Genomic DNA, 288,358 nt, shown 5'->3' with positions numbered 1-288,358 from the left:
TATTTAGTAAAAGGTTAGAATAATGCTCCTTCACTATCTCAAGACAAAGTTTGACTGTACAACCTCTAACATGCTTCAGTCCTAACAGTTGATTGGTGATCACCCATGGATGAGGCAGGCAGGAGGACACCAGCAGTAGTAGCTATGTATTTCTGAGGCTAATGATCTGATCCTAATGCACTAAAGACAGAATCACCATCGTAGCTTACCAGGGGTTTAAATATCAGGGGCTGCTTCCGTGTCACATTTCTCCCTTCCAGCTGCTGAATTTTCCTTAAGCTTGCAGAGCATTCCCAGAGACGTAGTAGCTGGTCAGGAAGGTGCAGAGACATCCTAGCAAGCTGATCCCACTCAGCAAATGGGAATCCTCTCTGGACCACAGGAAAACTTATTTTCATGGGGAGTTAAATAAAAGTGGATTTGAAAAACAAGGCTATTTGCTCAAAACCTAGGTCTAATAGGGAAGGGTTAATCTTCTATTAGCCTGCAGCATGTATGGTTTCGCACCATTTTAACCACCCTCGCCTCAGACATTTTAACCTTGACGAAGGTAATTACACACGCTGCAGGGTAACAGGGAATCTTGCTTCTGGCCACTTGTTCCTCTATTTTTCAGCCACATATATATATATCTATATATATCTATATCTATCTATATCTCCCCGTATAACATTTTAGGGCGACACTGGACACCGGCGCACTGTCCCCCTCGCCGCTCACCGAGGCGCAGGACCGGCGCGGCTCCGTTTCCCCCGGCGCCTAGGGAGCGGGAGCCTTCACCTGGCTGTCGGCACCCCTGCCCTCAGACCCGGCGACCCTTACGACAGCGCGCGAACCGGCGACGCTGCTCCCGCAGGGCTCGGGGGGCCCCCGCCGACGGCCCGCCACAAACCGCCGGCGGGACGCCTCTGGGCCGGGCCCTCCGGGACCGGGAGGCCTCCCTCGCAGCGGCCGAGCCGCGCTCCCGCCGCAGCCGCTGCCCGAGCCCGCCCCGCTGCACCTGCGAGGAGGCGGCCGCGGGGCGCTCTCCCCTCACGCCGCCCCGCGGGGGTCCGTCGCTCACCCCCCCCCACCCCCGCCTGCCCGTGTGGCGGCGCGGCGCCCCCCTCTTCCCGCCCACCATCTTCCTCCCTCCCAGACAGGCGCAGGCGAGGCGAAGCGGCGGGCGGCTGCCTCCGTCTCCCTCCCCTTCTCCTCAGATGCCCTTTGCCGCCGCCGCCGCAGGGTTATTATTACAGTACGTGGCCGCTCCCCCCCCCGCCCCTCCGCGCCGCGCCGCTCCGCGCCGCTGGCCGCCCGCCGCCGCTGTGCAGCGCCTTGGCCCCGCTCCGCGCCTGGCCGCCGCCCAGGCCCCCGCTCCGCGCTGCTGCCAGGGGGGCGCCGGGCCCCGCGCCCGCGGGGGCGGCGCGGGGACACCAACGGCCGCCCGCCAACGGCCAACGGCTAACGGCGGCCAACGGCTCCCCGCCCGCCCCGCCGCTCCCCTCGGCGCCGCTCCCCCCTCACCCCACCCCCCCCAACCGCCGTTCCCGGCGGTGCCCGGCGGAGCGCGGCCCCGGCTCCCAGACAGCGGGGGGACGCGGGGCTGCGGATTATTGCAGACTAAGCAGTCTGGCGCTGCGGCGGCGGGCGGGGGTGGGGGGGGGGGGGGTGTGTGTGTAAGGAGGGGACGGGAGGGGAGGGGAGAGGAGGGGAGGGGAGGGGGGAGAGCTGGCAGGCAGCCAGCCACCATCAGAATTAGCTCATTGTTCAATATAACCAGCGCTGGCAACCAAAATCCAGCCTGAGAGGGAGAGAGAGAGAGAGAGACTTTCCCCCAACCACCCCCACCCCTTTTTCTTTTTTCTCCAAGGCTGCACTTTGGAAGAGGTGCAGTCATTCTTCCCCACACCCCCTACCCTCTCTCCACTCCCCCAACTATAAATTCCCTTCTGTAGCATGCTGCCCTTTTTTAATCCACATTTGTGTTTCAGATCATGTAGAAAGGACAGAAAGTGAACAGGGAGCGGGGGCTTTTGTCTGTAAGTATATGCCATTCCAATCCACAGAATTTTATTTTTTTTTTAATTAATCCTCTCTTTCTTTCTCTCTCTTTTTGTTTCTTTTAATTTCCTTTTGTCCTTAGCTGGACTTCGCTGCAGCTTGCCTTTCCCCCTCTCGGTGCACATTTCCAAACAGGCTTTCGTAAAGAAGATGAGAAAACGTGCAGTATATGTATTTAACTCTTTGTCTTTGTGCTTTAAGGGTGAATTTCTAGGCTGGGGATTTTTCTGCACACATGGAAGGGGAGATGAGAAGTGGTTTTTCTACAACCGTTTCCTTCTTTTTCGCTTTTGCACTCCACAAGCACCAAAATGCATTTTCGAACCTAATGCACTTAGCTTTTTTAGCATGCATGCAAGGCTCCAGGATTGGTTTTTCGTGTCTTTTCTTCTCCCTTGTAAAACGAATCTCCCTCTTCTCCGCCCTGACACTGGATTCCTCTCAGGCTGCTGGGGTTTATTTTTAGAAAGCAGTCATTCTTGCAACAGCCTTCTGCATTTTTGCATGTGCAGCAGTTAAATTTTGGGTGGTTCTTTCGAGAAAAACAAAACAAAACGTATTTTGGTGAACATTTAGTGATGTGCTTTCTTTCAGATGTTTCTGCATACATTTATAGATATATGAGTTTGCAGTTTTAAATCCAGTATGTATGTGTGTGTTTGTGTGTAAACATATGACTCATACCTAATTGCATTTCATACATACACACTATAGGTTAGAAATATATAATGAATAGAAGAGAAATTTATTTTTTGTCACGATACGAAAACTGATAAAGGAGGTGTGCTACAAATGCAGTCAATTAAGAGAGTGGTAATTTAAGGTACCATTAAATGAGGTAGGACCTACTCTCTTTTTCTTTTTTTTTTCCTCTCCCTATTTAAAATAGGGGGGTGTGTGGACTAGAGAGAGAGAAAACTGGAGGTTATGTAATGCAGTGCCATTTCCAAAAATACCTGCTCTCTGGGCCATTACATTGTGAAACCCTGACACTGTTATACTTGTTTCTTGATTACAAAAACACATGCTTTGTAGTGTGCCTAGGAACAATGGACCACCTTTACAGTAAGCATAAGGTGACGGTTTTTTGTCCTCGTCAGGGATTTTTAGGTATGTTAACCATTAGGTATAGTGCTCTTCAGAGATGTACCAAGTGCTAAGAATAGCTAGGGTTCTGCAAATCCAGGTACCAGGGATCCCTTTGTCCTATATTTAAGCCTACAGACGGACAACTGAAGTGCAGAGACGCATGATACATAAGCGTACATGTGGTTAGAATAATTCGCATGACTTCAGTCTTAAACACTGAAGCTTATACTTGGCTCACCCACTGTTATGCTGGCAAAAAATACCTATTAAATATTGTGACAGTTGAAATTACTTTTTTTTCATTTTTTATTTTTTTAAATTGTTTTCAGATTGTTCTCCTTGTGCTACTTGAGAGAAACTGCATTCCCAAGGCTTAACAGAATCTAAAAATGGTAAGAATTAGTTGCTTTAGCAAAGAATCAATAATTTTTTGTATAAATACCAACCTTTCCCCATCCTCACTGCTCATTTATAAATACGACCTTTATAAGACATGCTGTTTGAGGCTATGGGGATTTGCCATACAATGACCGATGTACTCTGGAAACCTCCGTATGTTGATCTTTGATTTTCTTGCATTTTTTGAATAAAAATCTGAAATCCTTCTTTGTGCAGTAAGGCTTATTTAATTGAAAAAAGAAATTTTTAGGTTATTATGAAAAATACACATCACAACACATGTAGAGATACGTGCAGACAAGACAATATCCAATAATTTCAGCCCTGCCACTTTCCTCCCAAAAAGAAGAAATAGGTCATTCACTTAATGAGTTAGATTTAATTAATTTAGTCTGTCAGGGAAGCACATAAGATGTAAACTAAATTTTCTTATTATTTGGTAATTTTTTCAGAAGGTTAGCCTTTCTTTGTGATACAAATCTATTCTAGAAAAAGTGTCTAGGCCTCAGCCTAACTGAACTTACAGGCACCTAGCTGAAATATGTTTATGGAACAGCATTCAATAATGACCCATTTCCTTCAGTATTGTGTTTATATTTTTACTTATTAAAGCCCATTTGTTATTCTCTGAGACACTACTGCTGACAAACACCTGATTTTAAAGAAGAAACATTATACCTCTAAATATGGTGTTTTTTTGAGAAGGACTGTCTCAGAGTCAGCAGGACAAAGAACATTGGTTTTTTACAGGAAAAGTACATAAAGTAGGCAGAATTAGTTTGGATGCTGTATAGTCAGATAGCATTCTTGGCTGAAGGTGCAGCTATCACTGAAGCATGTCTGAATATATGTACTGACATAAATGTGATATAGTTTGGGTGCTGCATGATAATATCATGGTCAAAAATGTGTAAATCTGTATGGGGCAATAGCTTGTCTGAAGTAGCATAGCATAGGGTGTACATTAGCACAGAATATTTTCCAAAGTGTGAGGTTCTCAGGGACATATTAAGATTGGTTTAAATTAATTGCATTAGTTGTATTATCCTTGTCTGGTTCTTTGGGGTTGTTTTGATTTGGGGGAGGAGAGAGCATCAAAGGATGTTTAAAATAAGCAAATATGTAATCTTTTATAAAGGTGTTTTTTCTTTTTGGCTCCTTGTTTTATATCATTCCTATCTGCAAAAATAAACTTGCAAATTCTGGACTTTTAGTCTATTCTGGAACCGACTTTCATCAAAGTGCTTTGCTCATCTGTGTATAAATGAATAGTTGGGGGTGGGGAATTAAAAGGGAAATGATTCACTTAAACTGTGAATAGAAACCATGTTAAAATACATTTTGTTCACACAACTGTGGAATATTGGATAAGGGAACTGTTTTCCTACCAACACCAAGGTGACAATCAGCCCACATTTTTAGATGGTATGCAGGCTGTTATGTGCAATATATGCCTATCTATGGAACAAAAGATTATTTTAAGTTTAGTTAGGCATAAAATAGCCACTGGTTTTTACCAGCAGATGATTCTATAAATCTAGCAAGGTTCCTGTAGTAGTTTTGTAAAGCCAGTCTCTGGGCCAGAACATAAAATGCAACTAAGAACCATCCAAATGCAGAAAATAAAACGTAACTACCCACCTGCCTAGCCCTATTGTTTGTTTTGCAGTGTAACATAAACAAAAATCTCATTTGACTGGTTTTGAAAAGTTTTTTATTTGTTATGAAAAGGCCAAATTCCACTTTCTTGTGACTGTTGATCAGAGTTTCAATATGAGAAAGACTAGGTTTTGCCCCAACTTGCAAGGTTGCTTAAGATGTGATACATGGCAGAATCTCTTTCCCTACCACTACCCTGTTTTCCCCTTTCTCTCACTTTTGGCACAGTGACACTGAATGTAATTTTAAGTCAGACCACTGACATACTTTCCTTGCAGTAGTGGATGCACTTGTCTTTGGCATATTTCTTGTATTTATTGCAAGTGTCTTCTAAGCCATTCTGATTTGCAGGAAAAAATATTCTTTACACATCAACAATTTCTACACTGAAATCCATGATTGTAAAAGTGCTTACTTTGTTTTTAATACAGCAGCATATGCAAAAGGCTCTATTCTGCTCTCACTGGTCAGTGAAAATTTAACTGTTACATTGCACCAGACTGAACTAAACCTCAAAAAATAGGGGAAAATGGTGTGCTTATTCCTTTGCTAAACTGAAAGTTCATTAATTAGTTATGTAAGCTTACAGTAAAATTAAGAACAACTAGAATAAACTTTTTGAGGTAGAACAAATGAATGCTTGGTTTAACTTCACTCTCTTACCTTCTTAGTTTCTTAATGTTCTTATTCCATAAAATGTTTCTTAATCTGCTTACAAGTAAAAGCAAATAATAAGTTAGCAGTTAGTTTTCAATGCTGCTTCTCCTTTACCTAGCCTTGGAATTATGAATTCCTCATACCTGGCTAATTAATCTTTCTTGATGCTATGTTATAATATCCTCATCAGTGATTTAAAGGAAATAGAAAGGCAGAACAGTGTACTTTCTATTCTTCTTATAATTTTAACCCATGGACATTTTGAGCCAGCTTACACAAAAACACCTGCCATTTTGAGGATCTGTCATTACTTGCGTATAGTGTATTTCCTGAAGTGACCCCTAAAGGAAGAAAGAACCTTTTATGTTTATTTGAAATATATAAAGTCCTAAGGTGATTTTAAAAGCTATTTTTATTTTAAAATCTAGAATTTCTGTGTACCACCTTCATGGAAAGTGCTGTATGTCATAAAATACAAGTTTAGATTTAGTGTTAGTTAAGGAAACAAAAAGGGTTCTAACTAAAAAGAAAAAAAGAGTTGTTTTTAAAATTTATTGGTCTATGTGATCCAGTCATTGAAATAAAGAATCTTGTCAGAAGAGTGAGAGTAAGGAAATCTTCATTCCAGACCATTCAGTTTTGACCATGATATTATTTCTATGACCTTTCAAAGAAGACTTTTAGCAAAACCAGGAAAAGCTTTTTTTATTTTTTTTTTATGGTAAGTTTGTTTCTAAGGAAAGAAATCAAACAGGCATTTTAGAGACTTGACAAAGTGGTCTGTTTGTTTGCTTCTAAAGCACTCAGGTGTGTCCTTTTCCCCTGCTCACACTGCAGTTCATTTCTAGACTTCCAGTTCAGTTCTGAGAGTTTGCAGTGCAGCTGCTAATGAATTTAAACTAATAACACTGATAAAAGTGTATATCAGTAAACAGATACATCCTTAATAATTTAATTTTGACCTACCTGAAAGTAAACAAAATGTATTATAGAACAGCTCATTAATTTACTTCTGGCTTACCATGATTAGATGGCTTTCTTCTTAAGCACTAATTGTGTGGAATCTTTTGGCTGGTTGTTGTATGGTATAGCTGTGTCATCCCAAAGCAAAAAGACCTCAGAAGGAGGGCATTGGGCTGAACACTTGCTGTAGCATATCCTTGCCTGAACTGGACCAGTTCTGAGGTTTTTCTGTCATTTGCATTCTCTATATTTTATAGTATTACTTGGGGAAAGAGAGAAAAATGGGATGATGGCCTATCAGAGAGGAAACAGTTGGAGGAGAAGCTTTTCTTCATTAAATCAGAGAGAAGGAAATGACAACCTGCATTTGGTTGAAGAGAAGAAAAAATCACCATCCTGTTTCTTTTTTTGCAGTTCATAGGGAAATGTATAACATTAAGTTAGGTGAAGGCATGAGGCAAAGCTGATAGTTTAAGATTTCATCCCAGTTCAGCCAATACAAACCTTTTTCCAGTGAGTTATATGCAGATATCTTTACACATTCTGTAATTTTTAGTGTCTATAAAATGACTTCACCTTAGTTGGAACAACTGTGTATAACTTCAGGATTATCTGTGGGCAATGGAGCCTGGAACTGGTCTGGCAGGGCAGGCATTAGTTTGAACCTTTCGTATGTTCTGAGGCATAGTAAGAAGAAGGTACTAGGATGAGACATTATGTCCAGCCCAATACTAGAAACACACCGGACAAATTCAGTTCCTGGTCTGGCATGAGAAAACTCATACTTCTTTGTTGATTATTACCAAGTCTGGAACTGGAACTGAAATCTCGCTTATGGTAGTTCAGAACTGCATAGGAGCTGTAGGACTATATCTGATCCTCTTCTGTTCATGTGTAGCTGTGGGCAGAATCTGGTCAAGAGAACTAACTGAGAGGGATAAAAGCTACGCAGTTTTGGCCATCTAAATGTGTATCGTGTGCTTTTTTATTACGCTTATGTATTGTGCACGAAGAAGACATGTAGTGCAGTTTGCTCAACGCTACTCGATTCCTGAAAACTTAGGGAGAATTAAAGCCTTTCCAGCTTACAGAATAAATACACAGAAATACAGACTCATTTTTTGCAATACTTCTGCTAAGTCAGCTGTTTAACTGTGCAGAAGAAACACCTTTACTTGATTATGACTGGAAAAATGTGAAGTGGGATTTAAAAAAAAGTATTTTTTATCCAAAGCCATAGACACTGTGCGTATTTCTGTGGCACAGTTCATCTGCACATTAAAAGACAAAAACTCAGTATATATGTGTTTCTAGCCAGTCACAACGTGCATTTTCTGGGTGCTAAAATTTTTTAACTGTGCACTAGCGTATTTTATCAGAACAGAACTATGTTGACATATGGAATTGGAGGTTTACGTAATACTTTGCCCAGGACAAATCTTTACTGAAGTTTTTGCACAGAGGCTGAAATCTTAGAAAATCAGAAATAAGAATGAGTATACACCTGGTAATACTACAGTCATGACATTGATTTTTAAGTCTTGGGGCCTAAAGCCTTCACCAACAATCTCTTTTTTTGCATCAGGATACTTCTGCCCCATACCTGAGCCTTGATCCTTGTGTGTATGATTAAAGAGAGGGGAGAGGGACTATACTTAAAAGGCCTAGAAGAACTTTGTAAACTTAATTCAGTTAGTATCATTGACTAGGACAGGATATTTTAATAAAAATATTTTAAAATACATGTATTTTGTTTTTATTTCAAATATTTATTCACCTCATTAAACCATATTGGTTGAGGGTGCAATCTGGAAAGGTGAAAAAATGTTCTTTTCAAATATTTAATGTAGACTGATACTATGAATCATTATTTGAGTGTTACATGACATTCAATTTAGTCTGCTGGTCTGGCAAATTCACAGTAGCACTACTGAATGAATCCCTATGTAGATGTTCCTTGGAGGATTCCTGATGTTTCCTTCTATAAATGCTGCATTTTTTTTAAAAAAACCAACACCCTCAGACCAGGTAGCATTTTCTCATTCTACAGGAAGAAATGTTTCTGGATTAATTTTGTTAACACTAACCTTGTTGTCTGTCTACTAGAGTAGCATACATGTGTGGGAGTAAGTTGGAAAAAGTTAAAAGAAATTTGTGTGTTCTCACTGACAGTGGTATAAGCCTTGGCTTGATGCATACGTTATCAGAAAGACATCTTGAGTTCTTACAGCACTGATGTTTAGAAGGCACACATGGACATCATAGAGCTACTCAAAAGATTGACCAAAGAGGAACAAATCTTCCTTCTTTGTTTTAACATGACTAAATACGTGATAAATCTCCATCATGAAAGAGTGTGAGTTTAAAGAACTCTACTCCTGCTGGCAGAAGAAAATCTTGTGGAAATATCGGTAAATGTCCTTACCCTTGATTTCTCAGATAAGTAGTTATCTAAGGCAATATGAAGAAACGCCAGAAACAATACTTGGCAGGAAAAGTTCTTCACATGTGCGTCTGCTCATTATATGAGTCCCAGAACCCACAGATATTTTGTTACTTTCAGCCTACAGAACATACATGATGCAGTCTGTGTTCTTGTACTTGGAGTAGCAGCTAAGCTTCACAAAAGATACTAGATGCTGGTAATATGGTGACTGCAGGTAAATGTACCATAATGCTTTGAAGCACCTGTTACAATATCATCAGCTGTGGTCATTGCATCTCTTTTAACGAGGTAAGTGCTGTCTGTACAATGTGGTTCCGTCTCACATTTCTAAGAATACCACAGGGGCTTTTAATACTTGCCTGAAATATGCTGGTTGGGCAAGAGGATGGTATCTCATGAGGGGAAAGGCTTTCGTGGCTGGGCTCTGCAGGAAAGCGGTCGGCAGAGGCAGTGAGCTTGCCGCCACTTGGAGAAGAACATCGCTTGTTGGATTTCTGGTCATCTTTCTGGTATGTGTGAGAAGTTTAAACAAAACTAAACAAACAAACAAAAGAGTTTTCATCCGAAGCAGTGCATTAAGTCTTCTGTAAGTTACAGCATTCAAGCCATTAATTTAGAAAATTTATAGGAAATTAAAAAATGAAATACATTTTGGGATTCAGCTTGGTGTATAAATTTTATACACCCCAAAATGGGAAGGAGGGAACTGGGAGAGCACACAGGAGAAGCATTATTCTGGGCTGTCTATGTTCTTACTCTTTCTTCAGGATTCCCTCATTGGCCACTGTTCTTGCTGGTCTTTCCCTTAAGATCAAAACTCGATAGAGCAAGGAGACTGGGCTAAATGGACTTTTTGGTCAGCCTGTGACCATGCTGCTTTTCTTCCTCCTCTGTAGCTTTAGTAATTTGTCAGTGTTGGGTGTGAAACTACTGAAGAACTGCACTGTGCAGCCCTTCGTCCTGAATTTTGCTGCCATGCTGTGTGTTCACCTGGCTTTGTAACAAGAGACTTGCTTCTCTGTCTTGTTCTGCAGTTACCATTAGGTGTAGATACAAACGGTTACTAATTAAACTTTTCATTACCTTATTGCACTTGAAGAGCAAATTACAAACTTACACATAATAGGCTGAAAACCCAAATACTATTTTAATTCTCAGGCTTGTTACTGTAGTTTTTCTGTGTGTGCATGTTAAGTAAAGTAATAAAAGCTACCATTGTACTGCAGAGGCAAACAAAATGAAGTGGAAAAGGTGCTGGACTGCACTGGGTTTTGAGTTTGGATTTCTCGAGGCCTCGTCTGGTTATTTCGATGGCTGTAATGTTTTCATTTCAGTTTCATTTCATTTCATTTCTGTTTCAGAGTCCATGCACTGAAATTTACTGGTGGAATAAAATAGTTTGCAGCCATTTCATTTGTTAACGGAACTTTCCATATAATGTACAGTTGTTTCTTGTTAATGTTCTGGAATAATTGCATTTCTTTTCCTTTCGAGGAGTGTGATACTCTGGTAATGAGTATCTTTGTTAAATTCATTAATTCATTCAGAAGTTCGATGACCGTTCATGACCACATTCTCAGTGTACCACTTGATTTCTTTTTCTCTTACTCTTCATATGTGTGGTAAATATTAACAAAGCTTTGCAATGTTTTTTTGCATATTAATGAAGTAAAAAGCAGCATGAGAGCACTCATAGCACACAAGCTAGATGCGTCCTGACTAGTGCAGAACAGTGCAAATTGATCTCTCTCCCTAAAAATTGCATTACACTCAGGTGATGTGGGGAGGATTCCTCTCCAGGGAAAGAGAAAGTGTCTACTATAACTAACCTCATTCAATTATGTAGTCTGGAAGACAGCTAAAGTTTCTGTTGAGGATTCTTAACCAGCAAAAGAATTTGGCAGGAGTGTGCTGACTATATACTCAATCTAGATGAGCTTGTGTTTTCACCCTCCTCAACACCGTACTCACTCAGTTTTGGAGGCCAGTAGTCACGTAAGAGAACTCTTGGAAAAATGTGCCTGCTCCGAGTGCTTAGTATCTACCAACATGCTTTCCTGCAGCAAGGGTCTCTGCAGCAGTAGAGCCAATTAGTCTTAAAAGCATGTTTTAGCAAATTTTGTACAGTCACTCTGACAATTTTGTTCTATATGTTATGGGATTCTGTAAGTACATATATAGAAGATGCAGCCTATGTATTTTGGATGAGGACAAGAGTGAGTTCTTTGAGGAAGCTGATGCAGACAAGCCAAGGTAGGAGACTACATAGGAGCAGACACTTCAGTGTAACCTGGACAGTAGAAGCTGTAAGAACAATGAAAGAAACAATGGGTGGAGATAGGTCTATATGAGAAATTTTGTACTTAAACTCTAGAAAAACTACTTCCAAGGTCACTTGCTTATGTTGTGTAGGGAAGGAGCAGATGACATCCTATTCTGTGAAACTGACAGAAATTGAAGAAGTGATGAACAAGGACTGCGAAAAAACCCTAATGAATAAACTTGCTAATTCATGTGCAGTGTGGAGAGGGGGATGCAAGGAAAAGCGTACTTGTCTCATTTAGGCTTTTTCAGCTCTATGTGGTTATGAGTTTGAGTCATCAGATGGGGAGGAATAAAAAGCAGCAATAATATCTTCCCCATGAAAAGGCAGAGCCAGCAAAGGGCGCTGATGCACAGGAGTCAAAGGCAAGTTCAGTTGTGCGATTGTCCTGCCGTGCTCTGCTGATATACTGCCATGTGTGAATTCTTACGGTAATGGCAGGTGAAGTCCCACCAAAAAGGTGGGCCACTTGGAGCAATCCCAGCCAGGAGGCGAATGATTGTGTAATTCTTCATCCGTTCTCTCAAACCATTTATCTACCTTTATCTGCTGTGTAGAATTAACCAAGTGAAATGGTTGTTGAATGTTCATGGCACTGATGTGGAAAGCAGGACGGATAGAAAAACCTGCTGCGCTGACAGTATACTGAAAATGTGCAGGCAGGTTACCGGGGATAACTGTTGCTCTGCCTCAATGAGAGGCTCGGATTTGCGATGCAGAGCTATGCAAAAAAAAGTGATCAAGTTCACAAAATTTGCAGGCCTCATACTGGCTAAACCACATGTTCACAGTGTTTTTAAGTAATTAAGCTAAAGTAATTAAAATGCGTTTTAACTTGGGCAAGTTGTGGCTTCTGATGAAGCTGATAGGGAAAGCTTTCTCACTGAGCCTGTTTCGGAGTCAGCCTATCACAACGGCAGCATCCCACTTGATCATGAGTACAGCTTCTTAAATATAACAAAGGTTCATCAAAACTTCACCAGCTCTTTGAAATAAAGACTAATGATGAACATTCTTGATGTAGCCCTGTCATTGCCCTCTTCAGCAGATTCAGAAGACAAAGCTGATTGATAGCAGACTGCCACCCAGCTAAACTCTTGAGAAGCAGCAATGATTCAGCTGACAGTTGCTGTATGTGTTAAATCCTGTGTGATAGGTTTGGAACATGGTGGACATTAATATTATATGCTTTCATAATGTTCCCCTCACAGTGTTAAAAATAAACTAGTGCAGATGGGAGCATTAGTTTACCACTTGCACTGAAGTAAATGCATTCATCTTAGCACAAGCTTTCCTTCCAGTTTTGTTTAAAATGAGTTAGTTTTCTTAACAGAATGATTTATTTGGTGTTCAAGCCGCGGTGCAGTAAGATTTTGTGTTTATGCATCTGGATTGTGATGGCTGGCTGTTGGTTACAAGAACTTTTTACTGCAGTGGGAGGCATTTGGGGGATTGAGAAGTGCATGGTAGAATGTGCTGGGAAAAGTCACTACAGCTCAAACCAGCTGGTAACTAAGAAACTAAAAAAACCTGCAAAGTTATAAGTGTTTCAACTTAGCAGGCAACTATGTTATAATTTTTTTGCAAAAGAAAGTGTATCAGGACTCCATTTGGAAAGAAAATCTGCTGGACAGTTTCAGTGATGCTGAGACCAGCCACAAAGCAAAAAATCTACAACTTTTCCTCTAGGACCCTGAATACCATTGATTTGTGTCATTGCAATACAGACCAATGGCGGTCAAGAATCCCTGAACTACTTTAAAGAAATACAGCTACAGAAATGAGGAGCAGAGTTCCTCTCCGGCTACACAGCCGATCCCCTGGAGAGCACGGTAGGAGGATGGCCACAGACACACAGGGCCCTCAGTCCTCACAACTGCATAGGCATAGTTTCCGTGCTGCAGAGGGGAAAAGCATGCCCCCTTCTTTCCTTCTCTTCAACACACACCCCTATCATTTTCCTCCCCTGTTCCTCAGCACATGGCCATCTGTGTCTACTATTACTCTGCTAATCCATATAGTAAAGCTTTTCATCTTTCTTTTGTTTTTCTTTTCTCCTTTCCAAGGTAGGCTAGTACAGAATTACTAGAGATGGTCACCTTTTATTTGGAATTGGGCATTTATAGAGTACTTGTTGTCATTTCCTTTTTGTTTCACTACACATATCCCTCCCCCCCAAATTGGTTCATATGATAAAGAAGCTATCTGAAACTTCTCAAAAGGTGGTTGGTCTTCTTCATTAAACTTGTGGTTTGGATATCTAGACTGCATTTGAATTCAACTCATGTAAGTCTTGAATGAGACTTCATGAACAGGAATTCAGTTGCAGTGCACATAAAAAAAAAAGAATAAGTAACTTCAGTAACTTCAGGGGCTTTCTTGCTTGTTTCTTAACTATAAAAGCCTTAATAAAAGTGTGCTCATTTTACTAAGTTTAGCATGGCTTCAATCTGGGGTTTTTTCTCTTGATGGATAAATCTGAATGCCTGAAAGATGCTCTTAGTGAGTAGGAACGAAGAGTAGGTAGAAAGAAATTAATTTTACTGTTTTGATGTGACTGATACAGTAGATCTAGTCCAGCTCTGTTAAAATTATTTTATGTACCTGTTTTAAAGCTGGGCAAAAGTTTGTGCTCCCCTACTACTGCTCTTAAAGATGACATGGCTTAAAATGGAAGAATAGGCACGAGAGTTTTGAAATGCTGGTTAAACAGAGCCTTTGCCATAGCAAAAAAAGAAGTTTCTCAGTTTGTTGGGCAGAGCAGAAAAGAAGAGCCTACTCTAGAAATCCTTCTGGCTTTGAAAAAAAAAGATAGCAGTAAGTAGTTCTGGAGTCTGGGTGCTGTAAGAGCCGGTAAACAGAGTGGGCATATATTTTCCTCCACCTTTGCTTTTTGTGATTTTTAGTCTTGATTTTAATTATTTGTATGTGCTCAAGAGAATAGAGGCTAAAGAACCAAAAACATATTCTTCATAGATCATGATTCCCTATTTCAAGTTGGCCTCAACGTTTCAGGCAGAATTGCTTGTTGTTGTAGAACACTGTCTCAGCACTTCCCAGACCAGTCGGTTTCTTTCCCCCCTGACTTCTCAGTGTGGGAGTGAATGGTTTTGTGTATCACATGTTCTGCCAGGAAGGCAGTCTTCCAAGGGTAGTAATGCTGCTAGTCAGATGTTTAGGGGTGATCCACTCTGATAATTTATGGATGAAGTTTAGTAGTTTGATTTTTTTCCTAATGATTATCAAATACAGAAGCTATCAGTTTGAGTCAGCATACGACTCTTATGCATTGTATAGATTTGCAGTAACTAGTTTTCAGTCCATTCTAAAGTTCAGTAATTCTCTTCTGAATCTCAATCCTTTGATTATTTAAGAAAGCCTGTACTTGTATAATAGTGACACAGAAAGTATTAAGAGATGAAAATATGGTGTGTATCAATGGAAGCATTTATTTAGAAGTCTTTGCTTCATGCTAACAGCTGAAATTTTGTAAGCCTTAGATCCTACTCTGTAATGGAGCATTGCTTTGCACTTTTTCTCTCTATATAGCTCATCTTGCAACAGTAATGTCAGCTGTTTTGAGCTCCTGTAATTGACTAAAAGTTCTTGCCATGTTTTTCTAATGCCCTAGTTATCAGTATACTTGATCATCTAAGTAGTTTCTGCATTTTATAAAGCATGAAGCACAGCAAGATGTCCTTCTTATTTTCTTTTTTTTTATCTCCTGGTGGATTGTAGTAAGTCCTTAGTGGACTTTTCTACACCAGCATCTTTCTTCCATTCCATCTAGCCAGGATCCAAACTGTGATTCCCCAGCCTTTCAGCGTTACTCACAAGGCAGATACTTAAAGTCATTTGGCTGCCCATTCAGGACTTTGGTACAGTTATAGCAGAATAGTTACTGCATGTGGAGTAGGTCCACATGATTATTATCTGCCAGTATTGGCAACAGTAGTTGTTTTTGAAGAGATACTAAGAAAATAGGGCATTACTGGATTCTTTTCTCCACACAAAATTACTGTGAAAGATAGCTGGGGAGATTGTGTAGGGTTTTTTGGTGGTGGTGGGCTTTGGCGGGTTTTTGTTTTGTTTTTAACCCTGGAGCATAGCTGTGAGTATATTTCACAATTTAAACCTTTTTCCTCCTGCTTCATTCCCAAAATCCACTTTCAAACTGCAGTCCCTCTAAGTTCTTATGAATTTAAGTTGAAGATCCTTTCTTTGTCATTTAATTGGAGGTGCTTATTTTATTCCTATTAAATTATTAATAGGGATGACAAGGCCTACAAGCTAACCTGAATACATCTCAGACTCTATGGAAAATATAGAAGCCCATGCTCAGCATAGTGAGTAATACTGTATTCTGATGTTTATTTTTTCCTCCTATAGGAAAATACACATTTTTGTATACTTCTCTGGTTTGAGCACGCATGTCCAGTGGTAGAGCTGAACTGCTATCACTGTTTACCGCCATGAGTTTTCATAGAAAGGCTACAACTACACAATAAAATCAACGCCTAGTTGCAGGATAGGTAATCAGTAACTATAAATAGCAACAGGAGAGCTCAGGGGTTACTTGTTATCTTTCATTCAAGTGTCTCAAATATTCAGTGTGAACATTAACTGATGAATTCACAGAGTACCCTGTCCTGTGTATTAGTTATTCTATGTCAGCCATACCCAGACAGCTTAACTGGCTTGTCTGAGATCATATAGTAATCTAAAATACGAAACAAAGTCTGATGCTTTCCTCAGTAGAAAGCACTGTGATTTGTACTATGGAAAATCATGGAAGAGTGTATCAGAGCAGGCACTGCCTTAGGCTCTTTTTTAAACTTCCCTCCTCTTTTTCCTACTCTATAATAGAGCTCAGGATTTTCTCTTGGAAAGATGATTCAAGTAATCTTCTGATAATTTCTCCAAGCTACATCTAGTCCACAGAATGCAACTCCACAGAGATGAAAACATTCCTCAGGTTTCAATATAAATATAATAGTAAGCAGGTGAGTAAAGCTGGTTCACCAGGAATTGAAGTGACAAGTGAAGTTTTGATTCCCAAAGTGCAAACAAGTTTGAATGTGTAATTTTACAATATTCAGCTCAAAACATTGAAAGTTTGACATTCAGGCATTGTGCAGAAAGAGTTCAATACTCAAAACCCCAGAGGTCTAGGAGGCAGACCCAGCAGGAAAATAAATTCAAGATATTCAGCATCGTATGCAACTTGTACCTGAACGTTTCAGTGTCTAATAAGAGTGAGATGAAGAAATGTTCGTATCTTCATCCTGAAACTGAGAAACTGAAGCACAGGAGGTTTCCAGCTCAAATCTACCATGGTGTATTAGCATGGCATTTGTTCACTCTAGTTTCCCACTGTAGTCAGTGGCTGGCTTTGGGACTGACCCATTTTCCTATAGCAGGCATAATCCAGTGCCTTCACCATTAAATCCTGCTGCCAGCTATTTTATCGTGTGTCTTTTATAATGTGTTGTGTCCTGGTTTCAGCTGCGATAGAGTTAATTTTCCTCCCAGTAGCTGCTGTGCTTTGGATTTAATGTGAAAAATGTTTATAACACTGATCTTTTTAGTTGTTGCTAAGAAATCAAAGACTTTTTTCAGTCTCCCATACTCAGCTACTGTGCAGGTGTGCAGGCGTTGGGAGGGAGCACGGCCAGGCAGCCAGCCCAAGCTGGCCAGTGGAAATATTCCATACCATGGACGTCATGCTCAGTTTATAAATGGGGGTTGGCTGGGGGCAGTAATAGGCTCTTCTCTTTTCTGTGAGTTTGAATCTTCTCTTATCTGGGAGTTGGAACTTATCCAGGAGTTTGATCTTTTTTGGGAATTTTGCAAAATTTGTGAGTTCTGGTTTCTTGGGGACTGACTGCAAATCCAACATCCGGTGGTGAGAAAATTGTGTTGTATATATTGTATATGGTTTGTTTTGCATATTGATGATTATTATTGTTATTATTATCAGTAGTAGTAGTACTAGTAGTAGTATCTCCTTTGTTGCCTTATTAAGCTGTCTTTATCTCAACCCAGGAGTTCCCCTTTTTGTCCATTTCTCCTGCCCATCCCGCTGGGGAGACAGGGGAGTGGTGAGCGAGTGGCTGTCTAGTGCTTAATTGCCACCTGCCAGGTTAGACCACAACAGTTGGAATTCCTTTAATGTCTAAAACATAGGGTGCTAACATAGAATTATAGCTATGTCAATGATCTTAGAAAGCAGTAAGTTCTAGTTCATAGTTCATTGTGAAGGGATTAGCAAAGGTATGTTGCCCTTGTCTCCTGCAGTCATCAGCAAAGGTAATAATCTTCATCAGATACTTTTTTTGCCAGTGACTTCTGGCAGAAGAGAATGGGCATGTGGTCTCACAACATCCTCAGTAAGTTTACTAGTACAGACTTCCTGCTATGCAGAATTTCTTAAAGAGGTTTTTAAAAAATCTATTCTATACTCTTTTTAAAAAGCCTGTTGAATGCAGATTGCCCTAAACAATATAGTTGAAATACTCTAGGGACAGGTCTTGCTGTCGTGGGTACTCAAAAATACATACTGAGCATAAAAAAGAGCTAGGTCCCTGGGCCAAGCTCAACTGACATGAAACTCTTGCTTTTAGTAATGCGGTCTGTCACATGAACACCATTTGATTGCATTTAATGAATCTCTCTTTGTTAGTAAGAATTTGTATATATTTATGTTGCTGCAGGTTTATCAACGAAGGTTAAGGATTTGGGTAAGCCAGAAAATCTTTCCAACCAGCCGAGGGGATGGGGGATTTCCAAAGGTAAAGTTATTTATGTAATTCCTTTCATCTAATAAATAGTTCATAAAGATGAAAGTTTTCAAAAAACAAAAAAACGAACCACTGAAAGTTCAATGGATTTTATTTTATGACTGCTTCAAGAGAGTAGCCAGCTCTCATGATTTCATCACGAGTCTCATGGTATTCTGTTTTTCTTAAAGCCTTGGCTCCTTGAGCCAGGCAGTTAACTGAAGATTTCAGCTTTCATTTTAAAATGATGTTTTTAGCCTTCAGGCTTGCAGAAAACATGGACTCTTGTTGGCTACACACCAGAAAGAAAACATACTAATTTTCAAGAGCTCACATTTCTGAAGCCTGTCTCGTGATTTTACAGGCTTGACATCTGAGTTTTGAATGCTTGATTTTGGCAATGCTCTCTTAGCAATGCAGATAAGAAAGTCAATGATAATGCAAGAGGAGCAAGGAGGTGGTGGTGTTTTTCTGTTGTTAAATTTTCTGCTTGTACTTTACCCAGCTTGAGTGAAAAGCATGCAAAGCATGGCAGTATTCAGGTGAGTTTGACAAGAAGTACCCCAACATAAATGCAGAAGATGTGGCTTGTCGGACAGGATTCATAAGATTTTGTTCTGTTACCATTGCTAGTTTCATAAATGTGAAACTGGGTATGAAATTTGAGTAGGAAAACACAACAGTTACTCAGAACCACAGAATGCACATGTTTTATTTTCATATTCCCTTTTATTACTGACTCAAAATCTGGCAAAAAAAAATGGCAGGTAAGTAAAGGAGAAAGCACATGGAAAACTGTTTTGATTAAGATTCAATTATTATCTAGAATCCAGCTGCCTGTTAACAAAACTCTGCTATTCCATCTGGATAACACTGTATCTTCCACACTTTTTCTTTATAAAGGAACTTCCAGAATTTATATCTGGGCTATTTGCAGTCTGCTGTTTGCAGACTCGTGCCAGTATGCCAATCTTTAAATTAACATATATGGTAGTACTGCCATTCTTAACATTCAAATTATTTCAAAAGTTCATTGGAGTAGGCCAGCAGCAAAGCCAGATATGATGGATGTGCTATATATGGTCACACTTACATTAAATTAATTTTTGAATTTTATGAATGAGCTGTGTGCTAACTAGCTGATTTTTATTCAAATTTTTAAGCTAGCAGCTCTTAGTTTTAATTCATGATTAAACAAAGTTGCCACTGAAACACAGGAATGAAGCTGTGAACTACGTGCAGCATAGTTACTAACAATGCTGCATTATACTGGATTTAGGAATAACCATGGTTTTTTGCTTTACACAGCTTAAAGAAAGTTTAATTGTTTCTCAGCTAGTTAAAAATATTGTATTTTTTTCCTTTAAACTGACTGGGTTCCTGCTTTTAAACACAATGCATTTTTTCTAGCCTTTATGTAATTCTTCAAAAGATATTTGGCGTATGCTTACAAGGACCAGCTCCAAATTTTATTTCACAATTGATCTTCAAAAGCAACTCGAATATTAGCTGCACACAATTTAGCTTGCAGCAGAGTATCAGCCTTAACAGAAACTAGGTGTCTTTAGAATCTAATTCTTTTCATCCATCTTATAAAATTAATCAGGGTAAATTGCTGAAGAGGACTGCAGAAAGTGCTCAACAGTTTTATGTACTCAGCGCTAAACAGCCTGAACTACTGAAAGAGTAAAGTAAAATTAACAGATTTTTTGAAACCTTTATTTCATATTAAAGTGCTTTTTTTTTTTTTTATTTTCATGCAACCAACAAATATAAAAGAATACATTTCTTAAAGATTATTTATTTCCAGACCTGGAAGGGTCATATGGTACTTTTTATCTTATGATTCTATGGCAGAATTTCAGGACTGAGATTGTTTTCACAGCTGAAAAGGAACTGCCCAACACAATGCTTTTGGAAATTTGCCCAGACCTTTGGTCTGTGTGGTGTGCCTGTTTGCATGTGTAAGTTTCTACTTTTCTTCTCATATCCTGTAATGATACACAAGTAGCAATTTTAGTCAACAAAAAAGTAAAAATATTATCACGAGGATGGAATTATCTAGAGTCCTGTGAGGAAACATGTTTGTGCAGTCACTACAATTTAAACGTTATTTTTTCGTTTGGAAAGTGTCTCTTGCAAAATCCCCAGTTTGGCTCTAGCAAAGGCAAGGTATGTTTCCACCTCTACTTCCTCCCTGTGTTGCAGAGCGCTTCTGCATGTGTGCTGATAAAGTCTGCTCGGTTTCTCCATTTCTGATGCCCCGAAGGGAGAGGGCACCATTTGCCCCTAGGAAATTATTTTTACACTGTGTTCAGCCTGAATACTGCTCCTGGCTGCATGCAGGATAGAACCTCAAGGGGAGTTCATCTACCTGAAAGAAGAATTTATTCTTTAAACTGTGACAAAGACAGTGGGAGAGTCAGCGGCGGCTTCATTCACAATACAAGTAAATGTAGCAGATATGGACATTCGAGTGAAAATTATGGCTTTGAAGAGCCAGGAAGGGAAAATTGCTGAAAATTGCACTTTCTTGGTAGTTTTGAGACTGCTATACGTTTAATTCCTAATTCAGAAATTCACAACTCTCACATCAGACGAATTGAACTTGGAGAAGATAACTGCAATTTTCTTAAGCAAACTAAATCTGCTTATACAACAAACATGTCTTACGCAATAAAAGCAATAAAACACCTTTACAATTCTGATCTCTTAAACATAAAACCCACAGATCTTTTCCGTGACTTACAATGTATTACTAGCTAAACAAATTCTTTTTAAGATCCCATAGCGACACAGCATCAGCAAGGCACTTTAAGCCCATGCTTAGCCTTGAGGCTTCCTTCTGAGGCTTAAACCAAAATATATACTTTAATGCTTTGCTGAGCAGGCATAGCCTTCAGCCAGTGAATGGTTAAGTATGGTTAATGAAAACCTGTCTGAAGCAGCTGGCTGATACGGCACACCATCTCCTTACTTGTCCAGAGACAGGTAATACGCCACGATGTCTTTAGAGTGTTATTTTCAATTAAGTACTATAGGAAAGTCACTTCTTAGTGTATGCTAGCTGCTTAAGCTGTAAGGTGTTAAAAAGATGAGAGGTCTAAGATGTAAAAGGTTCTCTCAGTAATAAGATGATCTTTTGTAACTAAGATACACTTTTATGTTGAAGGCCAAGAGGAAGCATAAAATGGAGCTTGGGGGGTTAAAAAAAGCAAGTAAACAAATTAATTTATCGGCAGATAATATAATTGACATTGGATTTTTGATTACCCATGTTAGTACTGAGTTGTATTTTCAAAGGAGCCCAGTGCCACCTGTTGATTTGTGGCCATCAGTTTTGCATTCGTGACACTGAGATGCTGTGTCTGCCTTCTGTGCTTCACGTGTGCAAAACAGGAAATTGCTCATTTTCAGCCATATTTATATGTCAGAACTACTGCACACACAGCACCTGCAAGTGCAGTTTTAGACCTGAGCTATCCCAGCATTATGAAGGGCACAGACACGGCTTGGTTTGGCAGGAGTGAGAAAGGCAAGTTTGAGGAACAGTGTGAGGATGTAAAACTAGCGGTGAGCTGCAGAACAGGTTGTCACCCCATACCTTCTTCTCCTCTAAATTTGCTGGGATGGTTGGGGTCTCCCCAGCTGCAACTTATGTCCAAACTCCCCAGCTCAGCAGTGGAGGATGGTTGATGGCTCAACAATTTTGCATTTTGGCTGCTGGGGCACACTCATTCACCCCCAAATGAATGAGAGCCCCGAAGAGCTTTCCTCAGATGCTGTAAGGCTTGACTGGTTTTTAAACAAGGCTTTGCTCTCTGTGGAATTAGTATTTATAGTTGATTCAGCCATGTTTAGTAGATGTTTACTGCTGAACTAAAGCTAGAGAACTATGGAAACCTTAGGATAGGGAAAGGGAGGACTCCACTGAAGGGAATTCACGAAGCACAGTAATATCCTTTCTTCCTCTCTGCAGGGAAGTCTCCCCATCTCGAAGGAAGTAAATCGCAAGAAGAAAAGTGAGGCGGAAGGGGCATGCCTGGTTCCAGTAAATGGCTATGGACACCATTTCACCAAAATCAATTACCTCTACTCTTTTTAATCATAATTTCTCCATTTGCATTACATATGGTGTATAGGTTTGATGAGGTCATGGTGTCATATATCGGGAATTGTTTCTGTGTAAATCATCAAGTGTAAGAAGAAACTATGGGACTCTGAGCCTTGCTTTAGAGAATAACAGTGGACAAATGTGTACCATAAAAAATAGTTTTTAACATTCTGACTCAAGCAAAAGCTCTCAGAATTTCACACTGTGAATCCATGTTTACAAACATTACAGGTGGGCCCTCAGGCCTGGTTCTACCACAGCAATGTCTTCCACTACTCAAACTCCACTGCTCACACAACTGGTAAACCGCTCTCTCCATTTCCACCATCCTGAACTGCTTGTTGCAGAGGCTGAGAGTCCCCCTTTTTTTTCATTTAGATGTAACAAGCCTAGTAGTTTATTTTCATCGATTGTCTGTATATCTCTATATTTTATCCATGTACTCTTTTGATGTATAGAAGTAGTATGAAACTCATGGTTTCCTTGTGGTAAGTGATTGTGATGCTGCCACGGGATTTGAGACACTGATGAATGGTGCTATTTTGGACTTTAAATATGCTCCTTGGCAAGGTAGCTCTGATGGAGTTATTTTTTATTTCCATGTTCTGAGAAGGTGTTGGTACTTTGTTTTTCTGAATGTTGTTCTTTAGACTGGACTGACTTGTTTACTTGTGTCTTCAGTGTGGCTTTCTTATTCAGTGCCGTAGGTGAGTAACTACTTATAGCGTACAAGTGAGGAACTGATTCCTTATCAGGGTCCACTCACAAACATGCAGTTATAGTGGGAGCAATCGCAAAACTGTAACTTATGTAAAATCTCCTTTCTGACTCCTGTCCACCTAATGGAGAAAGACGAGCAATAATTTTCCACCAACCTCTCAAAATCTCTTTTTTGTCTTTTTTTTTTTAAAGCCTTTTTTTAAAGAAGGGACAAGTTTTGATGTCCTTTTCAAATCCATAAAATAGGGGATATAGTAAGAAAAACAGCAAATTTCTGGGAGGAGAAGTCCTAAAGGGGAAGAGTACAGTTCCACAGCACTGTCAAGATGTGGACTTTACATTTTTGTTCTTGCTCCCAGACTACTATCAATACAAAACAACACAAAACACAAAACTAAACAGTATCATCTACTCATGGAGTGTTGTTGTGTTAGACACAGTCTGAAAGCCCACCTTAATTTTTTATATAACTCTGTCTTTTAGCTCTTCCTTTCACAGGGCAGGCCTTGTTCTGAACTGTTTTCGCTTCTGACTGTTAAATACCAATGCATGCACTGCACTTCCTAGATTTCTTTCCTTTCCCCACCTTCTGTATCCCTTTTCTTGTACATTTTATTTTCCAATAGATTAGATAAGTCTACTGTGCTGTACATAGAGCAAGAAGTAATATTCAGCAGTTGTGGCATTTATGTATAGTTGCAGTTGTGTACTGCTGAAAACGCAGGCTTTTGTAACAATGTGATCTTTAATAATGCACTACAAGTACCCAATGTATTTTAGTTATTTTAGTAGGATTTGTTCAATAAATATGCAAGCTCTAAGGATAGCTGTGATGCCTCTGTTTCTTTATTACAGTAAGGGGAGGGCTCCTTTTCTGTCTGTTGCACCTGTTCTTAGTGAGACTTCTGAGGTTTTTCAGGAATATCTGCTGGAGTAAAAGGCAATTCCTTTTGTTGTCTGCTAAACAATAGCTGTTAAGATAACCTAAATGCCAGACCTGGATCTGGGAAATGATAGCTGCCAGACAATGGTAGTCATGTACTTCAGTTTCAAGACTGCTGAGTGGCTGGGTCAGATGTGACACTTGATGCCATTTTTAGTAATCACAGGACGAGGCTGTGGTGCTGTGCATTGCAAATGCAATATATTTCATTTTCCACTTCTGATAAATGGAATTAAAAGGCCATTTTCCTAGCATGTGTAATATAGTTCAAAAGAATGTGAATACAGGAAAAAGTAATATCCGCATTTGTAAATTTTAGAACATATATTAGTTGCATTTTAGCATAGAAAACAGATAGAGCAGCATTTTTTAAAAAACACAAGCAGTGATCTTCCAATTAATACCAGATGTAGGTCTGCCCCTGAAGTTTCCCAGCCATATGACCAAATGAGTGCATATCCATATGCCCGATCTAGCCCTTCACTGCTGAGTGAATTTACACAGGGATTGCGGTTGTGTCACAGAAAACTGACCTTGCACACACAGCACCTGATCCAAATGGCTGCTGATCTCACCATAGGAAACACAACAGACAGCAGTGTATTTGGGCCAGAGCTAGCTCTCTTGTTAGAAAGCAGTTTTATCTTACCTATATGTAGTACACATATATACATATAGACACGATATATATACATATGTAAGAAACAGTTACTAGAATTAGAGCAATGATTAATTGATCTTATTTTTTTAACCTGTGGTCCACTGGCTTTGGGAATTAAGTGAACTATTTCTAGAAGAGATATGAAAGGTGATTAAATGGCCTTTAAATCCCAATCTTATTGTTAGTAATATTTAAATTTGCTACACAAAAAAAGCATTTAAAGCTGAAATATTTAAAAGGATTGCACATTCCCTTGGAAGTTACAGCTGCTGAAATAATGATTGCTTGACCTTCAGCACTGGTTTCTAATCTTTACAGCAACACGCCACATTTTAATAAAGACATAAGGATCTGTGGTTAGGTTCTTGATCAAACTATAGAAACTGAAAAGTCATTCTTGAATACCACAAATAACAGGCATTTTAGTTAATAACAAACACGAAGGACTCCTTGATGTATAAAACAACTTCTAATATGCTAACATTCTAGAGAGCGATATTTGCCAAAGATTATATTGTATAAATTATGATTAATAGAGTCTTCCTAAATAGCAAAGGCGACATACACTTTTGCATCAGCAATAGTGGCTGGGGCATGTATGCAGCATCAGTTTCGTAAGATTAAAAAGAAAGGAAAAAAGTTACAGAGTGACCATACCTAAAAAATCAACGGTCTGGTCATTTTAAAGAATGCCCCTAGGATTTCATGTGTCATTCCTGTAATGCTCCATGAATCATCATTATTAGACAGGTTTTGAAAAAGCTACACAGTTTGACTCTCTGAGACATGAGCTACGTGCATCACATGTTTTGTGCTGTCCTGCGTGCATAAGATACCCCCTCGTGCACACGAGGTGTTGGGGTGAGCAGTGTCCTTTCCAGCCCTACATCAGGACCTGGGAGCGGGCAGCCGGTGAGGGGGCCGGGAATCTCAGCTGGCTGTGTGCTCAATGCAGCCACGGCACAACTGAACTTTCCTACACCAAGGGTAAAGGTGAAAGTAGTTCTGCTGTTCTCATCCTTGGGACAGCAACATGTAATTTTGCCTATGGCACAAAGAGGCCTGGAGCTGGATCTGAGAATCAGCAGTGTAGAAGTTATCTAGAGAGGTGGTGGTAGGACGAGGGTGGGGAATGGAGCAGGTCGGTGCTTCTCGGGTCGATGGGGAGGCTTCCTGTGTCTGGAAGGCTGATTTAAACAATTGGAAAAAAAAGCAGTGTATGCGTCTCACAGCCAGTTGATGCAGTACAGCACGATGAGCCACCTTTTTAAATAATTATTTGTGTAATAGAAAGGCTAATGAGACTATTTTTAAAGCATTATGGTCAAGTAGATTCATTCAGGAAATGTTGGTTCGAACTGCAAACCTTGTAATAACCTATCATGGAGGATCTGGTGAATCAATCTTTGTGCCTCAGCAAATCAAACAAGAAAAAAACACAGATGAACTCTGAAAAATAGGAATAATAGTGGACACCTGTTTTTCACAAAGCATTTTAAGCTATGCAGATAAAATCATTAGTTAGGATCTAGCTATTGTTACCACCAAGCATCACATTTTAAATGAAAAGTAGGGCAGAACAGCATTTGTTATCAGTTAAATTCCGGTACTAAAAAACTTGCATTGTTAACTACCAAATGAAGAAAACATTAACCCTTACACCTTGGATTTTATGCCACCGACAACATTCTGAGGAGGTAGGTTAAAAAACCTGATTCATATTTATAAGTTTATTCAGCTGAAGTTCACTAAATTCTGTCTGTATGCATACAAAATGTATGCAAAAGAACAGTAACAGTTTAAAATCAATATTATTTTAATGCCAGACTCCAATTAAATAGACTCCAATGAACTTCCCATTATTAAAGCTGTACTACCATATTACAAAAGAAAAAAATTATCAATATTCCAGATAGGATGTTCAAACTCAAAAAGCAAATTTAAATAGAATGAAAAAGCCCAGATCTCTCTCAACAGCATCATGTTCCTGTGACAAAAAAGAAAACATGATCCTGGAATAACCTGGAGTATAATCAGCAAGCCAAGTGAGGTAATAGTTTAGCACTACTCAGCACTGGCAAGGCTACAGCTGGAAGAAGACATCCTACTTGGGCACCCCAGCTCAGAGAAGATGGGTGCTCAGAAGTGAGAGTCCACGGGAACGCAGCAAGTGCAGTGTGAACGATGGCAGAGAATGTGTCTGATGGAGAATGACAGAGAAACGGGTTGGTTTAGTCCGAAGCAAACCTAATGAACTGCTCTTCGAGGGGGTAGGGTGAGATAGTCTTCTGTGTCACAAAAGAGGTTGAGGTAATACACAGAAATTTGAAAAGACTTTCAGAGGTTGAAGGATAGGAATGTGCTCAAGTAGCGTGCCAAGGGTGAGGCTGTGGGATGTTCATCTTCTGAGATCTTTCAGAACAGATTGGCAAATATATATTATTATTTGTATTACCTGTAACTCAAAGCCAGATGATCCTATCATGATGATAGACTACAGTCAAGAATTTCTGCCTTTTTATGGCTTTCTGAAACCTTCCCAGGCAAATAGTGTGGCCCCATACATTTCCAAAACCATCCACATGAGACTTGCATTCCCCACTCACCTTTTCTTCATGCCGCAGACTGAATCCAAGTGGGCTATAAGCTATGTGCTAAGGCACAAGACCCTTTCTTGTAGTCCCTCACATCCCTGTTTTCTAAGATTTGAGTTCTGGCGAAGTAAAAGGCAGAAATAGAGGCACTTACACAGGCTTTGCTGCTATAGCCATGAAAACATGGGCAGCTTACACTTTGGTTGAGAGAAAGGAATGACCAGGAGAAATAAAAAGCAGCACTGAGAGAACACAGCAAGCAATCAAGTGGAAATAGGAGACTCGGAAGAAGTTGTGCCTGTCTGAGCCAGAGCTCAAGAGATGCAAGCTTTGCAGAGACAAAACAAGAGTGCTGCACTCCAATTTGCAACAGATCTTTTCCTTTTCAGATGCAGAGCTCTGAAATGCCTGGTTGAAAACATGCAGGAAGCAATCTTGACTTTCCTGTACAGCTTTTCATGGTTTTTCTCCCCCCATTGTGTGAGTGGGGAGCTGCAGGGGAGGAGGCAGGCTGGCAGCCCTGCTGGGATAAGGTGCAGCAGGAGATGAGACTCCTGGCCTGCTGTGTGGGGAGCATGGGCATGCCTTGATGCCTCAGCCGTGCCTGCTGAGCCCAGCTTGGGGCTCAAGACCCTGGCATTGCCTCTGTCCATGGACATGCCTGGCAACCTTCAAGCAATAGCCACCACGGTTGGACCCCGTGACTCTATTCCCAAGCTAAGCAGGGGAACATGGTAAAACAGAACAGACAGGCTGTAGTCTGCGTCCTCCTGAAAAACAAGTCCAATATTTGGATACTCAAATATCGCCTACCTCTGCTGCAGAATAAAGAAGAAACTACATCCTGCATTTATAGTTTAATTGCTGTGTAAACCTAACCTAAAATCCTCAGGTAACCTACTAGCATACTGACAATTCTGACTGCCTACCTATTAACCTGAATTGTTTTCTAAGTGAATCCAGAGCTCTGAGCTGCCATCTATCTGTTAGGGTATGGCCAGAGCTCAAAGTGCGGTGTAAGCTGGTGTAAATTATTTCAGGAAGCAGTCTAACTGCAAAATCAGTGCTGCTTAAAAAAAAAGTCAAAAGGATGCTCACCCTCTTTGTGCACTCATTTCTACCTTGCCCTTTCTGATATTGCTTCAGCACGTAAGCTTGATCCCATTTGTCAATTTGTAACATAAATTACCTTTCAGAGCAGCTTCAGCTCCTGCCCTGAAGGATCCAGTTTGGTGTTTTAAGTTGTGGGTTTAAAGACTTCACTCTGTATGTCACTTGGTGCATGCTGCTTTTCAAAGCTCTCAACTCCTTGTGACTCATCTAATATTTTCCAGCTGCTGATTCCAGAGGAAGAGATGTGACCCAACAGCTGATATTTTATACAGAGTATCCTGTTTTCACAGCACTGTTTCAGATTCATATTGCACGTGTCTGAAGTTAAACCCATGAATCTGTTCAGACAGATAATTGTATTATTGGGAAATCTACTTGATGTAACTTAGAACAGATCCTGAATATTTCAAGAAGTCACAGCAGCAGGGACTTCTTTCTTCCAAGACACAACCTCAAGACAAAAGTGCTGAGCAGGCCTCTGCTGCATTTTTTCATGTATTCTCAGGTGGTTTTTGCAGTCTCGAGCCTTCAGTTCGTCTCAACAGATTCCCGTTAACAAATGTAAGGACCCAGAAAGCTCTTTGTGCCATGATTTCTCCTTTTAACACCTCTTCTTCCCAAAAGCTGCAGTTCTTAGCTGGAAATTTCAGTGTGTTTTAAGCTTCTATTAAAATTCTCTGTACCCATCCACTCAAGACTTACACTTCAGCATTCAAATCTCTGCCGCAAAACTACTAGACCGCAAGTCCTTGAGGCTGCTGAGTTTAGTAGTCTGCAACAGGTTTATGTCTATATCTAGATTTACTTTCCCACCCGTTATGCAAGCAGTGGCATCACTGACTGCATTGACAGCGGCACGAGTGTTGCTAGAGTTAAATGCGTTAGCAGGCTGTCAAAGCAGCCTTGTCTCCGGCGGTTTCATTTCCCTGTGAGTCATTCTGGCTTGGTCACTTTTTCCCGCTGCCGTGTGTTCGGAGGTGAGACTCTGCCCGTGAGTCACTAGCGCGGTTGTAGAGCCCCGGCTGGTGAAGTCCCTGGGGAGGGTCCGGAGCCGTAATGCTTCCGGCACAGACTTCAGCCGGACGTTCAGAACCACCTGTAGCCTCTAACAAACTGGCAGTCTATTATTTGCTTTCATTTCAAGCCCAACAAATGCTCGGTATTTCCTTGGCAGCCCACCCGAGCTGGCAATGCTGTTCACTGGAAGGTTGTGTGAGGACAGGGCTGTATGGGGCAAAAACACCCTCCAAAAAAAGAAAAGCAGGGAGGGTATAAAAAGGCTCTCTGAACATTGGCTTGTAAATAAACAGCAGTAAGCTAACCGTAGCAGCAGGAAACATTTCTGGAAAGCTAACCATAGCAGGAAACAGTTACATAAAGTGCAAAATTGCTACTATTTAAAAATGCATTTTGATCAACAAAGTGAGAAAAGATGTTCTTCATGCTTTTCACTCTGAAATACAGCAATTTGAGCAATCTGAGAAAGTTCTTTTCAGTGGGGAGACCTGAGTTAGCAGACTTGCAATTTGCTACAACTGTTAAAGCTCACAGCATTACCAAACCACACATGAGAGCAGAGGGGAAAAAAGGGCACTGTTACCCATGTTTCATATATTTTTTATCCTTTTACTGAAGGATAAGAAAGGGAGGAGCTGGGCACCCCACCTACCATCTTGCCAAAGCCCAGTGTTACACCTCTCCACTTCCCCAGTTCCCTCTGCCCAGAAAGTCCCATAGAAGCAAGTTTTAGCAATAGGAGCCCATGGCTAACAGCTGTGTGAGTCAAATAAGCCACCCACATTCCCCAGGTGTATTTGATAATCCACGATAATACAGCACACAAAGTCCTGAGGCTGGGGGGAAGCTTTCTCAAGGGAAATGAGAGGAGTGGGGTTACTCCAGTCCCTGAAAGCAAGATGGGTAAAGATCTGGAAGGTAGGGAAGGACTCCCTGGGATAGAGAAGAGGGACCTTAATCAAACCCTTTTCTATGATTAATGGTATCTATCCTGATTTCCAAGAAATTAGGTAGCAGGAGAATCCAAGAACGCTGTGTGCCTAAATTATGTGCCAAAACACCGGGGATGTGGAAACAGTAAGCCATCCGTCTGATCTCACACAACTGTAAATCCCAAGCTATTCCACTACAGTTACTAGGCTGGATAAACAAGACCAAAACCAGGTTCCTGGGGCTGACACAAATCTTTTGATGCACTTGTGAAACAGACATTTCAGCTGAGTGACTGAAATTGTACAGGTCAGCTCTGACAGTCCGGACAGTGTCACAGACATGTTTTTCAGACATGTAGTCTTTGAGCAGAAAGGTGAACCTCAAGCTTTCTCTCCTTTCTGGTGTGCTGGGCTGCTACTGACCAGACATTAAAGCTCTTCATGCATTTCAAGTGAGGCTGCCACTCTGATGGTGAACATGTTCCCTTTAGAACCAAGGTGACTGTGCTGTGATGTTCCCTCTGCTGAGACTGCACCACCGTGTTGTGGAGGAAAAACCTGAACCACAGCTCTTCTTCTGCTCGGTAGCTCTGGGACCTGTAAGTCTAAACCACACTTAACCAGCTATCAGGCAATTTTTGGACAGTAAATAATTTTGGCTTGATTCAGGGATTGTGGCCCAGGGAAAGGAGTCATAACAGAGGTTCCCTAAAAACTCATTTTTCCCAGCTGCTTTGATGGGCTTTGCACTGTACTGATGTGCTTGAGAGGTAAAGACAACCTGGGACTGGCATCAAGAACGGGTCTTTGTTTTGCTGAGCCACGGGGAAGGCACAAGGTGGGCACAAGTCACTTCTCATGCAGTAATTCCTGCCTGGGCCCTGCTGCAAAGCCAATACCCTTTTATTTTACACACCCACCTATTGTATTTGTAAACTCTGTTCTCAGAAATGTGAACAGAAATTGAAGTTATGTATCCTGATGAAAACAGACAACATCTTGTTTGCGGGTAGTGCAGTAACGTTGCGTCCAGCAGCAGTTAAGTTTTGTTCCTACTTCTGAAAATCATGCAATTTTTTTTTTTTTTAATTTCAGACTGGTACGTATGAACCCATTTCAGAAAGCTGGGCTTCAATGTATCTCTCAGAATTACACATGAGGCACCAAGCCCCGTTTCTGCACACCCCATGACCAGATCATCCCCATACACATAAACTCTCTGTCAAGATGATGTAGTGCTGTTAGGTTACTGGATTTTTGATGACTAGTAGAATATTTACCCATGCCCTTTTTTTTTCCCTTTGGAGAGTAACATACTGGTTTCTGATTGACCTTCAAGTCTTAAACTCCAGAAAACACTAAGAAATGCATTAGATTAGGAATATCATATAAAACAAAGAAAACATTTCCCCAGAGGCCTCAGAGCAATAACAAACTACTGGGGATAGGCAGAGATGGTCATTTCAGAACATATAATTCCAATATTCTAACTCATATAATATGAGCATACAATCATTTTTGACACTACAATGAACAAAACTATCTATACTCAGGGTGATAGGCATATGGAGGGAAAATATGTATTTAAAATAGACCAAGTTGCTCCATTTTATGCAGATAATTTTTAGCACTAATACTCTTAAAGCAAGCTATCAGAAGCAGGATGGTGAACATCATACTGTCCTGCACTTCGGGGAACCGCCTCTGGGACAATGCAGACAGCAGGCCAAAGTTTCCTCTGGATTATAAATAACCAGATTAGGCCTGGTTCTTTTGCGGATTACGCAAGTTCATTGTGGAAGATGAAAGCGGATTAAGGGCCTCATGTTGCCAGTTTCTGAGCCAGGAGTTTGCTTTCACAGTACAGGCAGAAGGCAAAGGACCCTCTGGGAGTCAGCAGAAAAATGAATGGCACGAGATACCTCCCAATTCCCTATGCCCCGCAAGCAACTCCTGTACCGCAGACCAGATCCTTTGTGATAGTTTGGGATTTTAGAGGGCACAGACTAACATGCTGTACTCTTAGTATGCCAGTGTGCTAAGTAACTCAAGGCCACAACGGGTGCCTTTTATTTGTGCCTGAGAGAGGGGTGACTTCTGAAATGGCTCTGTGTAGCAATCAGATTCTAGCTGGCCATATTTTGGAGGCGTGTATTTGTGGCTAATTGGGACTGCACTACTCACTTTTGATCTAGCAGGCCTCATTGTTTGCTACACCAAAGCACACCATTTCCACGCCAAGCCTTTGCCACAAACTGATTTTCTGATCTCATTCCTATTTCCAGAATGATACGTGGACGCTACTGAAAAGAAAGCAAACAAAAAGAAAGTAGTAGATCAGAGAAACTACTTTATCCAATGCACTCAGAACTCCCTTATCTTCTACTAGTTCCCAAAAATACCTTTTTTTTTTTTTTGGTTTTTTTCCTATGAAACCGAATTACATGGGTGTCTGTCTTGGACCATGGCATTTGCAGGAGTATGCACCTCATGTTGCCAGTCTGAACAGTCATGTATGTCCAGTGCCGTGCTATTTTCTTGATTTACTGCTGTATTCCCCAGCCCTCATAAGAAAAATTTGAGAGAAAACCTAATAGTGCATGAGCTATGCGTCCCAGCTCGATATCTGACCCACACAGAGTTCTCTGAGCATTCACAAAAATTACTGGCTCTAACAAAAGCAAGCAGTTGTAAAAGAAGAGTTTAAATCCCTGAGGAAGAAAGTTAAAGGCTGCACCAGCACGCCTTTTCGCCAGCACCAGCACGCCTGCGCCACTTGCTGCAGAAGAGCCAGGAGGGCGCACGGCAGCAGCTGCTGCTGTTGCCCATTTAGTAAGCCATAGTTCCTGATACATCAGTGGAAAAAGTGGCGTTTGAAAGTGTAACTTCAACTTTTCTGTGCCTCCTTTTCACAAATGTAAGCAGAGATAACACTGATTATTACATTTTGTAATGTGAGAGGCTGCAGAGTACTCTAGGACAAGTTAAAAGTGTGTATTAAAAATAGCCCAAAGGCCAGAGTGTGACACTAAAAAAATATGAGACACTGGTCAATTAACTGATTTCTTATGTAAATTAAGCCAAGTCACTCTGTGTCAGATCTAAAAGAAAAAAATAACATATAAGAAGAAGAAAAAAGAAACCACTTACAGGTTCCATGTTGCAGCCTACTTTTTGGCACCCCAAATATGTAACCCCTACCTCACCCTGCCTCCCCCCTGCTTCACAGCCCATTTTTTTACAACTCCTGTACAGAACACTACCTTCATCTTTCACAGCAGTGCTGCAGGAACACCTTAGCGACTGTGAAACACTGAAAACATAGTCATGTGATTCATGGAAGTATGAAAGATGCATGCAACTTTTGCCATTATTCCCTTCTACACACTGTTACTACAATGATTCAAAAGACTGATTACTGACATTTCCAATCAATGTAATCATGAAATACCTGCTATAGATAACAGCACTTGCCTCAGCCCACAGGCTTTCCCTGAATTATATTCCTTTATTCAAGTGGTAACATTTTCTAGGCTCATCAGTAGTTCTTCCTCGTCCCTGTATGTTCAGCCCCTACGTATTTATCAGGAGCATCTATATGTCTGTTGTATCTGTTTGGAGTTTTGTTGCTTTTGGAGTCTACTCATAATGTAAGCTATTCCCTGACCGCATAGAGACTTTAAGTTACTCACAGCTTTCCAAGACATCATTGCCAAAATCCTATCATAGCTTTTAATAGCAATAGTCACTACTGGTAGTCAAAACTCAGGTAATTACACTGACGAAAGTAACTAAGAATTTCTAGGCCTTTGTTTCTCTCTCTGGGTGAGTTGATTGCTAAAAGCATAAAATTCTGTTCTTATTGCTGGCCCTGGTATGGGATTTGGCCATTACTTTATTTTATATCTCATAATTTACTCCTTAAAACAATTTGGATAGGCTGATCTTCCTCTAGACTCAGCAATGCCTTGCAGCAGAAGTTTCTGAGTTCTGCTCTGCACTGCAGGGTATTGTGCAGAAGCCTGTACTTTAAGCTGTGCAGACTCAGAGAAGTTAGCCTTAGCCAATTAAATTAACTAATTGGCCAAAGTTTTAAGAAGAAGTACTGAAAGTTTGAAAGTTTGAAACAAAAGGATCTACTGATATTATACAAACCATTTTGTAACAGTCAGCGAGAATACATCAAGAAAAAAATTGCATCCAACCAATCTCATTTCCTCTACAAGAAGGTAAAAGGCTTGTGAATAAACAATGGAAGCCATAAATCTTGCCTTTCATTATGTTTTTGACATTGGCTGATGTGATCTTTTTATAGGTAAACTAGGCAGATGCGGTCAGGATGAAATACTATCGGGTGGGAGCAAAATTGGAGAACCATAACAGAAAAGTGCTCAACTGTTTACTATCAAAACACAGGCATAGATTAAGTCATTGTCTTTGTGCAAATCAACATTTTCAGAAACTAGGATACTGAACTAGGAAGAAATTGTATTGAATTTTAGGCACTGAGCTAAAGGTACAGGCAGTGCCACTGGTGAACACCATGAAAACTCAAAATTATCTCAACAAATTATCTTTTATGGTTTTAAGCAGTTGTTGTTCAGTAAGAAGAAGGCACTACAACCAGATAATGTCATCCAGTGTCAGAAGGATGGAGCCAAACTCTTCTCAGTGGTGCCCAGCAACAGGACAAGGGGCAATGGGCACAAACTGAAGCACAGGAAGTTCTGTCTGAACATGAGGAAGAACTTCTTCCCTCTGAGGGTGACGGAGCACTGGAACAGGCTGCCCAGGGAGGTTGTGGAGTCTCCTTCTCTGGAGATATTCAAGACCTGCTTGGACAAGGTCCTGTGCAGCCTGCTGTAGGTGACCCTGCTTCGGCAGGGGGGTTGGACTGGGTGACCCACAGAGGGCCCTTCCAACCCCTACCATTCTGTGATTCTGTGATTCTGTGAGAAGAGGATCTGGGGTTAATAGTGGATCTGAAGCTGGCAGGAGTTAATCTGCTGTTGTTGCTAGAAAAGCAAATACTGTACTGGAATATATAAACAGAGGCATAACCTACAGGGCTCATACAGTACTTGTTCCACTCCAGTCAGCATTTGCAAAACCTCAGCCGAACTGCTGTATCCAGTTTTGGGCAAGGCACTTCCTGCAAGATGGGGAGTAGTTGGAGGGAGTCCAGAAGCGAGCAGTGAGAATAGCCAGAGGTCTAGAAAATGCACGCAGCAAGGAAAGACTGCAAGAGATAGGACCGCTTAATTTAACTTGAGGGGAACATGACAACGCTCCTGAAACATACAAAAGGCAGCTGCAAAGGGGCAGGGGAAAAATACTGTTTCATGGTCCAGGAGAGTTAGGGTAGGAAACAAAGAGCCTAAATCCTGGTGGAGGCTTTAGGTTGAATGTTAGGAAGTGTTTCCTACCAGCTCAGCCGCTCAGTCACTCAGATACACTCAAGAAAAATTGCACAAATTTCTCCCAGCAGTATCACAGTCTTGCAGGTAGTTTCTACAGCTGCAGAGGGCTGAACTTCTTGGGAGACCTTTCCAAACTAGTAATTACCAACAACCATTTTTTTCTACTTATTTTGCTCTACTCTGCCCTAGGGAGGCCCCATCTGGAGTCCTATGTCCAGTTCTGGGCTCCTCACTTCAAGAAAGATGAGGAACTACTGGAGAGAGTCCAGTGCAGGGCTACGAAGATGAGGGGACTGGACCATCTCTCCTACGAGGAAAGGCTGAGGGAGCTGGGCTTGTTCAGCCTGAAGAAGAGAAAGCTGAGAGGGGACCTTATAAATGCCTACAAATATCTTAAGGGCAGGTAACAAGAGGATGAGGCCAGACTCTTTTCAGTGGTGCCCAGTGACAGGACAAGGGGCAATGGGAACAAACTGAAGCATAGGAAGTTCCGTCTGAACATGAGGAAGAACTTCGTCCCTCTGAGGGTGATGGAGCACTGGAACAGGCTGCCCAGGGAGGTTGTGGAGTCTCCTTCTTTGGAGATATTCAAGACCTGCCTGGACAAGGCCCTGTGCAGCCTGCTGTAGGTGACGCTGCTTTGGCAGGGGGATTGGACTAGGTGATCCACAGAGGTCCCTTCCAACCCCTACCATTCTGTGATTTCGTGATTTTTATTTCATGTATAACAAACAAAAATAAGGGAACACCAGATGAAAGATGGGTGCAAGATTTTGGACCTTACTGGTAAATAAATTAAGAGAGGGATGAGGTTGCTCAGGTCTCCATTTTACTTTGCAATAATTTAAAAAATACTTAGTGAGAAACATAGAATGTCTGAAGAATTATTGATCTAAAACTTTTTATTTGAATATATCCTAGTTCCAGCTGCTCTGTTTCCTGGGACCTTCACGTTTACCGAAATATCACTGCACCTTCCTCATCTCAGAGGCCAGAAAAGAAGGATATTGGTCACTTCAACTAAGAACACCATCCAGAAAGGTGTGCATGGTCTGCATACATTCTTCCACACCTACTTTTGCATCCTTCGCTTGGGCAGCCCAGCCCCGATAGTGTCAGGCTATTAGGAACAAGCTAGCCCCAGGCAGCAAGCCACACCTTCCATGCTTGCTCTGGGTAGAAGAAACATCACAGGTTGGGTTCAGAAGGACAGCAGCAAATGCCTGCCCTGGTGCAGTGGCTCCGTGCGTGGTGCAAGCTGGCAAATGCCTGCCCCAGGCACTTGGCAGGGAGGGCACATCCTGGCCACAACATGAGTATGGCCAATGGGGAGATCTGCAAGGCTGCTCTGGAGGTGGTGGTAATGGTCGTCTGGACCCTGGCAGCAGCATCCCAATGGCCCATCAGTGCCCCCTCTAAGCCCCACTCCCCCTCACCTCTCACTCATTGTTAGCTAAAAACAGGTCTTTTACAGACTAGCTGGTGACCACAGCAGCAGCTACAAGCAGTGCTGTGGGCTGCTGCACAGAGTCCGGATGGACTTGGCGGGACTAGTGAGATCATGTGGTGCGTTGGGTTTCTCTAGCATCAACCTCACTAGTGTGTTCGCAAAGGGTAGACAAGCTGTGGGTCTTGTCCCCTCGTCTGTATGTGTAGTTTACTGTCCCTGCCCAGGCATAAACGCAAGATCTCTAAGAACAGCCGCCTAACACATCTTAACTGAATTTTCAGTTCAAATGGGAAATTTTAGTTGTTTTTAGTAATATCTGAGTGAACAGGATTTGATATGATTTTTTTCCTTATAGCAATCTCTCTCTATGTAAATGGAAAAGAAACAACAGGAACACAATACCATGTTAATAAACCAAAGGCTTCAATGCTTCATACTTAAAATATTTTTATCCTTTTCTATCTCTTTCTGTACCCTATTTAAAACACTTCATGTATTTGTAAGTCCATTGGTTTCCATGGGTATAAGCAGACTAGTATGTAAAGCCCTGAACCATGAGTCTTTGCTTGTCGCGCTCTGATAGTGCTGTGGTAAAACTACTAGTTTAGCGGTTGCATGGAACTTCACAACAGCATCAGCAGAAGCAGTAGCACCGTGTGGCCTCTGGCCCGCTGTCCTTACGATTTAACTGAAGGTAAGATGCACTAACTATAGCAGATGTGAGAGGGAAGACAAACAGTGAGTGAAACGTGACTGACATGATCAAACTTGCTACATCCAATTTCTGCTCTTTCCACAACCTCTAGTATTTGTGGTTTCAGCAATGATTTTGATTTTTCATTTTAGCTCACTGCCTTAAGAAAACGATTAATTAAAAAGAAGGAGTTTGGTTTCTTTTAAGACACCTGCTCAGATGATGAGCCAGTTTTACCCCTCGAATCATCCGACTGATGTGCTGCCAAGAAGCGGAGGCAGCTCTCTGCCTTCAGCCTTCAGCCAGGACCAGCCGACGTTTCCTGCACGTGCATGGGAGATGCAGCTCATGGTGCTGGGCTGACCACAGCCTCAGCTGCCTCCACAGCTCTCAGGCTCCCAGGGGCTTGCAGAGGTGCCCAGCAAAAGCCACATTTTAACTTTTTTGCTATTACTTCTGTCGCATGAGACTATGCAAGAGCTCACAACAGGGACACGGGTATGGGTTAGGTGCTTATGACCGCAGTGGATGGATCACCGGGTAGAGCTGTCTACTGAGAGGCTTCTGAGAAACCCCAAACACAGGTCCCAAAGACAACCTAGGTGGCCTTACCAGTTGCCAAAATCGTGTACCAACCCAAGTTATAAACACTGAAAAGCAAGACACATACAATTTATGTACAAATTCCACTGCTGCTGTTTGAGCTGGAGCTCTTATCTACTTGACTATTACAAATAACCTTCACCTTTCCAAATTCTACCAGGTAGTACAGGTTACTATATGGACACAAACCACTTGACATGCTGGCTATAGCTGCATTCCCTTTGAAGAAGAGATATGGAAGCAGATCTGTATCTGCATGCCTGCTCCGAACTCGAAAGCATGACACTTAACAGGCTAAGGACAGTTTCCCTGGGCTCAGCTGATAGAGTTTAATCTGCCCCATGCTTTGTCAAAGCACATGTAACCACCAGGATGATTGTCTGTCCAAAAGTAAATTTTACTTGCATATTAGCATTCAGATCACCCCTCAGAAGCATGTTTGTAACATCTGCATTCTACCCACTGCCTCTGGCACATCAGCTACTTATTATGATATTGTTAGGAGGATTATAGTAATTCACATAAATTTAAAGGACAATAATTTATTATGCATTTCACTGAATATAGAAGTGTAAATCTGTTTCTGAGAATCATTCTTGCTTAATCCTGAAGACTGGGCCTCTGGTATGTTTAAGGGGTCAGTCACTACCAAACGATGGATAGATGTGAAATTGTACTTGCAGTCCTGAAATGAAATTGAAAATGTTTTTTATCCTAGTAAAGCAAAAAAGAACCCAAAAAAGTTATTTTTTTGCAGACTTTCCACAAGGAAAATTTGAAATGAAGACTTATTTCTGGTTTCTATAGCCCATGATAGCAGTTTATGTAAATTATTTAGCTTTTCCTTCTTTTCTGAATTTTAAAGTGCTTAGAGTACTTTGTGAGATTTTCCTCATTTTAGAGCCAACCCAGCTATTATTAAACTTCATTAAAGAAAGCTTGGTAAGCATTCTTCTTCAGAGGTGAAGCCAAGAATTTAGGAAGGTTTACAGAGCTGACTTCCACGCAGATAAGAGGACCACCATCAAACAGTGTGTCTTTAAATTTTAACTTCACTTTATGAGTTCAGTTACTTTTGCTGTTTGAGATAAAAGGGAAGACCCAATGCGGGAGAAGAATTTTATTCCTGCCAGCCTGCTTTCCGCACAGCTATCAAATGCATCTGCACCCAGTCACTCTCAGAGACAGTGCACTCAACTAACTGGGCCTCAGATCTGATTCAGTACCTATGCATCAACATCAGACTAAACTTACCGGCTTCTACTGTAATGTGAATAAATTGCTAAAAAACTATTAATAATTATGAACCAAATTTTCCAAATTCTCATATGGTTCATCTTTGTGAATCCTCCAGTAGCTTTCAGACGTTTTATCCTAACAGTCTGGAATACAAAATAAGGTTATAGCAGAAAATTTCCAGCCTGAATACCCTTTGCAATATATAGTAATAACTATATTGTCTTTTAGTACAGTTTTTTCAGTTACATCTGAACTGACAAGACCTGAATGAATGTCTGACTGATTTCCTTCACCTGCAGCTTTGATCACTTTATACAGTGTGATGTGGACAATAGCTATCTATAATCCCTGAAGTCCAGGATTTCCCAGGAACTGTACCTAAATTACAGCAAAGGACAAAACAATTTTTATTTCCATGTCTACAGTCAAGAGATTATGTGCCAGCCCTTTGTTTAATGCTGGTGTGATTACAGAGAATAGTGTAAAGATTAAAAGAGTTTGCAATAGAGAAATTTGAGGGAGATAATGAGCAAGGTATAGAGGAAGCAGATCTGTCTTGAATTTCTAACATGCTTTTCTTTAACCTTGGCATGCTGCTTTTCATAGGAATATAATTAGCCTGGTGTTTCTAGGTATTTCAGATTAAACATGCAATTGTGCAGCTAGATGTCAAAGGCAAAATTCAATTATAACGAACATTACTCACTGCAGATTGGTTCATGCTCCCTAGTTACATTTGTGGGAGTAGAAGAAGTCATTGTTTCTCTATAAATCCTTTATGAAATCATACTGGTTTCAGGGCAACATTTGTGGCAGACGGTAAGTAAAAACAAGAGATGAAAGAGAAGTAACTTCTGCTCTGGGATATTACATGAAATTATTCCTTACAGATATTGTTCGTATGGAATATTTATACTGCTGATAGTAGCTAATAAATACGAGCCTCACTGAGTCAGCACTGTGAAAGTGAGGACTAAGCATAATTTCTGAAAGGGATGATACTGCTGATCTAGCTTCACAGGAGCACTGCTGTGTTTTGTGTTTATCTCATGCAAAGGAAATCCTTGATCCTAAAGGTCAGCATTATACAGAGACCATGAGCAGCCCCTCAGGTTTTGACAGAGCATATTTTCAATATTGGTCTGGCATAAAGATGCTGAGAGCAAAATTAGGACATTGTGAATGAAATAAAAATCTTAAAATCGGTGACTTCAGCTCACCTTAAAGGGATTTTCCCTACTTAACTTATATTTTCCTCAAAGAGTCTTCTCTCTCTGTTTTCAGTCAGTTGACGCTTTTTAGAACCTTTTCAGTGAACATTTGTGGATTTACAAACAAATGCATAATATCTAATCAAAATGCCAATGTTGTTTAAAAACACTAAGTGAAACTTCTGGTAAAGAAGTCATCAATTCTGAGATGTATGTAAATGAAAAGCCCCAATATATATGTTTCCCAGCTATGTTTTTTGGGTTTTTTAATTTATTTGTTTATTTGTTTTGATTTTGCTTTTAATCTAAAGCCACTGCCAAATTTGACCCTTTTCTGCAAATCATTTTGGGTCTGTTGAAGCTCAGGAGGAATAGGAAAGAGGGAAGTTCATCCAGTCCTGTAATGATCTGTTTCTCTAAACTTGCCTCTGGGGAGCTTCTGAACCAAGGCCATAACACATGGCATAAGTGACAATTTATCAGATTTTGTCATTCACAGGGCCTCCCCTGCATACTTCACAAAACAATAATTTTCATAGAATCATAGAATGGTTTGGGTTGGAAGGGACCTTAAAGACCATCTGGTTCCAACCCCCCTGCCATGAGCAGGGACATCTTCCACTAGACCAGGTTGCTCAGAGCTCCATCCAACCTGGCCTTGAACACTGCCAGGGAGGGGGCAGCCACAGCTTCTCTGGGCAACCTGTGCCAGTGTTTCACCACCCTCACGATGCAGAATTTCTTCCTAATATCTAATCTAAATCTGCCCTCTTTTAGTGTACAGCCATTCCTCCTTGTCCTATCACCACACACCCTTGTGAAAAGCCCCTCTCCATCCTTCCTGTAGGCCCCCTGCAGGTACCGGAAGGCTGCTGTAAGGTCATCCCGCAGCCTTCTCTTCTCCAGGCTGAACAAGCCCCAGCTCCCTCAGCCTGTCCTCATAGGAGAGGTGCTCCATCCCTCTGATCGTCTTCATGGCCCTCCTCTGGACCGGCTCCAACACATCCATGTCCTTCTTATGCTGGGAGCTCCAGAGCTGGACGCAGGACTCCAGATGGGGTCTCATGAGAGTGAAGTAAAGGGGCAGAATCCCCTCCCTCGACCTGCTGGCCACGCTTCTCTTGATGCAGCCCAGGATACGGTTGGCTTTCTGTGCTGCAAGCGCACACTGCCGGCTCATGTTGAGCTTCTCATCCAGCAGTACCCCCAAATCCTTCTCCTCAGGGCTCTCAAGCCACTCTCCAGCCAGCCTGTACTTGTGTTTGGGATTGCCCCGACCCATGTGCAGGACCTTGCACCTGGCCTTGTTGAACTTCATGCGGTTCACGCAGGCCCACCTCTCCAGCCTGTCGAGGTCCCTCTGAATGACATCCCTTCCCTCCAGTGTGTCCACCACATCACACAGCTCAGTGTCATCAGCAGACTTGCTGAGGGTGCACTCAGTCCCACTGTCCATGTCGCCAACAAAGATACTGAACAGCACCGGCCTCAGTGCCGACCCCTGAGGCACACCACTCATCACTGGTCTCCACCTGGACATCGAACCGTTGACTGTAAATCTTTGTGTGGGTCCATCAAGCCAGTTCCTTGTCCAACGAGTGGTCCATCAGATCCATGTTCTTCCAATTTAGAGACAAGGACATCATGCAGGACAGTGTCAAATGCCTTGCACAAGTCCAGGTAGATGATGTCAGTTAGACACCCCAGAAGTTAGTCTGCACCAAAGTAATTTTTTGTTCTTAACTCAGTATCTGTGCTATGCATTGCCTTCTTACTCATGCTCATTCGCAACTTCTCTGCATTACTGTTATCAATCACAGCTTTAAGAGGATGGGGGAGACCATCTCCAGCTGAGTAGCATATACATGGTGATACTTTTCTAATAGATCAGAGATACAAGTTTATAGTCTGCTAATGACATAATTTGGCATTAACGTAGCAACCTGGGCTTTTCTCCACGAACAGTAGGCTGTTTATTGACTGACTTTTGAGACTGAGTTCAGAGAAGGGTAAAGGTTACTTTGGACTTCTACCATGGGTAAATGTAATGTGAAATTATTGGGACAACCTCAGAACTGCAGCACTGCAATTCTGTTGCGCTGTGATGATGTAGGAGAGCAGTTTTGTGTGCAAGCACAGAGCACCTTTCAAAAGCCATAAAATGAACCATACTAAAAAGCTAATTTTTGCTCGAATACTCAAAAGTACAAGTCAGTACTTCTCTAATTATTATCTCTCAGTTTTCAATGCAAATCACAGCACTTCTTAAGCTAAAATTTCAATTGAGACGTGTGGCCAAAACCTAAGATTATCACAGTATCCACACATCATTGTATGGACTGCTTCTCCTCCACCCACAAATCTTCTAATTCTATGATGAACAAAAAGAGAGCATTAGACAAACCCTAACCTTAAAAAAGAAAATAAAACAGAAATACCAATACATACCCTAGTACTTTTCTTCCTAATTTTAATTGGTTCTTTCTCTCTACAGCAGGACCATTACTCTCTGAATCAGATACTTCTCTAGCAATTCAATTAATTATGAGTTACTGGGCTGGCACTGCACTCTTCTGTGCAACGTACAAAGACATAGGGCAGGAAGCAACAAGCAAGGAACAAATACAAACATCAGACATGGCAAGAATATACAAAAGTGCAGAGAAATTGAGATATTTGTCTTCCATCAAATGTGCTAGCGGGAGAGTAAGCAGCGCTCTGTTCCATTAACTTTGCTGGGACTATCCCTGTGCATAAATCATACATGCATTCATGTTTTGACAGCCTGAGATTTTTAAGGGTAGATCGAAGAAACTGGGGGAGGGAATGGAGAGAAGGTCTGTAATTCTCAAATTCATTCAAATGAGTTGCTGCATCTGAGTTTATTCTGACTCAGTGCTGCGGTATCTATCACTGTGTTGTGTGGGCAGGCTGGAGCAGAAAACGTGCACACACACACAAATACATACACATGTGTACACACATGCATGCATGCACTCACAGTGCTCTGTAGAGTCCAAATTTACTTTGTCCAGTGACACAGTAAAGACACTTCACACAGGCAAAATGTGCTGAATAGTAAGCCAAAAAGCTGCCCTCCTTATCAACCCAAGCTGAGGGGAACCTGCTGTGACTAAATAACAGTGGTGTCCTTTCAAAGAGTGGATCAATCCCTCTCTTTCTTCTCTTCATTTGTTCCCATTCTTCTAGGGATTGTGACCATCTTTGACACCTCCCGGTGTGCTCCTGTGTTTTTACCGCAGATGGGATTTTTACACATGGGTACATGTCTTTGTCATGCCCTTCAATTAGTATCCCCAGTTCTCCAGGCTGCACTCCTTTACTGACCAGTAACTGACCATTCATGATTTGCTTCCACCCTTGGCCTACTGTTACCCCCTTATGCCTGTATCCTCAGGGCCTCTGTCATCATCTTCTGTCACCTTCTGATTGTATTCTTGAGTACCCCTGCTACAGAGCAGGATGATCTCAAAGCTACGTTATCAGAGATGGCCACCTCAAGTCCCAGAATTCCTGAAGTGTGGATATATTTGCGGGATTTTAAAGACCGTTCTAGAGTAAGTTCACAAATGTAAATACAAATGCATAGCAGGTACAGCAACCTGCATGCCGTACTGCCTGCCATTGTCTCCTGTAGGGTTTCTTTTGTGTCAGAAAGCATGCTTTCATCACACCAGCAGTCTTTAGTCAGCCCTCCATGAAAAGTAGGACATAACACTCTTATGCAATAATGAATACTGTAAAACCCAGAACAAACTCTGCCTGACCTTCAACCACTTTCCAAGAAATAAAGTATTTTCCAAAAAGGCAACAGTTACGTAGGAAGTTGTCTAGCTTGGCAAGTATGTGAGAAAAAGATGACAAAGGTCCAGTCTCATTTGCCAGCCTCAAGAGTATAGCATCTCCCTGAAAGTTTCCATTCTGCAAATCAGAGATAAGAACTAGTCCCTTTTTATGTCATGAGAACAATGCATCTATATAAGTACACATCAGTCTAGGTCAGCACACATATTTTGGTTGCTATGTTAAACTATATGAACTTCTTAAGCACACACACTTTGGTTTGACTTGCAGTTCTGTTTCAAATGGTGAAAATTCCTCTACAAGCACCCATTAACATAACCTGAAATGAAAGCCAAATGAAAGTCAGAGGTTTTGAATAATGGTGCTGGAAGAATTGCTCCAGCTTTTGTCACACATCTCACAAGTTTGTCTAGCCACAGTGAGGAAGAGAGGGGTTTTTTTCCTACATTTCTTTTTCAAATCTTCCTGAGTTATGCTGGGAAAAGTAGACGACTGCAAAAATACGTATTTTGAGGGCTATCAAGTCCACCTGCTCTTTTGATCCTCCAAAGCAAGTATGCATGACTAATTCCAAGTTTTATTTGTTTTCAGGTCTTCCTACCTACAGAGTCATGCAATCTGATTTAAACGCGGCTGCATTCCAAGCACTCTGCAAGCAAAGGACCCCAATGCTTCAGGGTATTCTGGTTGATAATATTTTTCCAATGCCAAAATACCACAGACTGTTATGTAATCATATATACTTAATCTAAAAATAGGAAAGCAAGTTTTGTTATCAGGAAGATTATTTTTTTTGGCCACCTCTAAAAACAAACTAATCACAATGTGTTTAAGATGACTACAAGTGGTCTAAAGCACACAAAACTTCTTTGTTTAAAAATGCTCATTTGAAAATTAGGCATGTTTCCACAACAAGTTCTTAATCAGTCCTTGAAAAACTCCCTTGAATGTATCAATTATTGGTTGCTTCTTATGGAGCAATTCAATTGTACTACAAACTTGATGCACAACTGGCACATTTTGAATTCGACAAAATATCAAACCAAAGAGAACAAAGGCTGAGTTCTGAAATGCTGCAAGTGTCCTGGCCACAGTCCAGCAAAGCACTTACTCACATCCTCCACTTAGAAAAAAACCAGTTCCACTGCAGACTGTTCCCTTGCAGAAAGTCAGATAGTACAGCTGTGCTGTGTTTGCAGGGGAAAGGTCTTATCTATAGAAAAAGTTGTTTGAGGTAGCCTTCCCTGCAAACAGACCTTAGGTGAAAGAGAAAATATATTAAAAGGGAGAAAAGTAATGCTGCTACTTCAAGTTTTGTTACCCACGTAAGTTACTAGTAAACAGAAAAGTGCATCTAGGTCTACCATATTTTCAGTGTCTTTGCATGTACAATTTCTGTTGCTTGGAAGCTGTGCCTAGGAGAAATAGTGGATTTTGGTCTTCTGGTTGGAGCATAAGCTGCAGACGCCCAGAAAGCCTGGGCAAATACCTTGCATGCATAAGCAGATCAAAACAGCACATCAGAAAGTACTGCACTTGCACTGAATGGACACTGCCCAAAGTGCCACACAGACAAGCCGTGTTGCAGCAAACCTGCCGCATTTGGACACACCGAGTTTCTGAACAGCAAATGCACACAGACTTCAGCTGAGAAATCAGGGAGTGAAAGCAGCCGCGAATGTGTAGACAGGATATGCTGCTGCCTGGCTTTTAATTATGTAATTTTTATTCACAGATGCAGAGCTGGGTATTATATAGCTCCTGGCACACAAACTGTAATGATAAAGTAACAAATGAGGGAAGACACTAAAACCACAAAGTAACCATAGAAAAACAATTTCAAAGATAAAGTGATTTTCTGGAGAGTGCTTACTGCTGCAACTTGTTTCTTCTGCTTCTGCTCCAACAGTACAATGTTAACAAAACAAAACAACCCCTCCCAAATTGTAATATAGACAAACAGCAAGGAAAGAAACATCAGAAACATCGTCATTAGAAACAGCCACTGTATTTAATGTGTATGGGACAGAGAATATAAAAAGTAACATCTCGCTCTGCCACACAGCCCACACTCACTCTTCAGGAGGAAAAGCAGAATCTAAAGTTAATGTACAATGAATTTTCCAGTCAGTACAGGCAGCCTGGTAAACAACACACAAAATAAGAACAGACCTGAGACTCCCCCATCCTGTTGACTCCACTTCTATTGAATGTTTTACTGGTTCAAAGGGCTGCTGTATAAACTTTTCACACTGTCCTGCATGTTCAGGTTTAAGCCAGACAAAAATCAGATATGTCAAGCTAGAGCAATTATGACATTTACTGGCTATATGTTAAGACAATATTTTAATTAATTCGAATTTTAACCAGTCAGATAGCATTATCTAGTATTATTAAAACACAGTTTTTCTATGATTGCAGAAAACCAGCTGTTTTTATAGCAGTGTAGATGAGAAGGTGGTGAAATCCATATATAGGGTTAGTCATCTATTCTGTTTTCTTAAAGTATTTATTTCAACAGACAATTTCTGTTGGTATTGTAATAACTGTATAAAGTTTACAAAGGCAAACACACAATATTCTTACTGCAAGAAACTGCTGCGCCTTCGCAATTTTAAATATATATCAGGTTGGTTTCACAGCTGAGGGCCACGTTGTTACATGTGATACACAGGGTGAAGAAGGCTGAAAGAACCACCCTCCACAACAAAATAGGACTTCTGAGAGACGCTATTCAAAAGTCTCAAAATCTGCCTGAAGACCTTTTTAGGACAATTACTCTGCTGGTAAGCAATAAAGAAAATCAACTAAAAATCCCCAAAGAAAATGTTTCAAGGTCTGTTCTGTATATGTTAAGCTATGCTGGAAAAGAATTTATTATCATTATGCTTAACTTATCTGAAAAAGTAGAATGCAACACCAGTTTACAGATATGCAAAAAAAAAATCTGTTTCTCCTGTCAATACGATATTGCAAAATGGTAAATGTTATCTAAGTAATATCTGGCTTAGAATGCACTAGAGGGTGATGAGAATATTTCTGTTTACTAACAAGGTAATGTTTGAATTGATTATCCAGTAACTACTGCTGATAAGCCTGGGTCAAATGAAGGCTGATTTATTTCTTATCTGATACTAGCAATACAAAATATCCCCAGGTTTAACCCTGAGGTATTGCTTAAGTCTGAGCAAAATATTTGCCATCTTTTTGTGTTTTCTATAAATTGGTATTTTACAATCTGTTCTTGGTTTGTTTGTTCAGTATTTGTAGTTGCATATATGCCTCTCCCTGAGAACAATGCGGCCTCTAGGTATGCAGCTTCTGTAGGGCACCTCCAAAACAGGCATTGTAAAACCTTTGTCAAACTAGGCAATTTAAGGGGCTGGGGTCATGCTCCATTCAAGACAGCAGTGAGAGCATGAAGGGCAATCCACAAAGTTAATTTTTTTGGCAGGGATGTATCAAGAGCTGTCCAATAAGAAACACTGGGGTTTAGACTACCTAAACTGGTACAGCAGGTGCTTAAACCTCAGAAAACAACTGTCACTCCTGAAGGCACCTGAAAATCTTTCTGTTTCTATTCCTTGATTCCTGAGCTCACTCCTTAGAACTTTGCTTTGACATCCTCTAGCCAGAAGACAGATACGGAAAGTACTTGGGTGCTGAGTCAGCTAAGGGGTATGACATTGCCCCAGATCATGAGACACAACTTGTAGGCCCCAAGGTAGCAATTCCTGGGCGAGAACCCTCTCACACTTACACTAAAAGATACAATGGGTAAGGCTATCCTCCGTTATCTTGGTAAACCTTCCTTCCTTCCTTCCTTCCTTCCTTCCTTCCTTCCTTCCTTCCTTCCTTCCTTCCTTCCTTCCTTCCTTCCTTCCTTCCTTCCTTCCTTCCTTCCTGCCTGCCTGCCTTCCTGCCTGCCTTCCTGCCTGCCTGCCTTCCCGCCTTCCTTCCCGCCTTCCTTCCTGCCTTCCTGCCTTCCTGCCTTCCTGCCTTCCTTCCTGCCTTCCTGCCTGCCTTCCTGCCTGCCTTCCTGCCTTCCTGCCTTCCTGCCTTCCCGCCTTCCTTCCTGCCTTCCTTCCTGCCTTCCTGCCTGCCTGCCTTCCTGCCTGCCTTCCTGCCTTCCTGCCTTCCTGCCTTCTTGCCTTCCCGCCTGCCTTCCTTCCTGCCTTCCTGCCTTCCTGCCTTCCCGCCTTCCTTCCTGCCTTCCTTCCTGCCTTCCTGCCTTCCTGCCTTCCTGCCTTCCTGCCTTCCTGCCTGCCTTCCTGCCTGCCTTCCTGCCTTCCTGCCTTCCTTCCTGCCTTCCTTCCTGCCTTCCTGCCTTCCTGCCTTCCCGCCTGCCTTCCTTCCTGCGTTCCTTCCTCCCTCCCTTCCTCCCTCTCTCTCTTCCTCCCTCCCTCCCTCCCTCCCTCCCTCCCTCCCTCAGTATGGGACAAAAGCAGTCCAAAGAGCGGCATGAAGACAGCTTGACCTGAGAGAGTGAGCCAGCTCCAAATGCAGCACAGTCTGTGCAGCATAGTCACAGCACTGAGGCACTCCCTGGTGTTGTGAAGGTGCTGAGCACCTTCTTCAGTACAGTTCCAAATTTTCCCAGATAAACAGCTTCTTTAGAACCAGAGTAAGCATCTGTGGCTCCTATGATGTAGCACTGCAGGGGAAGGGAGAGGACAGGAAGGGAGCAAGGCTGAACACCTCCGTATTTCACCTTATCCCCAAAAATGGGAGCTTTGCAATAGACAATTTGGAGTAATCAGCTCCTGACAATTGCACTAGAGGAATGCTTGCAGCTTCACTGTCCTGTTGCAGTGTTCAACATGTCACTAAGACTGTCACCTAGAGAGACGCCCAACCAGTATGTATGCTGGAGACAGCCACAGCTTCGCCCAGCCTTTGCAGCACTCTCTTTGCAACAGTCACTTTCCAAAGACAGCTGAATAATGTCTACCTCCTCTTCACGGCCGCAGAGTCAATCTACCAAGTGAAGTCTCTGTGTGCCAACTAGGCTACATGACACAGGGCAGGGCAGAAGGCTGGATCCACGGCGTGCTTGCTATAGAGTGCCTCAGGAAAGCTTTGGCCAAACACTGTGAGCAGAGCTGTATCTATCGTGCAGCTGATGTCCATCCCTTCCATTTGGTGAGGCTCACGAAGTTCTATCTGTGCCTTCCCCAGCCTCCTTTTGCATGAAGGCTGGTCCTGCAGGGCAGCTGTCGATCTCCTTTTCTTACCAGAGCTACAAAGCGTGGGAAGGCTGATGCTGTGCTATACTGCCTGTGATCCTTTCCTGCTTTCCTAGAGGACCATGAGCATCAGGGGAAAGGATGTGTGAGGTCTCCCTTGTAAAGGCTGCCTGATGGCTCCAGAGAAGTCAGGAGCACGGTGAGTGCTGGGAGAGCCTGGTGGGATAGCTGTGCTGCCTGAGAACACTCTGTGTACATGGTATGGACAGGGCTGGCCCCATATGCACACAGCTTTGAGACCTTTAGTGTGCGTTTGGATAGGATGTCCTCCCTGGTCTGGCACCCAGGAACAGACAACCATGTAGCCACCATCTTCTAAGTCAAGCAAAAAATATTAGCTATGCCAAACACCGAAGAAAAAGGACAAACGAACTTCAGCAGCAAGGGCTCAGAAGCGGAGTTGTAAGGAACAGTTTTTTTAATTACTCCTACATGTGAAAGAGTATATTTCTCCTTTGTGTGCTGGGTAAGGCACTGTAACTGTGAAGCTCAAAACCTCGTATATCCATGTAAAATGCCCCAGAACTGCAAATAAAATATGAGGTTGAGTCTGGAAGCCCATGTCAGTAGGCTGCCATACCTAATCTCATTAACCCTCAGAGCAAGGCTCCTTAGCTCAGGATCACAGCACGGCTGACAGGGTAATGTCATTTCTGGGACAGAATTACTTGGCAGCAGCCAAGGGCTTTTTGCAATGCTGTCTGCTCTGGGCACTACACACATCCTAGCTCAAAAATGGCAGAGCAGATAGAACCATCCCTACAACAGTCAGTGTCAGGAGGTCAGCCAAGTGTCACCCATCTAGCTTTCATAAGACAAGAAACAAAGGAGCTTCCACTGAAGATACAGAAGTAAGCAATTCAGATTCAGGAGAAGGAATTACACTCTGAACCAAATCGGTCTTCAACCTCACTCTATCAGAGAAACAAAGTGTTTAGTTGGATAAAAAATAATTAAAAAAAAATCTGGCACATTTTTCATAAATGAGATGCTATTTGCTGTTACATTAACCAGAATTAGAATTAATACAGAATAAAGTAATGGTTCATGTTGGAATTAATCACTATGAGGCTTATGTTGGGAACAAACTTTTCCTACTGACACGTTAAACTGTGCAAATGGATTTGTGAAGGTCCTACATGTGTTTTTGAAGCTCCTAATCTGATCAAATTCAAAGCCATCACTTAGCATTGCAAGGTTTGTGCTTTTCCATACCTACCCAATTTTTCTCCTAATTAGAACATTAAAGTTGAAGGTGGAGACAAGGGAAAATTGATGCAGAGCTGCACAAACCAAGTGTATTATATAATTTCTGTATTTATGTCAAAAAAGGAGAATGCATCATGTTACATTATTATAAAGCAAGGGTAGACTATTTAACTTGATGAGAGGCAACAATTTTTTCATCATGTGTGAGTGGTTACACACTAGAACAGATTCCCAGATAATCTTTGTTCTAGTTAAGTTGTTTCTGTGATTCAGATAGGGGACTCCATAATTTTTTTCCACAGCGAGTAGGTTAGAGAGAAGACTGACCTGTCCATTATCTATACAAGGCTTATAACCTGATGACGTTTCAGCTAACTTTTGCATTGTTATTCTGCATTGCATTCTTATTCACCACCTTGACTTCCCTGTTAAGCAAATCTTGATTTAGAATTGCCTTCAGTCAAATGCAAGTCTTTGGAGGTGACTCAAATTAAAAATCACAGCTAAGCTTTGTCCCTAGGAGGTGGCTCCTAGGTCTGTTAGATATGTGAAGCCATGTGAACACATCACCTTTATGCCACCTGCAGCCATGCAGGAGCAGTAAAGATGGTTATGATATCTTTATGGTGATGGTGTTACCTGCAACCTTGACTTTTAGTCATGTACTTCCATTCTTGCTCGCATTGGCAGATGCACATAATTATGTGTGGCACACCCATTTCAGTGTCTCTACTGAGGGAAATTAACAAACATACCTAATGCAGGAAAAGCCAACAAAGGAAGCCAAGTTACAGTGAGACAGCTGGAAGTGTTGTTCACATACACCCCAGAAAACCTCTTTCATTCATTACCTATGTAGTAGTCTCATTTAGAAGACCTAGAATAGCAGAGGAGAAAGGGTGTAGTTGGAACTGAAGTTCTCATCCACTTCAATGCCATCTCTGAATGTCATTCCTGAGGGCAAGATGTGTGAACCACTACCAATGGCAGTTAATTTAATGTCTGCATTTTGCTGTGTCTCAAATTCCTGTTACATTCCTCTTACTGCACTAAAATGAAGCCCTCAGTAATAACTCTGTTGCAAAGGCTAAAGATAATTCAGTTCAACATCCTGAGCAGGCACTCAAGGGTAAGCTTCTCTGTATGCTACCCTTTCTTTTTATGTGACACAAGAAAATGTTTCAAAACAAACAGCTGAAATATATAGTAATCTACTACATTACTAGCCTGGCCTGGGCAGAGTGACAATGTGCGGTATCGCCTGGCTTGGAGGACCAGCCACATCCCACCTGTAGTTTGCCTTCAAGCACAATTTGGATCAGAGGGTGTCGATAACTCTGTATAAGGCCTGCAGGAAGCCAAAGCAGAGGACAGCAGCAACATCTAGAGTCCATTCCAGAAACAAAATCCTTCTCTAAAGAGGGCTGAAGGAACCATGGTCTCAGCTATTGCATAGCATGCTATAACCAACAAATTCTGCTGTTTTCTTTTCACGAGCAGTCTGCATCACTCCTCGGCTGGTACAGGAAGAACTGGGCTTCCAGACTCAGCTCTGTGTAAAGTGAACACAGCCTCCTTTTGCCTAGCAAGAGACAGCAGTCTTTGGGGCAGAAAGCAAAAAAGATTCGCTCTTTCCTATCTTCACACTCAGTGAAATATTCTAATCACAAGGGCAGATCAAACTTTCATTCAGCTTCATTATTTTCCTGGCTCTTGCATTTTTGGCTTCAGAGGAGCTGAACTTGAACAGCAGGAAGTTCTCTCACTGAAGATCACAGAATCATAGAATCATTAAGGTTGGAAAAGACCTCTAAGATAATCAGGTCCAACCACCAATCCAACACCACCATGCCTACTAAACCATATCCCAAAGTGCCACATCTACATGCCTTTTGAACACCTCCAGGGATGGGGACTCCACCACCTCCCTGGGCAGCCTTTTCCAATGCCTGACCACTCTTGCAGTAAAGAAATTTTTCCTAATATCCAATCTAAACCTCCCCTGATGCAACTTGAGGCCATTGCCTCTCATCCTATTGCTAGTTACTTGGGAGAAGAGACCAACACCTGCCTCACTGCAACCTCCTTTCAGGTGGTTGTAGAGAGCAATAAGGTCCCCCCTCAGCCTCCTCTTCTCCAGACTATACAGCCCCAGCTCCCTCAGCCGCTCCTCACAAGATGTGTTCTCTAGACCTCTCACCAGCCTCGTTGCTCTTCTCTGGACACGCTCCAGCCTCTCAATGTCCTTCTTGTAGTGAGGGGCCCAAAACTGAACACAGCACTCGAGGTGCGGCCCCACCAGTGCCGAGTACAGGGGCACGATCACCTCCCTGCTCCTGCTGGCCATGCTATTCCTGGTACAGGCCAGGATGCTGTTGGCCTTCTTGGCCACCTGGGCACACTGCTGGCTCATGTTCAGCCAGCTGTCGACCAACACCCCAAGGTCCTTTTCTGCCGGGCAGCTTTCCAGCCACTTCTCCCCAAGCCTGTAGTGTTGCATGGGGTTGTTGTGACCCAAGTGCAGGACCCGGCACTTGGCCTGGTTGAATCTCATACAGTTGGCCTCAGCCCATCAATCCAGCCTGCCCAGAGATCCCTCTACAGAGCCTTCCTACCCTCAAGCAGATAGACACTCCCATGCTTCTTGGTGTCATCTGCAAACTTACTGAGGGAGCACTCAATCCCCTCATCCAGATCATTGATAAAGATGTTAAACAAGACCTGACCCAAAACTGAGCCCTGGGGAACACCACTCATGACCGGCCACCAGCTGTATTTAACTCCATTCACCGCCACTCTCTGGGATCTGTCATTCAGCCGGTTCTTCATCCAGTGAACAGTACACCCATCCAAACCATGGGCAGCTAGTTTCTCCAGGAGGATGCTGTGGGGAACAGTGTCAAAGGCCTTGCTAAAGTCCAGGTAGACAATATCCACAGCCTTTCCCTCATCCACTAGGTGGGTCACCTGGTCATAGAAGGAGATCAGGTTGGTCAAGCAGGATCTGCCTTTCATGAACCCATGCTGGCTGGGCCTGATCCCCTGGTTGTCCTTCACGTGCCCAGTAAGCGCACTCACGATGAATCGCTTCATAATCCTGCCCAGCACCAAGGTCAGTCTGAAAGGCCTGTAGTTCCCGGGATCCTCCTTCCAGCTCTTCTTGTAGATGAGCATCACACTGGCAAGCCTCCAGTCATCTGGGACCTCCCCTGCTAGCCAGGACTGCTGATAGATGATGGAGAGTGGGTTGGCCAGCTCCTCTGCCAGTTTCCTCAGCACTCTGGGGTGGATCCCATCTGGTCCCATAAACTTGTGGGTGTCCAGGTGCCACAGCAGGTTGTTAACTGCTTCTGCCTGGATTATGGGAGGTTTATTCTGCTCTCCTTCCCTGTCTTCCAGCACTGGGGGCTGACTGCCCTGGGAATAACCAGTCTGACTACTAAAGACGCCCATGTCCTGGAAGTTGGGTCAACCCTCTGGTGGTAGGATGCCAATCCCATTCATGTACAACACCAGGAAAAGGTAGGTGGTACCATCACCACCTCAGTTAGTCTGGATCCTGTGCAGATGGGGAGAATTTTTTCTGGATCTCTGTACCCTCACTGAAAGGGACACACCAAATTGGGTGGGAATCACTTTGTGTTACAGTCCTAGTTCCCTGGAAAAAAAATCAATGTAGAAAGAAGGTCCTACATTAGGTGGATTAGATACTCACTGTCACTGTGTCACAGGGTTCCAGCGCACCGGGCATTGCTTGTCCCCAGATCACCCAGGGCATAGTTCCCTTGAAGATCAGTGCTCCCACACAAGAAACCTCCCTGTCTGCACACCTGCCTTCCTCCCCCCAGGGCTCCACTTCTATTGCGGCAACAGTGACCTCATTTTGCTCCTGTCAGGAATTTTAGTCCTTATCTCCTTTACTCCATCTAGTCCATGGCTTTATTCTTCCATCGCAAACAGTAGACTTTATCTGTAACCCATGAATGGTTTTAGTCTTTTGATGTCCCCTTTATCCATCAGTGCAAACCTGAACATTCTCTTGACTTTCAGTAGTTTCCCCCTCACACCAGTTAATAAGTAAATGATTTAATGATCCTTTTAGTATTTATTTAAGAGATCCACCTTGGAACCTTTAAATTTATTTAACAGGTCCACCATCAACTTGCATAATGACCTGCAAGAAATTCTGAAAGTCATAAGATTAGATAAATAACATCTAAAGACACAGTATAAAAGAGATGGAATCAAACCACCCATAAATTCCACCTGCATTTTCAGGTCTCTAGTTATCATAACATTACCATGTTAGCAGCTCTGAAAGTCAACGAGGCAGTGGAGTTCTTGGAGGTGACCCCAGGGTCATGCATATGTTTGTACCTACACACAGTCCATTGCATATGCCCACAGTCTAATCAGAAGTGTGAGAGCACAGAGAGTAGGAAAAGCTTTGCCAGCTTTTATCTACTTAAAGCCGGTATCAGCAGCAGTGTCAGTACTGAGGGCTTCTACGTGGGCTAGCTACCTGTGCTTCATGCAAGCCTCACGCACCCAAACCTATGACTGCTAATTCTTCTCTCATATTGGTATCAACAGATCTAGATTGCTGCCACCTTTGGTACAGCTATACATGCTCTGGTCACATCTGACTGCCATGCAGGCATGCTGTAGACACCAAAGAGCCTTTGAACACCAGGTCTGCGTACTGTTGCAACAACACTTGAGCTCCATCTGCTGCTTTCCAGCAACTTGTTATATCCTCCTGCTGATGGCAAATGAATCCTTCCATTATGGTCGAAAATAGTGACATAATGTAAGTAACTAGAAAAACAACTAGATGAAATCTTGTACTGATAATGCTATTTGAAAGCAGTAGTTAATTTCACTGTTGAAGAATAAGAACTAAACAGGTAAAGAGTGTATTAGAAGTGCCACATCCTTGCCCTTCTCCCTAAACTTCCCTGCAGATTGTCCCATCAAGAATGAAAATCACAAAACAACTAGTGATCAGCACACTTCTTTATTTTTTCCAGTGCAGTAAGGGGTTTTTTTTCAGATGAGGAATAATACATTTGTGGGTTTTGCAACTCTTCTTTGGAGCAGCTATGGGTACTCAAGGACATTCAAAGATCTTTACTAAGGGCTACATGACTCACTATGCAATATTCAAGCCTGTATATGTTCAGGTTAAATTATTTTACAAAGAAATCCAAATAAACAATGTCTCATTTGTGCTACCTTTCAATATGAGGATGGGAATGAAACTTAAGCATTTGGTAAAAAGCAAGCCATATTTGAAGTGTTTGAAAGAGGTAAAAATAGTATCCTCTTCTGAGGATATGAAGACACACACGCACACAAACACACACAGAGCCCTTACCAAACGTGTACAAAATACCAAAACTCGCTATCCTTCTTACAAAACTGCCTTAAAAAAAAAAAAAAGGAGCTAGAATCCTGCAACTTCCCCTTCCTTGGGCAGTGTTTTAATGCCCCAAAAGACCAACCACCACTGACAGTATCTCATACAGGGAAACCAAAACAGTCATATGTCATTTCCAGTTGAACTAGTTATGCAAACGCAGTACATAAACGGACTCGGATCATCAACAGTCGAAACTGAAGAGATGACAAAGCTACCCAAGGAGTGTTAATGCTTTTTAGACCCATCAGGTAGCATCAAGATGAACTAAGTGCTTTCTAAATCCACAATGAGAGCCTCTTCACATGTAAGGAGTTCAATCTACAAAAGAGCAAATGCTTAGGCTAGGGAGAAATACTATTAAGTATATAGCAATTTAACTACTGCTGTTCGTCAGATTTACAATAAAATGGAAAAAAACATCTCCAAACAATTTAAACTCAAATAAGTGCAAGGTAGATATAGAAGAGCAAGGTTTCTAATGGCCCTTGCCACCTTTCTGGGAAAACAGACTACATAAAAGGTTTCCCAATATTAGCATGTGAAAAAAATGACAGCCGGATAAGCAAGTAAATTGCTTATTATCTGGAAAAGGGTCTGGACAAAAAAACAGGTGAAGTGGGGAGAAGAGAGAGGAAGAGGTAGAGAACAGTCTGAAGAGCAAGTGTTTACCATCCCTGAATGGATCAGAATACGCATTTCCCATGCCATCTGTTTAATTTGTGAGCCAGCCTATTAAAGCTATTGCAGTAAATCAGACTCTGACGAACTTACCAGAATTTCTGTAGATCTGGTGCTGGTGTACTAGATGTTTACAAACATGTATACTTATACAAACAGGTTAATTCTTTCCCCAAAGAACTTACATTTCAAGATAAGATAGCCCAGGCGCTGAGAACATGAACTGTAACTACCTTATAGCTAACTCCTCTGACATCTTGCAATGTCATCTTAGGTTTCTCACAGCACCTCCTAGACCAGAGAATTTCTGAAAACATATGTGGAGAAAGCAAAACAACTAAAGAGCAAGGTGAATTTCAGGAGTCAGCACTGAACTACTGACCTGCTCTTCATCAAAAGTAATGACTTGGACTGAATGTGCATTGCAAGAACGTCACCTTTCCATGAAATATAAGAAGATTACTTTGTTTATCTCTGATTTTTACTGTCCTGTATATTGTGACTATATGCTTGAAACACCAGAAGTTTAGGTTTAATGTTGATCTTTGACAAATGAACACCACAAATTCTTACTTGTAGTTCTCAGAAGGCTACTTTGGGGAATTAATTGACTACTGTTGGGAGAAGTTGAGGTAAAGTTCTTTGTATGAACTCAGCAGTTCTTAACCACTGTGAGGCAGTGACATCTTCGTCACATTCAGTTGAAAGTAAGTACTGAGTATGCTGACTCCATGTACATTTGATTGTAATACTGACACAATAATGACGATGCTTTTACGGCATCCATTCATTAATCATAGACTCATAGAACAGCCTAGGTTGGAAGGGACCTCAAAAGATCATCTGCTCCAAACTTTCATGGAAAAAGGAGCCTACATGAGATTATCCAGCAGCCTGTCCAGTTGCATCTTGAAAACCTCCAGTGATGGGGACTCTACCACTTCCCTAGGAAGGTTGTTCCAGTGAATGATTTTTCTCACTGTGAAAAAATTCTTTTATCAAGATGAGATCTCTGCTGGTGCAGCTTGCACCTGTTGCCCCTTGTCCTCTCCATGTGGGTCCGTGCAAAGACACAGCCTCTGTCTTCTTTGTAGCCACCCTCTGAATATTGGAAAAATGTGGTGAGGTCCACCCTAAGCCTACTCTTCTCCAGGGTGAAAGGATTGAAATCTTCCAGTCCTTCATCATAGAGCAGGTTCTCCAGACCTTTGATCATCTGGGAACTTTCTGCTGTCATCTACAGACTGCTGTTGCAGCAACTTGAAGCAAGTACACTGCCAAGATGGGTCAATCAGGTCATGTTAAAGACTAAACCAAGACACTAACATCTTCCTTAAATGCTTTGTGAACACTGTGAATTTGCATCCATGGAACTAATAAGAAATTCTTTGTTCTAATTAAAGCGTATCCACGGATACAAATACTGTGATTTATACAAGTGCAACAGCCATTGTTTGTAAATCCCAATGCTGCCAAGGGCTAACTTGTTTATCTCCTTACCCTCTACCTGAGATGAAGGGCAGCATGTCAGAGCATGTGTACCTCTGACTAAAGAGTAATTTTTTGGTAAAAAGTGGGAAGTCTTCTAGAATTAAGTTGGAGGACAGGAATGGATGCCCTGAACAATCAGAAAGAATCACATCAAAACAACACCGAGGAATTACAGACAAACTGCACATGAAGTAATAACTAAATGTTCAAAAAGGACAAGTAGTCACTGATCAGGGAAGAATGTGGATTTAGAGAGAATGACAAGTACAATTTATAAAGTCAATAATGCAGTGCTGGTGTTAAAAAAGAAATAGCTTGTAGGAACATACTAGTGTATAGGCAAGTTTAAGAATGGCAGTTCATACTCTGCACTAACTGCAGTGAATTACACTGGAAGGAGTTTCTTAACTGAATTAAGTGCTTTCTTCTTGAAGATCTCATACCCTCTTTCCTCTCCAGCTTTCAGCCTTCCACAAGATTTCCACTGCCTTTTATTATTATTTCTAGCTACAGAATCCCAACCACAAATCAGTTCCACCACATCCTCCTCTTTAAGGGACACTTGGCATGTTTCACCAGTGGTGGTACTACTGCCTCCTCCACTGAGGCACTGTGGAGTACATTTGTGTGAATGACCAAGGTACCCAGGAGCTCTAGTGTTAATTGCTGCAATTCCTTCATCTCTAAACGAGCGCTGACAAAATGAAGGCATAGACGGAATTTCATGGCAAGTCTGCCTTTCAAACATCTATGCTCTCAAGATTAAAAGCTCCAAGCTGTACTGGCACCAAAAGCCCTTGGAACGAAAAAAGTGGCATGCCATAAAGGAGCTGAGAGACTCATTAACATCTTCCGTAAAGAAGACCTAGACTACAGTTATTAAGGATGCTCTGGTTTAGTATTGCTGAGACCGGTGTCAATATTGTCCAAGACGATGGATTAGACGACTCTCAATGACCACAGCAAGAGCTCCTGTCACAACAGAAATACTTCATCTTTGGACTAAAATCTACTTGAATAGCTAGGGCTAAACCAGGACCTCATATATGACATGAAGCATCAAGCATGTTGTTACTGTGTATCCTGTCTTCAGTGTCTTGGGCAGAAGGGAAAACAAGCTAGAACAAAAACTCCCCACGAATTTATTGAAATGGCTGCAGTATGACTGAGCAAGAATAAGATTTTAATGGAGCAGTAAAACTCACAAAGGGCCCTTTTCTTTCTGTTCTTATTCAAAACCACACAAAATCATTGAGTAGTAATGAAATACCATTTACTCTATGCCAGCACAAACAACTCCTCCATGTTAGGCAAAGAAAACACCATCTGTCATCTTTTCTCCTCAAGTTTTGGAATAAAGAACTGACTAAACATTTTGGGGTGCAATTTCAAGATGAACTTTACCATGGTCTATGAATAACCAATGCCACAGAGCAAACAACTCTGTTCCTGGAGAGGGTCTCTGAGCAGCTCCTGGCTGAATAAGCAAATCCTACTCTCAACAAGCAAACTCTACTCTTTCTAAGTCAAAAATCAAAGGTCTACCAAGATCCAATACTTGCAAACTGGTGCTCACGTTGGCCTGGTTTCACTTAAGGTACAAATATTAAGACACTTGGAACAAGCGGCAAGGTACGTGATGCACTTATTTAGCAGACATAATCTTTAAACAAACCTTGGATACGTTTTTCAAAAGAGACAAGCATTAGTCCACGCAGAAGTACTGCCATATTTTATGTAAGTCAGACTGAAAGGACACAGGAGAACTGCAAAAGGTTAAGAGAAAGGCAAAAATCACGGTCAAAAAGTGCAGAATTGTTTCTGCATAAGAAATAATTAGGTGAAGGTTCTTCAGAGAAGATTCCTAAGCGAGGACTCTTCAGTCTGGAAGAAAGTGACAACTGAATCAGGTACAGGACAGAGGTCAATAAAACTGGAGTGCATGGAGAGAGTGAATGGGGATTGACTGTTCATTGTGCTTTCCAGCACAAGAGCTAGGGAAGGCACCATATAAAACTATGTAAAATAAGCAAAAGGAGGTGGTTTTCCACACAGCATATGGCCAAGTTTTGGATAGTAATGTTTTATACAGGTTTGAAAAGTGAGTAGGGAAATTCATAGAAGAAAAATCCATAACCAGTTCTTTATTTAATCAAAGCCATCTCTATCTTCAAATAATCAAAGGGTGAGTGTGAGAAAATTCATACATGACTGTCTTGTACGTGCTTCTACAGGAAGCTTCCTTTGGCCACTGCAAGAGACATTCTTATATTCTTTGCAGTATATTATGAAATTCTGAAAATCATTATGGATGTTTTAAATATTATTATAAATATTTTATAAAAGTATCCTGTCTCAGCAATTTAAGGTACATTATGCCATTAACAGCATATTTTCCTTCAGGTATGAATTACATATTTCTTCCCTCTCTTTCCTAAGGATAATAAGAATTTGAGCAGGAGGAGGTGAGATAACATTCTATATTTACTGTCTCTGGTTCTATCTCTTAGACCACCCCAAAAAGGATGCAAACATTGTTCATAAACTTATGTTTCTATGCTTGTGACAAGATCCAAGCAAAAGATCTATATAGGCATTGCATTTTTTTTCATGACTTCCAATCTTGAGCTGAAAATGGTCCCTCAAATATTCTGGATCTTGTCCCTTGGTACTCCTACTTCCTGAAAAAAACCCATCAAAACCCAGAAATTTGAAATGATTGTTGGAGATCAGTCACTTAGTAATGCAATTTCTTTGCCATTAAGAAGCAGCAGGAAAAAGAAAAAAACAAACAAACCCACAACCAACCCAAAACCAAAGGATAAAAACAAGCATAAAAGGCAGAAACAAAACAAGGATAAAAGAAATAATTGAAGAATTGGGTAATGGCAGTACAGAAAAAAAAAGGATTAAAAATCATATTTCCCCTTAATATGAATGGATAAAATTTTATCCACTGGCCTGCATGAAACTTGACTGCCAGTATTAACTGGCTATATAATGTGGCATAGTGAACTTCATTAGCTGGGTACCTTTAAATTCTAAATCCCTTTTCCATTTCTTTGGAAGTAACTTAAACTGCCGTCTGTCACGTTGCCAGACAGTTTCTGCAGGAATCAAGTGTTTCAAAATTTCTCTACTTGGAGATGGCTTGAATTGTGTTTAAATGACACAAAAATCCAGAGCTGATGAAAAACTCAACAGCTAGGACTCAAAGAAAAACACCACAGGTCACAAGACTTGCTATGAACACAGGAATTAATAAATCCAAGAGCTTTCATTCCATACCTTAGAAAATAATTTGAGCTGTGGCAAGCTTGACTTGCATACGCGATTGCAACACAGCAGAATTAAATATATCCATCATGGAGGAGAGTTTCTAGGATAGAGATGACTACAGTGGAACTATTTATGAATGCGCTTCACTTTTGTGTACTGCATAGAGGCTACTGTGCCCTGTGATGACAACCAGTCAGCCGTCTGAAGATGGTAACTGTGTGCATGGATAAAGGTGCCAGTTACACAATTTGAGATGGCTATATTTCAGCAAGGCAATCTACAGTTTGCTATGGCCAGAATAAATTAGACTAGTATCTTTATATTACTACATTATTTTTGAGCAATATGTGCATCAACAAACACACTCTCAAATCAGGTCAGTATTTCACACATCTTTTATCGATCAGGTATTAACAAGGCTTGCACCAGGTACAGTCTACTCTTCTGTATGCAGCTGTAAAAACCCAGTGAAAGATTAAACTGTAATCAAAGAGACTGAAAGCGAGCCATCAGGATTTTCCGCTGTTCAAAAAAACTACTTCGCAGAAATGGATGTTAGTACTTGAGAAAATGGACAGGAAAATCCTTTGAGAACATACTTTTATTTCAGAGAATAATAGAAATTTCCTAATGCTTCTAGGCTTTTTCCATGTAGTTGAGGAAAACTGCTTATAAAAGTAATGTCATATAGTTACTTCTGTTCAAGCCGAAACAGCTTAATGTTTACATGTCACACAGCTTACTCTGTCTATCTCCATCTCCCATAAGACTCCTGCAGATAGCTGCTTTCAAGGCACTAGCTTTGAAATGATTTGGCCAGTAGTTAAGTATTCCAGCCCCATTAAAAAACAAAACAACACACCATCCCCCCAAATCAGCCCTCTATGTTGCATTTTTCTCTTCTCACAATACCTCATGGCTAGTATAAGTTACTATCTGCCAGCAGCCTAATAAAAAACTCACAGACAAAAGAAACAGATACTAACAAGCTCTATGAACACCTGCAAAAATGCAGGTTTCGTTGGAACGGCTCTTTTGGTGATGCATTTAGGATTTAGTTTCATGTCGCACTTTGCAGTCGGTTTCCTTCTTCAGCTGCTTAACCACTTGATGTTAGCAGTGGGCATGCCACTTTCAGCATACTTGACAGATCTGTGAGCACAAGTTACAAGCTTTTTCATAAGCAAAACTTTAATTAATTTATAAATTAAATATGTTTTGGAAGTTTAATCAATTTTAGAGGGAGTTATTGGATGTGGTTACCTCCAAAAGTAGGAGAACAGTATTAAATGGTATTTCTGGCTGTTCCTACACAGTTGAATTCATTGACCACTGATGGTGTCCAGCAGCTGGACCACCTTGGGGAGAGACTGAATGGGTTGCTTGGAGGCTGTCTTAGGGTTTCTTTGCAACTCATGTCCAGAATCACTTCAGGGTGAAGCATCCCTGTGTATTAATGAATTCTACGTGTCCATTTCATGTTGCATCTGCGGGCATTTTTCCGCTCTCCAAGAGAGTACAGTGTAGATTTATACAGTGCACAGAAGCCTCGTATGTGCAAGTCACGGCAATTAACAAAGCAGAGCAGGCTTCATCAGGGTAAAACCATGCTGCATTTGACAGTCCAAGACTGTCCAGGCTGCCGCAGCTGCATGCCCCCCTGGCCCAGCCCGCAGCGAGGGTGAGCAGGCTTTCCCAGCAGGCACATCCATGCAGAGTACACAAACGCACTGCGTGCACACACGTACAGACAGGCAGCCACACAGGTGGGCGCAGACGCACAGAGCACTCACATAAACAAAGCACAGATGGCCTTGTCCTGCTCCCCACCCTGGCTGAGCAGCACAGTCATCCACCAGTGAGAACGCGGACCCCTCCAGCAGCTGGGCTCAGATGCTCACTCTGCCTGGCAGCTGTCCCTGGGTCCCAGTCTCCCCAGTTGCTGGTGCCGGACGTAGAAGTCCCCAACGTCATTGCTCTGCTCCAGCCGCTGGTACAGATCATCTCAGACACATACACAGACGCACACACACTGCCCTGAGCTGTCTGGGACTCCCTGGGGGCCCCAGCAGCCATCCTTCCTCCTGCCTGTGGTCTCACCCTTGCAGAGACACACCACTCGTCTTTCCCTTGGGGATCCCCAGACCCTGCAGTCTCTCCAGCAGCTGGTGGGGTCTCACTCAATCCCCCAAACAGACAGCTCCGCCCGCGGTCTCTTCCTCACAGACATGCACATCCCGTGGTGTGAGTCCAGCTGCTGGCACTGAGACCCCAGTATGCACACACTCACACAGAACACAGCCCCGTACCCAGGAAAGAGTTAGAAATTAATATAATAATAATAATATAGGATAGACTGTGCTAACTGGGCACATGGCATGGGCAGACAAATGCATTGACCAGCAAACTATTGACCAGCAAACTGTTTACAACCAACCAGCCCTTTTAGACACATTACCTCTGTGTTTTCCCCTACTCATGCCTTCGCAAATTATCTAAATCTCTCCCCTTCCCCATCTGTCTTCCATAAACAGCCCATAATAAGGCCTCTGCAATCCTGAAATTTTCTTCCCCTAGCGCATCCCATGTCTCCAGGCAGAAACCCCCCCCTGAGTTAGGATGGTGTTCCAGCCTTGACTTTTCATGATAGGTGTCATGCTGGGGCTTCGGGTCTCCTGGGGGAGCCCCGGGAAGAGCCCGGACAGGGTGCCCCCTCCTCTAAGCCCCTAGTTTGGGTTCCCACCTGCCTTTGGGCCCCTGCGCTCCTCTGGGCACCTTGAGATGGGTCTCTAATGGGCTGATGTCTCCTGTGGTGGGCCTGCGAGCAGCCAGGGCAGGGTATTACTGGGCTCTGCCATCGGCCACTGCCTCCCTGTGCTCCCTATGGGTGTGAGCAGGGCAGCATTTAAACTCACAGTCATGGCCACGGGACCCGTGGATCCCTACAAGTCTGAACTACCTGGCTTTCAAAATACGAACTAAGGGCACGTAACCAAAGCTGTTCTGTAGATCTGGAGGAATTGGCAATATGAAGCTATACCAGAGCTACCATGAGAGCTACCTGCCCTGTTCCCCTCCCTGACATGTCTTTTATTCAGGTGCTAAACAACATAGCACGAACAAAAAAAGAGATCTGTCATGCAGCCAATCTATGGAGAGAAAGGAAGTGGAGAAAGGGGAAGAAAAGGAACTGGAAGATATCCCAATCTAAGACATGCAGAGTGAAGGTCTGTGGAAGTCAAAAACTGAGAAGAAGAGAGTACAAAGTTATTAATACCACACTTTGACAAAATCAAGAAAAAAGTATGTCTGTGTCCATTAGTAAGAGTTTCTAGAACTGACATTCATATCTCTAGAAAACAGAACATGAATTCAGTCACACTTCAGCACAGGCTTTTGGCATGCTCTTGATTAATTTTAACTTCTTTTAACTGAAGAATATTGCTGTCTTGACACAGTTTCAGCCTCTTGTTTCCAAAGTACTGCATAAAAGCATGTATCACAGCATCCTTCAAACGTATTAAAACTCCTTGAACTCCGAGCAGAACCTTACTCAAGTTCTCCTTGCTGTACACACAGGCAGCCAATGTGACTATAGCAACTTAAGGGTTTGTCATCACTGGACACTACACAGACCCCTCTGACCTCTATCATGCAGCCTTTGTTACTGCCTGACAGAACTACATCATTTTTTTCAGCTGAACTACACTCCCCAAATCATCGAACAACCTCCTACTTCGAGTTGCCTACATACACAGTTTCCTTGAATTCTAACCTTGTTTTGCCTCCATGGGAATCTGGTAATTTGCACACACTTTCCTCATAAATTCTCGCCTATATCTCAGCAGAGTGCCCTAGCCACTGGATGAGCTTTTGGAGTTTTTTGCTTCCTCCTTGAAGTGATCTTTCAGGATCTCAACCTAGGAAAACAGTGCTCTTCCTCCTGGAAATGAATTCTTTCCTAAAAATATTCTACTAGTCATCATACTAGTCTCATCTGAGGCAGCCTGAAGGAGTCTCCTCATATGTAAAAAAAAACAGTAATTGTCTGTAGTAAGTTTCTGGCTATGTTTTGAATTTCCTTGCCCATGCTGTTGTCTGTGTCACATATCAAACCCTGAGGTATGTTATAATAATAATCATCTGAAAAGACATTACATATCTCCATGGTACAGAGGAGGAACTGTTTATTTAGACTAAAGCTAAGAAAACAACAGGTCATAGGGCTGAAGGCTTTTAAGATAATCAGCTTCAGTATTCTGCCATTGTCACATCTAAAAAATAGTTTAGGTTTCTTAGTTTTCTTCTTTCCTGGAAGCTTGAAACAGAACTATGTTGCTCTGTTAGTTTACTTACCTAATACTCCCAGTATTCCATATGCAATTTATAACCAGGACGAAGACAAAATCCATGATGTCAAGTCTGTTTTGGACTGGCTAAGAAAACTGAGGTATTTATTATGTCCATATCATTAGCTGATTAAGACAGAATGTGTGTTAAAACAATTACATCATGTTCAACTCATTAGTCAAAAAAGTTTACTTATTTTCAACTGCTAATGCTATTTTCTCAAAGGGAATAACTCAGACATCCAAGATAAATGTATCTAACTTAACTCAAAAGTTGCCAAACATGTTCTAAGATCTCAGAGCTCTAAGTTCTTACCCTGGAAGTACTTGAAGTAGTTTCCATCATATAACAAAAATAAGGTAGCTATTTTTCCAAGAAAAAATAGCATGTAAGGAGTGTGCTTGCTTAAAGAAAAAAATGACAGACTGAGAGCCAGACAAAGGACTGTGTGCCATACTGTTCTGTCATCACACAGACAAATCATGACTAAAAAACTCCAGGGAAAAAGAATCCAGCTACAAATCCATTTCTGGGAAGCAAATGTAAGAGAGGTAAGTATTTCAGAGCACATACTGCACAGAAAGAAATTAACTAAACCCAAGCATTTTCAGTATGAAAAACATAAAGGTCAAAAGAACCCTTGTTTTTCTTGACAGTAACCATGACTGTAGTACAAAAAAATAATCTTGATGAGAATGGCAGCCGTGTACATAAATACAGTTAAAAATTGTAAAAGTGTCTGCAAATACATAAGTGCCGTTAAAATGGTGAAAGTGTCTGCAAATTTGGCATATATTCAAATTGACTTTTAAAAGAATACAACCATTGTAGAAGCAGGAACAGGGTTTCCAGTTTGCTAATGTCAGGACCATACCAAAGCAGAGCAGAGTGTGGCCACAGGGCTTTTCAGGACATGTTTATGGGAAAATAGCACAACGGCCTAGTATGCTGGCAAGGCGCATGGTAAATGAAATATGCAAAAGACAAACCCACAGAGAAAGTGGATCTGATATTTAATCATTACCGAAAGCGGATCTGATATTTACTCATTATTGTTGCTCTTTCTTGCCTGACCCACAGCTTCCTTAAGCCTACAGCAGCTGAAGTCGTGGGCAGTTTGAGTTGGCAGCGAGTGAGCATGGCACAGCTCTGCTACGGGTATACGACCACTGAGCGGATTGCTAGGAGCAAGGGCATCTTCAGCTTTGGCACCATGTGGCTGCACCAAGGCGCTCCCTTAAAACTCTTCTCTGTCTTTGGCCAGAGAGAGAAAAAGGAAACATGGCAGAGACTAAGATTTTAAGAGTGTAATTGCAAAGATCACAACAAATCATGTTCCCACAATAATCCCCAAGTTGGAAATCCATGGATAGTCGGCAAGAAGCTTTCAGTGCAACACATTTCTAGAAAAAAATATTAGCCGTATAAACAAAGAAAGCTAATTATTGCTGCAAGTTCTCCTAGACACAGTCTAACATCATGGCGTCTTAATATATAGTACAGAGTCTTTGCTTTGGTCCAACATCTGCCTTTCAATGAACTGTAATCTCAGTTTTCAGTTTTTGTCCCTGCTCACTGCAGGGGGGGGTGGACTAGATGACCTCTAGGGGTCCCTTCCAACCCAAAACTTTCTATGATTCTGTGATTCTATGATTATATTTTTGTTTTCTTACTGCTGTGGTAAAAGACTTGTTTTCCTAAATCTGAATCTTATCCTCTGGCTGTGACCTGAGCAGTATGTCTTTCTTTTCAAGGAACTCTTGCATCAGTCCTGATGGATTTTACGATTAACACAAAGAAGTCACTACTGTTATTCATTAACAGGCTTCTGTCTACACCAAATTAGGGATTCCTCAACATGATCGAGATAATGAGTTAGAACAGGCAGATATCGAGCAGTTATGAGTTACTCCCACACATCACTACAAGCATGGACAATTCACAGAAAAGACAATGAAGTGACTGCTTTAAATGAAGAGGCTGCTTTAGAGTAGCTGCCTGAGTCTGGAAGGATCAAAACTGCTTTAGGTATAGCTGTAATTTACCGTGAAACAACTTTTCAATAGCAGAAAATATGTGATCGGTAGTTCTCACAAACAAGCGTGTCTTGGTAAAAACCAAGAGTTACCAATATGGTGAAGATTTTTTCTTTCTGTCTATACTCTTCTTGTTTTATTACCTGGGCAACAAAGTATGCACAGACTTACCATTATTATTTAACTAGGCTGCAAAAGCCACAAGCTACTACTCAATTCCTGAGTACGATAAAGTTCTTCTGTATGCTGCCTCGTGGTCTGACATCTGCGCTTTTGATCCTTGGCCAAGACACAACTACTGCACCTGCAGAATCATGCACTTCTTCACCTGCTCAGTAAAGATGTCTCTTTGCCATTTGGCACGTCACCAAGGCTGCCTGTCCTAGAAGTAAAAGCCATCCCTGTTAGAAGGCAAACAGCTGGGAAGGCAGCCGCAAATGAGGAGATTAAGGATGGAAACAAGAGGCAGTAAGTTCCCAAACAGACAAAACTAAAGAAAGCCCTTCAGTGTGTCCTTGAAGCCTGGCCAAGGCATGTTCAACAACTTTTTAGAGATTAGAAATACAACTTACAAAAACTTTTTTGGTGAGGGGCTTCCTGGTTCACTAAGACAAGAGATTTGAGTTCTCTGCGGGGGGCGGGGAGGGGTTTGGATATTTTTATCAGATGCCAAAAGCTCTCTGGCACTTTATAATGTCCACAAATCTGAAGACCCACTACCACAGTAAGATGGGGGGAGGACACAGACAACTGTATCAAAGAAACCAGGCAAAGCGAGAGGTTAAAACCACGCATGTCATTGGGTATGGGTGTTTTACTCAGATTACCACACTTGGGAGAACACTTAAGACTCCCTAAACATTATTAACTACTGTGTTAGACAATGTCCTCTCTTGGTTACAATCAGCACTATGGGACATTTAAGGAGGTTTGTGGGACAAGACTACCCAAGCACCTAAGAACTGGTAGTAAGACTCCATGTACACTGCTATTACTGATACTATTGCTATGCACCGTTACTATACACTACTGCTACTTACACCATGCTAATGATGCAATTGTGACCATTGCTTTTGAAAAAGGAGATCAGATGTTTCAAAAAACAGTCTATTAAGATTGTGCTGAAGGGGCTAGCCATGGGAGGAACAGAATTAATTCATCGGAAAATCTCTCATAGAAAAGATGAGAGCAGTTTCTTAATATCAGATGACACAGGCAGATAAAGCACAAAGGTGGTTTTAAGACACCTCTGCATTTCATTCTTCAAATGAAGAAGAACAAAGTCAGTGTTTCAATCTCCTATTTGGTTTTGCAGTCAGCTATGTGTGAAGGGAGATTTTTTTGCAAGGGCAGAGTTAGATGGTGTACTAGTAAAATATATAAACCAAGGATTAATCATCGTTCAGGAAAATCATGCTTCTTCTTCCAGATACAAAGAGACTTTATCCTGAATTTAATTTTCCTACACACTGTATTCCAGTGGGATCTAAAAAGGAAATAATCTGGGCTAGCTTTTTTACTTTCTGTCTATAGCAAAAATAATAAACAATATCTGTCTTGACCCACAAACAGCAGGTAAGAGAAAGACACAGCACTATGCAAGTACCAGAAGTCACAGATCATGTTAATTAAAGGAATAACTAACAGATTCCTAAACTTTATAAGGCTTTAGCAACACTTTAACAAGGAAAATTAGCACTGTTCTCTATCGTGTTTGGTTTTAGACGGCACTTTCAAGCACAGTCGCTTCAGCGAAAAATATTTATTTTGCTTTCCTGCCATCTTGTGGCTTAACCGCAAAATGCAAAAAAAAAAAAAAAAAAAAAAAAAAGACGTACAATTGCTGGTTTGTGAAGAGATTGCTTTTTAAATACTGTTTGGCCTAAGCTATGCTCCAGACCGCCACCCCTCCTCCCTAAACAGCACTGCAGCTTGCAACAGCATGGATCTTCAGAGCAAGGAGTTTCTCCAACAACTTGATCCCACAGGAAGAAATTGTCTCGACTAGCCCAGATCTCACCATGGAGGCGATGGGCTGTTCTGTCTTCAGGAGACCGTTCCCTTGACCCAGGTCTGGCTACAGCAGCGTCTGTCTTATTACATTCATATTTCTTACTTAAATATATTAGTTTGAAAGTGATTATGTGAGAAGTGAACTGAATTCTAGTCTGGCTCACTCATTAGCAGAGACAGATTCTACCAGTGCTATGCCACCGAAACGTGCAAGATTTTTAGCTACACTTCTCACCATCTGGCAAGTTGCATTTGGGAATACGTATGAGTGCTAAGAATCCAGTCTTAGCCTTTCATGCTTATTTCACACTTACAGGGAATGGTCAAGGCAGCTGATTTAATACAGCTCATACTAGGCGAACATGAAATCCTGATACTATTTCTGTGGTTTACATGAGCCAACCAGCACAAAATAAATAAATACTAACTTTCCATCACCCTCTGATGGTAAAGCAGTACATTGTACTCTTATCCAAATCCAGCCAAAGAAATTAAATAACTGGCTGAAGGTCAGACATGAAGAATATTAGAGGTTTTCTACAGAGGTTTTTTTTTTTATGGATTATTTTTTCACAGCATTGCAAGAATCACTAGCTAGCTGTCTAGAATGGCTCTACTGACTGAACTGCCCAACAGCAAAACAAAGTTCTTTGTTTTCTTCATATCTGTGACATACTTCTATTAAAAAAAACACATTTTGCCCAGGCTGGATTAGAAAGAGCCTCCTACCACAGATGTACAGTTATATGGGATTTAGTGGTTCATGTGACAGTGAGTGAACAATATTTGTGCATGCTTTTAGCAAGAAATAAACCCTTAAGAGTCAAATTTTCACTGGTGTTCCAAGAGAGTCAGACTTCTCCAGCAGTTTTCCTGCCAGTTGAATTGGTATGCTAGTCTGACTGGAAACAACAGGAGTGGTTAAAGGCAAAACACTTCTGCTGGTCTATTATTTAGTGAGAAATTTTCTGGGCCATATCATTTCACATGAAAGATACAATACTTTTCAGTATAAAGTTTCAAGAAAAAAATAGTTTCAGTCAAATATCAGGCCAGCTGTGCAACTTGTAGAATGCTCTGTTCAGGACTGTGCTTTTCCAAAGCAGCTTCTTCTCACAGAATCACAGAATCACAGAATAGTAGGGGTTGGAAGGGACCTCTGTGGGTCATCTAGTCCAACCCTCCTGCCGAAGCAGGGTCACCTACAGCAAGCTGCACAGGACCTTGTCCAGGCGGGTCTTGAATATCTCCAGAGAAGGAGACTCCACAACCTCCCTGGGCAGCCTGTGCCAGCCCTCCATCACCCTCAGAGGGAAGAAGTTCTTTCTCACGTTCAGACGGAACTTCCTGTGCCTCAGTTTGTCCCCATTGCCCCTTGTCCTGTCACTGGGCACCACTGAAAAGAGCTTGGCCCCATCCTCCCGACACCCACCCTTCAGATATTTGTAGGCATTTATAAGGTCCCCTCGCAGCCTTCTCTTCTTCAGGCTGAACAAGCCCAGTTCCCTCAACCTCTCCTCGTAGGGCAGATGTTCCAGTCCCCCCATCATCCTCGTAGCCCTCTGCTGGACTCTCTCCAGTAGCTCCTCATCTTTCTTGAACTGGGGAGCCCAGAACTGGACACAGTACTCCAGATGAGGCCTCACTAGGGCAGTGTAGAGGGGAAGGAGAACCTCCCTTGTCCTGCTGGCCACACTCTTCTTGATGCACCCCAGGATCCCATTGGCTTTCTTGGCAGCCAGGGCACACTGCTGGCTCATGGTTAACCTGGCGTCCACCAGGACACCCAGGTCCCTCTCCACAGAGCTGCTCTCCAGCAGGTCCACCCCAAGCCTGTACTGGTGCATGAGGTTGTTCCTCCCCAGGTGCAGGACCCTGCATTTGGCTTTGTTGAACCTCATCAGGTTCCTCTCTGCCCAGCTTTCCAGCCTACCCAGGTCACGCTGAATGGCAGCACAGCCTTCTGGTGTATCTACCACGCCTCCCAGTTTGGTGTCATCAGCAAACTTGCTGAGGGTCCATTCTAACTCTTCATCCAGGTCGTTGATGAAGAAGTTAAACAAGACTGGGCCCAGTACTGACCCCTGGGGGACACCACTTGTTACCAGCCTCCAACTAGACTCAGCGCCGCTGATGACCACCCTCTGAGTTCTGCCATTCAGCCAGTGCTCTATCCACTTCACCGACCACTCATCCAGCCCACACTTCCTCAGCTTCCCTAGGGGGGTATCATGGGAGACTGTGTCGAAAGCCTTGCTGAAGTCTAGGTAGACAACATCCACGGCTCTCCCTTCGTCTACCCAGCCAGTCATGTCATTGTAGAAAGCTATCAGATTGGTCAGGCATGATTTCCCCTTGGTGAATCCATGCTGACTACTCCTGATAACCTTCTTTTCTTCCACTTGCTTCATGATGGCCTCCAGGATAAGCTGCTCCATCACCTTTCCCGGGATGGAGGTGAGGCTGACCGGCCTGTAGTTCCCTGGGTGCTCCTTCTTGCCCTTTTTGAAGACTGGAGTGACATTGGCCTTTCTCCAGTCCTCGGGCACCTCTCCTGTCCTCCAGGACCTCTCAAAGACGATGGAGAGTGGCTCAGCAATGACATCCGCCAGCTCCCTCAGCACTCGTGGGTGCATTCCATCGGGGCCCATGGATTTGTGGACATCCAGATCGCTTAAGTGATCCCTCACACAGTCCTCCTCGACCAAGGGAAAGTCGTCCTCTTTGCAGGCTTCTTTTCTTACCTCCGGGGCCTGGGATTCCTGAGGGCCTGCCTTGGCACTGAAGACTGAAGCAAAGAAGGCATTCAGTAGCTCTGCCTTCTCCGCATCCTCCGTCACCAGGACACCCGCCACATTCAGCAGCGGCCCCACGTTGTCCCTAGCCTTCCTTTTGCTGCTGATGTAGTTGAAGAAGCCCTTCTTATTGTTTTTGACATCCCTTGCCAGCTTCAATTCCAGGTGAGCCTTGGCCTTCCTCGTCGCATCCCTGCATGCTCTCACCATGTTTCTGTACTCTTCCCAAGTGGCCTGCCCCTCTTTCCACATTCCATGGACCTTTCTCTTCTGCCTGATCTCCGCTAGAAGCTCCTTGTTTAACCATGCAGGTCTCCTGCCTCCTTTGCTCGATTTCTTTCTCAGGGGGATGCATTGCTCCTGTGCATGGAAGAAGTGTTGTTTAAAGAGCGACCAGCACTCATGGACCCCCCTGCCTTCAAGAGCCCTGGCCCACGGGATTCCTCCCAGTAGCTCCTTGAAGAGGGCAAAGTCAGCCCTCCTGAGGTCCAGGGTTTTGATCCTGCTTATTGCCCTGCTTCCTCCACGCAGGATCCTGAACTCGACCATTTCATGGTCACTGCAGCCGAGTCTACCTCCAACCTTCACATCCTCCACCAGTCCCTCCTTGTTTGTTAACACAAGGTCCAGCAGCGCGCCTTTCCTTGTTGGTTCCTCCACCACTTGCATCAGAAAGTTATCATCGATGGTCTGTAGGAACCTCCTGGATTGCGCCTGCCTAGCTTTATGGTCTTCCCAGCTGATGTCAGGGTGGTTGAAGTCCTCCATGAGAACCAGGGCCTGTGACTGTGAGGCTGCTTGCAGCTGCCTGTAGAAGGCCTCATCAACCTCCTCCTCCTGGTCAGGTGGCCTGTAGTACACACCCACCGTAATGTCACCCGTGTGAGCCTGTCCCTTAATTCTAACCCACAAGCTTTCAACTCGTTCCTCATTTGCCCCCGGGCCAAGCTCAATGCATTCCAGTTGCTCCCTCACATATAGAGCAACTCCCCCACCTCTCCTTGTTGGTCTGTCTTTCCTAAAGAGTCTGTAGCCATCTATGACAGCATGCCAGTCATGCGAGTTGTCCCACCACGTTTCTGTGATGGCGACCAAGTCGTAGCCGTCCTGCTGTATAATGGCTTCCAGCTCCTCCTGTTTATTGCCCATGCTACGTGCGTTGGTGTAAACACACTTGAGCTGGGCTGTCAATCTCACCCCTGGCCTTGGCACTCCAAGCCTAGGCTCATCCCTAGTGAGCTGGGCAATATCCCCTTCCCTCTTCGAACCTAGTTTAAAGCCCTCTCAATGAGCCCCGCCAGCTCGTGGCCAAGAACTCTTTTTCCCCTTTGTGATAGCTGAGTTCCACCTGTCGCCAGCAGGCCCGGTGCTGTGTACACCTCCCCGTGATCAAAGAAGCCAAAATTTGACCGATGGCACCAGTCTCTGAGCCACCTGTTAACCAGGTGAGTTTTCCTGCCCCTTTCAGTGCTGTTCCCTGCCACTGATGGGATGGAGGAAAACACCACCTGCGCCCCTGATCCCTCAACCAGTCGCCCCAGTGCCCTGAAGTCCCTTTAGATGGCCTTGGGACTTCTTTCTGCTATCTCGTCCCCGCCAACCTGCACTACCAAGAGGGGGTAGTAATCAGAAGGCTGCACCAGACCAGGGAGTTTCATCGCAACATCCCTAACCCGGGCCCCAGGGAGGCAGCAGACTTCCCTGTGGGATGGGTCCGGTCAGCAGATCGGGCCCTCTGTTCCCCTCAGAAGGGAATCACCTATGACAATGACCCTCCTTTTTTTCTTAGTTGAGGCAGTTGTAATACGTGGGGCTGTCTGACTCGTTCTAGGCAACCCCCTGGATGGAGCCTCACCTTCACCCACATCCTCTGCGGCCGGTCCCTCACATTCCAGAGCCCCATATCTGTTGCTTAAGGGCAACTGGGCAGGTGAGGGAGGCAGGGGAAATTCGCTTGCCCCCCCGAGCAGGGACCCATTTCCATTCCCCCCCATCTCTTAGGCCCCCTCTTTCTGCTCGGTGGCAAGAGGGTAGGGGGTTCTCTGCTTTTCGTGGAGCCGCCTCCTGCTGCCTCGGCCTCAGGGAAGGCAGGGTGCGGCTCCACCAGTTGATCTCCCACTCACACTCCCAGATACTCCTTAACCTCTCCACTTCCTCCTTCAGCTCTGCCACCAGGCTGAGCAGGTCATTCACCTGCTCGCACCGAACACAGCCGTTGTCTCTGCTGTCCTCCGGTACGAGCGCCAGGCTCAGGCACTCCCTGCAGCCAGGGACCTGGACACCCGCGTTCTTGCGTGGGGCCTCCGTCTGGGTCCCCACACTCCTTCTGGCAACAGCTTTACCACGGGTGGTAACCATGGCTAGGATATCTCCTGGAAGAGCGATGCCCACTACTTGAGTTGCCAGAAGGGGCGGCTGCACCCTGCCAGTCGCCTTCCCCGCTCGCCCTGCCCGCGCGAACTGCTGCGCAAACTGCTGCGCCGGCTCTGTTTGCCGGCTCTGTTCGCCCGCGCTCCTGGTCGCCCGCGCTCCCTGTTCTACTTACAGCTGAGTTACAAACCTGGATACTCGTATTTTATTTGCCTGACAGAGAACATGAACCAGGTGGCTAGAGAGGTGACAAAAAGTCTTCGGAGTCAACTGCAGGTGAGAACTAACTGCAGAATTTCTCACAAGATCCTCATAGAGAAGCTATTCAAGTACCAGCTGGATGAGCAGACAGTGAGGTCCATTGCAAAATGGCTGAACAGCCAGGCCCCACAGGTGGTGGTCAGCAGCACAAAGTCTTGTTGGAGGCCAGTAACTAGTGGTGTACCCCAGGGGTCAATACTGGGTCCAATCCTGTTTTAACATCTTCATTAACGATCTGGATGATGGGGCAGGGTGTACCTGCAGCAAGTTTGCAGATGACACCACACTGAAAAGAGGGGCTGATACACCAAAGGGTCATGCTGCCATCCAGAGGGACCTGGACAGGCTGGAGAAATGGGCTGATGGGAACCTCACGCAGTTCAACAAGGGGAAGTGCAAAGACCAACACCTGGGGAGGAACAACCCTAGGCACCAGTACAGGCTGGGGGCTGCCCAGCTGGAAAGCAGCTTGGCAGAAAAGCACCTGGGCACCCCAGTGGACACCAAGTTGAACACGAGCCAGCAACATGTCCTTGCAGCAAAGAAGGCCAGCAGTATCCTGGGCTGCATTAAACAAAGTGCTGCCAGCAGGTCGGGGGAGGGGATCCTTCCCCTCTGCTCAGCACTGGTGAGGCCACGCCTGGAGTGCTGGGCTCTGCAGTACAAGAGAGACGTGGACACACTGGAGAGAGTCCAACGAAGGGTCACAAAGACAATGAAGGTGCTCTGGAGCATCTCTCCAAGGAGGAAAGGCTCACAGAGCTGCGACTGTTCAGCCTGGAGAAGAGAAGGCTCAGCAGGATCTCAGCAATGTGTATAAATTACTCAAAGGAGGGTGCAAAGAGGATGGAGCCAGGCTCTTGTCAGTGGTGTCCAGTGACAGGACCAGAGGCAGTGGGCACAGACTGGAACACAGGAGGTCCCCTCTGAACATCAGGAAACACTTTTTTCACTGTGAGGGTGACTGAGCACTGGCCCAGGGAGGTGGTGGATTCTCCATCCTTGGAGATACTCAAAAGCCGTCTGGACATGGTCCTGGGCACCAGGCTCTAGGTAGCCCTGCTTGAGCAGTGGGTTGGACCAGGGGACCTCCAGAGGACCCCGCCAGCCTCAACCATTCATTCATTCTGTGATTCGATGTGTCTGCAGTGAAGAATAGTTTTAAAGGGCCATAAAGCCCGTGTGTTTTGTGGAAGACAGAAGGTCTACGTGTAGCAAGTCTGAACCTTACCATGAATCCTAGTGCCTGTGCAAAGGCTCCAAACCTGCAGAACTCTGATACATATGGAGTGTTTTCTACCTTTCACAGATAAAAGCAGCATATCTGAAAAAAAACCTCAACAACGTTTTGAACTGTATTCACAGTTGCAAGCAGCTTCCACCACCTGCAATTAATGAGATCTCCTGCACCAGTGGGCAGGTTCAAGTGGGTTCGAGTCTAATATCCTGATAAAGCTGAGCACAACAACCATCTCTCAGGAAAAATGAGTGGGCAGAAGAGAGTAATGGAAAACACAGTGCTCACGAGCAAATTGAGCACTGGTCTAGGAACAGATCAACGGATAAATCAGCCAAACACAGCACTCTTCAATATCCCACAGAAATTACTAGTCTGAAAACACAGACAACATTCATTAGTGATACCTCAAATACAATTGTACCATAGAATACATATTGGCACAGACACTGCAGATGTTCGTAATCGCACAACTACTGAAAATGACTCTGGCTCAGAATAAATCTGTTGGACTACCTTTGTAACCACCCTGCACTAATACACTGTAGTCTATTCATCAGAAAATAAATAGTTTAAAAATCCAGCAAGAAAATGCTTTTTCCTCAAAAGTGTTAAGCAATACTGTTACTTAGTTACATTTTCCCTCTCAAAAAGTTGTATAACGGCTCTTGCCAATCCATCAGTCAAAGCGAATGCAGATGGCCAAGAGAATAAAGGATGCCAGGCCCAATTACCTCCAGACTTCCGCATGGGAATTCCCTGACGCCTCTAATTGCGCAAGCCTTAGTCAACACTTGTACAAAGCAGAAAACTCCCAATGAAGCAGAAAAATAGGAAAAACATCTCAGCTTTTTAACTTGTCTATAGCTATTGATTAGACAGTAAAAAGCAGTTGGAAAACAGGAAACCAGTTAACACTGATCTTGGACTGGCCTTTCGACTTCCAAAATTCAGATTTCACTCTGAAGAGCTGTATTAATCTAATTCTAATGGGAGACACTGTATCTCCATACAACCAAGCCAGACCAACAGGCAAGAAGCAGACTTGGGAGGACAAAATGTGGTGTAAAGTGCCTATTAGAACAGGCTTTCTCAATAACTTTTTTAGAGTTCTCTGTGTGACACAAGTTCAAATTATACTTGAGACTACCAAATACATTATTAAGGGCAGCCTGTTAGCTTTCTTTCTGGAAAGGTCACTAGAGACATTTAACAGGAATATATTGGTCAGAATAACTTTCATGAGGCAACCAGGTGCCATTTGCTCTCCTTCTTCCAACAGCTGGAGTTTAGGTTTGACCCAGTAAAACACTTCAGTACTGCTTTGGATAGGAACCAGCCTTCAGAGTGTCATGTAGGAGTAAGCACATCAAATATTAATGGTTCCACACCCTTTGCTACAATGGCAGAACTTGGTCCAGTATGTTCGGTAAACTGCACACATTTTGTTACTTCTAATACACTTGCAATACATTAGGGTTAGACGTGTACAATTCCTTGTATTTGAAAACCACCCAAAGTGTCCTCCTTACTATTTGTTACACATTTTACAGAGAAATACCTTCAGAGATCAAACCCATTTTTAGGTACAGGTTAACTAACATTAAAGGCTAGTAGTTAGTCTCACACTTCTGCATACAATGGTATTTTTAAGATGAAATATCAGACATTCTAAGGCAACAGTTCATCTTCATGGAGGTGAACGCAGTAGTTTTCAGAACAAGTTTGATTTTATTAAGTTACTTTCAAGTTAGAGGTATTTTGGGCTTTTGACAGTGTTAATGGATCCCATCCATCATGGTAAGCAAAATTCCCTTGTGCAAGGTGTATATAACAAGAGGAACAGACGTTCTCTGCAGCAATACTGCATACCTCCAGGACGACATGGCTCTGGTGTAATGTGGGAGCGGTTCAGGAGTTACTGCTGCAGAGAGGTGCCTCAGAGGTCAGGAGGAAGAAGCAGCAAAAGCTCAGCTATGGTATGATCGGCAACATTTAACATGTGCTTCCTCATAGAACTTCCCTCACGCAGGCACAAGTGTGAGCTGGCAGCACTGCAGGTACTGCTGCAGCTAGTAAAGGAACACAACCCAGGAAATGTATACAGCATGACTTGCACATCAGTTATCTCAGGTGCTTCACTGACACTTTGCATTGCACAGTCGGGAAGCCTAGAAGATAAGTACCCATCTCACTGTGGTAAAGAATTAGTTTATAAGCCCTGAAACCACCCAGTTGGCCCATATCATAAAGTTAATATTGAATATGAGAATACAGAGTATCCAGGGGCTTTACAGAAGACTTAGAGACCTCTTAAGCTTAAGAAACTTGCTGCATGAGCAGCCAGACTCACTTTCAAGAGACCAGGCAGCCTTCCATTAAAATCCATCTAGCCCATGGAAATACGACATGTTTCTTCAAATCAGGTTTTATTCAAAAATCATCATTTTCCAATAAAAAATTGTCATTCCCTCCTTCAATAAAAGGAAGTTTCCCTCTAAAAAACAATCAAGCTTACATTGGTGGTTTAAACTAAGTAACAGCTCATGGGGAAGGAAAGTCGTACTCAAAAGCAAGAAAACACTGGACCCCCAGAAGTGCAACAGGGCAGAGTAAAATGGAGAAAGCAGCCAGGGGCTGGTCAGATGGACACTTTTTCACTCACAGGAAGGTAACAGATAGGAGTTTGAAGGAAGATGGGTGAAGTACACTCCTTAATGGCACTATGCTTGCAACTCAAAATTACTCTTTTAATTCTGTATTGTAAAATTTCACGGACTGCACGTAAGATCTTCACATTTTGTCCAGTATATCCTTAAGAGCATAATCTTTGTTTAGAGATCCATTTTCATTTAAGAAAAAACAACCGAGAGCTGTAAACTACAAGGGGAGCTAAGGGCAGTTCAAAAAGCCTGGTATAAAGCCATGCATTGGGAACACAACCATGTTCAAAGCTCTCATGGTGAGCCAGCACTGGCCAAAATGAAGAACGTATCACCACACAAACAAGACCTGTTGTCCTCCCACTCTTTCTAACCACCTACTTCTTGCCCCATTTCTTTTTTTACCCTTCCAAGAGTTTGGTCTTCTTGCACGGATGTTGTGGTTCTGTTGGACTGAGCTGGGTCAGGTCCCATGAACAGGGCAATACTGCAGGAAACAGTTACTCATACTTTGAAGTTTGCTTCAGCTGTGGGCTGACCACAGGTGCTGCCTTATTTCGAAGAAGAATCTGGTCTGCTTGCTGCTGTACACAGCAAAGCAAAACTTCGGTACTCGCTCAAAAGCCTTCTCCATCACACTGGCAGCTCTGCTGACCGAGAGCAAGTGCATCTCGGGCTTCCTCAGCGCCACGCGCCATTCGCTGTGCTCTGCACCGTCCTCAGCCCTTCACGGCTGGACAAAGCTGCCGTTTCCAGTTTCAGATGCTGTCAGGAAAGTCATAGGGAGCGCTTCCCCACTCCCGCCCACCGCTGCCTGCCCTCAGCTGAACGGCGCATCCACAGGACACTTCAGCCGGAAAGCTGCGACCCTGTGCAAACCCCCTGTCGAGCCACGGGCAGGACGCCATTGCACAGCGTGAGAGGACGAGCCGGGCAGCCGCCCCAGCCTGGTAACTGAGGCCCGGCCCGCCCCAGGCAGACGCCGCGACGCTGCGGTACCGCGCTGCCACCGCGGGCGGCCGGGGCCAGCCCGGTGTCACCGGCGGGCAACTGAGCGCCCCCGGGCCCGGCCCACCGCCCCGCCCGCGCCCCGCCGGGCCGGGCCAGGCCGGGCAAGGGCCGGGCAGGCCGCGCCGAGGCCGCCCTATGGCGCTTATCCCCGCCCCCTCCCATCACTCCACTCCCTCCACCCAATCAGGGCGCCGCGCTCCCCCGCGGCGGCGAACGGGAGGGCGCCGTCCCTCCTTCCCCCAGCTCGTGGCGACACGCCGGTGACATGTCGAGACGTCGCGTGACACGAGAAGGCGGCGAGACACCCCCCCACCTCGGCGGGCCGCGCCGCCATTGGCTGCGCCGGGAAGCCGGCTGCGCTCTCATTGGCTACCGGCGTCGGCCGTTGGGCCGGCCGGCGGCGCACCTACCTGAGGGAGGAGGCGGAGGAGGCGAAGGGCCGCGGCCGCAGGTGAGCGCGGGGCGACGGAGCCTGGGCCTGGGCCTGGCAGCGGGCGGCTCACGCCCGTCAAGCCCTCCTAACGGCCGCGGAGCTCCGGGCGTGGCCTGTCGCCGCGGCGGCGGCCGTTGGCGGGCGGCCTGCCCCCTCTTCCTCCCCCTCCCCCCGCCGTGCCGAGGGTCCCTGAGAGCCGCCCGCTGCCGCCCGAGCCAGGCCGGGTGCGGGGTGTGTGTGTGGGGGGGTGGCTTCTGCCGAGTCTCCGTTCAGAGCGCGTGTGCTGGAGTGGGTCGTGCTGTTGCTGCCGTCCCTGACGCGGTGTCTTGCCCCGGTGCGTGTGTCCGTGTGGCAGGCGCCTCGGCGCGGGAGCGGAGCAGATGGACCTCCTGCCGAATTCAGCACCCCTGGCGAGGAAGCTGAGGAACACTCTGATTCAGTACCACAGCGTCGGAGATGGCGAGTGGCGGATGGCGAAGAAGACGGTGAGCGGTCTGTGCGGTTTCGTGCGTGCGGGTTCTCTCAGGGAAGCTGCAGGTCACTTGTGGAAAGAGCTTATTACGCTGTGTGACACAGGTGTGAAACATCTGGTAAATTCTTGCGGGGCTTTCGTAGGAAAGGCCCTGTGAAACCACCCTTCTGGGATAGTACATCGTTAGGGGACAGAATTTTTTTTCCTGCCTGCAGACATACTCTGTCATTTCCTCTACACATTTTTGGGGAGGTATCTCACGGAAAAATCCCACCAGTGTAGGACTACGGTCTTTTCTTAAAGCAAAATGTGAAGTACCGTTAGCACTATCATTGTTGCAAGGTGCTCACTAGTACTTTCGACAAACCAGCCACAGCCTGCAAGTCAGCTCTGCCAGCCTTTGAAATCTCTTTTGTCTATAACACTTGAACCCATCATGCTTCAACTTCAACATGTCTTCCTCTTAAAAAAAGTGAGATCGTTCTCAGTTCTCTCTCTCGTATTGCTTCATGCTTCCATTGCCTTCAGAGCCCTCACATTATCAGAAGTTTCCTTCCGTGAAAGGGCATGCAGTTCCTGCTTTCTCCAAGAAGTTTGCCATACCCTTCTTTTGAGGTGCTTGACTTTTCAGAGTCCTGCTTCATCAAGCTACATAGACTTTGCTGGTGCATCAGTTCTAGGCTGGATGAATACTTTCTAGTCCTGTCCTGCACAGGAGGTAGAAATGTATTTCGGTATCTCAGTGTAGCAACATGGTGGGACTAGCGTAGTAGATTTCTGCCTTTGCCGTTTTGTTAAAATGGTTTGGCTGGGTCTTGTGGGGTTTTTTCGCTTTCTGAGCAGCCATTGATGAGAGAGTCAAGTGTTCCAAATGAAACTTGATTATGTGCAAAATTAGCTAATTGACGGTCTTGAAATGGAGAAACAGGGTATCCAAGCCTTTCACTCTTGCAAAATACCTACACCACCTCTGCTCTGATAAACGCTGTGTCTTAGACCTGTACAATTCTTTTGCTTTAGGAAGTTACCTGAATCTCACTGTTTCAGATCATGTTCCTCCCTGGATTTTGCCACTGTAAGATTTCCAGTTGCCCTGCCTTCCTGCCTGCCTTCCTGCCTGCCTGCCTCCCTCCCTCCCTCCCTTTCCCTTTCTCTTTCTTGCCTGCCTCCGTCCCTGCCTCCCTCCCTCCCTGTGTTTTTGTACTGTGCCATGCAACAGAAATTCAGATCTTTAGATACCTGCCAGGGAGATGTGTTTTGCCCCTAAATATCTTCAGCAGTTCTGGATGCAGTACTCACACTACTATTCTTTAGGACATTTGGTCCTTTGTGCTTATGTAATCGTGATTCCAAATAAAATGTTGCCATATGGTACGCTCTTTAATATTGAAATGCAGAAATTTTGTACAGAGGTTCCATTTTGTAGTTTGATAAAAATCGGAAGATACTATTTTCTTTATTTTCTCTGACTAACTTTAAAATGAATAGACTACTTCTTGCAAGACACTTCTAGTCAAGCATCTAGGAGAGAAGGGTAACTTAAGCTTTCTTGTTTGCCACTGTCAGCACCTCCTGCGCGCATATGCTTGGTGATGTGTTACAGGAGTGCAAGCAGAGGCTGTATGGTCTTTCTGTCTAAATAATGTCCATATAATGGCTTTTGACTGAAAGGCTTTACCTAGTAACGCGGTTCCATTATTCTGTGTGTTTTCATAGTAAATGGGCTTGGCCTGCCAAGCCGTATTTCTGCGCAGACTTCTAACATTTGGCACTGAGAAAGGCAATTGACCTTATTTTTTTGAAAGAGTGGAAGATAGATTATGAGTAAAAGATGTCTGAAACATCTGCTTCTCTTCTTATGAAAAATGTACAAAACTACCCAGGTCAACAAGCACTCTGGGGTGAGCTGTAGTTAATGGTAATGTTGTTTGCTTTGCTGCAGAGAAGCTGAAGCATTTTCTGGACATCTTACAATTTTATGTAAGTGACAGTTAATGTCGTATCTTCCATTTTCTTTCAGAAAGATGCAACTGTGTGGCGTAAACCATCAGAGGAATTCAGTGGATACCTGTAAGTTTGCCTGCAGCACAGATTAATTTTTAAGGTTCTATAGATGTGTTTTGTAGAATTTAGAAGTGAAGATTGTGGATTCTACAGCCCTCAGCTACACAGATTCTCTAGAGGAGAAGCAAAGTGGATCATCTAGTGTGCCTGTACCATTTCTTTTTAGTGTTATACTAGATGCTTTAGCATTCCGTGGTGTTTAGAACAATGAACAATGAGAACTGTGGAACACCACAAAAGTCCCATTGGCTGGAGCAGGCAACAACATATCACAGAATCACAGAATGGTAGGGGTTGGAAGGGACCTCTGTGGGTCATCTAGTCCAACCCTCCTGCTGAAGCAGGGTCACCTACAGTAGGTTGTAGAGGACCTTGTCCAGGCAGGTCTTGAATATCTCCAGAGAAGGAGACTCCACAACCTCCCTGGGCAGCCTGTTCCAGCCCTCCATCACCCTCAGAGTGAAGAAGTTCTTCCTCACGTTCAGCTGAAACTTCCTATGCTTCAGTTTGTGCCCATTGCCTCTTGTCCTTGTCGCTGGGCACCACTGAAAAGAGTCTGGCCCCATCGTCCTGACACCCACCCTTCAGATATTTATAAGCATTTATTAGGTCCCCTCTCAGCCTTCTCTTCTTCAGGCTGAACAAGCCCAGCTCCCTCAGCCTCTGCTCGTAGGAGAGATGCTCCAGTGCCCTCATCAGCCTTGTAGCCCTCCCTGGACTCTCTCCAGTAGCTCCTCATCTTTCTTGAATTGGGGAGCCCAGAACTGGACACAGTACTCCACATGGGGCCTCACCAGGGCAGTGTAGAGGGGAAGGAGAACCTCCCTCGACCTGCTGGCCACGCTCCTCCTAATGCACCCCATGATCCCATTGGCTTTCTTGGCAGCCAGGACACACTGCTGACTCATGGTCAACCTGTCATCCACCAGGACACCCAGGTCCCTCTCCACAGAGCTGCTCTCCAGCAGGTCCGCCCCAAGCCTGTACTGGTGCATGGGGTTGTTCCTCCCGAGGTGCAGGACCCTGCACTTGCCCTTGTTGAACCTCATCAGGTTCCTCTCTGCCCAACTTTCCAGCCTGCCCAGGTCACGCTGAATGGCAGCACAGCCTTCCGGTGTATCTACCACACCTCCCAGTTTGGTGTCATCAGCAAACTTGCTGAGGGTCCATTCTAACTCTTCATCCAGGTCGTTGATGAAGAAGTTAAACAAGACTGGGCCCAGTACTAGTTACTGGCCTCCAACTAGACTCAGTGCAGCTGACGACAACCCTCTGAGTTCTGCCATTCAGCCAGTTCTCAATCCACCTCGCTGACCACTCATCCAGCCCACACTTCCTGAGCTTCCCTAGGAGGATGTTATGGGAGACAGTGTCCAAAGCCTTGCTGAAGTCAAGGTAGACAACATCCACGGCTCTCTCCTCATCTACCCAGCCAGTCATGCCATCCTAGAAAGCTATCAGATTGGTCAGGCATGATTTCCCCTTGGTGAATCCATGCTGACTACTCCTGATAACCTTCTTTTCCTGCACTTGCTTGTTGATGACCTCCAGGATAAGCTGCTCCATCACCTTTCCTGGGATGGAGGTGAGGCTGACCGGCCAGTAGTTCCCTGGGTCCTCCTTCTTGCCCTTTTTGAAGACTGGAGTGACATTGGCCTTTCTCCAGTCCTTGGGCACTGCCCAGACCTTTTGGAAAGATGGTCTGCAAACCACAGAATCAAGTCCAGGTTCAGTAGATCCAAAGTGTTATGTCAGTGCTTGGACTGTCACAGTGACCATGCAAGTGCAACAGAGTAAAATATCAAGCATATGGTTGTGGTAAAGGTGTGTGACGTAAAGGCCCTTCCTGTGTTTCTGTCACTGGGTTGTGTTGGTATCTGTAGGTTTAGGTAGAGAAATAGTTACTGGGGAACAGCATTCTGAAGAAAGGAAAAGTGGTGTGAAAAGGTAGTGTTTGAAAGTATCTTGGAGACTGGTAACACTCAGTTGGAATTCAAGTCCTGTTAAATCTGCGAGAACCGATGACCCCAGACACCAAGAGTCTGCTGACTGTGCAGGGCCACAGGCATGCTGGCATCAGCAACAGGTGCAGCTTGAACCACTGCCAAGTGACAGTGGCTGCTGTGTGCAGATGTAGACTTCAGGGCTGTGTATACACCTGGGGAATTAAAGGGCACTTTGAAGAACTTTCCAAACACCTTCCTAGAAGCCACTGGCATGTTCGTGTGGTCCTCCCATTCTGAGTATGCAGCTGAGATTAGCTCCAACCAGGTAATTACGAGTGAATAGGGGTGAACTGTGCAAGTGAGTAAATGTGTCCGTTGTTTGACTAGTTGTCTACTATTAATAAGAACAGCTTAATGAATAAGAAGAGTTTCGAAAATAATGATTCTGCTGGATTCTTCCCCATCAGGAGCTGGAGGCCCAGTAACTCAAGTAAACAAAATCTCTGGTGTCTGTTGAAAATGTCTGATAACAAATGAATGTTCTGTAATGTCTTATACCAAACTAATTTATTTGGTACTTTCACACCACCAAAGCATAACATATTTTCTCATTAGCTTGATTCTACTAGTGCTACTTCTACTTTATGGAAAATGTTTTTCCCATTGTGTTCCTGCTCTCCTTTCTTCTTTTGCTTTTAGCTTTACTTGTCCCTGGTGAACTCCCTTTCTCACCCAGCAAGAAGAGAAAAATAGCAAGTTGTTAGAGAAATAAATATGGTGACTTTCATCTGAGGAAGGAGTTTGCCATTTACAAAATATTGATTGCAGCATAACGACAAAGTTTCTCAGAATAACATTTATTGCAGAGAAGAATAGATGCACTCATAGGTCTTTGTCTGTACTTTTTCTCTGATACAATTGTCCCTGACCATAACTCCAGGTACCAAGGTATTATAGTAAATGTGTTGTTGCAAATTAATAGAACATGTATAAAGAAATTCTCACTTCTAAGTGTAAACATATGTTTCTCTAGCTACAAAGCTCAAGGAGTGGTGGAAGATGTTACTAACAGAATAGTGGATCATATTCGCCCTGGACCTTACAGGCTAGACTGGGACAGCTTAATGACTACGATGGACATCATGGAAACGTTTGACGAGGTGAGGACTTGTTTAGATTCTTAAGTGAAATGTGTATAGCTGCATACATGAATTAGGCAGTACAGCAGAGCAGTCATTCCAACAAATACTAATGTTGTTCTCCCCGTTTTCTGTGTGCATGTGGGATATTGTGCAGTGGGTGACTTCAGATGAGACTTTCTGGCTGCACAGACTTCTCCTATTCTGAAGCCTGAAATTCAGCTTTCCATCAGTGCTAAAAGTAAAGGAGTACAACTTGGTTGGTCACAGTTCTCTTGGACCTGGGAGCTCTGGTAGCCTCTGATAAAATTCACAGCTAGAGAGTTACAGTGTGATGTTTTATATGCCAAATCCTGTTCATGCAGCTTGCTTGCTTCTGTTCCACAACAAACAAAATCGTGGGTATTAATCCGTGCATACAGAAGCTGTACCTCCCCCTCTTCCTGAAAGGCTGACTTCACTCTGTGGCAGGGCTTTGTGATGTGAGCCAAAAGAGTTCATGCTGAGGGGCAGGACTTGCTAAAGAAAGGTAGGTTTGAAGTTGATTGCAGAAATGCTCCTGGGTTACTGGGGACATCCAGTATGACTTCAAAACCCTGTGGACGTCTGGTTACACATGGATTGTCTTTTGCTGTGGCTCTTAAGGAAGATTTATATGACAAGTTTTTTTTGCTAGTTATTCGCTAGAATTTAAACAAACTCTATTGTCTTATAAGAAATCCTTTTTTGAAGACTTGTTTGCATTCTGTTTTATTATTCACTTTATGAATTATAAGTACTAGACAGAGCATCTTAGTACCGAGAGAGGTCTCTTGCAATTTGTTCACGGTGCTTTCAGACTTCCTAAGTGGTGGTTAAGCCACACAGAAGCCACATGGCTTTCAGTTCTCAGGCATGAGACAGTTCTCTAGTTTTAGTCAGTGTGGTTTAAAGGTGCCAGATATTCTCAGCCCCTGCAGCTCTCAGTTGCAGACTGCAAGTCCTTACAAACTGCCAGCATTTAGACTGAAAATGACATAGCTATTCAGACCTCACTGATAAGTTGTTTGCCCAGCGTAGCTGACAGAGGCTAGCTGCCTACAAGCATAAATTACCCTCTATTCATTATACTAAGGAATTTTTGTTTTCTTACCCTCCTTGTTCTGTCACTCAACAAGAACTGCTGTGTGATGCGCTACACCACTGCTGGCCAGCTCTGGAACATCATAGCACCAAGGGAGTTTGTTGATTTCTCTTACACTACAAGCTATGAAGATGGGCTTCTAACATGTGGTGAGGCACCACTTACCTCTGATTAATTCTTATTTTGCAACAGCTGCTTGCCTTAAGATTTGATTCAAATTAATTTTAGTTCTGCAGTAAGCATTCAAAAAAGGCATAAGGTGGTATCAAACAAGTATTTCAAAGCATTTTAACATCTTACAGGTTTAAAGAAGTGTACAAGTTACTGGTTTACCCATGAGCCATCCCTGTGTGCCAAGTTTCGTTTATGCAGGCTGTGGGTCAGGAGTGGTAGAGGCAAGTTGAGTGCTCTGACTCAGCTCTTACAGCAAACTGGGTGGAGTAACAATTTGCTACTAAATGGGAGGAATGCCTTTTTAATGTCAGAATTTCTTCTTATCAAGCTCTGCTTGTCTGTTGTGGGGTTTGGATGAAGAGGAGACAACTTTCATGCATGAAAGTACCCAGAAACTTGAAGTGTGTCTGTCACTTATACTAAATTCCTCAAGCAGAAACTTGCACACTTTTAATTTACCATACCATTATTTTTTATCTATCTCAAATTAATTTCTGTTTTTCTGTTTGTTTTCCTTCATAGGTATAAGTCTAGACTACGGAGAGGTGAGACCCAACTTTGTCCGTGGATTCAATCACCCTTGTGGTTGGTTCTGTGTCCCTCTGAAGGACTATCCTAGCCACAGTCTTTTGACAGGGTATATTCAGACCGAGCTGCGAGGGATGCTACCGCAATCTGCAGTAGACACTGCCATGTCTAGTACCCTGGCCAATTTCTACTCTGACCTCAAAAAGGCACTGAAAACATAGGCAAACGGTGACTTAAAAGCCCATGCATTTCTTGCAATCAAATTATATTTTTTAGCTTAGCGTAGGTTAGCTACTGAGTTAAGAGGTGAGTAACATTGTTCCTGAGTGATACCTGAACCTCTATGTTGAGGGATCCAACCAACTTCACCAAGTAATTCTTGATGTTATACTCAGCATACATTCCTGATTCACAGTGTGAGATTCTGTTTCCTGCTCAGCACTCTGCAGCTGTGTGAGGAGTAGTCTGAATCTATAACCCACTGGCTCCTAGGTAGAAAACACAAGATATGTGTGTGGGCTTGAAAAATGCAGCGTGAACTCAGCTCTCACCGACAGTATTGAGAGTGGAATGCTCAGGATTTGGCGGGTGCAGGTCACTGTACAGGCAGTATCTCATTGAAGATGTAATTTTGTAATATATATATATTTTTATATTTACTTAAAATCTTTGATTTATTTAGTTTGTACAGGTGCATCTGTAATTTTGTTTTTAAAAATTGTTTTGATTTATCATGGGGATATTACATAGCCACGCTGTTAAATGATACTATTCATAAGAAAGCTGTTTGCTCTTGTTAGCAAAAATAAGTATTCATTACTGGCATTTCTTCAGTGTTGTAACTGTAACTCAGTTACCTGTTGTATATAACGGTCTCAGTGCATAGATAAAGAAATGCCCTTACAGCTGATCCAAAGCTCATTTAAGTCATCAGGTGTCTTTCCATAGTTTTTAGCGGGCTTTTAATCACACAGTTGTCAAAGTAGCAAACCTCTTCTGTGATACTCTGCACTTCTCAAGAATTTTTAACTTAAATTTGCATGTAATTGTGTGTGTGGTTTTTTTTCATCTTCCTTAACTGAAAATCCTGCAATTACAAAAGCAACAGAAAGCACTGTTAACTTGCTTCAGTTACAGGCATTGGCGTAGCCACAACAGCACGGACTGCCAGCATGCTGGTACAGCACACTGGAGTATTCTGTGGTAATACCCCTAGACTGATCTTTGCAATAAATCAAATTAGCATCTTAAAACGTGGGCAACTGAAGGCCAAAGCTCAGGCTGCAGAGTTGCTCAAATCTGATGGAGGATGGAAGGTCAAATTTTTAAGGATATTTAGCCACACAGTGATGCTGACAGGTGCATAGCAGGGGCTTTCAGAAGATTGCTGTTTGTCCTGCTAGGAACCTGAATTCTCTTTAAAACATGGCTTTAAGCTCTTAATGTTGGTATGCATCATTTGCTCAGGGGAGATTGTAATTATCTGTATGTTTTACCAGTGCTAGTAGAGGCAAGTTTAGCTGTATAGTAGTTAGGGAAGTATCTTGGAGGCCTTGATATTTTGAGGCGAGTTGTATACATACAGTCCAAGGACTGGCAGTGAATTCTTGGGGGGGGGGGGGAAATCAGATTAAAGTAGTTCCCCTGCAATATTGGCTCTCTTGACACTGGCCACTGTAGCTGAACTCTGAACAGTGAAGACTTTTCTTTCTCATTGCTTAAGCAGAGAGGTAGAAAAAAGGTGACACCAAATATAATGAGGGCTCTTTCAACATATTTCATGTATTAGGCATTTAGTAATGTTTAAGACACTTAAAAACAAAGGTATCAAACAGCCTTTGATGTCTTTCTAGGCAGAAAATGTCAGCTCCCTGTTGGGTTTTGTGTATTCTGCAGCTCCCTTTCAGCTCCTTTGTTACTTTTCCCATCTTTTATATCTTCCTTGTTTTCCCCACCATGCTGGAAGTTCACAAGGTGATCTTTCACCACCAAGGATGGTAACGAATCTGTAGCAGCAGTCACGCTTTTTCCTTAGTGCCAGAGTCCACTCCTTTCTAGTACTGGTAGAGAGGCAAGTGTGAAAGCTCTACCAATACTGCTCTGTGGGATGAATGCTGACATGATTATAGAGGAAGCTGTGTGAAGTGTACCCTATTTATTCTTCTGAGTTATATGGACTACATGTGTAGTGAATCTGCATATTCATGTCTTCTTTTTTTAGAAATGCTGGGACGGACTAATTGAGGGGTTGCGATACAGATGTATATAAAGAAAAATACTCCATTGCTCCATAAAAGGCACAGTTTAAATCTACACAGAGGCACTTCAGTGCTGGAGAAATGGGTCAAAAGGAGCACAAGACGATGATGTTTGTGCGACACTAGGCACTGCAGAAAAGATTAAGGGGTCCCTGTTTCAAACACCCATTATAAAGGCTCTAACACCTCTAGAGTACGTCTGTATTTAGTGTTCAGTCAAATGGCTTTTTATACTTTCAGTGAAGATGGGCTGATGAAGCACAGAGCAGCTGAAGAAAGAAGAACTTGTGTTTAAATAGAAGAAAATTGCTAGGGTATTTTAAGTATGATGATGTTTTTGACAAAAATTTCTCTGTGCAGGTTTCTTTTTTGTCAAGAGGGTTTAGTAACAGACCTAGAGATGGAAAGATTTTGTGAATGAGAGTAAAGCTTCTCAAAGCAAAGCAGGCCTTCTGTTTTGCATTATCGTAATTTATTCGTTAAACACTGGTTACACTGGCTTTGTGTGTTTTAACAAACATAGTCTATTGTTCTGCCAATGAGTCAGGACATTCAGGTGATAACAGAGTAGAGACTACCAGAGAAAGAGAACGGAGGCAGATTTTTAAATTTTTTTTTTTACTCAATAAAAAAGCGTAGTACAATACTCCCGTTTTCAGATGAGGAGAAATCATAGAAGGGGATAGCAAATGTTAAGGATTTATTTGAGGGAATCTCACATTTCTAAAAATGCTTCTGATTTAGGAGTGTAGTGATTTGCAATATATGCTGATTATGCTGCTGAAGCAATGAATAGCTGATACCCATACAGTCATTATTCCAAGCAGTTCAGCTATAGAGTAATACAGAACTAGAAGAAAGATGTCCAGTTTCATAGTGTGTTGTTTTTATTTGAAAGCAAAACTCCTTTTTATATAGCTAAGGATGGAGAGGAGTGTTAGATCTTGAAGCAGAGCTGTTCTTTACCCAGGGAACATTTAGAACCAAGAAAGCCACAATATCAAGTACTTATCTGATCAGAACCTCTTTTCCCACCACGGCATTTTTCTCCTCCTAAGTTAGTCGACAATCTAGATGGAGTTAAGACAGTAAAAAGGAAAGCAATTGAGAGGACAAAGGGCAGAAGCCCATGTTTTGCTTATTAGGAGGTAGTGGGAGGCAAAGTAAATTACGTAGTATAGATTTCTGTCATCCTCACAGCAGCAGAATTTCTGCAAGTTTGTGAGTTTCGCCAGTACCTGAGTTTGAGTGTTTCAGTTAAACTGGAATATAGTTCTCTGAAAGCAACTTCTGAACGAGGTGCCCAAGAATAGCAGAGAACGGTTTTTGCTACGGAAATGACATGTATATAGACACATCAGAATTATTTTTATATGAGTAGTATTTAAAAAAAAACCAAACTTTTTCTGGGGTTTAGGCAATATGACAGTCTAATCTTTGGCACTTTAACTAGGTTCTCTGTGTGCGGATGTGAAAGGTGGCTAAAGATAAGACAATTTTAAGGTTTGGCTTCTGTTCCTCATCTAAAACCTCCAGCATTAAACCTTGCCTGTAGTTGTGCTGCTGCTTTTACATATGCAGTAGATAGAGATTGGGCCACGTTGGATTTGGGAGCAATCCAAGGTGCTCTGCCACAGCCTGCTGGGAGGTGGACCAGTACTTCAGATAGATAATCTGGGAACAGCACAAGCCCTGATGTCAAATTTGGTGAATTTATAAACGTGAAACATGATGAATTTGTAAAACATGAAGAGAGTGTGTAATTCCTCCAGTAATCATAAATCACAAGAACTGTTTTGATGGTGTGAGCTGGCGAGTCAACCTAGGAGATTTATTGCTGTAAAAGTAGCCATAATTCTAGTGAAACCAGTCAAGTTGTGCCTATGTTCAGAAAATCAAGGTCAGTCTATCTTAACAGTGGTTTTAACTGACTGTGTTCAGCACTTCAGAGATTGTATTTATATTTTGAATGCAATTACAGAATAAATTAAAGCATGGATTCCAACAGACTTAACGATGCAGCCTTTTCAATACTTGTGCAGGTGGATGTAGCATTCAGTTACTTTTTGGGGAGTTACATCTGATGATGTAGTTCATCTTCAGCTGCTCGGCGATGTCTAACGCTATCAATTAATCTCCTTAAACTGGGAAACCAAAAAGCCTGTATTTACTTAGAAACTTGGTTTCTGGTAAATTGAAGTCTCTTTAAAACCGTACAAATAGGATTTTCTCAAAGCTTCAATTCTAAAAATACATATATTTTTTTTTGTAGTGACACCATGTTTGCTGTGGAAGAACTTTATTATTTTGTTTTAGTATTACTTACCTTTTAGCATGTTTAATAAATGGTTTATTAACCATCAAAATTAAGTTAATCCAGAACACAGGAGCATACAGTGCCCTGCAAAAGGCACACAGATGTACATTAGGGTTATAAAGCATGCTGCAACACATATTTTGACACGTATTTAATTAGCACATACATAAACAAAGGAAGAAAATGCCTGCGTCTTACATAGAACCTTTCCTTGTTTTTCTTACGAAGCCTGCGTAAAGGCAAGAGAGTTGTGTAGGATTTTACTTCAGAGCGAAGAGCTGCAGCCCTCTACTGTGGCTGAGAAAAGGAACTGTGACCTCTGAGATACAGTATGCTCTCGTAGAATGTGTATTATGTCACCCTCTGCAAAGTGGGGTACAAACAGGTACAGAGGCAACTTGGGGTCTTCGGAAAATGATTAAGAACATTAATTAGAATTATTTAAAAAAAACAGTTGCATTTAAACCCATTTCCTGGTGAAAGAGAATATGAAAATGGGAGAGATAAATGATAAGTCTATGCTGAAGATTGAATGTTCTCTAGGAAAGAATATATCCAGAAGTCCTAGACCGTAATTTAAACTTTGTAATACATTATGCCTTTTCCAGTCCCCACTGAGCTGTACTGGTGACTCGGTTTTACAGTACAGGTAGGGACTGATTATTGTGGGGTTAACCTTCCTAGGAACTGAACCACTAGCAGGGAGAAAACAGGCTCAGATGAGGATAGTGTCACAGGAGATGTCTGTGCATGTTTCGCAGCTGACCCACGCAATAAGAGACGTCACATCTGGGTTAAGGCGCCCCAAATCCCAACACATTTTCCAGAACTGTCTCTTCCAAAGTGACTTTTAAAATCTGTCTTTCAGTGAGCCAAGTCAGTATGACTACCTGATAATTCTCGAACATGTTTCTGTGATACGGGAACATAGATGGAGATATGAGAAGATCAGTTACTGCCCAAGGTGTAACAGAAGCCAAGCTGGCTCAGGCCTTCTGTGGAGCCGTGTGGCTGTGCCCTGGGATGCCTGACCAAACGCCTTTCCTGAGCTCTGTACCCGGGCCTGCCAGCAAAGACCCAGCTCTCAGGAGGGCTGTGACCCGAGGCAGCAAATGACTACCCTAAGTAAGGGTCCCCGACTTTCTCAGGGTGTCCATCTGAGCGCTGCCTTTAATTTGGGTTCCAGTCAGACAGCATTACGGCTAGTGCATTGGTGTTAGTGATTTGAGCTCCAAGGCTCACGGGGGATGCAGGGCAGTGCTCAAAGGGGTGCATCGGAGCAGCTGCAAACATGAGTACTTTGTTATTTGGGTACCATACGACCCCTCCTTGTCCTGACGCCTAACAGGATATTGAGCTCCTCACGATTTGGAGGAAGAAGGAAAGAAATCGTGGCAGACCTGTTCCCTGGAGAGTGAGGAACATTCCCACAAACCAGTATCTCTTACGCGCACAGGATGAAGCGTGGACCCCTTTGTGCACAGCCATCTCTGCGAATTTCATGGTCTACCTGCCCCAACCAGTCAGGCTAATTTGAAAGACACAAGTAAAACATGAACGTCTGTACAGAAACACAGCCCATTAGGGTTGAGACACGGGAATTTCCCAAGGCCAGCAGGTGCAGCAATCTTCACCAGAAGACCACGAGTTAGCGACCCATGCAGCAGTTAAGCTGCGCTGGGTCAGGGCTGTGCTGTGTGGGACGAACTGGCCCAGCTAACGAGCGCAGGGGAGCCCGCAGGCAGCTGCCGCGCGGCGCTGGCCATCGCACCCTGCCTGGCCTTCCCCGCGTCCGACAGTGCAGCAGGATGTTCTCACATGGACATCTTTCCCGCTTGATGGTAGGAACGGTTAAGTAGTTTGATGAATGGAATGATGTGCCATTTTAAGAAAATCCTGTAATAGCTCAAATAATAAAAAACAAGGTAACCCTTGCATGGGCAGGGTTTGCACAGCGTGCTGTGCTGGAGGCCTGTGTGATGCCTTACAACTCAGCGTTCCCAGCATTTGAAGGGGTGCAAAATTGTCTGCACTAGCCTCTCTTTCTTTAGTGTGTTAATTCTAATAAACAGTGCTTTACATGATACTTTACAGAGGCTGATTGCCTTTTTACTGGGTTCACAAGGAACCAACACTTCCTGGTGCAAAACAGCAGGCAAGTTGAAGAACTAAGTTTTGTACATGCACTGCACAGGCAAAATGTCTTTCTGTGCTGCCTGTGTGCCTCACAGTCTGTACAAATTGAGGAAACCTGACACCCGTCACAAGTTCTACCTTCTACACGCCTCTTGCCTGAAGAAATGGAAGTATGACAATGAAGAAAAAAAAGAAGTCAGAAAGATGCCTTTCATGCACTTTTTTTTTTTTGAAATGTCAAATATAAGTATAGAGAATTCACAATGCATGTAAAAATACTGAATCATTTCCCAAACCATCCGCATCCTTGGATATTTAAGACAAAAGGTTACTTGCACATGTGCATCATGTTGAAGGAAAAAAGTATTTTAACTGCTCAGAAGGACGACAGAACAACAAAACCCCAGGGCTTCATAAAGAAGCAGACTGCACCAGGCATCAGCAGCAATGCAGATCTTAGTTATGAGGCAGGGTGGTTTTGTTTTAACTCCCCAGCTACCCTGTCTCTCTGAGTAGTTCTGTCAGGTTACAGATTTGTCAGTTCTCTCTTTATCCCATTTTCTTGTTTGTCTCAAGCTCGCTATAAAACCAGTGTAATGCTATGCTGTAACAGGAGCTTTCATGCCACGATTTGATGCACTGCACTGTTTTTCAGAGTTCAGTCCAAAGCACAAAAATCTTGAGCTCCAGGGAGAACTCAAGATCCAAAAGACCCAGATCCTGTAGGTGCTCCCTTCTCTCCTTTTGATTTTCCACTGACCTTTTCCACCCTGTTGTGGAGATGGGAAGATGATGATTTCATGAAACTGTAGTAAGAACCTATGCCTTGCCTCAGCTTGGGAAAAAGATTCAACAGCACCCATGGAAGTGCCAAATTAGACATTTTTTCAGAGCACTGTTACCATGCAGAACCTCTTGCCCATCTTATCATCATTTATTTCTTACATTCCTCAGGTGTTTTGACAAATCATCTCCCATAATAGGGTGTGAAGGGACTCTCCATTCAAGCAGTTTGCAAGCCTAAGGAGTTGTAGGTGGCAGGAATAACAAACTGCACCAGTACAAGACAGTGGCCAGCTGGCCAAGCAGCTGTTCTGCAGACCCATGGCAGTTGTGACCCATGCCAAACTGAGCAGGACGGAGCACCACTGAGGGTGCTAGATGACAGATACGGAAACCAAGTGGAGAAACAAAAAATAATCCTTCCAGCACCTCTGTCTTGCCAAGGCCTCAACTCAAGTACCCTGTTCAACTTTTGACTACATAGCTTTTGGCTACATAGTTCAAGACAGAGTGCAGTCAATTACAGGCAGAAAATCTGTATGCATGCAAGAAGAGCAGTGAAAGACCTAGTGTGCATGACCTGTGGGGAATGACTTGGTTTGTGCTGCTGAGAAAGGAGGGTGCTGAGCAAAGGAACATTTTAATAGCCTTCGGATTCATCAGAAATGGTTGCAGAAAACAGATCACTGTGATCGACGAAGTGTTAACTGCAACAAAAAGACTCAGATCTTTATAAAATAGTAACCAATCATAAGAGCAGCAAAACAGCTTGGTAGGTTGTGCAAAGAAGTGGCAGTGTCTTCATTGCTGTAGAGCTTTAAGAACAAGTGTGACAAGCTCTGTCTCACATAGCCCTCCCCAGGGTACAGGGGCAGCCTCGACAGCCTTACAAAGTTCTGTACTCCACCACTAATAACAGATTTAGTTTGTTATCCAGCTACTAAGGTTTTGAGGGAAGAGGAGAAGGGGAAATGCTATGCCAAGTTGGAATTCATTCAAGACTGTGCTGTATAAACAGATAACACCCATCATTACATCTCCCTATAATGATGGCTACCGTTCCTTGTCCTACGCTAAGCATTAGCTGTCAGCAAATAATAGATGTAAACATTTCTAGATTTACTAGTTTATTTAGCATCAGATCAGTCATGCAAGCCAGTTATTAAAAATAGACTTCCCACCATCAAAGCATATTCTCATGGCTTATCAGCATTTCCATGCAAGCACACAAGCAGGTACATTGGTCCCAAATACAATACACTGAAACAACAAAACTGTCAGTTTTTTCTGGTTCCAATTTCTCTCTGGTTCATTTGCACAGTATCAGGAAAGTTACTACACAAACAGGCTTAGTCTGAAGTAAAAGTGTACAGTTAAATAAGCAGTTCATAAACTTCTGTTTAGTTGCTTACATCTTTGCTAGTACAAGCAAACAGTGTTGACAGTACAGGATTTCTTACACATTAAGCAGTAAAATCAGGAGTCAGATACACAGGACGCAGAGCTAATTTGAGAAAGTCTAGTAAAGATATGACGTTTTTCATTGTTATTATTAAGAGTCCAGCCGCCATTGCTCTGAGATCAACGAGCTTCTGTAACAGGCTTATAAAATACTTTGTGTTACAAGTCAATAGCACCATTTGTCTGTTTGTCTTGGAAGCATCAGCACATACCCTAACCATGCAGTGTATACTCCTCTTGAATTAACAGGAGCACAAAACTCCCTGCTTATGGTCTGGTCCTCAGCCAGCCTCAAAGCCAAGAGCCACCAGGAGCCTCCAAACCAAGGCCAAGCCAGACACAAGCCCTTAATGTATCACATTTCTTCAGGTTAAAACCAGCTTAAGCTGGTGAGCTCCTTGCTGTGGGTCTGGAGCAGCCAGCCAGACTCTGCTTGGTGCCTCCCAGGCTTGCAAGGGAATGCCAGTATAGCTCCTTGGGACTAACAAACTGCTTCCCCTAGCTGAGACAGACTCAGTGACTCTTCCCCTCTTGTCCCACTCCCTCACAAGCTGGATCAGCCATGCTTGCTGTTCTGGAAGACCATCCCATCTATCTTAGTCTTAGCAACTAGGGTTCACCCTACAGCTCTCCATCTTTCCTTCTCCCTGAGCAACTAGTCAATTCAGAGTTAATTTTCTCACAAGTGTAGGCCTCTCAACACTGTGTATTCTGAAAAAAACCCAAACAAACCAAACCCCAAAACAATGTCCCTTATGGAACATTAAATAAAATTTCTGCTATTTAGTCAGAAGCATTAGCATGACTTCTCATGAGCATCTGTTGTGAAAAAGGAAGTGGTTCCTGTTGTGCATAATAGCATGAAGACACAGCTGGGTTTAGCTCTCAGCAGCTAGTAGTTTAACTGTTCTTGTTTCTAATTACTTCAGTAAAAAATCTTAGTTTGTAGCTACCATTTCCCTGCAGCCAAGATGGTAAAGATTTGAGCAGAGCAAACAAGGCACCCACCACTATCCTGAGGGCAGCCGGTTGATGGTGGCACCAGCCTGGGACCCTCTGCAAGGTCGCATGGAACACTGTCATTCCCAGGGACAATATTTATCAGGGAGGACACTGCTGCAGCAGGAGTTAGAAAATGCTTCAAAGATATTTTATTCTGAATATGCATACAGTCCATTTGCTTAGTTTCATGAAATGTTTCTTGACCAACTCCTGCTCACCAGTAAAAACTACTCCAGGCCCCACAGTAAGCCAAGGAAGAGACTGGAAGCCATATTAATAGTAGAAACAAAACAGCTTTGATGTCTTACAAATGAAAAGCAGAGTCAGTGGTGAGGTTTTTCTGCGTAGAGGAGGCTTGGTGCTGGATACATTTGCGCTACTTTCGTAAACCTAGCTGATGGTGATGTCTGAAAAACAACAACTATCAGGGAACATGATACCTTGAAGAAAACACTTCCACTTTTCACCTTATTCCTTGTCCAGACAAAGTTAAGAAGGAGCTCTCTTTGGTGTGCTCCATAGCAAAATCCTCTGGTGTTTTTGTTGTGGGTGTTTATTGTTCGGCAGTACTTGGGGATTTGTGGTGGTCATTGTGCTCGTTCATGCAAAGTTAGCATTTGTAAGTAACACAGTCATGCCTTGGGTTCTGTTTTTTCTAGGTAGCCAGGTTCTTGCAAGTATGGTAGCTATAGTTTCTGACAGTGCAACACAGCTATCTGTAACTAATATTTGGATGGTTTTGTGGTTAATGTCTGTAAAAACTGTGCTTTAATCTGATAAGGTATTCTCACACAGGTGCCTTTGTTGCTGTGGCTAGGCCAATTGATTTAAATGGGCCTAGTCATCTTGGTTAACTTCAAGTAGATATGTAAGATGGAGCTTAACAGTGATGTCTCAGATGTATAACTCTTATTAAACAGCCACAGGTCCTTGCACTTTACTCATCATACACCCTGTCTTGTTAGTTAAGTATGGTAATTTGATCAGGTAATTTGATCACTGGGCATTTGCAAAACTTTCAGCTCCTTTGCCTTATCCAGGAGAAAGAAAATTCCTCGGGCAGGATTACAGTAACATTACCTCATCACAACTAATGTGGAGTCCAATCCTATTGATTTGACAGAGGTTGGAAGAGAGCCGCCCCGGGGGCTGCAGTGTCAAGGAGACATGGATGAACAACTGTTGACTTTGTGCACAATTAATTTAAATTTCCTAGACTAATGAAAAAGCTTTCTTTCAGAAGGAGTAGCTCAAAAGGACACGGTAGATTATACTGAGGGCTAATATGACAAAGTAGATCCCTGCACATAGTTCTGTGGATGAATAAATACGTCCCAGTGGCTACTGGAGCACTGTCTCTAGGATAAACCACATGCCTTTTGCAGCTGTAAATCATACCCTATAGCTTGCCTCAGCTTTTGAGTTACTAGAATAACTGCCAAAAGTCTACAACACAGTAATTTTAATTAGGAGAGCCAACCCAGATCCACCCAACATGGGGATAAGAATTAGTCTTTTTTCGCTTTGATAGACTTTCCCTGTGTGTGCCTATACAGATGCAACGGTTGGCTCCACACAGTTTCGTATTCTAAAACAGATCATTATTTACAGTTCCAGACAACAAATGGGACTGAGTGTTATGAACTGATTTCACTGTTTCTTCTGCCAACACTTTAAGTGGCAATGCTGCATAAAATACGATACCAAGCATATAAACCGGTACTAAGTAAATAATATTAAGAACTTCATTGGTCGTAACACATGATATTTTTCAGAGCTCCTAAGCCTGATGTTCTTCTTTGGATTGACCTAAACCACATCTTCTCCATGGAATGAAGAAGCTGTCATTGATGAAGCAACTTCCTAGTGCTGAGGAGCAGAACCTGCCATGGTGCTGTTCTTCTGTCACTTTGCTCTGAACCGCTCACCCCGAGCGTTAGCAACTCGTACAGCCAAAGCATCTACAGCAGGCGAAGTGCCTTCGTTTTGTACTGGGAAACTAACTTAAGGGGCTGAGTTCTTCTCTGGTTCCGTCTGGCATTTGTTGCACAGCACTGGGCTATTTCTGTCAGCCAGGTATAAGCTCCTGAGAAAGGAAACAGAAGGTGCCAGAAAGCAGCATAAGTCTAGGAAATGGGGAGGGAAAGGAGAAACCCCTCTCCTTGAGTCCTAACTGGCAATGACAAATCACACCAAGGATGGCTCACAGAGGAACATATTTATACTTGACCAGTAAAACCCAGAATCTTTTGGGAGCACAAGCAACTCAAAGAGCAGGAGCGAAACCACCTGACGGACCCAAGGGCAACAGCAGATTTGTGAGGGCAATGCAGCTGAAGCCTGCCAAGCGTCAGATGGCTCTTCTCCCACCAACTGGTGGCTGACAGCTCTTCCTCGGTGCTCCCGTGGCGTCCAGGGCCAGGAAAAAAGATGAAGCATAAAGGGGAAGAAAAACAACAAGCCATTTGGCCATGAATGCATGTTAACACTTGTTCTTGAAACCAGAGTTTCAAATGGAAAAAACAGGGAAGATCCCCTTCTTTTAAGCTTTGCTCTTCATGGATTGCCACATAAAGCTCTGGAATGCTGCAGCTTCTCAAGTGGACAGAAGAAAGTAGCTCATACTATGAGAGGACTTCTATGATACTTAATAAGAGCAAACACATGCTGTTTAATATACCTTGGCCAGCAAGCATCTTCCTGATAAAAAAGTTAAGGGTTAAACTGTCAGTTCTCGGTCACACGTGCTGTGGATTGAGCATTGCTGGGCAAGTGCCTCTGGTGCGTTTAGGGCAGCTCTAACCCCTCACAAAACGCTCTGCTTGTGTTGTCACCCCGCTTTGGCCCATGTCCTGAGCATGCCAAAGGACGAGGGCACCGCAGCATTCTTCTCCCAGCTGTGTCTTGGTACGAAGGAGCAAAAGCTCAGGAAAACTTTGTACCACTGTATTTATTAATCTTTCATACCTTGATATCCGTCACACTGAATTTCATCCAGCGATGATCCATGTATACCAGAATGTGAAACACTATGGATTCAGTTCCAGCAGAGTAATGCTGGCAAAGGACAAAAGATGGCTTAAAAGGTTACTGCGACTGTTAATGAAGACATGGCTCTTAAAAAGCCTGTTCTGCAGTCTCTGCCTCTCTTCTGATAAATTTATATATTTGTGTGTATGTGTACACATATATATTTAAATATGTATTTATAATTTTATTGGTAAGTTCAGAATTGGGACACTTTGACTATTCCATTCTGTTCCTGCTTCTGTACTATACCTATCCCCACCACACCTGAAAGCCTTCCAATAATGACTAAGTTCATGACTGTGTTCATGTTCTCTGGTCTGCTCTGGAGGGGAAGAAGAGCATGCAGTGCAGGTTCTTTTTTTCTTTCGCTGGATTTTTGGTTATATGCACGTACATTATTCCATCCTTATGTAAGTTAGAGGATTCATATTCCAGGGATGCGCTCCATATTTGCACTGGCCTTCCATCAATCTTCACTGAATTACTCTGGCCAGAAGTTTTTACCTCTCAGGCACAAAGCAAAGTTTTGCTTATGTGGGAGAATCTAGAGTCTTGTCAGTAGAAGTTTATACATGTTCTGGAAGTAAGATCTTTACATTCCAGATATAACTAGACTAGGTAATTATTTTATGCCTATTTTTCTCCTCTTTATTCCTTATAATTTTATTTTCTTCTTATTTTGCAATGCAGCTGATGGTTTTTGTTCCAGGCAGCGTGGTTTGTGCAGGGGCTTATCAGGGAAGCTAAATTTCTTTATACAAAAGCAGAATTAACACTGTTGTGGTTGTGTATTCTAACTGACATTACTCTGAAAGGGAGGAAAGGATATTCTTTGAGCTATTATTGTTTCATAAAGTAACTTCTAAGGATGTTCTGAACTGTCTCTTTGTTTACCTTTGGTATCTTCAGGACTTGCTTGTGTCCCTGCCATTGTGCTCTAGGTCCAACTGTGCGTCTTGCTTGGTCAGCTTCATTCCTGCATTTCTCCCACATGACAAGATATTGTTACTTGAACACCATGTCTACATAAGCTACACACTTTTAACCTGAGCAGGAACAAGGTAGACTCAGCCACACAGAACTGAGCTCTCCGCTAGGAGAAACACACAGCCTCTGCACAAGCCAGGGGCCAAGGCACTGCACTGAGATTTGGGAGTGTCCATCACCCTGTAAGCAGGTAATATGCACAACACTGTGCAAGGATCTGCTGCCAGTCCTCCATCCTGTGCTTTCATACACCACTCTTAAAAAAAACCCCTGAGAGCTGCACTGCAGGGCTCTGTGAAACTCAGGGCTCACAGATGTGTGCGGGAGCTGTCGGAAAGTTGCCAATTGCTGTTTGGAAAGGGGTGTTTATTCTCCAGAGTCCTCCTGCATTTGCTGCTTAGCAGATACTGCTATTTATCCGTGAAGTTGGGCACTGACAACTCCTAGCAGCTTCTTCCCCCTCCCTGCTGCTGGACTGCGGGAAATGCAGTGTCCTCAGCCCACCCACCATGGCTGCTAGCCGTGCCTGCGCTTCACTCGCAGGGTGAGTTGCAGGAGAAGGATCGTTATTTGGGAGGCACCGAGGCCCGGCTGCCAGCGAGCCACAGCCTCCCCAGTCTGGGACTCCCTGCTGACCTGAGCCCCTCCCAGACGCTTTTTGGTTGATGCTTTTACCCTGCTCTGCTACCACATGGCTTTTCAGAGCACTTCACTCTATTCACCGAGGCATGGAGTCCTTGCAAAGGGGATGCTGGGCAGCTTTGGCCACTCCTCTCCACGTGCCCGACAGCCTGCTCACTCACAGGGACAGAGCCCTTAGCACCCTTCTGAGACACACGCCGTGTCACGAGCTTTTGCCTTGATGCTCTTTTGCATTCAGAAGTCTGCTTACGGTGCGTCTGCGTGTTTACAGCATGCTTGCGCAACACAAAGCTCAAACTTCAGCTAACAAACCAGCACTGGGCTCATGCAGTGCAACCCACTGTGTCATCAGCCAAATCACAAGCAAAAATGCTTGAAATGGCAGGAAATCTGTTCTATTTTGGAGTAAATTTTCCTGAACTTGTAAAAAACCCTGATGTTGCACAAAGACAGGACATCACTAGCCATTCAACAGCCATCAGATCCTCAGCCTAAGTTCAAATACTTTAAAAAGATGGCAACGTTCTGCCTTTTCTACTTCAAGGACTTTACTTATTAGCAAATGTTGAACGTTTTAAAAATGTAAAGTTTAGGATTTCAACAGAAAAGAACATCACTAATTTTCTACCTAGTTTATAACCACAGATGTGGAACCAGCCCACCTCCAGTAGTTTTTGAGTGTGTTCGTATTTTTCAGCCACAGTAAGATGCTGGTGTTGCACTCCCAAGCCTGGATTATGGCAGATGCCACTGGGATGTGATTTTTCACACAAAAGCAATGCACATAAAGCTCCTTTCTTCCGTTACATGCATACACCCAGGTGCTGCTTTTCTTTCTGTATAGTGCTGTCATGCACAAGCCAGGCACACTACTGAGTCACGTACTGGTAGTTCATTCAGCACAGACATCCTGATTGTTTCACACTGAGCATAAGAAAACAAAACTAAGCAAAACCAGCTGAAGCCCCAGAGCCTTTATGCACAAGACTGAGCTGCCTCCGGATCATGCTGTCACAGAGATGTCTCCAGTTGCATGGCATCAGTTCACATTTATGATGCGCTATGGCATAATTTAGCAAAGAATAACTGTAAGAATCATCTGGGACTACTTTTCAGCTCAACAAACCATGTCTCAGATGAAGAGAGCGCTTCTGCTCAAGCACTCATAGATGCGCAATGACTGTGCAGCCGGCTCCACTTCTGCAGATTAGAAGCAACGATCCCAAACAAAGGAGGAAACCTTACAGAAATCCACCCTCTCCCGTCAAACCTCCCCACCGACCAAACTCGGATGGCTTCACTACTGTAACCAGGGCAGGAGACCTGTGGCTGCATTTGTCCTGCAGTCACCTCACAGGAGATAAGCAGGACAGTAAAAAGTGAGACAGGTGGATCTACCGATCACCTTCACCAAAGTGATCAGTCTTACTGTACTTGTTTTCAAGGGAAAATCCACAGAAGTGTCTTGTTGGCCTGCTCATGGCTGCCATGTACCTGCCAGTTGTTTCAGCTGACCTCACCTTTTTCACCTCAGAAAAGGATGGATGCACTTACTTTAAATTTCAATCGCACTTAATTAGCAGACCTCTCTGTACAAGTTCAAAGAGTTACAAGAAATGTTAAAAAATCTCAAGTACAATACACTCATTAGCATGCATTCTCACCTAGTAAAGACAGTGTCTTTAATCTTCCTTTTTATATTAATCTAGATTATATTTTATTTATCAAACCTACCATATGAATAGCATTGTATTACCCTTTAATTTCATCAGGAAATGCAGCTACTGAATGTTTTATTGATGACTTGTTTCTTCAGTAGCTGATTTTCAAGGCAAGTTGTGCAAGGCCTAACTTAACATAAGAACAATTAAAGCAAAAGAGGAATGTTGAGTCTATTAGCATGTTAGGTAGCTACCTGTATTTAAAAGTTTAACAAACACAAATGACATTGCTGTACATCAGGTTCTTTTTGCCATTTCTGTAATATATCAATAACATTACGAAATTCACGTGCTGTCAAAGTGAGAACAAACAAATGTAAACGGTCATACATACTGATGCATGTTAGTTTTTCAACTCCTATCAAATACGTTCAACAAAAAATCAAGATAGCTGAAGAGCCTGACCCTAATTTTGCAAGCTGATCCGTGCACACAGCTTTCAACTCAAAGACACAGGAGCTCTGGGTGGATGCAAGATCTGTGCTGGTGGATCACTTTACGGGAGCAGTCTTTTGTTAGGAAAATCTGGACTAATCGTGCTGACAAGTGGAAACCAGTTACTCACCAGTTTAAACTATGTGGGAAGCAACCAGACTGTACTACTTGCTCCCAGATCTTGTATAGGAGTGTTTCCCCACAGCAAAATCACTGCAATGTGGAACAGCTTCCTTCAAGCATTTACAACTTGTGTAATTGCAGATTATTCCCTTATGCCCATAAAAATGTCTTCTAGCTGCACAGTTTAGAAATTAATGAATAAATATAATGGCATTTCAAAAATCTGAATCTACTCTAGTCCTCTTTTGGTCTATCATTTTGTTTTGCTAACACTTAGTAGAGAATGAAACGGCAGAAATATGAGCAATTTTGGTTGTCATTAAAATACTGTATATAAACAGGAAAAGTCAGAGTAAGGCATTCTCAACACAAGCTTGAGGAATGTACATCTTTGTGCCCAGTGGAACTAACATTTCAATTCCTTCCCAGAAGTAGTGGAATGTTTTTTGCATATAAATCCCCAAATACTTATTGAATTTTACAGATAAAAAGCATTATTTCATACATCAGTTTTAAAAGCATTGGCTTAGTATTTCCTTCCATTTCGTCTACTGCAAGACTATGAATCTGGAAGGAAGCAGTTCAAAGAAACTCACAACATACAGAAGACACCTACATTCATAAAACCAAATTAAATAGTATTTTGTTTCAAATGCCATCTAGAAACACTAGATAGATGTGTATGAAGTATACGCATTATGGTAGGTAGTTATTCATCCCCATGTTTTCACCTGCCGGTATTACTGCAAATAACACTGTTTCCATGACATGCGTTATGGAACAGTTTACTATTTTCATAAGCAGTCACATGCATTGAAGGTAGGATCACCAGCCAGTGCATTTGGCACCCCAAAGCAGAACCAGAGAGGCCAAGCTTACGAATCTCTCTTGCTGAATGACAAGTTAGCTGGTGTATGAAATGACAGGTCTCAGCGAAACAAGGAAGCACATTGACCTAAGACATTTCTTCTGGAGCTGCTTCTGCTTCCTGAGTGGGTTTCTCTTCGGGTTTGACGTCATGGACAGGAGACGGGTTACAGCTGGGCTTGTTGCTGTCGTGCGCACTGTGACTGCTGGCACTGCCAAGGCGAGTTGATGCTACCACAGCTTTTACTGCAGCCTGAGAAAGAGAGGATCAAGCAAACACCCCTTAAAAGACACGGTCTGTCAGCACTGCAGCCTTAGCATCGTCCCTCCAGGGAAAGCAACTGCATTTAGACTTCACGGTAATGTCACATTTGGATACCTACCTGGGCCTGGGCAGATTTAGAAGGCCACCTGAAATACTGGACTGAGGTCTAAAATTGCTGCTTTCATAAGGTTACAAGCTGGCCAACACAAACAGAATTTTTTTTCAGCTGCACATGCTGCACTGCTTTTAGAAACTACTTCAGATCTCCTGTGTTGTAGTTAGATGGCAAAAGGAAAGTTATCTTCTATCATAATAATAACAGTACTATCATCGATTACTCCATGGCTCTCATAGGCTGTCATATCACATATGGTGTCACAAAATGACGACATGCCTTAAGACAGTTATCTCAGCCCTTGCCTTGAAGAGTTTTATTGCCTGAAAAAAACACACAGAGGTGAGGAAACGAAATACTAATCTCTCTGTGTGACAACTATTTTTGACTTGGCTAGCTTTTTGCTTAGGCATCACAGAAGAAGTGGGTCTGCAGGAAGGGATGAGGAGTACAGGAAGTTGTGTGGATGGTTTAGAGCGGTAACCATGGGAAAAAAAGAAAAGAAAAGAAAAGGTGCTAATGAAAAAACAAAACTATATAAACTTTCTCAACAAAGAAGAATCAGCTAACATAGAATATGAAGTCAAAGTACAAGGCATGACCCAATAAAAGTGGCAATAATTTTGAAAGTAGAGTCTAGAGCTCTTAAAGGAAAAAGCAGACACCCACTTTAGTGGCGAGAAGACTTCAGACACCAGATTATAAACAGAACAGGCCACTCAATGATATTATAATGCACAAAGATACTTCTAATGTAATTTACTCTCACTAGCCATGGGGATGCTTATGAAACAAATTCAGCACAATCTTTAAAGAACCAAATCATGACTGAGACCTTTAGAGTTATTCTATAAAAACATGTCTTTACATAAAGAAAGCCTACTGCTGGGCTTGTATGTTGGGAAATCAGTAATTTTATATTATCCGTACTAACAAAACAACAACCAAAGCACATATTCACTATCCGGTTTTCTTAATCTTTAATAGAAAAGCAATGAAGAAATAAACTTATAAAGAAGAGTATAAACCTATAGAGAAGAGAATAAACTTATAAAGAATAAATAACTTATAAAAAGCAACAGCTTTTAAACAGAAAAGTATAAATGGGATGATTCTAGAGACCTAAAACTGGACTTCAAAAAAATCTCATTGGTGATCAAAGGTATAAATGTATGACAAGAATCAGACTAAAAACGTGCAAAAAGAGCACACATTTCTTTGTGATCTTTGTGATCTCCTGGGCAGGGAATGTAACAGCTCACTCAGAAAATCGTTTTCATATAACAACGTTATATGGCATCTTCAGTGCTTACACAGCAATCCTGCTGTAAGGCTACAGAAATCTTTCTGAAATCTTTCTGAAGAGAACAATGTTAATAGACACGTTTAGTCAGTTCTGCATGGGCAAAGCATCACTGTGAATTGTATCTTCAGTGTCTGAGACCTTTGTAAATCACAAAACTTTTTTCTTTGCCCTGTAGAGGTTCTCTATCATAGTTCCCTAATAATACTGAAAAAAATGAGCAAAACTGAAGTTAGGGTCATTGTCTGTGAATTTGGTTTTGCATGGGGGTTGAAAAGCTCGCAGACAAGATGCTTTTTACTTTTATTCCCCAGGGCTACAAGGGCAGCTTCACTGTCACTGTTGGTAGTAATTTCTGTGCTGAAGTACCCCTGGAAGTCTCTCCTAAGCAGACACAGATCTTTTAACAACTGAAGAACGGATTAGAGGAGAATAGAGTTTCCTGATGTTATGTCAGTTAGATTCCCAGCTGCCTGCCGTTTGCACCTAAAATGTTTCCCTGCTTCTTCCCATGGTAGATATGTAGACTAGATGGTAAAGGAGCATACTGGTGACTCAAAACCTAATGATATTTTCAGCGCAAGTCCCACATGCACTCTTGTTTTGCAGCTCTTAATTTCCAGACAAAGAATGCTATTGTACGTTTGCTCTCACAGGTACTTGGAAATGCACATTTTTCTGGGCCTGTTAATCTCATCCCACACATTTTGTGGACGTACATGTCTGAAATGCTGACTCTAGATCATACAGAAGGATGGTTTAAGCTCCTGCTTCATATTGATAGGTACAGAAACTGAGAGTGACTTACAGATCAAAACATGCCATAGTAGATTAAATATCCTCTGGATTTCTGGATGCTCATGAAGAAACTACTCACAATTTTGTTCTTTCAGGTCAGTGCTCTAAGTATGTGCAAGCAGAACATGACAGACAGATAGACAGAAGCAAGGAAGAAAGATGGGAAAAAAGGAAGGAAGAAAGGTAAGGAATTTGCAAAAGCCATGTACATTCTCAGCAGTTCTGTCTTCGTAGACATAGCTTTCAATCAACCTCACACCTTTTTATGTGTTTGGCTGCAGACATCGACTAGATCAGCTTCAACTTCTTCATCAGTCATCTTAAATAAAAAGCTCCCATATCACTACGGAATGTTGTCCTGAAAAGTGTGCAGGGTTTCTGTAAGTCTACTAATTTAATTGCATGCCTTCATGCAAACAGAGACTTGCCTTTAGTTTACGCCGGGCATTGAATTCTTGAAGTTTCTTTTGTGCATTGTCCATATGTGCAAAGTTTGCTGCTTTGCCTGTGACCCACGGGTGCTGCAAAGCCTGTAGAGTGGTGAGGCGTTTCTTGGGGTCTAAAACAATCAACTTTTTAACCTGCATCACAAGGAAGAAACATGGAAGACTATTAACTTTATTCTTCATTTACATTTAATGAGCTCTGCATTTTGGGGCTTTGGCCTTGGTTTGGGAAGCGCCTTAATGAAAGAAACCAACAAGAATTTGCATCCAGGTCTTTGCGTGTATTTTGTTTCTGGCATTTCTTTATCCTCCATAAATAACATCTGAATAAGACAGCCACTAAGAGGCAAGAAAGGAGAAAAAGAATCAACTGGTTGCTAACATTTGTAAGAGTAGGTACCAATGCAGCTGGCCTGTATCCACCATAGGCTGTCATATGTCTGAATTGTCACATAAACACTAAGATATTCTCAAAATACCCCTAGCCAGGCAGTTCTCTTAGCAGCATCCCCACTTTTGGATATGGACAAGGTTTAAAATGGATTAGAAAGTTTAAAGTCTAGTGTATGCAACTCATGCAGACTTGTACCATAGAGTCACTGCCAGGTACATCACAAATGACATGTCTCTTTCAGTCACCATAAAACCTCTCGTACACAAGAACTAAAAAGTACTATACAAGTATTTCTCTCTTAGCCAACTCTGAAACTAATGCTTTTTATGCCATTCTTCCTGTTATTGGGACCAGGGAAGCTGCACCTTTCCAAACACCACAGCAGGACATTTTTGGGAAGAAGGCACTGCAGACACACCCCTAGGAGCGAAGGTGGTACAAACTGCTGGCTACAAAGTGTGTCCAGTCAAGCTGCATTTCATGGGTTTTGCTGTATGTCTGGACAAGTGGCATTTTAAAAAAAAGAAGGGTGAGGATGGAGTAAAGAAGTACACGGATGGTACTCTGCAGAGCCACACTTACGCAACTGTCCTGACTGCACAACCTCTTGGAGCAGAGTGCAAGTGGCGGCATGGGGCTCCACCACTGCTATGTGCCCAAGCGTGAGGGGAGGACTCTCTCTTTACGGCTCTCTGAAATCTCCTTACAAAGAGCTATTAAAGAAGGACAGTGCCCTGAAATGGGTGCAGGAGAATGGGCATTGTGACAAATACCTGCTGTGCATCCACAGATGAGGTCAAGTTAAGCAAATCACTTCAACTGAACAGTCCAGAACTGCCCACAGCATGAGTTTTGAGCGGCACAGGCTTCATCCTTATCTGCAACTTGTTATGCCGTGTTCAAACCTGAAACACTGAGCTTTACTGTGACAAAACAGTAGGGACCAGTTTGGACCAAAGCTCTCGGTATACAACAAATGAGCAGCTTTGCTGCAGGCTGCTGTTTATCTGGGTTTTGACGACATAAGACAGCAAATGATATACCAGAGATAAGAAGAAGAAAAGCAAGGAGCCATATGAACAATGAATTAACTGATCATTTTGCTCCTACCCCAAAATAGTGAAAGTGACACTAGCCAAATACGTATCAGCAAAGATACTCCAGTCTCATTTTTGCTTTACTCACCAAATCCTTGGCATTCAGAGACACGTCATCCCACCAGGGCGACACAAAGTCGTATTCACAGTTCAGGATTCTCTTAAACATATACTGATCTCCCCTTTCATCATAAAATGGTTCAAAGCCACAAAGCCTGCAAGGATAAAAAAAAAAAAGAAATTTATCAAAGATTATTTAGTCCTGGGCTGTTAGAAACAACTCCTGCTATTATCTTTCCCTACTTCATCTCCTGTACTCCACTTTGGGAAACCAGACCTGGATGTACTTACGAACTTCTGATTCTACAGAGCAAAGCAAAATGTGGTCATAATCATGCATAAGCATTGTGAATGCTGATCAAATCGTAAATTTTCAGTTTTCACGTCTGTAACTGGAACTATTAATATAGGGACTTAACATAAGAGTAGCCATGCAACACAACTGATATCTGTTGATCTACATGCCAGTAAGTATTTTCTAGCAGCTCTTTGCTCTGTTGGTCTCAGGCTGAAGTCCCTTGGACTATTTAGTCATTCCTCAGTCTGAAACTTTGCTCTTCCCTGCTCTCTTCTGTGAGTCTTCTCCAGTTGTGTGCCATTTAGAAGTAGGTGCAAACACCATTCAGCATGGGCACACCATGCAGTTGCAAATTAGCATAGCGATGTTTTCTGTTTTAATCTCCATTTCTCTGCTAACAATTTCTGACCTTGGATCTGCTTTTTTTGATTGTTTACAAGTACAGAGTTAACACGTTCATAGAGGAAATACCAGAATCCCTGTAAGTCTTCCCTGAGGGATAGGAACCACACTTTACTTGTGAAGTTTAAGTTTTTAGAAGTCCAGTTAGGTCTGTTTTTTGATTATGTTCATTGCCGTACATTCTTTCATCCTATCATCCACAAAATGTAAAAACCTTTGGCAGGTTTTAATAATCAGCCCTTATCTTTACCGGGATAACCTACATATTATCAAGAAATTTTGTAATATCTCACTAATGACTGCATTTATAAATATATTGAATAATACAGATCCTGACACAGATCCACACAGCTGGCCCTGGGGAATGCAAACTCACACAAGTAGTTTCCATTCATACAATGCCTTTTTTTGTCGCTTCATTGCACGTTATTCATGCCTGCACATATAATCAGACTTTTTAAAGTGAGCTTCCTATTCAACCAGTAAGTGTTCTGTGCTAAACAGAAAGTCTGTCTTCTACTCTGCCTCCAGAAAATGCAACAAGCAACAAGATGATGACAGGAAAAAAACAGCGTACCATAAAGAACAAGACAGCAACAAATCTACAAAATTTAACCTTACATTTTAACTTGTTTCTACGTTTTTAAACCCAGTCAGTGTGCTTACTGTCCAGAGAAAGGGGATGGGTGCCTAAGGAAGAAATGTGGTTTTGAGAGTGATGTGTAGCCACGGGTGGAAGAGCTGCATCACTTTGCACTGCTGAAGAGGAGTAATGCACTTTAAGCACATTCTGGGTGCATTATTAATTTCCAAGTCCGGCAGAGAAGGATTAAAACACAAGGATCCAACCTCCAAATACCGTGCACTTCAGCAGATGGGAGCTGGTCACAGTCCCTCCGCTGCTCCCCTCCCATTTGCCTGCCTCTCCCACCACCACTTCTGAACTTGCTTCAGGTTGGCTCCTGTCCTCATGAAGCACCTCTGCTGAGCAGGTTTGTTGGGCCACTAACTGGTTCAGCCAAATTGGAGAGAACTGATGACATACAGTAAGACCATGCTTCAGGCTTGCTGTGACTGTGTTGGAAACCTTCTAAGTAATTCTCTGTCTACTCCTGAAAATATTTTCATTGTAACTCACTACTATGATGTATTGATGTCTTATTGACAATTTCTACAGACACGCTTCTACCTAAAAAAAATTTCCTTTTCAGCAGACACATTTTTCGCTACATGCCAAATTAGATGAATAAAACTAGTGGTGTGATTTCAAATTACATAAATTAAACCAGGCTAAGACCCAGTGTGACTGCTCTTGATTTCATTTTGTTATGAAATTTCATTTTATTATGCTGATTCATTTTAAATCAGTTACCTACCAAACAAAGAAAAATCAATGTAAACAACTTCAAAACCAATTAGAAATGACCACACAGTGTTTTGGGCCCTTTTAAGTAAGTTAGTACAAAAAACACCTTTAATTAAATCCATGCAATTTTGACTACAGGCAAAGCCTCTGTTTTTGTTGACCACTATCTGCATCTCAAATCTGCAGCAGCATTTCTAAACTGCTGGCAGAACACAAAAGGACTGGTTCCCTTTGCTGTTAGAACTATAAATGTGGCTTCCCTGGAATTACGACAGTTGTCATCAATAGTTCTTAATATAATGGCCTCAAGAATAACTATTCTGTCAAAATATGTATCAAAGTTTTTCTTAATCACATGGTAAGTCCACTTTGCATTGGTGAGAAGATACAGTTTTATGCACATCTTCTGTAGCACAGTAGTGAACTCTTAAATCCACTCTATTTTGGAGGCACATACAGGAATGTATTTTTTTGACTGTACATAAGTGCATTCCCTCCACTAAACTATGAGACTGAGACATGCAACACTGTCCTTTAGGCTGCAGGATTTATGAATTAGTTACTGTACATGTGCATTTCTGGTCTCAGTTTCTAATCCATCAGAAATGTTGATCCACAAAGCTTTACATTGAATAGAAGACCTTTAAACGTGGAATATTGTTAAAGCTAAATGGAAGAGATGGCCAACTGGATTTGACTAGCACCCTTTTTGCCTGGCTTGTTCCTGTAGGTGAAACTGGATTTTGAGGAGAAGGAGAGGACGAGAAGGAAGCAGAAGCAGAGGAGTATCTGTACTGCTGGTGTTCCACCCAGAGCAGGAGCTCACACACTTGTGTTTACACCAGTGCAGAGGTTTCACGTGGCTTGGGAGCATCTCCTGAGCAGCTGGAAGGTTTTGAAAGGCTGCATATAGCAAATGCCACTCCATATATTCAAATAGGAATTTGCTGTCTTTCTTACTGTACATGCCTATGCTTGAAATTAAGTTCTGCTTAAGGAAGGTTCTCAGTTTCAAGTACAACAGCTATCCTTCAGTCGCTGAATAACTAGACAAGCTGTAGTGGGTTTGCATGGCAAGATTTTGGTAGCCAGGGGGGGAATACAGGGTTGGCTTCTGTGAGAAGCTGCCAGAAGCTTCCCCCATGTCCAACAGAGCCAGTGCCAGCCGGCTCCAAGACGGACCTGCCACTGGCCAAGGCTGAGCCTACCAGTGACAGTGGTAGGACCTCTGGGATAACGTAGTTGAGAAGGCGAAATAAACTCTGTAAGGGCAGTTTGCAGCCGGGAAGAGGAGAACTCTGCAAACACCAAGGTCAGTGAAGAAGGAGGGGAGGAGGTGCTCCAGGTGCCAAGGCAGACATTCCCCTGCAGCCCATGGAGAAGACCACGGTGAGGCAGGCTGTGCCCCTGCAGCCCATGGAGGTCCACGGTGGAGCAGAGATCCACCCGCAGCCTGTGGAAGGGACCCCATGACAGATCAGCTGTATGCCCAAAGGAAGCTGTGACCCCATGGAGAGCCTGTGCTGGAACAGGCTCCTGGCAGGACCTGTGGCCCTGTGGGAAGCCTGTGCTGGAGGAGTCTGTTCCTGAAGGACTGCACCCCGTGGAAGGGACCCATGCTGCAGCAGGGGCAGAGGGTGAGGAGTCCTCCCCCTGAGGAGGAAGGAGCAGCAGAGACAACATGTGATGGACTGACCGTAACCCCCATTCCCCGTACCCCTGCACCACTCAGGGGGAGGAGGGAGAGAAATGTGACTGAAGTTGAGCCCAGGAAGAAGGGAGGGGTGAGGGAAAGTGTTTTAAAATTTAGTTTTTATTTCTCATTATCCTACTCTGATTTGACTGGCAATAAATTAAACTAATTTTCCCCAGTTCAGTCTGTTTTGCCCATGATGGTAATCAGTGAGCGATCTCTCCCTGTCCTTATCTCGACCCAGGAGCCTTTCATCTTTTTTTTTCTCCCCTGTCCAGTTGAAGAAGGGGAGTGACAGAGGGGCTTTGGTGGGCACCTGGCGTCCAGCCAGGCTAAACCATGATACAAGCCCACAGCTTAATCTAGACATCTTTGTAAAGGGACAACGAAAGGCACCTCTTCAATCTTGGGTGGACCTCTGCTGGCAAATTTCACATCTCTCTGCCATGCATCGACCACTAGAACTGACAAGAAATGATCACCTGGCAGGCAATATCTGAGATGTAATCTTCTTCAGACTTGAACAAGGCCTTGAGAGAAAGATTCACATTTTAAAAGGAGCAGGTAACAAAATGGCAAATAGGAATATTGTAGCCTGTTATTAACAGGCAGCCAATAGGAGAGCTGTGACTTCTTTAAAGCTTATATACAGAACAAGAGATGTTTTCTGATATTTCCCTCAGAGTGTTTATATATCCTTACAAGTACTTTTACTATAAAGCCTAGAAAATATAATTCTTGCTTTGCAAAACATATAAAGAAAATAATTGTATTATTACACACTGTACTTGCTGGACAGAGTTACTGAGTCCTAAAAGGGGACATAAAATAGCCCAGATGTACAAAATCCTCCATATCTTTAATGTATATGTGTAAAATCCCGTTTTCTTCCCATAAAAGGCATCTGGCAAGCATTGTGTATAACTACACAAGCCATCTTAGCATTGGTGTTGCCAGGGGAATAAATGAAGTTATTTATTCTCCCATAAAGAGAAGTGTCAATACACCAGATACAATTTTCCTTCTCAATAATCTTCCTTTGAAAGATTCCATCGATATAACAAAATAATTACAGTGATTACCAACTGAATTAGGACTAGCCATATGAAGATGCAGACACAAGTGCCTACCTTTAGACACAAATTTTTTGTGTTTAAATGCTTGAAATGTTTGAAGATTCTGGTCTATAGTTGCAATTCCAACGGTTTAAAACATGTATGGCCAGCATCGCTCGCAGCCCTTCTTCAACAGTGTCTCTTGTTATCTTGTAAGAAGTGGAACACTTCAACATTAATCATTTAACCCATCGGACTGATATGTCCAGCAGAGTCCAGGGCTGTTCCCTGACTCCTGGCTAAGCTGCTGTGAGACAGCAGCACTGATGCTGCAGCCGCAGCTGTAGCAGTGTCTGTGGCTGAGACAGATGGGGCAGCTGCGTTTGGGAATAGTCACAGGCACTGTGAAACTACTGCAAGCACCTTAACTTCTCCTTGCCCCATCTGTAGTTGAGAAGCTGCTTAGGATCATAGCATATCTCATAGTTTGTGTGAATGAGAAAAAAAACATACGATGATTTCCGACACTCCTATGCGTGTATTTTTGCTTTCAGCGGCATCTCTGCTATTCATTCACATTAATACACGATTCTGCACAGACCTTGCTGCTGTTCAGAAAGAAGTGTTGTATTTATCAAACATATAACCTGTTTTGCCATGCTTCTCTAGGATTTGACTTAAATAAGATTAGGAATATCACAATTTAAGTTCACAATCTTGTGTTTCTCAACAGCACAGCTCATAATGCCACAAAAACCTGCAGGTGGTCACAAACAAATAGCTCCGTGGCACCATCTGCACTTACAGGATGTAGGTGATAATCCCCAGAGACCACATGTCCACCTCAGGGCCGTAGGCACATCCCCGTAGTATCTCTGGTGCTGCAGATGATAAAACGCTTGTCAATAAGATGGAAGTTGGATGCAGAAATAACAGTAACAAAGTCAATTTAAACTCTGTGCACACTTGGTAAGTGTCTTTCAAAAAGTCTGGGCTTGCTCCTTTAAGCCCTTAATCAGGCAAACGATTACCTTCACTGAGTATAAAGCAACAGAAGTTATGTCCAAGCACAGCCAGAATAAAAACAAAAGCAGACTTTGTTTTTAAATTGCTTTTTAGATTTAGGTTTGTGAAAAGAACAACAGAAAGCTACAGCAGCACAGGAGCTGCAATGTGACAAAACAGGTAGTACTTCTACTTCAGTATTTTACTTATTTACATGGTACTTCATTTGGGATTTATTTTTGGTATTCTGTTTTAATTGTAAGGAAAGACGAGACCATTTCAGCAATTGCTTTATTTGCCGTGTGGAGCAGGTGGAAAGGCCAGGCAGTCTCAGGGGACGCTGGCTCTGCAACAGTAAAGAGGAGTTAATCTCTGCCCAAGCAGCTTGACAGACACACTTCGAGGAAATCTGAGCCGACCGCTGTATCCCTCAGACGGCATCTGTTGCTGCTGTGTGTGACTGAAAATGCGCACGGTTGCACACTCAAACTGTGACGTGCCTGCCTCCAGCACCGCCGGCCCCCGCACCCCCAGGGCTCGCAGCTCCGGGCACCCTCGAGGTTCGCCTCTGACTGGGCAAACCTCCTGGGGCAGAGGTCCTGAGGTGGCAGAATGAAAATGTCACGTCTCCAGAGGAGGAAATGGCAGTGCTTGATACTGGGGGAGGCAAGACTCTTCCTTGCCTCACCTTTGGGCCACAGACAAAAATACCCAACTAATTTGGAAAAAGTAATTAAAAAGACACTGCTGAGCCACACTTCAATGCATCACTAGCCCTTCTTCTCAGCAACCATCGTATCTGTATTCATATCCATCAGATGTATGGGAGGGCAGCACAGCCCCTGAGCCCACCGGCTCTGCAATGCACGAGGGGTGGCTGCCACATTCCTGGGGCACAGTGGACTTGCTGCACCTATGCGCACCAACGCAGCAGCATGGACGCATCTCTTCACCTTCCACCATTGCTCTTTCACAGCCACAAGCAGCAGGGCCAAGAAGGGCTGGGGCTTCCTGAAGTGTACTCCGGCTCCCTGCTCAGCCTGAAGCTTTGGGTGCCAGTCCGGACTGACCCAGGCTGCTAGCACGCTCCTGCTTTGCTCCCAGCCCATGGGAGGTCTCCGTCACGGCAGCTAGCTCTCCCGAGGGATGATTTTAATGCCAAGCGTGATTTTAATCAGAGTACACACAACTCCCTAACGGCCTCCAGGCAGCTGGTTCATACTTCTTCAATTTACCTGAAGCATTTACCATGCAGGGAACGCATCATTTTTACAAAGCATTAATGTAGAAGGCAAAAGACATTAATTACTAAGTTTCTGCATACCACTCGTACAGCTGGCAGCTGGGCAAACACTTGCCAGTCTAAGTGCAGATCTTCCCTGCCTCCTTATTCTTCTGCTAGGTAAAATGATAACAGAGAAGGGCTATTTTTGAGAAAGGACACTAGATCCCAACTGATTTTAACTCAGGTCAACCCGTAGCTAACAGGATAGCCTACAGGCAAAGCAGCCAATGGCCTCAGAGAAAGAAACGGAGACAGGCCAAGAAAAGACAGTTAACAGTTAACCACCGTCCCCTCTGACATGTTTGTTAATGCCGGGGCGGGGGGGCTGTTCTGAAATAAACAGGACAGTTCTCCTGTTTAATGGCCAATATGCTTCCTCTTCTAGAGAATGCAATGTTTCTTGGGATGTCTTCTTGTTCAGGATAAGGGCAGAAGACACTTTCTGCCCTTCTTTTGCTGTTCTCTTCCACCTCAGTGTTGTAAAATGGCCACAAAGGAGACCAAAGACTTGTATATACAGGTCTGCCTCGTTATCCAGACTGTGATTACACAGTTATACATCTTGTAAATATAATTTTTTACTATTTCCAGAAGTTTGGTCTTGGTAAATGGATTTGGCTGACACATTGCAGTTAGTTTGGATGTTGGCTGTAACAGACTGATCATGAATCACCGCTCTGAACTGGCTTATTTTTATGTGCTACTGTCAGAAATCATTCATGCCCTTCTTATTAAGTTCACTGAAAGCACAGCGCCTCAGCAAGTTCAGTTCTTTGTGGCCATCTTCTTGCTTTGATTCCTCTGCATCACTTTGCACATCCCAGGGACTGAAGATTGGTAAGTCTTGATGCTAAATTATCCAGACTCCAGTATGTGTTCTTGTTGCTGTGTCCTTCCTGGAGAAGCCACGCATGAGATGGATGCCCTGCTGAAAGCTGCCACGCAGTCTGCAGGGATCCGTCCAGTTGCTGCCTGCTCGGCCTCACACAGCTCCACACCACCACAGGGAGCCGAGCCGGAACCCAAACCCACTGGGGGTCTGCCCAGCTCTGCAGACCACCCACAGATCGGAGGCTCTCCAGCGGGACAGAGTGCCCCACAGACCCCTGCTGTCCCCTCTGACCTGGGGACCCCGCTGCTGAAGCAAAGTCTGCTGTGTGCAGGGGATGGCCAGGCTGGGCATGTCCCTGCCGGCAGCGGGGCGACCTCCTGCCGGCAGAGCAAGATGCTCCGGCCCCACGAGGGAACGGCTGCAGAGGGTCAACGCCATCTTTTAAATTTTTTTTTTCAAGATCAGTGGCATGCTTGCTTTCTCTCTGCTGTGGCAGGTTATGTGCTTGAACTCTGTTTTTAGATTTTGATTTTTTGGGGGTTGGTTTTAGTTATATCCTCTTTGGATTACTGATACCTGACATACAGCACAGCTATGGCACTGTTTACCAGATGTTATGTGTACAGCAATTGTGTCTCTGCTCCACCTATTTTCTCCCCAAAGCAATGGAGAAAAATCCATGTTCCTAATTGTTCACAGACTGTTACCAGTACTATGCTTTTTCACTTGCTTACCAAAATACCACTCTCCCATGTGACTGTGAGGGAGCATGTTTTTACTTAAATGTGATTCTGTGGAAATTTAATTTGAAGTATCAGTGGTGGTTTTCTTGCATTCAGATTAGATGCCTTACATTATTAAAAGCTACAAGAATGAAGCTACAAGAAAAGCTACAAGCATGAACTACCTGTGATTTTGGAAAAAACAGAAACATGTAAGAACAGGACAACTGAGACAAAACAGTTTCTAAACTTTGTGTGCATCTTCCACAGTTAAACAAGCAGAAAATGTCCTTAAAGACCACCAACCGAAAAATGTAAACCCAACATCATTAAGTACATAATTTCCTAATTCCTAAATTATTAAAGGAAATAAAATTACCATCCTTGTGTAATACAATACTAAGACCACGGGTTAAATGTTTGCTCTGAAGTCATACACAAACTCGTGTTTGTTGAAGTACTGTGAATACACAGTCATCTTGGTAAACAGCGGTTCATGCTGACTCTCACAGCACAACTGAAGCAAACCTATGATTTCCTTCTTGTTTGTTTAGGAGAAAAGAGGATTAATTTAAAGTGCCAAAGCCTGTTTATTGCTGAAAGAGATGACCACACCAGTCCCCTCAGGTGACAAGATCTTCCACAAAGTGCTCCTTGATATTGCACTTATAATTCTGTTATACAGGTCCCACTCCAGTGTGGACCAGAATGGTCTGAGTCAAGCCTGCATTTAAACCCATTTATTTGCTGAAATGTTTTGGGTTTGGGGGATTAATCTATGACCCTACTCTAAGCAATAATTTTATTTCCTCTATGTTAAAAAAAATTAAGATAAATTCACTGTAAGCAATAGTCTAGTATTCATAACTGTTATAAATTCTGTAAATGTTTAGTGTCTTCCATTATGCCTTTCATAGCCCAAATTTCAGCTGATGCTTATCCAGTATCATTTTAGTAATTCAGCATTTTTATGATGGTCAAACTTACTTCCATGCAACGATAACATGTTTTGATTATGAATCTTCAGTGCTAAAGAATACGAGTTTAGAAAATTTTAACCCACTGCCAGTTCTGAATTCTAGCTTTTTATTTCCGCTTTTTAGGGGCTTTTTGAATTTTGACTTTAGGAAGAAGCATTTCACCTTGGAAAGAGAAAATGTAACATCCTTACATTAAATGGAGCATACTGTAAATAATAAAACAACGTACCACAGTACCCTGGAGTTCCACAAACTGTCTTCATGGTCACCTGATCTTCCACAATCTTGGACAGTCCAAAGTCAGCTGTTAAGATTGTTTAGGAATATTAATGTTCTTACTTCCTTGTAAAATCACTTTTTCTTTTTACAATGTATATGTAATTAAATGAACATTTAGGTATTAAATTAACAGTAGTGTAATTTCCAGACATGAGGATAAATTTAAGGAACCTACCCAAACTGCAATCTAGAACCAAAATTTGTGTGCACAAATGAGTATTCCTGGCTCTTGCTTGACAGAAATGTAGCTCCTATTTTATTCTGAAGATGGCACAAAGCCAATACAATGGGATGCTTAAGGGTGTAAAAGCAGTGATCCAGAAATACAGTTTAGGTATATATGCAGCTTCCACTCTGTGAGTAATCCAATAAATTAACAGAACAATTTTGTATTAAAAAATTGTGCATCAGTGATTTCTTGGATAAGGGTCAGCGCATGCAGCTTCTGCAAGACAAAATCCCAGCAGTATTTTGATAGCAGACTTCTAGGGGCTTGGAGGTTGTGTCAGAAGCACTGATCATGCTTTTTGCACCCTGAATTACTACTCTGACAGCAAGAGCCTTCCTGACGTTACACATTGCACTTGCTTGACCCATTTTTTAAAAGGCATAAGAACGGAAGTCTTCACAACTCTTTCAGTTTTCACTGAGAATAAACTGAGCTTCTTCATATTTCAATTTAGGTGAAGATAATCTAGCCTTAAAAATGCAGAATATTAGTATTTTTTGTTTTGTTACAGTGAATATAAAAAGGAATGTTTTGGCTCAAGATGAGGATAAAAATAGTTAATATTTTATTCTAGAAACACACAGTTAGGGTTCACTCATCATTAAATAGTTATCATTTATGTATTATTATTTATCTAAACAGAAATATACTTTCCTTTTATAAACACTGCTACTCCTTGTAAATCAGATCTCAATTTAAACAAGGCAATAATCTTCACCAGAAGACAAAGAATCACAGCATTTAGGAAAATGCTTCAGAAGCCCCTACACCGCTCTGGCCATCAAACGAAGGCCACTGGGTGCTGTATTAAGCTACCACATTACAGTTGTTTAGAGTCTTTCCAGGAAACATAAGAACTAGGATAAAATGTGAATTATGATACCATCATCCTGAGATGCAAGACTTTCCTGGAAATTTATTTTAAATTGCTTGAGACTAGTTCATGGAAATCTGGCTCCTGAAACCATGATGAACACAGGCCTGACGAACGTGGCAACACTCACTCCTCGCATGCCCCATCCTCCTACACTCCCCAGAAAGGCAGCAAGAGGTGGTGTTTCCAAACTGGTTACATACTGCTCAGAAGCACTGCACAGAGCTCCTCTTTGCTCAAGAAAAATCTGGGCATACCCAGCATTATTGGAGGTCATACCCTTTGCTGGTAGCCACCATCTCCAACAGAACCGGCATAATACATTCCCGCTCAGGAGACCCCGGTCTCACCTTGTCCCTTCTCACACTCCCTGTGGTGCTGATCATGCTCCAGATAGCTTCACTATGCTTTTTGCAAAGATCATTTATCCCTCCAGTCTGCCTTCAAAACATAAGTCAGCCACGCTCGCTTTGCTTTCGACCCCTTATCTGCACATTTGTACTTTCATGGCAATGAATCTTTCCTTTTAAAATACTAGTTTAACTAAAAAAATGGGCACAGAAGTGGTGCACACAGCTGTAAGCTAATTTCATGGTCCTTCTTGTTCCTCCTGAGCATTTTATTCTCTGCCACATTCTGTGCAATTTTGGCTGCAAATTCTCTAAGCAAGCACCTAGTTTTCTATTGGTTTTAAAAACACCATGCACAGCTGTGCTGCTGAAGAAGTAACATGCTGTTCGTTTGAGTATTAGCGCCAGCTTCAAATAAAGTGGATATACTGTAAACATCAGTTAGCACATACTACTGGTACAAAGGAATTAGGGAAGCATAGATTTAATGCTGCTGACCGATTTTCAGTGGTGCATCTGGTGCTGGCGTTGCATAGAGTAGATTTTCTGGCTTCAAGTCACGATGCACAATCCCATTTGCATGCAGGTACTAGAAGAAGAGAAAGTCAAATACGATGTTATGGTCAAGCATGAGTTAACTTCTTCCTAATAATCTATAGCAGCAGATTAATAAACTGCTACATGTGTGACACATAGTCACTTAACTAATTTTCAGCAGCTTGTTCTCAGCAAACCTGCTCAGCACAGGATCACTGAACGCATATTGTAATCACAGAATCACAGAATCACAGAATGGTAGGGGTTGGAAGGGACCTCTGTGGGTCATCTAGTCCAACCCCCCTGCCGAAGCAGGGTCACCTACAGTAGGCTGTAGAGGACCTTGTCCAGGCAGGTCTTGAATACCTCCAGAGAAGCAGACTCCACAACCTCCCTGGGCAGCCTGTTCCAGTGCTCCGTCACCCTCAGAGGGAAGAAGTTCTTCCTCATGTTTAGACGGAACTTCCTGTGCTTCAGTTTGTGCCCATTGCCCCTTGTCCTGTTGCTGGGCACCACTGAAAAGAGTCTGGCCCGATCCTCCTGACACCCACCCTTCAGATATTTGTAAGTATGTATTAGGTCCCCTCGCAGCCTTCTCTTCTTCAGGCTGAACAAGCCCAGCTCCCTCAGCCTCTCCTCGTAGGAGAGATGTTCCAGCCCCCTCACCATCCTCGTAGCCCTCCGCTGGACTCTCTGCAGTAGCTCCTCATCTTTCTTGAACTGGGGAGCCCAGAACTGGACACAGTACTCCAGATGAGGCCTCACTAGGGCAGTGTAGAGGGGAAGGAGAACCTCCCTCGACCTGCTGGCCACACTCCTCCTAATGCACCCCAGGATGCCATTGGCTTTCTTGGCAGCCAGGGCACACTGCTGGCTCACGGTTAACCTGTCGTCCACCAGGACACCCAGGTCCCTCTCCGCACAGCTGCTCTCCAGCAGGTCTGAACACAAAATTAAAATTTGGGAAGGCAAAGATAGCAGCATGTCCATTTGAGAAGAAAAACACCTCAAAAAGTATTATTGACTTTTTAAATACAGTGGTAGCTTCTAGGAAGAAATCTAATAGATGTCGAGATACCAAAGTCTGGCTCCAAGGAAGGTAGTTTCTTCACATTATAACATTCTGAGAGATAAGAATGGTCATACAACCATTAAACTATTAAATATACACCTCTGAGTAGAAAGGATGCAGTACGTGTCCTGGGCCAACTATAAAACCCTTGAGGTCCCTGGAGCAGAATTCTCAAGGGTTTTAAAACCACCCAATTGCAGAGCCTCAGAAATCCCTCTGTCTTGCTGAAGCACATGCTGCACATGTGAATTCACTCACCACTGAATTCCTTCAAAGACACTATGCCTGCCTTGCACTAATGGAAAGAAGAATTTCTGGAATATACGGCTGCCTCTTACACTGCTATAGACAGACACAGAAAAAACATGTAATATACTGGTAGACAAAAAAGGATAACCTACCGAAGCAAGTTCTGTATTTCTTGTTCATAAAACATTCAGCAGAAACCTCTGAAGCCTTGGAAGAAAGATGCTAGAATCACATGTAGAATCACATTATCTCATTTGAGTCTCCCGGTCTACACTTTAGTAGCATCTCAGCTGTGTTTTCACTACTAAAAAAACCTTTGTGTGTGCACTGTCACGCAGCAAATGACAAATAGTTGAACGTTCATCTAAAGCACAGCTACAGTGTTCACCTGAGTCAGCATCTGAGACGAATTCTTGACTGTGCATCTCACCAGAATTTTAGTTTGTACAAGTTGCCAGTGAATAAATAACATTAAGTAAGAATGCATTGCACTTTCCCCAGGCGTTGTTTTAGTGACACTGAGTGCTTTTTAAGTGTGTGTTTATCACAGTGCAATAAATGGGTTTTGCTGACTTTTTCTAAAATCCTAAATTGGCATTATTTGTCATGGTGTGGCTTGTGGAGGTCACCCAAAGACTCTCATCTACTTTACTTCACAGTGAAATCTAAGTGCTTGTCCCAGGTGTGTTTTCTACAATGAGATAGCTCATCAGTTATCCAAGGTAAAAACAGGCAACAATATACAGAAACTGATGGATTGCACGCTGCTACATCATTTAATGCCGTCACATCTGTGTGGCCACACATAATCATGTCCAGCTTGGATAAAAATGTATCTTTACCTGCCAGTGAAGACATTAAGTGTAGCAAAGATGCTCCCACAGCATCCTACTGATGTGTTTGAGATGCAGAGGTACTAGCAGCACACAGAGCATGCACCAAAAGCAATCAAGTTGGAGTGGACAGAAAGAGGTGTCTGAACTGATCTGTGTTCACGTGCTGCAAATCGGTTTAGCTGACTCTGCAGGAGCGAGAAGGATCAGACATCTCACGATCACTCAGTGGAAAAGCAGACACTTCCGATTCATTCGTATGATAAAACTTTGAACACATTTGTGCAGCGAAATGTTCCAGCCAAGCCTGCAATCTTTTAGCAGGTCGTTTTTTACATGCCCATAATCTTTAAAATGTTTTATGGCGTGAGGCTGAAAATATTGAAATTTGGGAAAAACTTCGGGAGGATCTGTTCAACTTTTCTTCCCTTTTAAGCTGTAAAGTGAGACTGGCTCGCAGTGCTCCTGCTCAGACACAGCAAGAACCATAACTGCTAACCATGCATGTACATCATGACTGACTGACTTTTTAACAGATTTGTAATGAACTTGCAGCAGGAACTCTTTTTTTATTACAAACTTATGACACCCCAGGTAGGGAAATTTCCCTTCTCCACCCAGACTATCATCTGCAGAAGACTCGCAGGACGGGGGTGCCCAACACATGTGAATTCCCTCAATAATGTAGCCCATGTCTTTCAAAGACTGCCACTGCAACCCTCTGAGCTCTCTCTCTCGTGTCCCCTCCTCACAGCACGCACAGTTCCTCCCACCCTCTCCACCACACCACCCCTCATCTCCCCAGCATCCTAGCCCTAGATTCCTGCAGTCCACAGAGACCCCTTCATGGTTGCTGCAATCTCTAATCTCAGTCCCTGCTGCTCTGTCCTCCCTCTCCTGCTGTTTGTTTTGCTTGCCTTCACATTTGGGCACAAGATGACACCCACAGTGCTCAGACCAGCCATGCGTGTGGCTGGGGCTGCCTCAAGCTGCCAGGTCATGGGTTTAACAGACCGACTGTCAGACCTAGCACCCTGTCAAATTTTGTTGAAGTTGGCCAAGAGGGTCAATAATTTTGTTGTGAACTAATAGATAAAAGGGCAAAATGGACAAAAAAAAATCCCCAGTGTTTTCACTGATGCAGAAATCCCATTCCTCAGTCACACAAAAGTACCAGCTAGCCTCGTGGATCTCCAGCCATCCAAGGGAAGAGACCGCTCGCTGGACTTCTGTAAAAGGTACCGGCCTCCAACCAGCCTTGTTACTAAAGCTTTCCAGCACATGCAGCAACCTCCACGACCATGTCCGTTTTCAGCACTGCTCCCTTACTTCATAAATACCCTGGAATTTATTTGTAAATTTTCACCAGTCCCAACAACTCTGCTCCTCAGCTCTGCATAATAGCTTCTGGTATTGAAGACTACTTGGTAATTATATTGTCTTGTATATATGTGAACAGCATTCTGAGTTAAACTATGCTGATTTAGAAATCCAGAGATCCACTGATCCTTTGCAGGCAGTGCCTCTGCAGCATAAATGGAAAGGTAATTGTTTGTCTCTCTCAGTTATGAGTACAGCTTTGGGCATTGTGTGATCTCATTGCAAAACAGATAACCTGTGCTCTACTATTTATACGCTGTGTCTCTTAATAGGTAAATGATGTGATTAAATGGGACGATCATGGCCCAGGTATTAAGACAGAGCAGCGTACTGACTAACTTTATGATCTAGGTATTGCTGAGCTACGTCATGTTCCCCACGAATAAGTTACAGACGAGACTCAAAAAACATTTGAACAGTTGTTAGATACACAGTGCTGTACAATAGCTTACCATATCATGCACATAAAACATGATCATGACATGATACTCTTGCAGTAGCTAAAATGTCCTGTTTTCACTTGAGAAAACATTTTCAGTAGACAGTGCCAAGCACTGAAAGAAAATAAAGGCATGGCAGTTCTGTGATTGCAGCTTTGCTAATTTGTGTTAGTGAAATAAGATGGATACATAAAATTTCTATTTACATCAAAATTCTGTATTTCCATGGCAACATTACACAGATATATTTAGCTCTAGTTATGTCCTGTAACATCTATGTACTACAATTTTAAGATTTACTTGTAGAATAACAGCACTAGGTCTGGCCTGATGAGATGCAGACGGAAGAGAGGCCTCCACAGCATCTCACAGCAAGGCCCATGCAAGAAGACCTTGAGGAAAGTCTCCTCCTTGCATGACAGTTTCATCCGAGCAGCTGGCCAACAGCACAGGGAAGAGAAATTACGCTTTCTCAAGTATCTTCTCCTGTTTTTTTATTTTCAACACCACATCAACGCAGGTGCTACAAATAGTGATAGTACTGATTTTAAGGAACATATGGCTATTCCACTCAGTGAAAGAGAATGAACACAAAAAAGTAAAATGGAAACACTAGAGACCCTGAGCAGTCTGTATTAAATTAGTGAATTTAAATGCAAAGGAAATAGAAGAAATACTCAAAAAATACATTTGTGCATCCTATGATCACACTTCTTTTTCAATTGCTTTGGCCAATGAGATGTAAGTAGGGCAGGCAGGTGAATCGGCTGTGCTTCAGGCACACAGTAGGGTACTGCATCATTAGCGTAAAACATCTCAGATAATATGAGAGAAAAGTATTCTAGCAAAATTGAGTATGATAGTCTTATTGCTCTTTGATAAATGTTGAGGACACACTCAGCATGACACTAGGTGGGAATAATATACAGGCCCCTTTCTGAAAGAATTAGTGGTTTAAATAAAGGCAGCCTTCACCTCGGCCTTTTTTCGTGTGGTACACAACAGCAACTCATGACTGAACAATTGCTGTGACTCTAACTGTGACTGCAGCAGAAAGAATTTTTTTCCTTTTCTTTTTTTTTAAGCTTCTTTCTAACTGCTACATGAGAATTCATGTACTACATGCCGGTCAGCCTCACCTCCATCCCGGGAAAGGTGATGGAGCAGCTTATCCTGGAGGTCATCAACAAGCAAGTGCAGGAAAAGAAGTTTATCAGGAGTAGTCAGCATGGATTTACCAAGGGGAAATCATGCCTGACCAATCTGATAGCTTTCTACGATGGCATGACTGGCTGGGTAGATGAGGGGAGAACAGTGGATGTTGTCTACCTCGACTTCAGCAAGGCTTTCAACGCTGCCTCCCATAACATCCTCCTAGGGAAGCTCAGGAAGTGTGGGCTGGATGAGTGGGCAGCGAGGTGGATTGAGAACTGGCTGAATGGCAGAACTCAGAGGGTTGTCGTCAGCGGCGCTGAGTCTAGTTGGAGGCTGGTAACTAGTGGTGTCCCTCAGGGGTCAGTACTGGGTCCAGTCTTGTTTAACTTCATCAATAACCTGGATGAAGAGTTAGAGTGTACCCTCAGCAAGTTTGCTGATGACACAAAACTGGGAGAAGTGGTGGATACACCAGAATGCTGTGCTGCCATTCAGCGAGACCTGGACAGGCTGGAAAGTTGGGCAGAGAGGAACCTTATGAGGTTCAATAAGAGCAAATGAAGGGTCCTGCACCTGGGGAGGAACAACCCCATATATCAGTACAGGTTTGGGGCTGACCTGCTGGAGACCAGCTCTGTGGAGAGGGGCCTGGGTGTCCTGGTGGACGACAGGTTGACCATGAGTCAGCAGTGTGCCCTGGCTGCCAAGAAAGCCAATGGCATCCTGGGGTGCATTAGGAGGAGTGTGGCCAGCAGGTCGAGGGAGGTTCTCCTTCCCCTCTACACCGCCCTGGTGAGGCCCCATCTGGAGTACTCTGCCCAGTTCTGGGCTCCCCACTTCAAGAAAGATGAGGAGCTACTGCAGAGAGTCCAGCGGAGGGCTACGAGAATGGTGAGGGGGCTGGAACATCTCTCCTACGAGGAGAGGCTGAGGGAGCTGGGCTTGTTTAGCCTGAAGAAGAGAAGGCTGCGAGGGGACCTAATACATACTTACAAATATCTGAAGGGTGGGTGTCAAGAGGATCGGGCCAGACTCTTCTCAGTGGTGCCCAGCAACAGGACAAGGGGCAATGGGCACAAACTGAAGCAGAGGAAGTTCCGTCTAAACATGAGGAAGAACTTCTTTACTCTGAAGGTGACGGAGCACTGGCACAGGCTGCCCAGGGTGGTTGTGGAGTCTGCTTCTCTGGAGGTATTCAAGACCTGCCTGGACAAGGTCCTCTACAGCCTACTGTAGGTGACCCTGCTTCGGCAGGGGGGTTGGACTAGATGACCCACAGAGGTCCCTTCCAACCCCTACCATTCTGTGATTCTGTGATTCTGTGATTCTGTGAATTCCTTTTGCTCTTTGTTTTATCTTTTAATAATTCAGATTCTTATCTAACTTGAAAGATTTTATGACAAAAGGACGAATGAAGACTACTGAAAACTCTGGTCTCTTTCATTATTTATGGTACCTTTATACAGAACTGTACGAAAGTAGGGCAGAAATGCCCCTGCAACATCTACTCCTCTCTGTGCTCCTAGGCAGCATCAATTACATCTACAACAGTTGTTTGTCCAATTTATGCTTAAAGACCTCTGAAATGAGACACTCCACAATTTCCCGAAGCAATTCATTACAGGGCTGTGCTACCTAGAGCACTGGAAAGTACTCCTCTGTGACCTACACGGATCTTGACAGGGGTAGATGAAGCCCATTACTTTGTCTCTTATACTCTGTAGAGGCAGAAAGCAGATTATTCACTTTTTTGCAACAGCCTTTTGAGTACTTGTTACCACTTACACACTCATTCTTCTGTCTAAGACTGAAGGACTCTAGCCTGCACAGTCTTTTCTTACAGATCACCTTTTCTAAACTCATGAGCATTCTTGTTGCTCTTCTCCAAGCTGTACCGACTTCCATCAATGTGCTGAAAATGCAAAAATATGTTCCAGCAATGGCCTGACAAATTTTGCAGGATGTATTCATAGAGCTATTTGCCTTTTTTGCAACATATCGCACTCCTGTTTGTCTTTTGATCCAGTGTAACCTTCAGGCCCTTTCTGTTTTTTTCCCACCCTCATGTTTTTACTGTTGACTATTCAAGTTCATGTACAATTTTGTCCTTGACAGTGCAGAAAGAATACTGAATTTTACCAAAGTTACTTCGTTTCTAATCCCACTCTCCAATATATTTGCAGTTTTCCCCAATTTTATGTCGTCCCAAATCTTCATGTGTACCCTCTATTCCATTACCCAAGGTTGTAAACAAAAACACTAAAAAAGCAGAACAGAGATTTTTTTTCCTGAATCTCCACTTTTGATATTAGATAGACAGACGGACATTAACATCACATCATCGTAAGCACATTTCCCTAATTTATTGTGAGGCTGTCAGGTCAGACAAGTACCAAAAGCTTTACTCATGTCAAGTATGTAGATACCTCTTGTTCCTCCCCCACTAACAATGTCTCTTACCCTGTTTGAGAAAAAATCAAACTGATTTGGCATGGCTTGATCTTTTGACAAAAAACCTGTATTGCTGCTGACTTCCCTGCTTTGTTATCTCCCAGGTGCCTCATATTCCTTTGCTTCATTATTTACTGCAGATTTCTTCTGGGGAGTGGAGTCAAGGCAGCTGGTCTATAATTCCTCCCTTCTCCCTCTTGAACTGAGTGCTACATACTTCTGCTTCCCTGCCCAGCCTCCATCAGAAGTGAGTGTTACCTGTTAAATCTGTTTCAGAGTTAAAAAGCTTCCTATTTAAAGACTGTACTATGAAGGTCACTGGGTGCAACCAATTAAAAAAGATCTAAATGATCTGAATAATCTGTGACTTAGTCTTTTCTTATTCTAGGCTCACATTTTACTGCTCAGTCACTGCTGTTAATTCTTCTAGGCATCTAGTTATAGCCAACCTTTGACTGAAAACCAGTGAAAAAAAAAAGACAAAAGCACTGCTGCCTTCTCCTAGACATCTTTCAATAGGTCTCCTTCACCTGGGTTTCTTCTTACGAGGATGATTTATTTTGCTACCCTTCTTATCTCATGCTCGATGCATCTCATTTTCTGCCCTGGCCTTTCTAATGTAATGCTTCGAATTCCTGCTATTCCTCCAACTCTAGCTTAAACAACCTGATATGTTTTCTGCTTCACGCATACTTTGTGCTGTGTTTAACTCCAGGACGTGCTGTCCCTGAGCACCAACCTTCATTCAAGCAGACTGATGAGAAATCAGCTTACTCCTGACCACATTGCTATGGTCCCAGGGTCCTGCACTCTCTCTGACAGGCAGAAGGCCACCGCTGGCAGCGTTGCAAGTTCCCTTTTGTCAGCAAGTAAGGCAAAAGTCCTCAAATACTTTTGTTTCCAATTGTGAGAGTGATTGTAAGCTGCACAGCCTTTGGGTTTCATGGTGACTCCACATTAACAAGTAGATTTTGATGTCAACGGGATCCCAGCTGTGGACATGCTCTCCAGCATTGCAATGAACAGAGGCCGTACAGCAGAGGCAGCTCCGGCAGGCGTGAGCGTCCTCATGATTACTCATGACTCCTTGGTGAACCTGTCCTGTTCACTAGGCCTTGGTCTGGCTCACAGACCCTCCTGCTGCGTGTGAACCCAGCTCCCTCATGAAGCTGCATTAGACAGTCAAAGAGATGGTTAAGGGAGCTGTCTGTACCTCTTGTTCCCACCCAGCCCACGCCTGCCCTCCCGGGCACTGCTGCAATGTCGGGCAGCACACATGACCTTCCATGTTAGTGCTGAGCAGCCACTGCTGTGGAAATGCTCTGGACCAAGGACCGAGCGCTCCACTTTCTTCTCAGACGAGATGCTGGTGTTCTGTGTGCGTTGGCTTAGTAGAGTGGGCAGAAACCTGTGGTATGATGTGGTTGGAGCAGTGGTTTTGTTACATGCGTTTCTGTCCAGGGTGCCTATAACATGGCTGCCACATTCATGAATACCAGATTGCCTCATGTTCCCAACAGGGAAATTTTCACCAGTTTTATTACTCTGCAGAACATATTTAGGACTTGCATGTTGAATTTATTACAAAACCAGGGTAGGGTCCTGAAGGGAGAACCAAAGCCATACATATCAATTCAGTACTGGACATGTTCAGTTATAAGGCAGTCACTACATCCTTTCGAAACTGAAAAGAGCACTTTTTTCCTCCCTTTTCAGGAACGTCTAGACTTGCAATTAAGCTCTTTATGTAGCCCTTACAAAAGTGTGTCATTGCATAATGAAAGCTACTCCACAGTAATTTAGTTTGATTTCAGCTATATACTGTTTGATAGAGATGTGAGGCAGTCAAGAGAAAGTTTAAATAAACTTTTAATAATTTAACAGGACAAAGAAGAAAATACACATTCCTATTTTCTATTCTTACGAAAGGTGAGTGAGCTCGTCTTATATATGTAAAATGGCAAATCCAGTCTCCATATAATTTGTGTCTTAAATAATTATTCAGCACAGATCTTACAGAATACAGAGAAACAAATACACATAATTCCAAATTATACACTTAGTCATACACTCCATGTGTAGACTTTGGAAAACAAGATGCATGTGGCTTGGTGGAATGAAGAGAAACTGAAAATTTGATAGTGAGTGAGCACCTATGCCCTGTTATAATCTGCGTGTATCAGCCAATTTATAATTCACATGTCCAATAATTGAACAAAAATTACAGATTTGTATGAGGATATAATACATGAGCTGGAGCTACTGTAGTCTTATTCTAGAGGAAACAATGCAGTTCCTCTGCTCCTCAGGTCCCACATCTTTAAAACTGTTGTGACACATAAGCTGTGTTATAGATGTCTGAGTGACAGGTTCAAAAGGGGAATGGGGATACATGATAATCTGTTGTTGAACCTGTGCTGTCCCCACTGAAGTCCATGCAAAATTCCACTACTTCAACTGATTCAGGCTTTATTTAAAAGCACAGTAATAAGGCTCCTACAAGCAGCCTGTTTCTGTGATTCCATTTATCTTTGAGGTAGCACATAACTTGGAATGCAGAACAGGACCTGAAATCCTGTATGCTTTGGCTTTATAAGCTCAATAGTTTGATTTCTGCTGATTATGGAAAAAGTGCATTTATCCGAGTTAGAAATCAACAAGGTTTCTGTTATAAAAGTGTGAAATCAAGTTTTATACACAGCATAATCTTCCCTCTGCCACAATTCCCTTACTCCAATCACATTGTCTTTGGTATCGAATGAAAAGAAGACCATTTTATCATGGCAGAACACAAAACCAACATTTACTTCTCTTCTGGATATATTTCAGCAAGTTTTGGATTTTTGTATCTGGATAACAACAAAATGGAGTCTTAGAAAGGCACCGAACAATGAAAGCTTCTCTAAATATCTTAAGGAAAGCCTGTTCTTTGCACTTGTATTGCTTTTACTGGTTGCTCTGGGAAATTGGAGTATGCCATTATGTCTGTTACTTGATATACCGACATCCGAACATTTTCATAAAGCTTCAATTACTTTAGTTAAACTCATTTAACAGAATATTGTTTTAGTGGAACAAAGAATATTTGCCTTTGTACTTCATACAAGTATGCATTAACACAACTAATTTAATTTATGATTTCAAACAATAAATCTGTGTATTATAAAGATGTATAAAGAAATGTATTAGCATAGATGCATAAATCCAAACCTGTTTATTTGGTTTGCCGGTCTACTATATTCAAAGTTATGAGATAACTCAGTAGGGAGTTCTAAATTAAGCAATTAGGTTACATAAAGTTTTAACTGTAATCTCCACAATCATTTTCTTCTACATTTGGAAACAGTTTTGTGTTTTGAATGTTCCTGCTTTTGGAAGAGTGAAGCAGCCTTGAAGATGATGACACTGTACCAGGTGTGATCACAGCAAATCATGTACAGTCATTTCTGTACTATCTGACATATGTAGGAGAGGATAACGCACACACCTTCCCACACAAATCCCAAACGAGCGGGCTTTGTGCAGAGAGCTAACTGTTTGCAGTGGCATGAAACTCTCATCTTAAACTGTAAGTAGGCCACAGCATCAGAGTAGGTAGAAGAGCTTTGCTATAGTGGCTTCTTACGCCCATCCAGAAGAGCTGCCCACTTGCAGACTATCTGAATTCAGTGAAGAATTAACATACATTAACAATGTACCTCACACAGCCACTCTGTTTAAACCTTCTTTTTCTGCATGTCTGGGGTGCAGAAGACAAAGACGTTGCCTCTTTTCCTGCGATTGCCCAGACCCCTCGTGCAGGGGAACCTTCCCGCTGCAGTCTCCACACCTACCAGGCACCCACCCTTCGCCTGCCCTCTGTCTGCTTGCATAACGAAAAGGTGAAGGATACGTCTTTTGGGAAAACTCAGACATTTGTGACAAAATTCAGAAGAAACATGACACTAGATGCAGGGTAACACCACAAAATGGCAGTGGGCAGAACTTACTTAACAGGTGTGACTTGATCTGTCAGAGGTGTTGAGGAGCAGTAGACTTCTTCTGTCTCCTCCACAATGAGAAGTTGCAAAAAAACAAAAAAACAGGAGATCTAAAAAAATCCACAGGCAGCCCCCTCCCCCCAAAAAAAAAGCCAAAACCTAGCAGTTCTGCCCTTCTACTGGCACCCATTTCTTCTGTAGTTTTGCACAACTCACAGAACCTCTCTGCTCGACTTATTTCACTTAGGGTAGCTCTTACAACCCTCCAAAGTGTGCTGAGGTTTTATTGTTTGTACAGCGCTCTGAAGACAAAAAGCATCACAAGCACATTACATTGCTACCACTTTGTTCTACTCACTCCCTCTCTTCAGCACTTTTTACTTTATTGACCACAGTCACGTCATAAACAAATAGAAAAAAAATCCATAATAAGCAAGAGTTTTTAACTAACTTCAAAATATGAAGAATATTTTAAGTATTAGAGACGCAATTATTTTAAGACCAAGCTAAAAAAAAAACCAAAACAACTCAAAAGCTTTATAAATCCACTATGGGTGCCTTTGTAAATCAATGCCACTATAGGAAATTCAAAAGGAAGCAGGGAGGAATTTTGCAAAATTAGGCTTCTTCCTTTAAGCCAACAGCATCAATCTCTACAAGGTATTTTGTCAATCTGCCATCCCTGTATAGAACACAAACTTCAGCAACATCACTGGAATTCTAGCAAATCTAAAAAAGAAGCAGATTCAGTATTCCAAACGGGTTATCAAAAAGCAAGTAACGCAAGCCAGTAATGTCTTTGGCTTTGCCATTAAGAAATTAAAAAAATACAAATGAAAACCACAATCTAGAATAGATCTAAAGCTGCTGTCAGTGATACCTGGTGTTGCTCAGGCCCAATTAACCTACAGCATCAGAGAGCCATTTTGCTGATGGAAAACTGTCCTGGCAGTGTTAGGTTTCACTAACCACAGAGATGTGCTAACCATAGCTCTAGTACAACTGTAACAGGGACATAATATAATGCCCTAACTAGCCACAGGTGCACATCTGTTCATTCTACCACCAACATACTTTATAGTTTTCTTGCAATAATTGAAGTTTTTGTATTCTAATCAATGCACTCCATTTCACGGCTTTTGATTAATTTCTCTCCCCTTTTAAGAGGGATATTTCATAAAATAATGTAAGTCTTAAATGGGTAGTCTAGTCTATACTACTTGCTTTTGAAAAATAAGGTGATTTTGTTCTGCCTGTACGCAACGGTTACACCAGTAAATTAAACCATGTCAAGGAGTGCTCCCGGGTGCGAAAACTCCATTGTCTACACTGTTCAAATTTTTAGAACAGTCCTGGGCAAATTAGCACCGATTGAAACAACTCCCTGTTAGTCAAGCCAAAGATTATTCCCACCAGGCTATCTGAAACTGGCCACTGTGTTTTGAAGGCTGGTGCAATTCAATGGTATGGATACTGGCTGTTGCAAGCCAGTTGGCATTGCTGGCAGAGAATGACCCCAGATAATTCACTCCCATCCACAGAGACCTCATAACAAAATAGTGGGGTGCTAGTAAGACCAGACTGATGGAATTTCACATCAAGGAAGCACATGACCACAGCAGGGCACAGAAAGCCTGATATGTGTGTTCTGGTAGGGTCAGATTTACAATTGTTCCAAAGGTGAGATTTCAGGGTAACAAACCAATGAAGGAGGATGACATTTCTCTCGCCCATCTGTGAAACTCTCTTCCCAAACAAATCATGTAAAATGTCTATCAGTTTTAATACATCATTGTATCTAATGAATACTTATATTTTTTTTTTAATTCCTGTTTATGCATAAATAACACACGGATGGTTTTTGGGTTAATTATACTGCTTTCCTTGAATTGTGAAGCTTGGCTTACATATAATAGCATCACTTGCTAAGCCTGACATTGACCTTACATTTAAGAAAGGGCTGTCTAGACCATATATTAAAAAAAATAAAAAAGGATTTCCCTTTTTGCTTTTGTTACAGACTTTTTACAAAACACCGTTCAAAACAGCACAGCCCTCAAGGTCTACATGCACAGAAGTGTTTCCATCTATTCATCTGCTAGAAGTAAGTGCTCACCACGTGCAACACAAAGGCCCACCTTGGTTTTCCAGGTGCCATTACACTAAACCATAGAGACCACGTGGCAAACTTGGACTGATCCCACCCTCACAGCACCAATGACACATGCACTCTCCTATTCTGAAGCAAGGAAGGAAAAAATATATCGTTTCTGGCAGCAACACCATGCCTCAGTAACCTTCACTTGAGGCACACCTTGCAGGCTAGATCTGCCAACTATCCTGCCGTTTCATGCTTTTGCAACACACAATTTACACTCAAAACCAGGAAAGAAGTCTACTATAGTTCTGCCATGGTGACTCAGTGCCCTCTTACTCAAAAAAAAAAAAAAAAAAAAATCTTCATGGGCAGTTATTTTGATCCCCAAACCAGTTAGAATTCCTAGCTAGGAATGTAATTTCCATTCTAGGCTTCCAAGACTGAATTTGTGTCCAGGTCATGACAATAAAAACAAACATTTTTGTTGCATATGACAAGGTACCAGCAATATTTGTGAAGAAATCATGTATTTAAAAAAATTGAAACCATTAAGATGAGCTACACCTGCAAGAACATAACTAGAAGGTGTTAAAAAATTCTTCTCTAGTAGAAGGAGGAGGAGGCCAGGATGATTATGCTGTGGATATCTCTATTATGTAACTGCCTGCTTCCTTTGAAAAACTGTCTCAGATTGCATACTAATATAATTACGAGTTTTCTGGAAAGGAATATTACATGGTTTGTGCAGGCCCTTCAGTGCAAAAGAACAATTCACATTCTGCTGGGAAACGCAACGACCTTATCAAGGCACTCAACGTTTGTTTTTTCAACTACTGGAATTCTGAAATACCATCTGGAGAAACGCTGAATTGTAAACGTGAATTGGCTATCAGCTCCTCTGTTTTCAGAAAGATCAGCAACAGATCAAAATGCGATGTTTAATTTATGTCTTACAAAGAAATCTCCCTGTGGATTTGGTGTCATAGTCCAGAATTTAAGCAACATTTCCAATTTTTAAAACTCACCATATTATTGATTTCTAATGTACAGAAGGCTACAAATAATCTCATTTATGAGATCCGCTAATATTGGAAAACACAGTAAGAGATTCCATTTATAATTCTGTATTTGTCAGTGAAAAAGTTTCAGAATCCTGCTTCCACACACATTTTTCCTAGTTTCTACATGGATCTATCTTCATTTAATTCCAAATTTTGCAATGATAATGAGTATCTCCAAAAGAACCTACAAAAATTAAATTTCTGTTTCTCAGTTATTGTGCCATAATTGCATAAACCCATTCCCAGGGTTCAGGAAAACCTTGTAAAAATATTTAACTGGAATAAAACTGTTGTACTAGCTAACAAATTCTACCAAACCTCACAGCTATAGAACTGAGAAGAAAAGCTTGGTATTTTGACTTTACTTTGTGGACAGATTGTATTCCCAATGCAAATATGCCAGCCTTTTCCAGTCTGCAACCTCAGGGCTATTTCTGTGGGAGACTGACAACAATTTGCATGAAATTTGTATAATATGAGCACTTTCCGCAGTGAGCAGTGATAAAATATGGCTACGAATGTGCTGCCACCTCCGGCATCTGCCTCAGGTTCTGTAGTCAGCAAAGCTTCTGATGGCTGAAGACCCGTGGGTGGAAAACCAGCTCAGGTGTATGCCTTATGGGCCACTGGTAAGTAGCAATTTTCAGTTAGGACTTACAGCCAGAAAAGCCACCAGCCACACATGACAAACTGCAATGAATCCTGCAAAATTAGTGAAAATGTTTCTGTTATCTTCAAACAAATCAAAGTGTGCATGCTAATTTTGTTTTTTGTACCACACTACCATCATAACTCAAATATCTCTACACCCTTGATCAGCCTACAGTCAATGATGTAAATCCTAAAGAGAGTCGAGGCGTTCTGTTTCAAAACTGTGGAATTAGATGCAATGACCATCATTCAATCGCATGTTATCACTGTGCTCTGAGGGATGAGGTAGGGTGGCAATATATTTTACTTTTTGTATTTTAATTTAGTATTTTGCTTTTTATATCATGTACAAGAAACGTAAAGATTAGGGACAGGGTTAAATTTATTCCCATACTAAAAAATAGCCACAGGATAATTAGAAATATGTCTGGTCCACAGTTTGATCTTTATTGATTAGTCTGCCAATCATTAGGAGATATAAAATGTATTTATTGTTACAGAGTAACTTCCATATTGAGGGGATGATAGTATTAAAATCTTGTTTATAAAAATTCTCCTACTCAAAATCTCAGTAAACAAAATTAAAGCATGTAATGAGAAACAAGAATGTCAACTTGCATGAAAAACTTTTTCTTTCACGTCTCTGAATCTAAAATCAAATCAGTGTTAACAGGAACAAGCTATTTTGGCCTCATCCAAATAAACAACTAAATTCCTATTGATCAGAGTGAGAAAACAATCTGACTGAAGAGCTATGAAAAGTCTGACTGAAAATTGTGTGCCCTCTTAACAGCCTAACTTCTACCACCTCACTCTTTATCATGCCACCATTTATGGGTGTTTCTAATCATAGAGGCTTCTGGCCTGCTACAACCTGAATTAGGAATGTGAAATATGATGAAGAAACACACAGTTAAAAATTCAATGCCTTTCACTGTTTTGTTTGGTATAAATAAGCCAAAGGAGTCCAAGCCCCCTTTAGCCTTTGCAGGTTACGGTTGAACAGATTTGCTAGACTAAAAAGTGCTAATGGAAGATAAATTAATGCTAATTTTAACCTATCTCAGAACATGGGCTTCCACTCCTATCTCACATGAACCTCTTACCATCAAACCACAACTGTAGTGGGCAAAACAGCAGATGCGAATGTAAACGCCAATGGAGAAGGAGAAAGCAATGCTCCGCCTATGGATTACTTACAGAGCAAAAAACCCTCATCTTCACAGGTTTCAGTCACCTAAACTTCACGCAACAATATCAGAGACATAAATATGCCTGGATTCTGGCAAGGTATCTGATATTACTTCAGATCAGTAACTGGTTTAGCTGATGGCTGCACTGAAGGACATGAAGATTAGTATGAGAAACACAAAATGGGCAGGAAATTTAATCCAAGGGTAAAGCAGGTAAAGTACCTCCAGGAGGCAGAGGAAAGTACTTGGTGTGGGGAAACCTCTTCTGGAGAACCAGGGATCAACAAGTGAGTGGAGAGGCTGCTGTGTGATGAGACAATGCCAATCTTGCCCTGTTTAGCAATGCAAAGTAAAGTTTTGAAAGAGGATTTGACTGCTGTCTATAACTACATCACGGTAAGCACCAGGCAGAGTGGAAGGAAAGGGTTTAAGCTAAGGGATCCTTGGCACAAAAAACCAACCAGAAACTAGGTATCAATGTCTTCAGGCTAGGAATGAGAAAAAGGCTCCTTACTGTAAAAGCCACAAGTATTCAGGGCAACCTTCTAAGAAGTGTGGGGAGGTCAAGTCATGAGATGCTTCTAAGGCGATGCTCAGCACAGTTACAAAGACGACTAATGGACACAGCTGCTGTAGGGGCAGTGACTGCAGAGAGAGCTTAGGGTACACGTGTTGTCTGGGTTTGTGACCCTGCAGAAACTCCTCCACGATCCTTCAGGAGAGTTTGTGTGAATTGCCAACAGATCATCGCTCTCAAAGCGGCCCCCAGGGAAACCCACCGAACTTTCCCATTCAGTCTCAGAGGGTTCAGTGCTGGGCAGGTGCCTCTGCTCCTTGCAGGCGCAGACCCCTTCCTGGGGGGCTCAGGAGGCAGCAACCTGCTTGAGCCCAGCTGCCTATTCCTCCTCCTCTTCCTCTGGTGCTTCTGCTCCTCTGTCCACCGCAGCCTGGCAGCCTGCCTGCTCTGTAACCCACTGCACCCACTGCCCTGGGCATTACCAGTGGCTGCAAAGGGACAACAAGATGGGGAAGGGATGGAGGCACCAGAGAGTGGGAAGCAGTACATAAGGATGGGATGCAGAATGTTGCATGCTGGATGTTGAGATGTTGCTGCAGCTCTGTTACCTACAAAGGGAAATTTGCCTTTAAGGTAGAGGTTAGGTTGCAGTAGTTTTTCTCTGAAAATCACCATTTTCCATTTTTCCTCTTTAAAGACTTCCTTTAGAGTGCGTTGGGTATTTTCATTTCTTCCTCTTTCACACTATAGCTTTTTGAACAGTTTTTACTTGCAGTTTCTAGTGGCTTCTGTGGGTTGTGCTGTTTAGCAGAAACAGGATTTGATGCATGGGGAATCTCACCTGCTGGACTGGAGGAGGACAGTAGGAAGGCCAAAAGAGAAACAATGAGCTAGGAGGGCTTTGTTCCACCAAAGAACTGGAAATGACAACTGCATCCTTATTTAAGTATTGATCTCAATTCAGTGCTTGCCATGGTGGGCGTCCTGCTGAGAAACGGTCTCTGCTCAGCCAAGGCAGCAGTACACAAAATGCTGCAAACAAGTAAGCGGAAATTACTTTTCCTGTCTGCTCAGCGCTGCACTGGAAGAATTTCAGATGAGGAATGTCTCTTGTCAGGCAAGAACAGCTCGGGCTGCAAGGCTGTTAACAACATGTCACAGGGGCATGATTTAAGGGGCTGCTAGCTCCAGTTCAAGGGGGAATGTGGAGCAGAGAGATCTCGAAGCTCTGAGGAAGTGATAAAAAGGAAACTTACTGCTGAAAATCTGTGAGGCTCAGAGAAAACTGGCAAACATATGTTTCACTCAGATTTCTGGCAAACGCCAAAGACAGCATTGCAGACTACGAAGCTGAGGTTCCGCACAGTCTCATCTATGACAAGGTCTCTAGTTTATGTACATTCTTATGTTTTTAATTTTGGATAATTAACATTCTTCAGCTTAGCCCTCATAATTCTTCTAACAGATTGCCTATATTCCATCGTTGCTTCTAGTCCTGCCTTTTTTTTTTTTTTTTTTTTAACTGGTTTCCAGGTATCGTTTTTCTTTCTCTCTCCTGTTCTTCATCCCACAGGGCTAAATAGTCAAGGCATCTGTATTTTCTTGCTCATTTGGGGGCTTGCCCCTTTTCTCTACTGTCACACAGACTCTTTGTTCTAGGCTGTCCACCTTCTTCTGCTCAGGCCTCTCACAACCCCCCGCACTGCTTCTGTTACCCAGATACTCTCACCAAGGTCTATATTAAGCACCAGCTCCTATCCACTGTTGTGCATCTTTCAGCATCCTGACAGCATATCCTTGTAACACACACAACTCTGCCATTTTCCTCACACGGCAAAGATAAACAGTTTCCTGTGACTGCTAGAGACGAGCAGTATTCAGTATTGGCAGGTCGGCTGAGGTCTGTAAAATATCAACTTCTCTCAAGGGTAGTAATCATTCCTGTTACTGGACATCTGTATAATGTTTCCGAGCACACAGAAGGGGAGTCATCAGCTGGAAATGCAAGAGGAGGAGAGAGATTTAGGTGTATTTGTACACCACAAGATGTATACTAGTACATCCTAGATATACAAGATGAACTCCTAGTGTGATGCCAATTTTGCAACAGACAAATGCAGCCCTCGGATGCAGCAGGGGAGGTATTCCCACGGAGAGAGGTGCTGCTGCACAAGGCTCTTGTTAGATCAGATGCCAAAACAGGCTGTGCTACCATATGTTGTAACACCGAACTTATATATTGAGACTTTTCTGGACTGAAGAACAAGCAGGGATTTTTGGAGAACATGAAAATTCTCATTTTGTCAAGGAGAAAATATAAGTGAGATGCAATATTTTAAATTTGTAAGAGGGTACATGTAAAGGTAAGGTCTAGCTGAGTGACCAGGAAAATTTGTTCCATTTTGAAATATTTTACCTTGAACATTGGTGCCTGCAATGGTATCTGGGATTGAAGTTCTTCAAGAACAGTTGAAATTAGGTTCAGAATTCACAGTATGAAATCTATTACACAGAATCACAGAATCACAGAATGGTAGGGGTTGGAAGGGACCTCTGTGGGTCATCTAGTCCAACCCCCCTGCCGAAGCAGGGTCACCTACAGCAAGCTGCACAGGACCTTGTCCAGGCGGGTCTTGAATATCTCCAGAGAAGGAGACTCCACAACCTCCCTGGGCAGCCTGTTCCAGTGCTCCATCACCCTCAGACGGAAGAAGTTCTTCCTCATGTTCAGATGGAACTTCCTATGCTTCAATTAACCCTGAAGCCCACGTCCTTATCAGCAGAGATTAAACATGCAGGCTTACTTAGCTTAATAAAAGTTGGCGGCTGGGAGGGGAAACAACTGCTGTATCTCAAGGCAGCACGTAAACATCTAGAATGGAGGAGGTGGAAGCAGGAATGAAAACCCACAGCTCTTCCCCTATCACTGGGATGAGAACAGGTTTCCAACAGAAAACCTAAAGCAAAAAGCTGACTGGTCTTATGATTGTGGTTCATCACTCTGTGAGAAGATACACCTACAATGGCAACAGTGCAAAAGAAAACTGTCTAAACTAGAAACATCAAGAAGATAGAAAAAAAAGCTTGAATTTCAGATTTCAGCATCCTTCCCAGGCTCCAAAAGGGAGCACCTCTGTGAAGTCAGGGATGCTTTTTTACAAGCTGTGGAGTCAACCAGGCCAAATTTAATGGCTGTGTTTTCTCCACTGATTTCAGTGCAGCACTGATGATCCACATGGATTTGGGGATTCAATCATGGTAAAATCTGTACTTTTATGTAATGTATGCCTATGTTTCAGTGTGGGCATGTATTTTTTTCCCCCACTCTAAATCAGTGAACAGAAAGTTTGGGGCTTCAGCTGGCAGTTACATGCAGTCAGCATTCAGCTTCTGTGAGCTTGCAGAGATTAGAGTAACTGTGTTTAGACAAATATGATTAAACAAAGACAGAACAGTTTCAGATAAACCGATGCTGTTTCCAAACAAGGAAATAGACACTATCAGGCACACCATCAAATGTAAGATATAGCAGGAACAGCTCAAAAATATAACATCAATGAAAATGCCAACATTTTCCAACACTAAAATGACATTTACTGCAGTTACCTCTGACGAACTTAATTATCTTAACTGCCACTGTGTTTAAGCTATCTTATCCTGGGTTTTGGAAGCTTTTGTCACAGAATTGAAGCAGTATACATTTAAACTGTGGCCAAAAGCTGATTATTTTCCACACAAAAAAATACTACAGAGCCTACCGAGAGCAGCCAATGTTGTTACACATTATCACGTCACATGGATGACTGTATGCATATAAATCTGTACCAGCACACAGCACAGAAACTGAGTTAAACCAGACACATTTTGCTTAGAAGAAAGCACACGCACCTAACCTGTTACGCATTAGTGCAAAATTAAGAATGTGCATCACACTGACATCGCGTCCACGTGGAGCTGTGCGTTCGCACCTGGTGCTGCACACCAGCCCCAGCTGAGGGACAACATCCTCCACCAGTGTTTTAAGACCGTGGCTGTGGCCATCTTGGAAGGGGACACTAGTTGGCTGCCTACCACACGGCGAATCTATGCAGAGTTATAAAAGCAAAGGGAGAGGTCATGCAACAACGGATACTGTGGCCGTCACGGAAGTGTTATGTTTTAGTGGCTCTCTGCTGACATGCCTCTTTTAAAAAAACTCTGAAAAAGAGACATACAAAGATTTCAGCTGAGGCTTTATTTGTTTTCAGTGACTGGTGAGAGGGCACATAGATTTGTATTTCCCTATTCAGAGCATCTTCCTTCCCTTTGCATAACTCTTCATGAAATTAAGAGGGATTGATTCTGGAGGTATGACTACATACTGTGAACCAAGTACGCCACAATGAGTTAATAAAATCCCTAGAAAAAAGTGTATTTTTAGCAATATGTTTGCCAAACCCATTCTACAATTCAAGACAGGACCTGAAATCTGTAGTCGAAAGGGCTTCAGTCTTTGGGACAGCTCTACTTGCTTCAGCCAAAACCTATCAGCACACAACACTTGAGGCTAAACATACTACATCTTAAAGACTGAACATACTTCCCTGTGTACTGCATATTAGAATATGCAAATCTGCAATGTCTCAGTCCTTTCCTCCACACAAGCTACTTCGTTTCAGGAGAAATGCCAAAGGCAAAATACTAAAAAAAAACATAATAAAAAGAGGCTTTAATTTTAGCAGCCAAGAAGAACTATTTTTTTTTTGTAAATGGCTGCAGGCCATTTGTATTTATTTTTTCCAGCTATATCTGAAGGCACCATTTTCTTTGCTTTAAGAACACTGTCTTCTCAAGGCAAATCCTGGGTAAAAAATTGCTGTTGCAATGGTGGTTGAAGGTAGAAATACATAAGAAGAATTCAAACTAACGCTCACTCTTACTGTGCTGCTCTCTACTGCACAGCCTTTTAAAATATTCCCTCTTCTGACCTTCACTACGTGGTGAGGAGACAGAAGCTCACACAGCCTGTGGTCAACAAACGCCTTTAATGCTATCAGTCAAGGCCAAAACAAGAGTTATATCCACTAACAACACAGAAGGCATGATCAGCCTTGCAGAGTTTTTTTTTTTCTTCTATTTTAAATCTGGAGAGATGAAAGTTTGAAGATTTCTTTTCTTCTTTTCTATCAATCAGCAGGGCACAACTGAGGCTCCAAGCATCCCTCTCTGCCCCAAGCAAGGCAGCATGCATGGATGCTGCTCCTAGTACTTGGACCCTCTTTTTAAGGGGGGCAAATCCACCCCAGACAGATACAGAAGCAGGCAGTGGGACGCTGCAGAGCAGCTCGTTGGTGACACCTCATTTCTGAAACAAGGCACCTGGTGTGCACACCCTTCTTGTGGAGGTGTGTACCTTCCAGCCTCAAAGGGGCTCTGGTAACGCAGTGCGGCCTCAGCTTCTCCACCCAGATTTGATGCTGGGATTATTCCAGTTTGTCCAGGTCACATCTCACAGCACACCCATCTTCCAACACAGTCTTTTCCTCTTTATGTTGAAATAGGGTAAGGAAGCTTAATCAAATGCCATATAAACAACATTTTAAATAAATTCATTTCTAATATAGTATTCCAGTAGGCTGCATTTATTTAACTTGCAGAATACTTTGGTCTGAGCAGACATTTGAAATACAAAATGGAGCAACATTGCTAAATCACATTAAACAATTTTATAAATTAATTAAAAGGTAAGTTCTGTACACTCAAAGGCAGTGTTGATGCCTAAGGAAGAGAACAAGCCCACTAGCATTATCAACAAAATCTGCAGCTAGATTCATCTACCTATTAAACTAAACAGACTACCAATTAGAAGGAGCTCTGGGGTGTTGTTTGTTAGCAATGTTCTCTTGCTTAAACACAAAACACAGGGGAAATGCCACAGAAGAAGACCTACATTACATCACAAGGAAGAGCGTCCAAGCCATATTCGAAGTGGTTAAAGCACATTCATTCACAAATACACTGCAACAGTTATCTTTAAATATCATGACTACATTACACGTAAGGTGAACTCTGCACATAAAGTGATCATCAGAGCTGTTTGCCGCAATGAAAGGTCCCAGTGGTAGAAAATCCTTTTAGAGTTCCCTGAAAATACAGAATCATAGAATCATTAAGGTTGGAAAAGAGGTCTAAGATCATCAAGTCCAATTGTCAATCCAACACCACCATGCCTGCTAAACCATGTCCCAAAGTGCAATACCTACATGTCTTTTGAATGCCTCCAGGGATGGCCACTCTACCACTTCCCTAGGCAGCCTGTTCCAATGCCTGACCAATATCTTCACCCCGCTCAGGCCACGGTTGTACGAGCAATGACACTCCTGCATAGAAGTGCAGTGGTGCTCAGAAACTCCTTCTATGGAACTGCCTAAATGCAAGAGCTATCATATTTATCACTTTCTTTAAAGAAACAGGCTCTTTAAAGCTTCTGTGATTTGAACTTGACACCTAAACGATTCTCCATAATGAGGATGGGAAAACCAAAGCCTCTTCTTGTAGCTAAATAATAGCCAAGAGTAGGGATGGGAGTTTCATTGTGTGTAACACTTGACCTACCGACGCGTCTTTCCTGCCTGCCACAACAGGGATACCAGCTCTTGATTCAAAGCAAACATTACTATGGCTAGAAGGCAACTTGGGATTGAACTTCTTGACACTGGACGAAAATCACTCAAATCAGGAAACAAAGTCATAATATCTTTCACTTTGAAAACATTACCTTCCCTATAAGTTGCAAATGATGAGTAGTATTTTCCTGGGACAGATATGGAAAAAAGCACAGAGGATTTCAGAGCTATCTCTGGTAGCTGTACATTAGTAAATCATTATTTTAGTGAAACCACACAATGAAAATCAGACAGTCATTCTGACTGTAAGGTCCCAGATGTCTGTGTCATTACAGAAACAGCAGTGCCTGAATCTAATTATCAGGAAATGTTAAGTACAATTCCTTGCATTGACAAATATTAGAGAAAGAAGACTAACTCAACAGCTTCGCAAAAGCACTAATCTTGCTTTAGTATTTCACTCTTGTATGCTTGTTACTTTCAAATAAATTTTACACATTTAGCTGTAAAATTAAGAGGAAATCACAATGGTTAGCAGCTGAAGAAATCAACAGTATGTAAGGTGCTACAGCTTGTTCTCAAATCTCATGCAGTTACTCCCCTTGCAAATCTAAATAGCTTTAAGGGCCTACACCTGCAGTGGAAGGGAAGGACAACAGGCATAAAGCTAGATTCCATTTTGTTTCAGTAACAAACACTGCATCCAGAGAGGGGCTCAGAGCTGGGTCTTTGATCTCCCAGCATTTTAGATGCATGTTTCTTTGCAGTTCCCTGCTGGCATGCTGGTCTTTGTGAGGAAGGGTCCAGACTTTTAGGAACTGGAGAGCATTTATGGCCTCTCATCCTGCATTTTTTTGCATTCACTGATCAACTCAAAAGCGTGAATGCAGCTGTCCCCTCCTCGAGATTACAGGAAGAATGACAGAGAAGGTCCGTATGGTCTCCAATACCCCCAAGTACCCCAGTGAAGGATTATATCTGCCTCCCTCGCCAGACAACCTCCTTCCCCATGTGCAATTCAGAGCTCAGAATATTGGTAAGATTCAAACTGCTTTTTCCAGTCAGAAAGAAACTGCGCACTCCCCCTGAGTGCTGCAATGCTAACACAACAACCTTAAGCTACAGCGGGAGAAAGTCAAGAAGGCCAGTGACAAACACGTCTGCAGTTCCTGCTGGCAAGGGCACACTTCTGCGTACACAGTGCTTTTCACACCATTTTCCATGAGTAGGCTTTTGTGGGCGCTCTGGGGTCCTACAAGTCTCATGTTTGCAGGGCTGCCAGGCTCTCTTCATCACCGCTGGCTGCAGATGAGACTTTTGGAAGGGGCTGTGTCAGGGATGACTTTAGCTGATGGTGGGGAAGGGCTATGAAAAAGGTCTTTGTTGTTCCGATCGCCGGTGGGAGGGCCAGCAGGGAAGCATAAAGAGCTACCTTACTTGGCCAGTGTCACATCTTTTTACATTTCCAAAGCTGTATGAAAGGATTTCAGCCAAAGACCCTTGCCAAGCACACAACATACTGGACACAGCTCTGAAATAAACACCAACTCTCCGAGGAAGATTGTTAGTGTTTGAAAACAACAGCCTGGTGAATTAACTTCTTTTCTTTTCTTCAGCTGTGCCCAACCATACTAAAGAATTGAGTTTTCTTTGCCTAGATCAAACACATGAACTCTGTGATTTTAAACATATCAATCCATTTGAAAACTGACAGAAAGCTATGAGCCAGTCCATGATTTTTCACTATTTAGATACATTGGTCATGCAGAAAAAAACAATTCTAAGAAACAATAAAAAGAAAAGGTCACAACAGGAAAAAAAGTCCAGGAAGAACAGTAAGTAAAAGGTAACACAGTTGGAGGTGAACACTTCACTTTTTAAAAGCCACAAGCCCATTCTGTGTAACAGTTTAACTACATCATATCAAGTACATCAAACCTGAAGGGGGGTAGCGTTTCACGAATCTTTGCTTTCATAGATTAAAGACCTTCTGGGGAAGACAGAGTTATCTGAGTTATAGATCTCAACCTATCTAAATGCAGCTGGCTCCGGCATTTGTTTCGTGGGGAAGCTGGCAGCAGGCTGGGGCGCGGGGAGCCGCACAGCCCAGGGGGTCTGTCTTGCACATCCACTTGGTGGTGGGGACACCAAGAGCAGAGGCCAGCCAGCCAACGCCACGCTGCTGCCCGTCGCCTCCACAGCCTGATGCATGGTGAGAGCCACAGAGCACGCTTAGAGCAACGTCCTGCTTGGCAGGGGCACCAGAAAACAGCCCCCCCTAGATTACTGGGTTACCAGCAAGCGAGCTTAAAAAGAACCCCCAAAATGATATGCTTTACTGGCTATTCCAATGGCTATTTCTAAACCAATGCTCTCATCACTAAAATACAATTATAAATATCTTCTGATATTTAAGAGATAAGATCTAAGATACAAATATCTTCTACCTGAAACAGACACTCAAGGACCTGCTCAGACACGTACCTGCTCCAGTCTGCTCCTTCCTCCAGTGCATTAGCAGAGATGGAGAAAAGGCAGTAAGTGTGAAGAGGAAGCACGTCTGTATTCTGGCTAAACAGGGCATCCTTTGCCAACCCCTACTTTGATATTTAGCTTAGGAAAGTGGCAGCTTGAACACCTCCACTGACAACACTTCTTATGACCCAGCACAGGACAGCAGCAATCTCACACGGAAACAAGTGTAAAAACATGTGGGGCTGGAAACAGTTATTTTATATCTAAAAGTGACATACTGGAGCTGAACATTGCTGCAAATTTCAGTGACCACATGGGTATGTAAAGACAAAACATGTAAGATCTTGTCTTTGAGTTGTGTTCTCTGCATGCTACCAGATTTTTCTTCACAGTATCCGATTAGAGAATTTAGAGCTTACTAGAGACTGGAGCTTTTAATTTTGTTGTGGATTTCCTAACTTCTTTTGACTGGTGTGTCCTTCTAGACAAGCACACATAAAAAATTATTGCAGGGAGTCATGCTTGCACAGAAAACCAGATAAATCTTTCAAAAGAGCGAGATCATCTCTTACTTGTTAAGAGTATTTTGTCTAAAACAGTGGTGTTCTTATCAACAAAACATGGCTTATGTTCATCCTTTTGACTTACCAACTGATAAGTGGACAGCAGAACACATAATTTACCAAAATAAATAAACTTGGATTTCTGAATGGACACTGAATTATTGCCCATCGTTTAAAATGTGTTTCAACCCTCTTCGAGAAGATGGGTCTCTCTTTTACATTTCTCCCTCGTCAGTTTTGCCACTGAATCCTGGCATTCAAGCAAGGGAACATGCAACAGTAAACTGACCTCTCACTACTGATGTGAGGGAACACGCAACAGTAAACTGACCTCTCACTACTGATGTGTCCTGTCCCAGATGGGTTACAAGCAACATGAAGAGTTATGCTGTGTTGTTAGACAGAACTGCAGCCCTTTTTCTTTCTCTTATGTGAATGCAGCTGCCACGGTTTGCTGCATCTGAATGGCATACACGTGGCATTCATTACAGACGCCCTGAAAGCAGCCTGCTGTGCTGCAACTCCCAGGACAGCTGATCACGACAGAGATCACTTTAACTGCTGGAGTACGAGTTGACATTCATGTCACTTACAGCAGCCTGTCTCTCCGCTCTTCACAGAACCCCAAAGCTGGGTATAAAGTACGTGGCACCACTGTGCTGTGCTTCTACAAACAGGATTCGAGGAAAGCATCCAATGTGGAGGGGCATCACCCCCCCAGCCATCCCTGCAGAGAAGGCAACGGTGCAGCCCACAGCAGTGCACATCGGTGCTGGCATCTGCACTGGCAGAGGGAGGACAGGAACCTCCCTCCGCTGCTGCACAGTGGTGGCGGCACTCCTGCAAGCCCAAAGCAGGAGCAGCGGCTGGGTGGTGGAAGCACCTCTCCAAGGGGACGTCAGTGGCTTGCCACCAAGTGACTGTTGGTTCACTTCAGCTGGGGAGCTGCGGTGCTTCAGCTGCCTGCAGCGGTGAAGCAGCGTTTGTCTGCTTGATGATCCTCCCATCTTTCGATTACCAATGAGAAATGAAGTCAGAGGGAGGATCTCAGAAGCAAAACCAAGGATTGAGACAAAGACAGTAGGGTAGGGAAACCCTGTTTCCACAGATCTCCTCTTCAGGACATTAGCAGCATCGTATTTGTGACTTTTAGCCTTTCTTTTTTGAGGAGGGAGATGTTAGGAGTCCTTCTGCTCCCTCTCATTACTAATTTTTCACCCTATTGACTAATTTCAACTATATTTTACAGGAAACTAACACCTTTGAGACTTTACCAACAATCTCTCTCCCCAGGCTGAAAAAAGTAAGCAGCCAGGAAGAGAAAAGAGATCTTTTTAGTCTTGTCACCAAGAGAAAGACTACAGGACGAGATGTACCTTCAGTATACACACGAATGCTCATGTGGTACTCAAATTAAAGACATTTCAACGAAGCGCACTTGCAGGAAGAGAGAACTCTTATTTATGAGAGAAGTGGACCTGTTAAATTTCTAGTTTGTGAGTTTGTTCAATTATTCATCCTTCCAGACAGTCACATGTGCAAATTTACTCCAGGGTGTTGTATCTGCATAGATAACCATATTGAATTTTACACTAGTGACAGTGTTACATAATACACCGTACCGGACTTTTAGAGTAAATCTTGATTTTTAAATGAAGGACATGATTTTAAGTCTTTAAAACTAAGGGAGTTTTTTATTTCATGCCTTTCAAAGTTTTTTATAACAACACAAAAACATGCATCAATGTGTCACACAGAAAGATACAAGAAGACCAGTGAAGCAGGCACAGTCAGATGCAAGAAAAAGGAGCGACTTGCAGTCCTGACAGTTTACAGTACCTAGCTCTACAGTTGCTAAATTTTGCACACTAAAGTGAAATAAAAAATTACTATATTTTACTGCCATAAAGTATGATAATAATTATGTACTATGATAATACTTTATAGATGGGAAACCACAACGGTACAACAAAGTAATTTTAAAACCCAAGCAACAAAATGTGTATGTTTACTTCCTAACTGACAGCATACTGATTTTCTGCTATTGCTGCTTATCAGATGGACTCAGCTGATCAGGGTATTTGGAAAAGCACATTGCAATAATAAAATATACTGTTTGTTTACACTCCAGCTGCTGCCCATCATGACTACTGTACACGAACTTGTGTCAGAAAATCCATCAAAACCCTCACATCCAGCACTGTTCACCAAACAATCAAATTTCTTAATGCCCAGAAATTAAACTGGCAGTACGCCATTCACGCACCATGTAATAAATCTGGAAGGCCTATGCTCCTGGAAAAGTCCCTGACCACCTATTACCTGAATCAGAGACACCGTGATTCTTACATATACCGTCTCTCACTATTTCTAGCTCATGAAGTAACAGGCACCTTCATGCACTCAAATCTACTGGAGTGATAAGCATGAAGCAGTACTGATTTCCGAAAACATCAGCTTCAATATTCATCTCTGCCAGAGTTTGGATCTTCAGACACAGGAGTCTATGAAAACCTCAATTGAAAAGAAGATGTGTGTGTAATTTAAAGCCAAGACACTCCCTGGTTTTGTTGATAGTTATTGAGAAACATGAAAAATGGAGGTAAAAATTCACAAAGCAACTTCAACATGCCAACAAACTAGTATGAGAACATCACATAAAACAGGTAACACAGAGACATAAAAAGTATCAGGAAAAAGTAAATAAAAAAGGAGAAAACCAGACTCATTACAAGTTTCAAAATATCCACACTTGCTGGCATTTCAGGGGATCAGTAAAGAATCTCGAGGGACTACATAAGGAATCTTGTTTCACTCATGCCGTCAGGGCCACAGAAATGGAGCCACTTATCTGAAACAATGACTGATAAAATATTACACAGCCTGTTTAAGAGTGATCAATATCAGTCAATCTTAGCTCATACCACTCCCTTGGCTCGCCACTGATCTCCCCTGAAGATGGCAGAAACTCTCCTAGCGTTTCTTCAAACCACAAGCACAGAGATTTGGGTAAGTTTCCACTTTACCTAATGAAAAAATGTAATTTTGTAAATAGTCATTTTGCTGAGAGCCTGCTATCTAGTCAGTCCAGTACCATGAAATTGGAGACTAAAAACTGCACATGGCCATAATAGGACTATAGAGCAATTTTTTTTATAAAAGTCTCTCATTTCACAGGTTCACTTGCAATTTACTTCTGAACAATCGATGTATTTTTATCCTTACCATGATTACTGAGGCAGGAACAGCAAGAGACAGGGAGACAAGGTCTTCTCCTCACTTAGGTCTGCAGGCACAGCAGGCTTGAGAGACAGAAAAAAACCACCCCTGTGGATGGGGAGAGCTGAAGGAAAGGGCCTCCTCAGGCTTCAGCAAATCTTTTCAGGGATAAAGCAGTGACTTCTGCAAAGGCGTTGCTACCCTCTGCCAGTTCCTTGGGGAAGCAATGTTCTGCCTGGTAGCATACTGCAGGGATCAGGGCTGCTCCCGTCCTCTAGCTGGTGTCTGTGCACGGGACAGGGGGGAGGCTTCTTGTACACAGATGTATTCAGGCCCTTCTCACTACACTGAATTCTCTAAAAGTCATTAAACCTCTATATGTCTCCTGAAACCTTAGTTTAAGGGAATTTAATGTAGCATTTAACTATATGCCTTTTAGCCCTTAGAGAAATAATGTAATATCTGTACACACAGCTATCACTTTATCCAGGTTGCACGGTTTCTGCAAAGAGCACCAGTTAATGCTGATGCTCCTGCAGTGCCAGTTAGCATTCCTCCTCTATCTATTCATGCACAGGTGGGTGGTTTTCTTCTTTGATATCACCCCTAGGGCAATTTCTGAGGCAAGACCTCATCAGTCTCCACCGGCATCTGCCATGAATCATTTCGGACCGTTCCTGTACCATCCAATTGCTCATCTTTTACTGTTTCTACATAGCATGTGAGACTCTCAGGATGCTTAGGGGCTTCTCCAGCTCAGAAGCCTTCAGAGCCCTTCCAGGGCCCTATAGCAACACGTATATTTTGTAGAAACAGACTGTACGCTATTTATGTTCCATAGAGACAGATATTTGGATGCCATGTCCTTCGATGACATTTTGCAAAACACATGCAATAAAAATTGTAATAAAAAAGGAGTATTAGCAGGCTAAAGTCTGAGATAAAGGCAGTATTTTTTTCCTTTACTTGTGCTTTATTAATTGCTAACAGTGTGCTCAGTAACATGCAAGACAGAAATGGGTGGCTGTCCACAGCCAAGGCTGACACTCACACCCAGGGCCGGCGCTGAGCTTGTTTCCTGTGCCAGGCCCTTCCTCCTGTAAAGGGGATGGCCAGGCCATCGCCAAACAATGCCCCAGAGATCAGCTAATCAGGCAGACAGACCCAGCCCTTGGACTGGGTCAGCACTCTCCTCACACAGTATTTTCAGCAACCCAGGTACAGGTAAATTACCCATCTGTCTGAGGTGAATCGGGAAGACGTTGAATCCTCGAGTCCTTAATCAGTTCTTTGACAACAATTTCACTGTATATGTCAGTCTCTTGGAATAAGCATCAACCACACACACTAGCTCGAAAACAGCAGCATTTGGCACTGTGTTTGTGGTATGTTGTGAGTTAAAACAAGAGATAATTAATCACTTTCATTGCTATTTCCAAATACTTTTCAAAATTAATATTGTAGGAACTTGTTTCCAAAATAAGAGAAGGATACCTTACTTAGATGAGCAAAATTTAAGGTTAGCAAATATGATCCTGACTTATTGCTGCTCTGGACATTAACTGTAATCTGTAGCATGATCATTAGTGCTTGTTCCATTTCCTCTATTAGAGATAATAGCAAATATAATACCCTCATTTCCTTATTGCTGATGGCAGTATTGCCAGACTCTTTTGGCTGTAAATCTTCTTTCCTCTGTCAGCTGCAAAAAGAGCTTTGCACTTAGCTTAAAACAGGTCTCCAAAAATGTTTTTGACAAAATAATTCTGAATCAAGGTACGGATAAATCAGGCTGGTGTGATAATAAAATCCATTCTATTTCCCTTCCAACAATTTAAATACATCACTAACAACAAAAATTAGTTTTAAATCTTTTTACAACAAACAAGAAAAATAAACGAATCTAAGCTAGCAAAATGATGAAGCTACTCATTCAAAATGCCCTCACCCTCCGAAAAAATTATCCTGTGTATGAAACCATCACTTAACATTGCTTCAGAAATAGTACATTTAGGACACAAATGCATTCCTCTCCCAGGCAATGGCAGCACTTCAATCGGTTTCCTACATAACTTGACAGTTTACCTACTTGCTTATTTGTTCTTGACAGCAATGTGCTAGAAAGGTTTCCCCGGGACACGCACAAAGCCCTTGTTAAAATGTTGTCACCAAATGGAAGAAAAGGTCAAGACAATTTCCCAGCTTCCATGGAGTCATCTCAGTACATGATGTGTTAAATCACCCCTCTCCAAAAGCATTCACCTTCAAGCCTCACAAACAAATTTTGAAGAAATAAACACTTTGTGCCTGCCATACATCAAACGGCAATTATTTTTTTAATTAAAAAAACCTAACAACAATGCCTTAAGATGGATACTGTTCCTTCTCCCTGCAAGTCATTAAGCTGTATGCCGTGTCCATGGCAATGCTTGCAGTTCAGACTGAAGGGAAGAATGTATACAATTACCCTGCAAAACACACCTTGATTCCAGTCCAGCCACTGGTCATTCCCTGCCTTGACTGACGGCGATTATAAGAAGGTATATGGAAGCAAACAAAAAGACTCTCCCCTTATTTCATTCCTCCTCTCTGTCTGATACCCTGCCTTGATATACAGAGTTTATTACGCATATGAGGCATGGTTTTTTATGGAAATAATTTTTAGAAATATTGTTAGAACCTCTTTATTCTGCAGTCTACCACAATCACTGTTAAAGTAGGTGTTCATGCTATTTCAAGAGGCTACAGGAAAGATGTCGTGGTTTAACACACAACACAAGATCACATCAGACTGTATAAGCTTCTCATTATGGAGACAGATCTCCGTATTTTTTCTTCTGTTGAGATTTGCCTACATAAATATAATTATAATTTTGTAAGCATAATTGGATATAAAAAGTAAAATTGTAATTATATACTTTCTTTTCCCTCACTGTGACTTCCAGCGCACTGTAAAACCCTTCGCAGTAAGGTATTCCTGTAATAGGATCCCATTTTGTCACCATCTCGGACCTTCCTTCAGGACAAGACTTCACAGGAATTCCAAATACCCATCAATTATGCAAATTTTGTTACATCAGTTAGTACAGCCAGTGCATCTGCTGTGACATTGTGACAGATGCACTTGACCGCTTAACCAAACTAGCGACAGTTTGGTACAGGCTCCAAAGGAGGTAATGGCCTTAGCCATCAGCGGGCCAACAGCTCCTCTAGTTCCAGCCTGTTCTCTGAAAACCCACACAAAGGACCAAAGTGACACAGTGAGCACTGATGCATATGAGCTTGGGACACCCATCATGTGATTAACACATGAATACCAAGCGGCTTTTCCAAGACTTATTTATCAAGGAACAAAGAAGGTTGTGGGTACAAAGAGTCTCACGCACACCTTTCCCATCACATGTAATTTGACTATGAGCCAACCACTTTATTCCATAAATATGACAACCGAAGTAAGCCTTCTTTGAGCTCTCCCTGGTAGGCAGCATGGCTGCATGGCATCGATCTCCCCTTGAGCTGGGATGCTTCTCAAGGTTGATTCTCGGGGCAGAGAGACCTTTTACCAACGGCAGATCTTTGGTAAGCAACTGACGCTGCGCGTAACCTTGTAGTATGGTAACTTTGCCTGTGCCTTAGTAACTTTGATCTGTCTTGGTAGTTCTGAACCATGGTTCAAAGGATTGTGCCGTACAGTAATAGAGTGAACCTTGCCATCAAACTTAAGTCACACTCATACAACATCATATTAAACCCACTTTTGCTAATTCCTCTGACAGTGGCACTTCCAGTGATCTAAAACACCCATTCACGACAAACCGCTGTAGTTCGCAGGATCCTACATCAGGATTCGCAACAGACATTCCTTGTATTAATTTGCATAACAAAGAAATGTTGCTTTGAGACTTTTTGGAAGTCACTTCACCTACATACCCATATGTTATGGGTTTGCCTGGCAAGATTTTGGTAGTGAGGGGTGCTATAGGAGTGACTTCTGTGAGAAGCTGCCAGCAGCTTCCCCAGTGTCTGACAGAGCCAGTGCCAGCTGGCTCTAAGACAGACCCACTGCTGGCCAAGGCCAAGCCCATCAGTAATGGTGGCAGCACCTCTGCGATAACATAGTTAAGAAGGGGAAAAAAACTGTGGTGAAACGGCAGTCAAGAGAGAGGAGTGAGACGATGTGAGAGAAACAACTCAAGGGCAGTGAAGAAGGAGGGGGAGGAGGTGCTCGAGATGCCAGAGCAGAGAGCCTTCCCTTGCAGCTCGTGATGAAGACCATGGTGAGGCAGGCTGTGCCCCTGCAGTCCATGGAGGTCCATGATCGAGCAGAGATCCACCTGCAGCCCGTGGAAAGGACCACACACTGGAGCAGGTGGATGACTGAAGGACGCTGTGACCCTGTGGGGACTCTGTGCTGGAGCAGGCTCCTGCCAGGACCTGCGGACCCGTGGAGAGAGGAGCCCACGCTGGAGCAGGTTTGCTGGCAGGGCTTGTGACCCCATGGGGACCCACGCTGGAGCAGCCTGTTCCTGAAGGATGGCACCCCATGGGAAGGACCCGCGCTGGAGCAGTTCGTGAAGAGCTGCAGCCTGTGGGAAGGACTTGCGTTGGAGCAGTTTGTGGAGAACTGTCTCCCATGGGAGGGACGTCACACTGGAGTAGGGAAGAGTGTGAGGAGTCCTACCCTGAGGAGGAAGGAGCAGTAGAGACAACATGTGATGGGCTGACCATAACCCCCATTCTCCTTCCCCCTGCGCTGGCTGGGGGGCAGGAGGAAGAGAAACGGGAGTGAAGCTGAGCCCGGGGAGAAGGGAGGGGTGAGGGGAAGGTGTGTTAAGATCTGGTTTTATTTCTCACTATCCTACTCTGATTTGATTGGTGATGAATTAAACTCCCTTTTCTCCCCCAGTTCAGTCTGTTCTGTCTAGTGATGGTAATTGGTGAGTGATCTCTCCCTGTCCTTGTCTCAACCCTCAAGCCTTTCATCACATTTCCTCTCCCCTGTCCAGCTGATGAGCGGTGTGATAGAGCGGTTGTGGTGGGCACCCGGCATCTATTATAAGTCATGAAGTACAGCTGTTGTATACATAGTTAGTAATCATTAATGACTCCTGTCACGTTGAGTATAATATAATAAGTATATGTAATTTTGTCACATACACAAAATTAGCTTAATGGAAGTAGATAAAACTGCCATTATGGAGGCTTACATGTTAGAACATATTCTTCAGGACATCTGTTTGATATACAGTCAACTACATACAATTTGAAAGTGACTTGTGTACTAGGTAAGCTGCTTTGAAGCTAAAAAAGATGCAATGCAAAATAAAGCAATCCTGTTGTGTTGCTTTTCTGAGTGAGTGAGATAGCTGGAAACGTATCATATGTTGACACATGTGGATGCAGTGGAGGGAGGCAATTTGGCATGTTGCATGTGACAGAGGAAAAGGCAGGCAGCCCATCGGAGAAATCGCTTTTGGGCATAGCGTGACTGGAGGCAGAGACAGATGCTTGGGCTGCAAAACTGGCCAGCAGGGCTGATGTGGAACCTGCCCGTTCTCCTTCCCTATTAACTACCTCTATATTAATTTTTATTTTCAGAAAACAAAATATCTTTCAATTAAGAAAAATATCAAAGAATAGTAATAATTTCAATGCTTTAATAGATGACAGAGCTCAATTTATAATTAGAGCTTTACATCTATTTTAGTAAATTCATTTGAATAAAAAACAGATGTTCTCAGTATAATTATCAAATTGCTATTAGATTTATGTATGGCATGCTTGCGTATCATGCACATATGCAAATCGCTTACCCACTTAAACATAACTCCAGCTAGGCATTTAACCAGAAATGGATAAAAGAATATATATGATTTCTGCATGACTGCCAAGCTTCGTAAGCACATTTTGTGCCAGGCCTACTGCCACAAGCCATGCGATGTCCTTGACATGAAATTTTTGACATCCTTAGAAATTTGTAAGCAAAGACAATATTTCACAAAAAACACAGTTATTTAAGTATGCTGCTAGGAGTGATCATAGCTGAAGATACTAGCTATGGGAAGTAATGAAACTCGATGAATGAGTGCACAAACACTGCTGCAGTTAATATTCAGGTGGTAGATCTTCAACTCTTGATCTAAATAGGTTCAGAATATTTGGCATCTAATCTAATTCTTACAATTAAAAATTCAATACTGTCCTGTATTTCTGTGTCAATGACTGAATATTAAGAAGAGGGCTCTATTTTTCTGTAAATAAAGTGCAAAGTACCTATAAAAAATGTCAATAAAAGGAGAGGATTTGGAAAATATTGGATGCCTTGTTACTTCAGGCCACATTTCTAAAATGACCAGAATTTTTAACTGGTACCGCAGACCTTGCTAAATTTCTTTGCAGGGATGGTTCCACTATCCTCAGTTCCTATTTGCCAGTTCGGTACTGTGGGAATATTCCAGACTTTGTTTTTGCAATTCTCTGGTCAATGTCACTTTCACATTTGAGTATAATGATTTACATCCTGCTAACAGCAACAAACTCTGCATATGTCCAGTTGTGTCAAGGTCTTATCATTCATTAATGTTTTTGAAAAACAGACCCATCTTAACATTAATAAAAAGTTAGTTTTTTAAAAAAAAGTTTTGGAGAAACACAGCAGAACTTGAATATACAGTAATCTGAATTTTATGTTAGTTCGCTACAGTTATCTTCAATACAAATTCATTTGCCCCTAAAAACCCTGAAAGAGAACAAATGCCAAAAGACTCCCTATACGTAAGGGAATTTTTAAATTTAGGGTTCCATGAAAACCACTGACCCACTGGGTCCCATGTAGTTGCATTAGTCTTAAGCTCATGAGAAGGATCAAATACTGGTAAAAATATAGAAGTTACACAGAAAGCTCTTCACAAATCCCCATGCAGATTTCTCAAACTAGACCATAGGCGGCCAATAGATTACCCCTCAGGAGACATTTCTGAAAACACATGATGGGACCTATTATGGACCCATCTACAGCCCTACCACAAAATGGAAAACAGCTCATGTTCCAGTGCACACGGGAGTTTACACAGCACTCATGAATTCCCAAGAATTAAAGCCACCATGTTCTTCACCACATCACTACTGAACAATGTAAAGCAAGCATAAGTCCTAACATTAATGCTATTCCAAAAAGCCTTTCACCTGATGTTTAGCTTGAACAGGACGGGACAGGAGTCGACAGTGTCATGAAATTACTGTTGCTTCTTGGATGAAGAGCACTCAGCAGCGTTAACACTACAGCTACTGCAAGCCATCCCTGCAAGCCAGACTGAGTATGTGGCCAGTCACACAGAAGCGTACGTTTTCCTCTTTATGCTGCTCAACAAGCCAAGACAAAATACTGCCCAATCGCAAAGTGTAGAAACGGTGTTTTGATTTGGTTTGGTTTTGCTTTACTCTTCAAGGTGACAGGACACCATAGGAGGAACAGCTCCACATGGAACAGGTTCTTCTCCTTTTCATGTGGTTCAGGGAAGTTCAAAGATTTTTGTCTCCCAGTCCTCTTCCTGAGAAGAGGAGGATTATCTGAAATACAGGCAGAGAACACTAACAACTGCCATGAATAAGCCCAGAACATGTAGTTTTGTGTCTATTCTTCTGGTCTTCCTTCGTGGACCGCAGTTTTAGGAGACTAGATGGACAGCTAGGGAGCGCACTGAACAAGGTTTGGTGACAGCAGGACTTCAGAGAGCAAAGACTGCTGCTGGGTAAAGTTATGTTAGTAGGAGGCTTCCAGTCACAGGAGCTGAACTGAGAGCAAACTGCTGGCAAAGATGGAGACCTCGTTACAAAAAACTACTCAGGAGACAGGGTGTCCATTTCAACCCCAGTCAAGACTTCATGTGACAACAAGGCACTCCATAATCGCGTCTTGCGTGTCCTCTATCTGCAGCCCATTTGACACAACTGAAGTGCAGAACTGTCCAACACATCATACGCCACAGTGTAAAACAGACAAAAACCAACAACAAATATAGAGGGAGAAATCTGGCAGGCAACATAACATATCCACACAGTCAGTTTTCCAGGATATTATAATTGATAATATTATAAGGAAAAGGTATAAGGTCTTTGTGTTTGTGTTTCATCTGTTAAAAAAGGGCACCAAACACCCCATGATCTGCTTTGCTATAAAAATCTGAATCTATAGGACAACTCTTGAACATCTTGGGCTACGAGCACTAACTGCTCTGAACTACTCCCAGCTCAGCGACATGGGTATCGACATGACATCCGCCTGAAGGTTCAAGTCCAGTTTCTGTGAGCAATCCTTACCTCCCAGCCAAGCTTAAGGCTAACTGTGCTCCATGACACCTCGGTGACAGGAGATAGATAGCTGAAGAATTAGCAAACAAAAAGAGAACTGATTCAGCATCTAGGTTTTCCATATTGTGGTTTTCCCAGTGAATTACCATAAAAGTAATACAGAATTTCTCCTGCAACTTTTTTTTTTTTTTCTAAAAAAGAGAACAAACATAATGGTCATCATTAGAGATTTCCCCAATTACATTGCACACGGTGCTTTTAACTGCAGGTAACTGCTGTGCTTGTTTTGAGTTCAGTGTTCACCTGCCTCTTCTTCCAAATGTTGCCAGACAAACTTTCCCAAAATGAAGAGTGTGCCAGAGTGCAAGTGTCAAATCTGAAAACCAACAGTCTCTGTGCTTTTCTTCCCATTCCTGTTGGTGGGTTAGAAGGAGAATGGCAAAAGTGGACCATGCTGTCATGGAACACAATGCGACATCATAATCCTGAGCACAGAACTGCAGCTGGAACAGCAAATTCCTTCTTGTCTTACAGTATCAAGCATTGGTCCTTTTACTAACAACTGCATACTCGATGAACATGCTGAATCTGGCCTAGACCTGCAAGTTACTGAACTACCACTTTCAAACAAACATTCTGAAAATCTGAAAAAATTTTACATTTGACAAAAATTTACATTTTCCCCTTCCTCCCTCACGGGAAAAGCAGAGATCACCGGGTTTTGGCAGCTTCAATTCAGAGCAACCGCTGTTTCCTAACTGTACCCTGCACAACCCTCACACCAGGAACAGACTCAGAAAACCAGTTCCTACTGCCAGAGAGAGAACAGAAAACACTCAGGATGCACCAGTGAATGGGGAGAGATATGATGGTGTAAATTTCCCCTCTATTAAAACAGAAATCTTTTGCAAAATCTTCTGAAGAGAGGAAGTCAATGTTCTTCAGTATCTACAATCATGGACTGATTACTCCTCTTACATACAGTATTCCCAAATTCTGTAAAATTTTATTTTACACAGGTCTTTATCCTGTGTTGTAATACCTAGGGATACTTGCCATTCTGTTTTGTGGCATTTAACTTCATTTTCTACAGATTTGAGCCCCAGGTTTCCTCCCTGTTTGTCTCAAAACATTTATTCTTCATAACAGCATGCCTTTTTATGCCTGACTAAGTATATATTGATAATGTAACAGATTTGCCTTGTTCAAAAGGCAGAATTGTTTCAGAATTCTGTGATGTTTATGCCTTGGTTAATTTCACCTCATAGCTGGTGACTAAAATCCATTGGTCATCTCTATCACCAGCAAGCACTAACTCAATGACTGTACAGAAAAAAATGAAATCTTTTCTTAATCTTTGTCTCATGTCCATTTTTCTTTGAATGCCAAAAGCTCCAAATATTTTAATCAATTGTCTTGGGTCTCAGCTAGTCTTTAAAAGTCTGATTATCTCATTTGGTCTAAGCTCTAATTGTTAGACACACCAGTGCTTCAGGGTCTGTAAAATATACTTGCAGCTGCACATTTGTGGTAGGTTCATACGTACTATCACACAGCTCATTATTGGACAGATCAAAGTTCACTGAAATGAATAGAAACCTTTAATCTAGATTTTCCCTCTCAGACTTGCAACTGGCTAAGTGCACTTACTCTTCGCAATCACAGCTGAGAATTCAGCATGCTCCCTGTGAATTTAAGCTGACTAGGAACTGAATAGCAGTGGAAGCATACAATAAAACTTGAAGTGGTAGAAAATTGAAATAAAAAATAAAAATGAAAATGGAGAGGGTCCAACCTATAGCTTCAGGAAAATTTTCCTATCTAGACAAGCTAATGGCCAGTCATAAGAAAACAACCTATTATAAAATGTGATGGGAAATTATCTTAGAGACTGATGAATAAATTCAAAACCACATATGGAAGGTATGCTAGTAATTACCCTAATCACAAAAAGTAAACTGTTAAAAATAATTTCAGATTTAAATATAATGAAAACAGTAATTTAATCCTCAAGCAGTAACCTATCACTCTGATGCTAATGCAGAGTAGGCAAGAAGGAATATGGGGTTTTTTAGCAATAAATACAAGATTTTTAAAGTACACATTAAAAAAAAAATATCAGTGTCATTTTCTTAAGTTTGACCAGGTAAAAGTAGATGTCTCTTACAGGAAAAGTGTAAAAGTGTCTTCTTCTGACCAATATTTCAAGAATTATTTGAATTCCGTAACATCAAAAACTCATTCTGTAAGCCAGGCAGTGAAGATATGGCCTCAGGAAATCTGTGTGAGGAAATTCATTTATTACACAAAATAGAAAAACTGCTACCAGAATAAGCATGCAAAAAAAACACACCATAGACGAGTGATCCTCTGAGAAGGAGCGAAAGGAAAATGATGTGCCAAGACAGACTGCTCTCAAATGCATACTCTCTCAGGAATAAAATTCACCCTGTTCTGAGATGCTGGGTAGCAACAACATCTCCTTACCTGTTCTGAACAGTGCCGCAAAAGAGCTAAAACAATGAACACTGGTTTGCCCTAGTTATGTACAAGCCTTTTATCTTATAAATGAAGCTATCTCCCAGATTGAAGAACAATGGAAGAATAATGGAAAAGGCACAGGTGTGGAAGAGAGAAAAAAAGGTAATTTGTTCCCACTAAGGACAAATACAGTCATGGACTGGGAACACTGGATCAGATGTAACCAGCGAAAACAAAAATCATGGAAAAGGGCAAAATGGATGTGGTGGTCTTCAAAACAATACTGGTTTTGTTATTTTCTCTGTTCTCAGGAGGACAGATGTCTGATATATTTATGCTGGTTTGGGACCTGGAAGATTAAAATTCATTTTCTGTGTGCTACTCTGACTGCTTGCTTAATTCTTGGTAAGCTAGTTAGAGCTAGGCTTACAGGTATTCAGATATTACAAGAAACAAATATACCTAGAAGCTTTATGGGATTTTTTTTTTTTTTTTTTTAAGAGTATTAGTCCATTTGGTTTAGCAATTTCAAAAAGAATTGAACAAAAATGCCTAGGTGCTTCTAAAATCCCACTTCAACCTTTTGATTAAATCCTTTAGAAGTGTCTCAAAAAAAACTTTGCTAAATGACGACGTAATACCTTCCCATGTCTATGATCCACTGTGAGGACAGAACCATTACTACAGTAAAAGCCCTTAAAAAGGGATTTATAAAACAAGCACACAGACTAGTCCAAGAGATGCTGAATGCTTCTCTTGCTAAGAACAATTTCTAAAAATTGCAGAGGTGAAAATGCCTACCTGGTGTCAGGAGGGTATTTGCTGGCATGGTCTATTGAGGGGATTGTACAATTATTTGGTTTCAAGAATGTTCTACAGATATATCTCCTTTTATTCTGGAAAGATTACTCTGCTGCAGCAGTATTTTCCAGTTTCTAAGAATAACTCATGTTCTGCTCACAAATGCCATTCTGTGAAGTTTACAAGCACACTCCACCACAGTATTTCAGCTGGGCTGCAAAGAACCCAAGTTGGGAACTGCCAGTTCCACAGTTTTCCCAGCTTTGGCTTAGATTTTCAGTGTCAGCTGTAAGAGTAAAAGTCAATACAGCCCATCCTAGCCAGGGATCCAGTTGAAGGATCTATAAAAATCCAAATTATTGCATGCTCATATAAAGGCCAGCCTTTTAGCTTTTGTACATCACTGTTCCATTGATTTCAACCAAGCTGTTTTAATTCATAGAAGCTGAACTCAAGAAGTTCTCATCTGGTTCCTGGCTTTTAAAATAAAGAGCTGAAACGCCTTCTGAAACATCTTTCAGCAAAACTTAATCTTACTTTGTGCAAAAGAATGATGAATAATGTAGGACCATCTTAACTGGGGCACTTCGACTGGAAGAAAAAAATGGTCATAAAATAATAATCTGACCCAATTTTAAGAAGTTTATAAAAACACATTATGCTGCGCACTAAACTCAAATACATAATTTAGATTACTTTGGACTAGAGTGACTAAGTATCAGATCATTCAGAAATTAGCATGAAATATACATGATGGTCTTACAGTATGTCTGTTTACTGCAGTAAATACCAGTTCTCACATCTCATTTAGTGCGAACAGGCTCATAAATAATACCATGGGGTTTTTCATTACCATTCCAGGTAAATATGCCCAAGTTGGCCTGCTCCTTCTGAATAAATGCATTCCTGCTGTAACCACATTAACTTTTCCTCACTTCTAAGTACCTTCCACAGAGGTCAATCATCACCACCAGTCCTTTCCTGAAGACAGCTCTTCTGACATTGCATCTCCATGGATAATCCATACAGATCCTGCTTCACCACTACCACCCTTCCAAAGAGCTCTTCAGGGTGACCTCTCTTCTTCCACGTGATCAACAGTTATTTTTTGTTTGAGAAGTCTGACAGTCTGGAAATACACCCAAAGTCAGCCATGGCCCATCTGCACTATTTGCACACCTCTAAGGACTTCTGTCTGCTCCAAGATCTTTGCAGACATTCTGCTACCTGGCTGCTTAACCCAAAACATCTGCTACAGACAACCACACAGTGCCAGCACTGGATAAAATCCAAAATATCTCCTGCTGACTCTGAAGTCAGACTGCCAGGCACAGCAGAAGGCAAAATCTTTAGCATCTATCTCTCCTGAAGCCTTGCTAACATCTTAGTTTCACAAAGTAAAATTGCCTCTATATTATTATTTATTTGAAACACTCTGAGTGTCCCAACTGAACTGTTTTTCCTTGTCCAACATGTTCCCTCTCTTCTGCACTGGAAATGATCTACACTAGATATTTGACAAATTAACTGCTTAAGTACTTTCCCAGCATCTGATTGCTGGTTCGGTGAACATCTGGTGTGAAATCAGATGGAAGAGCTACAAGTGATTGAGAAGTACAATGTACAGAAATACTGTATGTAGCCACTACCAGCTTTCATCTTCTTGTCTCAAAAGTATTTATACCTTTCTCTAAGCAATAGAATGTGAAATAGTTGTACAAAAACTCAAATGTTTCAAAACCACAGCAAATATAGAGGAAGAAAGTATATTAGGAACTGCACAAACTACTGGCACCAAACTTTATTCTGATCTTTCAATATTACTGTCATTCTGTGTAGGTACAAGCAATTTGAAGAGCAGTGAGAAAGTATTTTTGGTTACATATGCAGTAACTTAAACTATCCACTTTCCCAGCAGTCCACACTTCCCTGCAATGAGCCTTGTTTGTATAAATGCTCCTGCATAGTGGCAGCAACTGTGATGGGTCACCATCAGGCAACAACTGCAAATGCAGTGTAACTGTTTTCAAGGCAATATTCTGCAGGAGTCTCTGACTCCTATTCCTGTAACTCTTCACATCAGCTAACATGTCTGGTCAATCTATTACCCTCTTAAGTTGAGTGGAAAAGTAATGCACTATCTTTTGTTTAAGGTTCCAAATAAATTACTGTGACATACTCCACAAAAAATGAACGAAAGACTACACACGCGCCTGTGATTTCAGATTACTTTTGGGGCTAAAACAATCAGTGCTGAACTCGACAGGTTTTTGAGATTGGACAGAGCACACACTCCACTGTAACAGATGACTTGGAACATCAAATGTACTGCTGACCGCCATCTAAAGTCACTTCTTGCCCTTCAAAGTGACACTACCTTAAAAAAAATCAATAAAAAATTAATTATAGGAGGGAACTTGTGTGGACTGTCTCCAGTAAATTCTGCTTCTTTCACATGTAAGTATTTCTTGAGGCATTATAGGTGAAAGATTAGGTGCTGAGCATATGATGCTCGATAATACTCACAGCAACCGCCTCCAGGATTTGTTTAACAGCGTCAGCCGCATCTCGCTCACTGTAGTAACCCTTTTCCACAATCCTATAGAAAAAGCAACAGGAGAAACTGTGTTCAGAATTACGCATTAGGGTAAATAAACTCCGCAGGCAAAATCTTCTTTTCAAAAATGAACTACAAAAAAAATAAATTTAAATATGAGCAGGACTCTGGAGTGCCTCCTAAAGAACAGAACACAACTCTGTTGCAATTTAGGTTACCTTTGATTCCCAGTTAAATGAAAAACTGGAGATAAAGTATCAACTAGGTAAGAAGCTCATAATATATACACATTCCGTTGCAAGGTTTTGGAATTTTCTAAAATTCGGGGAATTTTAGTTACTCTCAGATAAAACTACGTAACCCTTAGGAACTGCTTTTTCACTTTCATATTTAACTTAAGCCCCTCCTTTATTTGTTTACTTTTTAAACAAAAAGCACTGTGCTACGAACACACAGAACTGAATCTTTCAGAGAAATGGTTGCTGTTCACTAGCTTCAAATTATCCCTCAAGTATAATGGGCTGAACAGTTGTCTTTTTCCCCCCATCAGCAGAAAACTGGGGGCTCTGCAGTCAAAGAAATACGGTTTCAGTAAAACCAAAACTACTTTTTTTTTCTTCTTAACATAAATAGCCAATTTGCCATGTGTTTTTTGCACAGATGACATGTGATAGCTTGATTTTGTAAATCTGATGACCATGTGCAGCTTATGGTGAGTTCAGCAATATTTATGAGTTCTGAATATCCTGCAAATCTGGTTGTCTTTCTCCCTTTGCTTTCACATCAGTTGAAGCTTGTAAAAACAAACCAACCCTCAACTTCCTTCTTTAATAATGTTATCTCCCTAGAACCTTACCATGATAAAAACACTTAGAAAGAAAATCTTTCTCCGTGTTCAGGTAATGTTGAGTGTATTTCAACACGTTGTGTGCTGTGCTGCATAGAAAGGGTAGCAAGGGTTAATGCAAATTTCTGGGTTGGCCTCCCAAAGCCCAGCTGTGCTCCTGCAACTCTTGTAGAAGAACACCAGCAGTGTCACAGCGTCTGGGGGCTGACTCAGGATTTCCATCACATGTTCTCCAAGAACTGCCATTACAGAGTTCAACATTCTAGAATGCACACTTCAGTTCAACAGTCAGCAGAAGATACAGATTTGTACGATGACATAGAAGTAGTTAATAGAAGAAAGATCTATCATTAACATCTACTAATGCTCCATTTCAGACATCCAAGAGTCTTTTTACTATTGTATTTAATTACACACAGTATTTGTGAACTGCAATAATTCTCCCTCAGAGAGTTATCTCAAAGGTCAGATCATTGACCTGAAGTTTTGATTTTTTACCATACTCATTATTCAAAGCCCAAGAAAACACAGATAGATGTTTTCTGAAAACAGAATTTATGGTGCCTACAAGTGCCATTTTACAAAATGGTCTCCTGCAAGCACAAAAGCCAGTTTTACAAAACAATACTCTAAAATCCCCATGAAGCAGGAGAGCAAGAAGCCTATAACGTCTGCAGTCAAAAGTCGCTGGAAAGACCTTCTGCCTCAGGGTCCAGAAACAGACTCTGGTTGTGGCAAGAAGGGTATACTCCTTCCTCCCCACCTTCCCTGTTTTGCAGTATCTTTTTACCACTTCTCCAAAATAATAGTCTTCTGTTGAGCTACCTTCAGTGCAACTCCTTTCTGCTTTACAAAATCTGACAGTAAAGGTGCTGACTAATGCACATACGAAAAGCATTACTACATACTCAATAGAATGATACACGCAATAAGAAACAATGCAAAGATAATAACCCACCACAAACAGATGTAACAAGCATGGCACTGCAGAAAATAGTCTACGCAGGGATATTCCTAACCAGCTGCAATTACTTTACCTTAACACTCATTGTATTCACAGACAAAGTCTATTCATGTGGCACCCGCAACAACAAGCAATTCCCCTGAAGGAGGAGTTCTTGTATTTCACATGATTTCTTGGCTGCATAATTATTTTGCCTTATTTCTAGAAGTTGTTTTTTTTTCTCGCAGACCTTCAGCTACCATCCCATATGCACTGCTCTACCTCCTTTGCATTTTTGCACCTCCAGTCCTTCCCCTGCTTTGGTCATCTGTTTAAACCATCAGGGAGAGCTTTACTTGAACTTACCACCACAGGGGTAAAGCAAAGCAGAGTCTACTCAATCAGACATTATGTTAGGCTTTTAGCCACAAGTTTAGGAAAGAGGTTACAAAAAATCATAAATTACACAACAAAATGCTACGTTATGCTTGAAAGTAAGATATGTCCTTCAGCTATTTAAGGCTTAATTATCTTCCTCTGGCAGATTACATGGTAAGGCCTGAGACCCAGTGACCTTCTCATCTGGGTCTTTGTTCCCCCAAATATATTGGTTTGACTTCCTCCTCCCTTTGAATTCAAGTACAGTATTTAGTGTCAGACAGCAGGTTTCTGTCTGTAGCATCCGTAAACATTTCTGAGAACACAGACCTCGCCCCCATCCCATCTTCCCCCTTCCCTGCTGGTATTTTAGGTGCTAACTTGCTCCTCCGACCACGGCATAAGAGCCATGTTAAAACACCGTCCTCATTTTGCAAGATTCCATGTATTAAAGACATTCACATTGTCATCCTGTTGAGTTTACAGTCTTTAGTCAGACACAGGAAATCGTAACAACATTTCAAATTTGGTCACAGGCAGTAAAACCAAGCAGACTGCTGTGCTAGTGTGACCCTCTGCTTTCAAACTGCCACAGATTTTGGAATGTATTCCACAATGCACCACAGGTAAAAGACAGGCATCGCAGGGCTGCTGCTGGGATAATGCTGCACGTAGACTGAGCTGCCAGGAGCGCGCTGTGTTTAATTCCACCATCACTCAGGCACATGTCCCCTGGCAATGGGTCACCCTGCCCATGCCTTGAGTCCAACAGCTGCCAGATGACCTTGGGCACAAGCCTTCAGTAACGCGTGAGGCAGAGGTTTTAAGGTTTCAACAGGATTTGAAATTCTCTGGTTTTCCACCATACGTGACTAAGATCAGAGAAATACGTGGCAATACAGTTGCAATTCAATTTATCTTTCTCCCTTCATCCAAAAAATTTCTAATTTTACCGTATGGCAACCAGGTATTTGTTTTATTCCTTTCTTTTTCAAACAGATAGAACTGGGAAAAAGAAAAAAAAAAAAGACATCTCTTGAATGCAGCAACTTCTTTGCGTTTTCCTTCACTCAACAAAATAAAAAGAAAACATGAGGTTCTAGCTTCCCATCAAGGCCTGACCAATGCAGGAAAGAAAACCACCAATTACCAGACCACTCACAGCATATAGAAGACTAGCCCATCCCAACTTAGACCCAACTATATGTTGGTAAGGATAGGACACTGCTCTCATTGTTTACATTAAATACATAACAGAAGGAGCGCACAGACACTGAAGATGAAGCCAATGTGAATTTACACTTTACAGTAAATAAATGTAATGAAGTGTGGGCCCATATTTCAGGAAAGCAGTAAAAACCAACTGCAGAATTATTCCACAATGCACGTGATTTATCCGCTGTTAACTGCGAATAACATGCACGTGCAAGCCAATTACAGCGCATGTCACATGCAGTTAGCTTTCTAGGTTTTCAGAAGTCTAGAATCCAGAATTCTTGAGAATACAAACCTAATTCTTCATTAATAATAATCTAGCAAGTAGAAAACCTAATCTTCTGTAACAGCAATAATTGAAAAAAGACATACTTCTTTCCAAAGATGAAAATTTATTTCTAAAGTTACTCTGCTTTAAAAGTAAAACCAGGCTATTAGGCAGTAAAGCAGACTACTGAAAGCAGATTGTCCTGTAGTTTAGGTCGTGTAATAATGCTGGGGGATCATGCGCATATCTATTTTTTGCATCCACCCTGTGACAGTTTACATAAGACAAATGGTAGGTGTGTCAGTTTGCTTTATTATAACAACACTCCTTCCTGAGACCAATGAAGCTTCTTTACAAGTATTTTTCAATTTCAGCCTGCAGATTAACAATGACTCATTGCCCTTTTTTCTATAATGGGAAGGTAACCTGCAGAAATGTCTTGTTTTGTTATTATGGAAGCAAAACCAATTAGGTACAACTAGTTTACAGACAGATCTTTACGAAAAGCGTGAATAAAGAAAGATTAAACCTTCCTTGAGAGGATAGAAAGATAGGAACAGCAACACTAAGGCATGAATTAAATACTCTCTTTGATATGCAAATAAAAGAGTCAGGTAGGCCAAAAGAGTGCTGGAGAGAAAAACTGTGAGGAAGACAGCAGGGAATCGAGAAGAAGGGATACAGAAATGCTCAAAGTCAAACTAAAAAAATAAGCCTGGAAAAACACCTAATTTGATGTCACAAACATCCAGGAAATTCAAGACAGTGCTTCAAACTGAAGATGACATCCTAGAGCAAGCAAAAATGTGATGTTGATGAAATAAACAATTTGTATTGTAATTGCATTTGTGTAAAATCATTTTTTCATGCCCATTTCTTGGAATATGCTGACTCTGTTGTTTACACTTGTACATGGAGAGGTGCACATCTAACAGTGTATGTGCTGATGGACACCAAGCCACAGGCCTCCCAAAACCCCAGCTGATTTAATCTTGTCTTTCCAAGCACATCTGAACATCTTTTGAGACAAATGTGCCTCTTTTTGTAGAGAGAAGCAGAGAAGCATTTCCCCAGGTCCCCTCCTCACTCCTTCTTCCCACCACTGCCGGAGATGGGGATGCCCCTTGGCAACAGCCCCGTGGTGCCGAGACGCAGCCCTGCCTGCCCGTAGGGTCCCTTCATACAGCAGAGACCACCCCACCGTGCCCCTGACCCAGAGCCCACAGACACGCCACCAAAGCAATGATAAAGCCCTCTCAGCTGCTGCTGAAGCTGAAGAAGTGGAAAAGCCTTGTGCTGTCAGGTAACAGATCTATAAAAAATTTAGTGCTGAGCAAAACCACCCTCAGGGTCACGCCGCCCAGCAAGCCTGCAGAAATGGTGTAATGTATTTCTTGTGATGCATGATCTCTTAGACACAGCAGGTAGCTGAAATTTGGCATCTTCCATGTGATCCTCCAGCACGTGTATGCATTGAAGTGTTTAATAATTTGCAGTAATGCTTGCCAACTTCCATCCAGCCTTTCCAGCATTTCTGTTCCCTCCAAGTACCACAAGTTTTCTGGCAATATAAATCCTCTAGTTTTGCAGACGGTTTTCAGTGTAGCCTCTCTCTGCTACAGAAGTGCAGGGCTTGCTGCGATGCTTACAATGTTTCCATTACGCACATCTTCATCGGTCTACATCAGCAGATGCATAAATTCTTACCAGCCTTCACCATACTTCTGCAGCCTGCAGTGTAACTCAGGAAGACCATGCACTGGATTGTACTCTTTTTGGAACATTCTTTTCAGGACTTCTTACTACGTTTTAATTCACCACATCTGCATGAAGCCACTGAAAGCAGTAGGTATCGCAGTAAAGGGAGATAGGTAGTGGCCACACTTGTTCTGCAGAAACTTAATCACTGGTAGGAAAAAGATAAAAGGAAGAGTGCAGTCTTGCTAAACAAAACACATTTGATCTGCAAATAAATGACGAAAGAGATAGGGAATCCCAGATGTCATTTTAGAATAAATTTTCAGAGCAGTGTTTAAATTATATTGATACACTGCTTTACAGCTGACTGGAATACATGTATCTGGGGATTAACGACAAGCATGTTAGGCAACAAGCGGAAACAACTGCCTACAAAAACAAGTGAACGTTCCATCACAGAAGCAAAGGACTAGCTTTCGGGTTTGATTTTTCAATGATTAACAAAAGAGAGGGCCAGACCTTTCCAAATCCAGCAAGACAAACAGCTGCTTGCACGGCTGCAGTGGTAAAAAAGCAATGAAAAACCACTGAGGAACCCACTTTGAACAAGCAGAGGACTCTCCAGAGTTCGCTAGACTGGGGTAGTCACCAACGGTACACACCTCTTCATGCCAGGCTGCCAATACCTCACATTCTCGGCCAGCGCTGGCTGTCACCCTGACAGCGAGAGCCCTTGGCTAAGAGCGAGGAAGGGCTGTACATCCTCCCCCAGGCAGCGCAGTCCGCAGAGCCACTCTGCGCTGTAACAACTCCTGACACTCGCAATCGAGAGAGACAGGGGGTGGAAGAAGCAACACGGAAGAGGAACCAAATGGTACAAGAAATGGGCACTTCACCAGCTCCCTGGCCCTGAAACCAAAGTCTCTTTCATTTTTCTTGGGTATGGGAATCCAGCACACAGAATCACAGAATGGTAGGGGTTGGAAGGGACCTCTGTGGGTCATCTAGTCCAACCCTCCTGCCGAAGCAGGGTCACCTACAGCAGGCTGCACAGGACCGCGTCCAGGCGGGTCTTGAATATCTCCAGAGAAGCAGACTCCACAACCTCCCTGGGCAGCCTGTTCCAGTACTCCATCACCCTCAGAGGGAAGAAGTTCTTCCTCATGTTCACACGGAACTTCCTGTGCCTCAGTTTGTGCCCATTGCCCCTTGTCCTGACGCTGGGCACCACTGAAAAGAGCGACTATTCCTGCAATTTTACACAGAAGCTGTTCTCGTGACTCCTTCTGATCAAGATAATTTGAAACCTTACCTACTTTAACAAACTTCCTGTTTCTTCCCCCACAGTCTAAATGGACTAGTTCTATTCTTAGCTTTATTTCCCTGCTCCCCTCCTCCATGGGCCACCCTACCCATCCTCGAGCCTTGCAAGAAATCTGAACAGGTGAAGTCTGTTTCTTGCTTCCCTCACCTCAGATTGGTAAGTGCACTTAAGTTTCACGCTAATCAATCTCAATAGTTACTCTAAAATTTGCAATATTTACCCATCATTTAATATTGCTACTATAAATACTTTTCCACACTGCGGAGTTAGTTGCGTTTCAGTATTTGGTGAATCATAGAATGGTTTGGGTTGGAAGGGACCTTAAAGATCATCTGGTTCCAACCTCCCTGCCATGAGCAGGGACATCTTCCACTAGACCAGGTTGCTCAGAGCTCCATCCAACCTGGCCTTGAACACTGCAAGGGAGGGCGCAGCCACAGCTTCTCTGGGTAACCTGGGCCAGTGTTTCACCATCCTCATGGTGAAGAATTTCTTCCTAATACCTAATCTAAATCCGCCCTCTTTTAGTTTAGAGCTGTTCCCCCTTGTCCTATCGCTACACACCCTTGTAAAGAGCCCCTCTCCATCCTTCCTGTAGGCCCCCTTCAGGTACTGGAAGGCTGCTATAAGGTCACCCTGCAGCCTTCTGTTCTCCAGGCTGAACAGCCCCAACTCCCTCAGCCTGTCCTCAAAGGAGAGGCACTCCAGCCCTCTGATCATCTTCGTGGCCCTCCTCTGGACCCGCTCCAACACATCCACGTCCTTCCTATGTTGGGGGCTCCAGAGCTGGATGCAGACTGCAAGTGCAGTCTCACGAGAGAGGAGCTGAGGGGCAGAATCACCTCCCTCGACCTGCTGGAATCTAGAAACCTATCATGTAGCTTGCAAAGAATAACTTCCAAATCTACGTAGCCATTCAAAACAGTAAAATTTTTCATTAGATAATTAGTTCCCAACATCCTTTCTCTGTCTTTCTTCATGCTATGTCTGTATTCACTTTTTCGATTATTTTTTCTAAATATCGCAATACCAAAAAAAGCCATTACTGTCATTAGGGTCATTTTCATTCTGCCTCTAGCTGGCTTTTATCCAAAATTCTTGTAGCACCTCTTAATTGTGGGGTGCATCCTGTTACATCCTGTACAGTCTTAGGCAAGACAGTGGCCTATACAAGACCATTCCAATGACAGTATGTCCTAACAACTTTTTAAAATATTTAGTTCTATATAATAAATGTTAATTTCTCTAAAATTCTTTGGTTGTTATGGAGATTCTTTCTGTACATATTCATGTAATTCTTATGCAAATTCTTGTATTTCATTAAAACGAAATTAGAAGACTTCTGCAAGGTAAAGTGATACTTAAAACCAGCAGAAACAGGAAAAGAAAATGATATCACTCTGTTCAACAGCACCAAGAACACTTTCTCGATGAATGATTCACAGATCTATTGGTTCATACCTGTATAGAGGTGATTTCGATTCTTTGTTGCCTTGATGCATTTGTTCAGTTAAAAAGTAAGGTTTCTCTCCAAATATTTATGTATTTTCCATACGACAGCATTGAAGAGTAATAAATATAAAAAAAATAGCTCTGATTCAGTTTGCTAGTTGTCCCTTACTTTACAACCATTTTCATAATTCAGTGCAGACTAGCTGTTACTGTCACTAATGACTCAAATTGCCTGCCCATGATCTGAAGTACAAGAATGGAAAATAAAGAACTGGGTTTGGATTGGACTCTGAGTCAAACAAACTAGATGCTATTCTTCAATATTTCATTTAGAAATGAAATGTAGCACCGCAGTCATTCAGGAAAACTCTTTTCCCTCCATCGTTATTAAGTAAGAGGCAGTTTCTGATAAATGTGGCATGCAGGAGAATTCAGAGAAAGACTGCATATTTCTTATATCTCGTATCTCATACCAGGGATTGTTTTCCCCTCTTTAACTATCTTTCTACTTCCTACTCAGTGTTTCTATAGCACCCACAGAACCAGAAAAAATCTCACAGGAATATCACGAATTATACATTAAAAGCCTGGGCAAGACTGAATAAATGGCTACACCTTTAAAAGCAGCAATCAGTCAGGTGGCCGCAGTGAAATTAGTAAGAATAGTTCAGTGGCCACCATCTTCAAAAAGACAGGATCATATTTCAGGAACTTAATTTCAGCAGACATTTTTTAAAATAATAGTCTTTGTTTCTAGAGGTTGTCAAACCACCGTGCTCAAGCACTAGCAGCTCAAACTTCTCTCTCAAACAAAGGTTTCTGTGTAACTGACTGTGTGAGGCAACACGACGAACTGAATTACTTCAGCATTTCACAGCTCCTGTCTGGTAAGCAACAGGGAGGGGGCAAAGAGAAGGATCACTGGCAGCTTGCTAAGGACGCAGTGGCCTGGGGAGGGATAAAGAGCAGCACTGACAGCACTGATGAAGCCACCCTGTCAAGAACCATTGAGGCTTCCACTGGCTTTCTTTGTCTAGCTATGGGCACCACATTATAAGAAAGTTGTGGGAATGTGGAGGAAGTTCAATGGACAGTAATTGAGACACAGAAAACACAAGTGGGGATGAAAGGTTGCAGGGACTGTGAACATACAGTCTTCTGCTGTCCTCCACTCCATGAGAGTTTGCTATTAAGATGGAAGTAATCACTTTCTCTCCACCTGCTGGGGACAAGGCAAACAGATTTGGCCATATTTGCAGAAAGAAAATTTTTCCTAATATTGAAGCCGAATTTAATTACCAGGTTGGAGAGCCGCTGGAATAGGCTACATAAGAAGATTACAGAGCTGTTTAAGCAACAAACCCCAAAACCCTGGACCCCTGAGGATGGCTGAAGGATATTGCCTGAGCTCAGGTGAACAGTCTGCCCGCTTCAGCCCTCCATGCCAAACCAGCACAGCTGCAGCTGCAATGACATTTCAGACACATTGCCCCGGAGTTCACTATGGCACATCGCTTACTTCGAAATAAGACTGAAACAAATGGCTACCAAATTATTAAACTGGGCACTGCTTGCATAACATACATTGTGCTTATATCCCTGTATGTCACAATTTGTAAGAGTACTCACATTATCATTATTCGGTTCAGGATTATTTCAGGTTCACCTGTTTCAGTCCTCCCTTGCCGGCCTTGGCACCTCTTACAGTGCATGGGTGTGTGTTACATTCCTTACTCCAGCAGCTAAAGTTAAATGTCAAACTAAGAAATACATTATCTGAAAAGGATTTGCTTTCCAGGCTTTCATAAAAAAAATCAACTTCGTTATCATTTAGGAGAAGTATTTTGGTGCTTTGAATATTTAGCATAACTGTACTTCTTCCTAAAACATTTTGGCTTCCCTTTATACTTTTGTCATAGTGTACATAGAAAAAGCAATGAGAAACAAAACATACAAAGCACATCCAAAGTGATCTTATGATTGCGGGAAAGGTGTTGAATCAAGGCATAGAAGACACATCATTTGACTTGGGTCAGTCAAAGACTTCCTGTATACATATATGTAGGCTACGGCTATATAGGCTGTAGGTATATGTACCTCAGCTTGTGACCTGTTAACACCTCTCTGCATTTTAAACAAATATGAAAGCTAAATTTATTAATCATTGAGGAAATCAGCTAAGGCTCAATGAGCTTCCTATTTTATTTAACAGGTGTATCTCTCCTAGTTTACTTGGCATCCAGACCATGTATGTTTATATTACAGTGGTGAGGCTGTGGCAGCAAACCAAGAATATGTATGTCAGAGATACTCTAATCACAAGAAGTCTCAGTATTAACAACACCGAACAAACTAAAGAGCTTCACAGGCACTGATGTGTCCTATGCCCAAAAGGCTTGCTCAGTTCCCAGAACAGGCCAGCAACATACAGGCTGGTCCCAGCTAGGACACACCTATGCTAACAATTCCTGCAAAGTTATCTTGAGCAATAACAAAAAAAGGCAAGGGGACATTTTAAATTAAAACGTTTTAAGTAAAAAGCCTTCCACGGTGGACTTAAGAACCAGGCAAGCTTTAATGTCACATCAGTTCACACTTACAGAGTGTCAGGAAGCCAGCCAATATTACAGTTGCACCATCGTTGTTGCTTGAGTTGTTTAGTCATTTAAAGCCCCAAGTGTCTTTCCTCTGGTGCCTGGTGTTTCACCTAATTCTAAGTGTATACACTGACCACACCGTAAGCAGTATCCTATGCAGAAACATTTACAAAAAGTCATTTGTATTTCTCATCTTGAAGAGAATATTGTAGTCAGTAAATACTGACTTAGAGTAACGCTGTCCAGTGACAGAAAACAAGGTGCTGACCACAAAAAAAGTGTAAAGGCATTATTACAACTCTGTACAGGAAGGAAATATCAAATTACACTGGAAAGGCTACAAATAAGCATTCCCGCACACTTCTTTATTGTTAAATTAGTGGATTTTATCTTTACTTCAGCTGAAATCAAGAGACACCAAATGAGCTATTATGACATCAAGGAGCACTTTTACCAGGGCTAATTTGTGTGTTGTCTTCTGATTTCAGAAAATAGGGCAGAGTTGGTGTAGTCAAGTCAGACCTCTTTTTTTTTTTTTTGCCAGTCCTGAGTGAGGGGACTGTAACTTGCTTGTGTGAAACACAGAGTCCAAAGGACTGCTCTGACCCCTGTCCAGGAGACAGACCGCCATCGCATAATGAGACCAGTGCTCAGAAACACATAAGAGACGTTCCGCTGCCACTGGTTTATAAAGGACCCCCACTTCAGTGACTCTTTAATTCCTTTACTCTTTTTGATGTCGCTTAGCAGTTCTAATTTCCATAAGCAGAAACAAGAAGGTGTGCCTGAAGCCTGGGAAGGCTGCAGGAAATTCTGTCCATAAGAGGTAACCATTCCCACATCTCTTAAAAAAATGCAAGTTCTTTAGAACAAGTAATTAACATTTTTGTTAATGTACGGTCCATAAAGGAAGACAGTATTAGCTTGAATCTCTATTTCAGAGGAAATGATATGAAATCTGAAATGGAAGCGAGTCAAGATATATATATATAAATGAGTCTATTGTTTTTCCAGGAAGACTACAGAAATTTTTGTGGTGTCAATTTATTATACATTCCCTTACGGTCAGGCATTTAGACCTTTTTTCCACTGTGGTCTTCAATTCATATTAAAATGTTTGATTCCATTTATTTGAGCTCCAATTCAGTCCTATCTATCTGAAAGCACACAGAGGGTTAATGCCATTAACTCTGCCTCTAGCTTTCTCCTGTTAAATGAAGAAGAGCTGAAATGGAGAGAAGATTTCTGATTATAAATCTGCCTTTTAGAAGTATCCACGTAAGGCTTACAACTTTATTCTGTATGCACAATATGTCATTCAAAAACCTAATAAACCCAAATTTCATTATGTCCTTCCATAACTCAAACTTCTTGTGTAAAAGATTGTCTATGGTCTGAACTATGGCTCTTGTGATGCTCTTCATAAGAAGATGAGGTGAGAAGGAAGATGCAAGAGAGGGATGAAAATTGACCGTTGCCTGCCACTTTGCTCCTAGTCCTGAAACTTCATATCTACAAGCGTAGTGGAAACGTGGTCCTTCAAAGACAGTTCAAATGTTAGAGTTGCACCCTAACAACTCTGCTGTGCATTTGAACAACTGTGCTAATTCTGGGTTTTCGTTTTTCACCTAGCTCCTGCCCCAGTGAGGACTGGTGTGGCAGCAGCCTGCCCTCAGTATTGTGGCATCATGACAAACATGGCTGCGTGCCATGGGCACACCACTACTAGGATGCTCAGAGCCATACCAGAGGGTCATCCCTTGGAACTGTGTCAAAACACTGATGGTTTAAATGCATTTCAACCATGCATGTCTGTCTTAAACATGCAGGAATGAAAGAGGAGGGCCAAATGTCACAGTCATGTGTGTCAGCACTGAGCTGGAGACATGGCATTTGGAAAGAACTAGAATCTCAGTTAATTTAGACCGACTGCAGTTTTCTCTCTGTCTTGGTCAGTTTGTCCATTGGTCTGTCACAATTCATGCTTGACCAATCTGAGCACTTGCTGTTGAAGACTGAGGCAAAATAGTCGTTAAGCACCTCAGCTTTCCCCACATCCCGGGTAACCAGGTCTCCAGCTTCCTTCCAGAGAGGGCCCACACTTTCCCCAGGCTTCCTTCTCTCACTGACATACCTACAGCAGGCTTTCTTGTTCTCTCTGACATCCCTGGCCAGATTTAATTCTGTCACGGCTCTAGCTTTCCTAATTTGCTCCCTGGCTACTAGGACGATTTCTCTGTATTCCTCCCAAGCTACCTGTCTTTGCTTTCATCCTCTGTAGGCCTCCTTCTTCTGCTGAGTTGGGCCAGGAGCTCCTTGTTCATCCATGCAGGCCTCCTGGTGTTTCTGCCTAACTTCCTCTTGGTCCGGATGCACCGCTCCTGAGCTTGGAGGAGGTGACACTTGAATACTGACCAGCTTTCTTGGGCCCCTCTTCCCTCCAGGGCTTTATCCCGTGGTATTCTACCAAGCAGGTTCCTGAAGATGCCAAAGTCTGCTCTCTGGAAGCCCAGGGTAGTGAGCTTGCACCCTCCTCGCTGCCCTACGGATCTTAAACTCCACCATTTCATGGTCACTGCAGCCAAGGCTGCCCTTGACTTTCACATTCCCCACCAGCCCCTCCTTGTTGGGGAGAATAAGGTCCAGCATCGCACCTCTCCTTGTGGGCTCCTTTCTCACTTGGAGGAGGAATTTGTCACCAATGCAGTCCAGGAACCTCCTGGATTGCTTGTGCCCTGCTGTGTTGTCCCTCCAACAGATGTCAGGGTGGGTCGGGTGACCCTGCTTTGGCAGGTAGGTTGGACTAGATGATTTCCAGAGGTCCCTTCCAATGCCTACCATTCCATGATTCTGTGAAAAGCCCTTTGTCACTGCTCACTTACTGGGTTGGCAAAAATCATCAGGCAAACTGGCAATAAATATTCTAGTTTATAGAAACTTCTCCAGTTAAGCGTAGAGTTTTATTTATTGGGTTTGGGATGGTGGAATATTATATGTAAGGATATGACCTACAATATGATTTATGAAGTGTGCAAACCAGATTTCTTTCTAAAAACACAGCAAAACTAACCTGATTTCAGCTGTATTAACTCAGATGTATAACTGATACTTTTGTTTGAATTGATCTGCTTTTGGGTAACACAACTGAAAAATTGTCATAATGGAAGCTCATTTTAGCAAAACCGTGGATGATCTGACAGAAACATTAAATATGGTGAAGGAAGTGAATAATTTTACCACCCAGAACTTTTATGTTAGAGTGGCACGAAACAAGCAGTGCACCAACAATGCTAATAGGATTCTAGAAAACTAATCAGATCTTGGGTATTTAAAAAATCATCTTCATGGTAAGGGGAATGTGTATGTGAAAGAGCTTACTCGTCTGCAGCTCACACACTGTTCAAAAGACGAATGGACATTTGGGATGGCAGAAGATTAGAGCAATAAAACAGTTGATATAAGAAGTACTAGCATGCTACCAGAATTAGCAGTAACAGCAATGAAGATGTTCACAGTAAAGAGAGCAGATGCATTTGCGTAACAGATCTAGTCATATCATTTACTGACAGCTAATTTGAAAGAGGCATAAGAGTGACTCCTCCAGAGTAAAAAAGTTGCTTTGCTGCCTGCTTATGGATGGTGATTTACAGAGTCACGTAGCTGTGCACCAAGCACATAAGGTTATCCAAACCCTTCAGGTGGTCCCTGGCCATACTGGGGTCCTGCTTGCCCACATGCTCTCTGTACATTGTCTTGTGTTGCGGACAACCATAGGGTGGATCTCAAAACAGTGTCAAGCTCTCCTTCCGCATCTGACACAACCCCACTGCCCAGCAGGAGATTTTCCAGAGTTGTTTTGCTTTCTCCCGGGGTAGAAATCATGCAAGCACAGAGGGAAGAACGCACAAGGCCTCTCTGTAAGTCAGGAAATCTCCTTCACGCATGACAAAAAGATGTATGGAATGAAAAGATTAAGTATGAGAGGGGAAGTCTGCCCTAATGCAAAAGGCTAAATTTACCCTCAGTAAGACTCCGAGGGCAGCCACTGTACAGCACAACGGAAGTGCCAGCCCACCTGAAAGAGAGGAAAGCGACAGCCAATGCTGAATTGGAATGACTAGTGCAAAATACCTTGACGGCGTATTTCTGTTAAATTATTTTTGGTTTAAGGTTGAGAGTGCAGTAATACTCTTATTGCTAGACTAATAGCTGAAAATAGCTTTTTGTGGGTTTTGTTTCACTGGTGGTTTTTTTTCCAAATCACAGATCAGCGAGGATTCTATTGCCAAAGTTTTCAGTTCTGCTGTATATGGGGAAAAGGAGAATGCTGAATTCAGAAGACCTCCACAGCATTAGTGCTCATTCGCAGCATCACAAGGGGGCACTGCAATTCTGGTAAGTGACTTCTCATCAGGCAATGCCAGACAGCTCATCGTAGCCAAACCACTGGATTAAGCATACAATTCGGGGGACAGAGCAATCTGAGAGCTCAAATTCCACAATCAATGCTGAGTACAGATTACAGAACTTTGCAAATGTTGTAATATTAAATCCTAGTTCAATCAAATAACGCATTTCCCCATCCTGGAGCCCATGGAGTCTTTTATCTTCAGTTCTTCTACCACACAGATGGTTGCTGCTCAGGAACCAACGATTTCACAGAATCACAGAATCACAGAATGTTCGGGGTTGGAAGGGACCTCTGTGGGTCATCTAGTCCAACCCTCCTGCCGAAGCAGGGTCACCTACAGCAGGCTGCACAGGACCTTGTCCAGGCGGGTCTTGAATATCTCCAGAGAAGGAGACTCCACAGCCTCCCTGGGCAACCTGTTCCAGTGCTCTGTCACCCTCAGAGGGAAGAAATTCTTCCTCACATTCAGACGGAATTCATTCCATTTCACTGGCATATATGTGTTTTCCTTTCTCATCACAGACTCCTGTAAAGTATCCAGTCTTCCTAAAAACCACCCAGTCTGAAACCACGTGAATATGTAAAGGGCTACATGAAAGGCAAGGCATCTTGAGCAGGGTCCTCTTTAGCCCAGGACTGGGTGCTCACTGGTTGTTTAACTTGCAGCACATTTCTCCTGATTTCTTTGGCTGAGTACCAAGAGAGTATGCACCCTTCTTCTGTTGAACTAAAGATGTTACATGAGGAGTTGCTTTTGTTATTATTGTTCAGAAATAGTTCATCTCAAGGTTGTAGCTATGACCACGGTTCAAAAAAGAAGCATGTCTTTGACTTCTCAAGACAAAGATGCTTTAAGACTAAATCTTTGATGCATATTTGTGTAACTGTCCTCTAAAATACTACACTTTAATTACAGAAGAAGGAGGATTAAATAACCTGTCATTAGAATCACAGAAACATAGAACGTTTTGGGTTGGAAGGGGCCTTTAGACCTCATCTAGTCCAACCCCCCTGAAGTGAGCAGGGACATCTTTAACTAAACTAGATTGCCCAGAGCCCCGTCAAACCTGGTCTTGAATGTTTCCAGGGATGGGGCCTCCACCACCTCTCTGGGCAACCTGTGCCAGTGTTTCACCACCCTCATTGTAAAAAATTTCCTCCTTATATCCAGTCTAAATGTACCCTCTCTTAGTTTAAAACCATTACTCCTTGCCCTGTCAGAACAGGCCTTGCTAAAAAGATTCTGCTCATCTTTCCTGTAGGGCCCCTTCAGGTACTGGAAGGCTGCTCTAAGGTCTCCCTGCAGCCTTCTCTTCTCCAGGCTGAACAGCCCCAGCTCTCTCAGCCTTTCTTCACAGGAGAGGTGTTCCAGCCCTCGGATCATTTTTGTGGCCTCCTCTGGACCAGCTCCAACAGCTCCATGTCTTTCCTGTGCTGAGGGCTCCACAGCTGGATGCAGGACTCCAGGTGGGGTCCCACCAGAGCAGAGCAGAGGGGCAGATCATGTCCCTGCATGAGCTGGAAATCACCAATGCTTGTGAATTAATTGACTCACTCATGACAGTATCAAATGCTTTTTGTATCTTCTCTTGCTCTAAAAAAACCAAATCCTTACCAGTAAAAATGTCACCACAACACTACTGCAGAATTATTTTGCTTTATGCACATACACCTATATCACAAGTATGTGCAGCTTCATGATTAATACCTTCAGAATTCAGTAGCTGTCTTGCATAAAACAAAGGTTTCATAAACACAATGAAGACCAAATAGTATTTCTTTCTTGTTACTCTGCTGACCAAATTTTTGTCTGACATAACACTATCCTCCTGGCAGGGTGATTGCCACCTACCATATTTTATGTTGCCCTGTTAATGCGATTTTGCCAGGTTTTCCTGCCTTTTGTCTGCTGCAGCACACTCTGATGCTATGCATCTGCTGAGCACCTTCCTTCAACAATGTGTGCTCTTCAGAATTTACCAACAATTTACTCCATTTTCAACTTATGTTTCAAAAAAAATCCCCTGATAATCACATTTCCAACATATTGTTAAGCCAATTCCTGCAGATATTTACTGATATGAATAAAAACATATGTTGATGAAATAATTCCAGTAATCACTAAGAGATGAATTCAATGCACAGAAGAAATATGGACTGTAACATCACTGGGGAAGGTACAAAGCGAGGTGCGTACAGGTAACTTACCTGTCAAATAGTTCGCCACCAGTGACCAATTCCAGAACAAGACTGATTTCTGTAGGGGTCTCAAATATCTCCTTCAGTTTTATCTGGTAAAAGATGACAAACAGGATTCATTTTGCTTATTTGTCTTCTTACTGACCATATCACCGGACCACCAGCAGGAAACAGACCACAGTCAATAAAGCAGAGGATAGTAACAACTGAATATGGTGCATCATTTACCGTGCGGTTCAGAAAGTTTTTATGCATGTTCTCTCCCACCCTCCTTTTCTTTTTCCTAGCTTTCTTCCCTTTGCATTCCCTTTTTTTTTTGTTATTTTCATACTCCTCATATCTCAGCAACCTCTGTGTAACACAGGAGTTTAAGCAGCTGCTTTCATTAGCGTTTGTGAACACCTGATTGCCAGTCTTTCAGAGTTACTGAACGTAAGACCTTCCCCACCCTTCCAGGACTGACAGCAGCAACTTCCCCTTTCATTTACAGAACTTCTTTGCATAGTTTCTCACTCAACTCTGTCAGAAGATCAATAATTTATTTTAAAGTGTAAGTATAATTCAACAGTCTTCCATAATCAGCTGCTAATGTGGTCATGAGGAGAACCCAAAGCTCTAATCCAGGAGTCTCACAAGTCTGTATAGGTGAACCACAACAGTAATCTCTCAGGAACAGGAAGAATTTTTTTTTTTTTAAAGAAAAAAACGTGGAAAGGAAGAACAAGGCTAAACTTACAATGTTTGGATGCGAAAGGCGAAGAAGAACTCCAATTTCTGTGCGGACAATTTTCTTGTCTACCTGATTAAAAGTGGAGAGGGAATCAGTGAAAAATTTATTTCTATGTTCACCATAGAAACTTCTAGCAGCATCACAGGAAAACACGTATGAACAGCATTTCTAGATCTCCTAGGAGAACAAGGGGATGTGAAACGCACAAGCCAAATACACTGCAAGGCATAATTTTCCTTCAGCATGAGACACACAGCGTACCAGAAAAACACCTGCATCTAGCAAAATGGTTAGAAATGTATATGTAATTCACAGAGGAAGTAGCATATAGTAAAGACATCTGAAAAAGGTGCTAAAATTCCTATTTCTACTCAAGTTCTGCCCTTGTCTATTGATACTTATGTTTGTTCAGTTTATGCCAGCAGCTGTACTGGAAGAAGGTTTCTGCACATAGGATGTGCATATCAAAGCAGTGTAACACACCGCTTACAACAAAAAAGTGATCCAAAGGTCAAACACCCTTAGCCACACAGTGTAAGGTTTAACTACAGCTTGCGTCAGATACATCTAACAATGGTCTACTAATGCAAAAAGCTGTCTGCTAGGTTAAACCTTTGACAGCGTTAGTCCTTCCCTTTTGTTCTCTTCTCAGATGGCAGTCTTTAAGAATCTAGGCACAACCTATGACCTCTTGAGGGACATTGGTCATTTCTCACGTGTTGCAGAACTAGAGACTACTTCATTCAGGAAGGACAACTGCAGCTTCCCCTGAACTTCAGTGCTTAAGCAAGCAAGAAAGGAAAATGCTTGTAAGCAAATTCTGCAAGCTTTTATGTTGCTAAGGTAATTAATACATTTATGAAGAAACTGGCTTGCAAATATTCTCACAAACCCCAGAGGAATCTTACACTGATGACAATTATAAATGTATTTCTTTCACAGTACTCTTCATCTCAGGGGCTATGAAATGAATGAGAGTCAGTAAGCTAAGCCACTATCTGTTTCCAAACTGATGACACAGATGACATCAAGCAGAACATTTTGGGGAGTCATTGTGTGTTTTATTAGTGGAGGCTTTTCATGAAACACGTTTGGTTTTTCTTTTTATTTTTTTACATCACATGGGAAACGAACAGTCATAATACATGAACCTTTAAAACTACCTTCAAAATCTTAGTGAGGAAGACATGCTTAAAACATTATCTCTTTTTTCTGTCACCTGAAAGAACAGATGTACTTCTCAGTATTTTATCTTTTTCCAACAACAATAAAATCCGAGTATCAGTCACATTCAGAACTAGAGAATAGGCAGAATTTTATTCTCCTCTTGTGTCAATCAGTCAGGAATGATTTCAGGATAGTAATGCCACAGTGCTCCGACAGTGGTGTAAATGAGTGCAGAACCAGAGATCTTAGGGATTTCTTTGAACTCACTGACATTCAACCTCTTTTAGTGGCTCTGCCAGAAAGCAAAATGAAAGAAAGCAGAAACAACTTCAGACAGATTTGGTGCATGTAAGAAGCAGCAGAAAGCAAAAGTCAAAGAGGAATGAAATATTCCATCACGTGAACACCTCGTTGGAGGTAAAGAACATAGTCAATAACTACATCTTCAAAGGAAAATGCCTGCTTTGGGATCAAATACAGGACCCCTTGAGCTCTGCAATCATCATAGGCTTTATAAACTTGTTTCCCTTCTACTCCAAATGCAAGTGTTTCTCTACTCATCTGCTACACAAAAACTGAGCAGCAGGTTTGAAGAATGGTCTCCTGTGCAGTTTTCCTAAAATGCTGTAAGCTCCAGCCTGTGGTCTTACTTGGTTTCAACATTCCCTTCGCATCAGCCCTGTAATTCAACTCTGCATTACTTTTGTGAGTGCAAGCACACAGCCAGAAGATCCAAAGCTCACCACTCAGTAGCAAGGGCTCCTGGTGATTCAGAGAGTAATACCTGTTTGGACTGTTTTCACAGAATCATCACAGAATGGTCTGGGTTGGAAGGGACCTTAAAGATCACCAAGTTCCAACCAGCCCTGCCATGGGCAGGGACACCTTCCACTAGACCAGGCTGCTCAAAGCTCTCTCCAACCTGGCCTTGAGCACTTCCAGGGAGATATATAAGTAGGTACATTTTGTTGGAAGGAGCTGAAACAAGGTAAGTGTTGATATAGCTCTGTACTAAGTGTAGGAGAAGGTAAGAAAATAAACGTGATAAAACAGGCTCTCTCTAATGAAATGCCACGACTACATACACTACTGCTTGCACTCTGGAACAATTCATATCACTTATACATGCATGCTTCCCAATAGCCATTTTCCAGGATGCTTATAAATATGCAACACTCTTAAGTGTTTCTCTGGCGTATTTTGCCGTCTTAGTGTCTTGAATTTTTAGGTACCTGCTCCTGCCACCAACACGGGGCTCTGAGCAACCTGGTCTAGTGGAAGGTGTCCCTGCCCATGGCAGGGTGGTTGGAACTAGATGATCTATAAGGTCCCTTTCAATCCAAACCATTTTATGATTCTGTGATTCTCTATCAGGGCCAAACTTCGCCTATTTTTAGTTTGGGAAGGATTATCAGCAATTCATCGACTTGTCTTCCTGACAGAAATTATTTGATAGGATGACAGTCAGGCATTTCACTCTATAGCGTATGTTGCTAGAGTAACAAATTCTAAAACTTGGATACTTTAACCAAAACATCCTACTGCCACTAACGTTTGGGCAAATCAAGTATGTTTGACTTGGTCAAATACAGTGGTCTGACTTGTAATAACTGACCAAAATGAGGCTGCAACACTGTGTTAATTTTGTCTCCTCCTCTTCGGATGCAATTTAGATATGCAGTACAATATGTAACCATTTATCTGCGGTTTCCTTAAATTAACATTACTCACAGGAGCATCAGTTGAGACCTTTTTGAGTATATCGCAGTCAAGAATAATAAGGTCAGCAGTACTGGTTTATTTGTGAAGAGAAAAAGCAGTCAGATGTTAGCTTCCAGATGTCTCCTGGTTCCACTAGTTTAATGATTACTCTTCTACAAGTTTCATTTATTCTTTGCTTTTAAACTATGCTAAACGGACTAGAGCATGCTTGGTTGGTCGGGTGATTTTAACACTGTTGCGGTTTTACTGGGCTGTATTTTCTGTTGGCAAACTTTAAACTGAGGTCAATCGGGAGGCATTTTCTGTGATAGGCCTATGAAGCAGCTTTCTGCTGTGGTACATCCCTGTCAATTTGAGAATTCATTTGCCAGGTAATCCTGAAATGGTTATTTATCAGTTCTTTACCACTGACCCTAGGCAATGAAGACTTCACTGTCCGTAGACCAAGAAAACCAAACAAACTTGCTAGATAGCCTGTAATTATTAAAACTCGCATCTATACACTTCTACAGCTTACCTGTGGAGACATCCACATGAAGCACTAAGCTGCAGCAGATCTGCAAGAACTGCTTGTAGGTGCAATACAGACCTGCCTCGTGCTGTGGCTTTCAGTGATCCACAGCGGGCTTTGGTAAGCAAACCAGAAGCTGTGAGTGTAGCACAGGTAAGCATCTGCATGCCGGCTTTATTCTAACTAGACAAACTGCCTGCAGCAGCAAAGAACCAGCGATATGAACGTGGGAGCAAGAGCCAGTCCAAGAACCCAGTGCGCTGAACTGAAATGTCTATCTGTACTGCAGCCCGACGAGCGGCCTTGCGGTGTTACCGGAGATCACTATACAAATGGTAGCACGCTGTGTGCACTCAAAACTGCCACGATACATCCTGTTTACAGACAGATGGACACAGCCTTAACAGCATTAACAGAGTATTTCACGTAACCAAGGCCCAGGAAGTTACGACCACATCTGCAAGTTTGGGTGAATGAAAACATCCACACTCTTAATTTGTATTACAGCATTTACATTAAAAAGGTAACTATTCCTGGATTATTCCTAGTATTATGTCTCTGCAGTTATTTTACTTCTCTAGAAGTAGGCATTTATATATTTTATAGGTATGTGTCTACAAACATTGCGTCTTTGAAATTTGATACCAGTCAGGCACTGAAGTAGCACTAGGTGTCTAATCAGTGTATTTCTCATTTATAAATTTCAGAGTATTTTGACAAGAGAAAGGGCTGGAAAAATCCTGAATAAAAGCTGAGATTCTCCCATGTTTCCATGCCCTGAAATGGTGATGTGGAGTGATGCTACACACCCCTGAGATGTAGAAGTGTTGCTTCTGTCTGAATTAAATGAAACAAGATAAAACTAACTGTCACTGTAAACAGATTAATCCAGCTGCTGCCTTGCAATATGCAACACCATCCTGAAAACAGGTGGCCAACAGATGTACAGACCCCCTTTAACTTGGCAGAGAGCAAGAAGCAGAGCAATTCCCCATATTCCAAGTGCAGTCTCTGATTCCCTGCTCGCCTAGGGTGCTGTCGACATGGAGGGGAACATCTGGCCAGGTGTGACCACCATGCAGGTTGGGTGTTACTACTGTGCCCAGGCAAGTGGTGTGAAGCAGTCAGTGCAAACAGCTCTTGAGGAGCTTCACAGCACTGCCCACCTCAGCGAGGCTGTTCACCCCAGCTCTGCACAGCTCCTTATTTAATAACCCACTTACTGACTCACATGAACACCTCTAATTTGAGCAATGAATGCTTTCCCAAACTAGCAGGTCAGGCTCTGAGCACTTATTTCTCTGCATTTACAGGGAGCATGCTGCAAATCATTGTTGGCTTGCCATCACACTCTATTAAAAGTGCTTCCAAGAAACAATTTTTATGTTCATCTCAGCTAAAGTAACTGCTCTGCAGCCCAACCCTTTCTGTATTTTATGGAGTCAATTGCTAATTACCATTTATAACTTTGCCATTATTTTGTCTTCTCACTGTTAAGCTGAAATATTACCACCTATGCAGACACAGACTACCCACAAGCAGAACTGCTGATTCCCTGGTAGTCTAAAAGGTCTGTTACCAACTGTCACAACTACACATAGGGCCGCTTGGTTATCCAGGTTCTTTGAAAGGTTTCAAGAAAAAAGGAAATTAGCTTGAATTTAAACCTTGATTTTAAATAAATCTTCACAAGAAGAAGATTCAAAGTACCTATTTTCTATACAGTTTTAAGTTTTGCTTTTTCATTTCAGAATGTCCTGGGTAACAGGAAATCCAGTTTCTGTCCAGCTCATACATAGAATATCTTCTCAGATAGTCTTCCAGTCAAGAATTCAAGATAAAAACACTCTAAATTTAAAGACTTCTGAATGTGCATTTTCATCTGTATAAAGCTGGGTAGTACTGCTGAAATCATGCATCTGAGCTGGTCTATCAATGCAAGATACGGATGTCAGTCTTCACCAGAAGTGATTAAAGAATCTTGGTGGATACAAAAAGGGGTATGACAGAAAAATCCTCACACAAATGAGAACAGGTGCTTTATACGTGACCCAGTTTATCTCTCTGAGTTACTCTGGTGTAATTCAGTAACCAGCATGGCAGCAGACCGTGCGTAAAAGCAGAATTAAAAAAAGCTGACCCTTCTGAATGAAAGGATACTTCTTTGTTCCAGCTAAGGCATTTATTTAACAGCTGCTTCAGGTGATTTGATTCTTTGCACGACCTTTTTTCTTGAATGAAAATAAGAGTTTCTCAAGTAACGAATTCCTCCTAAGTTTTAGGGGCTGTTCTTCCTGGGGCATTTCTTGACCTTCTCAGCAAGGTCAGCAGCTGTCTCTTTATATAGGGGCAACCTTCGCACTCCTAGTGGACTAATATTATTTCTTTTTAAAAAAAAAAAAGAAAAAAGCCCCAAATCATCTTTTTTGTATTTTAAGCTTCACAGACTATTCTGGCTCTATCTCCATTCAAGCTGAACATGAGGTCCCTGAAGAACGCATCAAACAATACAATAAAGCACAGCAGTAACTGCACAGCCCTGCAGTATCTTCCATAAACTCAGCAGGGACTTTTCACTCTGCAGGTCACTGAGAATTTTTATTCTGAGCCCCCATAAGAAAATTTGTATTACTAATTGTCCTGGGTTTGGCCAGGATAGGGTTAATTTTCACCGGACTCCAGGAAGGGGCACAGCCGGGGGGTGGCGGCTGACCCCACCTGGCCAAACAGAGCCCGGTATTCCACACCATGTGACGTCACGCTGGGTTCCGGTGGGGGGGGCGGGGTGGGGGGAACTCACTCTCGCGGCTTGGGAGCGTGCGGCGCCGGTGCGGTGCGAGAGAGTGGGTCTGTTTCTGTCGTGTTTTCTCCTTATCTGTATCGTTGTTGTTCCTCTTTCCCTCTGTTTGCTGTTCTGTTAAACTGCCCTTATCCCGACCCACCGGTTTCTGCCTCTTTCTTTCCATTCTCCTCCGCATGCCGGTGGGGGGAGGGGCGGCCGCGTGGCACTTTTGTTGCCGGCGGCAGCCGAAACCAAAACAGTTAATTTGGCGCCCAACGTGGGGCAGGGATAACGGCAGGGCTGAGCAGCGAGTGTTAAAACTGCTTTCATAGATTTTGTTAAATTTTGTTATACGCATTTTTCTGTGTCAAAATAGTCGCCGGTAAAAATGTTTCTGACTTTCATCAGATGGCTGTGGTTTTTGAATCCGTACCTGCTGTACTTGTTCCCTGTGGTGCTGTTCATCATCGCGGGGAAAAGGATAAGGATTATGATTTTACTGTACTGTACGATGTCGACTTATGACATGATAACGTCAATGTGTATGAAATTAGGCTTGTATTTGCATGCGGCACTGCGATCATTTCCATACCTCGGGTCCTATGTCTTAGAACTTGTGAATAATCAAACCCAGTCTGTGGGGAAAACCGAAGGGGATACCTTCCCCCACTCTTTCACCCCCCCTCTTTCCCTCAGGCTGGTCCTAACAGCTTTTGAGAATTTCGAGTACCCGTGGGATGCTCAGGCCAGCACTCTCCTTTTGTTCCGCCTCCTGAATGGTTTTTGGGTCTTGTTTAGGGTTAAGCAAGTAGTTAAGAACGTCATGCAGAGACCTGCCCCAAGGCTGGATAGCTGTGAGTGGCTGGGTGTGTGGGACAGCATGGGCAAGTACCTAGGGCAGTGGGCACCTCCAGTGTTTTTTAAACTCACTCCTGAGGAAGTACAGGATCCGGACAAACTAGTAAAGTATCTGCAAAAAGTGTGCTGCCACCCTGGGAACTCCAGAGAGACACAGATCACTGCAACGTGCTGGGGTCTGGCCCACGCCTACTGAGCCCTGTTCAACACTGTTCAGTGCCCTAAAGGGGAAAGGGGGGGAAACGAAGCAGCAGGCACTGCGGCTGGTGCTGTCCCCCCAGCCGGCCCTGCAGCCCCTCCAGCCCAGCAAGCAGTCACAGCCCCCCCGACCGGCACCACGGCTGCTGCAGCCACTGGTGTGGTCCCAGCTCCCCCGGTGGGCACGGCAGCGGCTCCAGCCCCAGCTCCAGCCACAGGCACAGTGACCGAGCCCAATGACCAACCTGTGCCGGTAGCAGTCGCCCCCGTAAAACTAAAGAAAGACGCAAAGAGAGCAGATCGCTCCGGGAGGGATGACGATGAGCCAGGGTCATCACGGGAGACAGAGACAGAGACTGTCAGCCGGTCCCTGTCCCTGGGCGAGCTGCGAGACATGCGGAAAGACTTCAGCCGCCACCCAGGCGAGCACATTGTCACCTGGCTGCTGTGGTGCTGGGATAACGGGGCCAGCACCTTGGAATTAGAGGGCAAGGAAGCCAAGCAGCTGGGATCCCTGGCCAGGGATGGGGGCATTGACAAGACCATTGGGAAAAAGGAACAAATCCTCAGCCTCTGGAGGAGACTTCTGTCAGGTGTGAGGGAGAGGTACCCCTTCAGCGACGATTTTGTATGCTGTCCTGGCAAGTGGACCAATATGGAGAGGGGTATTCAGTACTTGAGGGAATTAGCTGTGCGGGAGCTGGTTTACTGTGACACAGACGATGAGCAGGTACCCACAGACCCAGATGAACTCCAGTGCTCACAATCCGTGTGGAGGAAGTTTGTGCGGAGCGCACCCTCCTCACATGCCAACTCACTGGCAATAGTAGACTGGAAAGGTAAGGAGGCACCAACAGTGGATGAGGTGGCTGTCAGATTCCGGCAATATGAGGAAAGTCTCTCTTCCTCCCTTGTCTCAGCTGTGAATAAATTGTCCCGGCAGTTCCAGCAATTCAAAGAGGATATGTCCTACTCCCCACCTGTGCGGGCCCGCATCTCAGCTATTAGGGGCAAGCGTTTCTCTGCTCAGGAGAGGGAATTCAGAGACTACACACCACGGGGCACCCTGTGGTTCTACCTGCGTGACCACGGAGAGGACATGAGGAAGTGGGATGGAAAACCCACCTCAAGTCTAGAGGCACGAGTACGTGAGTTGCGAGGTAAAACAATCACAAAAGGGGATTCTGTTAGGAAAAATGCCACTCCAGTTTCCAGCAGCCAGCTCTCCAGACCAGGTAGACAGTTTGACCTTGATTCCGATCCTCTGGAGGGGACCTCCAAGTCATTTTTACAGCAGGTGAGCAGCAAATTCTCTGACGAGGATTAGAGGGGCCCTGCCTCCAGCCAGGTGGAGGAAAGGGCCAACCATGTTTATTGGACGGTGTGGATTCGGTGGCCTGGCACGTCAGATCCACAAGAGTATAAAGCTCTAGTGGACACTGGTGCACAGTGTACTTTAATGCCATCAGAGTTCAAAGGGTCAGAGTCCATTTGCATTTCAGGAGTGACGAGGGGGTCCCAAGAGCTGAGTGTACTGGAGGCTGAAGTGAGCCTCACTGGGCAGGACTGGCAGAAGCACCCCATTGTAACTGGCCCCGAGGCTCCATGCATCCTTGGCATAGACTATCTTAGGAGAGGCTATTTCAAGGACCCAAAGGGGTATCGGTGGGCTTTTGGCATAGCTGCTGTGGAGACGGAAGAAATTAAACAGCTGTCCATCTTGCCTGGTCTCTCGGAGGATCCTTCCGTTGTGGGGTTGCTGAGGGTTGAAGAACAACAGGTACCCATCGCAACCACAACGGTGCACCGGCGACAGTATCGTACCAACCGAGACTCCCTTCTCCCCATTCATCAGCTGATCCGCCAGCTGGAGAGTCAAGGAGTGATCAGCAAAACTCGCTCACCCTTTAATAGTCCCCTATGGCCAGTGAGACAATCTACTGGAGAGTGGAGACTGACAATAGACTACCGTGGCCTGAATGAAGTCACACCACTGCTGAGTGCTGCCATGCCAGACATGCTAGAACTTCAATATCAGCTGGAGTCAAAGGCAGCCAAGTGGTACGCTACAATTGACATTGCTAATGCATTCTTCTCCATCCCTTTGGCAGCAGAGTGCAGGCCACAGTTTGCTTTCACCTGGAGGGGCATCCAGTACACCTGGAATCGACTGCCCCAGGGGTGGAAACACAGTCCCACCATTTGCCATGGACTAATCCAGACTGCACTGGAAAAGGGTGAAGCCCCAGAACATCTGCAGTACATGGATGACATCATTGTATGGGGTGACACAGCAGAGGAAGTTTTTGAGAAAGGGGAGAAAATAGTTCAGATCCTTCTGAAAGCCGGTTTCGCCATTAAGCGAAGTAAAGTCAAGGGACCTGCGCAAGAGATCCAGTTTCTAGGAATAAAATGGCAGGATGGGCGCCGTCAAATCCCAATGGATGTCATCAACAAAATAGCAGCTATGTCTCCACCAACCAGCAAAAAGGAAGCACAAGCCTTCCTGGGTGTTGTGGGTTTTTGGAGGATGCACATCCCAAATTACAGCCAAATTGTGAGTCCTCTGTACCACATGACCCAGAAGAAGAATGATTTTGAATGGGGCCCTGAGCAACGACAGGCATTTGAACAGATTAAACGGGAGGTAGTTCATGCCGTAGCCCTTGGTCCAGTCCGGTCAGGGCAAGATGTTAAAAATGTGCTCTACACCGCAGCCGGGGAGAATGGCCCAACCTGGAGTCTCTGGCAGAAAGCACCAGGGGAGACTCGAGGTCGACCCCTGGGGTTCTGGAGCCGGGGATACAAAGGATCCGAGGCCCGCTATACTCCCACTGAAAAAGAGATTCTGGCAGCATATGAAGGCGTTCGAGCTGCTTCAGAAGTGGTCGGCACTGAAGCACAGCTCCTCCTAGCTCCACGATTGCCGGTCCTGGGGTGGATGTTCAAAGAGAGGGTCCCCTCTACGCATCATGCCACCAATGCTACGTGGAGTAAGTGGGTCGCGCTGGTCACCCAGCGCGCCCGAATGGGAAACCCCATTCGCCCAGGAATTCTGGAGGTAATCATGGACTGGCCAGAAGGCAAAGATTTTGGAGCATCGCCAGAGGAGGAGGTGGCACGTGCTGAAGAGGCCCCACTGTATAACCAGCTGCCAGAAGATGAGAAACAGTATGCCCTGTTCACGGATGGGTCCTGTCGCATTGTGGGGAAGCAGTGGAGGTGGAAGGCTGCTGTATGGAGCCCTACACGACAAGTCGCGGAAACGGCCGAGGGAGAAGGTGAGTCCAGCCAGTTTGCAGAGGTGAAAGCCATCCAGCTGGCTTTAGACATTGCCAGTCAAGAGAAGTGGCCAGTGCTCTATCTTTACACCGACTCTTGGATGGTGGCCAATGCCTTGTGGGGGTGGCTGCAGCAATGGAAGAAGAACAACTGGCAGCACAGAGGCAAACCTATCTGGGCTGCCCCATTGTGGCAAGATATTGCTGCCCGGCTAGAGCAGTTGGTTGTAAAAGTCCGTCACGTGGACGCCCACGTCCCTAACAGTCGGGCCACTGAAGAACATCAAAACAACCACCAGGTAGATCAGGCTGCTAAGATTGAAGTGGCTCATGTGGATCTGGACTGGCAACATAAGGGTGAACTCTTTATAGCTCGGTGGGCCCATGACACCTCGGGCCACCAAGGAAGAGACGCAACATACATATGGGCTCGTGACCGAGGGGTGGACTTGACCATGGACTCCATCGCACAGGTTATCCATGAATGTGAAACATGCGCTGCAATCAAGCAAGCCAAGCCGGTAAAGCCTCAGTGGTATGGAGGACGATGGCTAAAATATAAATATGGGGAGGCTTGGCAGATTGACTACATCACACTGCCACAAACCCGCCAAGGCAAGCGCTATGTGCTCACAATGGTGGAGGCCACCACCTGATGGCTGGAAACCTACCCTGTGCCCCATGCCACCGCCCGGAATACCATCCTGGGCCTGGAAAAACAAGCCCTGTGGCGACATGGCACTCCCGAAAGAATCGAGTCAGACAATGGGACTCACTTTCGCAACAGCCTCATAGACACCTGGGCCAAAGAACACGGTATTGAGTGGGTGTATCACATCCCCTACCATGCACCAGCCTCTGGAAAGATCGAACGTTACAATGGGCTGCTAAAAACCACTTTGAGGGCAATGGGGGGTGGGACTTTCAAAAATTGGGATACTCATTTAGCAAAGGCCACCTGGTTGGTTAACACCAGAGGGTCCACCAACCGGGCTGGTCCTGCCCAGTCAAAACCTCAGCGCCCCGTAGAATGGGATGAAGTGCCTGTAGTGCACATGCGGAACATGTTAGGGAAGACGGTTTGGGTTAATCCTGCCTCGGGCAAAGGCAAACCCGTCCACGGGATTGCTTTTGCTCAAGGACCTGGGTGTACCTGGTGGGTAATGCGGAAGGATGGGGAAGTCCGATGTGTACCTCATGGGGATTTGATTTTGGGCGAGAATAGTCCATAAATAAATTGTACAAAGTTAATTGTTAAATAACCCTGTCACTGTCTGTTATCACTGTTATAATTGTTATATGTTGTACCAGTAGTAGCATAGTAAGAATCGTCCAGATTAAAGAAGGATGGACTTTTCTTGATGAAAACCTAGCAGAGCACAGCGATGATGGGACTGGACCTGGTTTTCAACAACTGGCATCCAGAACTTCATCAAGATCAACATCTCCTGCAGACTGTGGGCACGGGCCGCACCAGATACATCAGCCGTGAGCTCCGGATGCAGCAAGTGACCGCCCATCACCACACATCACCTCCCCTGCCACAGAAGACCATTATGACAGATGGAGCCCGAAGTCATGGATTAAATGAACTCAACGGACACTTTAGAGTGATGATCCATAGACTAAGGGAATGATATCTGGAGACAGGAGAAGTGGTGGTGATCAACTGGACAATGGGGGACCTGGGCATGACGTAGATGGTATGGAATAAGGGGTGGATAATGTCCTGGGTTTGGCCAGGACAGGGTTAATTTTCACTGGAATCCAGGAAGGGGCACAGCCGGGGGGTGGGGGCTGACCCCACCTGGCCAAACAGAGCCCGGTATTCCATACCATGTGACGTCACGCTGGGTTCCGGTGGGGGGGGCGGGGTGGGGGGAACTCACTCGCGGCTCGTGGGGGACGCGGCGCCGGTGCGGTGCGAGAGAGCGGGTCTGTTTCTGTCGTGTTTTCTCCTTATCTGTATCGTTGTTGTTCCTGTTTCCCTCTGTTTGCTGTTCTGTTAAACTGCCCTTATCCCGACCCACCGGTTTCTGCCTCTTTCTTTCCATTCTCCTCCGCACGCCGGTGGGGGGAGGGGCGGCCGCGTGGCACTTTTGTTGCCGGCGGCAGCCGAAACCAAAACACTAATGCAAAGAAAATAGACTATTCATTATTACAGCAACTGTTTCATGTGCTCATGTCCACACTTCCAATCTGTGGCCATATTCAGTTGATAAAGTCAATTGATGCGTATTCTTCAGATTGAACACACTTGCATGGAACTACTGCAAGTTCTGTCTATGTGCTTGCCTTTGTCCTGCTGGGTGCCTAAAACTCTGCTTGTACATGCAAAAATGCTGGCTGCAAATACAGATCAGCTGGGCTTGTACAAGCATATGCTTTTAAAAAATGAAAGAGAAATGCACTATCTGCATATGATAGTACCATTAATCTCTTAAATGTAAATCATCCCATAAAAGAAGCAACACTTCTGTTTCTCAAAAAGCACAGTACCTTTGCAGGCAAACTATAAGATGGGTAGAAATGATTTGTGGGATTGTACAGACATCAGCACAGCAAATCACATGCTGACATATCTGATTAACAGGCCCTGCATCTTGTAATGTACAATTTCCGTGGTAAAGCTGACCAAATGCAGGTAATATTCCCCCAGACACACAAACCTTTGCAAATGGGTTCTATTGGTCACCCACATTAACTTGGTGGCACCACCAAAGAGTGAAGGACGGGTCCAGAGGCACTTACAGCTTGCACAACGCTGGTAATTTGCAATAAATACATTTTAAGTCTGAGTTCAAAAAAAGTTACATGTTCATTAGAACAGGCCTTATTATATGCTGGGGTCTAACTATCTGACTAATTTGGTTGTTATTTCTGTTCCTGACTCATTTATACACAGATTTCTGCAAATATGTTTGATAATTGTTGAATAGTTTATGCAAACAAATTCCAGGCTATTAGGTATTCATGAACTGCTCATTTCAGCTATTCACTATTTATAGTGTGTTACTGCCATTGCTACTGTTCTCAAAGCTGGTTGGAGGAGGACACTTTTAAGACACAAGAACAATGTGTATATGAAAAGGTAAGTACAGTTTTTTTTGTAGTTAAAAAGAGTCACATTTATAGGATTATTTAGAAAATTGTACTTGCCATTTTCTTGCCCGTTCTTGCTTTTCACCTATGCAGTTACAAATCCAAAAAAATTTCCTCTCTTCTCAGTGAAAATGTATTAACACAGCTTTTATTCTAAGTGATATAACCAATTTTAGACATCTGGCATTCTGTAAAAGGCTTCATACTCACATCATCCCTCTGAATACATAAATTGCCACGTAACAGTAATCCCTTAGAAATTGAGAGCTATTAGTTTGTAGCACATTTCCTATCATCCTGTACATTTTATCTCGAAGCTACTTGAATTTCTTAGGAGTCCTCAGCTGCATGATAAAGATCTGGAATATGTTATGTCTACTTATATTATTAGCCAAGTGCAATGCTTGCTGCAATTTAAGAAATTGTCCATAAATAGTAAGCTAGTGTACCCATCCTTCTTTGAATCAACCCACACTTACAGACGCAGGTGAACCTTCTACTGTTACCCAATGAAGGTCTGATGCATCAGGGCTACCATTAATACCGTAATCTCCATCACAGATATCCAGCTCAGCCATGTGATCAATGTAATGGTTTTGTCTGGGACAGAGTTAATTTTCTTCACAGTAACTTGTGCGGGGCTATGTTCTCGACTTGTGAAGAAAACTGTTGATAACACAGGGATGTTTTAGCTATGGCTGAGCAGTGTTTACACCGCACCAGGGCCTTTTCTGCTTCTCCCACTGGCCCAGGCTGGGGATGCAGAATAAGCTGGGAGGGTGCACAGACGGGACAGCTGACCACAGGGATATCACATACCATGTAACACGGTGGTCAACAATAAAAGCTGGGGGAAGGAAGAGGAAGGGGGTACGGTCAGAGCTAAGGCATTTGTCTTCCCAAGAAACCGTCAGGCGTGATGGAGCCCTGCTTTCCTGGGGATGGATGAAAACCTGCCTGCCGATGGGAAGGACTGAATGAATTCCTTGTTTTGTTTCATTGGCACATTTACCTACTAAACTGTCTTTATCTCAACCCATGAGTTATCTCGCTGTTGCAATTCCATCCCCCACTGCACTGGGGGCAGTGAATGAGCCGCTGTGTGGGGCTGAGCTGCTGGCTGGGGATAAAGCATGAAAATCAACTATGTGCTGTACCACTCCGTTTTGTAAGCAATAACATAGATGATGACTGGGGAAGGCCTAGTTGTGAGTCTGATGATCAAATGAGACTGCTTTGTTCAGAATGTTTCAGGAGGGATGAAATCACGACAACGTCAGGTTTAGGTTAAGTCTTGCACGTTATCTTGAATGACCCTCCCTGAATCTCTGGACCTGCTGCTTAAATGACACCTGTAATAGGAGACCTGCAATTTCCTGATGCTAGACAATTATTCTGGTAGGTCAACCCTGAACACTGATAATGAAGGGTCCTGCAGTCACTTCCTTGTTGCTTCGCAGTATATAGCACCTGTAACTACACTCTTCCAGGAACCATATAAATGACCCCATGCCCCCATACTGCTTAAAATTTACAGGTTCTATACTTTGTAATCTGAATAACACAGAAAACCAGTAGATCCTCAAAGGAATGCAGGGAAGGAATCCCTTGCAGAAACTTTCAGGGACTGAAAATGAAAAATATTTGGTACAGTTGGAAGAGGATACAGAGAAGCATGTAGAGATGGTCAGATGGTTAAGAGAGGTAGGCAGATATGTGAAACAAGGCCTTATAACTAATTCAGAGAGCTCACTTCATAGATTAGCAACTCTGAGCTGAGTTTCTTGTTACCACTATGTGTCAACAAATAACACTAGAATTTACAGGACTGTTTTTGTCCCTACATCTCTCCAGTCCCTGTGGAGGATGTCTCAACTACACTAATGACAGCACATTAACTTGCCTCCTCTGCCAGGATCTGAGCTGTGCTAGAAAAAAGAGAAAAGTGACTGAGCAGGCTGAGAGCAGCAGTAACATACAGTGACTTTCCTCTCCAACAGATCACCCCAGGCTGTGAATTCTGTGCACGAGAGCCACAGCGTGTCTTCCGTATTCGATCCAGTGTTCCCTTACACTTCATACAATTTAGGAGTAAATGGAAGACATGCTGAAAGGAAGCTATTGTAAGTTATGTGAACTTGAACCAGAACAGGTGAATATTTTAATTTCAGGGGAGTCGCCTACATCTCCCTTTATGGCCACTGAATTCACATGCAGATCTCGCAAATCACACAGAATCAGGCCTAAAACCCACCTCTGATGCATAAAGTGTGTTCTGGGGTGCGATTTTGGTACTTAAAAAACCCCACAACCCCGAAGACCCTGTAGGTTCTTATGTTACTGCAGGTAAAATCTGTCATTACTTCGACTTTTGGTAAGGTCTAGCTACCCAGTGATGAGAAACTACCTGGGATTTTCAACCTAAGTTTTTTGAGGTCCTTACTACAAACACAATACTCTGACCATACTTTCATAAACTTTGGGATGAACCAGCTCTGTACGAAGCTCAGTGGTAATAAAGCTGTCTGTCTTTGAATACATTTCACATATGCACTACACGGGACGAAGAAGACCTGGCTTGTAACACACCAGTTCTTAGGTGACATAACACACAAGTTAAAAGGTGACATTACAGTGTGTGTCTGCTATAGGCTACCTGAAGAACAAATGGATGAGGCTGTCTACAGACAGATAGGAGCAGCCTCACGTTTGCAGGCCCTGGCCCTCATAGGGAACTTCAACCCCTCTGTTATCTGCTGCAAGGACAACACAGCAAGACACAAGCAATCCACGAGGCACTTGGAGTGCATTGATAATAACTTCCTCCTCCAAGCGACAAAGGAGCCAGTGAGAAGAGAAGCTCTGCTGTAGCTCATACTCACCAACTAGGAGGGGTTCAATGGGGATGTGAAGATCAAAGACAGCCTTGGCTGCAGTGACCAAGAGATAGTGAAGTTCAGGATCCTGAGGGCACAGAGGAGAGTGAAAAACAAGCTCACTACCCTGGACCTCAGGAGAGCAAACTTTAGCATATTCAAAGGTCTCCTTAGAAAAGACCCATGGCATAAGGTGCTAGAAAGGAGGCCTGTGTGAAAAAACAAGGGGCTCCTGGCAAAACTCGAATACAAAAAGGAAGCACGCAGAAGGTGGAAGCAAGGATTGGTAACCTGGAAGGAACACAGACATGGAAGAGGCTGAGGTACTGAATGCCTTCTTCACCTCAATCTCTACTAGCAATACCGGCCTTCAGGAATCCCAGGCCCCAGAGACCAGGGGTAAAGGCTGGAGCAAGTAAGACATACCCTTGGTGGAAGAGGATCAGGTCAGGGAAGACTTAAGCAAACTGGGCATACATAAGCCCATGGGCCCTGACAGGATGTGCCCACGAGTGCTGAGGGAGCTGGCAGATGTCATTGTGAGGCCACTTGCAATAACCTTTGATCAGTCATGGTGACTGGGAGAAGTGCCCAAAGACTGGAGGATAGCAAATGTCACTCCTGTCTTCAAGAAGGGCAAGAAGAAGCACTCAGGGAACTACAGGTTGGTCAGTGCCACCTCAGTCCCTGGGATGGTGGTGGAACAGCTAATCCTGGAAACCTTTTCCAGGCACACAAAGGACAAGTCAGTCATCAGGAGCATTCACCATGGGCAGGTCATGCTTTACCAACCTGAGAAACTTCTGTGATGAAATGACTGGCTTCATAGATGAGGGGAGAGCAGTGGACATTGTCTAGTTGGACTTAAATAAGGCCTTTTACACAGTCTCCCACAAGATCGCCATAGAAGAGATGTTGCAGTGTGGGCTGAATAAGCAGACAGTGAGGTGACTGAACAGCCAGGCCCAGAGGGTTGTGATCAGTGGCATGAATTGTCATTGGAGGTCAGTAACTAATGGAGTACCCCAGGAGTCAATACTGGGTCCAATCCTGTTTAGCTTCTTCATGAACGATCTGGATGGTGGGGCAGAGTGCACCCTCAGCAAGTTTGCAGATGACACCAAACTGGGAGGAGGGGCTGATATGCCAGAGGGTCATGCTGCCATCCAGAAGCACCTGGACAGGCTGGAGAAATGGGCTGATGGGAACCTCACGCAGTTCAACAAGGGGAAGTGCAAAGTCCTGCGCCTGGGGGGAACAACGCCAGGCACCAGCACAGGCTGGAGGGAACCCAACTGAAAGGCAGCTTGGCAGGAAAGGACCTGGGGGTCCCGGTGGACACAAAGTTGAACATGAGCCAGCAATGTGCTCTTGTGGCAAAGAAGGCCAATGGCATTCTGGGCTGCATTAGGAGAAGTGTTGTCAGCCGGTCAGGGGAGGGGATCCTTCCCCTCTACTCAGCACTGGTGAGGCCACACCTGGTCTTCTGCACACAGTTTTGGGCTCCCCAGTACAACAGGAACAACGACATACTGAAGAGAATCCAATGAAGGGCCATGAAGATGATGAAGGGACTGGAGTGTCCCTCCTCTGAGGAAAGACTGAGGGACCTGGGTCTGCTTAGCCTGGAGAAGAGAAGGCAAATTTTACCTTTGAAGTAAAGCATTCAGGAGGTAGTTACTGATGTATTACAAACTGTGGTACTAATTGCCTGGACACAAATACTTTACAAATCCAGCTCCTAGCCTCAGTACCTCATGTGCCCCTCATCCATAAAACACAGAAATGCTAACATGTTTTCCCACTGTGGTGTTGCAGTTGTGAACACAGTAATGGCCCAAAAAGAATAACTGAAATTAGTTAAAATGGTGAAATGAATAATTTTCCTGGCGTTCTGATTGAGAGATTTTTGGCTTCTCATTTGTAGAAATTAGAGCTCTCTTCTACAGGAATTAGGACTTCTCCCACAAAGTCCTGAAAACCATGTCACAGAGTTCTTTTGACTTTGTATTTTCTCATATTTTTACATTCAAATCCTATACCTACTATGTTTGCCACTCAGTCCATAAACCTACAATTATTATCATGCTATTTCTTCTTGTAGCACTATTCTTATATCAGTATATAAAGAGCTAAAACCTATATGAGTGTTATGTATCTTGCAGACAAAATCTAAATATCTGCAGGCTGATTTTCCTGACAGTACTGCTTAGAGGTCCTCAGAAGTTAGCCTATCATATAATCTTTGCAATTTTAAAATAAATTTGAAATCAGAATTCTCTCAAAAAAACTGTAAATGACAGTAACTTGAATACCATAGGACTGAAACAGAAAACAAGCCACCTTATTTATGATATTTCTTATTACTTATGGAAACGCTTCCAGCTGGGTTTCACTATATGTACCGAAAACATGCCCAGCTGAAGTTTCAAACATTTGCTCGTTCAATATATGCAAAGTATAATGGAATAGCTCGTTGGAAACAAACAGTAGTATTTGAAAGCTGCTTAAAATGAAGGGGAAGGAATAACAAAGAAAGTGGAGCATTGTTTTTTAGATTTGAAGGAAAACATGTTATTAGTTATTTTTTATTTATTCAGGTTTGTGTTCTGTTTTTGTTTTTTTGTTTTTTTTTTTTTCCTTAAGGAAGCCCTTCTTAAATGATTCAAGCAGAGAGCAAGTTTAGTTTGGCAAAATTTGGGATGATCCTCACCCATACACATTAGTCCCGTAGCCATCAACCACCACAATATTCAGGTCAGAAAGTTGTACTGAACCTTAGTTCCAGTCTTAAAAGATGCTCTGACCAGGTGACATCTCTCATGGAGATCACACAGTGATGCTGACTTCATGAGTTCTCAAAGAAGCTTCTGTAACTGGAACCCACAGGTTGTGCCTCTTACACAGTTGCTGTGTTACTATCTGTCTTTGCTCTTCCATTCCTCCCTACATGTGGTACGTAGGTATGGTATGTATATGTCCTCTTGAAGGATGTAAGACAAAAGAAGACCATCTCAGCCAAAGAGGATATACTTTATCTTGAAATATGCCAGTGTAACCAGTTTGTCAAGTGCATACACGCTGATTACGGAGTTCTTGGTAAAATAAATCCTCTCTCTTACAGACCTCAGTCAGATTTGCCTCTCCGAGGGGCTACAGAGAACTCAGCTTCAGGCCAGAGGAATAAACCCAGGATGCTATGTTTTAAGTTGTGCACTGTTCCTGTTTTATTCCAACAGCCGAACTGCCACCATTGGAGAAAACAGTGTGGCTTATTATCTTTTGCTCTCTTCTCTTCATTTTTTGTGCACGCAGCCAGTTTTCCTTTAATTCTTTGCTCAACAGCACAGAACAAGCTCTATCTCTCTTCCCCAAAATGAGTAACTGTCACTACTGGACAGGACCACAGCACACGCTTCTTGAAAACAACAACTTCCTAAAATGCAGAGGGAGAAGACTCAGAGACCCCCAGCACAAGCCTCACAGACCATTCATCTACGCAGAAGCCCTGCCTTCCCTGCAGTACAGCTCCATCACAGGCATGCCTCCAGACTTCTTTAGCAGGCTGTAAATAATGAAGGGTTTCTAAAGAGGAGGACCATAATCTCAGGATAGTCTAACATTTACCTCTGCACCTCCGCTCAGCCCTCTTGCAGGGGTGCGTCTTTGCTTCAGGCATTAAATATATCCTCAGACAGCAACACATTTCCTTCCTATTTCCTGTCTTGCCTCACTACATTTCTGTGCACCCGAGACACACAAAGCTCCTCTCGGCTTGCTTAAAGCCATGGAGAAGACAAATCACTGCAGGCAGGGAGGGAGTAAAATGTTCATGGATGGGTTGATGGAAGCAAACGTGCAGCTCAGATCGTTTCACAAAAGTTCCCGTTTAGTTATTTATTCAAAGCTAAATGTGTAATTTTGGGGGAGGGGGGGGTGTTACTGAATTCATCATCTAGGGGATATGACTTCGTTTCTCAGAACTGTTTGTTCAACAATGCAATGTATACAGTAGGTTGAGCTTCCTTGAACTGCACAATAATGAGTTGAGCTTTATATTTTCCTCTTTTCATTAGCTTCTCTTTGTATTTCTGAAAAATAAGCTGTGAAAACTAGCAATGAGTGTTAGCTGATTACCTATAAATTAAATGGAGCAAGGAAAAAATATGATCTCTGTTTTTAAAATCTTAATCCAAGGTATGACTTACTCAGGAAGAGCACAGCAGTTCAGTCAAAATGGCAACAGGTAACTAATATTATTCTGTGTTATGTGATTTTTACACACCATCTGCATTACAATGTGATGTAATACAACACATTGTAACACAGATGACATGTTAAATAAATTTATGCATATAGGACAGGTTGTTTTCAGTTGCAGAATGGGACTGCTTCCTTTTCTGAAGGAGGTCCTGTCAATAAAGACAAAAAACACTTTTTGCTTTCTAAGGACTAAACCAGCATATTACAAAGCTATTTTTTAGAAAAATTTCCACTTTCGGTAACTGGTGTCTGATTTTATAGCTTCTAAAGCAAAACCTATCGGTATCTTACTGCAGAAATTTTTTTTTTTTTTCAGTTCTCTCTTCTTTCGTAGGGCATTTATGTAAAATGACCTTCTTGTTCTTCTTCAGGTACTATGTATTTGTTGGATTTAATTTTTACTTCCAAGCCCCCTATTTTGGAAAGGAGTGAGTCAGACCATGGAAGCCAGATTCCCCTGATATACAGAGGGAAAACTGGATATAAGCAGTGGAAAACTCAAAGCCCGACTCCCTCATGTCTTTATTCAAAATAATTTTCACTGAAATATTTTTTTCATCTTTCAGAAGAAACGTAACAGTGTGAACTGCACATGAATGAGAGGATGACATGGATGACTGAAAATGAGCAAACCAGGAAAAATAATCTACATATATAATAGCTGGTACTGCAGATGGAGTGCTAATTAAGAAATTAGCATTTCCCAGTAATTACCAAGCAATGGCATGTGTGGCATGTGTTTATGTGTGTGTGCAAATGAATAACAGAAAAGAACGTGTGAGCTAGTTGACAAAAACACACTTCTTTAATGCTGAGTACTGATGTGCAGTTGACTGTTTTCATACAGACTTACATACGACACTATTCTTTCTCCTTTCTGAAAAATTTGAAAAAAATTAGAACATTACACATTAATAAGACGTGTTAATTAATGCCAGCTTTGTGAGGAAAGAATTGACCTTACATATACATATGTATGTAAATATATTCCAAACTTTCATAATCTGGAGAAAAAAGAATACTGCCATAGCACTTCAGACAAATTGGAGTATTATGTCAGGCTCTCGCTTACTGTGATGTTGGTCCAAGAGGAGTACTGACAATTACTGTACCACAGGAGATGTACATATATATATAGCCTCATTATAAAGTTTATAGAGAAACAGGCATATGGAGGCAGGAAGCACTCAAATTGCAAATCCCGTAAGGCCACATGGCAGCAAATGGAAATTCTCATTTTATAGCTACAAACATACATCTTCTTCTCCAAAAGTCAATAAAACACCAATTTACTAATTCTGTCTACCCCCAAGCATGCTACACAGTCGTCATGTCCCCCGCCCGAGTCCTGTGGCACTTGCCTTCTCAATCAATTACAAAGGCTCAACAAAAAGCTGCACTCCTCCAAGGAAACTGACCAAACATCTGCGTGAGCCTCTTGATTACCACTGAACACCAGCAATTCACTACAACACAAAATGAAAAAGCCAGCAAACTATACTCCCTGTACAGTTGGGAACATACACAGATTTTAATATATGTATGTATATGTTATAGGGTGGCTATATATAGATATGTTTGTATATATATACACATATATAAGTATATATATATACATATATATAAGTATATATATGCAAACATGAATGCAATTGAGACTTTATATGTGCCTTTATAGACCACCATAACCTCCCTCAGACCCTATCTCTAGATATCCAATCCCACTTATCCAGGAGGGAAGCCTGTAACCTTTAAACTTGCTCACACTCCTCTCTGCTCCACAGACATAACCTATTTGTTGTTCTCAAATTGTCTAACTGATCAGCACAATTGAGTTAATCCCAGCAGAATTATATCCAGTGTATGTATTGCTTGAAAACTGTTGCTCTGTTTCTGATCTGAGAAAAAGCTCATGTGCCTGAATGTTTGCCTGATTTTGAACATCAACCAGTCTGTAGGAAGAATGCTACTTTATCAACACTGATTATAATTAAAGTACTGAGGAAGTATTAGTTAAACATCACAAACCCTGTGAGGGAGGATGCCCACACACACACAAAAAAAAAAATCAAAGTGAGAGTTCTCCAAAATAGTCTCTGTACTTGCATGCCTCATTGACTGAGACACAGAGGGCCTACTATTTCATAATACTTAATTGCTCTCAGGGGACAGTACCTATCAATTAAAACCTACGAATACTAACCAGCCTACCCTTCAAAGTATTGCTGAGAAGCAAATCAAACGAGTATGAACTCATTTTTATGGATGAGAAAGCTGACACCAAAAGAAATACCTCAGCCAATGCCACAAGCTGAATTTGGAATATTCCAGGACCCAGGCTCCAGACAACCCAGTTCAGCATCCCGTTCTTCTTTCCGCAGAGTGTGTTGCTTATTGCAATGGCAGCTCCCAAATTACTTCAGTTACAGTTGTTAGCACTTGCAGACCTAAACGTAGGCAGGCACCTGGTGTCTTAATTTAGAAAACACAGACAGTGGCCATCTGTTCTCTTCACTATTTTTAAAGCAACTTCTCCAGACTCAGGTAGGAAATTTAAGGCAGAGATGGGTCTACTTTCTTGGGAGGCATTCACTTGTCCAGACATGAGATGATCTCCAGGCTGACCCTGGTTCATGTGCTGCCTAACTTTCTAAAAACACAAAAAGGAGGCAAAGGTCTGCAGATGAGAGGTTTAATTTCATAAACAGCACATAAATATGTTTGCTCCCTTCAAGAATCCTGTGTTCTTCCAACATGATCTATGTGCTATATGTTGTTTGCAACAACAACTGTTCCAAATGACTTGTGGTAACTCTCACATAGTTTTTAAGTCTTGGCTTAAGAGTAGTAACAATCATATTTGTAAAGTGTATCCTAAAGATACTCCATTTTTCTGAAGCGCTGAGTCTTTGAGGAGAGTTAAATTACATACTGAAAAGCAAACCAATCTCACATTTGCAACTGCAAGTGTAAAAGTTCATTGCTGTACTTCGCTCATTTGATTAGTTTTTCTGAAGTGCTATATGATCTGCTCTTGCTTCTTTCTTGCTTCATGGAATGGATTTCCCCACAAAGAGATTACATTATTCAAATCTTTATATGTATTACCTGCCCAGAATTTAAAAAATCTGACAAACATAGCAAAAATCAAATAATGAGTATATAATAAAATCCTGCATTTCAATTATGCTCAGGAACTGAGCATAAGGGTTGGATGAACAAATCAAAGGCAATTATTTAGCATGCATATTCACTTGTCCCATAAGTGATCTTTTATAAACACATTTCTTTTTGTATCTGTTAAGAACAAATCCAAATTTAACTTTTTATACATTATCTGAAAGGTGTCTTACCACTAATACATATGTAAGTTTTTCTTTGGACCTCTTTAGCCCTTCAAAGAGTTGTATTTTAGCTGCTCTGGAAGTTGTGGTCCTAATTTGCCTGTCAGTTTCCTAATTTTGACAGTCAGACACTTCAGGAGGAAAAACCAGAAGTGTTCTTTATTCACCAAAAGTGTAACTTCAAGGATTCAAAGCTACTCCTAAACATGGGCTGAATTTGACAAAACCAAAATGAAACAGGGAACCGAAGCATTCCGTTTCAGTAGTTATGAACCAGCAAAAAAAATTTTTCTCCTCCTTTTGGAACCATACAAAATTTTAATTAATGGTTAAGAATGATTAAACCTCTAAACTGAAATAAAATATTTCCAAAACTTTATTTCATTTTATTGACAAAGGTTTGCATAAGCGTACTGTCTCCTGTTTCTCTTTGTTGGCTTAAGCGGCAATCAGAAAAAACCCAAAGAGAACTGAGCAAATAATCTAAGAATACTATTTTATTAAGGTAGATCATGAAGAAATATTAATTACAGAACCTCCTAAAAATTCACATCTCTCCACAAGTGTGCATTCTCAGAATTGGCTGATATGTCCTGCCCAAAATTTTATCTGCTCCTAAATGAAAATGCATTAGTAATGCAAAATCAAAAATTAATCTTATTACTTAAATGAAAAGAACACTGATAGGTATTTTACGTTTCTTGCAGTGTGTTCCTAGCACACTATTTTAATCCAAAAAGGATCATTTGTTTCTTATCTAAGGTATTCCCATGGGATAAAAGTAATAATTTCTAATGCTTTACTTCGAATTACAGTATTGTAGTGATCAGCGTCCACAAATCTGGAGCTGCCAGTCAGCAACCAGACTCCTAATTACACATCCCTAGTTCCCACTTGCAGGACAAGCTGGACCACCCTCTCCCTGACCCCTACCCTGTTTTTACAGATAGTCTTCCTCAGTGAGCTAGTCTTCTTCGGTGCAGTGTTCAAAGTCAGTCAGTTTGAATGGAAATACCAGAGTATTTGCTGCTTCACCATCTTCCTTTGTCTTATTCTGATTTCTTGTGCTCTTCAGAGCTCCCTTCTGTGCATTTAAGAAACAGAATTGAAGAAATGGGACTCTGCATCAAACGCAGTCACAGGCTCTTCCTCTTTTTCTCCCTTCACTTTTCCTCCACTATAGAACTGCCATCTGTTTTTTCTAACTGCTAAAAAAAAGCCAACAGGAAACTTACACTGATCAACATTTTGGTATACAATTTGTCCCACACTTGGTTATTTTCACACTGAGACACCCTGAGCAAAGATCAGGCCTCCTGCTGTGGGAGCACTGTAACACACAGTTAGTTGTGTCTCTGTGACGATAACTACGTCTCCAGTCTGGAACAGAGCTGCACTAGCTCATGGTGCGCAGGCACAGGCAGTTGCACCTCCTTACAGCATTGCCTCCCATATTCTCAGTTATAGAAATAAGCTCATTTGTGTAATAGAACCACTTGTTCTCATAACAAAGAATCCCAAAGTGTATCAGTTACACTGGGAACAACTCAGTTGCGCGAACTGCTTAACCACGCTGCTAACGTAATCAAGGCTGCATTAAGCCAAGCTGTTGCTGCTGTGCAAACTTAACCATATTCTTATGTTCTTCTTGCTTGCCATTTTTCCTACGCTTCTTTAAAAATTCTGTGCTACAATAAGTCTGCCAAAAGTCTAAACTGACATACACCAATAGGTGGATCTAGTATTAATGTGGCCATTGTGAAAATGAATTAATCTCCACAAAGGCAAAAAAAAAAGGCAAATGTTTTTAATTAATATCCTTCTTCCTAGTGCATTTCAGAATAATAATTATAAGACCAGATACTCCTCAAACATTATGGGAATCGTCGGCATAAAGAACTAATAAAAACTTAAAAATTAAGTTCTCTGCATTTCCACAGGAAAGACAGACCACAGGCCACAGCAGTGCAAGCTCCTCACCTGCTCTGCTTCCTCCAATGCACTTGATGCAAATTCAAAACAGCACATACATCCAAATTTCGGTGCCAGTTTAAGCTTTGGCTTACTTTCAAAGATGACAAATTAATGCCAACATTTTACTCATATGGAACCCACTCATGTCTTGCACAGAGACCACCAGTTAATTCAGCATTTAGACATGTTTACGCCTACCCACCCATCATTCTGCTGCTACATATGAACATTCCTGAACTTTATGGAATAATGGATGATTTAACACTGGAACAACCTGAATCAAAACCATTCATGAATAAAAATCATGTCCATGCCTCACAGCTTGCTTGTTACCTCTCAAATTTCTCTTCCCCTCTTAGTAACACAAACTGCTCTACCCTACCCCCCACGTTTCTTTCCGGTTGAAGTCTCTCAATCCATTATTAGCCTTTCCTCTCTAGTCTCTCTTCATGCTTTCCACCATCTATTTTGTAACACACACAAAAATAGCTGTGGTAGAAGTATGACATACATGGAGTTCTGAAAATAAGTGATGTCTCAACTGGTTCTCTTGCTATTTCATAAAGGGAACAAACCTCCATGAAATATTTAATTTTACTTGAGTTTGCATTGGTGTTTTAAGCAGTTTCTGAAAAAGATAAATCATCCAATGGTATTTTTTGAGCAAAACAATGTATTAAAGCAAAATGCAACCACAGAACATTTAAGTGATTCAGAACCTGCTTCTTTTCCATAGTGAAAGAAAAAGACATTTCTGTCTAAAAAGTTTTGCCCAAACCTAAGTCTATACAGACATCACCAGATGAAGGTACAAGCAAGATTTATGAGGATAAGGCATTGCCAACAGATTTCTGTTACCTCTAAAAGCTGTTTTAATAATGAGGAGCAGTAGAAGCTCGGTCACAGAAAATACAAGCTTAGCAGGGTCCTTAATCTAGCACACTTCCCCCACACAAAGAAACTGCACCGAAAAAAACAGAGAAAATCCCAAACATATCCCAAAGTAAAGCAAAGCAAAACAAAACAAAATGACTTACTGTCTTCTTCAACATTTTGACGGCGTAAGGTTTCTGGGTCCCTTTCTGCCTGCATCTGTAGACAATGGATGTAGCCCCACTAAATTAAAAAAAAAAAAAAAATAGTTGTACATACACCTCTTCGAATATGTCAATAAACAAGAGTTTCCTAGCTGAAACTACATTTTCTACTCCTCCCAGTTTGGGCAAAAAATAACTCATTTTTCCCCACAGCTGCAACAAAAATAGAAACAGTATAAAGACTACTCTCTGTTGAACCAGTGAACTTCAGTGGTTATTCAGCCAACAGAACTTGCAAAGCTCAAAAAGCCTCTTGGTCACACTTCTGGCTCGTGACACATCCTGGAGGTTTCCTCAGGGTAGCAAGGAACCTAATCTGGCCTCAAAGCTGTGACAACATTTCTTGTCTTTGTTAAGGCAACCCATTCGCAACAATTAGTTGCACTGCATTTTTTTACTGTTGATGGCAATAATGGAGAGCGAGACAGAAAAGAAGATAAGAGACAGTTACTGTGCTGTTCACCACTCACCTGCCTAAACAGCAAAATCTGGCACCAGATGGAGTGAGCAGCATTTTTGGTTAATTCAGTGGAAAATGGTGGGGCTTGCTCATGGCAAAACTGAACTGGGGTTAACATCTTCTGGTTGCCTTCAAGGCAAACTCACTTGAATGTGCTAATAACACAAAATCATGGCTTTGCTGGTTGGATGGCACTTCTCTGAGCAGGAGGTTGGTCTGGACAGTCTCCAGAGGCAGGCTTAGCTGCTAAGGTTACTTGCTGTGTTCTACTTGTCACCACCAAGGAAGGGACCTGTACTCTATGAATTAGCTAAAGAGAGGAAAAACCTCTGGCAAAACCCTAATGGTTACAAAAAATCCACATACCTTTATATTCTACAACATTTCCTTTTAGAGGCCGCTGAGCAATCCAGTGTCAGCCACCATCAAAATGGATGCACTGAAGTGCTACATGGCAGCACCGGATTTAAGGCATTTTTGAAAGCCTCCTGTCCTCAGGAGATTTGTCACCCACTCTTAAGATTAAGCACTTCCAAATAGCTATGGATTTTTAAGCTAGAGGGGACTGCCCTTATCATACATGACTTCCTGAATAACGTGCATCACAGAACTGCACACAGTCACTCCGCAGTGAAAGGATTTCGTACATACCACAGACCAAATTGCACTGCAGATCTCTCTGAACCAGAAGAAACCCATCTCAGTATGCCTATAGGAGATGACCACGAGCTGCAGAATGACTCAAGCAGCTTTCTTTTAAACAGCAGAACAGCGTAGCCATGTCTGACTATATGAATAAAGCTGTGGCACAGGGTTTACTATTCTGGGTGCACTGCGGTACAACACTGCCATGCACACTCTGCACTTCTCCCTCCTCAGCATTGGCACAAGTGCCAGATGACACTCCGAGCAGGCAAGTCCATATTTTTATAAGTACGTGAGTGAGCACAAGAACTGCCACTTGATTGAGAAGATTCATTTCAGAAAGAACTCTTCATCAGGAAAGGTCACCTACAGGAAGGGTTACGCAGCTCAATCATCTGAGGGCCTGTGTGCATCAAACACACATAAAGTAATCTTCACTTCAGCTCAAATGCTAAAATGATTTGTCTCTCATAACAGTGTATTGATAAATGTGCAGGAGTACTGCAAGCCTCAGTGACTCCCAGAATCATTACATGAATTTAATTAGATCTCCTCTCCTTGGCCAAGTCTCAAAAGGCTCTGTTTTGCAAGAAGAAAAAAATACACCCATTAAAAAAAACCCTCACACCTTTTAAGTGCAACCAAAAATGTAAAAAGATAAAATTCTAAGGACCTGCTGTGGTAAGGTTTTTACTTCCAGTATTTCACTACAGCACTGTAATGGGGAAGTCACTGCATAAATTGCAGATCATTTTTGTACCCTGATTCACATATGCAGAGTGCAATATAAACATTAAACTCATTAGTCTACATATGCTCTTACTAAGTAGGCAGCAAACCTTCAAGAAATTATTTTATTTGGTTGAGGGCACAATTACATAAGCTGTGCAGCTGATGATCCAAATAAATAGATTACCACTCCTGTGCACATCTCCAGGTGTTCGCTGCCGTGGTGGCGACGGAAGGCAGTCACTGTCTCTCAGTAACGCTGCTGTCAGTGTTTGCGTTACCGGTTTCTAGCCTGACTCTGCAAAGTCTTCCATGTGAATAAAAACCCACCCACCAGAACATCTCTGACGATTTAACAGAACTGGCACAGTGACCAGACAGACAGGTACACCAAGAGGGGTAGCACGGCACTACCTTTAGCAGCTCCTTTGACTGCACCCAAAGCTGGAAGAGCAACAGCATAACCCTCGAAAGCGGCACACGACAGCCCAGAGAGACAGGAGTTTATGAGGGCATGTCCAGATGAGCAGTTTGCCATCAGGCTCATTAGTCACCATTCATAACACACAGAGGGCCTAGTTTAGAAATTACTACCTATTGTAAAGATTTCCGACTGCACGTCCCTGGAGTCCTAATTTGGGGAAAAAATGATGACAAGGTATCACAAGACTTAGCAACGCTTTCAGAGAGTTCTCTTTTGGTTTATTTGCCTACACCCAGCTCTGACAGACTTGTTTCCACCAGCCAAGAAAGAGATCACTGAACTAACAGCTAAGAATGCCTTCCTCTTCCATGCCAGAAACCAGCACTGGGACTCAGAAACAGGATGGCAACCCGCTTACAGGCCTGTTGCAAAGCTTAGCAGACAACTATTACTAGTACAGACCTAACTCCTTTGTCTCTTTGGTGGTAACAGGATCTCCTTGATTCTTTCATTTAAGAAAACGAAAAAAAGTGGGAAGGGAAGCAGCCTACCGTTCTTAACGTCAATATGCAAACAGAACTGCCTTGTTCAAATAAAGACATTTTGCTTTCCTTATTTTGGCTGCCTGCTGTAGCTCAGCGAGCCTTCTGCTGAATCAGCACATACAGCTTTCCTGAGCCTGTATGACTTGGAAGGTCACCAATATAATGGGAGCGACTCAAGCTTTCATCACCCAAGGGCAGTGGGTAGCTTCAGCTGCAAAAATCTCATGTGCAACTGAAAAGCTCAGAGAGCTGCTAATTGTAACCTCTTGCATTTATCTTAAGTTTTTCAGCATCAAACCTTGACTGCCATCAACCAGGCTCTCAGAATCTGGTCTGGAACTTGTATCAACTAAACATTTCATTGATACATTTGGTCAGAAAACACAAATATGCAGAAACAAAAAATTCTTGTGGCAACATGCTACTTTCTACAAGCATTAAATTTATGGCCAGATAGACAGACCGCAAACCTCTCAGCACCACATCCTCTGCAGGGGGTGTTCCACTTCATCTGAATGATAAATATTAATGGTGCTACAGAAAGGGATCACTTATAATCAACGGTTAAGGCACTTCTTCGATAAGCAGCGGACACCAACACAAGGGAATATTTAAACTTACAGCATGGACAGTTTCAGCAGAAGAAATGGAGAGGACCCTAAGCCTAAGCCACTAATAATCACCTGGAGAAGTACATTGTAGTGTGTGACTGACAAGCAACCCATTCCCAATTCAGACTAGAAACCAGAAATTACATCTCCCATACTCTGATGATTCCAACCACAAGACTATGCACCACATTGTGTTACCATACTTAGAACTGATCCTGCCAGCTCTTCCCTCTTTGTAGTTGGTGAATACATACATACACACCTAATACATACGTATGCATTTATCTATCTCTGTGTCTATACATACACTTATATTTATATGAAATATTTTATTATATATATTTGTGTATATACGTGTGCACTTACTCGCTTTTAAAGAAAATTAGGCTTAAAGGAGCATCCAGCTGTTGCTTTTTTGCATCTCTGCCTAGAGTTTTGAGTTCTCCTGAACTCAAAACTTAAAATTAAGACTGCTGGAACAATACAAAAAAAGGCATATTCTTGGAATATGTAGTTGGCCAAGTCAGAGCATAGTAAAAATTAGAATTCTTACTACATTGTCGAAAACATTGTCATTCTCTTTTACTGACATCTGTGTTTCTGTCTGGAAAGCTGCTTAAGGATTCTGCTAAAGACTTGCTTTTAAAAGCCCACGTATAGCTGTGAAAAAAAAAAAAAAACAAACCTCTTTACTATGTATGTATATGCTTTACTACACAAGTATGTTTCTATATCTGGTTTAGATCTTACAGAAACCCTAAAAATAATGTGTACATATTAAATACTTGGTCATAATGAACAATAAAAAAATTCACTTCCATGTGGTGCCACCTACAACGAGGATAGTGAGAACTCATGAGAAACCTCATGACATCCCGTGCATGGAGTGTATCACAGCTGCTACACACGCAATTCAGTATTAGCACAGAACTAGTATTGCTGCAGTACACAAATACTGCACCGATATGACAAACCGACTCAGCCATTAGTCCAATGACCGCACAAAAAATTTACAGTATTGAAAGTACCACTTAATATGAGAAATTAGACTAAAATTCAGTGATTGATCTCTCCATGTGTGTTGTTTTCCACACAAATTTGAAAAATGTTTTAAAAATATTAAAAGTGTACGTGTAAAAACTTTTTGGCCCCTCTAATATACACTTTGTTGAGTATTCTGGATTATTTTTCTTATTATCCTCCTCAGGTGTTAATGAATTCTCAATTATTTTAGAAGGACACTGTCTTAGACATTGGGCAACAGCACCATAGCACTCTGTCTGCGGTAAGCAGTCCAGATTGTAGAGTAGAGAGAAAAGGCATGGTCACACTTCAAGTACATGCAGTCTAAAATACTGGTGTCAGCACAGATGGAAGGAAGGCAGGGACGCCCAGGAGGAGTGTTAAGGAGGTGGAAGTGATCAGCAGAATTTGCACATAAAGGTGAAAATGGAATTTGCAGGATCAGACTGGAGACTGGCAGAGAAAGAAAAAACCAGGCAGGAAAAGACACAGAATTTGAGCCAGGTTGGAAAAAGCCTTTTCTCCCCCACACCCACAAAAACCTTCTGCCTGTGAAACAAATGGGAATCAAAATTAAACACGGTCAGACATTTAGTTGGTCACAGGTAGGCAGGAAAGGTGAATTCCTAGACCTGTAGTTTTATAATAAAATAAACAAACTGTCACTGACAGTATTTTCACTCGAAGTAGGAATATTGGTCCTTACAAAAATAGGTCAGCATCTCCATGCCATGCCCACTCATCCTGGGTTTTATATTGCATTTTGAATCAACTCAGTACAAACATAGTGCTCAAGGTAATCTCCTGTAAATTTCATTTGTATTAAATTCTTTAAGTTCTGAATTGATTTTTGAAAAATAAATTAGTTTGTGCTTCATGCTGTCAAAGAACGGTTAGACAATCTAGTTTGTCCAAACAAATCAGGCAAAAGAATGAATGGTCCCAAGAAAACTGTAACTATTACAGAGCCACGGAAATCTGTGCTGCAAAACCTCCAGAACAGATTAAAGTCCAGTATTGGTTTCCATAAAGAATACACATTTTTTTTGTACATTTTACAGCAGGACAAAGGTAAAATACATTAATTCACTCTTTCTTATGTATAGACTAGAACATCAAAATGGATTGACAGGAATGAAATTACTGTTCCTAGACTCAGAAATTAAATGTTGTGTTTGAAGTTAAAGACTGGACAGAACAAAAAAAATATTGACAAAGCTATTTACATACATACAAATGAAAATTATATTTTAAAAAGGCATATGCCATGGCATTACTACTATTGCCTTCACTGAAAAAAGCACATATATGTAAATTCAGAAATTCTTACAACTTGCATTTCATGTGAAAGTGTATCAAAACAAACTTTCTACAGTGAACTTACAAGCAATTCTGAAATTATTCAAATCTGATCTAAAAGTTTCTTCTAAGCATCAATATGTACACATAGAGGACTCGCAGGCAACCGTGTGCAGCTGCAGACCTCCCTTCCCCCTCATTATTTCACAAGTTGTAAGAGAATGGAAAATTTCACAAAACGAACATAATGTAGGGGGAAAAAACCTTGAACTCTTACATTCTACACAGAATAAAACTTATCTTTGAAGAACTCAAGGCTGGTGGAAAAAACACACAGTTCTGGAAAGGTAAGCTAATTCCACTGCATGCCAGGGTTCTGTCTGGTTTGATTTCAGCAAGAACAACATCCATACCTTTTCATATTTTGATTCTATGACTTTTAGCTGCTGTGTTGATTTTCTAATATTCAAGGTGAAAGGACTTTTTGGCAATTGATTCCCGTCCAGGCTGGCCTGCAAAGGCAATGCAATAGACCAGCGAGATATTTTTGATATTCAGCCTTCACTGCATTCAGCAGACAAACAAAAGGAGCCTCATAAAAGCACATTCCCAACAAAAGACATACGCTGTTTTTAAGTAAACAATCATAAGACTAGTGCTTGTCAATATTCTTCAATCTGTAACTTCCACGGACAATTTGTAGAACTGTAATCCTTTAGATGTGGGCTAGGTTGGCTGGTGAAACACTAATCGAAATGCAGCAGCCCAAGGCACCTGTGCTGTGGTGGCTGGACCAGCAGCTGCTAATTCCTCCTGGGACTGCAGCGGCGTATTTCTCACTAGCTTCCAGTGGGGCTCCTCCCTCAAGTATTGCAGGAAATTTATAGAAAAAGACCTCTCACACAATGTGTCTGAACACTGCATTACACCTGGCATTACTGCCTTTTAAAACAGTGGACATTCAGCTGGGGGTTAAATTAGCTGCATTCTGTAATATCCACGTTAACATTAGATTATTTCTTCCACCTCAAATACTACTTCTGAAATCCCTGTTTAGCTGGTGGGTAAGCACCAAGGACTAAAAACAGACTACAAACACTGCATATCTTCCAGCATTTTGATGAATCTGGCTTCCCTGACTTTCGTTGAATGGAAGAATACAGGTGACCCAGACTTATTGAAAGAGCAAGAATCATTATCTCAGACCTTAATTTGAAAACCTGAAAGCAAAATCTGAACAACATTGTATTTCAGATGTTACTGCTTTGTCGTGTGTACATTGCTCTTCTCATGTAACTCAACTTTGAGAAAGTTGGTTCCTGAACAAATTTTAAAGTAAGACTGCTGAAATGCAGATATGAACATCAGAGTACTTCATACAGCACCATGGAAGAAAAATGCACAGAAAATACATCCACTCTTTCTTCTTTTTCCTTTAGCCCACATTTTAGACCCCACACATGAACAACTATATTACTAAAACAGCAGGGGAGTTCTCAATAGGAAAACCAATTTCTTTCCTCCCAAGTCTGAAACACACTTGCAGCTGAAAGCTGGCTGAAAATAAATGTGTAATAGTGTCAGGCTGAGTTTTTGACGTGAAGCTCTTGCAGTCCAATAGATCCAGAAACCAAATTTGAATATTTTATTTAGAACAAAGTTTTCTTTGAGACTGCTCTTCTCTTTCCAGGGACAGGAGAGTACTTGCCTACTCATGTTCAAGCAGTTTAAAGAAATAGGGAAAGCAAACAAAAGGAGGTAGAAGAGTGGACCAAGTGAACTCCTACTGCTTTCAGCAGGATGCAGATTTTTGTCCCTGGCACCAAACACTGGAAACACCGAGGAAAATTTTCAAAACCAGGTGCTTGGACTACTCATGCAAGACACTGACCCAGATCCTTGGACTGGCAGTCTCAGGCACATTCTTCTGGCCACAGACTCTGTGCATGCACTTTCTGTCTACATGACTTGCCATGCAGCTAACGCCCCTGCCGAAGCAGCACACAAAGCCTGACTGCCAAAGCAGTTCAGTGAACGCATCTCCCCTGGAAATACACATGCCGCCTTTTAAGCACCATTTAAACCATTATCTCATAAGCAGCATTTCCTCCCCTTCCCCCTTCAGAGACAGAATGAAGAATAAATATTGTTTATTTAATCTTCATGAAGAGTGTTAGTGAAGAGAAAGACGCTGAGCAGTAAAAACTTATAAAAACCTTTGAAATTATATTGCAAGACCTTCCTTCCTGGGCCACTGCAGAACTGCCTGCCTGTTTTTCTCCGGTGACACATTCCTTCCTCAGAAGTGTTTTAAACAGTTTGTACTTTGAGTAGGTGTCAACATCATTGATTACCGCTCTTCACAACAATCTCCCGGTGCAGCAGGCAAACCGGCCTTTGCGCTGAATGACAACATGTGGCAGTACCAACGGCTTCACACACCCCGTAATGACTGTTGGTTTTCCTGGTTGAGGGAAGGGAAATAGAAGGCAGGTGATGGAAGCTGGACTACTAGCAGCTTCCTCTGCGTAGAAAAAAGTAATCTTTTTAAATCAGGGAAAATTTCATGGCTATTTGTGTCTGCACATCTAACCGAAGCTTTGAGAAAAACTCGTCACCAGCTAATTTAGGTCAAGTCATCTCTGTGATTCTGCAAGCTATTGTGCCCATGATTATCCTGAATAGCCCTCATTTTGGTAAGCTACACAGCCTTCTCCTTGGACGTTCATGTTGTGCTGAATCATCAGCTCCTACGCAATGGCTTCTCTGAAATAAGCTTCTTGTGCCAAGAAGTTTATGTGCAGTGCCAACCCAACAACATATAAAATTCTAATATATGGCAGATCTAAAAGTTCTTTGGCTTTTTCCAGCTACTGTGTATATTTTCTTCTTTAAACCAGGTGGGACAGCCATTCCTAATCATAAGAAGTAAGACTGAAAGCCAGGCAAAGAGTTTGGAGGAGTGTATTATATTTTGCCAAAGCTCCCTAAATTAACACTTATTATAATGTTTTGCGAATTCTGATCATACTTACATATATACTCCATTAAAGGTACTATATTATTGAAGTCAAAAGATAAACTGAAATAACTGATTTTCCATAATAGGAAGCACTTTTAGTCTGTCATTTCTAGTATTTTTGTAACAGTCAGAAAACCTAATTTGCCGTCATCATAACAATCACTGCAGACGTACACTTGGTTGCAATTTTATTGCAATAGCAAAGCTACAGTAGAAAAAGGAAGCTGCAGCAGGGAGCACACTAATACTATACATCAAACAGAAAAACAGATTTATTGAGAAAATTAAGACAGCATTAAGGCAATATACTCTGCTGAAGTTTGTGTCAGGGTGGGGTTATTTCCATCAGAGCAGTAAGTTTTGCAGTCCTGGTCAGTCTGATGACCAAATACCACCTTACTACTAGTGTGGGAGAGGTATTAAGTTCAGGTCTGATCTTCCAAAACTATAAAGCCAAACCTTGCTAGCTGGGCAGACATTGGTTCTGGTGGCTGGGAAAGACCTAAGTAGGTCTAGCCCTTCTCTAAATGTTAGATGCACACAGCTGCGCCAGTCCTGAGCTACCCCCGTCTCAAGGAGGCAGCTGCCCTGGGGCACTCCCTACAACTCCCTTTTTTGCCCTGTCTTAAGTATGTTCTCATAGAGGCAACAACCAACATCACTGATGGGCTCATCTTTGGCCAACTGCACGTCCACCTTGGAGCCAGCTGCAACCGTCTGTGCCTGGCATGGAGGGAGCTTCTGGTATTTTCTCATAGAAGCACCCCTGAAGACCCCACTACCAAAATCTTGCCACATAAACCCAGCACAATAACCCTGTGGGATTCTCACTAGAAGTCAAGGTACACCGTATTTACCGTGTAGGCCATGGACACTCTACAAAACAAAAACAAACAAAAAGCACTCACTGAGTCACACACAGACTCATGTCATGCCATCATTGCCTGCCTCTCTCTTACCACTCTCTAAACTCTTACAAATTGATCACTTAATAACTCGTTTCAATATTTTTCCAGTTATTGACGTGAGCCTTACTGAACTACACTCTGTGGACTCAATCACCCTCCACCCTGTTTTCACTCACTTGTACTTTACTTTTTTCTAGGCTTTTGGACTTCACCTGCCTGTAGTCATTTCTCAAGGATAACCACTGAAGACCCAGGTTTTGCCCCCGAGAGTCTCCTTCTTCAGTGTTCTAGGGTGAACAACTCTGACTTAACTTAAATATTCTCACATCTGCCTAATTGGGCCTTTAATACTCTATTAACCTTTTACAAAGACCCCAGCTTTCTCTACACAATGTTTTATTTGCTTGTCTTCCCTCTTAGGAAAAGGACTTCAATTTTTTTTCTGCTTCCTCTTCCCTCTAGCACACTTCTCAAATCTCTTCCTCGGTAAATTTAATCAATGACGCACATTCAGCTTTCTCCCTTCCCAGAGCTACTACTGCATCCTCTGTTCTGTGTTACTTTTTCTGCTTTTTGACAAATTCCATTTTTTATCCTCCTATCATTTGACAGCTACTGATGCAGATATTTATACCTACAGGAACTTCAACAGGATGTTCAGAATGTCAGAGTAACCATTCTCAGTGACGGTGATCACAGAGCATCCTGGTAACTAATGACATACATATGCAAGCAAGTGCATGTACAGTGAACTACGTTTCCAAGAAAGTGTCACCACTACTCAACGCTTGAGATGAGGGAGCTCTTTTCTGAGCTTTATGAGAGTGAAATTACTGTTTTCCAGGAAAAGATTCCAGATCTTCCAGTCCACAAACACCTTTTATCTTTTCTTGAAGCTCCCTATACCAGCCACTGATCAAGCCACTGTTTAATCAGCTATCTTAGATAAAGACTGCCGTTTCCTGTGACTCTAATTTCCATTTTTAAAGGACTGAGGCTTTTTAGCTGTAAGAGCTGCTCTGTAATCGAGGATAATGATTCTAATCTAATCTATGTCAGTCTGTGCTCTTGCACATAAAGAACTCAGCACAATGGTGTATTACAGATTTAAAAATAAATTAATTCTTTCATGTTCTCCCCATCACACTGAAACTTCAAGCACAGCATACTCCAATGACGCAGCTGAAGACTGGCATTTCCAACCCTTATTAGAATGTAAAACAGAACCACTGCTAAGCAGTATTTGCATCATAGTCTGTATAGGATATACAGATTCACTATTTATTTTTCAAAGATATTTACAAAAGTTCCCCACCTACTTTGAGAAAGACGCTTGGAGTAAAACGTGTGGTCAGTTATGCCCATGCGCTGGTTCATGTGCTTATAAGCACTAATTGGGTTACAGTCATACAATTAGCTCTCGATGTAAGCAAATAGCTGGTGCCTGCCCTGCACAGCAAATGTCCTTGGCAGACACGGCCTTCAGCATCCACACCAGCTGCAGCCTGATGCCACCAGGCCTGCAAAAAGAGCTGCAACACACAAGCAGGGAGGAAGGCTTTGACATAGACCTCCACGGATCTTGATGAGGCTGTGGTCAGACAAACAGGCTCTTCCAGAGGGCTGACCAGCCATGCTGCACAACAGTCTGTGTCCCAGAGACACGATCAAACATCGCGTTCACACGCAGAGCTTTCTCCTCTGAATAAGAACCAAGCTGTGAAAGGTATCCTGCACTCCTGCCGCGCCCTCCCACGATCAGTTTTCTTGATGTTTAAAGAGAAAGTACCTTTAATGAGATCTTAATGTGCTGCCAACTACTGAAGTCAAACTCCACTAACTTAGTGAGCTTTACACATGTCGAAATGCTGCTTCTGGGCTGGGACTCTGTGACTCTGATTTACCAAAACTCATCCAAAATTGAACAAAAATTATGTTCTTAAGATTTAACAGAGTGTGTACAGTACTCACTGCGATCAATAGAGCATCCATCCAGATTGCTTAATTACGTATGTACAATATTTTCATATGCCGTGCAAGTATCTTGTTAATAATGTTTTTATCTTGCAAAAGATACATCACAAAGTTTTAGTGCATGTTAATTATATAAAGAACTTCAGAGTAAGTTCAGGCTTTCCAAAGCTTTGGTTTCACAATGGAAGGCAACGTATAATACAATTTTAAATTACTTGCTATATCCTGAGGAAAAAAAAAAAGTATAATTTTTTGAGGTTCATTATAATGCTGAGGCGTTTGTCCAAGTTTTCATTCAGAGATTCTTTCCTTACGCCTCCATCTGCAATCTTTGAAAATACAAATTTTTTCCCTTGTTGACTTAATAATAAACCTGTTGGCAATGGCAAATTCGGGAATTCAGTCAGGAAACTGTTTTTAATGAAAAAAACACTAATGCTTTTTAAACACTGAATACATTGACAAACTTGAAAAACTGTTGCAAGCACGCAGATCACAGAAATTTATGGAGGACTATGTCCTATCTTGATAATAAAGCCAAGTGGTCATGGACGACAAAATATTAATGATCATAGCTAGACACAGCCCTCGCCCTTTAGAGCAAGTAGTTTTCTAAAAACACCCAAGGATCCAAAAAGTGTTGTGCACAGCGCAGACCACGGTCTCAAGGGCACTGGAGTCTCTGTCCTGCTCACTGTCCCTCTCTTCCTGTAGTCTTCCTCTTCTTCCATTTACCTTCTGGAGCTATCAGTAGTAATTTACTACTTACGATCTGTGTTTCTCTCCCCTATTTTGGGAAGCCTGTGCACTGTTTTCTCTCATATTTTGGGAAGCCTGTGCACTGTTTATCTCAGCAACTCTCCCAATTCTGTCTAGAGTCAGTTAGTAAATTAAGTAGACAGAATATAAACTAAAATGCCTCATAGTAAAAATGCTACAGCCTAGGGTTACACCTTTCCCTGGTTATATCAAAAATGTGGTTCAGACTGATGGAAACGAGGGTATCTCTACAAACTAACTCAGTACTTAAAAATGTTTAGCCATAGCAAGACGAAGCGATGAATGTAATCTCAATACAACTTGAGGGAGGTGGAGGGATTACACACACAGCCATGGGGCTGTGATTTTGCCACAGGACACTGGAACACGCACAACATATAAGCTGATGCTAATAAGGGTTTAAACACGCTTCACCCATCATCCACTTCCCATATGGGAAGAAGACAACTGCTTCAGAGCTAGCCTGAGTAACACCATACCATACTGAAACCAATAACACTGACAAAACCCCTAGGTTTTTCTGTTTTCCTGAGGAAAGATGGTATGGAAACAAAAGCAACAAACAGAACCATCAGAAGGACATCACCAAGATGTTTTGCTAGTAATTACAGGAAAACAGACGTTTTCAGTAACAGCATTACTCTTGGACACCATTTTCCCTGTAAAAAAGAAGTTTAGCACTCTTTAGAGATGACAGCCAGCCTCAAACGCATTCTGCTGCTGCTCGGGAAGGTTAGAAACCCTCTGTATCTCCTTTCAAAGATAGCAGAAAGTTGAGATAGGATATAAAGACTGAAGAGTAGCTGAATTATACAATAGCCTTTCAACTGTGGACATCTGACACAGGTCTGAAAAATAGTTTAGGTCAGAAGTGGGACATGGCGATGTCATGCAGTTGTACATGCAGGCAATGACTGCACAGTGCGGAAAAATGTGTCAGTTAGATACAGAACAACACATGCTAAAAGCAGCCTGATGTTAAAGAACCAGCACTGGCATTGCAGGGTACAGAAACACTAAGTAACACCTGGTTATTTGTGTTTATTAATCTTTCAGATACATAAGCAGTAATTCCACTCCAAAGCAGACGTTACCGAGAAATGCTTCTATCTGCTACATACTCTTGTTCTTACATGAAGCTAAGTACAGGCTATTGCAAGCCACTTAGCAGTTTCAGGTCATATACTTCAAATTAACTGCTTCATTTCTCTATATTCTTATTTCTCAATAGAACTCTTCAAAGTCATTGTGTCAGTCCCCTTAGGAAAAAAAGCCTCGTACCTGAACAACACGCTGCTATCCTACATTTACTGCCAACATCTCTGAACCTCCCCCTGTGGCTGCATTTAGCCACTTAGAGCACTTTTGAAGTCCCTTATCTTTAGCAAGCCTTTCTGTAGCAGCATAAATGCAAAATCTATCTACAGGGCAAAATTGCCATCAGCAACGGAGCAGGATTAGGACCTAATTGCAACGTGTTGTAGTGTAAAATCTGTGAAGATGAATGATTACGGTATTAAATTTATGCCTTCATTGCTCCAAAAGTAAAAAGCAAAAGACGTCCTTCAGCAGCATCACTCTTATAACACGGGACTACTAAGGCCTTAAAAAAAAAAAAAAACCCAACAACAGAAGAGGGAAATGAAAAAGAAATGAGACCTGTAGTTCAGATACCTTTTAGCTTTTATCCAAGGGCAAAAAACCTCCCTCATCATAGACCTCACAAATAACTCAAGTAAGACCTAAGGTTACTGTGGGGGTTGTTTTGCAGTGTTGAGCTACAATAATGGAAAATTAAGTAAATTTTCTGAATTATTACCCTAAGGCAAAAACCCTCCTTCTTGTTAAAATTCAATTATTTTAGTGCCAGTCTTTGCCAGGGCTATGATTACCTAAGAAGCTGGCTTCCAAGTGCTGCATTATTCTTTCATTTGAGCTTTTCAGGAAAGTCAAGTTAGACTGACTTCTTATGGAGTGGCATACAGGCCTTTTTGAAAAGTAAAACCAAGGTGTTTATGTACACGTGTTGCACCTCCAGCAAAAATCATTAACTTCTGACATAGTCCCACTGCTAATCTTTCAGCAGGGTGGGCCAAGTTACAGGTAGAGAAACCAAATCTTGCTGCTGCAGAGGTGCTGAGATAGCCTGGCCATCTGGTGAAACTCTGTAGAGAGAAAGAAGGAAAGAAATCCTGAAAAGGTCACCCTGACTCAGAAGACCCACATTTCTCTGGCTGATGGTTGTGAAACTGCTCTTGGTTTTGGTCACTGGATTGCCCTCAACGGGTAAGCGTGCAGGGCAAATACTATGAAGTTACACTCAGCAAATACTTCAGTATGTAACAATTCCAAACAACATTCTTGCTACTTATTGCAAACTCTCCCTGTCCTCTCAAAAGAAAGGAAAGAAACAGAACATATGGGATTAGGATATTTGTAGTGTGTTTATCAGCAGGAAAACTGACGTACATTTACAAATATCACTTTTCCAGACACATGAGAGAAGATGAACTATATTATTTGTATCAAGTCAGACGTTAACCCTTTATGAACTGGCCTGAGACCATATTGCCCCTGCCTGGGAATCCACTGTTGACTCACTGAGCTTCCACTCAATGGTTCGCTGCCATTGAATTCAAATGACTCCTCTTCATTGCACAGAGGCACAGTCAAGGGCAGTGAACACGACGGTGAACTCCAAACATGCAAGGAGCCAAATCCATTCTTCACTGCAGCATGGAGATTAAAACACCTCACCAACACAGAAGGACTGGAGACAGCACTTTAAAATCTAGGTGCATGATTTTTAGCCAGAGATTCTTTCATCCTCCATTTAACATAAAGCAGTGCATGTTACATCGCATCGCCAGATTACAATGAGAACAAAAATGGTAGTATGGGCCACAGGAGGGTAAGAACAGGAAAGTACTATTTATGGAAGTAGAATTACATGCAACATACCCAGTCAAAGTGCATTTATTTAATTTATTTCATTTGCATATTCAAATACTGAATTATTCACCACAAAAGGTAATCAATAGAAAACTTTTCTTCGCTTTCTTTAGTGATAGTGGTTTGCCATCATCACAGTTTCAAAAAATCTGCTTGATTTCCTGGAAATCGGCTTTTACCACAGCCTACTATCTCCTAGCAAACATACATGAACTTCTGATGAAGAATGTCCCTTTTCATAGCAGATCATGTCTCACAGTCTTCACACCACCTCACAGATAATTCCTCAACTTCTGGTAACTCCCTTACGACACAGTATTAAAATATTGTAAAAGAATACATGTTCTGCATAAAAGAGTTTGCTCTGAATGGAGTTTATCATCAGTTGTATTACTTCTCTTGCAGGTAAAGCAGAAATATCAGCCATATCATATCACCACCTTTCACTTGTATTTGTCAAGTATTTGAAAGTCATAGGAGAAACAGATTGCCAAACCTAGGTTACCCTCCGGACCGGACAGCAAATCATGCTACTAAAGGGCATGGCACAGCCACGCTGATGTGTCCTCGGACGAACAGAGGATCTCCGAGGCTTGAACACCCACTGATACTTGGGCACGACACTGTTCTGTGGGAAAAGTACACCATGCCCACACTGGCTGCAGAGATTACTTGTTCAGAGTTGACTCCATTTAGCCAGTAAGTTTTGATTACTAAGAAAATTGTGCAAACAGGAAGACATCTTTAATTAAAACTTCACTGGTATTCAGACAACACTCAGCCAGTATCAGGCTATCAAATGTTTTAATAAGTCATGGATGCCAAGAGAGTAAAATGCACGGCATGCTGATTACTGTTTGCAAGGTAACAGAGATAGATATTGTGTCTAGCTTTAGCAAAAGTGAAAATCTAAACAAAGGAAATGTAGCCATTCAAATCTGAAGAAAGACACATTTGCTGCTTGTTCAAAGGCACCACCACAAAGATAAATGATCAGAGTAATCAACCTTTGATAATACTGTTAACAATACTCAGGACCTTAATGAGCTCCAAGCTTGTACTTCAGGCTATGATTTCACCACATACATGACATACTTTATACACAGTTACTGGTAACAATAATTACAGAACGTTATCCTAGATTAGTAGACTATGGCTTAATATACGTGTTGTTTGAATGTATACATTCACTGCAGTCATATTTCAATAACACAGGCAGCAAAAGTAATTCCCAGTTATGGGGAACTTCCAGGCTCACCTGTTGATTTCTGTGAAATAGCATAGATTTTGTGAGAGAGGACAGAGAAGGCTTCATCATTCTAATATTTTTTTTTTTTTAAGCAAACTGTGGTTGGAAAAGACTCTGATTTCCAACATCTCAACAAATATGGTTTGCTTCCTGCTGAAGCCAACACCTGTTGCTAACCTACTACTCAACATAATTTTGTAAATATTAAGAAAAAAGAAAATAAAATCAGCAAACTTCCCATTTAGTATGTCACATAACTAACAGCCCCAGTTCCATTCTCATTCCCCTTCCCCCACCAAAGGCCTATGCAATTTTGTAAGAGCATTGCAAGGAGGAACACAGCATTCAGTACATTTTCTACAGTTATCAGAAAGGTCTACTGCCAGTATCATGAACAAAATCAAGGCTGCTTGTTTTCTCCCAGTTTGCTCTATTAATCTCCCTGACTAGAATTTAAAGATGTGAAATTATTCCCCTAAGTTTCAAAACTACTCCTATCAACGGTAATGGCAGAAAGTCAGAGCTTCATCGTTTGGCCATCAGAGTGGATTTAATTTGCAAAGAGTTAATAGTAATTACCCATAATACAAAGATTTACTGGTAATTAGTTTGGGTGCTTAGTTTATAGCAGTGTAGTTTGTCCAGTAATGAAAAACACTGGCTGTGATAAATGAAAGCCCCTTGCCTCTACCAAAGTAAAAGAAAGGAGAAGACTACTAAAAAAAGAAGTGGTCTGGTTTTGTAATTTCATTACTCCATGATCAGAAAGATGCATCTGTTAGTCTGAGGCAGAAGCGCTGCCCTAAGGGATGGCGTCTGAAGAGGAGGGTGAGCTCACGTGAGAAGCACGCTCTGCCACCTACCAGCACAGAGAAGAGGAGAGGCAATCATGCCGGGCACCAGAGGCCAGCCTCAGGACCATGGTGGGCAGCCTCCTGCTGACGGAGCCATCCCACAGCTACCACTGTACTAACAATCCCCAAAGGAGACCTTCTTGGTTTTGCTGAAAGTTTACCGATACACGGACCATTTGTAAGCACAATCACTTTGGTTACAGAAACTGCAGAAAATACAGCTATTTACAACATGGTTGCCTATAGCAGGCTGGAGTAATTTTTCTTTTTCCTTTTTCTTGCTTTGGATTAATTTTGAAGTTTTGTTTTGGAGGTTTGTTGGGTTTTTTTTCAATCTATCCTCAAAAAATTAATTTTGTAAGAGCTATTACAAATGAATACACAATGTTATTTTTGTATGCCACAGCACTAGAAATGGGCAGTACACAGCAGTAATTTGAAATTGTTTCCATTTACTCAAATACTCCTGCAGTGCTACACAGGACTATAATGAAAATTGCTGTTCTGGTTCCATTTCAGAAATTTATGCATGAGTCAAAAAAAAAAAAGACTCCACAGTTATTTTAAGTAATGTTCATATAATAAAGTGAACATCATATTCCATACAGTAATTGTACGAGGAATAATATTGGTTTAGCCATGACAGTCTAAAATGGCAAGCTTGGCAGGAAGAGGTAACATCTTATTAAATATGCTGATATTGTTGAAAAAGACATACAATATCTTAGTTCTTTGTTCTTACACTACTTCAGTTAACGTGATCTGAGCATATGACGAAAATGCCTATGGTTTCCTTATAAAAGACCATTTCACTGAGCCCTAGAAAAAGCTTAGCACGTGGCAACACTTTCAAAATTGGCTGTCCTACTGATTTTTTAAAGCCTTTACTTCTCGAGCAGATCTCAGTCTTAGAACGAACCAACTCTTCACCTTCTCGTTGAGTTAAAGGGATTGAAGAGGTTATACAACCGGGAAGAATTTAGCCAACACATATAAGATGTCAGCCATTAGCACAATGTATTCTGACAGACCAGTTAAAACTTTCACAAGCATGAACAGAATAGCCTCAAAGTTAGCCGGGCTCTCTTCAGATGAATTTTCTCTCCAGCCTAACCTGGAGGAGGATTCTCAAGTGCACCCAGGGAACTAGTTCTCTCCAGAGAGGAAAAAAAGCGTGAAAAGCAAACGATGTCAGTTCAAGGGAATTTAGATAGATGTGCTATTGCAAAGTGAGACCGGCAGCTGAGACAGTAGGTATTAAACTCCTCTGGTAATTTTAACTCCCCATAACATTTACATCAGCTCTTGTTAAAATGCAGGACTTTTTGAGTAATTCTTCCTTATTAGCAGACTCATCAGATGCCTCATTAGCGCAAACAGTCTTGCTCTACCTCCGTTTTATCTCCCCATTTGTGTAACAGCCTGCGATGCTAAGAGAAGAGTTGAAGAATTCCTTGTCTGACTCAATACAATTTTCTTCTTTCCATCTGAGTCTGTACAAAAACAGTGAGCAAAACTCGTCTGATCAAATGTTGGTATTTGCTTCCCCAATAACCATCTAACTTCCCTTTGCAGTTAACAGAGAGAAATGGGCAATTCCGGAACATGATTCATTCCATTCTAAGGATGCTTGGAACAGGTCAGGTGAAACATACCCTGAAAGTGTTTTATTTTAACTCCTATCACCAAGGAAGCTTTATATAGGCAACTATAATAGTAACTGTCTGTGGTTAGGAGAAATTACTCCCTCCTTTTCTAAGTATTGCAGCCCATACAGCAATGACTTGGTGAATGAAGATCACAGCAGTCTCTTCTTGAGACTCTCAACAGCAGCAGAAACGTCACCAGGATGCCCTTCCCCCAACAACGAGAGGTTTTCCATGTCTCTATCGGTGAACAGGGTTTGATACTCTCTTGATATAGTCAAGACCAAAAAATTCATGGACGTCTCTATCCTCTCCCTCCCCACGCCCCATCCCAACCAGTGCAGACCTACATGTGTGATGAAATTATGCTGAGAAAGCAGCTACCTTGTGTGGTGAGGCATGCACCAGGGAAGTTCCCCATAGCACACCACCACGCAAAGCAGAAGAACACAAAGAGGACAGTCCTTTGGAATAAAAGAGAAGACATCTCAGATGGGGAAATGGAGAAGTACATGCACACATGTATCTATATGTATCTATATTTCTGGAGATGAGATGGGCTGAGACAGCGAAACGCAGAGGGAAGCCAAGAAGGGAAGCATGCTAAAGCGAGAAGACAGGCAAACGAAGACAAGGTCGTGAGAGGAGCGGGTGATGGGAGCGTATGGAGTAGGCCAGGAGATGTGCCAAGTGAAGAGCTGGAGAGTACAAAAGGAAGCGAGAAAAAGGACTTCAGAATAGAAGGAGCAGCAAATAGAAAATATGTAGATAGGCTTATGGTTTCAGAGTTTGAGGAAACAGAACACGCAATGACCAAAAAGTATAGCAGAGAACACGACCCAGAGAGAAAACTGCAAGCAAAGTTTAAGTGGAACAACTGTACTGCTCTTCAAGCTTAGAAAATGAAGAATAGTACAGGAAATAATAAAATCAAGAACAGAAAATAGCTTAAGTCTTTCTTTTTTCTTTCTTTTTTTCCAGCTTAGCTCAATCATTAATATCTTAGAGAAGATGCAAAAGTTGCAAAACAGATTTAAAGCTCAGTGATTTTTTTAAAGCTCAGTGCAGCATCAAAAGTGGTTAAGTGTGAAAAACCAGTGCCATAGACTTGTTACACCCTCTGCCATTTCAAACATTATACAACCAGCAATTGATGGAAAAAGATCCACACCAAATACGTCACCTGTGGCACCTGCATCAGGCTAAACCATCAAACCCCACGCTTGCATGTGAACATAAGTCATGACACTTTCACCAAAGCAGAATCTAAAAGGGACTGTGCCAATTGTACGCACCTCTGTTGTGCAACCTAGCAGTCTGTGGTCTGACAGATGCTACCGTACCTAACTTAAAGTGAACAAATTTCTTTAAATCAGATATGCCTGAACAAATCTGAAAAATCGCCATTCTTAAACAATGTCTGCCTGCTATTCATATAAAATTAAATATGTTCTGTAAGCTGAAAAAAAACAACTTTTAAAGAAAAACGCAAAAAGTAACAATATCATTCTATCTTTAACAAGCTGTGTATAATCATCCCCCTCGAGCCCATCCTCTCTTGTACAAGTACAGAGATTCCCTTGTGCTCCCATATGTAAATGCAAGCAGAAGAATAAGCCATTCGAATTCAATCTTCTACTACTAACAACAGATTCAGTAAGCAAACTTTGCCATCTTGCACTGTCTCTACCTACCTACTGGCATTCTGTAAATGTCAGCTTTTTATGTCAACCATATAATTTAGTTTCAAACGCACTTGCAGCATATCACTGAACATTTAAATAAGAAGGGAACTGCTTTTGTTGTTATTGATCAACTGCAGCTTTCCTACCATCGTAATGGAAGACTAAATCAGTCAGTCACAGCATGATGAGAAGACGGGAGGATATAATGGTCCTAGACAAATTCCTCCTGCACATGACAGCAGTTCTACAGGCAATGGCTGGAATAAAGTTAAGTACTCTTCAAACCTTGTTACTTTCAAGGAAAAAACCAACCAAGTTCAATTTTACAGTAGAAGACTCACTACTGATTGCCATGAGCTTTGAAAAATGGCACTGACATTACACAACAACTGGATAAAGCATGATAGTTCTCAGTTTTTATGGAGTTAATATACAAAGTTACTCTAATTAAATTCCACTGGTTTATTAATAAGATGTCCATTCATCACTGAACTGGGTAGGTACTTTTGGAAGCACTTTCATGCCTTCCTAGGAGGCCAGCTGTGTACGTCATGGCTGAAACACAGTGAGCAGCCAGCCTAGTGAGGGTTCTGCCATTTCTAACAGTAAAACGTACACTGCGCATACTAACAAGGTCTATTGAACAGTGCTAAAAACAGCATATCAAAAACTCAGTGACAGGTAAAGGATACCATGCCTCTTTTCACCACTGGATTTGAAAAGAGATGTCTGTACCAGCTTGCTTACTCCTTTTACTCTGTCTGTTATAAAAAATTGTAACATTCTAGTAAATGTACATATTTTTTCAAAGGCTGCCACTTCGAGAAGCTCATTACACAAGGGAACAATGGCTACAGCAAGAGCATTGCAACTGATTTTTAAATAGCCAGCATCTGCACCAAATCAGTAGAGTGACCTAACACTGACATGACATAAACGTACTTATAAAAAGAAAGGAAAGCAAAAAAAAAAGAAAAGAAATTCCAGAAAAGCAATGTGACAAATACTTCAAAAAACTCTAAGTGGGAAGTGGTTTTGAAGAACTAAATTTGAAATACCTGTACAATCACACACCATGTCACCAGTATTATCTGAACAGACAACTGCAAAGTAACAAAACACTGGTATTTTCTCTTTCTAGTTTCTTTATAAATGCATCAAGATGACAAGTATGATGTTTATAGCAAAATTATCTGTATTGGTTTGCCCTACCCTTGTGTTTTCAAAAACAAAGATATAATAACCTTGCTTAAAAGCACAATATATCCACTATCTCCAGTTATTTCATTAACGGATGATCTCAGGGGAATACACGGAGTATTCAGCACTCACACTTACAAAAGGAATAAAAAAAAGAGATCACAAATCCATAAACATAGATTTAGCTTTAAGCACAAAATTGCAAAACACACTTTGATCTTCCATATTAGTTTGCAGTAACTACTTACCTCTAATAGATCTTCTAAGATATCTATGATTATAGCTAGCTGGGAGCACTTTAACTGCTTAAATTTACTGGACAAATCAAGCCTTATCAGCAAGCCCTTTGAATAGATTCCTGACAGTCTTTGTTCACTGTAGGTCAACACAACATACTAATAAGCTGATGAAGAGCACAAAAGCCCAATTTCAAAAGCAGGACAGAAAACTGCCGTTTGTTAAACATCAAGAACTAGACCTAGATGAGACTAATCTGGTTTTAGAAGAACAGATATGCATGGATAAAATTAGCCTGTTTAGATACTAACAGAGATTGCAACCTGTTGCACAGACACCTTCAAAATTCTTCCACCTCTTTGTCAACCATATATTACAATTTACAATAGATGAAAAATAGGAATTTAAAAATATATACAATGGTGTATGTTCATGTTATATTGCCTAAATTCCGTGTAACCACTTTCTGGGAAAAGGGGATGACCTGTGGGTTTTTTATGACAATCAGTCTGGTTTGCCTTCTTAACTCTAGTTATCCCACAAATGCTACAAGACAAAGCTTTCTACTTGAGCAACACACCCTTTTCCCCAAGCTACATAAGGAGAAAAATATCAGAATTCTTTAAAATGCTTTCAGTGCACACATCAAATATTCAGGTATGTATGAATAAACTAATAAATACTACCAGTAGTATTTATTTTCTACATTCTGCTTGTAGGTAAGTCTTTGTTACCTGAATAGATACAGGATTATTTTGCCAGCCACCTAATTCTTTTCTGTAACTGAATTCACACGCTTGAGTCAGCTCCTCAGTTCTCTTCACAAACCACTTGAATGGAAAAAAACATTGTATTTTTACCAACCTCCTCCCTTCCAAACCACTTTCTGTTAGGAACAAATATTCTTTCAACAAATTTCTGTTATTAAACTGATGTGTAAAAAAGATACAGGAAATATTTTAGTAGAGTGCACACCCTTGCTGCTTACTGAATTCCTCATGATAACCATGACAATAAAATGTAAAAGGATGGCAAGACCTCAGCCTTTTAAGAAAATAGTGGGCTAGGGAAATTTCTGTATGAAGACCTGTATTTGCTTCCCATATAGGAAAGCAGCTTCGTTACACTTCTTTCTTACATCTGTATTAGGTATCCTCTAAACATTTCCTGTCTTTTTCAGATTTGACATCTAGCTGTTTAAATGCATGTTTCTGCCTTCAGTAAATCATAAGGACTGAAGAGGTTAGCTGTCAGACTGTTTACCCTGTCATTTACGGGTCCATTTAAAAAAAAAAGTAATGTTCTACATGGTAATCGATTGTACACTGATAGAGGGGATTGTAAGAAATGTGAAACTAGAACAAAAAAACCTTAATATTTTCTAGTTTTTAGTAGTTTTTAGTACTGTAACTTGTATTTCTGCATGCATAGTGATCTAACGATCTAACTGTTACACTAATCCCTGTTTTCTCATTAAGGAATGTAGTGGAAGGACATGGGCACAAGCTATCACTTAGTCGTTAGACAATATAATTAAGTGAAACAAAAGTGGTCTTGGTTCTCAGCAAATAATTGGGATAACTGTGGGATAAAAGAGACTCCTAAATATTTCTACTCCAGACAGCTCGGCCTTGGGAGGGCAGATGCGCCAAGCTACAGAGATAAGGAGGCACCAAGAGAGCAACAAGACCGGAGCCAAACAACCTGAAGGACATGATCTACCACATCCTAGAACTGAGTTTGCGCAGAAACAAATGTCAATCAGTGAACAGCGTGATGAAGAGGATGGGCCTTCATCTTGGGACCCCCGAAGACCACCCAAAGATGCTAACAGACATGCATGAAAGATATTTAAATATGCTAATTAGTTCCTAGAAATATAATGAATATTTACATGTGTGATTGTATTTAACCTGAAGCAACAGGGTGTCTGGCGCGCACGTTTGGAGGAGAAATCCCCCGTGTGCCCAGCGCTGCAGTAAAGAATCCCTGCTGAACAGTATGCATGGTACTGTTAGGTTTTTCCTACCAGATCTTTGAATCAATGCGATGATTGTCTTCTTCGTGTTTTTCCCATTACAACAACAGAAGGTATTTAACTTGAATTACAGTAGCTACCATTTCAGAGGGTTTCTCTTACAAACATTCTCCTATATTTCAGAACAGAAGTGAACGGGATCATCAGAAAGCAGCTTTTTAATTAATGCTGTTCACCACTAATTAGGTGACTGATTAGGCTTGACAACCTTTATCTACCATGTTTTAAATTCTGTGCATCTCTCAGGCAGACAGGCAGAGATTTCAGGTGAAAATTCCAGCAGGGACATAGACTTATGTGGGCTGGCAGAACACCATGAAAATTTGGATGGATGAATTCCACAACCTCACACCACATCTCCGCTTCAGACAAGAATTTGCAAAACAATAGGAAAAATGTAACTGAAATGGTGAGCAACAAATTCATGAATTGAGGAGATGTGGCACACATTTTCCATTATTCTTTGCACTGTGTAGATTGAAAAAAGAAAAAACTGAGAATCCAGCACTTGGCTCTGCATTTCTAAATTAAATCAAAGTGTGTGTTTCTGATCATTCTTCAGTCCCAAGGATCCTGAGACTCCAAAATAAAGACCTATTTTTTAATCATGCTAAGGGGGTAACAAAAATGATCAACTTTCCTATGTATCATTTACATACCAATATAATACATAACTTCATTTTTCAAAACATTCATTTTTCACTGAACTGTATTTAATTTATTATGACAATTTCTTGCTGATGCCATCAGGCAGCCAAGAAATAAAGGGAGATTCAGTCTTTTAATTCAGTGACTTACATGAATCATTAACTCTGTTTCAAACACAACAAATTCATAAAAAGTAGACTGAATCCTTGTCTAAATTGCTTGTATTTCTTATGACTGGGAGAAGATTCTAACTGTGCAGCAACTCATTAGCTGAGGCCTGAATTCTGCTGCATTTTCTGGCGAAGGACAAATTTTTCTTTTGTTTCTATATACTCTGCAATTCTGGAAATTTTTTCTAGGTCAATAACAAAGAAAATTAAATTTTTGTCATTGGTAGAAAGCTGTCATTTATTTTCAGGCTCTTGTCCTTTCAGTAACACAGCCTAAGAAAGAAGAAATAGACTTCTACTATTGCCTAAGGTCTGTGCCTTGCAGTAACTCTCATTCACTGGAAATACAAGCATACCTTCCATCATGTTAGGCTCGATCATTCCACTAATAGCTTTTTTTTCCCTAATTTTTCCAGTTTTCCATACTATTTACTCTCAGAACCTAAAAGTTTAACTCAAATTATTTATATACAAATACTGTGTGAACTGCATGCATGACCTCCCACAGAACTCAGTGGGTTGTCATCAGCAGCGCTGAGTCTATTTGGAGGCTGGTAACAAGTGGTGTTCACCAGGGGTCAGTATTGGGCCCGGCCTTGTTTAACTTCTTCATCAATAACCAGGATGCAGAGTTAGAGTGTACCCTCAGCAAGTTTGCTGATGACACCAAACTGGGAGGAGTGGTGGACACACCAGAACGCTGTGCTGCCATTCAGCGTGACCTGGACAGGCTGGAAAGCTGGGCAGAGAGGAACCTGATGAGGTTCAACAAGGGCAAGTGCAGGGTCCTGCACCTGGGGAGGAACAATCCCATGCACCAGTACAGGCTTGGGGCGGACCTGCTGGAAAGCAGCTCTGTGGAGAGGGACCTGGGAGTGCTGGTGGACAACAGCTTGACCACAAGCCAGCAGTGTGCCCTGGCTGCCAAGAAGGCCAATGGGATCCTGGGGTGCATTAGGAGGAGTGTGGCCAGCAGGTCGAGGGAGGTTCTCCTCCCCCTCTACTCTGCCCCAGGGAGGCCCCATGTGGAGTACTGTGTCCAGTTCTGGGCTCCCCACTTCAAGAAAGATGAGGAGCTACTGGAGAGAGTCCAGCGGAGGGCTACAGGGATGATTAAGGGCCTGGAACATCTCTCCTACGATGAAAGGCTGAGGGAGCTGGGCTTGTTTAGTCTGGAGAAGAGAAGTCTGAGAGGGGACCTTATAAATTCTTATAAATATCTTAAGGGTGGGTGTCAGGAGGATGGGGCCAAACTCTTTTCAGTGGTGCCCAGCGACAGGACAAGGGGCAGCGGGCACAAACTGAAGCATGGGAAGTACCATGTGAATACGAGGAAGAACTTCTTTACTCTGAGGGTGACGGAGCCCTGGAACAGGCTGCCCAGGGAGGTTGTGGAGTCTCCTTCTCTGGAGATATTCAAAACCCACCTGGACACGGTCCTGTGCAGCCTGCTGTAGGTGACCCTGCTTCAGCAGGGGGGTTGGACTAGATGATCCACGGAGGTCTCTTCCAACCCCTACCATTCTGTGATTCTGTGAAAAGTCATTTATCATTCATCTTTTCAACTACAAAGCTTCAAGATATTTTATTGATGTGCTAAACTCCTCTTACACTCTGTATTTTTATATTTTTGAAGTTCCAAACATTTCTGCATTCATCTTCTGTTTTCCCAACAGCCAAACAGAAGTGACTGAGACATAGGCACATTCTTTTTGTTTGTTTGCTTTTGTTTTGCTATAGGCACTTTTTTTTCCTAACTTTATCTCACAGGAAAAAACTTTTCTGATCAGCAAGACTGGTTCCTCAAAAATAGGAGAAATCAAGGCTCAAGGTCAGTGAAGAAGAAGGGGGAGGAGGTGCTCCAGGCTCCAGAGCAGAGATTCCCCTGCAGCCCATGGAGAAGATCATGGTGAGGCAGGCTGTGCCCCTGCAGCCCATCGAGGTCCATGGTGGAGCAGAGATTCACCTGCAGCCTGGAGAGGACCCCACCCCAGAGCAGGTGGATGTCCATAGGAGGCTGTGACCCTGTGGAGAGCCCACACTGAAGCACGATCCTGGCAGGACCTGTGGATCCATGGACAGAGGAGTCCACACTGGAGCAGGTTTGCCAGCAGGAGTTGTGACCCCATGGGGGACTCACGCTGGAGCAGCCTATTCCTGAAGGACTACACCCCACGGGAAGGATCCATGCTGGAGCGGTTCATGAAGAACTGCAGCCCTTTGGAAGGACCCACACTGCAGAAGGTTGCGAAGGACTGTCTCCCATAGGAGGGACGCCATGCCAAACCAGGGGAAGAGCGTGAGTAGGAAGATGTGGCAGAGTCAAAGCATTATGAACTGACTGCAACTCTGAGTGGAACTTTGGAAGATGGGAGGGGTGGGGGGAAGGTATTCTTTTGATTTTTTCTCATTTCTCACCATCCTACTCTGTTATTAATTGGCAATAAATAAAAATAATTTCCCAAAGTCAAGTTTGTTTTGCACGTGACAGTAACTGGTGATCTCCCTGTCCTTATCTTGACGCACAAGCTCTTCATCGTACTTTTCTTCCCCCAACCCTGCTGAGGAGGGAGAGTGACAGAGCAGCTTAGTAGGCACCTCACGCCTAGTCAAGGTCAACTCACCCCATCTTCAAAGACTGCTTTGCAATTTCTACACCATGGGTAAGAAAGAACCATCTGAGATAAATCTGGGGTCTGGTTCAAAATCCAACGTGTATAAAATTACACTTTGGTCAGAAATTACGCAAATTTAACCACCAGAGGAATCAGGTTTTGATTAAGCTGCTAACAGAAACAAATGGCACAAAAAGCTGAACCTATTTCAAAATGGAACATGACTGACATATGAATAGGCTTATAAAATGATACGGCAAAAAATGGTGGAGTACTGGACTGAGACACAGGAGGTCTTTTCCAGAACAAATGTTTTAGCACTTCTTCTATGACATAGTCTAGTGTTCCAGATCACAGCTGATGCAGAACAGACTGAGCCCGAAGTTTGGAAATTAGTCTTGTACTGAAGTTAGAAAGATTGGGAGCTTCATTCCAGTTGTGGAAGTGTCCTGGTTTCAGCTAGGACAGAGTTCATTTTGACATGAAACTGGGAGGGGACACAGCCGGGATGCTGACCCAACCTAGCCAAACAGACGGGATGTTCAACACCATGTGACATCATGCTCACTATACAGCTGGGGGAGCTGGCCAGAGCAGGGTAATCACTGCTTGGGAGCAGACTGCGCATCAGGCAGTGAGAAAATTGCACTGTGTATTCCTTGTTTTGTGTATTCTTTTTATCAGTATTATTATTGTTGTTTTTCTCTTCCCTTGCTGTTCTGTTATACTATCTTTATGCCAATCCATGAGTTTTTGCCTTTTTCTTCCGATCCTCCTTGCCATCCTACCAGCAAGGAGGAGTGAGCGAGTGACCATGTGCTTCTTTGTTGCTGGCTGGGGCTAAACTGTGACAGAAAGTCAAAACCTCTGTCTTGATTTTACACAAAGATCTGGAGAAGTTGAGACTATCATAAGTCTCCAGTTATACAAACGGTTTTCAGGAGGGAACGTGGAAAAGTCAGCCAAAACTGCTAACAGTAAGCACAGTGTTATTTATGGTGCCTGGTGTCGTCTTTTAAAGATGGAATATAAGTACAGTGTGCAAGAAACTTTAACTTTGAACTGAAGCTGCTGAGTAACACGTCAGTGGTCTCTTGCAACTGAATTTGAATGAAGAATACAAATATATGGTTTCTGGTTTTAATACACTGTACTGTCTTATGATTTTAAAATTAAAGCTTGAATATTGATTTTTAAAGTTTTCAAAATTATGTTTGGCGGACATTGACAACAGTGTAGGTTTACTTGGTGAAAGCACCCAGAAATTGAAGATATATGAACTACCACTAGGACTATTAACCAGGAAATTAACTGTAGACAGTGTCCAGAGAAATTCAGGGCCATTCTGTGCAAAAGACAGAATCATGTCTTTTGGTGATGTCTCATCATCAGACTGCTAGAAGCCATGATGGGGGGGGGGGGGGGGGAACAACAAGTAAGAAAACAAAAACTTGAAGTGAGTCCAAGCCATGATAGAGATTATTTCCACAAATTATCACTGTAAAAACAAAATAGCTTAAGAACAGCCCAAGTAAGATACTCATGTTAGGCTATATTTTTTCCACAATCCTAACATTCACCAAGACAGGTTTTCTGACAGCTCCACTTTGGCAGCTACACAGCTTGCACAGGCGTTTCCAAGTATTTAAATGGTTCTGCACCACACCTTTACAGCAGATGATGCATATGTTGAGGTAACCATAAACATCCAGAAACACCACCCACTGGAGGTGCTCTAGTAATAATGTTGGACTAATTTAACCTAGTTTAACATTAAGTCATTGGCTAAATGAGCCACCATATTAGATGACAAACATGGCTTGGAGTCAACTTTGCTGCTTTCTCCACCTTCTCCTCCTGCAGTCCACACACCAGAGGAGCTTAGTGAAGTCAAGTGCCTGTAATATACAACTACAACTAAGGAAAAAACAAAACTCAGAAAGTGAAAACTGAGCACAGATGATAGCTTTATGATAAAATACATTTTATACTATTGTTCCTCTTCTCCTTCTTCTAACATTTGTTTGTTTCACAAAATACTTCCCAATGCCTACTGCCTTAGTACATATGGTCTTTGTTGTGTATGCTGCCTTACATCTCACAGAAGCAGCAAAACATATTATTTTCTAATGCCCTGGCCTATGGCAGTCAAGTTACAAAACACCAAATCCAAAAAGAGCAGCAACGCAGGAGGAAAACATACAAGCAGGACTATCGCTGACCAGTAGAACTGCATAAATTCTGAAATTGAATACAGAAGCCACAACTCTATTTTTTCTTCCTGAAATGCATTAGGGACATCCCAGGTGAGTTGTTGCATTCAGAGCTCATGGCCCCAGACCACCCACACTCCACCTGCTTGATCTATGTGCCTGTGGGTTCCGCCTTTCCAGTGGACAGGGAGTTTCCCTGAGGCCGAGACTGTCTTCCTTGTTACACACGGGTATATATAGCATTAACGTACTTAGGTTTGTGCTACATGCATCAATGTAAAGCAAAAGCCATGTAAAGGCACCACCATAAGATACTACCACCCAAGCATGAAGCTAATTTGACGAACAACCTATCATCATGTAAGATTTTTCATTCCAGTTCAAAGAAAACCCTCTCCTCTGTGCCATTCCATTTCCATTGAAGAATATTTTATTTTCAGCTTCCTATTAGATATTCCATAGTTCCATCACGTTACTGCATTAAACACAGAAAAGCCTTGGTGAAATTCCATGACCTGTTCTACACAGGTGGTTAGATTCAAACAGTACGTCAACATTTTCTGAGCTTAACAGCACAGTGAGTCTCTCTTATCACTAAAAGGAACTGTAGAATATATTTCCATACATACCTTAGCTCTTTATAATCATGTTGGATGCTAACAGAGCTTGCAAACAAAATACAATACAGACATGCTCCGACATAAATTCTGACTTCATGTTTATGTAAAATATAAATCTGTTCAGATATGCTGAGTTCCACAAGCATATATCATCATGTAAACTCTCTGGCTACATTTCGTATGCAGTACTATACTTGAAAACCACAAACACTCTACAGAATTCTGCTCAGTTCCTCCAACTTGTGTAGCGAAGAAAAAAATTGGACTCTTTCGGGGGAAAAAATGCTGTTGGCTGAGAACAGCATTAAATTCACTGTTAAGATGCATTATGAAATGGTAATGGCATGTCACTTCCCTATTTTGAAAGCAAGAAACATTCATGACTGGATTAACTAACCCTTAGGAAGCAATGTTCCATATTCCCACTAAGAACACCAAGTGATGAAAGACAGAACCAGCTTTAATACCTACTTGTTATTGTTTTACTAATTGGTAGGCTAGTTTCTCCATTCCTCCATGTGGTCACTCATTGTAGTTTCAATCATCCACAGGATTTGTACTTTATTTCAAATGAGTTTTTCAGTCTGTAACACATCATGTGCACTTGCAACACTAGGTAAAAGCTGTGACTACACCAGACAACTTTTGTTTGGACAAAATACCTCCTTGGATTTATAAATACGTGTGGCACTACCACGTGACACAACTGGCTGAAACAAAATAACCAGCAACAATCATATTCTCTTGCCATAATGTATCCTTCAAATGAGTTATGTCTTATTCCCTGAATCAGTAACAATCAATAATTAAGATTCTTTGATCTCACTCTTCTGTAATACAGATACAGACTGTTTTAATTTGCTGGTTCCATGATTTTGTCTCTTTCCCGTCTCAAAAGCTGAATTTGCAAAATTTTAAAACTCTCTTAAAGAGAGTCTCTCATCCTCATACAATATATATTGCCCAAGAAAACTACCAGCTATAACACAGAACTAGGTAAAGGATTCTGATTCCGTGAGGTTCCACAGATCAGCTTAACTGCAGGGGAACTGCTTCAAATATGAGTAAGAAACAAATGTAGTAATAAAAAAACCCCAGTAAATGGACAATAACAATACTGCCAGGGGACATCCAAAGCCTAACAAGGCTTTGGGGATGAGGGTCTTTGGCATTAGGAAGAGCATTGCCAGGCCGTCAAGGGAGGTGTTACATTCTCTCTTTACAGCACTGGTGAGACACATCTGAAATGCTGGGTCCAGTTCTGGCGTCCCATCAAAAGACACGAACTTACTGGCATGAGTCCAGCAAAGATGATTTAGTCCAGCCCAGTAGATGATATAGGGTTTGGATCACCTGACATACAAAGAGAGGGTGAGAGGGCTGGGAATGTTCAGCACGGAGAAGAGAAGGCTCAGGTGGGGGTCTCATCAATGTGTGTGAATATGTGATTGAGGTGGATGTAGGGTAGGAAAGAAGATGGAGCCAGACTCTTGTCAGTGTTGCCCACTAACAGGACAAAAAGCAATTAATGTACCATGAAATACAGGAAATACCATTTAAGCGTAAGGAAAAAAAATTGACTGTGAAGTTGCTTGAACACTAGGACAGGTTGCCTGAAGAGTCTGCTGGAATGTCCATCCTTGGAGGTACTCAAAACCCACCTGGACATGGTCCTGGACAATCTGCTGCAGCTGCACCTGTTTTGAGCACAGGGGTAGGACTGGTGATCTTCAGAGGTCCCTGCCAGCCTCATCCACTCTGCAATTCTGTGATCCAAAGTTATTAGCATATTCTTAACCTTCATGAAACTGTCACCTGTTGTATTTGTCTCAGTACAACCACTAAATTCTGGTTCAAAGGAGTCAGTACTTTCTGGATGCAAGTAGAGTTATGTTATAAAATCTTCCCTTCTGCTTCTTCAATATTTTCTTATCACTTTCTAGCCTGGAGAACTGCTAAGAAAGGCTCTTGACTGTTAATGACTTTTAAAGAGTATAGCAGCCTTATATTTATAAAGCCTTTATATATACACATAAAAACTATAGCAACCTGGCCTACTGGAAGGTGTCCCTGCCCATGGCAGGGGGGTTGGAACTAGATGATCCTTCAGGTCCCTTCCAACCTAAACCATTCAGTAATTCTATGATTCCCTAGACAGCTTTTGTGAGATAGCATTAGAGCTCCAGATTTGGAGGGAGTAACTTTTATAAGGAATCTACTTTTTAAATACATCTTCTTTCAAACTCATAGCCTCTCTCCTATTTACACTCAGTTGCTGGCAAAGCTAAGTCCAGCTCACTGTCATTATCAGAAATCAATTTCAGTCAGGCTTCTTAACAGAACTATCCAACACACTTAACAAGGAATAAATCAGCTAGCTTTTAAGACCGAGATAGGCTGCAATCTTCTCTAATTAATTTCCTAAAATTCAGGGAGTAGGCAGTAACTGACAATTTGTTAAATTTTTGGTTGATGTGCATCGTCATGAGAAAAAAAAATGAAAAAAAGGAAAGGTTAGATTGTGAAAGGCTTTGAGATTCATTTTTTGTAAGAGATCATTTTTTTTAATAGGGATCCACAAGTAAGAATGTGGCATTTTGAACCTAGAGGCTCAGCTACCACTTCACTGATCCATGAAGTTTAGTAACTTCACCCAAACTGAAGTTTTGATTAATCCAATCTAGTTTTTAATATATTTAATATTGTCCATGGAAGTTTAGCTCTCATGGAGGACAACAGACTGAAAAAGCAAAAGCATATGCAACCAAGAGCACCAGCTGATTAGCACTTTCAAACACTCTCAGAGCTCAGCAGGATTTAATCAAGAAGTTAAAGCTAACAGGACTGATATCACATTAACAGTTCTCTGAGCCAGCTACTTTCCAGCCACCTTGTAAAGCTTTAAAGCACTCTACATTTGTTTACAAAGAAGATGAACAACATGTGATTGTACATCTAACAGTGATTAACAGTAGTATATGGAGAAAATACTATTAATAACTGATTTTTCAAGATACTAAATGCTTTTGTGTGTTTCTCACATTGATCTTCCATAAGTTCGTATCACCCATGGGCTTTTAAAGGTTCAAAGCATCTTTCTGTTTTTACCTTCTCAAAATCCTATCTATGCTTTTTAATTACGAGTATATCTGACAATAGATTTTGGCTGACATCTCCTAACAAGATGACATGACACGAATATACAACAGAAAGTTAATATGTATTTTGGAAATCAGACAGATTCTGCTTAGCAACCACTCAAGGCACAGAAAATACAGTCCTGACCAGGATTAAGACCGTATGAACTTATTGTACATTTAAGTCTACCAAGGGTCAACCTACACCGCATCGTATCACATAACTGCAATGCAGTATTTAAAGGAAAGAAGACATGCATCCATAGGAAAATTTTATAAATTTATGCAGCAGAAAACCAGACAATACAGGGAGCCAGGCGGTTAATTAACATGTTCTTCAGTTTCAAAAGCTGTGAACAGCTATATTTTGCAAGGATGCAAACTGTCATGGCAGTCTGTGTGAAAAAAAACCCAACATTCAGCGAAAGCCAACAGTGTGCAAAATCCTCAAAGCAAAAAAAGTATCTCAAAAATCAACTTAATTTTTCATAAAATGCAACTTCTACAGAAATTATGTCATCAGGTAGTCACAAAACAGAGACTGGCAAGGGTATGATACTTGCCACCGATAGGATGTGGTTTCACATAAGTTTCCCTCAAAACTATATTTATCCAGCGAGGTTGTTTGAGAACGTAGATAGTTGACATTTTATTATTTTATTTCTGCTTCATCTATTATAGATGTGCACAAACAGAGATAGTAATAAACAGAGACAATTAAAAACACTGAGGAAATAAATAAATCAGATATACTTTGGACTGTAATACAAACCAGTAACACTCCTTAGATTTTCATTCAGGGTTACGCAAATACCAATGCGCTAGCATCACAAGCAGTTGTGTCAACCTAGCAGTTGATAAGTCTCAGCAGAGAGATTAGAAGAAACAACACATATCCTAAAATGGAAATAATGAAATTTACTTGAATGCGAGTAGAGTAACCAACACTGCAGGTTGTCAGTGTGCAAGAATGAAATAAACATTCAGGAGAGAAGCAAATACAAGATCTCCCAGAAGCAAAATATACTTGAAAAAGAACAGAACTCACCTCAATTTCAGTCACACATTAAGTCCCGCAAGGTCATGGACGTGTTCCCCCCACCCCAGTATTAATGGTATAAACCCAAGCTATGATGGTAACAATCACATTCTTTTCCTCTCTTGACAGCTGCCCTAGCTCGCCAATAAAAGGTTTTGCTCAAATCCCAATCCACAGATAATCAGATCACAAAGATTCTGCCACATAAATGTTGCAAATAACTGTTTTAAAATGACATAAAAAAACTTTGAAGATTAAATTTCTCTGTCAACACTTTAAGATCTCCTCTCTGCATCATTTGCATGTGCAAAAGCAAGAAGCATTTAGTGTTTATGCTACGGGTACTTGAAGGATTTCACACCTCTAGGATAATTTTCCCATTTTTACTGCTAGGAAAAGTCAAAATGGGACTTAGCTGTATGTGTAAAACCATATTTCTGAAGACAAGGTGCTTTTAATCTTGCACTGCCCGGTATATTTGGTCTGGAAACTGTAACTGACTTTTCTGCTGCCAGATGAAACTGAACATTTGGACACAAGCAATGTTTGCAATCAGATAAGTATTAGAGAAAGAAAGCAGATCTTATTCCAGTGAGTACTCTGAAAATGTTAGCTTTGAGTGAAAATGGAGAGAGGCAAGAAACTGCAGTGGACAAAGGAGAGCTCCAAAGCCATCTCACATTGCTACTGTATGCATAAGAACTCCACGCTATATTCTGCTTAACAGTTAAGAAGAACATGTGAAAAATTTGTCTCTAACCTCAAGCCCACTCAAGCTGACCTCAGATTTAAGATGCAAGATGGTGTGTGAAGTTAGAAGCAAGAATTGCACAGCTAAGAAACCAGTTTGGAACAGCCCTTTTCAGCTGGTACCCCCTCTTTCAGATTTCTTTCTTTAATATATTTACATTAAAACCTGCAATTTTGCCATGAACTTCAGGGGTGGTTGATTTTATCCTCCTTTCACCATCACTTACTGTCCTAAGGGTCTTCTCAAAGGTTGCAACACAAGTAATTTGTTTTCATACATTCTAACCCTAAAAGCAATAAATGTTATTATTTATACTGCTATGTATACAGTGCCTTACACTGACACAGTTAAAAGCTTTTGAACACATACTGTATATACACAGCTTGACAGTTCCTACCTTACAGGGGGTGAATTCACCCAGCCAATGTGCAGTGGGACACTGCAGAAGATAGTGTAATGAGGACATAGTGATTTCAAGCAGAATCCAAGTGTAGTTTAAGCGTAAGCCTTGGTTGTGGAGACCCATGTGCTAGCATGAGTGACTGCTATATAACCTCAGCACATACCCTGGCTTTAGTATGCACCGACTTTAACAATACTACTTCTATGTAGTGCTTGTAAGAGCATGCTCCTATGGAGATGTGCAAGAGCATAATGCTCTTGGTGAACCTTGGTGTACCACCTTGGGTGCCTGGTATTGTACAGGTGAAAGCACTCATAGCTTTGTTTACTTGGTATGTTGTAAAGATTTGAAGAACAGTGAAGCTGTTGAACCTTATCACAGACAAGATCAGCGCGCCATGATCAACATGAAGTTGCTTGCCTGATGCCACCTACATCATGTTACCCAGTATCTGAAGGGACATAAAATAGCGAACACTTTTCCCACCATTTCTATTCTTCACCAGCTTTGTGTGTCCATGCCTTTCATACTGACATCCCAGAAGAACTGACACCTCCTCAGTGCAAAACACCATGAGATACAGAAAGATGAATAAGACCATAAAGCAACAAAGAGCTCATGACGAAGATTAATAAAATGACCGGAAGCCAGCCTGCAAGCAATAGCAATTCAGCCACACAAGAAATGAACTGAGACAGATGTTACAAATTCTTTTGTTTCATTTCATTTCAGATAGAAAACCATCAGGGTAACTGATTTGATGCCAGACAAGCAGGCAGAGAAGTCTAGCATCACATGGCAATCACAAGCACAAGCTGGCATCCTGCTAGCTAAGACTGAGCAACAAAGGTTCTTAAAACTCAAAACAAGCCGCCAGCAAAAGCAGACAAGAAGAAGGGTAACATGATTGCCTTTTTGGTCTTTTGCTTCAACCATTACAATAGCATTCTGTGTAGAAAAAAGAAAGGCAAAACTGCATTGTTAAATTCAAAAAAACAACACTAAAATAACCAAGATCAAAGTGATAGCTATACGACTAGATAGAAAACGCTGCGTTGAAAAAGTAAACCCAACCAAACCAAAAAACCCACCCGCAGAAGTGTTAAAAAGTTATGTAGAATATAGGCCTGAGGGATGGGGAGGATGTGATGTGATCAGGAAAGGAGTAATGGATAATACTTGGCAAAGAGACCAACAGCTTCAATGTCCTGGTATCATAAGGAAATGTCAGCTCTAGAGACAGGAGGTGACGCACAGAGAAGGAGTCGTATCTTTGATTTTTCAGTGCTGAAATGATGACTGAGCTTGTATCGGTAGATGAGATTATTCAAAAATAAACTTTTGAGAATGGTAAAAGATAAAAGATCATTCTTATGGAACCTGTGCATAAAAATGGAGAGTGGATTTGGAGGATCCTGTGGTGGACCGAGTGTGATTAGACAGGTCTTAGCTATTCTATTCCTCTTCATAAAACAATGCCTTTCTTTCATCACTTTCTGGTTGCACTTTTTGGGTGAAATGTGACCCCCGTTAAAGTAATGGATTAGCATTTATCTATAGAACAGGATGCACCTGTTCTTTCACAAAGCCATCACGTTTGCCTTTTTCTCCAGGACAGCATCGAACAAGACAGTACACCCAGAAAAAAACTAAAAATTCTGCATGACAATTATTCTCAACCAAGATTATTATTTTATTTTCCTGCTAATGGAACAACTGTTGGATCCAAAAGATACAGCATTTGGAGCTTCACAGGTCAGCTTTTGTCAACGTTCTCAAAACCCTCCCACCAGACACCTAAACAGTAGGATCTATAAATGACACATATCTGTTCTGTTCTTTTGCAGGATATATGGAAACAGATGAAGTTGTTAACTAATTAATTACTAAGATGAATCATTTCCCAATATTTTTGTGTGTTTGCACTTTCCAACAACCTCATCTTTGTTTCACAAAATTGTTTAAAATAGCATTTTCCTCTCTGCACTTCCAAATGTTTCTTCATGTTCAGGTTCTGACTCTTCATCTTTCCACCCTTATGTCAATAGTCCTGCAATGCTCAGGTGTCTCCCAGTTAGCTTCTCTGTCCAGCTTCAGTACTGCTATAGGCAGAGAAACAACACAGAAATTATTCTCCCTGCCTTTTTGGGCATCCTGTGTCTTTTTCAGAAGAGCAAAAAGAAAAGAAACAGTTTCTGGCTCAGTGACCACCTCCCCACCTATTCCTCCAATGGAAGCTCATAGCTTTGCAAACATTGCTGCTTTTCTTGAAGTTCATCCAAATTCCCCTAGTTCACCACAACAAAAAAAAGCACCAACCTCCAAGTTTCGAGCCTGACTTTTGTTTTTCAAAATTCAGAGCCAAACTTTAAAATAAACAATTTTGCAAGTTGGAACTTTATTTCAAGGTATCAAAGCCAGAGAAAATCACATGGTGACTTACTTACATTTGATGAATAAATTATTTAAGCCATACTACTCCGTCGCAGCCCATCTGCTTGTAGATAAAAACCCGCTCATTTCACCTGCAAGCTGATCATCCCAGGAATTTTATTTACAGACTTGCACAGTTGTGTGCCCAAGTTATTTTGTTTCGATTTTTTTTCTTTTTTTTTTTCCTATGGTGACTGTTCCATTTGTGATTTATATACAGATCAGTAGTTATATTTTGCACCCGCACAAGGAATGCCAGAAAAACTGCATTAATTGCATCAGAAGCATCTTTTCTAGGTAGTTACAAACTCTTTGTCAAGTATTTCCATGAAAAGCAAAACGACTCATTATTTTGTACATTTGCATGAACTGTTGCAAGTGCAAATGTTAAATTGTTTCTTTCTGAAGAAGTATGTGAGATTTTACAGATCTTTCCAACAGAACATTGAGTTTTCATCAAAATGTTATATTGAAATAATAAGTATGCATCTAAAACAGTAACCTACCTTTTAATTAAACAATACTTTCTTATGCTGCTTTTGCACTTCTTCAGTAATGCTCTGCTCTGCATTTATTTAAGCTCAGCAAGGACTCAGCAACTTCACTTAGTGAAAGCCAAGAGGACAGAATCTTATCTTACTACCTGTGATTCCGTATTTCAAACACGGATGAAATTCATGAACTTGTGAAACAGTGACAACTAGAACTGTGACAAGTCAGCAACTTCCAGAAGCACATACTATAAACTGGGTCTCACTAGTACATTTAAGGAAATATGAGAATCCCCCTGCCACAAAATAAGGTCTGCCTTCAACACCCTCAAAATCTGGGTACCTCCATGACACGTAGTAGTCTGGATTAGGCAGGAGGTAACATTAGATGATCTAAGGATCCTTTCTTGCTTCAGACTACACTAAATCTATCAATACCAAAATTAAAACAAGCTAGTGTAGAGAAGTTAACAAAGCAATCAACTTCCTGCAATTAATTTTGCTTTTGACAACATCATCAAGACTTTTTTTCTGCTTCTCAAAACTTTAACCAAAGAAAATGAGAAGTTCCTTGTGGCTTATTTAAATGAATTGTGTTGTAACTTCATAAAGGAGATATTTGTTAATAGCTACATTAACAACAGTAAAGCAAGACGAGCAGAATGACTTGATCATGCACATTTTCTGGTATAAACAAAAAAGGAACTCGCAGCTGCTTCGAAGGGGAAGGATTTCAACCACAGACGGCTCACTGCAAAGACGGATATCAAAAAATAATATTGACTACTAACTCATGCGGGAGAAATTAAATGCAGGCTTGGAAAATGCAGGCACATTGCTAGAGGAGGTTCTTCCAAAATGTTCAGACCTGTCTTTTCCATCTAGCATGCTCAGATGCAAGGAGTTGGGACCTCTCCAAATGCTGCACAGCATACAGAAACTTTACTTTTAAAACCAGTTTTCTCAGGCTGGAAGGGGGAAGACACTGGTAGAATGGAATTCTGTTCTGTTGAAGGCAAGGAAGGATTGTTTGTCATTGACATATTTGTCACTCACCAGTGTTGCACAGGGATAAAGAAAACTGCCCATGATTAACAAACAGTGTAGGTGAGCACATAAGACTTCAAATGTTTCCAGGGTGACAGGGAAGAAAAGTGCTCAGGTATGCCATTTTACTATTTAACTTCAGCAAGCTGTATAAAAATTGTTCTCTCACTTAAAAGCAAGCACAAGACTAGACACGTTTCAGAAGGGGACTAGCTGTAATTCTTTGCTCTTTCTTCTTTTCTCCTACTACTTGCAACCTCCAACTCCCACCAACTTCTTCTGCCATAAGCTCATAGTCGAGATTCTTATGACAGCAATTCTGTAGTAATCCTGATTAAAACAGTGTTTAAATTCAACTAAACTTCTTTACTCAAAAAGTTTAACAAAGTTTCTGCAGTTCTCAGAGCTCTTCGGCATAGCACCGCCACCCTTATTTACAAGGAAAAGCAACTCATGGAACCACGTGGCAATCTTTATTTTCTCAGCCTCCCCACCAGAAACACCCGCCCCTTTCCTCTTTTTCCCCCAGCAGCAGCCGTGACTTCCCTTCACCTCCACACCAGGGTCCCGCGTTCCCCACGCCCGGCTGCCGCCGGCACGCTCCGCGCTCAGCACCCTGGCCAGCGCCGCCCGCGCGCCGCCGGGGGTGATGACGAGCGGTCTGTCCCGCCCACACCGTGACGTCACACGGAAACCACGCCTCCCAGTCCTGGCTCGGCTTTGCTGACAGACGGACGCGTCGGTGGCGAGACGCGGGTGCGCGGCCGCTGCGCTGTTTGAGCGCGGCTGTTGTTACCCGGTGGCTCTGCGCTGCACGGCAGGAAACAGCTTTCCTGCTTGCAGCCAGGAACTGGTTACAGTTTTTACAATTTTTGCTGTAATTGTGGTGAAAGGACGAGGGGCGGAGTGTGTGTAAATTGTCCGCCTTTGTCAGTGTCGCGATGATGTTATTTTGATTTTGGATGAGGAACTCTTCTTGCTGATGTACGTGAAGTTTGTGATGAATGTATATTTTAATGACAATTCTGGTTTATTCTGATAACAACTGGTTTATAAAATGATGCTGCAGACAAGAACTACTGACCTGGGTGTTACAGAGCTGTAATTATTCACTATCTGTGTTTCTCTGGTTTATTTCATTATGCTCAAAACAATCCCCTTGGGAAAAGCATCTGGAGAGTCCAGAACACGTCTTCCAGATCTGCTATATAAATGTATATACACTGTTACATAAACACACAATGCTGTAGAAACGACCAAGACTAATCTCACCCTTTGGTTCAAATAACAATTTGCTGACATGGCTTCTTATGGAGCGGAGCCTTACTTCCAAAAATGATAAAACTGGTTTTGTATAACTTCAGTTAGGAAAGACTTATCAACACATCTTACTCACTCTCCTTTTAATAAAAGAAAAACGTAGGCAACCTCATCAGTTGGTTTTGGTCCCATATCCAAATCTGGTAGAGTTATAAAGGTTTCTGAATGACAGGTGTATAAATGCTGCTGTGTTTCAGATCACACATTTTCTGGACCTCTGCTGCTACTCAGCCTCCACCCCTCCTCCACACAGCGTTCCAAAATAACTGCTGTTCTGTCAGTTACTGACAGAAGACACATCTGCAGTTACTCTGACTTTAATTTTCCTGCCTATTTAAAGATCTTGAATTTGAGTTCTTAAATCACTGAAATTATCTTTCTTCTTAGGGAAAAAAAATAATTCGTAGAAGCAAATAGTTAAATTTCAAGTCAGCAAAATCACAAGTTGTGGTGAAAAGCTCCAGATGACATTTATTTAAAAAGCTGTTTAGAAATTAAAAATAACTCACTTCTGAACTAAAGCGCGCTCCAGGTTACATGAAAGTACCTTTTCCAGCAGCAGAGGCCTGGAATCTACCAACCTGACTGTCTGATCAGATGACTATATTAGCAACTGCTCCAGAGGCACCGTCATCTGTAGGAGTTGTGTGCGAGTCTCACGTGAGCAGCATCTGCCATCAGTAAAACGCAAGTACCTATGATGTATTACACTGTTATGAGACAGGCTTAATTCACAACTTTTAGTTAATTTTACTAATCATTGCTGTGCTTCATAGACTAAAATGAAATGTACAGCAGACAACTGAGGTCACTTATCTTGCAAAGAATCATTTTAGTCCACATATCCAGGTGCTGACATTGAAAATTGTGTTTGTTTTCTGGACTCAGAGAAAGCATAGCAGATTTTTACACGTTTCCTCTGCAATGCAAGAGTGAACAACGCGAAAGCAAGCTCACATTATTTTATCTGAACATCCTCAGCTGCACTGTGTTATGTGACCCTGACCTATTACAGCTTTTAAACCCATGCTTGATTTTAATCATAAGAGTAATACCATTGACTTCAGTTCTCAGGTGCCTTCACAAGTTGAGGCTTCAGCTCAGACTGAATCATTATTATTGGTCAAGCACTATTAGAAAGAGTAGGAAAAGAATGTCTCACATAAAAATCAGGAGATTTAATGCAGGACTCAATAAAATACAAAGAGAGTTTTTATCTGTACAAACTCTACACTGCTATTCACAGTACTGCTTTTCCGAGCAGAACCACATCTTTTTGTTCTCTCTTCTTGCAGGTTTCTATTTTTATACTACCCTCCTATCTGCAAAGCCTTTCACTCTTAAAAATGAGCTTATTTTGCCATTTAAATTCCCCAAATCTCCATAATTTCCTCAAGTAAATAGTATTGGTTCACAGCAAACCAGTAATTATCACAACTATGATCAATCTGAAAGCTTTTCCTTTTGTTGCAGATTTAGAGCAGATACGTACACTTACATAAACTTCTCATAAATAAAATGTGTCTTAAAGGAAGGCAGAAAAAAGATCCACTTTTAAGAAAAATACTTTTGAGTCTGCTCCAAAGCTTAATTTAGGAAAAGTTCCATGAAAGCCATACAAATAATCAGGAGAGAGATGCACTTTCCACAATGTTTTCTTGGTATCGCTGGAACATCCAGAGCCTCAGAAAGTCCTGTATCTTTCCTGTGATCCATCCCTTTTCAGGTTATGTCCAAAATTTGGTTGAAAGTAAGTTTGGACAACTTTGACAGCATGAACATGAAAGGCCTTAGGCTCTAAGCATATTTCTAATAAATCCTTTGCCATCTGGGGGCTAGTCTGCTCCATGCATTTTTAGGACTTCAGGCAGCATTTGAAGACATTATGAGGAAAGTATAAGCTGAGGACACTTACAATCTTACTGAAAATATGCTAAATGTAACAGGACAAAGAAAGAAATTATTCTGAGGGCAGACATTTGACATTTACTAACTGACTTACCTATTTGCTCTCTGTACTTTCCCAACTGTCTGTATTTGCCCTTTTCTGCACTTGAATGTTAAAGGACTATATATCTCACTCTTGCAGTTAAAAACAGATGCTTACTGAGTGGACTGTTGTAATTGCAGAGAATTTTGTAGCTTCAAGTGACAGATTTATTTCAAACATTGTCCAATAGAAATATTTATGTATTTAAGAATATGTGTTTCTGGTAAATCTTTTAAGACATTCTTGATTGTGCTGCTGTCTGCTCTTCATATCAACAAACCTGGACAGCGGCCCAGTGACTACTCTCAAGTTTTATTTGTCATTTGAGTGAAAGAGCTCTTTCACTTCACTGTCTATTTTACCAAAATGTTTAAAATGTGCACCTCGTGTTCTTGAAGTAATACTTTTATAAAACCGTATGAAAAACCTAATGTGTTGTTATCAACATTCCTGAACGTTTTTCACTGCATATCATACCTTTCTCTCATATCAGGTGACACTGCTGTTGGACTAATAGCCTCTGCTTGTATATAGGATAGCAGCAGACTCCGCAACAGATGCTGGCTTTACACTGAATTTATTCCATGCATGCTTGACAGCTGCATCACAGCAAAAGCCACTACAGACCAGGGAATGGGAAGGAGAAAAAAGCAATTTTCAAGCTTGTCACAGCTGCCATTATTTACTTACTTGCATTCCTAACTAAAGAAGTTAATTTCTTGAGTAAAATGCTGGACACAAACACACCTAACAATGCAGCACACTAGCTTATGAAATTGCAACTGAAACTAAACTGTAAAGTTACTCTATATGAGGTTACTGTTCGAAAACAGATTTTGACAGACAGTTACTCAGATCTCCGCAATACAACTAAAAATGAAGTCTACTATTATGAACCAAGTAGCATTTATTTTTATATTACCTATAGCCAGATACTTCTGAAGGTAAAAGCTGATATAATTAAAGGGTGCAGTGGTGCCTTGCAGAATAACAGGTAACTTTGGGATGTGCATGGATATTGCAGTCACATGGCATTATCCACAGGACAGAGGATCAGCTCTTAAAAGTGAGCATAAGCAGAAACTTATGTTGGATTAATTTTTGGCAGAACCTGAATGCCTGTAACATGTCAACCAATAAATCTACATAAAATAAGTCAGCATGCTTTCTATACCTCTTTTGTACAGCATTTTTTGGGGAAAAAATCACAGCTATTATAAAGCAGTGATATAAATTGGAAAACTTCATCCTTGACATTCAGATACTAACAACAAAATGGTATTTCACTACTAGCAACCACTGCATTAGCAACTTCAGAATGTGGAAGTAAACTTTGTAGATATCATAGCACTTGCACTGCTGTAGCACCACTTCATGATCACCTGCACATGTATTTCAGAGTGTTCACCCAGAATTGTCTCCTCCTTTAAAAACTGAAGGTAACACAGCCCTCCTTTTCTGGTTTCTTTGTTAAGAATTTTTACTCTCATCTAGATTTCCTACAAAAACATTTTTTTTCTTTCTTAACATTTAGAGCAGAAAAAGCTCACTAAAGGCTAATTTTCTCTGAATTACAGCCAGTAAAGTTTGTTTCTATATTCATGGAATGACTCAGGAAAAGTTGTATTAAAAGTGCAAGAAACTTCAATCTTGTATTCACAGTGTAGGGCAGAAGTATCGCCTTAAAACAAATTAAAAGCTTCTAACCCTCACAAAAGGATTAAATCATATTTTGAAGGATATTGCTTTTTAGAGAAGCAAGCATTTTCACCATCTGGAATTTTCCCTACCTCTAGAAACGCAAACAAGGTATCAAATTATTGCCAAACAGAATAGTATTTTTGTCAAATTCTGATTTTCAAAAACCTTCTTTCTATTGTTTCTCTTCCCCAAATCTCTAGGAAAAAAAAAAAAGACAGCAATTCATAAGGAAGTTTTTAATCAAAACTGCAGAAGAATATTCTGAAAGATGTGGTAAATTTGCATTTGAACTCATAATAACAGTCATTATTGTAAAAAAAGCAGTGGTATAGTTGCATCTGATCAAAAAGTGTGAACTTGGCTTTTATAATCTGAGATCTCCCACAGAGCTGAAGGGCCTGCTACATAAAAAAAGACTCCCAAACCTTGTAACAGACAGATTTTGAGCTAGCCAAATGAGCATAAGTTAAACAATTATTTAGAAAGATCAGAAGTACTCACAAAAGCACTGTCAGTTTTATAAGGATCCAAAAATCTACCATTCAGAAGCATCTGGTGAAGTGGAAAATTTTATGTTACTAATGCTATGACTGCTCAGACTGCACAGGTATTTGATTTTTTCATCCAAAGTATGTGACTGCTATCAGATGTAGATACCACTACCATTTCACTCGAGTTTCAGCCTGTCACAGATGAAACATCATATACAAACGGTTATGTGAATTATTAAGAGTTTGTGACATCTCATAGGACCTGGAATTCTTCCCTGTGAAATGACAATTATTAGTCTTTACTGCTTAATGAATTATTTTCTTAACAGGCCCAAAGAAATACATTACCTCCATGCATCTCCCCATTCCGACACAGAGTACAATTGCACCGTTATCTTGCGGAAAAGAAACATAAGGCTGTAAGACTGAACAAACCTGACAGCACACTGTATGCAAAAGATACTGACAGTGTGTTTTACTTTTTAATGTTTTATTCAGTCAGTATATAATCTAAGTTTCTTCTTATGGAAACTAGTTCCCTGAATCTCTCTGGAAAACTCATCTGAATGAGTGTAGGTATACAAGATATCTAGCATAATTACTAACAGACTGTTGAGGAATGGAGGCAAACCTCCACATTTGTGAATGGTATATTCTGCCACTTGCTAACAAATATGTCCACAAAGTCTTCATTTGTTCAGTCTGAAAAAAATCTTACTCTTCACTAGACATTACAATCAAAAGCAATCCTTTCCATTGACTAAATTAATCCATTTAGCTAATACTCTATTTGCAGTTGACAGTTCTACTGTACAGAGGGCCAAACTGATAAAGCAACCAGTGTCTTTCCACCTTCAAAGAGAAGGTACTGATTGGTACATCACTAAATAAAAGCCTTTTCAACATTACATTTCCAGCAATAGCAGCAGATTCACAACATGCCTCAGCTAAGCAAGAAGATTTGCCTTATTGGTAAACTACAACAAATACTAAAAATGGTATTTTAATAAGAGAAATCAAATCCCCATTGTGCGTGTTAATAGTTCCAAGTGTTTAGAGGTGGAGCAGCAGGATCTCATCGGGAATAAACAACCGCACCAGTAGTCAGGAAACCCAGGGGCTATTCCCATCTATACCACTGACCCTCCCCGTGACATGGTAACAGCTTTACTTCTGTTCCTCACTGTCCCTTGAGAATAATAAATACAAATGATAAACATGAATGATATCTCAGATCATTCACTATAAAAACTTTGACTGCTATGTATACATGCTGTGTGACTTAGATACTACTATATGCACTGTTTCAGATATGAATGCTATACCAAAGAGGTTAAGCAAGTGACTTCAAGGAAGAGGAGTGCAAATAAAAAAATAAAATAAAAAAGGAAATAAAATAATGAAAAAAAGCAGTTTGGCTATAGCCTACATTTGTTCACTGCTGAATATGATGTGGTTTTGAAAAATCACCAGAAAACAATTATGTAGTCACAAGGTACAGGCTATAATAGATTAACAAGCTGAATATTGGATTTGATGTTCTGAAGTCAAACTCTGAACCAGTAAGTTAGATCTCAGGCAGCCAAATGTTAGGCAAAAGAGTATTTAGGAGCGTTGACAGAAAACACAGCTATGAACAGCAGCGCAAACTACTCCAATGCAGCACAGAGACGGGGAAGTATAATAAAAGACCGACATGCCAAATTGGACTCCTCCTTAACCACAAGAAAGGCAAAACAGAACAGAAAACAAAAAACAGAACAACAAGCAAACACACACCACCACCATCCCCCCAAATAAAATAGGTCATATTACTAAAGATGACTGCAAAAGGAAACAAGGGCTTGCATAGGCAGTTGCTGAAAGACAAGGGCAAACAGTGAGAGTTGTATCAAAGGCAAGGCAGAGTTATGAAGAAGACCGAAGGCGATGTTGGTCAGCTACTTGGACCAGAGGGAAAACAACAATCCCAAAACCTCCACAAGACACAGGTCTAACGCCTTTCTTCCACTAAAGGGTCAGCTTTGTTCTGGTGAGCCGAAGAATCACAACAGCTTTACAAAAGCTTAAGACTGGGGAGACAATATATCAGAGACTACTTAGATAAATTACATGTTTTTGAATTTGCTGGCCTTCAAATATTTTATCTCTGAACATTAAAAGAGTGACTTGAAGAAATTTCAAATCTACAAGTGGTAACATTTGATAACTCAGGGGAAATAAGTGAGGAAGTAGAAGACTAGAAGAGAGCCAAACTGTCACTATCTCTACAAGAAAAAAAGAATACAAGAGGAAAACAGAGTCCGGACAGCTTCACATCCTGGAGAAATACCGGGGGAAAAAAAAATAACTAGGAAAACTATTTGTCAGCATCAGAGAATGAGGAGGAGATGACTGGCAACCAACTTCCATTTTTCAAGAGCAAATTGTTATCAAACTGAAAATTTTGTCCTACACTGTTAACAGGCCTCATTACTAGCAAGGGCAGAAGACGCCACACACTTTCACTTCCATGCAGCTTACATTGTCTCACACAACCTGCTCAGAAATAATACAGGGAGACAGTCTAGGACGAAATGCTATAAGGTCAGGGCAACATTGGGTAAATAGATTATTATAATAATAGTTATAAATGGTTTGATAGTTAGAAAGAGTTATAATTTGTTCAAATGGACACATGTCATCGGTCCTGTGCCTGATGCTGCTCAGTGTTTTCATGAACTACCTAAATAAGAGAGGTCATTCACAGAGAGGCCATAAGTAGTTTAGTGGGACAAAAACATGTGCTTTTTAACACAGACACTACAAAGCTGGGAGTGTACACTGGAGAGCACACAAGAATTAAAACTGATCTTGACAAACCAGAGAAACTAGTCAGGAAGACCCCTCCCCAACTAACTAACTTTAAAAGATGCAAATACCTTTGTTCTCCAGATGGAGCTACATCACACGATCAGCCTCTCTACACTCTCATGCCCTCTTCTGCACAGAGGTGAATCCTGACAAATCTGGAGACAGCTGAAGACATTTTCTGTTATTTAATATTTAGAGAGAAATTTACCTTTGTATCAACAGTTTCCTGCAAACTACTGCTAGTACAAGGAGACACTTGATGCTGTATGCTGGTGCACTTTGAGCTAGTCCTGGCACTCTCGAGTGCGCTCCATTATTGCCTGTTCTTTAGAAATTGGATTTGTTGGTCTTTCACATATAAAGCAACATGTGTTTCCTTCTTTCTATGCAAGCATTTGGTAAAGGTATCAAAGACTGCTGCGCATCATTTATTAATGGTGTCGAAAATTCATTCTGAAAATGAAATTAAAGACTTCAATAAGAAGTAAAAAGAAAGTCTTTCCTCCCTGTCTAAAGTAAGCCCCAGCTGAGGAGCTGAAGGCAGGTATTTGTGTTTTTAAAGACAGAGCCTAGACATGGTGACTGGCGCACTATCAGCTTTTGTGTAAGCAACCTGGTGAGCCACAGGACTCACAGCACAGAAGAATTTCACCCACCAGAGTGAACTGGCCAGCAAAAAACAGTCCTCAACTGATGTAAGACAGCATAGCTCCAAGACAGCCAACTGATTTCCATTTGATGAAATCCAAATGCTTTTTCTTCTGTAAAAACCCTGCCTCCAAACACAGCTGTATGAATGCCTGAGAATACAGTTTATTACTTTGGCTTTTGTTCATAAGTATCTACGAACAGACGTTAGCAACTCATAGAAAATGGCTGCTCAAGAGCTAAAGGACAACGTCATAAAGATCTGGGTATATGCAAACATCACCTTAGAGACAGCGATCATACAAAGCAGTACCATATGGAAACGTCTGGAAATATTCTCTGTGCAACAACGGAGCACAAATGCTAGCAGGAAATCCAGATAATAGCATAAAAAAAAAATACATAGAAATGGACTACGTATTTCAGGACTACCTATAGATATCCACAGGTTTCAGTAAAAGCCCTGTACGAACACTGTCTCAAATATCACACTGCAAGTTACCCTAAGAAAGAAAAAACAACCTTATGTGCCTGAAGTACTTTTGGGAGAATTACCATACCGAAGTACAAAATTAAATACCTCTTTCAGCCATAGGAGTACAATAGCATGGAGCATCCCTGATGTATCAGGCTTTCAATATTTTACCAGAGAACATGTCCATATTTTGCAGTTTGACTCAAAAGGAATTATTCAAACTAACGTAACTACCACAAAAATAAATCAAGAACTTCTTTCATTTTTTTTTCCCATGTGAGTTACTCTTGTAACATACCACATGAATGGATGAGACCAATAGCTTAAAGAAATTTATTTCTTCCACTTCCTGACACCTGTGCAATATTCAGATGCTGTATTTTACGCAGACCAGGTCACATACCTACACTGGGAATGCACAGTCACAGTTGATCTCATAAACATCTTTGGTAATGGAACTTCAAGAAGCAGGCAAGAAACAGACTGGAAACTTTCTGGGTTGTCATAACGAGACATAAATAACTCGCATTTGATGTAGTAGAGTTTATTTGCTAATTGGGTGAGAAAAAAAATAAAGCCCTTCAAAATGTTAATTTTTTGGTCTGGAACACAGCTAAAGGGTCATGAAGATGTCTCAGTGCTGGGTGACAAGCATGTCCTTCTAACACTTTAGGAATGTCAGCCAATAGTTTAAAAAAAAAACGGGGGGGGGGGGGGGGCAGTGGACACATTTGCTGGTAGAGCTCCTGCTAGCTTTCTGGGGAAACAAGCTCTTTCAGTTCTGAAAGAAAACAGGTTTTACAGCTTGGATTCTCATCAAGCCACCTTCTAAGGTTCAGCTTCAGCTTAAGAGATTTGGCCTCCACCATTCTATCCCAGGATGCTTCTTTTTACTACACTACGACTTTCACTGCCTTTAAGTTGCCTGATTTATTCAAGGGGGCCTTGAAAAAGTCCCAGCCTTGGCTGATCAATGTAATTATTTGCTGTGAAAACTAAGTAAATGTTATATACACAGAAAGTTGATACATGTATCTTAATGCATGCATACATATGAAACAGGTGTTTGCAGCCACTAGACACACAGAATGGTGCTGGCACAGGCAATGACAGTATCTCTCTTTGCCAACCTATGCAAGACATCGCTACAGCACGAAAACTCTCCCCTGACCACCTCATTAAAAGTCACCTTGTGAAGCTTGTTAACCAGAGAAGAGGATCCTTTCATTCTCAATATCAATGAAATTTAAGTTACGCAAAACAGACTGCAAAAGGTTTATCCATCCACCTGTGCAGCTACTGTAGTCGCAGTGAAAACTAAAATTATTGAACCCCACAAGTGGTTTCCAGAATCAAAAAAAAAAAAAAGGTCTCTGGATTTGCAATGGTATATATACCATTTCTCATGGTACATTCTCATTACTCACTTCAGCTCCCTGAAACAGCCATCAAGCCCAATCATTCCCAAGAGGCGAGGCACTCCACCATCCTGGATGAGGTTCAAAGCAGAAGACAAACCAACCAGATCTCTTTGGGTTATGAGTACCGTCTGCACACAGGGGCAAGCACTGCTCCAGGGTCACAAAAGTGCACCGGAAAAGAGGCAGAAGCACCTTATGCTCAGGCCCCTGACTCCTCAGTCCCCCAGGGCTCCTGAGCCCCTTGCTGAAGGGAAGAGACAGAGGAGAGCAGCAATAGAGGCAAGCAGAAACATGCATGGGGAGGAATCCAAGTATTAGGGAACTGACTAAGAAGACAGAGGCTGAGGAGCGTGAAGGCAGTGGAGAGGAAGAAGAGGAGTTGATGAGCAACTGAGAGAGCCAGTAGCACAGACCACTCAACAGAGATATGCCTACTCCGTTTCTGGACCACCTTACTAATCTGTCACTACCCTTTCCCAATAGCTCATCTAAATCACCCTTACTGAAATTTAGGCCAATGACTTGTCCTACTCCTTGCCACTCGTTGTTGTGTACTTTCACATCTTTTGAGATTGTACAGAGCAATTATAAGGAGTCATCTCTGTAAGGATCTGACTGTACAACAAAAAAATGGCCTGTAGATTCTAATACTCAATCACAACCAAAATTAATACACTTTGCAAAAGTATTGAAAATGTTTTCTGACAAGACTCTGCAAATTCACTCATCTTCCTGAAAGTTAATGGAAAAACAACAAAAAAAAGGTATGTGTGTGTGTGCTTCTGTGTGTGCATGCACACATTCCATATGTGCCTATATTCCTGATGGTGTACTGTTTTCTGAAAGTTCCTTCCCCAGGGTATTTGAAATGATGGAATGAAATTGCTGTTAGTGATATGAAGAAAGATACTCTCAAGTTAATACATTTTTGTCTGTAGAAATGAGCATGAAAACTGAGAAACTATTTGACCCTTATCAAGTCAAGTTATCTGGAATGATCAAAGTTGTGACTTATTCCACATACATCCTTAAATTCAAGTCTGTAAAAAAGACAGTTTTGTAAATCTGAAGCTAGCCAAATTTCCAAGTTTCAGTTCTGTTTCAGGGTACTGTTTGGATGTAGATCTGTTTAACTGCAGATCTGACATAAGAAAATAGTGTGTAAAAACTCACTATTGTAAAAATCAATCTAATGCATCAGTATTTTTATATTTTTCTAATTTAGGTTTCAGAAGCTGTTCCTAAGAAAATCTGTCGGAAGTGTAATCACCTGCAACGCTTAGATGTTCAGCTTCACCCACACTCAACCACTTTATTGGAGCAGCTCTCCCACTTCTTCCCTTCCTGCAGACATTTTTTTTAATCTATTAAAAAAAAAACCACACACAACAAAAAAACCTTGTATTTAATTAAAAATAATTAAGAGAACAAAACAGCTCATTAAAAACAGATCCCGTGAAAGACTCTTCCGGTCAGATTTAAATGATATAACCCATTCTATAAACAGAATTCCATCTGTCTGGTGGCAAGACAGTCTACACAATCTACATCCAGAAACAAATGCTCTGTTATTCAATAATTTGATGCCAATGCTTAATTTTCAACTCTAATCGCTCATTCAGGTCTTTTATCCTACTACATATAATACTACTCACATTGCAATGACAAGCCAGGTGAGTTGGCCTGCCTTGCTTTATTGATATTCTTGGACGCGTAAAACTGCATTCACACACCCACCACAGCCAAACAGACAGAAGTCATCCAGCAGGCAACAGCTTACAGCACAGCTCTTGCAAAGGTGCTGCACAATGTCTCTAGACATGAATTTCTTAACATTAGCTGTGCAAAGTATTTTGTTTAATCCTGCTCTCAAAGCATCCTCTACAGTTAACAGACGCACTTTTGGAAGGTGTAAAACAGGTGTGCAACACAGGCAGGATGAATTAGCATTTGCTTCTTTCTAGTGATAACAGCAGGGGTCTACATAGCTTGAGAAGCTAAGCACCTTCTCAAGGCACTAGATAATTAGCTAGATAAAATTTTGGATCTCCTTTGATCCAACTCTCAAAGCCAGACTGGCATATTTCAAAAAAATAAATAAATAAAAATTCATACTTTAAGGGTTTTTACTAAGCATCTTTTCCTCTGACTGACTTACATTCAAAACCTTCAATCAATGTTCAGTACTAAAGATAAGCTGAAGATATAATGTCCCATACAAATGACATCATATATTTGTTTACTTCAAAACCACCATTACCACAAATAAAACCAACAGATATTGAAATCATATTTCATACTGGGGGGAAATAAAAAAAAAAAGAAAAAAACCCCCAAACCAACAAGTTTTTGTGTGGTCTCATACATGCAACTTTGTACCTCTAAGGTGTGATTACGGTATGTATGGGCACATCCATGGCAGCTTTAATTTAGCTTGAGAAGGTAGCTGTTGTAGTGGCAAATGAACAGGAAGAACTTCAGTGAACGGTAAGTATCCCCACAGCTATTCAGAGGCTCCAGAAGGACGGTACCTCTGTGCCTTCCTTTTGCCAAGGGCAAAACAATGGGAGCTTCACAGCAGTTTATATGTGTTTTGTCTTCCCTACAATTATCACTGCTAGCCTTGTTGTGCATCTTCACTTGTAACTACCTCTGCACTGCCGAGGGTACATGCCAGGTCTCTGAATAGTTTTCAGAATACTTATTATTTGGGCCTCCCAAATAACTTACATGGCATTGTGCAGCAGAAACAACCACCATTCCACTACAACAAATACGCTAAGTAGGAGGAAGAGAATGACAGAACCAACGCACAGAAAGAATCATCATCATTTAAACATGCAGATGGTGCAATAAAGTTCTTACTTGCTGAAGTGGTGAGCAATGAGTTCACTGCAGAGTAGCAGGCAGACATGCAAAGTCTGTTTTCCAAGTACTCTGATGCTGCTTAAGTATCTGCTTTGAAAGAGAGCAACTGTGCCTACCCAAGCAATCATTTGAATGAATTGAAGACGGCCTTCAAGCTAACATTTTACTTCACTGACTGATGGTGAGAAAGGAAATGATCAGGTTGAAGAGATCTTTTCAAGCCAAACTTAAGGAAATTTTAGGCAAGTTCATGTTATGTAAAAGCATATTTTCTGTTATTTTTGCTGTGTACCAAACTTTGTGCATGCTATTCTGGGCAAAAATTCTTAGATACACACATAAAACATATTTTATCATAATAGGTTCCCTTTTGTCATTTAAAATAGATCACTTATGTTAAATGTATTTTAAACATAAATCACATCACCATGGTTTCGCAATGACTGCAGTGACAGTCTGCCCTTAAGAAAACTCTCTACGGGGATGAAAAGCATACTCACCTATCCACAGCTTTTCAGAAAGTCAGAAAATAATGGTTCTAGTGGTAGATTTGGCTCATACTTGGGGGGGGGGGGGGGGGGAGAGGAATAAGATCAATGAACAGTTATATCAGTCATGCCAATGCTGTCAGAGTTCAGTCCTATGAAACCCAGAGACAAAAGTCTGCATGGCCAACTAATACTTTTCATATTTCTTGTCAGTCTTTGAAGACGAACAGCTTCAGTAGGGAGTCTGGCACAAAAGAATAATACGTTAAAAAGCTACACTTAGAATATGTATTTTGCATTGGAGTTTGAATTTAAAACATTGTTAGGATGGCATATCACTATCTCACTTTAACTATGTCGCAGGATAAATCCTGACTTGAGTCCCAGTTCAAGGTAGAGCCCTCCATGAAGTCCAACACTATACAATAAACGAATAGATTCTGAGTTACCTAACACTCATTTCGTTTTCCAGTCTCCTCTTCAAATTTTTGAGGTCAGGTCATTTTCCATGAATAACTCTTCTTTTGGAGTGAATGAAAATGTTCATTTCTGAATGACACAGGGATCAGATTAAAATGTATTGCTTCCTAGTGGCAGAAAGTTCTAAAAAAATTCAAGGCTGTGGAAAAGGCAAAATCAGGGATAACGGACTTCTGCATTTTCTTTCAAAAACTTAAAAGTGAAGAAAAATATTCTCACAGCAGCTTTCCTCTCTGCACTGCTCACAGAAGTGCAATGTAGCAGCTGGGGAAGAAAGGAGGATTTTTCTTCTAAGTCGTGTTATTAGAAGGGTGACCTTAGGAAGATGCATAATAGGAGAGTTTAGCTGGAATAAGACAAGAAATTGTCACGCAACCTGTAGCTACTACTAGACATTTACTAGCAATTATGGACTGCAGCTGATGGCAGAATTTTGACAGTCTGAGAAGAGATGTGGAGTCAGCAAAACATAGGCATGCAAGAAGGAGTGGATTCAATCTCAAGCACCTCTTGTGAGCATCTCTATACTAGGTGGGAAAGGAGGGCAACACCAGTAGGGGTGCTGACAGTGCCTCAGAAATACCTGATGCCTGGAGCATCTCAGGTGTGGGGAAGCACACACAGTCCCTGAGAGGCTGCTGTGCACAACGGTTGGAGCTCAACACACCTGCAGAGTTGTTCATCTGATCAGGCACAGAGGAAAGGTGTGCATCCCCTGCGCCCACTGGCTAGCATCAAGAGCACCTGCATCAGATAAGTCATCTCAGGGTACTGAGCCCACTGCACTGGAAGACAGGGGCAGGGAGCAGAATGAAGCCCCCAGAATCCAAGGGGAAATGGTTAGCGACTCGCTACACCCCTTAGACACACACAGGTCTATGGGGCCGGATGGGATCCGCCCAAGGGTACCGAGGGAGCTGGCAGAGGTGCTCACCAAGCCACTTTCAACCATTTATCAGCTGTCCTGGCAAACCAGGGAGGTCCCAGTGTGCCAGAGGTTGGCAAATTTGATGCCATCTACAAGAAGGGCTGGAAGGAGGACCCAGCGAGCAACAAACCTGTCAGCCTGACCTCAATGCTGGGGAAGGTTATGGAGTGGTTCATCCTGAGTGCCATCACACAGCATATAGAGGACAACCAGGTGATCAGGCCCAGTCAGCACAGATTTCTGAAAAGCAAGTCATGCTTAACCAACCTGATCTAATTCCATGACAAGAAGACCCAACTAGTGGATGAGGGAAAGGCTGTGGATGCTGTCTACCTGGACTTTAGTAAAGCCTTTGACTCTGTTTCCCACAGCATTCTCCTGGAGAAACTGGCTGATCATGGCTTCAATGGGTATTCTTTGCTGGGTAAAAAAATGCCTGGCTGGCTGGGCCCAAAGAGTTGTGGCAAATGGAGTTTAATCCAGCTGGCAGCTGGTCAGGAGTGGTGTTCCCCAGGGCTCAGTACTGGGGCCAGTTCTGTTTAATATTTTTATCAATGATCTGGATGAGGGGATTGAGTGCTCCCTCAGTAAGTTTGCAGATGACACCAAGAAGCATGGGAGTGTCAAGCTGCTTGAGGGTAGGAAGGCTCTGCAGAGGGATCTGGACAGCCTGGATCTAGGGCAGATGCCAACTGTATGAGATTCAACAAGGCCAAATGCCGGGTCCTGCACTTGGGTCACAACAACCCCATGCAACGCTACAGGCTTGGGGAGGAGTGGCTGAAGAGCTGCCCAGTGGAAAAAGATCTTAGGGTGCTGGTCGACGGCCAGCTGAACATGAGCCAGCAGTGTGCCCAGGTGGCCAAGAAGGCCAACGGCATCCTGGCTTGGATCAGGAATGGTGTGGCCAGCAGGAGCAGGGAGGTGATCGTGCCCCTGTACTCGGCACTGGTGAGGCCACACCTTGAGTGCTGTGTTCGGTTCTGGGCCCCTCACTACAAGAAGGACATTGAGGGGCTGGAGTGTGTCCAGAGAAGGGCAACGAGGCTGGTGAGGGGTCTAGAGAACAAGTCTTATGAGGAGCAGCTGAGAGAATTGGGATTGTTTAGTCTGAGAAAAGGAGGCTGAGGGCGGACCTTATTGCTCTCTACAACTACCTTAAAGGAGGCTGTAGCAAGACGGGTGTCGGTCTCTTCTCCTGAGTAGCAACTGATAGGACACGTCAAAAATGGCCTCAAGTTGCACCAGGGAAGGCTTGCAGATTGGATATTAGGAAAAATTTCTTCACGGAAAGGGCTGTCAAGCAGTGAAACAGGCTATCCATGGAAGTGGTTGAGTCACCAGCCCTGGAAGTACTTAAAAATGTGTAGACGTGGCACTTCAGTACACGGTTTAGTGCTGGACCCAGCACTGTTAAGTTTACGGTTGTATCTTAAGGATCTTTCCCAACCTAAAAGATTCTATGATTCTATCTAGGCAAAACTTAAAACATTCCATTTACCATCTCCAATGGGACTCAAGAACTGTTATGACCTAAAGCTTCCAAAACTCTTTGAAGAGACTTTTTACCTAAATCCAGATTGCTATGTTGTGCATCTCTGATAGAAGCCAGGACAAACATTTCCAAAGACAAGCAAGTCTTACATTAGGCTTCTAAACACATATCATTTGTTTAACTTTCAGCAGTGCACACTCTCTGGTAGTCCAAATTCATTTGACAGTACAAGGAATCACATGAGTCATTACAGGTGAAAAACTTACAAGTTACCTTCTCATCCCAGGTGTGCCTGCGTGCACACGCACGCACTGAAGGCATTAAATGCATGAATTATACAGAGTTCACAGCAGCAATTCCTACTGTTTTAGGGACAACACAAAGCAGTTTTGCACAATTAGTTTCAGTCAACACTGTCACTTACCTGTTTTATTCCCAAGCAGTTAAACAACACTGAGTTTTTTTCTACAACAAAACTGATACTGTAATGTAAGGTCATAGATGAACACTGACATAATGAAAGCTGACAGAAAGGACTAACAAGCCAAGGAGGTAGCAGTCAAATTAACTGATTAGTAGCTACTGAAATACTCCTTATATAGCATAGTCAGGCTAAATGGAGGTAATTTAGGCATGAGTTTCGCTGCCCAATAATGGCAGTATTTTTTTTCCAGTCATTCAGTCACATGCACTTCTCTTACAATCTATACAAACAAATTGTTACCCGAATCATTTCCAGCACCACTGGAAAACAGTAGATTTGATGCAAGACTTGTAATCTTAATTCACCATTTCTACAACAAAAACTATGCCTATAGCAACAAATAAATTTTCTTAATCATCCTATTAGTTAAGAATTCAACTTCTATCCCTCAGCTTCCCAAAGTGTTCTGTCCCTTGAACAGTTCAGCAAAAAGACAAATGAACTGATGAGGCACAGCATGGGGATGTAGAACCATTTCACAAATTTTTTGCTTTAGTCATACAGATTTCCCCCTACTGGACCTGAAGTAGCTAACATCACGTGGACAAACACAAAAAAAAACAGTAAAACACATGAAGACCTTCACCTTGCCTAAACTGTGCTGAAGTACAGTAAAAGGAAGGCATAGGATGAAATCTCGCAAAGACAAACACCAGTTATCTGCTTCTGCTTCACTCTTCCCTCTGATCTACTCTTTATAGGCATTTGCCTCACGGGGCAGGAGAGCAACCTCTTACCTGTTTTTCACCAAATAAAACATATTCTGCATGGAAGGCAATTTCTACAGCATTCTGCAGCACAGAATGGCCATAATACAGTGAAGAGCGGCTGCACTGTGATTATAAAATCTTCATTCTGCAAAGATTTTGTGTTTACTGAACAGCCCGTGACAAATCTGATGGTGAACAAACTGAAGATTTTCCAATGCTAGGACCTTTCTCCACTCAGAAGATACACGTAAAAAAGTCTTCAAACATCCCAAAATGAAGAGAGAGAAAAGAGGCAGAAGAGCTTACGGAACAAACATATAAAATGACTAACAGCACATTCTGGGCACCAGCTGAGACTCACTTAATGGGTTAACTTGAACTCTTAGATGAAATAGCTCAAATTAGGGTGATATGTAACCTCTTGTACACCACTTAGCCTTTTTAGACTGGAAAGAAATAAATTTGACAACAGTTTTTAAAAAATTGTTATGAGAGACATCTGGAGAACTGGAGGACTATATGGTTGCTCTATATTGCCGAAGTCATTTAAAGCTCTAAGAATAGGATCTGTGGATATACAGATATGTATGATAGCCTGGGGAAGAATCAGTATGGCTTCCATACAGGGAAGACATGTCTCAAAACCATAAAACTTCTTTGAAAGATCCGGCAAGCATTTGAATAAAGGAGATTTGACTGATTAGTCTACTTGGATTTCCAAGTTGTTTTACAAGGTCCACCACCAAAGGTTATTACGACACATAAGGCAGAAATGAATTAGTAGTTGGTTAGGAGATTCAAAACAGGGAAGGAATAAAAGCTTAGTTTTCACAGTGCACAGAGGTCATCAATGACCAGAGCTGGTGTCTGCTACTCAACAAGGCAGTACAGGAGCTGAGATGAGAAATGAGGTGACATTAGTTGGTTGCGGGTTTTTTTGTAATCAAAGTTCTTTGTAACAGTAAGTTTCTGCTCAACTGAAGAGCTGCAGGAGGACTGTACTGAGATTCAGTGATGTGGTATTAGATGGCAAATGAAATTCCATGTAAACAAATACAAAATTATAAACTTTGAACACAATCCTACTTTCATATACTAAACAGACTAAGTGGCCTAGTATCACAAGCAAAGAAATCTTGAAATCTACGCAAAAGTTCCACAAGTCATCAACTCCATGCCCAACTGGAGTTCAAAAAAAAAAAAAAAAGGCAACCCTAAACCCAATAACTGATAAGAAGTATGGAGCATTATCCCCTGTATAAATTCACTGTGTGACTATGTCCATCTGTGGAGATACTCAGAACTCCACTGGACATGGTCCTGGTAAACCTTCTCTAGTGGGCCCTGCTTAAGCAGAAAGGTTGGACTACACTATCTTAAGGGGTCCCTGCCAACTTCATCCATTCTGTTGGATGTGTTACATCTTGAGCACTGTATGCAAATCTACTTTACTATTCCTATATGAGGAACATAGCTGAAGTTTCAGATTTGGCTTCAGATTTCTGAAGGTTGAGGGACTGCTCTGGGCAAGTATCTTTAGGTGCTTGCCCTGCTCTTACACTCCTTTCTAGATACGTGCTTCCCACTACAGATGGGAGACAGTGTATTGATCTAAACAGACCTTTGATCTGACCTAGCACAGCCATTCTTACACTAAAAAGGCCCGAATAATTTAAGATGATCAGTTCATTTTAAATTTATATTGCAACATGCATACATTGGTCAGTACAGAGAAAACAGACTTTTCAGATGGCAGGGGGGTGCTGAGATTTTGAAATGGCTGAAAGTTCTGAAAACAAATACTTTGTGTTTTCAAACAAGATGTCTCCATAAGCGGAATGGAAAATGTATCCATGCTGTCATTAGAGTTGACTCCTACTGAAAAAGGCAAATTTAAATTTCCTTTAAACACGGTAACGCACATATCCACTGTGCTACATGCTCACCTCAGAGCAACAGCTCCAGTTTAGATACATTTTCCACTAGCAAGGCATTAAGGACGCAGAGGACCACAACACTGGCTCTCAAAGAGATTTTGATTTCAGTGTGAGATAAGAACGTGACTAGGAGAATTTGGCTGATGTCAACAGATCAATACTGAATTTATTGCCATTAACAAGCGGACACTGAAAATCAGTGTAGTTATTCTGAAGATAAGCAGGAAGAACTCTTCTGAGTTACAAAGACAGCTCCCGGTAACATGGCCAACCATGTCACACAGTCTCTGTCACAGAGTGATCACATACCAGTTTTAGGCACATTTCTTGTCTCTCCTGCTCATACTGAAAAGGCTGTTACAGAACTACAGATGGTTAGATACTTTCTTCTAAATTACAATTTTTATTGTCATCATGGTGAAGTTACTTGTCTCCTTCTTTGCATGTAGGAAGAGTCCTTAAATTTAAGTGAACTATTCTACCCCACAGGTGTGGTTCTCTGTTGGAGAACTATCATCACCTTTCCCCAGCACCATCTGTTGAACTAAAGAAACCCAATTCCTCCACAGTATATTTTTAGATGAAAAATTTATAAATAAGTTTAAATGGGATTTTGCATAATGCATATGAAGTCAAGCACTTTATGCCACTGTTGCAGTCACTTTTCACAACTACAATTATTATGCTGGCTGGATAAAAAATAAAGACAAATCACAGACCCACATAGTTTTCAAGTGCCATTTAAAAGCATGTTATTGTTCATTCTTGTTTGACAGAGTTACTGGACCTGAGTCCTTCTACATTCAGGAATCATTAAATTTACCCACACTTCATCCACATTCCAAAGACGGGAGGAGGAAGATGGGATAGTGGTAGAAACCTATTTGCATAATGAAATCTAATCCCTCTCTTCCCGTGAAACAACAAGATTTCTGCCAGCTTTCTGACTAGCATACCAATCATACCCTGTTTGGCACTTACCACAAGAAGATAGGCGTAGAATGACCAATTTTTCAGCTTCTGAAGTTGTACCCATTAAATACAGTGGAGAATATGCCTTCTCTTTGCATTAACACAATTGAGAGCACTGTCTAAAGAAAGTGTTAGGAGCAGGGTTGAAGGAAAGCGAGAATAGCCCTAGACGCCCTTAGCTAAAGGAGCAAGGAGTCACCAAAAGAGCATATAGGATCAGATTCCTCCTTGGTATGGGCAATCTGCAAGAATTATAATTTTTTTCATTTCAGTTTGAGTGGGATAATGGTATAGAGGGGAACAGTTTTATAAACCATTTGCCTGTAGGATTCTTTTCTCCCTCTCAAGAAAATTTGCCTATGCAATCTAATCTTCATCAAAAGCTTGCCAGGAACATACTGCTCTTTACTTCTGTTTCTATTTTTTCCCAACATGCATATTTGAGCAATATTCCTTTGGTTTGTGATGTATCTTATTTAGTATTTTAATTATTGACTTGCATAAACTTAGGAGTATGCTGATTCAGTTTGCTGATGATAAAGGTGGGGAGGCATTGGCCATACAGGAGAGGGCTGCAATATCAGAAAGGAAAAACTGTAATCACTACCTGGGGCATGGGAGCAAGAGAAAAAGGATAAAGTTTAGCTGTATTAACTGCAAAGTCATGCATTACACACAAGTAACAAGAACTTTGCTATGAAATGTAAGTCTCATCAACCGCAAACAGAGAAGGAAAATGGAAGACATACAGTTTGGGCAGCAAACAAACAGACAGCTACAAACTACCAAGACAGCAGCTGTGAGAAAGCCGTACCACTATTGGTTTAACATGTAAAAAACACCGTTCAAGCAGGAACCAAAGACAGACGGTGAAAACACTTAAAAGAGGGACCTGCATCAAAACTCTCATAAGGCACCACGGTACAAGAGATAAACATAGTTTGTTGCTGCAATGTGGTTACTTTGCATCAAGAATGACTTTAATTAACACAAAATGTAAAATTTGAAAGTGTTTGTAAATTTTAATTCAAAATTGTTGAAAAATTCCATGCTGTGAAACTGTCCCTCATCCACATCATGTCTATACTTCAATTACTCATTCTAACTCAAAACAAAAACAAATGCCAGAATGCTGAAATTTAATATGAGATGGAAGTTCTGGAGTTTCTCAAATCTGCCAATTCACTACTGTAAAGACATGAACATGTGGATAAAACAAACTTTAACAGGCATGACTCTCAAGCATGAAATATGGTCTTCCAGTGGCCACATGCCATTGTAGATGACTAAAACATCTTGCTAAACTTTATTATTCTGTTTCAGCTGTTACTGGGGAAAACACAATAAAATGGTCTTACTAGGTATTCAATACAGTTAAAACACATGGTTCATAAGAAGCACCATGGCAAACCATTTAAACAGGCTATGTGGGGAATATTTATTGTACTCATTCACAAACAGCAAACATAACCAGTTCACACAATAGGGGGTAATAGAAGAAAGAAAGTAAGATTTGCTGGGCTACTTATTTAAAGAATAAATGTAACCAGCTCTCATTTAGATGGTCATCGGGAAGGGAAATACATCTAATATGATTGTTTCCATCACAAACAACGTTTCATCTTTTCTAAAGGCATGTAGAAAAAGAATGTGAAGAGGTTAAAATATCTTGGTTTCTTTATTTTAATACATAAATGTTGCAAGAACAATAGACTAGTACAGATCAAACCAGCTGAAATCACGTTATAGTAACATGGGCTATTATCTTTTAACTAGACAAGCTGAAGATTCAAATGGTCAAAAAGATACTGTTGTGATGAGAAGGAGCAGAAGGTGGAGGAGGAGATGACCAAGGTTGTTTTGTCATTTGAAGTGAATGATAATCTGGAAATAGAAGAGTCTTCTCTTTATGCTACTGCCAATCAAATCAACTCTGTGAGCCAGTTTTCATATGAATGAATAAAACTGCCTTTTTCACTCAGTTTTATTCCTGTTCCACCTACTTTTGAACAGCTATGATATGAATTATGCATAGAGATGGAATTTGAATTTAAATTCAAAAAATAATTTACCTGCATATTTATTACAGAGGTATTACGGAGACGGGTTTCCAGAGTCAGAGCAGAAAATACGCCAGTGAATTTTAGGGGATCTCTTTCATTGCAGATTTTCCATTACACATTGACCCAATCCAGCAACTGATTACTGATCTTACTTAGCATTCACCGATTATTAATTTTAATTACCAATACAAATTCTGTTCTTGTTTGTGGCTAAGATATTCTTGAATTAAATTGCTGTGAAGGAAGAATCAGATGTAATAAATTTACCAGCCTTCCTCTTCCTCGCACCAAAGAAAATTAATATATTATTGTCTTTCTATTGTCAGAAGTGTTGCTCCAATATTACCAGTTACCTGCTGTTATAACAATATTTTGTTAAGACTAGACCTGGCTTCCTCTTTCAACTAAAGTTAATCCCCTGCCAGTTAAGTGACAGAGGGGTGTATAGGCACTCCATGAGCACTTGCAGCTCCCATCCAGCTGCAAAGAATCCCAGAAAAAAAATGGGGGGGTAGGGGATAGAAAAACACCCACCTTTATTCTGTTTCTTCATCTGATCACTTGAAACCTAAAGTCACTAAATAAAATAATTAATCATTTCCTAAACGATCATCAGGGTCTACACCATTAAGTGTTGCTTCCTATTACAAAATGAACTTTGCAGCCATTCCCTTTTTAATGGTACTGAGCTAATCAGCCAGAAAACCATAAGGGTTTGAAGAGAATGTAAAGAGATGCATCATCTGCTGCCCGTACAGCACAAGGCGGGATGGGGAGGGCATCTGATGAAGCTAGCAGATAAAAACATTCATGCACGTGTATCTTACAGGTCTCTGAACTTTGATTATGATGTCAGAGTTCACAACATGTTTTATGTTCTGTTTTACCACATCATTATTGCACAGTATGGAAAGCTGACAAGCAAATGTTCTCCATCACAAAAACAAACCTCTCTAAAGCACTGTACACCACATCAGAATTGTGGTTCATTAATCTAGAAAACATGTCAACAGGCAAGAAAATAAGGAAGAAAAAAAATCAGTGCTCATCCATGACAGACTTTATCTTGAGGCCTTATAAGCCTTATCAAGACACCCATTTTCTCTGCAAAAGTATTAATGTATGTAATATCACCACAGTAAAAAAAAAAAAAAAAAAAATCAATGTGTACCAAAAGAATAGAAATAATTTCTGGCCCAAAGCATGTTGTTAAAACACTCTCATTGGCCCAGAAGGTTAAGACCGGTGCACGACACCTATTAAGTCAGAAACAGCAAACACCATCTGGTACATACAGAGAACCCGAAAAAGGTACTTTCTGAAGTTCGAATAAAATTCATACAACTAAGCTCCAAAGAATACAAGCAGCTAGAAGGTTTCATTATCAACTGAAAGTTGCACAATTAATAGCCAGCCTTCCACAGAAGTGGTATGAAAGTCCCCTCCTTTCAACACAGTATTAATTTTTATTTTACAGCAAAACACAAAACAAAATCACATAGCACATTCTTTGGTACTGGCAGTGTGGCTCCGCTAACAAGGATTATTTAAAGAAAAAACAACATGAATATTATTTCAGAAGTACTTTAAGGTAATACCAGACTTCTTATTCCATGGATATTCATTAAGCTCTTGCACACTTTTTTATTTCCATTCATTTGTAAGTGCAAAATTGTTCATTGAAAGTAATTTGTTTAGATTAAATTGGAACTCCTGCATTTCATTCTTTACATGAATTTGTTATCTACTAATGTGAGCATTTGAGTTCTTAAATAAATGAACAAATGTCCACAAGCAATTCACAATTTGTGGTGACTGATCTGATTGATTGACCTCCCTCAGTCGCATGCTTTGCTGTCTCATTAGGAAACAAAATCAAGCCATTTGTAGATTTTTTTTTTTTAATGCAGTATTCAATTCTGCTGAAGTCTGTGGAGTAATCAGGGTCATCTACACAAATAAGACCACAATCAATTGAGTATTTTAAGATGCAGTATCAGTTCCCAGAGGCACTGAACCTGGCAGATATGGATATGCTTTAAGGATCTAAAGACTGAAAATAAGTAATAGTATCGGTGCGTTTATGATGATCTGAAGGGAGAAAAAAATATGAATACTTGCAAGAAGGAAAAATTATCGGGGGGCAGGGGTTGAGGAACCCTGTTTTAAAATGATGTCTCTTCCTGCCTGGAGAGAGGCCAGAGGAGAGATGCATCACGTGCGTCTAGTGAGGAGAATTTGGGGAAAAGGACTGTGGAGATGACACCAGTTCTGAGGTAAAGTTGTAGTTCTGGCATCTTGTCTGTGGCATATGCATGCTCACAATGAGGTATCCATCGGAGCACAGGCTATACATTTGCTGAAGGGCTTAAATTTTAATGGTGTTATTTTGAGGCTGTGCATTATAAATCCTGGTTTTGCTTTTACCACTGCTTTATCCCCCCAAAAAGCCATGATACATAGATAGTAAACTGTCAAAGGGCAGCATGTTTTATAACTATTTTTCTTCCTCAAAGGTGTTCCCATTTTCCTTATCTTTTATTTTACATTTTATGGTTCTTCAGTTCTAGCAGGAATAACCACATATGTGAAAGCAGGGCAACTTACAAGCTACAGCACTATGATGTTCAGGTGATTACTTCACTTGTGTCAGAATTAGCATACAGTTCCAACCATGTAATTTGGTGGTTCACGCCAAATAATTTCTCTGCTGTTAGACCCTGCAGATGAAATTCAAAGAGACAAAAGCTTTGGTTGCTACAGATCGAATGGTCCCTTTCAAAATCATGTTGTTGTAGGATCTCCTAACTTAATTTACAAGGAAAGCAACACCACCTCAGCAATCTATCCTCAAGGCAACAAATGCAAATATTGATGGTCACAAAGAGTCCGTGTATTTTAACTGATAGCAACCCATGACAGTTAACAGCACCGTTTCTGCATTCATTCTATAACTAAAAGATACATTTGAAATGTGCATTGATATAGTATTATATCACCACTACTCTTTCTGTTTTAAACAATATATAGTTTAAGAAATTGGGCACATATAGTGTACATGTTGATCAAAAACCCCACACTTGTAAATGGTCTTGGATACCTCGCTCTCAATGACCTTTCCCACTGCACGGTGCTAATAGATCTTAAAAAAACCCACAGCTAACCATGAAAAAAGAAGCAGGCTTCCATGTGCATGACCACAATCTTCCCACACAGTCCAGTAACCTCAAGTGAAATGTCAATTTGTCCTTTAGATGCATAATCTTCAGCAGTTACAGTACATTTGGGCAGCTCCGAAGCACGCTGCTAGCCCAGATGCAACTCTGAGCAGAACCTTCACTACTAGACCCGTCACCACAAAACGTGCATTTACCTTTCGAAACAGACCATATTTCCTAGGTCATTAAGAGCTGGAAAAGCATCACAGCACAACTGCTGTCTTGGAAAAGAGCAAGGAAGAAATATGGGTGTTTTTGCTTTGTTCGGGTGAGTTTCTAGACGTTTAAAAGCTAACACAGATAGACTCTGGGAAAGCACATCCTGCGTACTTTTGCCAAAAGAGGGGTCATTCTGAAAAGCCTTTCTTAACACCGAGATATAAAAGTAAGACAAAAGTGACAACAAGAAAACAACGTCCTTCCACAACACAAAAATTCCTAAATTAAATTTTTAATGATTCACCAACTCAGATTTCATGGAGCTGCTAGCTCAGACTCCAAAGAACAGGGCAGAAAAAAAAAAAATCCTCATAAATTAGAGATGAGTTCACTTTTCAAGAGCAGTAACCAGTAAGTTAAAACATATTTTCTGGTGATTACTGACTGGCTGAGGACACTGACAATGCAAGGCCAAATGAAGGATCACTAACAAATGTAAGAGTATTTCCAAGGTGTCAATGACTGGTTATAAAAGTTGTCATTCTTACCGTTTTTTTTTTGTTTTTTTTTTTTAAATGGAGGAGATAGGGAAACCTAAATACTGAAAAAGACATTAAACAAACCAAAAACCAAAAGCAGCATCACCACTTGGAAATACACAAAACATTTAGTTACCCTTTCTCAGAATGAGCATCACTGTACTGTAGAAAGAATATTCCCTGTGAAATCAGTGATTGTTCAGATAATAAGGGCCTGATTATTGTGATGAGAGGAAGCATGGTAAGAATGTCTAAACAAAGAATTCAACAGCAAATACACAAGTTTATATGTTTAAATTCTGCTTCACTGTGAAACCACAAGGGAGTACACGTTTTTTCTTTTTATGCAATCTTAACTCCTACTGATGGTTCATGCGTGTTCTACACACATAGATGAAAATAGTATTAAAATCTTTGCACTTTTTTCCACACAATTTGCAATGTCAGAAGATCGCTTTCCCAAAGCCTGGCCAACGTTCTAGCTGGCAGAAAACCACAGAAGAATCATTCAGCTTTATTGCGATAAAGCCACCTCAATTTGTTGGACTGTAAACAAAAGTAGGGCTGGGGATGACTATTTTTTTTATTTCCTGACTGACATTTTCAGACAATATTCAGGAATATAAAACTGTTTTGATCTGAGTGACTGCAGAGAGCTAGTCCTTCCTAGCAAGTCCTCAGACTTCCACAGATGGGGCACATGCTGCAGCAAACTGACTATTTGTTCACTGATCACCATTCATAATTGGTGGTCTTATCAAATGTGGCTATTGACTACATGAGCAAGCATTTAAACATCTGTTACTGGTAGAATTCTGCCTATGCAACTGTGTCCATTACAATCCCTTATACAATACTATGCACACTTGGGCACACACTTAGAGACACAATGGAATGAACACATGTTTGCTTCTCGTGCCACAGGGCTTTGGTAAATTTACCTGCCTTCCATCCAGAAGCTTACAGACTTACTACACAATCACACTTACAGAAATGGTTTCAACTTAATGTGAAAATACTTACTCAATTTCAGATGTACCATCTCTGTAACAAGCTAAAAGAACAACTTCGTTATGTCCGACCCCTTGCAGACTACCGCAATGTTTTTCCAAGTATGACAATTCTTGTACTAACACAAATGCTACCATTAGTTTCAACTCCTAAAAGCGCTATGTGCAAAAAACTTTTTCAGTATTCTTAAGAGTACTGACTTCAAGAGCTATTCATTGTCTCCACTAGAGACACAAATTTTTTAATTAAAAAAGGTAAACAAAACCTATGATAAAAATGCCTAGTGGCTGACAAAAGAAATAACTTGAAAATAAAGAAATAACTATTCTCTAATATAATTTTTCATTACTAATAGCTCTTTTTTAAGTACAAGAAAGCCGTGAAAATTATACAGAACGATCACTTATTCATTCCAGCTATTCAAAATTGCTCCAGCACTCCTTTTATAGAAAAAAGGTAACACCTCAATTTATTGACAGCACAATGCATTGAGTACACAGACTAACAGGAGTACAGAGATAATGTAATACTCTGCAATGACTAACTACTTTTTCACTGCCTACTCCAAGTACTGAATTTTGATTTATATAATATATACTCCCTTTATCTTCCAAGTTAATTAAAATGTGAGCAGACACACACTGAGCTGTGCATTATGTTGAACGCATGGTATCACAAGCATTCTATCAATCAACTTGCAGACTAACTACAGTAGATTAAAATACAGTATCACTTGGACGTATAATCTAGGTATGCACTAGCAAGTAGTGCAACGCAGTAGGAGCACACCAGTGTTACGGATATCGGCAACGTGCTGACACCAACAAACTTTCTGCAGGTTTTATGTCAGATAAGCCCCGATCTGGTCCTGGGAACTGAATGTTCACAAAAGGTTACAGTGGATTAAGTGCTCCTGAACTGTATCTTCAAGTTCAGCTACATCCAGCTTGCTCTGTGCGCTCCAAGCGTGCCTCTTGACGCAAAGCACTGTGAGTGCGGATAACTGAGACATTGATTTCACAAAACTCACTTCCGATCCAAATTAAAACTTCAATGTAGACACACCCACAAATTGCCTTTTAAAAACAGGAATGGTGCAATATAACATCACAAATAAAATCTCAGTGCTTCTGCAACTGGAAAAATGCAAATACATGCCATTATCAGTAGTCTATTTAAGTTCATATTTAGAAGAACAAAAGCTTGTTTCACGCTATTTTTTATATAATCCAGTTATGACTTAGATATTACTGACTGTACTAAAAAACAAGTCATCTGCTTATTTACAGAGGTAGCAGGGCAGTTTCTTCCAGAGAAACAAGTATTAACATACTCCTGAAAGAAGACGGCGACGATAGTCTTAGGTTCTCTGACGAGACTGTCCCCAAGCGCTGACAGCTAAACGCTTTGTCCATAGCCGACTGCATCAGCAAACCTATTGGAAACAATGCTTCAGTCTTAGTATTAACAGGAATCAGATATATACGTAAGCTATTGTGAAAAATGCATATTTTATCATGTTTTCTAAGACCCAGTGAAGGAAGTGTTGAGTCTGCAGTTCAGTGCAAAACTCCTGGCTGCAGCAGAACAATGGATTTGCCACAAACCCAAGGGATTTGAACACTGTCTGTAAAACTTATAACTCATTTTCCAACAAGAATGGAATGTTAACTGTGCCAACAAATACTCAAAAAAAGCATTCCTCTATTCTAAATCAAAAACAAGCAGAGAGAGTTAATATTTAGAGAAGTAACTTCATGCCTCAGATAGGCATTTGGACAACAGAGTCAATAACAATCTCCTATGGCAAGGTTCAAAATATCTACCCTAAGACCCATTTGTCTCCATTATTAGAAAGCCTCAACTGAAATGGTATGTCTGCTTTCAACAGGGTTTTATTTACAAAATGGTAGAGGAAACTGTATTTTCTTGCTTTTTCAACACCCAGGTTTTTAATTCTGAACCAACCAATTGTTGAACTGAACTAGACAAAACTGAAGAAAGTACTCTCCCTGCACCGAGTACAGAATTGTAGTTGTCAAAACCCAAGCTACACATTGCAAGTTCTGGTTGCCGGTACCCAAGCAAGGAATTTCATCCAGAACACTGGGTTAAGAAGCTACAGAGCTTCCACAGAAAACATTCGCTGCTTGGTATTAATTTTTATTTATGACTCTCTGTAAATCAACATGCATTTTGATAGGGACTGACTTCCCCCCTCTTAAATCAGTGTCTTGCTTAACAAAAATCTGACATCCTCTTTTCTCGCCAGTTTAACACTGGATTGTCTTCTCCACAACAGGGCTGCTTCAGTAGAAGGAGCAAAGTGCATGCTCGCCATAGAAGAGCCTGTGGTCATATGCTCTGGACATTTTTTGAGGGGAAAGATGAGACGGACAGAACCCCCTCAAGAGGAAAAGGAAGTAAAAATCTTCAGGTACGGCTATGCCGGCTGATGCAACACACAACAGAGACCATTCTCCACATCCACCTGCCACCTTGGCCAGCACCAAAAGGACACCATGCCCTCTGTATCTCCTACCCGTATCTTCGATCCTCCTACCTCAACGCACAGTCCAATGCACCTACCACAACAGTCCAAGCGAGGCCTCAGACCCACCTCTTCAGAAGCCTTCCCTATCAGCAGGAACTGCCTGCATGAAAATGCCTGCGTCTTGCCTGAAGGTGTGAGGGTAACAGGAAGTTGCAGTTTGTGGCACGATGTGACCTGGAGGATAGGCAAATCCACACAGGCAGTTTCTGCTCAAAGGTAATTCTCATCCTGGTTCAGCTAAGCACTCCACGCTCACGTTCGGACAGCTAGCACCATGTGCTGTCAGCAGCACACCTGCATCTCTTTGGAAAATCCTCAGGCCCAGTATTAAAAGTCACAAGCAAGTAAGCAAAAGTGTTACTGAAGGAGGGACTGACCTATTTTAAATGCACCCCAAAGCAAAATGAGCAACTGATTTTCAAAATAAACACAGCAAACAGTCTGTATAACAAATGACTCTTGAGATGAACAGAAAAAAGGCCTTTTTTTAATGCAGGAATGCAAAGGAAAATAATTGGCATACAAAGAAAAAACTCTTTGAACTTCAAAGCATCGAGTGCACAACCAATCTATTTCTATAAAATTATGCTTATACAAAGGAGTTACCTGATTCAGTCTACTACTGCCGTTACAGAAGTAGATGCTATTATAACAGCACTCATAAATAGGATTGACAGAGTAAGATGTCATTCTGCACACTGAAATCTTGAGTTCAGACCACACATTGGATTTCAACTCTCTTCGTGCTAAGAACTCAAGGACAGAAACCACCTACGATTCAGTTCACACTGCCAATTCAAGGTAAGTTGCAAGCACTGAGCGCCTTTCAGTTTTGGGTCCTCAGCAAGGATCACACAGTCAAAAGACTGCCCACAAAGGAAAAGGTAACCTTGGAAGATCCTGATTTATCATTCTTACACAAAGAAAAATGCCTGTAACTTTTTTTTTTTTATTTAATTATTACTATTTTATTTAGTCTTAGAAATTGAAAGAAAGCCCTAAAGATTTGGTTGGAAATACTTCCAGGTGCTCTTGACCATTTAAAAGATCTGCAATATGCCTACAATAATAACATCAGGCAGTTTAAACTCAAATAGTTAGGTAGTTTGGTGCAGTCAGGCAAGACAGCGCATGCTAAGTAAAATTTCGTAACTAAGATTCCAACAAAGAGAAATCCTTTTTTCATAATACAGCTGAATATAAAAAAAAATTGTTACTGAATTTCCTCTTCACTCAAATACCATTTTTAGACTAATCCTGAATTCAGAAACTCTGTACCAGAAGATACAGCGTGAGTTACATAAGGCTAACAAAAGATTTTAGTCTTTAAGAAACATACAAATTTAGAACCTAAAATTATTAAAACCTTTTTCTGAGGTAGTGTGGAAAGTAAGCTTGTAGATGAAATACACTCAGAATGAAATTCACATGTCCACAATCAATCAATGTGGCAACCTTCAGAGAAGGAACAGATACTCTTTGCAAAACAGAGACTAAAATTTCATCTTCACAACATTTTGGAATCCAGTTACCTGGCACACACAAAACTCCCCCATCAAAAAAGGACTAAAAGGAAGGTGAACTAGCCAGGCATTCAGCAGAACATAAACACAGCTGTCCTGTGTCAGAATAAATGCCTGTCTATCCCAGAATACTGTTTCTAACAGTCGCCAAACACAGATGCCTCAAGAAGAATGTAAGAACAGAGCAAACCTCTACCTATACTGTTAAAGAACATTCTCACAACATTCAACAACTTACAGTTCACTAGTCAGTATCTCCATGTTTAATCAGCCGTAACGGACTTCCTGAATGTAAACTTGCCTCGTTAAGCCCATGCGAGCTTTTAACCTCCACAGTATCCAGCAGCCAGGAGTTCCATCACTCAGCTACACACCGCGCTGAAACGGCCTTACCTCCTGCGGCTCGTTTGTGACTGGCTATGCCCTGCAGAGCTTGCATCAACGAAAACAGCAAACAAGCACCTCTAACCAGGTGTTCCATTCACGCCACACGTGTCTCCAGAGATCTCTGTCTTAACCTCACTACAGGATTTACCTGGGAAAGAAAAGCGACTGACATTTTATTTGGGGTGTTTCTGATAACTAGTGTGCACAGAGCTGATATTTTTATAGACCTGTACAACACAACAGTAAAGAGTCAATCAGATTTCTTTCTTCTATGCGCAACCAAATGGTTTCTCCTCCACTCCCGTTTTATTTACCTAAACTGAGTATCACCCACCATTTAAATGCCCTGTCAGTCCAATAAGATCTTTCTGCAATTCTTTATAGGCAATGCTGTCTTTAAAACTCTCCACAATTTAATAAAACCAGCAAATATCACTGTTCAACCCCTTTTTTTTTTTTTACGAGTGTGCTGAGCAGCATGGACACCCGAACTGGTCCCTGCGAAACTCCACTGCTGAAAGACGACTGTTTACTGCTACCCAAGCTTTCTGCCGTTTATTTTTCTGGCTAGCAGGACCTTACCCCTCTGCTCCCATGACTCCTTAGTTGGTCATACAACCAAGAACTACTGACTATGGTGGCTCAGGGACTTGCCAGACATACTTTGCAGAAAGGGATCTCCTTCCAAAGGGCAACTACCATACCTGGCAACAGCCGTCCAAATGCACATCTTTGCAGTCTGACAAAAGACATCTTCCAACCCTGTGTTTGTTAAAGATATTTTAGGATCGTGTCTCCTGTTGGTTTAGTATATTAGTTTGATTTACTGCATCTAAAGGGATCATATACCCACATTTTTCAGCCTCACCCCATATACTTTCACCACCACAGACCTAAGTAATGAATATTATTTTGTAGACATGTTCAAGATCACCTCCAAAATTAAAAGGTTGGAGACAACGCTGCCAAGATAAAACAACACAGTTTTTAATAACACTTAGGAACCAAGAGGGATTGCTGGATTTCCCTTAGAGATTTGCTAAGATACACCTGGGCTATCAGAGGGGGTCTGAGATAAGCATCAGCACTCTGGATGCTGGCTCTGAGGGGATCCCAAAGCCAGCCTTGAGACCTAAGGATGGAGGTCTCACTGCCATATCCACTAGTGCAATTTTCCCTTGGAGCATGTACCCCTCTGAGTTCTTTTCCCTCCCTTCCCTACCTCATAGTCTTTGATTAAGATAGTTCTTATCTCCTGTTTTCTTTCTACTTCTGTTTTAAATCTTAATTCCCAGTTCTATCCAACAGCAGAGCAGACTTAGTAGCTCGCATCTCCGCGATAGTTGGGTGTGGTTATCTTCCTTATTTGAACCTTTTGTTATGGTTTCAGCACCTACTGTCTTACCTTGCAAGGTAGGAAAACCCACTGCACCTCAGCTTTCATTAACTCTTCCTTCCTCAGACAGGAGCGTACACATTTTAAAACCCTTTCCCAAGCTACGCAATAAACTCATGATGTATCACCAACACACGCTATTCTCAAACAAAGCCCACAGTCACTAGCACACACGCTGAAGGGATTCTAGCCAGACCACACACGACAGTACTAATCCAGGTGAAAGTGTTAGTACCAACTGCTGTTATTCAGCAGTACATACTTTCTTTTTTTTTGTCAGTCCTGGACACAAAACTGACACAACAATATTTCCTGCTTTACCTTTTTATGTTTCTGCGTAGGCGTACAGTGAAGTCACGTACAAACGTGGTAAGTGTAGATAAACCTATGCCTATTTAACTCTGGCTAGCATGAGCAGCGATAGTGGCAAAAAGCTAGCAGCAGAGGCTTAAGACCTAGCCAGCAAGCCAAGAACAATACTCTATTGCAATTTCTGCAGCCTCTCCCACCCCTATCAGTTACAGCAGGGCAACCACAGGTATGCTCTGAGGCAACAACTTCCACTGCGTGCCCTTTCTGCGAAAACACTGTACCAAGGCAACCATGTCAGTACCTGCAAATTTCCCACAGTCCTCCAGGATTCCAATCTATCACTGGCAAAATAAACAATTGCTATTTGTTACCTACTGACTTAAGTCATCTACTGAAAAAAAAAAAGAAAAAGCTGCCATTTTCCACTTTTTTTTTTTTTTAGTGTTATCTTACCCACAAATCCAACACGAACCAACAACTGTGTTTGCAGAGTAAAAACTGCACATTAGACGCAGGCTGGAACTGAAGTCTACCAAACCGGACTTCGGTTCCAAAAACAAAACCAAGCCCCGGAGCGCTTGGGACCTTCCAGTCCCCAGGCAGCGGCAGCACCAGGGCGGCAGCGCAGAACCCACCGCGGAACGCGAACTCTGCTGGCCCGCCCGCGCCGCGGCCCAGCGGACGGACTCCGCTGGCAGAGGCCTGCTCACGGGTGCCCGCGGGCTCCCGGCTCGGGCGGGAGCTCCCCCGGCGCGACGGCCTACGGCTGCTGGTCACGGCGGCGGCGGGAGCAGGGCTCCCACGGAGCCGGGCTGCCAACCGGCTGTCGCCCTGGGGCTCTCGGAGCGACGCCCGCCGCGGTCGGCAGACGGCGAGGGTAACCCAGCGAACGCCGAGCTGCTCGGGCAGAGCGGCGTTCGCCGAGGCGGACCGACGCCTCCTCCCGAAAGCCGCTCGGTTCTGTCGGGGACCCCGCACGGCGCGGCTCCCGGGGGGCACCGCCTTCCCCGGAAAGGCCAGCGCGCTGTGCCGCTGCCCCTCCACACAGACCGAAGTTTCGCCGCTCCCGGCACGGCGAGGCAGGGCCGGCCGAGGAGGGGAGACCCGGCAGTCCCGGCCGGGGAGGGGAGGGGAGACCCGGCAGCCCCGGCCCCGCCGCCCTGCCCGCCCCGGTGCCGCCTCACCGTCCCAGCTCGGACTCCAGCTCGAAGTAGTGGGCCAGGGTGTCCTTGTTGGAGCCGTCGATCCAGTAGTCGGGCGCCGCGGAGGCAGGGCGGCCGGCGGCCGAGGAGCCGGAGGAGGAGGAGGAGGAGGATGAGGAGGAGGAGGAGGAGGAAGAGGAGGATGAGGAGGGCATGGTGACTTTCAGCATGCCGGGACGCCCGCCGGGGGCTGCCCCCTCCTCCGCACCGGCTGCAGAAAGCGGAGCGACAAGGCGGCTTGGCGGCAGCACCTCAGCCCCTCGCTCGCTCGCTCGCTCCCTCCCTCCTTCCTTTCTTCCCTCCCTCCCTGCCTGCCTGCCTGCCTCTCCCCTCCTCCTCCTCCTCCCGCTCCCCCCCCGCCACGCCGGGCCGGGCCGCGCTGGAGCGGCGGCGGCGGCTCCCCCAGCCCGGAGGGGCGGCGGGGGCGCCTCCGCCTGGGCGGGCCCGGAGCTGCCGGCGGGGCGGGGCGCGGCGCGGCGGGGCGGGGAGGCCGCGGCACAGGGAGCCGCCCCGGGCTGGGGTCGCACCGCCCGCGGCCTCACCCCTCAGCCCCGGCGGCAGCGAGCGAGCCCCGGG

At 42.1% G+C, this 288,358-nt stretch overlaps 3 protein-coding genes across 5 annotated transcripts; 2 read left to right on the top strand and 1 right to left on the bottom strand.

Annotated features, from left to right (window-relative positions):
* The first annotated feature begins 1,729 nt into the window (after positions 1–1,729).
* Positions 1,730–24,018, top strand: LOC104337834 (neuronal regeneration-related protein). 2 transcript variants are annotated; one of them, XM_075411438.1, is made up of 5 exons: positions 1,730–1,869; positions 1,974–2,021; positions 3,462–3,524; positions 18,293–18,370; positions 22,338–24,018. In XM_075411438.1, exons 3-5 carry the CDS (start codon positions 3,522–3,524, stop codon positions 22,461–22,463), a joined length of 207 nt encoding a protein of 68 aa, XP_075267553.1. In that variant the 5' UTR covers positions 1,730–1,869; positions 1,974–2,021; positions 3,462–3,521; the 3' UTR covers positions 22,464–24,018. The 2 variants fall into 2 exon arrangements, with proteins under 2 accessions (XP_075267553.1, XP_075267552.1); XM_075411437.1 differs by lacking the exon at positions 1,730–1,869 and having other exon boundaries at positions 1,877–2,021.
* A 57,238-nt stretch (positions 24,019–81,256) lies between these two features.
* STARD4 (StAR related lipid transfer domain containing 4) lies at positions 81,257–109,560 on the top strand. 2 transcript variants are annotated; one of them, XM_075411738.1, is made up of 8 exons: positions 81,340–81,406; positions 81,744–81,873; positions 83,881–83,930; positions 86,904–87,030; positions 88,167–88,281; positions 88,829–88,851; positions 109,173–109,260; positions 109,359–109,560. In XM_075411738.1, exons 2-7 carry the CDS (start codon positions 81,769–81,771, stop codon positions 109,215–109,217), a joined length of 465 nt encoding a protein of 154 aa, XP_075267853.1. In that variant the 5' UTR covers positions 81,340–81,406; positions 81,744–81,768; the 3' UTR covers positions 109,218–109,260; positions 109,359–109,560. The 2 variants fall into 2 exon arrangements, with proteins under 2 accessions (XP_075267854.1, XP_075267853.1); XM_075411739.1 differs by lacking the exons at positions 109,173–109,260; positions 109,359–109,560 and having other exon boundaries at positions 81,257–81,406; positions 88,829–93,101.
* On the bottom strand, positions 97,290–288,119 carry CAMK4 (calcium/calmodulin dependent protein kinase IV). The gene is made up of 11 exons (XM_075411737.1): positions 287,765–288,119; positions 212,250–212,328; positions 185,141–185,203; positions 184,414–184,496; positions 167,042–167,114; positions 122,943–123,033; positions 120,942–121,016; positions 116,694–116,769; positions 111,103–111,229; positions 109,506–109,658; positions 97,290–106,849 (listed from the first exon to the last, which is right to left on the bottom strand). Exons 1-11 carry the CDS (start codon positions 287,950–287,952, stop codon positions 106,685–106,687), a joined length of 1,173 nt encoding a protein of 390 aa, XP_075267852.1. The 5' UTR covers positions 287,953–288,119; the 3' UTR covers positions 97,290–106,684.
* Positions 288,120–288,358: the final 239 nt, after the last annotated feature.

The sequence above is a fragment of the Opisthocomus hoazin genome, chromosome Z (assembly GCF_030867145.1).
Source record: "Opisthocomus hoazin isolate bOpiHoa1 chromosome Z, bOpiHoa1.hap1, whole genome shotgun sequence".
In the NCBI taxonomy this organism is placed as follows: Eukaryota; Metazoa; Chordata; class Aves; order Opisthocomiformes; family Opisthocomidae; genus Opisthocomus; species Opisthocomus hoazin.
Note: the sequence above shows the minus strand (reverse complement) of the source record. Positions and strands in the feature narration are given on the sequence as shown.

What these genes read in the sequence shown, in the direction of transcription:
- LOC104337834 (XM_075411438.1), top strand. An exon ending in GGGATGGGGGATTTCCAAAG is followed by an intron (nt 18,371 to 22,337) that starts GTAAAGTTATTT and finishes TCCTCTCTGCAG; the next exon opens with GGAAGTCTCCCCATCTCGAA.
- STARD4 (XM_075411739.1), top strand. Translation starts at nt 81,769, where the DNA reads ATGGACCTCCTGCCGAATTCAGCACCCCTGGCGAGGAAGCTGAGGAAC. An exon ending in GGCGGATGGCGAAGAAGACG is followed by an intron (nt 81,874 to 83,880) that starts GTGAGCGGTCTG and finishes ATTTTCTTTCAG; the next exon opens with AAAGATGCAACTGTGTGGCG. An exon ending in GAGGAATTCAGTGGATACCT is followed by an intron (nt 83,931 to 86,903) that starts GTAAGTTTGCCT and finishes ATGTTTCTCTAG; the next exon opens with CTACAAAGCTCAAGGAGTGG.
- CAMK4 (XM_075411737.1), bottom strand. Translation starts at nt 287,952, where the DNA reads ATGCTGAAAGTCACCATGCCCTCCTCATCCTCCTCTTCCTCCTCCTCC. An exon ending in CTGGAGTCCGAGCTGGGACG is followed by an intron (nt 212,329 to 287,764) that starts GTGAGGCGGCAC and finishes TTTTTAATTTAG; the next exon opens with TGGGGCTACATCCATTGTCT. An exon ending in AGATGCACCACTGAAAATCG is followed by an intron (nt 121,017 to 122,942) that starts GTCAGCAGCATT and finishes CAATCTTAACAG; the next exon opens with CTGACTTTGGACTGTCCAAG.